This window comes from Candoia aspera, chromosome 10 (assembly GCF_035149785.1).
Source record: "Candoia aspera isolate rCanAsp1 chromosome 10, rCanAsp1.hap2, whole genome shotgun sequence".
Taxonomy (NCBI): domain Eukaryota; kingdom Metazoa; phylum Chordata; class Lepidosauria; order Squamata; family Boidae; genus Candoia; species Candoia aspera.
Genome location: NC_086162.1, coordinates 20427416 through 20651096, shown reverse-complemented (window position 1 = coordinate 20651096; position 223681 = coordinate 20427416). Strand labels below are relative to the sequence as shown.

The 223681-nt window shown below is 43.0% G+C and overlaps 11 protein-coding genes and 1 pseudogene across 15 annotated transcripts; 9 read left to right on the top strand and 3 right to left on the bottom strand.

The window, feature by feature from the left end:
* The first annotated feature begins 8553 nt into the window (after positions 1–8553).
* On the top strand, positions 8554–15622 carry LOC134503257 (interferon-inducible GTPase 5-like). Its single transcript, XM_063312008.1, has 2 exons — positions 8554–8783; positions 14084–15622. Exon 2 carries the CDS (start codon positions 14097–14099, stop codon positions 15315–15317), a length of 1221 nt encoding a protein of 406 aa, XP_063168078.1. The 5' UTR covers positions 8554–8783; positions 14084–14096; the 3' UTR covers positions 15318–15622.
* Positions 15623–25526: 9904 nt separating this feature from the next.
* Positions 25527–29520, top strand: LOC134503066 (phospholipase A2 inhibitor and Ly6/PLAUR domain-containing protein-like; the record flags this gene model as incomplete). The annotated part of the gene is made up of 4 exons (XM_063311686.1): positions 25527–25560; positions 25690–25848; positions 28037–28177; positions 29216–29520. Coding segments are annotated over 4 exons (546 nt in total), but the record flags the coding sequence as incomplete, so codon positions are not given.
* Positions 29521–35206: 5686 nt separating this feature from the next.
* LOC134503303 (phospholipase A2 inhibitor and Ly6/PLAUR domain-containing protein-like) lies at positions 35207–43700 on the top strand. The gene is made up of 6 exons (XM_063312070.1): positions 35207–35595; positions 37207–37340; positions 38322–38438; positions 39487–39636; positions 41073–41213; positions 43297–43700. Exons 2-6 carry the CDS (start codon positions 37292–37294, stop codon positions 43431–43433), a joined length of 594 nt encoding a protein of 197 aa, XP_063168140.1. The 5' UTR covers positions 35207–35595; positions 37207–37291; the 3' UTR covers positions 43434–43700.
* Positions 43701–43866: 166 nt separating this feature from the next.
* On the top strand, positions 43867–50468 carry LOC134503311 (phospholipase A2 inhibitor and Ly6/PLAUR domain-containing protein-like). Its single transcript, XM_063312079.1, has 5 exons — positions 43867–44383; positions 45841–45957; positions 47163–47312; positions 48760–48900; positions 50173–50468. Exons 1-5 carry the CDS (start codon positions 44332–44334, stop codon positions 50319–50321), a joined length of 609 nt encoding a protein of 202 aa, XP_063168149.1. The 5' UTR covers positions 43867–44331; the 3' UTR covers positions 50322–50468.
* Positions 50469–74103: 23635 nt separating this feature from the next.
* LOC134503757 (U6 spliceosomal RNA) lies at positions 74104–74160 on the top strand (annotated as a pseudogene).
* A 16764-nt stretch (positions 74161–90924) lies between these two features.
* LOC134503182 (phospholipase A2 inhibitor and Ly6/PLAUR domain-containing protein-like) lies at positions 90925–95048 on the top strand. The gene is made up of 3 exons (XM_063311853.1): positions 90925–91066; positions 91941–92093; positions 93949–95048. The coding sequence occupies exons 1-3, from the start codon at positions 90940–90942 to the stop codon at positions 94155–94157; spliced, it is 489 nt and encodes a 162-aa protein (XP_063167923.1). The 5' UTR covers positions 90925–90939; the 3' UTR covers positions 94158–95048.
* A 14423-nt stretch (positions 95049–109471) lies between these two features.
* Positions 109472–131566, top strand: LOC134503523 (uncharacterized). Its single transcript, XM_063312325.1, has 10 exons — positions 109472–109577; positions 110862–110975; positions 111442–111585; positions 113020–113157; positions 113956–114233; positions 121425–121497; positions 122822–122938; positions 125842–125991; positions 127671–127811; positions 128672–131566. Exons 1-10 carry the CDS (start codon positions 109529–109531, stop codon positions 128920–128922), a joined length of 1455 nt encoding a protein of 484 aa, XP_063168395.1. The 5' UTR covers positions 109472–109528; the 3' UTR covers positions 128923–131566.
* A 5658-nt stretch (positions 131567–137224) lies between these two features.
* Positions 137225–144433, top strand: LOC134503321 (phospholipase A2 inhibitor LNF2-like). 3 transcript variants are annotated; one of them, XM_063312091.1, is made up of 6 exons: positions 137225–137307; positions 137416–137553; positions 138554–138670; positions 140368–140538; positions 142401–142541; positions 144134–144433. In XM_063312091.1, the coding sequence occupies exons 2-6, from the start codon at positions 137505–137507 to the stop codon at positions 144274–144276; spliced, it is 621 nt and encodes a 206-aa protein (XP_063168161.1). In that variant the 5' UTR covers positions 137225–137307; positions 137416–137504; the 3' UTR covers positions 144277–144433. The 3 variants fall into 3 exon arrangements, with proteins under 3 accessions (XP_063168161.1, XP_063168162.1, XP_063168159.1); XM_063312092.1 differs by having other exon boundaries at positions 137269–137287; XM_063312089.1 differs by having other exon boundaries at positions 137269–137553.
* Positions 144434–146866: 2433 nt separating this feature from the next.
* Positions 146867–154579, bottom strand: LOC134503522 (phospholipase A2 inhibitor NAI-like). Its single transcript, XM_063312324.1, has 5 exons — positions 154434–154579; positions 152645–152761; positions 151328–151474; positions 148342–148512; positions 146867–147290 (listed from the first exon to the last, which is right to left on the bottom strand). The coding sequence occupies exons 1-5, from the start codon at positions 154492–154494 to the stop codon at positions 147076–147078; spliced, it is 711 nt and encodes a 236-aa protein (XP_063168394.1). The 5' UTR covers positions 154495–154579; the 3' UTR covers positions 146867–147075.
* A 44827-nt stretch (positions 154580–199406) lies between these two features.
* Positions 199407–201105, bottom strand: LOC134503193 (interferon-inducible GTPase 5-like). Its single transcript, XM_063311868.1, has one exon. It carries the CDS (start codon positions 201016–201018, stop codon positions 199852–199854), a length of 1167 nt encoding a protein of 388 aa, XP_063167938.1. The 5' UTR covers positions 201019–201105; the 3' UTR covers positions 199407–199851.
* Positions 201106–206785: 5680 nt separating this feature from the next.
* On the bottom strand, positions 206786–211638 carry LOC134503192 (interferon-inducible GTPase 5-like). Of its 2 annotated transcripts, none has more exons than XM_063311867.1 (2): positions 211570–211638; positions 206786–208323 (listed from the first exon to the last, which is right to left on the bottom strand). In XM_063311867.1, the coding sequence occupies exon 2, from the start codon at positions 208294–208296 to the stop codon at positions 207109–207111; it is 1188 nt and encodes a 395-aa protein (XP_063167937.1). In that variant the 5' UTR covers positions 208297–208323; positions 211570–211638; the 3' UTR covers positions 206786–207108. The 2 variants fall into 2 exon arrangements, with proteins under 2 accessions (XP_063167937.1, XP_063167936.1); XM_063311866.1 differs by lacking the exon at positions 211570–211638 and adding an exon at positions 209798–209920.
* A 1741-nt stretch (positions 211639–213379) lies between these two features.
* On the top strand, positions 213380–222104 carry LOC134503347 (phospholipase A2 inhibitor and Ly6/PLAUR domain-containing protein-like). 2 transcript variants are annotated; one of them, XM_063312125.1, is made up of 7 exons: positions 213380–213592; positions 215067–215188; positions 216813–216941; positions 218418–218534; positions 219283–219435; positions 220340–220477; positions 221592–222104. In XM_063312125.1, exons 2-7 carry the CDS (start codon positions 215140–215142, stop codon positions 221783–221785), a joined length of 780 nt encoding a protein of 259 aa, XP_063168195.1. In that variant the 5' UTR covers positions 213380–213592; positions 215067–215139; the 3' UTR covers positions 221786–222104. The 2 variants fall into 2 exon arrangements, with proteins under 2 accessions (XP_063168195.1, XP_063168196.1); XM_063312126.1 differs by lacking the exon at positions 216813–216941.
* Positions 222105–223681: the final 1577 nt, after the last annotated feature.

Below are 223681 nucleotides of genomic sequence, written 5' to 3'. Positions count from 1 at the left end.
TGCACCAAGTTGGGCTGAGAGAAAGTGACTGGCCCAAGGTCACCCAGCTGGCTTTCATGCCCAAGGCGGGACTACAACTCACAGACTCCTGGTTTCTAGCCCGGAACCCTAGCCACTAGACCAAATTGGCTCGGTGGATGGGTTGAACCCAGAACATCAGTGAATGCAGTAATCCAAGCACCTGGCTGATGTGGGTTCAGGCTTAGTGTTTTTCTGCTGGGGGTGGAGCAGCAGTTGTACCCCCCTGGATTAGGGAATGCTGGCCTAGATCAGTGTTTCTCAAACTTGGCAACTTTTAAGACTGTGGACTTCAGCTCCCAGAATTCCCCAGCCAGCCAATTCTGGGAGTTGAAGTCCAGAGGTCTTTAAAGCTGCCAAGTTTGAGAAACACTGTGTTAGATGATGGGGCCACCGAGGTAGGATTCTGGGGCCAGATGAGAGGAGGGGGCATGCTTGGCTCTTGCACATTACAAAATGCAGTAGACGCGGAGCATTATTGGTAACTGGTTGTCAGATGTGCAGAGCAGTGTCCCCAGGCTGGTATTTAGGCAGGTAAATATTGGCAGAGTTGGCACAACCTGTAAAATAAGGCTAAAGGAGGCCCAGTCGGTCTGTGGTTTGGTGTAGGACCCCAGCCATTGGCTTAGGGCGTTGTGCAAATTAAGCTACCACCTTCAGCTATCACCTGGTTTATTTGCTCATGGTTCAGGGTGGCCTATCAGACCAGTTACTAAGAATTTTTTCCCCTTGTGCTGCTACTAACGAGCAAATGAGTTTATTATTTATTTATTATTATGTATTTATGAGCAAGATTTATAAGGACACCCAATTCAAACAGTGTGACTCTGGGTGGTGCACAGCATAAAAAACCCCACATAACATCAAACATATGCAATATATAAATATCAAATGGCAACTAAGCAACAAAACAGAACAACCAACTAGCCCCCAGTGCTTTGGGGAAATGCAATTAAATAATGTGCGGACAAGATTTCCCATAATATGGATCTATAGATAACCATGCCTTTGTTATTAGCATTTTTTTTATTCGTTCAGTCACTTCCGACTCGTGACCTCATGGACCAGCCCACGCCAGAGCTTCCTGTCGGTCGTCAACACCCCCAGCTCCCCCAGGGACGAGTCCGTCACCTCTAGAATATCATCCATCCACCTTGCCCTTGGTTGGCCCCTCTTCCTTTTGCCCTCCACTCTCCCTAGCATCAGCATCTTCTCCAGGGTGTCCTGCCTTCTCATTAGGTGGCTAAAGTATTTCAGTTTTGCCTTTAATATCATTCCCTCAAGTGAGCAGTCTGGCTTTATTTCCTGGAGGATGGACTGGTTGGATCTTCTTGCAGTCCAAGGCACTCTCAGAATTTTCCTCCAACACCACAGTTCAAAAGCATCGATATTCCTTCTCTCAGCCTTCCTTATGGTCCAGCTCTCGCAGCCATATGTTACTACGGGGAACACCATTGCTTTAACTATGTGGACCTTTGTTGCCAGCGTGATGTCTCTGCTCTTAACTATTTTATCGAGATTTGTCATTGCTCTTCTCCCAAGGATTAAGCGTCTTCTGATTTCCTGACTGCAGTCAGCATCTGCAGTAATCTTCGCACCTAGAAATACAAAGTCTGTCACTGCTTCTACATTTTCTCCCTCTATTTGCCAGTTATCAATCAAGCTGGTTGCCACAATCTTGGTTTTTTTGAGGTTTAGCTACAAGCCAGCTTTTGCACTTTCTTCTTTCACCTTCATCATAGGCTCCTCAGTTCCTCTTCGCTTTCAGCCATCAAAGTGGTATCATCTGCATATCTGAGATTGTTAATGTTTCTTCCAGCGATTTTAACTCCAGCCTTGGATTCCTCAAGCCCAGCACGTTGCATGATGTGTTCTGTGTACAAGTTGAATAGGTAGGGTGGGAGTATACAGCCCTGCCGTACTCCTTTCCCAATCTTAAACCAGTCCGTTGTTCCGTGGTCTGTTCTTACTGTTGCTACTTGGTCGTTATAGAGATTCTTCAGGAGGCAGACAAGATGACTTGGTATCCCCATACCACTAAGAACTTGCCACAATTTGTTATGGTCCACACAAAGGCTTTAGAGTAGTCAATAAAACAGAAATAGATGTTTTTCTGAAACTCCCTGGCTTTTTCCATTATCCATATGTATTTTTTTCCTTTTCTTCTTTGAATCAGCTGATGTTTGGGGGCAAATCTAAAACTTTACTGGGAATTGAATCCAGCCAGGAATCTAGCCAGCCCCCAATGTGTTTTTTCCTTTTTCAGGAGATTCCACTATCTGAGTTTTCCAGACATTCCCCATGCCATGGCTACCAAGCTCAGTGATACTCCATTTTTAGACCTTTTTTTTTTCTTGTCCCCAGGTCCCTATTATTATAATTCCCCTCCAAAGATTTTTACATCTGGGCATTTCCTGAAGACTTTTGTTATGGATGTTGCTGTAAAGTCACATCAGAGTTGGTATCTGGAAAATAGATTTAGTATTCAGATGTCGGATATTATGTCGGATGCAGCTAAAATGATGAGGAACAGCGCACGGAAAATAGAACAATTTCTGCCTTAAGATTTATAAGAAGTCAAGTGGATGCCAGCTGAAAAATCAAACTGTCATAACTATGTATTGTTGGCACTTCAAAGCCCTTATATAAGATTGAACCTGCGTTTGCATGACACACTCATGGTGAATTGAACCAATTTGCTCAGTTAATTTTTCTGTTTTGCATTTGCATGGCATGTTCAGCTCACATGGGCTGGTTTCACACAACACACTATGCTAAACTGTGCTTCCTTAGTTCATACTTCACTGTGCCATGCAAACAGCCTGAGGCTGATTAAGAAAACAGATACATAGAGGCAGCCAAGGGGAGGCTTGAGAAGCAAACCTAGGATTGATTGATTGATTGATTTGGTAAATTTATAAAGCCACCCACCTCACATATGTGACTCTGAGTAGTGTACAAAGTTAAAAACACAAAACAGTACAACAAAGTAACCAAAAAAAAATAACCACAAGAGTCATTAAAAAATTTAAAACAATAAAAAACTATTAAAAACATAAAAAATTAAATACAGTAAAACAGTGTTTCTCAACCTTGGCAACTTGAAGATGTGTGGACTGTAACTCCCAGAATTCCCCAGCCAGCCATGCATACATCTTTAAGTTGCCACGGTTGAGAAACACCGCAGTAAAGGATAAAGCTTAACCTTTACATCTGTAAAAACGCAGATCACTCCCCAAATAATAATAATGGATTAAGCCCCACTGAGCCCCTCAAAGCATCAGTCATGCTTTATTTTTCCTCCACTGAAATTAGTAAGATTTAAAGGCATGTACTGTTGGCAGTTCGAAAACATGCAAATGTGAGTAGATCAATAGGTACCGCTTCGGCGGGAAGGTAACGGCGTTCCGAGTCGTCATGCTGGCCACATGACCCGGAAGTGTCTATGACAACGCCGGCTCCATGGCTTAGAAACGGAGATGAGCACCGCCCCCTAGAGTCGGACACGACTGGACTTTACGTCAAGGGAAACCTTTACCTTTACCTACTGTTGGCTGAAATGTAATTAATGTCTCTAGTCCTCTTTTTTCTTTTTTATAAGAATTTTATTAGATTTAAAGCAAATTGCTGTATATTCTTGCTGTTGAAAGTTGGAAGTCATTTCTTTATGTAACCTTCAAAATCCTTTTGTGTTTCACACTTCTTTAGTTTTTCTTTGTTTTTCTTTGTGCAGTTTTTTGCTTTTTTGTAGTTTTTATCTTTGTTTTAAACTTAATAAAGTTCTTAAAAAAAAAGAAGAAAATATCCGAAAGATGTTGATACAAGTGAAAGTATGCTAACAGGCAGCTCCCAGGGAAAGTGGCAACAGAAAGCTGAAGATTCAAAACAGCAGATTCAACGTGTAGGAAAATACTAAATTCTTCAAAATCAGTACAGAAATAATAGCAGGGAGGCAATTATTTATTCTCAATCCTCCTTAGTATTTGGATGGGAAACAAGCCAAAACTTAGAAAGATTTTTAAAAAATTAATCCCAAAAATAACGATAAGCATCAAGAGAGAGCGCTTCTCCTTGCTGTAAGAAGCCTCTCTTAGGGTACATAAACTGAAAAAAATATATAAATCAAGTGATTTAGAAGTGGGGTGGCCAATCTTAGTGTCCCTTTAAGTCTACAGGGAGGCTTGGAAATGGTGACATCCCAGCCTCCCGGCGTCTCTTACCAGATTAGCGCGAACGCTGTTTGCGATTCTCTGGCTGCGAGGCGCCATTCTGGAGGACAGATGGGGTGATTCCGAGTGATTTTTATCCATGAAAACGCTCCAGGGCTTCAGGAAAAACCTGCCTGAGCCCACAAAAAACTGCCACGTTGTCAGTTCTGCCCGTGGAGCCCACGAGCACAGCTGTTCAGATTGCCATATTCCCACCGGAAGTTGTTTCTAGTCCTCTTTGAGGGAAAGAGAAGATTGGAAACTCTGGTGGCTGTAACTTGAAATTCACCTGTAATTTCAGCACTTTTCCATCTTTGGTCAAAAATGTAACATTTCATTTGGTGTCCTAGGACTGGCCATATTATGAAGCAACTGCTTGTGACTGTACAAACCATTTTTTTAAAAAAACCTCTGATCTCTATTTGATTTTTTTAAGGGAAAAAAGGACACACACACACCCCAAACCTATTTTTCTACAGTACTGACTTTTATTTCAAGAATGGAAATATCTAAGGGCCAGACTGCATCTGGTAGTATTAACATGGCTAAAAAAAAAAATCATCTTGTCTCCCAAGGTGATTCCCACGTACCATTACAGCTGACCAGAGTTTGGCTTTAAGATGGGCAGCAATACAAATGTTTTAAATGCACTCAACCCCCTACAACCCAACCAACAGAAGGAATCAACAGAAAGGATAACTCTGCCATACATCAGAAACATCTCGGAAACTACCCACAGACTGTTACAACCACACGGCGTCACTGCAGCACACAAACCAACTAAAACTCTGCAAAACATCCTAAGTAACCCAAAAGACCCAATAGCCCAAGTAGAAAAAACAGGAGTTATCTACAACACACAATGTAAGGGCTGTAGCAGCCACTAGGTAGGACAGACAGGCAGAAGCCTAGCAGAGGACATCCACTAACACCAACTAGCAGTCAGAAGACACGATGGAAACTCCTTAACCTCACGGGACAAGGCCAAATCCAAAAACACTAGGGAGTTCCTAATGCTAGAGCTGGAGCCAGAGCCAGAACTAGAACCAGAGCTAGAACCGGAACCGGAACTAGAACCAGACCTAGAACCGGAACCCGGACCGGGACCGGAGCTGGAGCCAGAGCCAGAACCAAAATCAGAGTCAAAGCCAGAGCAAGAGCCAGAACTAGGACCAGAACAAGGGCTGGAGCCAGAACTTTTTTTAACATGGCTAAAAAAGGGAGCTGTGGAGCTTGACAGCTGTTCTTTTGAAAAGCCAGCCGTCTGAGGCCCCGATTTGGCACGAGGCCCTCTTCTGCAAAAGGCTCCAAACCAGCTTCCTGCAAGCAACATTTTGGAGGCAAATCCGCAGCCTGCTGGACGTGATTTTACAGATTTTGCTCCTGGGTAAAGATCTAAAGCCTGCATTATGCAGAGCATCCCAAAGATTGGAAGATGCCCAGTGAAGACCAGTGTCCTCAGTTAACCTCTCTTGACCTTTTCAGCTGCTGCAAGCTGATACCCATTGGAAGCCAAAAGGCTCTGGCTTTCCGGCTGGGGAAAACTTCAGAAAAGACCTCTGTAGAGAGATTTCCTCTCTTGCTCTTTCAAGGGTGGCAAAAAGCTCTTTTTGAGAGAGCTGCCACCACTGGATTCAGAGGGTGGAGGGAAAGATGGAGTAAATAAGCAGGTAGTTCTCGCGTAATGACTACAATCGCGTCCAATGACACGGTTTATTTATTAACGACATGGACACTAAGTGAGACATCACATGACTACAACTTGTGATTTTATGGCTGGCTTCTCTATTGACTCTCAGAAGCCAGCTACAAAGAGCCCAAATTTCGATCACGTGACTGCAGGGACGCTGGGATGGTTGTTAAGTGTGACGAATGGTCGTAAACTTACTTTTTCAGCACTGTCATAACTTTGAACAGTCGCTAAACAGGGCAGTTGTTAAGCAAGGACTACCTGTACCCACTTCTTAAAATTGACCTTGCCTTCTTGCTCTGCCTTTAAACAGTAGCCTGAAAGTGGCAAAGGGAAGATGTACATAATTTCCCCCCTTGATGCACTTCTACCTGCATTTGTGGTTGTGCCAGGCTGTAGTTCAGATCCTAGGAAGCATTTTTTACTATCAAAAGTAAACAGTTTGCTTCTGTTGATATTGAGATGTGTAATACGTATAGGACTAGTAACCACATATTCATATAAGTTCTATTCTGTTTTCTGGATTTTAGTCAATGACCTAGTCCAATATTGTACCAAGCCATGATTTAACCAAGACTTGTTTGTATAAGCCAGAGTTGGTTCAGAGAAACCAGACTTAGTTGGTTTGTAAATATTAAGCCATAAACTATGGCTTATGATCCACAGTAACTTGGTTTGCACATGCTAAGCCAAAAACAAAGGATTGTTTAATGCATGGTATGAACTAGCTAATTGTGGTTATTCCACAAGCCATGGTTAAATAAACCATAGGTTCATATGTGTGAACACTTAGTGTCTTACCTCTGAGTCAATGTATATTGACTCAAAGTAATTTCCATGCTGTTGAAAATCATTTTATTCCATTTCTGGTTACAATGCTGCAAATGATAGTTTTATTGTATGAAATATTTTGGTTCTGTTATTATATAGTATTTTAGTATATAGCAAACGCTGTACAGTAAACATTTAGAATGCAAATTTTTAAAATGCACTAAAAACACGATGCAGTCTTCTGCATGGATACTTCCAAATAGTCCCCACTGCGTTTAGGAAGGTTTACTCCAGAGGAAGTGAGGTTGTGACTGCATTTGTTTTCCTGGTTTATTTTAAAGGTGTGTTCCATTTTATTCAGTAGGGCTTACATGCATCAATTTCTGAAGCTTAATATGCCACCACCATCCCTGAAATCGCTGTTTGATTGTAATAGGGATTTTGCAATTCTTTAGCTTGGGAAGGGTTTTTTTTAATGATAAAATCAATAAAACCTATTAAAATATTTGCTCACCATTGCAGCCTAGGGTAGTGCTTTGCGAGTCAGTGTTTGTGGTTTGTAACGGTCTTTCCAGTCAATTTTGATCCCGGTGACTATATAGACCTGGGTTTCTCAACCAGGGTTCTGAGGCGCCGCGAGCGGCATTTTTATCTGTCGCTCCCCGTGGACCAGCCAATAGGAGCGCGAGAACGTACTCCGCCGCCCAGGCAGTTTCCTTTGTAGACTCCGCCCATGCAATGTTACGAGAGGCTGCTCGCCCCTCCTTTTTTGCAGGAGCTGCGGTGGCATAAGCCTGGTAACTATAGAGACAGCAGGGCTAGAAGGGGGCGGGCTCTTTGGGCTGGGCCAACCTTCTTCAAGCTGGCGCCCTCCAAGTACGTTGGGCTATAACAGCTACAAGGTGGGCTTGTTCAGAAGCAGATTGTGCCCTCGTCCTCGCAGCCTCCCGTCCCGAGGCCAGCCAAGTTGCGGGGGAGGAAGGAGCAGGGGTGGGGTCCAACGGCACCTTCCACGTGCAAACTTAACAGCTGCATTCCCACGAGCTGAAGTCGGTTCGCTGATTTCTGGCTCGGCGTGTGGCGCTCACCCTGACGACTTGGCTAGTTTATGGTTCCAGAGATGGCGCAAATCCCGAGTATGGGTGAATGCAATAGTCGGGTTCAGCATCACGTGTGCACGCAGCCAAAAATCCGCCCCGGTGTCTGAAGGTGCAGCGGGAACGCTGGTGTATCATGCAGTGAAGGAGAAAAAGGAGGCTTCAAAATCTTTGCCCGAGACTTCCCGGAATCGCAAAAATGAGTTTCAAGAGGGGCCGCTTCTCCTTCTCCATTTAAGCTACTTCTGCTCCTGGGAGGCATCAGATCCACCGGGGTTCAGGCCGTCTGCGGGGGTTGGGGGGCTAACACTAGGGAAACCCACATTTTCAAGGAAACCTCAATCTTAGACGTTCCCCGGGTGACGGGGGCCTTCCCCGCTTCTCAGCCCAGCCTGCCCCGTAAGGTGCTTGTAGGGGAAAAAGTTGGAGGGCGGCCTGCTGCCTTTTAGCCCAGGAAGAGGGGGGGCTCTTATAAATGCGTGCGTAACAGGCTGGGGGGATGACGCAGATACTTTGCAATATTCTTCTCTCACTGGATCCTTTGGGGCGCACCGCCTTTGCAAAGGGAAAATCGACCTACATCGCTGCATAAGCTTCTGTTTCGCGGTGGGATTCGGACTGGCCCGCGGACCGCCAGGGATGAAGAAACGGAGCCACTCCGGGATTTACCCCAACCGGAGGGTTCCGTCCAACGCGGCTCTTTCGGCTGCAGGGGCTCCCCCTTTCCGGTTTGGCAGCTCCGCCTTCTTGCAAGCTCTGGTTTCTCTTTCACTTCCTCCTCCAACCGAGGAGAGGGTCGCCCCTCTGCAGCTTCTTTCCGCGAGGAAATCCTGAAGGGACCGCCACCCAGGCCAGGTTGGGGGGCATTCGTTGGGCGGCGGGGGGTCCTGCCGGATCCAGAAGGAAAAGCGCGGCGCTTTCGGATTCCTGGGACCAAGCCGCCAAGGATCGCACGCATCTCCTGAATTCACGACTCCCGCCAGACGAGCTGGTTGCAGGGTTTGTTTTTGCCCTTCAGTCGTATCCGATCCTTGGTGACTGGCTGGACTGGTCCCTGCAGTTTTCTTGGCAAGATTTCAGAAGTGGTTTGCCATTGCCTTCTTCCTAGGGCTGAGAGAGAGGGACTGATGGGCTTCCTTCTGCTCTGCTTCTACGTGGGTCGGGTGTTCTTTGAGTGAAAAGAAAAATAGCGGGACCACTTCCTGCTCTTGCTTCTTTTTGGGGTCCATGGGTGGGCTCCGGGAAATGGGCTGTGGAGACTAAACACTCAGAATAGCTGGAAGGAAGTAGGAGGAAAATGTCTGCCCGTTTAAGAGCTGGTTGAAATAGAACAAGAGAAACAGCGGCGGGGGAAAGGTGGGGAGAAAATTGCAGGCACGGAGGGAAAAATAAAGTTTATTTGATTAAAACAAGTGTATTTTGAAACAAGTTGCTGTAGTTATGCGGAGATTAGGTTGAAGGGTGGGATTGCATTTATGAATAGATTTTTGTCCTTTTTGGACGTTTCAAGGGTACCCCTGTGCACCTTCAATTATGTCCATGTGGTGATGGCTCAATAGAAACCCTAAACCAGATGTTATGTTATTATGCTGTTCCATATATAAGGACTCTAGACAGACCCTTATATATCCGATTTTGAAGAAATTTCCATGTGGGCAGTGTGATTTCTGTTGAATGCTACTTCTTTCGGACAAGGACTCGAAAATTAGATCATTTACCATCTGGATTTTATTTTTACCTATATTTGTTGTTTATTTATATACTGTATTTTATCTATTGTAGTTATATTGTATGTTTAGCATTTTATTGATTATTTTATTGTAAACTGCCCAGAGTCCCTTTGGTGGGAGGAGATTAAAATAAAATAAAAATAAAATAAATAATTATCCTCCCAAGTGGCCCAGTTTTTGGGCTACCATCTGCACGATATGCCAGACCATTTGTTATGTTGGAAGGAAATCTTACTAGGGTCCGTTCTGAGCTGGGACTGAAGATACACAGGAAGTTGCTTGAATGGAGGCGATTTTATTTCCGAAGAGCACGTATAGAGTCTGCTGGTTGGAGGTGGCCACACCTGTATTTCCCCCTCAAGCCCTTTATATAGGACAGCTCAGCTGTTGTTATGTGAACGTCTTCATGCCCTCTAGGAACTACTGAGAAAAGTGCCGTTTACCGGAGTTCAGACTGTGGTCAGGCCCCCTGCTGTTTGTTTCCTGTTCTGACAGTCCAGGTTCCCTGCAAGGCTGTGGCTTTGTCTACTAGCCTGGACTGTCCACCTTGGAAGGGGTCTTTTGTGATTGGATTATGGAGATCTGGTTGGCTGTTCGCCTGAAGGGGCTCTGCTAAATTCTGTGAAGGAGTGACCTTTTTTCCAAGGTTTCTGATCAAACTAGAAGGGAATCCTTTGTCTAAACAGCTGGGCTTCCTTATACATTTTGATCTCTGGCGTCGCCTTTTGCATTGGGCCCATTCTATTTTGTAACTTTTAACCTTTTGCCTTGCTCAAGGGGAAGGCAATATTGGGGGAAGTGTTTTTGGTGGGAACAGTCGAGTGGGAAAAGACGCGTTTCAAAATAGTGGCCTGAGAGAGAAGGGGGGGGGGGGGAGGTTGCCTCAAACCCTTCCAACGCTTAGATTTAGAATTTCTTAAAATAGTATTTTATTTTGATTTATTTTAGTATTTTTATTCTTAATAAATTTTAGATCCTATCATACTTACTGTTTTTCTGTTATATATATATATATATGACATATATATGTATGTATGTTATTACTAGATATTTTGATTGTATCTGGCCTTAGGGCTGTAATAAACTTGATTTGAAGAGGATATTTTTTTAAAAGTGCAACTCTGCCTGTCCAAGACCCTGACTGTAGTTCTCTTGTGTGCAAAACTGCTTAAATGTTTGGGTGGGCCCCCCACTTCCTATTCTGCCTCTCTCTCCTCACATGGAAGAGGAAAAAAAAATCTTAATTTCTCTTTAATTTAGAAAGGAATGGAAGCGTAGTGATTTTGCCCTTGGCATGGGGGAGGAGATTAGATTGTTTATTGATTAGCCAACCATAGCAAAGCATCAGCATGGTAGATACGACAAACTGCGATTTACAAAAAGAAGATGAGATTGAGATGGGATCATCACTGTGGCAGTTGACCCCAGTCTGATCTAGGCAGGAGGTTCTCTCCTGAATGGCTTTAGCTGACTGCTCATTTATTTGTATCTTGAAGGAAGTAAGACAGCCTACTGATGGCGTCCCAGTGGGCTATCCTGTTGCTTAGCGGTTCTAAATGCTTTGTCCAGGCTGAGGCATACAGGTGGCAGTCAAACAGAAGAGTGTCATGACCTCGTTGCAAGGCACAAAGAGCCTCACAACGTAGATCATGATCATTAGGAAATAGAGGAAGGAGATAATTAAACCAGGGATTAACACAAGCACCCGAAAGCACCCACGCCCACAGACCCATAGACCGCTGAAAAGGAGGACGTCGGAAGAACGGAGATAAGCCGCACCTGGTGCCCTGGAGGACACAACCAAATCCGGGGGACAAAGGGAGACACCGGGAAAACGCCCAGGCAGCCATCAAGGGTCCCATCGAGAAGGATCGGGACAATGCAGGGTGGAGGAGCCCGGGACACTACAAGAGGGTATAAAAGGGGCACCTCCACACCACCACCCCCGTTCCCGTTTTTCATTCTGTCAGCCATCATTCCAATAAACCAGAAATCCTTAATACCCATTGAGTCTGTGTCTTATTGCGAAGCGAGACTGACCCTGACAAAGAGGCACAAGGCTTTTTATGTGTGTGATGGAATGTGAGGGCGACCTTGGAGAACAGAGGGGGGAGATGCTGCCTGGGGAACAGTCAGATAAAAGGAAAGGGAGTGGGTCTAAAGAAGAAACTTAGGGAAGACCAGCCCTGAACACTCAAGCGATAAAGGGGAAGGGGGAGATTTGTACTTTCAGACTTGCAAGATTCTGTTAGTGGACTCTTAGAGTAAAGTAGAATTGGTTCATCTAGTCTTGTTTTTTGTCTGGATCACCTGGAAGGGCTGACAATACGTGAGGCCCATACACATTTCCTCTCTGAATACAATATTTGGTGGAATGCCTCATGTTCTACCAAAGAATCCAGGAGCTCAAATCTTGCGCTGGCTAAGGCATGTGTCAGGCCCACTGTTAGATATTTTTCCATTATTTTTCCATTATTATTATTATTTATATTTGTTATGGCCACCCACTCCAAAGACTCTGGGTGGCTTGCAATATCCAAATATACCATTAACGGATCAGCCAGTTTCTTCCATAGAATATGACTGGCGTTGCTTATATGAGAGAGCAGGCTCGTCAATAATGGAGCCCACCAGTTTCAGCTAGCAGAAAGTCCGCACCAGATATCTTGTTAGATTTTAGGGAATGTATAATTCTCTCCTTCCCTTTCTAGAGTTAGGCTTGAACATTGACCTGTCTTCCCTGCATGGTGATTGTAGCATATAGGTAGTCCTTGATTTGCAACTGCCTGATATAGCAACCGTTTGCAGTTACGACGGTGATGAAAAAGTAACTTTTTGAAGATTTTTTAAAATCCTGCCTTTATTATTTTTATAAATAACTCAAGGTGGGGAACATACCTAATACTCCTTCCTCCTCCTATTTTCCCCACAACAACAACCCTGTGAGGTGAGTTGGCCTGAGAGAGAGTGACTGGCCCAAAGTCACTCAGCAGGCTTCCATGCCTAAAGCGGGACTAGAACTCACAGTCTCCCGGTTTCTAGCCTGATTGTGACCAATCCTCACATTTATGACCTTCGCAGATCTGTATAAAAGAAAGTTGAAGTAAGATCTTAAGCAGAGTCACGGTTTCACTTAGCAACCACCTCGCTTAACAACTGAGTTGCTGGTCCCAATTGTGGTCACGAAACAAGGACTACCTATACTATTAAAGAAGGGAGCTTGGGCTCTGAAATTTTCTCCAAGGTCTTAGTTGGTAAATTCTCAGTAAACTTGGCAAAAGACTCTCTTAAAGAGTCTAGTTTGTTTTTAACTGTGGTCAGTGGGTTGAAAATTGAGAGGACTGTTTGAGCATTCAGCAGACTACGTCTGGCCATGAAGTCAGCTACATTGCCTGCTTCCCTCCCTCCCTCTCTCTTTCTTCCTTTCTTATCTATTTATCTGTTTATCTGTATCTATTTATCTATTTAAATGTATTAGCTGCCCAACTCCAGTGGGCCTTAAGCATTTAAGATCTGGATTCTCGGGGTCACTGGAGATCATCCGCACTGCTGCTGAGCAAACGTCGGCAGCCTGAGAGGAAGGGATAGCCTCTTGTAGACTTAGGACAGATGTGTAAGTTGTTGGCTTTCAATCTCTTCCTGGAGATCCCATTCTAAAGTGAGGAGAGGGGTTGTATTACTTACAGAGTGAACCGGCTTGGTTGGAATGTACCTGTCAACTTTCAGCTGTTTCAAGGGTTTGCATGTGGACGGCATGGAGATGTTTAAACAGACTGCGCACTGGTTTGGCCAGAACTAAAGGCTGTATGGGAAAAGGGGGGGTTTTCCCTGAGGGCAAGGATATTTGCTGCGAATGCAGCAATATTCAAACAACTACCTATCTTTTACAGTGCCCTTTGGGACCGACACGCACACAGAGTGACTTACTGGTTGGAAACACCTTTGCCATCGATGTGGCCCGGTATTGGGCTAGAGCTATACAGATTTTATATTTTTATTAAATGTTTTTAACTTTTTAACTTTTAACTAATACCTTCCCCCTTTCTATTCCCTGCATTTCTGACATGAAACAAGACGAGAGGGCTTGGATCAGCGTTCCTCAACCTTGGCAACTTGAAGATGCGTAGACTTCAATTCCCAGAACTGGCTGGGGAATTTTGGGAGTTGAAGTCCACACATCTTCAAGTTGCCAAGGTTGAGGAACGCTGGCTTGGATGAAATCTGTTTTGCAGAATGTGAGCGTTGCCTTTTCTTCCTCCTCCCCATGTTGATGGTGCTCCTCTTCTCCGATCTTATTACTCTGTGCATCAGAAGGTTCCCAGGCAAGTAGGGGCAGGTTTTAAGAATTAAGATGAACAAGAACAATATAGGGCTCAAGAAAAAGCAATCAGGTCAAATAAAATAAAAGAAAGTGAGGTGCAGGGGGGTAAAGGTCAACAGGAACAGCCTCTCTGAGAATGCGTATTACAGGAGGTGTTTCATCACTGCCATCTTTCCTCCCTCTCTAGGAGAAAAGTTAGGCACATATAGAAAGAAACTTGATTTCCCTGTTTTCTTTTATTCTTTCAGCTGAACTTCCACCATGGACATCCAGGAGGCCGACCTCAGGGAGATGGCTTCCGTTATCCAGTCGCAAGTAGTTCTGGAGGTGTCTTCTCGAGTCCAGTCGCTCTTGGCTTCTCTAGAAACCACCACACTAGACATCGCAGTGACAGGGGAAGCTGGGGCTGGCAAGTCCACCTTCATCAATGCCATGTTGGGAATTAGTGATGAGGACTTCCGGGCAGCCCAAACTGGTGTGGTTGAGACCACCACTTTACCCACCTCCTATCATCACCCTCATCTGCCAAATGTTCGGCTTTGGGACTTGCCAGGCATTGGTACCTCATACTTCCAAGGCAAGAAATATCTGCAGCTGGTGGGATTTGAAAAATACGATTTCTTCATCATTGTGGCATCTGAGCGTTTCCGAGAGAATCATGCTGAGCTAGCCCGGGCTGTGGGTGCCATGGGCAAGCACTTCTACTTTGTCCGTTCCAAGATAGACCAGGACCTGCAGGCTTCACAACAACGAAGACCAAAGTTTTTCCAGGAAGTTCATGTGCTGCAGGAAATAGAGATGGACTGTATCCGCCAGCTAAAGAATGAAGGCCTGGAGAATCCCAAGGTCTTCCTGATCTCCAGCTTCGAATTGCATAGATTTGATTTCTACCACTTGCAGGACACTTTGGTTGAAGAGCTGGAGGGCCACAAAAAGCACACACTGCTACTTTCATTTCCATCTGTCACTGCTGCAGCTGTGCAGAAGAAGAAGAGTTCACTGCACCAGCACATCTGGAAGAAGGCTCTGCTGGCCTGTATTGCTCCAGCCTTGCCTGGCCAGCCTTTCCACCTCAATATCCCCATGCTCATGAACACTCTCAAGGAATACCACCAGCATTTTGGCTTGGATGCTACTTCTTTGGAGACCTTGGCCATCAAGGTCTCAAAGCCCTGTTATGAACTGAAAAATCAAGTGTGTTCAACATTAGGGAGATACCTTTCAGAGAATGCTGTCTGGGAAGTTTTGAACCAAGCTGCAGTCCCTGGGCAGGTGGTTGCCAAAGTGGTGAAGAACAAAGTGCCTTTTTTGAACAACTTGGTAGCAGGGGGCATCTCATTTGTGGTTGTCTATTTCTTGTTGCACACTGCTCTGGATAGCTTTGCACAAGATGCACAGAGGGTCTTAGAAAAGGCATATGGCTTGGAGGAAAAGGTCCAGGGCTCCTTTTGCTATCCTTCACCTGGCTTCATCTGTGATTGAAGATGGACCAAGAACACCACCGAAGATTGCTTGGAGATGGACAAGTGTGTGCCTTCTCTCTTTTCTGCATAAGTGTTACTTCTTCTTTTCCCCATTTGGTCAAACTGGCCAGGAGAACACAGTAAAGGTTGCTGTCTGCCTATCATATGAAGAGATCCCACAAAGGTTACTGAGATAGGTCTTCAAAGGATGGCACTCCATAAATTGGAAAGATTCTCTGTATTTCTATTAGATGTAGCTGATTTGGGTATTGGGAGAAGTTTACTTCACTGTTTTTGATCTAATAAGTTGGTTCTTAGAATCTTTTGTACAATGGCCCTTATGAACTTATAAATGCTCTGGAATTCCTTGATGTCTCAATGGATCATTTATTTATTTTAGACATACATGTATAGACCATTCATTTCACAAGAACTCGAGGCAGTTTACAGTTATAACAATAATCTATAAAAATATCCCCAACCAACCATCTTGCAATCATCCTGCTTAGTCACTAGCTAAGCAGCCAAAATACCATCAGTGACCAAATGCTGAATGGATAAAAGAAACATTTTCAGGGCCTTCTGAATGCCAAGAAGCGGAGGGTATGCCTTATCTCATGGGGGAAAGTGTTCCCAAGGGGCATCAGGCCTCTGCTTCCCTCACCTCTTCATTTCTCCTGTTAAAGATCACATGGGATGGACCAAGTCTGAACAGGAGAGAGAGTAGGTATCAAGTTGCCTAACCATACAGGGCTGTAAATGTAACACCCACTCCTGCAAATTGGACTTAGTAACTAGTGCAGTGTCTGCAGCATAGATGTAAACACTGCTAAATCTGTTACCCCCAGTTAGCAGATGAGCCACTGTATTTGGGGCCTGTTGAAGTTTCCAGGTCATCTTCAAAGGCAGACTCAGATAAAGCACATACACAAAGTGACTAGAATGTGAATCGCTATTGCAAAGCTGGCCAAAGGGCTCTCTGGCCACCGCTTCCACCTGCTGCTCTAGTAGGGGCCAGAAGGCTAGGAGACACCCTAGATCATGGACCAAGTTCTCTTGGGGGGTGTGCAAGTCTTTCGAGAGTTAAGATTGGAACTGGGATATAGTTAGATCTATCACCAACCAACAATAACTCTTATCTTGCTGGGGTTTAATCTGAGCTTGATTTGACCTCTTCAGATCTTTGCAGCCTCTAGGCATCAGGTCAGGATTTGGATGGCATCCTTGGCCTGGTCTGGGGTGGTGGTAGCCCTTCGAGGTAAGCCAGATCTGAAAACATGCCAAAAGGACTACAGGGACTCTCTTGTAGGGTATAAGGCATACTCCTCCCCCCCCAGATACTGACAGAGTTAGTCTACCAGGACAACCAGTGCCATGTCTTGTCTTCTATCCAGGTGTGAAACCAGGATGCAAGGGGTCCAATATAGAATTAAGTGCTGTTCTGAGTTCTAATGAAATGACTAGAAGCCAAATTAGATCATGGTGCATAAAGCCAAATTACGTGATCCACTTACTTTGGCCCTAATTGTTAAAAAGGATATAAAATGGCCATAGGTCCCTCTGTTCATTGGTCACTACAAGATGGAGGATCACCATCTGGATCTCTCTCAGGATACTTTCCTAACAAGTTTGTTTTTGGGGGGGGGGGTTTGAGGGAGAAAGGTGGTAACAGATCAACGTACCCCAACCTGCTGCAACTCCATTGTATTGGATTAAAAGTTCCAGTTGATTGTTGATGCTGGCTAGGGACGATCACAACTGAAGCCTGATTCAAGTTGGGGGAAAGTGTGTGTTTGTTTGTTTAATGGCCTTCCTTTAATTTAACACAAACAGGAAAAAAAGAGAAAAGGAATAACAAAACAACCATAAATTATGTCTGGATGATTACAATGAAAAGCAGCCATAGTTTATTGAAAGTGTCGTGTAGACTGTACATTTTGTGGAGCAGAGAAAGAGAGGTTGGAGGAAAGCTGATCTGTAGAGATCCGGCTCGCTTTGGAGATGCTTTTAAATTGGAATGAACGGAAAAGGAGATTTCTGGGAGTGAGGCCACGCATAGGACTGGAGGCAGGAATTTGGAGGTGGTGCTGTGTTGGCATTTCTGTGTTGCTTCCATAGACTGAAAATGGAGGAGTTGGCTTCTGATTTGGAATGCCAGTGGGCTTCCGTCAACAAAGCCTGATGAATTGGTAGGAGAGGGCGGTCTCCAAATCCATCTTCTAAAGCCCATAAATTCTCAGAACATTAACTGAGACCGATTTGGAGTTTCAAAAGCTGAAGCTGCATCCTCAGTGAAACAACTTACATATTACTAGTTCTGGCTTGTTTTCCTTTTTTTGGTGTGTGTGTGTGTGTGTGTGTGTATTACTTTCAGTAATTAATATATATATATATATATATATATATATATATATATATATATATATATATATATAATTTTTATCAAAAGTTTTAACAACAATAGTAAGAACTAATACAAACTAAAGTAGAATGAAAAATAAGAGGAAGGGAGAAATCAAAAGCTAAAAGTGCAAAAAAAAAGTGGAAGAAAAGTAGAGAAGAAAAAGATATAAAGAAAGATATAAAGAAGTGGCTTCCGATCTTCACAGCAGTTATAGGTACAATTATATTTTAAGCTCTCTCCCTAAAGTTACATCGTGACTCTCTTCTTTCTATAATCTATCCTGTCTAATCATCAAAACCATAAATGGCAAGTTCATGTTTTTCATTTCTGCACAGAAATCCATAAGAATTTTCCAGTCACCAATAAATATAGATAATTGTCTTCTCTCTAATCAAGTCAATTTAGCCATTTCAGCAAGTTCTGTCATCTTTACCAACCATTCCTCCATTGTAGGTATTGCCAAATCTTTCCATCTTCGATCTGGCTTATTTTCCGAAACTTGGGTAATTGGAAAATATTATTAAACATACTGCTTATGGAAGGTTCAAAGGCTATTTAATGGAAATAAAGATTCCTAGTATCTTGATCCTAAACATAGGAGCAGACAACATATGCACTGGTTTTTTTTAAAAAAAGAATTTGATCAACTTGTGTTTAAATGCAGATTTTCTAATTTACAGGATCAAGACCCTCTCTTCTAATGTGGATTGGTGAGGTGGGAATGCTAACCAAGATTTCTCAGTGAGGGCTGCATGTACCTAAAAGACCTGAAATGTCGCAATGATCAGATGGAAAAATGTTTGCAATCTCGAACACGATGCGGTACCTTGTTTTTAATGCAGCTTTATTATTTTGGTAACAAAAATATTAGTCACCTCTGGAAATAAAAATGAATATTCCAAATCAGCTTCTGGGGGGGAAAAAAAAAGTATTTTTGTCAGGCTTCTAGGAATCACTAGGTGGCACACTATCTTTGCTATTTGTTCCCCAGTGCAAAACATCTAATTATCCCAAGGAGAGGTGGTGGCAGGCTTGGGTCAGCTGAATCTAACAAACATTAAAATTGGATCTTCAAAGCGGTTTAGGATTTTTATTTCTAACAAGAAGGAAGTTATTAATTCAGGAGGTGCATTAAACATACTTAAATGCTGCCAATCATCGTACTTGGAGGAACTGCACTGGAAAACATTCTGGAATAAGGATTTGAAGTGGACGAATAAAATGCTGGAGCCTCATATTGGCAAGGTTCCTTCCTAAGCTTCCACGTTTATATGAAGTCCAGTAGAGTATCAGCATGCCGCATGGACCCAGCAGAAGGCCATCTTAAAGAGAACTTGCTCCTTTCAGAGTTACAAAAAGAAAACACAACGTTTTAAAAGTGTCTAAATGTGCAAAGTCACCGTTCTCAAAGTCTTAACATTTATCTTTTGAAAGTCTTTGCTGTTATCTATCCTAGACTGCAGCAAATATCCGTGAAGCTAGCTTGTTGGAAACAAAACTCTGAAATAGATTTGAAGCTTCTGAAATTTACAATGAATGTTTTTTGTTTCAGGAGGAGGAAATGACTGAGAAGCTGTCAAACAGTCTATTGTTAGACTTAACCTTCAGGAGGAGGAAATTACTGAATATTGTCTTCTGAACAGAGTCTATTGTTAACCAGTACATATGGTTATTCTTTCTGTAACTATGAAGACCTGTACTTGTTTCCCTGATAATCTTTCGTTCTGATGGAACATTCTTATTTAGGTTGCATTTAAATTGTTATAAATCATTCCAGGTATTCATTTGTTTTGTCACATTATCCTAAGTCCAGGTGGGCAACCTGTGGCCCAGGAGCTGTATTTCCCCCATGATTTGATTTAATTTTACACAACCCTTAGCCTAAGTCCCCTGAAAGAGATCACTGGAAACCATTGGCAATAGCTATACATAGTACCTGATGCTTGGGAGATAGAGAGGGAATAATGCATCAGGGAATGAGTGTCCCCAATTTTTGTTACTGCTTCCATCCACTCCTTGTTTCAACCCTGCCTGTCAGGAACCCTGAAGGAACTTGGTCCTGGATAAGGAAAAAGTTTGCTCACTCTTGCTGTATAGTCAGAAAAAGTTTAGAATTGGTTGCTTTCTGAAGATACTTATATTTACTTATTTATCGATAGACCACCCATTTCCCAAAGGTCTCAGACTGAGGCCTTTTTAAAAAAAAATAAAGGCGGGATAGAAAATAAAATAAATAAAATAAAACAAATAAACAAACAGAATAAATGTTGCATTCATCCAGTGGTTTGACAAACATTGTTTCTAAGACGTAATTTTTTAAAAAAATATTTAAGATACAATTTTAAAGATGTAAAATGTAAGAACAACATTTCCTTTACAAGCAGCAGGAAGCAAAAGTTGGAGTTAAGGCCTGGAAATGGAGCGGAAAAATCCATATCTGCATGCAGAGATGCACATGAAGGGCTTCTGAGTGTGACCCTCAAAGATCTCAAAAAATTGTTACCGAACTGTAAGTTTCATTAAGACAGAAGAGGGGAATCATCAAATGCATGGCTGGAGGGTCATACCATTAAGATTTAATTCAAATAATTTGGAAATGAAATCAAATACAGTTTTGGCTCTGCCTTCCTAATAATTTCTGGAGTAGGGTGCAGGGGGCTCTGCAGGTGAAGGCAAAAAAAAAAAAAAGAATCAAGATGTTAACTGCAACTGTGCAATCAAAGCCCCATTCCTTTTTTATGCATTGCAGCTCCCATCTTGACTTCCTTGACACCCCACCACCCCATCCCCAGACAATCCTGGATCCAGTCATGCTTGCTGCTGAAAATGTTTCTATCCCACTGCTGAAATTCCCTTGTGAGAAAATTCCATTGTCTGATTTTTGGAACAAGTCAACCTATTTAGCAAGTTCAACAGTTGAACAATGTCCCTATCTGTGAAAAGAAGAAGTTGGTTTAATAATTAGCTAACGCTGGGGTGGGGCAGAAATGAATGGCCCTATGGAGGTGAAACATTAACAATCTCAGATATGCAGATGATACCACTTTGATGGCTGAAAGTGAAGAGGAACTGAGGAGCCTTATGATGAAGGTGAAAGAGGAAAGTGCAAAGGCTGGCTTGCAGCTAAACCTCAAAAAAAACCAAGATTTTGGTAACCAGCTTGCTTGATAACTGGCAAATAGAGAGAGAAAACATAGAGGCAGTGAAAGACTTTGTAATCCTAGGTGCGAAGATTACTGCAGATGCTGACTGCAGTCAGGAAATCAGAAGACGCTTAATCCTTGGGAGAAGAGCAATGACAAATCTCGATCAAATAGTTAAGAGCAGAGACATCACACTGACAACAAAGGTCTGCATAGTTAAAGCAATGGTGTTCCCCGTAGTAACATATGGCTGCGAGAGCTGGACCATAAGGAAGGCTGAGAGAAGGAAGATCAATGCTTTTGAACTGTGGTGTTGGAGGAAAATTCTGAGAGTGCCTTGGACTGCAAGAAGATCCAACCAGTCCATCCTCCAGGAAATGAAGCCAGACTGCTCGCTTGAGGGAACGATATTAAAGGCAAAACTGAAATACTTTGGCCACCTAATGAGAAGACAGGACACCCTGGAGAAGGTGCTGATGCTAGGGGGAGTGGAAGGCAAAAGGAAGAGGGGCTGACCAAGGGCAAGGTGGATGGATGATATTCTAGAGGTGATGGACTCGTCCCTGGGGGAGCTGGGGGTGTTGACGACTGACAGGAAGCTCTGGTGTGGGCTGGTCCATGAAGTCACGAAGAGTCGGAAGCGCCTAAACGAATAAACAACAACATGCAGGTGAAAGAGCAGCGAGGATTCCCAGACACAAGGGACTGGCTTACTCCATTTGGAAGAAGTAAAGTTGGATAAATTGCCATCAAAATGGCCCTCCCCCATAAGACCATTAACTTAAAAGACTCAATTTACTTAGCTTAGGGCCATTTGTGGGTGGTAAATGTGGTACAATGAATAGCTCCTTTAATACTCCAACCTGTAAAAGGTAAAGATGGGCCCAGAGTCAAGCGTGACTCCAACGTCATCCATGGAGAAGGAGTCATGGGTGAAGGCCCAAATCTTCTCTTTCTAGGAAGGAGTAATGTATTCATTTGTTTATTTATTTATACGTACAGATGTCCATCCATCCAATTTAGAGGCTGCCTGACTCCTGATGATTCTGGGTGGCTTCCAATTAAAGTAAGAACAATATAAAAACAGAAATCATGAGTGGCCTGAAGACAAGCATAGAAACAAAACCCCCACCATCCTGCCCCAATAGCTTCCTGAAGATCATCAGGGTGGGGAGCCATCCGGACCTCTGAGGGGATATTATTTTGGAGGGTGGGCACCACAACAAAGAAGGTGCACAGAGGCGTTTTGACTGAAGCAAGGAAGGAGGTGGTGACCAAGGATCCCGCTCTGATTTGGGAAAAATCAGTCTAGCAAGGGATACTAAGTTTCTCTAGATAGTTTTCAAATAACCAGATTTCTCCTTTCTAACATGTTCCTTTGGATGAAGAGAGAACTTACTCCCTGCATGTGTCCAGAGAATAAAACACAAGGCACATCTGACTTTTAGATAGATACGGTCAACCTCCAATTTAATCCAAGACTTGCTTTTCAATGATAGCTACCCAGATTCCCCTGGGAACTCACAGAGGGATGCGGATAGGCACAAAGAAAATAGCATTTTCCCAGTAACCTGTCCCCATATTCTGAATAGTTTAGGAGGTGATTGCATGGGTTGGGGAAAAAATCCCAGGTTATTCAGAGGTAATAATACAAATACTGTAAATAATTCAATAGAGGTAATTTATTGCTTCCAGGGTTCTGCCGTTGATGGAGTTTAGCTGATTTATAATTGCCTTTTATCTCACCCTCATCAGAGCAAAGAATACTTCCCATTTACTGCATAGGACTTCACAATCTTTTGGGGCAAAGGATCACTATTATCTACATTCCAATGGAGGAAATATCTTAAACGTTGGACTGTACATGCAGTACAAATGAGAGATGTCTCTAGTTATATTGCAGGATTTTAAATACGTCAGTATGGAAGCAAAACGTTAGAAAAGCAGTGTAGGAACCTAAACAAGCAGGGACATCGAGAAATCTACATGTCCATGTGTTCTCTTAACCCATTGTTTAAGTTGATGTCATTTCCAGCTTGAAGTTGGAAAGAGGAAGTGGGGCATTGATGTCCTTCCTGATGGACAGAACTTTCCACCATTCAGAGATTCACCAGGTTAAACTGGAACCTGAATTACCAATATCAAATTGCTGTGTTCACATGACATGCAGCACTCAAAGAAATAATATTCTGCTTATACAATGACCTGGTTTATGCTGGGAAGGCTAGGAGACCTCAAGGTCCAATACAGAACTTGAGACCAGAAAGATCCATTACAATAACAGTGCAGCAATAGATGTGACCCTCTCTTTCCATGAAGAAATTGCCTGCTCTCAGTCCTTTAGCATGTTCAGATGTAAGATTGGAACTTAGACTTTTATATTTATAGCTTGAGGCTTAGGGTTGGCTGCAATTGTTGGTGTTCTGCTGGAATCATGGTGTTTCTGTTGTCTATAATAAAACTAGCTTATGAAGAACTGTGTCCTGTTATTTTAGTGATGGTCTTGGTGAATCTTGGCACATGCTAAGATGATCACTGGGTTTATATGAGGTTGGATCACAACCCAATTTCAGCCTTGTCTCAAAGGTTGTGTGAACCTAGCCCCGGTGCTGGGCATGCAACAATGGATGTTTTGAGCAAGTCAGGTTTACTGTCTGTGCTCAGCTGGGCCAAGCAAACTTCATGATGGCTTAACGTAGGGTACGAACTGTGGGAGAATGATCTGGATGCAGGGATGCTTCCCCCAACCATCATAACTCATAAGTTCTACATCACAGCCCCAGGATACTTCTACAAAGCAGCAGCTATTGTTTTATTTGGAAGTAATATTCTAACAGTCAGAGGTGGCAAGATCTAACAAACCACATTCATAGGCTTTCAGGAACTAATCTGTCATGTTATAAGTACATAATTTTCCTAAGCAAATCCATCGTAAGCACTATAAAAAGGGAAGAGAGAGGGCCTCGAATGGATCGTGTCTGCCAGATCTCAGCCTCATAGGTAAGTTGTGATGAATTTCTCCTTTCTAAGCAATAGGCAGTAGACATATTTATTTCTTTTCTCCACTTGTTTTCTAGTTTCCACACCCAGATTTGTGTTATTTCAGAAGCTGCCAAATTGTTTTGTTGGTGGATTTGTGAATTGCCAGAGATAGATTTCTAAGTTTACTTATGGGATTTCAGACCTGAACAGGTCAATGGCTAAATCAATGAGGGAAGACAGTATAAAATGTACTAAACTGATTTGAATGCTTCTAGCCTAACAGTAGAAAATATTTTTTTTAAGATTCTGAGGGCTGAAGAGCAGAGATCTGCCACATATTTGCACATCAGTTCTGAGAATATTTGCCATACAAATTGGCAGAGAAAGACTTGGAGAAAGAATGGCCAGAGAAATTACTTAAATGATTCAGATATGTGGAAATTCCCTACCCTTCTTTATTGAAACTTCTTGGGCTTCAGCTATCCACCACTTGGATATTACTCTTAAACTCAGAAATTCACTTTGACATTTTACACTAACCAGAAATGAAATAATAGCAGATCTATTCTTCTGCCCCTTTCCAATCATTCCTTATTCTCCCAGTCTCAGCCGTTGTGAAACGATGTGGCACATTTTAGAGGCCAGATTTAGTTCAAGGATTACTAGCTGTCATCCCTCTTGCACATCTTCCTTTTAAAACCAAACCAAAGCAAAAGTGTTTAGCTTTGTAAGATGAATGCCTGATCTGAATCAAATAAATGAAATGTCGCTTCACAGAACGGGAAGTATCACCACTGGAGCTGCTGGTGTGTTCAGCTGTATCATTTCTTTCCCCAAGGAACCATGAAGAGAGATTTGCTCCTCTGCCTTATTTCTGTTGTCCTTCCTTGTGTCTATGGTGAGTCCTTTTAACCTTTAGTTTTGGGGCTTGTTCTAGGTTTGTGTGAGGTTCCTGGGCAGATGACTATAAATGGATTGTAGTTATTGTAGCCACCAAGTACTGCTCCTTCATTCCTTGCTGTAGAACCAGCACCTCATAGGTAGCGAACCACCAGGAGGAGATGGGGAGAGGAAAGATTAGTGTGGAAGTTATCCACTTTCCAAGCTGTCCTCTAAGTGGATACAGGTAGTCCTCGCTTAATGATCACAATTGAGACTGGAATCTCAGTTGTTAAACAAAGTGGTCATTAAGCAAATTTGACCTGATTTTACAATGTTTTTGGGGGTGGTTGTTAAGTGAATCACTGTGGGCATTAAGCGAACTATGTAGTTGCTAAGCGAATCATGCAGTTCTCCATTGATTCTGCTTGCCAGAAGTCAGCCGCGAAGGTAAAAAATAGTGATCATGGGACCACGGGATGCTGCAACATCGAACCGGTTGCCAAGTGCCCAAATCATGATCACGTGACTGCGAGAATGCTGCAACGGTTGTAAGTGTAAGAACTGGGTGTAAGTCAGTTTTTTCAGCACTGTTGTAAGTCTGAAGCATCACTAAACGAATGGTTGTTAAATGAGGACTGCCTGTACTTTCAATTTTGGTGGGCCAAAGATCAAGGCCTGATTGGGCCTGTAGCAGAGTCATGTCCTCCTTTCTCCTCCCGTAACTCACATTTTCTCTCTCTCCCTAGGAATGGTAAACGTAACCTGTCTTTCATGTCCCCTTGGAAGCACTGCATGCACAGCTACTTGCACAGGGGGGGGATGTGCTGCCTTAGCAGAAGTCAATACACTGGGTAAGAGTGGTGGGTCTCATAGGATGGCATCCTCAGTGGAATCCTGAGGCCAAGGAGGGTGAGGCTACTCTTCTGCCAGAGCCAATGAAATGGCCCTGCTCTTCTCTATTTGCTTTTCATTCTCCCCAGGCGGAAGTGTCAGTCCCAATGGGTCGTACCGAGGATGCATTGATCAACAGCAGTGCAGACCTCTTGCCTTCACCTTGACCACAGCTCCTGGACGCCACATCCAAAGCAATATGGCATGTTGCTCAACAGATATGTGCAATGAACGGTTGGAACTAAGCAGTGGGTATTTTTTTAAAAAGGAACTCGATTGACTTTCAAAGTGTAGCTAAAATACAAAACGTAGAGTAGAGACGAGAGAGAGGGCAGAACTAAAGAAAAAAAGAAAAAAAAAGTGCAGAACTAGACAGAAGACAGAAAAAGAAAGTGACTTCTGACCTTCTTCAGCAGAGATATGGGTACATTTATAAATACAATCTCTTACCATTAGTTAAACCTCAGGCACGTTATTCCTATAGAATCAAACCATTTAATCATCAAAACCCAAAATCAAAGCTTCCTTTTTTTCAGACACAAGCAAATAGTCTAAAAGTGATTGCCAAGTAGAAACAAATCCAGACGCAGTATTTTCTAATTATCAACGCTGTTAGCTTAGCAATTTGGGCCAGTTCCATTAATTCAATCATCCATTCCCCCACTGCAGGAATTTGTGAGTCTTTCCATCTTTGTGCACATAAAATTCTTGCTGCTGTAATCATGTATAAAAGCCAAGTCCCATGTTGTTTCTTGAGCTGTTTCTCCATCAATCCCAAGAGAAACAGTTCTGGTTTCTTTTGTAAGTCCACTTCAAGAATCTTTTGAATATTAACACATATTTGATCCCAGAATTGCTCAGCCTTCTTACAAGTCCACCCAAGAATCTAAGTGGTGGGTACTGACTGGGCTTGGAAACTGTTCCTTTTAAAATTTTTTAATAGAATTACTTTATTTAAAAAGGGAAACAATAATGTAATTTTTGGGGGGTTGGTTTAAGTCGTCATATTTACAATATACAGTGGCAAGGAGGGAAAAATATAGAGCTTCTCAAGATACAGAAAGCAATTTTTAAAAGCATTTAAATAGAAAATCATACAAATTAAAAATTAATGCTCTGAACAGACTGAAAAATATAACTGGTCTATTACTGAAGTTACACAATCACTGAGTTTGCATAAGAAAAAAAAATCTCAGAAACAATAAAGATTTCAAAATCACATACATCAAAGTAAATCAAAAGTCTAATTGCTCATTCCTGGCTAAATATTTACTTTTATCTTAGGGCCAATGGATTGTTCCAGAAAGTGATTATAGCATGTTCCATCCTGGATTTTTTTTTCAGATTCTTTATAGCCTTAAATCAGAGATGTAGGAACTGTTCCTATGAGCAGAGGAGCCTTAGGTTGGGTTTCCTCCTAAGAATAATGAGGAATAGAGGGGCTATTATCTTTATTACTATTCTGTGCCCAGGTCCTAAGGAGGACGACTCTATAATGGGTCTTGACCCAATGGAATGGTATGTGGGAAAGACCTTGGGAGACGGGCGAAGAGATGCTGCCTAGGGAACAGTCAGATAAGAGAGGGCATAGCCCGCAGCAGGAATGTAGGTGGAGCAAGAGGCTCAGAAGGGACCCTTCCTAACTTTGAGACTGTAAAGGAGATGGCGGGAGGTTTGTACTTTTAGACTTGCAAGAGTGATGTCAGCCTTCCCAGATAGACCAGACAGGAAACATGACTGGATGAATGAATTCTACTTCATTGTAAGACTACATTAACAGAATCTTGCAAGTCTGAAAGTACACATTTCCTGCCAATTCCTTTATAATCCGAGAAACTAGGGAGGGTCCCTTCTGAGCCTCTTGGTCCACCTATATTCCTGCTGTGGGCTATGCCCTCTCTTATCTGACCGTTCTCTAGGCAGCATCTCTTCACCCGTCTCCCAAAGTCTTTCCCGCTTACCATTACACCCAGAGACCTAATGCATATCTGTTAGAAATTCTGCTGATGTACCAATGTCTAAACTGGGAGAAAAAAATGGGAGAAATTTAGAATGGGACTAGCCAACCATCACTCAAAGGCAGCCTATTAAGAGTTGGATGGATCGTTATAAAAACTTCCAGGTCAATGGAAAACTGGTTAAAATACAATATGTGTAAAGGGAAAAAAAATATTTTTGCAGCCAGTACTTCACTTAATGGTATCCATCAGGGTGTCTAGAGGTAGTAATGGTGGTGTGTGTCAAAAAATTCAAGATGGTACCATGACTGCACCATCAAAACCTTCCCTTTTTACATGTGCTGCAGATGCGACACAGACGAAAAGGTGTTGCGTGATCATCGCAGCTGTCCTGACTTTTTGACCCTGCCCCCCCGTGTAGATCCCCTGATATCCATTCTCACATGGATGCTTATATGAAATCTATCTTGTTTTACAGTTCCCACATTTGGAACTTTGGAAAATGGGGTGTCTTGCCCTGCCTGTGAAACCGACAACCAGAAAATGTGTGAAATCAAAAGTCACATTGCCTGCACTGGAACTGAGGAGAAATGCATTACTCTTACAGGAGAATCTACTGGTATTTCTTCAACTATTTCCCACCCATCCACCCCCAATACACTGCTAGAGTCACACCATGATCCTTAAAGAGTTGGAATGCAAGACAGAGGCAATTTATACTTGCTCTTCCTTAGCTCATCAATGTGAAAGAATGTAGACCCACCCTTTTGGGAGGTGAAAGGTGAAAGGACCCTTTTCAAGCACCAAGTCATGTCTGACCCTTTGGGGGGATGCCGCTTTCACGACATTTTCTTGGCAGACTATAGAGCAGGGTGGTTTGCCATTGCCTTCCCCAGTCATCACCTTCCCCAGCAAGCAAGCCGGCTCCTCATTTTACCAACCTTGGTAAGATGGAAGGCTGAGTCAACCTGAGCCGGCTACCCGAGAATCCGGCTTCTGCTGGGATTGAACTTGGGTCCTGGGGAGAGTTTCAGTTGCAATACTGCTGCCTACCGCTCTGCGCCACAAGATTACTCCATCCTGAGAAAGCATGAAAAAGAAACTGCCCAGAGTCCCTCCTTGTGGGGGGAGATGGGCGGTGATAAAAATTTGATAGATAAATTAAATAAATAAACTAAAAATAACTCTGCCTTGATCTTGTTTGGTATAAGATGGGGTAAACTCTTATGGGCTTTCAGAATTAGCCTTTGAGGCAGACAAAGTCAAGAAACAGGCTCAGCAGGAATTCTAGGAATGCTATTGATTGTTGTAGGGTGAAATAATGGAATCTACTTAGGAAGGTCAGTGTTCCAATAGAAGAGAATATTGGTAGTTCAGGGTTGAACTGTGGAGTCCTTGGTGCTCTCTGAGCTTGGTTGTTGGCTTGCAGACACTTCATAATCTGACTAGGTAACGTCATCAGTGCTCATGGTGCAAACAACCAAGCTCAGAGAGCACCAAGGACTCCACAGTTCAGTGTTGCTTGATTCACATATGCAAGTCAACACTCAAGAGTTAAACTTGCATGTGTGAACCAGCCCCCCTGATCCCACAGTTCCCATGGAAGGTGGTTCCCATGTTTGCACAAATGTAGCTCTGCTTATTTCTCTCTCTGCAGGTTCTACAAATCAATCATTCTCCATCAAAGGCTGTGCGACTAAGAATGCTTGCAGCTTGCTACAGAATGAGCTGGTGCCATTTGGAGGGAAGATGTATAAGCTGACCATGAAAGCAGCTTGCACTGACAGGGGAGTGTTGGGTGTGATTTCCTCCTCAGGCATCATTTTTTCTTCCCTTGCTGGAGTCCTCTTAGTCCAGAACCTCTCCTGAAGACATCTGGTTCCTCCTCTGTGCTTGATAAAAAGGCCACCATCTGGGTGGTCTCCAAAATTGCAAATAAAAATTTCAAGTTCTTTTCCATCATGAAGACTAGTAATTTTTCAAACAAAGTGGGATAAGGAATGAGGCACTAATTTACAGTAGTACTTTCTGGTCTCTGTAATTCCCCAGCCTCTCTCTCACCACTTCTCTTTCATTCTCTCTCTCTCTCTCTCTCTCTCTCTCTCTCTCTCTCTCTCTCTCGCACGCACGCACGCACAGACATTTTCTAATTCTCCCCATCCTTTGTTGGTTTAAAAGAGTGTCATCTTGACTTTTGGAATTTTCTATATTCTACACAACTTCGGGAAAAATACACAGGATTTCAGGCATGGCTCTCAAATCATTCTAATATGATTATTCTCCAGTCATGTAGTTAATCGTTTTCTCTTTCTGTCCCATTAAAATTCATAATTTGGTAAAAACTTCTGGAGATCTTTGAGAGACTATCCTTGGTTTCCAGGGGCCTAGCATCCTCTTGCTTCAGCAAAGGATCATTACCTTGTTGTGGTGCTGGAGCTTGAGCACCTCAATGATGCCATGAACTAAACCGTGAAGGGCCACCCAAGATGGGAAAGTCATGACAGAGAGGTCAGACTAAATGCGATCCCTGGGGAAGGTAATGGCAACCCACACCAGGATTCTTGCCATGAAAACTCAATGGATCAGTACAACCAGAGATATGTCGGTATACCATCGGAAGATGAGACCCCCAGGTCGGAAGGTGGTCAAAATGCTACTGGGGAGGAACAGAGGATGAGTTCAACTAGCCCCAGATGTGATGACGCAGCTAGCTCAAAGCCGAAAGGACGGCTAGCGGCCGACGGTGCTGGTGGTGAACGGCGAATCCGATGTTCTAAGGATCAACACACCATTGGAACCTGGAATGTAAGATCTATGAGCCAGGGCAAATTGGATGTGGTTATTGGTGAGATGTCAAGATTAAAGATAGACATTCTGGGCGTCAGTGAACTGAAATGGACTGAAATAGGCCACTTCACATCAAATGACCACCAGATCTACTACTGTGGACAAGAGGACCACCGAAGAAATGGAGTAGCCTTCATAATTAATAGTAAAGTGGCTAAAGCAGTGCTTGGATACAATCCCCAAAACAATAGAATGATCTCAATTCGAATTCAGGGCAAGCCATCTAACATCACAGTGATCCAAATATACGCCCCAACCACAGATGCTGAAGAAGCTGAAGTAGAGCAGTTCTATGAGGATCTGCAGCACCTGCTGGACAACACGCCTAAAAGAAATGTTATTTTCATCACGGGAGACTGGAATGCTAAGGCGGGCAGTCAAATGACACCTGGAATTACAGGTAAGCTTGGCCTGGGAGAACAAAACGAAGCAGGACATAGGCTGATAGAATTTTGCCAAGACAACTCACTCTGCATAACAAACACTCTCTTCCAACAACCTAAGAGACGGCTTTATACATGGACTTCCCCAGATGGACAACACCGAAATCAGATTGACTACATCCTTTGCAGCCAAAGGTGGCGGACATCTATATAGTCGGTAAAAACAAGACCTGGAGCTGACTGTAGTTCCAATCACGAACTTCTTCTTGCACAATTTAGGATCAGACTAAAGTGATTAGGGAAGACCCACAGATCAGCTAGATATGAACTCACTAATATTCCTAAGGAATATGCAGTGGAGGTAAAGAATAGATTTAAGGGATTGGACTTAGTAGATAGGGTCCCGGAAGAACTCTGGACAGAAGTCCGCAACATTGTTCAGGAGGCTGCAAAAAAATACATCCCAAAGAAAGAGAAAACCAAGAAGGCAAAATGGCTGTCTGCTGAGACACTAGAAGTAGCCCAAGAAAGAAGGAAAGCAAAAGGCAACAGTGATAGGGGGAGATATGCCCAATTAAATGCAAAATTCCAGAGGTTAGCCAGAAGAGATAAGGAATTATTTTTAAACAAGCAATGCGCGGAAGTGGAAGAAGACAATAGAATAGGAAGGACAAGAGACCTCTTCCAGAAAATTAGAAACATTGGAGGTAAATTCCAGGCAAAAATGGGTATGATCAAAAACAAAGATGGCAAGGACCTAACAGAAGAAGAAGAGATCAAGAAAAGGTGGCAAGAATATACAGAAGACTTGTATAGGAAGGATAACAATATCGGGGATAGCTTTGACGGTGTGGTCAGTGAGCTAGAGCCAGACATCCTGAAGAGTGAGGTTGAATGGGCCTTAAGAAGCATTGCTAATAACAAGGCAGCAGGAGACGACGGCATCCCAGCTGAACTGTTCAAAATCTTGCAAGATGATGCTGTCAAGGTAATGCATGCTATATGCCAGCAAATTTGGAAAACACAAGAATGGCCATCAGACTGGAAAAAATCAACTTATATCCCCATACCAAAAAAAGGGAAACACTAAAGAATGTTCAAACTATCGAACAGTGGCACTCATTTCACATGCCAGTAAGGTAATGCTCAAGATCCTGCAAGGTAGACTTCAGCAATTCATGGAGCGAGAATTGCCAGATGTACAAGCTGGGTTTAGAAAAGGCAGAGGAACTAGGGACCAAATTGCCAATATCCGCTGGATAATGGAAAAAGCCAGGGAGTTTCAGAAAAACGTCTATTTCTGTTTTATTGACTATTCTAAAGCCTTTGACTGTGTGGACCATAACAAATTGTGGCAAGCTCTTAGTGGTATGGGGATACCAAGTCATCTTGTCTGCCTCCTGAAGAATCTGTATAACGACCAAGTAGCAACAGTAAGAACAGACCACGGAACAACGGACTGGTTTAAGATTGGGAAAGGAATATGGCAGGGCTGTATACTCTCACCCTACCTATTCAACTTGTACGCAGAACACATCATGTGACATGCTGGGCTTGAGGAATCCAAGGCTGGAGTTAAAATCGCTGGAAGAAACATTAACAATCTCAGATATGCAGATGATACCACTTTGATGGCTGAAAGCGAAGAGGAACTGAGGAGCCTTATGATGAAGGTGAAAGAGGAAAGTGCAAAAGCTGGCTTGCAGCTAAACCTGAAAAAAACCAAGATTATGGCAACCAGCTTGATTGATAACTGGCAAATAGAGGGAGAAAATGTAGAAGCAGTGAAAGACTTTGTATTTCTAGGTGCGAAGATTACTGCAGATGCTGACTGCAGTCAGGAAATCAGAAGACGCTTAATTCTTGGGAGAAGAGCAATGACCAATCTCGATCAAATAGTTAAGAGCAGAGACATCACACTGACAACAAAGGTCCACATAGTTAAAGCAATGGTGTTCCCCATAGTAACATATGGCTGCGAGAGCTGGACCATAAGGAAGGCTGAGAGAAGGAAGATAGATGCTTTTGAACTGTGGTGTTGGAGGAAAATTCTGAGAGTGCCTTGGACTGCCAGAAGATCAAACCAGTCCATCCTCCAGGAAATAAAGCCAGACTGCTTACTTGAGGGAATGATATTAAAGGCAAAACTGAAATACTTTGGCCACATAATGAGAAGACAGGACACCCTGGAGAAGATGCTGATGCTAGGGAGAGTGGAGGGCAAAAGGAAGAGGGGCCGACCAAGGGCAAGGTGGATGGATGATATTCTAGAGGTGACGGACTCGTCCCTGGGGGAGCTGGGGGTGTTGACAACTGACAGGAAGCTCTGGCGTGGGCTGGTCCATGAAGTCACGAAGAGTCGGAAGCGACTAAACGAATAAACAACAAGCATCCTCTTGAGCTTCAGTAGAATCATAGGATGATTAAATTGGGAGGGCCCAGAAGGATCATCTACTCCAATCCTATGGAGAATATTCAAACCAAATTCTACAAAGTACCCTTTTTTCTAAAGGGAAGGGAAAGAAAAATCTGAGGAAAATGTCATCTGAGACAGCTTTAATCTCACATTTTTGAGAAAGCTTTGCCCCATACCATCTGGTACCAAAAGTCAAAACATTGTTTCCCAGTAACGCTTACTTGCTCCTTATGTTTCAGAGGGGAACAAAGTACAAATTTGTCTTCGCAAATGTTCAACTGTGCATAAGGAAATAATGCTGAATGTTTGGCGGTGTTTTGTTTCTGATTTGGATTGCCCTAGTGGAGAACTGTGAAATGGTTGTTTTAAGTCATGTCCTGACAACATTAGCGTTATTTAATTATCTTGAAAAATGTATACTCAGTTTGCTTTATGCCACACAGCCCAATCACCTGATTTCTAGACCCAAGTTCATATGCAAATTAATAATTGGCCATTCCAAGGAAGAACAACCAGGACAAAGGAAAAGTTAACAGTACCGTTAGTCAGGCAACAGGTGGCAGTTGCTGAGGATGTAGAAGAAAAAGCTTTGTCTGCCACTGAGCAGATGCTGTCCTCTTGCTAGGGCCAATGTGTGACCCAACTTTTGTACATGGAAATAGGCTCAGGATGGGTATCCTCCAGCCTTTTGCTGGGGTATAAGCCTCTGCTGGCACCTATTGTTAGTTCTCAAGTCAACTCTGTAGTTGCTATGGTCCTCCTAGGATCTGCCAGGTAGCCCTGGGATAGTTTATTTGTCAGTTTGATCTCCAGGCAATATTTCAAATTGTTCCCTGCTTTATCTTCAGCTGCAAGTTGAAGGTTCCTGTGCAAACCAGCTGCCTTTATGAGCTGAACAGAAACAGTGAGAGCTCGTCCTTCAAAGCTGGGATTTGCAACAGATCTTTAGTCGGGTCATATGTGGCTTGGGAAATAAATAAATTTGCATTCCCATTAGCCCAGGAAGACTCCTCCAAGGCACCTTCTGTGTCAGCCTAGAGCAGAGTTCAAGACTTGCCTACAGTAGAACCCCAATCTCAATCTCAAGTTACAAGTACAAATGTTTTCTTTAGAAAAGATCTTGATCAACCTTCAGACACAATTTCTGCCATCATCTGCATGCCCTGCACATCATCATCATCATCATCATCATCATCATCATCATCATCATCATCATCATCCCTTTAATAATATTAAACATTTCTAATGGAATTAACAAGATGTTATCTCATACCCTTGTTGTTGTTTATTCATTTAGTCACTTCTGACTCTTCATGACTTCATGGACCAGCCCACGCCAGAGCTTCCTGTCGGTTGTCAACACCCCCAGGTCCCCCAGGGACGAGTCCGTCACCTCTAGAATATCATCCATCCACCTTGCCCTTGGTTGGCCCCTCTTCCTTTTGTCCTCCACTCTTCCTAGCATCAGCATCTTCTCCAGGGTGTCCTGTCTTCTCATTGTGTGGCCAAAGTATTTCAGTTTTGCCTTGAATATCATTCCCTCAAGTGAGCAGTCTGGCTTTATTTCCTGGAGGATGGACTGGTTTGATCTTCTGGCAGTCCAAGGCACTCTCAGAATTTTCCTCCAACACCACAGTTCAAAAGCATCTATCTTCCTTCTCTCAGCCTTCCTTATGGTCCAGCTCTCGCAGCCATATGCTACTAATCTCATACCCTAACTCCTCCCAAATGACAGCTTACTGACACAAATTGCACAATTAGTTCCATATTGGCATAGATGCATCAGAGTCAAGTTGGCTATGGCACAAGGTGGGATGGCTGTTTCTGGTGGCATTGAGGAACCAGAAATCTAACTCTCTGGAACCAATCAACTGCCCCTACGTTCAAGGTATCTCAGGTTAAACTCTGAGAAGCAGGAGTCAAGGAACAAGGATGAATGACACAGAAATCCCAGATTGGAGTCAAATGGGTACAACGTGATTCTGGAACTTGCTTTATGACCAGAGAAGTAACCGTCAACAAAGAGTGGGCACAGAACTCTCATGTACGCTGATAGGCTGCGGTTGGTGAAACAGGCCACTGATGTCACAATTGTGTCAGCCAATAATGTCTTTTGCTTCTCTAACAGAGTGTGTTATTTACATTAGCATAAGAAAGACAGTGATATGAGAATTAGGAGAAATACCTTTCAGCACACAAATGTAAACTAGCTCCTAAGGAACATTTAATAGATGGCATGCAACGGGTATATAGCTTTGAATCAGTTATGGCTTGTATGATTCCATGTCTGATGCCCAAACTAGTGAAAGAGGCCTGTGTAACTGACAACCCCGACCTGACTGTGTTGGCTTAGAAGTAAGTCCCACAGAATTCAATTGGTCTTACTTTCAGGTAAGCAGGCTTAATCTTAAACACCATGAATAGTAGTTGTGTCACACTAAACCCAGGAAGATTTCCTTCTGATTCAACCATTTGGGTTTCTCTGGTCAAAAACCTCATGATTTATTTTTGCGGGGGCGGGAGAACTGTCCAGCTCAGAGTTCTTGATTTGAATTCCCAAAACAGCCACACCTAAAAGGCAGCTGAAGCAAATATGATCAGCTAAGCTGTATTACTTTGGGGGGCGGGGGCGGAGGGAGAAGCTTTTGGATATGCTTCCAGGAGCATTACTGAGAATGGACTACCAGATAGAGATATTGGGCTCTGCAAACTAGAGACTTCCAAATTACTTATCTCTTCTTTTCTTTAAATATAAAATGTACTGTAAGAGAATATGGGCATGGAGCAGAACTAAGCTCTGGCTGGTGGCCCAGCATGGAGCATTTCTGAGAGGGCATCTTGCTGTCCATAGTCCTAACCCTATACTGTATGGAGACAGTGAATCACTGGATCAACTGTCCTTTGACCCCTTTGACTCAAGCAAGCTTACAAGAAAATAAATAAAACCATGCCAGTATCAACAGATCAGAATCAAGAGTCACAAATAAAACATGATCCCAATAAACAAATTCATAAATTGACAAATAATGTCTGATTTGAGGTGGAACTCGATTGAATCCTGAAGGCCCTCTAGAAGAATATGGTCTTCACAGTCTTCTGAAGGCTTTCACTAAGGAACCCAGCCTGGCTGTTGGAGGGAGGCTGTTCTACCGTACGGGAGCCATGATGGAAAAACAATGTTTTCTGGCTCCTACCCCCTCCTCTCATTTAGCACCAGAGGACTGCAGAAGTGTCCTTATTAATTCATTTATTGGTTTTATCTGCTGCCTTAATTCTAGTGAACTTTAGATGGTGTGCAGATATTAAATTATAAAAAGTTTACATAGTAATAAAAGAAAATCAACATCATTCCACAAGCTTAAATTTAAGATTAGTTCTATAACCCTAAAGACCTTGCTAAAGGTCTTTCAGAACTGCTGAGTTTCTACCAGCTTCTAGAAGGTCATGAGAATGGGAGCCATCCTCTCTTTGGGGAGGAAGCTGTTCCATAGAAGGGGAGCCCCCAGGGAGAGTGCCTGTTGCCGTGCCATTCATGTCCCCCCTCCTAATAATAGGAGACATTCAGCATGGATTCCCTGATTGCTATGATTGTGCAACGGAATCTGTATGGTAAGACAAGTCTACATGTGCAGGCCCTGAGTCATAGAGGGCTTTATGGTAGCAACCAGAACCTGGCGCTGAACTTGAAACAAGATCGCAATCAACACAGCTCCCCCAGCAGCTGTGTGGCATAGCAGCATCATGACTGCCCACAAGCATATGGGTGACTGCATTTTGTACCAGCTGAAGTTTCCAGATGATCTTCAAGCACTGTCCCACACAAAGCATATTATAGTAGTCCATGCAAGAGATGACAAGTGCATGAGTGACCTTCTTCAGCATATCCTTCAGTATGATAATGGTCAGCAAGTTCAGGTTTAGTTTTAGCAAGTGATGGATTTTGCAAGTGGGACTTGGAATCTGCCTTTTCCCTGGCCTACCCTTGTATGCTTTCCAACCCAGGAAGCTCCCTCTGCTAGAAGAATCCAGATGCTGATGCAGTTGCCGCCTCAATTCCAACCTTCCTTTCTCTGTGGTTCTGAAGAGCATGGATATATTGCTGATCTACTACCTCTTTGATTTTCTGTTTGCTATTGGTAAGTTACTAGGGACTAATTTAGGAATAGGGGGTACTTAAAGCTGGTTGGGTTATTAAGCCACCCAATTCAATTTTGTCTCTTCAATAGTCCTTAGCTTCTCAAGTTCTTACCTGGAGTTTTCTCTGTATCTTCTCTTTTATCTCTTCTCAGAGATCCTAAAGGGGAGATGTTGGGACACAGACATTCACCTGGGACTTCAGATATTTCTTAGTGATATGATTTCATTGGCATAGGTTTAATATTCTAGTACCATAGTTTAGTGTAATTAGCCTGGTTGGTTGATTGACCAGCTACTCTATTGATCATACACATCATAGTACAGCCCAAACACTGGAGCAATAAGTCCTTCTCTTAAGCTATATGTTATGAAGACGTACTTGTAGGCACCACAAGATGGAAAGACTGTACTGTAAAGGTACTGGAAGGCACTTTTAAACATTGTTTAGGGACATTATGCACTTACTTTACATTGCTCTATACTGTTTTGCCATCTATTTCATCAGTGTCTATTTTGACGATCTGTTGTTTTCAAATATCTTCAGCATTCTCCCTCACCTGCCACTTTAGGTTCTTATAATTGGAGATATTGAGGACCATCTGTACACAAATTATAATCTTTACCACTGACCCTATAGATTCTGTCTTATAAAAACCTATCACCAGAAGGCACTCGAAGTTACAAAACAGGGTATTTCTTCTCCTTCTTCTCCAACAAATTTCTGGATCAATTATTTTAGGCAGAGGTGGGGTATTCTTTTTCAGGAATACTGTTTCCAATCCTTTACCATGCAAGGAGGAGAGGGATCAAGTTTTCTCCTTCCTTTTTGCTCTTGACAAACATGCACACTTCACTGTTGTTTCATGTGAAGAGCGATCTATGATAAAGAAGCAGTTAGGTAACCCTTGTGGTATCAAGTGAGAACAGAGAAAACAGGATGGGCTGAGGTTTCACGTTGCTTTGCTGTTCTTCTCTTCTAGGGCTTGGCTTGCAGTGTGAACGATGCAGCAGCAAAACCAGTTCCTGCACTGGGGCCCCATATCATTGTCCAGAATCTGAAAAGGCCTGCCTGATTCTTACCACAGAGAGTGTTGTTGGTGGGTGTCTTCCCATCCAGGATTACGGTTGCTTGGTCATTAAGATATTATGGTGGGGAAGAGGGCCATATATATATTTTTCCAAGCCTGTGTCCTCCAAATCTGTTGGATTACAAGATCCTTAATCTCTAGCCAACATGCCCAGACACATCTGGAAGCAGTGGCATGCAACTGAACATATGCAAACCAGTAACAGCCTGTTTGAATTCAATGCCTCCTGTCTTGCATGGGGGTTCCACTGCAACCCAAATATGAAAAATAAGTTGATAACTTATAGTTGCTCATATTGAACAGCAGAGTTGGTGGACAGCTGTGGGTCTTCAATAAACCTTAACTGTTCCTCCCATCATCCTAGATCCCAGGACAGTCTCCAATCCCTCTGAAAGTCCCTTTAACCTTGTGTAGAGAGTAAGGAAGATGACCTTGGGAATCGAGTTTGCATGTCTCTGTCATGGTCATCTTCCTTTACTCTCTACACCTTGATTGTTCCCTGTGAGTTGGGTCTCTTGGACTTTTTAGAATACTTGTAATATCAAGAGACCATGACACTTTAGGAATCAAGCTTCTTCCCAACTGATACAAGAAGTAGGAGTATCGCAGGTAGCAATTCAAGCACATAGCTGTAGACAAGCTAGGTTTACCGCAGGGTTATTAAAAAAACATTAATAAAGAAATCCAGCTCTCAGATTCTTATAATTGGATATATTGAGGACCATAGGTATACAAATCATGATCTTTACCACTGACCTATAGATTTAGATAAGTTTCTATATCACTAGAATGCAATCGGTGTTACAAAACAAGGTAAGATGTGAATCGTATACCTAGCCACAGGCATCTGCAGGGGGGATCAGAAAATGTCTAGATGATGGCTGCGACCATGTGATGGAAGCCCCATTCCTTTTTTACATGCATTGCCATCCAGGCTTTTTTGACCGCTCCCCTCCCTTGTGGATGCCCCAGGGGGCTGATCTCAGACCCTCTCCTTCTGATATTGCCTTATCTAGCTCTCACACTTGTTCTGTTGTTTTCCTCTGTGCAACCCCAGAGAATGACCACTGGTTCTCCACATACAAAGGCTGCACACAAACCAAGAACTGTCCTTCTCTTTCCATGAGCTTCACGTTTCCTTCTCAACATAAGCGAAGGTCAGCCAAGTGTTGCCACCATGATTTCTGCAATAAGGGAGGTGTGAAATGTAAGCAAGTATCTTTTTTCAAAACTTCCCCTCTGAATTCTTCTTATTGATGAATGCTATTCATTTCTAATAAGATTTAGACGATCTGAAGAGAAACCAGAGTAACCACGCATAGGATAAAATAGATACCTATGTGGAAGAGCTAATGGTTGCATTCCCTGTGGTGTATTTAATATTGGCTGGTGATTTCAATGCAAGAATTGGAGCAAATGACACATAACTTTTTGCCAGATTTCATTGTCACCTCTACCCTCTGTAATAACATCCCCTATTCTATGCCACTAATCTAAGGATGTATACAGTGATTAAAGAGGGCTCTGCCTTGTTTGAACTTTCACAAAATTGAATTTGGCAATTTTAAATGGGTCTACTAGTGATGATTGCCCAGCTGAATATATCCACTGGGCTGGCACCAAGCCTTCCCTGCTAGACTATGCTGGGATCTCTCAGAGTTTAATCCCCTATCTATGTAGGTTTTACTCATTTCTAATAAACACTGCAATAAAAAAAAATCACAAGTGAGTCCTGCTCGTGTTGGACCAAGAAATTCTTTAGGACTTTTCCCCACTACTGACTCTCATACTCTCAAAGCAGAAGAAGATTTCAGGGAAATTCTCACATGTTCTTGAATGTTTAATTGTGAAGTATCCAAGGGTGTGTATGAACGTCTATTCCCTAGCAAGTTGCAGCTTCTCAGGCCCCCCACTCTTTAAATGATTTGCAAGGGGAAACATCTAAAGGCGACTTCCCACCGGATTCTTTCCAGCTGGGGAATATAAACAGACATGGAGGTTTTCAAGTGATGGAAAGATGTAGGTGTGTCTAAATATCCTACCGTTCATTATACAACCATCTCCAAAAGTTTGCAGCCTCCCTGGCTTTCTATTTCTTGTTAGATCAAGACCAAACCTTGTGAGATCTCAGCCTTTCAAAAGATCTACTAAAAGCTTGTGAGATAGCATGTGAGAATGTCAAACTTCTGATGAAATTTCAGTATCCCAATGTGAGATCTTGTGCAATGAGACCCACAAAACCTTGCAAGATCTCTTGATTACATGAGATTTCAGGTGATTTAACTTTTTTTTTTTAAACAGAAGTGGAAACCTGGGACATGTTGTAGGATTGTGCAATGGTAGCTGAAGATGTTTCGGACTCCTGGCATTGAGTTGATTCATTTATTGTTTATAGGGGTGATCAAGAACCAAGATGCAACTGGATCTTTAGTTGCACATAGCCATTATATAATTGCATGTATCTGATTGTGGGTCTGAATATGGTGGGTGGTGCAGATCAGTGGAAGTCTGGTTTAATTCAGTGCTGTGTGGAACAGCCTATTCACATCAAATAATCTTATAACCCTCACCTCCCTGAAGTTGCTGACATAACCATCCAACAGTTAAGCTGTTCTTATCAACCCATGTGATTGCTTCCCCCAGTGGAAAAAGTAAAGAAAAAACGAAATGGACTGAAATGCCCAGGATGCTTTTCAATGGCTCTGGAATGCCAACCCACACAGATGGTGGACTGCCAAGGCCAGGAGCGCAAATGTGTCTACATGGGTGTGACTGTGGAACATGGTAAGTCCTTCAGATGGGAAGAAAGGAGAAACAGAGCCATTTGGTTTCCACTCTCTTCATGTCTTCCATGAGGACAAATGTTGTGGGAATAGGTCAAGATGTAATAGTATGTGGGAATGACTTTGGGAGACGGGATGAAGAGATGTTGCCAAGGGAACAGTCAGATAAAAGGGAGCATAGCCCACAGCTGGATAGTGGGTGGGGTAAAAGGCTCAGGAGGGACCCTCCCTAAGTTATCAGGCTGTAAAGGAGACAGGGAGACAATTGTACTTTCAGACTTGCAAGATTCTGTTAATGTAGCTTTACAATAAAGTAGAATTAGCTTATCTGGCCGTGTTTCCTGCCTGTTCTACCTGGTTAAGGCTGGCAATAGAAGATCCTCTTTGCAGAGTGGCAGAGCCAGATTAAGGCCAACTGATGCCTTAAGCCCAGGCCAACAGTGGTGCCCCTCAACGGAAGTAAAACTCTCACGCCATGAGACAGAAACAAATGTGATATCTGAGGACATCTTCAAACCAAACTTTTAAACTTTAGTCACTCACCATGCCAAAGAAAACATTTTTTAACAATGCAGATTGAAGTTGAACACAGCAGATAAGGACAATGACAAAACATTCAATTAAAGTTGACTATGGCATTGAAAGAGGTAAGGGCATGATAGCTAGGGGGAAAACTCTGGTGCCCCCCTTCCCTCGGTGTCCTAAGCACATCCTCATTTAATCCATGGCTGTTTAATGAACCTCTCAAACACAGGATGGATCAATGGTCACCGTTTTGGACAGCCTGAAAAAGTGGTTAGAAAAATGAATGGAGAACAAAGTCTCTAGGGCTAGTTCTCAGATGGAATGTATGTCTGAATACTAATTGCTGGAGTTGGAGATGACTCATATCCTGCTTCATGAGCTTAAGAGACATTCATTGATCACAATAGGGACAGAATGACAAGTTCACCCAGAGTTGTTCTTTGAGTGAGATGGGCGGTGACTAAAGTTGAAGAATGAATGAATGAATAAATAAATAAATAAATAAATAAATAAATAAAGTTAGGCCTTTCACCCAGGACACAAGAAATGTTGCCTATGTTATTGCAGGGTTATACAAATCTACCTTGATTTCATTCAACTGGTTAGTTGAGTTCAAGGAACTCCATCTGAATTTGCAGTTCAGTTTATGGGATCTATTTGATTGTATTGGATGATTTTATTAGGTTCAATAAACTTATGTCTGGAGTTGCAAAATTCTACCAAATCTAAGGTGGGATAGAAATTCAGTGAACCAGCAAATAAAAAGAGCAAACAAACAAGGCATTATAAATCTGAACCAAAGAGCTGACTCTGAAATTCTGAATTTGAAAATCACTGACATTTTGATCTCAGTATTTTGAGGTTTAATGAAAAAGAAATTCTGAACCTTGTGTCACTGATAATTGTTTTAATGCTAGCATGTGTAGTAGAAGTTGGGATAAAGTGCTTGATCATACAGTATCTGCATAATATCATGAAAGCAGATACTATATCTAATATCTTAGTAATAATATACATAATATTTTGTATTGATAGAGAGAAGAGAGAAACATTCAGTAATGGGTCATCTCTTCTTTGCCGACCTTTGTAACATTTTTGTACCTTGAAAGGAAAGCTATCAATACATTTTTACTACTCTGTTTAGAAATTTGATTTTGGAAGCACACTCAAGAGAATTAAAATACTTTTTGTTGTTTTCTGATTCTTAAGAAGAGAGTTTTACTTCTGTTGTCTTTTCCAACTGGTTTTCCTAGCTAGTGTGATATATCCCTAAATGAGAAGATGTATGCCCCTTATTTCAAATAGAGACCAAGAAACTTGATGTGCTGAAATGTGGAAAAGCAAGTGCCCCGCATGGTTGTGACAAATTACCAAGACAGGCCGCTAGGAAACATTTTCACGCACTTGGAGCTGGGTCCAGTAACTACAAGGTGTAGAAAAAAGGACTCGTAGTGACTCTATCGGGAATTGCCCACAGATATTCAAGGCACAGGCCTGCTACCTTGACTGTATGGAGTCCAGAGTCTGCAGAGGTGACATTACCCCCTTAATTCCTGCAGATGATGAGATCTACGTGTATGCTAAACGTGGCTGTGGAACCAAGAATTCCTGCATGAATAAAGAACGCACGTTTGGCATTCCTGGGCTGTATGCAGAAATTTGGAAGAATATTACATGTTCTCAAGCTGCCAAGTGATTGATTTAATGAGCAAGGGGCTAGTCCCTTACATCCTCAGAACCCTGGCAAATAGAGCTAAATTCTACAGAGTTCTAATTAGCTAGAAAAATGTGCTCATTTTTTCTTGATGGCTGAATAAAATCTTGTTGTGCTTCTTTACGACAATGTTGCTGCGTTACTGAATGCTTCCTTGGAATGGTTAATATGCTGCCTTTCGGGACTCACCTACAGTTACTTTTTGCAATCTGGAAAAGTCCAACATTTTTATGCCGAAGTGCTCTACATTCCTGCAGGTTTAATGCCATTCTTTCCCATTTTCCAGAATTTACCCTTGCTTACATAAAAATTAAGCTCCTGCCTTTCAAATGAGTCTAACAAACATGATGCAGAAGGAAAAAGAGACGGGGCAGATAATGACACTGAGATGGGGCAAATAATGACACTTAGCAGCTGGACTTAATGTTCTATCTTCTTATATTGGGCAGTAATGACAGCTTAGATGATACCCCCAAAGCTGATGGTCCTCTTATTGTTCCTCCCAGAGCAGTGAGTCATATCAGGCTCTAGGAGAAGGGAGAAGACCTTTGCTCAGACCATGAATGGAGAAAGCCTTGTTTAAGTCCTTTGCTGTTTTTCTTCTGCCCATTGATCTGAGAAGTTGCAGTCTTAATCCTCTGCATGTCGTTCTGGTCACTAAGCTCAGAACAAGAGTCAGTTTCACTCAGTGATTGATCCTTTCTGCAGCCTGGGAGACCAGGAACTGTGCTGGTCTCCCATCCTCATTGTCTCCTTGTCCCTCCTACCCTCTCCTGCCAAGAAGCTGTAAGTCCTCATCAGCTAACAAAACCGAGTCACCCCTTATCCAGGAGCCAGCTCAGCCCTGGGCTTTTCTCATGATCTTCTATGTTCAAAGACCATGCAGATGTCCTTGATCATCTCCTTCTTCTTCTCCATCCTGATCTCCTCAGGTAAGTCCTTTGGATTTAATTAAGAACATCACCCAATGGGAACCCAAGTTTTCAAAGCAGGGCATTTAATACTAAAAACGTGCCTGATTCAGACTGTAGCTCTGATTTCAAAACCATGGAGTCTAGTATAGGTGTAGGACTTGTACATCCTCTGGACACCTGATTGAAGGATTGAAAAATATGTAGCAGCAAACACACTATAAAAGTGTCTTAGGTGGTGGAGAGGCACCTGACCATTTCGCTTAGCTATTGTGTTTTAGCATAGTGTATTTTGGGCCAGAATATCCACCAATATTTATCCATCTACTCGACCATTTCATTTTTTTATTTTGCTTCCTTGTTTCCTTTTCTTAAACTTCTTGCAAGTCCCACAGTCAAGGAGAGTGTAATTTTATTCCTTTCCTATTTACAGTGTGTGTGTGTGTGCATGAATGTGTATGGACAAGTGTGTGCAAATGCCAGAGTTGGGCAACTTTTTTGTTCTTGAGGGCCAGATATGGTGTGACATTGTAGGTTGGGGACTACAGGGATGCCCAATCAGAAGAAGACACAGTCCTGGTTTTAGTGCATGATGTGCTGTTTTGAATTCTTCAAAATCAACAGATCACACACATACACACACAGCCAGCCTTGTAATTTGCATGCCTGCTTATTCCATGTTAAAAGAAAGGGGGACTGCCTAGAACTACCTTTGCAAGGAAAACACACACACACACACACACACACAGTAAGAGAGGTTATATTTAAAATAACCAATTTTCCTGCTTCGTCCACTTGGAAGAAAGTAGTCTCTTGCAATTCACTGTAATTCTGATCTATGTCCTCACTAAACATTATTCCTGGACAACTGCACGCATAGAAAAAGTTGTAAGGGAAGAGAAGACGGAATTGATTCACAGTCAAGAGAGCTTGGATCAATCCTAGATGCACTTTATATTGGAAATACAAGGAAAAAGAGACGGGAAGGCTGACACCTGGAAGTGCCTGGTGATGCAGGCACACACATAGAGATGAAGGCTTGTTTGCTCAAGCAGATGGGGGCAACCTCTTGGAATCCTGCAAGACAGAAAGGAACAGTGCAGGCCTTTGAATGATGGGATTGTACTGACTTTTGCAGCCTGGCTGTCAAACTCTCTCCCTGCTGGGGTAGAAAGGGGGTTTTGTTTTTGCTTTTTAATGCTATGCAGAGTTTGTGCAGTTTTGAGAGAGTGGAGTGCAATGGATGAAGTTATGGGATCAGTGACATGGGATGCTTTACTAATTCCCTAGAGTTTCGACCATGATCACTAGCTCCCCCACCAGCTTAGGCTTGTCCCTAGAAAAACCACTGTCCATAAAATAATGGGCTGCCATCTTGACTTTTTTGACCATACGCTGGGGTCATTCCTGACTCCAATGATGGATCAACTCTGAATTGGCTGCAATTTCTGATATTTACTGTGGTTCCTCCCTTTCAGGGGTTTGTTTGAAGTGTGAATACTGCAGCAGCAGCAGCGGTTTCTGCACTGGTGCACCGCATGTCTGCCGACCATTCGAAAACACCTGCCTCACTCTCACCACGGAGACAACCATTGGTGAATGATCTTCCTGGCTTGCTCCAGAGATGGCCAGTTATCTACCCAGGATTGGAAACTTGGAGGGAGGGCTTGCTTTAATGTGCAGGAGTGGTAGCTGAACAGAGTTCATTTTGTTACCCCTTGAAATGATGAACATACCAGTTAGGATGGTGTAAGTTTAGAAAAACAAGCCGAAATTGAATTTAGCTATATGTATTTTCTGGCACAATGTGGCTGTAAGTATGTATATACAAACACATGCACCCAGCTATTGTAAGGAATCATCATCTGGCACTGGAATGATTATTTATTTATTTATTTATTGTCATATTTCTAACAAATTTACTCTGAGATGAGATGAATTTGAGGAAGTAAATTCAGTGGCCATTTAGGAATAACCACTTTTTGGAGCCAGTGGGTGCATTTGGAGCTTTGAGAATATATTATGGGCATTATTATTATTATTATTATTATTATTATTATTATTATTATTATGCCTTCGAGTCCGTGTTGACTCCTGCCTAGACAAGCCCCTGCAGTTTTCTTGGCAGGGTTTTTCAGAAGTGGTTTGCCATTGCTTCCTTCCTAGGACTGAGAGAGAAGGACTGGCCCAAGGTCACCCAGCTGGCTGTGTGCCCAAGAGAGGACTAGAACTCACAGTCTCCCAGTTTCTAGCCTGATGCCTTTAACCACTATACCAAACTGGCTCTCTATTATGGGAATATACAGTATATCACAAAATAGCGGCCATTGTGAGTATGGCCTATTATGAAACATCAATTTAATTGAGGCCACCCCACTTGATTGATCCCCTTCATGATGTTCTCTACCACTGGAGCTAACTCTGGTTTTTTTCCCCTGTAGGGGACAGACTTCCAAATGAAGCCCCTTTCAGTTTCTGAGTGGGTTTTCCTTCTGGTTTTCTTGTAATTTTGCATGACTTAACACCTATCTTGACTGTAGAGCCAGTTTGGTGTAGTGGTTAAGGCACCAGGCTAGAAACCGGGAGACTGTGAGTTCTAGTCCCGCCTTAGGCACGAAGCCAGCTGGGTGACCGTGGGCCAGTCATTCTTTCAGCCTTAAGAAGAACAAGCAGGCACTGGCAAACCACTTTCGAAATCTTGCCAAGAAAACTGCAGGGACTTGTCCAGGCAGTCTCTGAGAATCGGACACAATTGAACAGATTAAAAAAAAAATTGACTGCAACCCTTTCCATTGCACAGGAAATGAAGTGTGGCTGGCCACTTACAAAGGCTGCAGCAAGATCAAGTATTGTGCCCCATCACCAATGAGTTTCACTCTCCCCTCCAGACGCAAACGGAGCGCAGCAAAGTGTTGTCGCAAGGATCTGTGCAACAGCGGAACAGTGACATGTAAGCACTATCCCCCTTTGCTATCGCCCTTCCTCTCTTGGGCAATCATCAAACTTCCCCTGCTCTTTTCCCAGTAAAAAGAGAAAGCATTAAAAAACCCCACACAAACAACAATGTAAAATGTGTCAAGATGATGAAGTCTAGAAAAGAAGGGAAGCCACAAGGTAAAACTAATATGAGCTGAAATTGTAATGGTGTGTGGAAATGACCTTGGGAGACAGGAGGAAGAGACACAGCCTGGAGAACTGTCATGCAAAAGATATCTCAGCCCACAGGAGGAAGAAGGATGTGGGAAGCATTTCAGAAGGGACCCTCCCTAGTTTTCTGGGTAGTAAAAGGAAAGGAGGGGAGGAATACTTTCAGACCTGCAAGATTCTGTTAATGTAACCTTACAATAAAGATAGAGCTAGGATTCATTGCTGGGCTTTTTGTCTGGACTACCTCGAAGGGCTAACAGAAGTATATTGAAGACTGAAAAATCTGGGGGTCAGGAAAAAATCAGGACATCACACTATGAAGAAGCTAGTGGGGGGAGTGGGCTTCTCTGGGGAAAGCATATATTGGAAAGGCTTCCCAGTTTAATAGCCTTGGAGAAAAGAAGAACTTCAAGAGGTGTCAGCCCTTCGAGATCATCCAGACCAGGAAACCAAAACCAAGAATACTAATGCTACCTTTATTGTAAGGTTACAGTAACAGAATCTTGCAAGTCTGAAAGCACTTCCCCCCTCCCCTGCCTTTACTTTCCAGAGATCTAGGGAGGGTCCCTTCTGAGATGCTTTCTCCACCCCCATTCCTGCTTTGGACTCAGATTTCTCTTATCAGACTGTTGTCTAGGCTGCAGCTCTTCCTCCTGTCTTTCAAGGTTATCCACGCAGCTCATTACAAGTAGTCCTTGCTTAACAGCTGCCCTGTTTAGTGACCGTTTGAAGTTACAATTGCACTGAAAATGTAACATTATTACTGGTCCTCACACTTATGACCGTCACAGCATCCCCGCGGTCATGTGATCAAGATTCAGGCATTTTGCAACCAGTGGGCATTTACAACAAGCAGAATCAATGGAGAAGCTAGCAGTAAAGCAGGTCACATCATGTGATGTCTCACGTAACAACTGCAGGTGATTCGCTTAACAACTGTGGGGGAAGTGAGGTTGTAAGTCCGTTGTGGTCATGTGATGTCTCGCTTAATGACCGCGTTGTTTAGTGATGGAGTTGCTGGTCCCAGTTGGCATCGTTAAATAAGGACTACCTGTTACAAGAGGTGACCCCTGGAAAGCATGAGACAAACTCTAGTAAATCCCCCCGAGATATAATTGGATAGCTGATAATCAATTTGCATTTGGAATTCCAAGAAGCGATAGCAAGGAGCAAGGCTGGGGAAGTTCCTAAGGACTGAGGGGATGGAATTGCAGTGTTATAAGTTCTGCTTGTTTTCCCAATTTCCCAAGTGCCCCGACTCGGGATCCGACCAAATGGACTGAAATGTCCAGGATGCATCTCCCAGGACCTAACCTGCAAACCCACTGAGCTGATCCATTGCAACGGCTGGGAAGAGTATTGTGTGTATTATGATGTGACAGTGGAGCAAGGTAAGACCAAAGGAACAGTATTGTCATCAGCAGTAGTGGTGAGTGTGATGATGCCACATACTTCCATCATCTGATGACAAAACGGGGGTGAGCGGTTTGAGGTCCCAGGGCCCCTCGCCTCTTTGGTCTAGCCCTCCTCCTGTGGCCCCTGAGCTGCGTCTGATCACAGCGGCAACAGCAGGATTTCCTGCTACTCCGACACATGAGATGCCCAAAGACTAAAGTCCATTGCAAAAAACAGCCCCACAGTTCTTGCCATTTTGCCCTGGGAAGTGCACAAGCTGTACAAGTAAGCCTAAAAACAGGCTTAAAATGGAATGAATGAAGTTTTATTATGGCCTTTTGGCCAATCAACCAATATAGTAAAGCCCACAACCTGAGTATTGTTTGTAAAATAAAATTAGCTTCACACGGTCAGCGCAGCCATGCTGGCAATGACTGGGCTCTAGTCTTAGTAGCAATATATTTAAAAAATCTTGCTGTCATTTTAAGTATATCTAGGCTCATCTCTGCAGAGCAGTAGGTTACAGGTAGTCCTTGCTTAACAACCATTCGTTTAGTGATAGTTCAGACTTACAATGGTGCTGAAAAAAATGACTTACAACTGGTCCTCACACTTATGACCGTTGCAGCATCCCTGTGGTCATGTGATCACGGTTTGGGCACTTGGCAACCAGTGCACATTTATGACTGTCACAGTGTCCCATGGTCACGTGATTGCCATTTTCAACCTTCCCAACTGGCTTCTGGCAAGCAAAATCAATGGGGAATTGTGTGATTCGCTTAACGACCATGTGGTTCGCTTAACGCCTGCAGTGATTTGCTTAACAACTGCTGCAAAAAGGTCATGAAATCAGGTCTGATTCACTTAATGACCGCTTTGCTTAGCAACTGAAATTCCAGTCCCAATTGTGGTCGTTAAGTGAGGACTACCTGTACATAATTTTCCCTCCCTTCCAAGTGGCTGCCCATCTCACAGCAGTGACTATAAATCAGTTCTTCTTGTGAATGTCAAAAGTAGTGAGTGTGTAAATTCTTTCCTTACACCCTAATAGAGGATAAAGTATGGAAGAGCAAGTTACAGTTTCCACAGCACACTTAACGTTCTTTTAAAAGACAGAAGCACCCCCCACCCCAATCCTCCTAAACTCTAAGGAAGTAACAGTCAACCCTGCTTGAAATACCTGCCCACCCCTCCAATTCCACAGCATCCCTCGCTTTGTATGCAACCTCAGGAATGGACTTTGTTGTCCTACTTCTCGATTCCAGCAGATGGAAGATTCTACACTCATGCAGAACGAGGCTGTGGAACCAAAAACGCTTGTCTGAATGAGCCACGTGTTTTCGGGGTGCCTGGACTATACAAGGAGATTATAAAGAAACCTGAGTGCGTACCTGCTCCCAAAATTATTGGCAAGTAGCCTTGACTTCCAGAAAACACAGAGTAAGGTGGACGATCTGCTAAAGCATCTTCCTTCTTAGTAGGCGGGTTTTCCTGATATATAAAAGAGGATAAAATCCTTCTATTAAACAAAGAAAATCACATTTAATAAAATGAGTAAAAAAATGTAAAAGTCTTGTTTGCTGCATGCTGCTAAATCTTGAGATGCCCCCTTTTCTCTGCTAATAATCGATTGGTATTTACCAGGATTCTCTGTGAAATATATTTTCTGGCAAGGAAGGAAAAGCTCTCGTTTTTATATTTCAATAATGTCTCACACTTGCATGCCTTCATCTTCTTGGTATTTGAAACTGGACATATACTTCGAGGCTACATTCACACAACACCTGGAACCCTATTTCTGAATTGACCCTTTTCTGGGGTTCCACAAGTCAATGAATACTACACTTACTTAGCGACCAATGTTTACACATCTTAAGTCATTAAAAAAAAAAAGGCTGAGCTGAACACTCCTAGTGCAAATGCAGCCATTGGGATTTATAACCAACAACCACAACATGTCCAGTTAAAGCAGACATGCTTATACCAGCCAGCAACAAATATCTGGTAGATAAATTCCAGTATTGGCATAGTGAAAGATAAACATGAATTGGTGCTTACAAAGTACATTTAGAAAATTTTGCTATATTTATTAATATATACATACAGAGGAGATTTATTTAGGCACAGTGAAATTCAATGCAAGGGGGGGGGGAAATGAAATAAAAAATAATTTCTTAAATATGTTGAAGTCATTTTTGCTGATGACCACCATGCAGTGGGGTGGGGTAATTCTACTAACAATATTTAAAGTGCTCCAGTGATGGAGCGCTCCAACTTTGACCTCTGTTGGACTCCTTTTCACAAGGGCTCCAGTTTCTATTCGTCAGTTTTACTGATTCTTTTCCTCCATGGATTTCCTTCCCTTGGCACCTTCCCAAACTTAAGTGGCTGAAGCCTCATTTGAAGTTTGCTTTAGCCTCAGCAAAGAATTAAAGGAAATGTTGCTTCCTTGAAACACTTAACATTTGAAGCTAAGGGATAACAAACATGTTGCTTTGAACAGTGAGCTGATTAAAACCCACAACTTCATCCCACCCTTTCCCCATAGAGAGATGGCTGGTTGTTTAGGCTATCAAAAGATATGAGCAAACACGCATGAAGCAGAAGTATCAGAAGCTGGAGAAATACCAGGGCCTGAAGGAAGAACTAGAGAGGATGTGAAAAGTGAAGGCCAAAGTGGTCCCAGTGGTGGCAGGAGCACTCGGGGCTGTGACCCCCAAGCTGGGAGAGTGGCTCCAACAGATCCCAGGAGCAACATCGGAGCTCTCTGTCCAGAAGAGTGCAGTGCTAGGAACAGCTAAGATCCTGCTTAGAACCCTCAAACTCCCAGACCTCTGGCAAAGGACCCGAGGTTGAGGGAGACACAGACCACCCATAGGGGTGAGAAGGGATTTTTTTTTTAATTGCAATTTTTGATAGAACTCTAGTTCAATCCCAGCTTTGATATAACCAGACTGATATCACCAATTTTATTGGCAAACCTCTTGATACCACATTTCTTGAATTCAAGGACATGCTAAGCAAAACCTTAACACTTGCGGTTCATTAACTTCCAGAAGAACTAACAGCCTTTTAAAAGAAGTAGCATTTATTTTCCCTTATTCCAAATTCCAAATTCTTAGTGGCAATTTAATATTCTAGATCAACTTGAACCCTGCTTTGGAGTTGTTTCGAATGATGAAAACAAGGGAATCATGAAAAACAGAGTAGCCATTGGTCTGTACAGGTTCCAAGGAACTGAATTTGGAGGTGATGAAGACGTATCCTCCTTAGCTCCTTGTAAGGAACATAATTAAAAATGTTAAAATATTTATTTTAACTTTATTTTATGATTTTTATAATCCACCCAACTCCATAGTGTCTGGGTAGGCTACAGGGACTTACAGTTATAAACATGACAATAAAAGAAATCATTTATAAAAATAGCAGTTGCAAGAAATCAGTACAACAGCTTTCCCTGTTCCTCTGCCAGTAAGAGTTATCTGGGAGTGAAAGTCTGTTGAAATAAAACTGCCTTCTAAAAACCCTGAGGGAGGGAACTTAAGAAGGTTTCAATCCTAAGCTATATTTTGTTCCTTAAATACAGAAGTGCTCTCTCTTCTTCTTTAAAAAAAACAAAACTTTTTTTTCGATTATTCATCTAAGGATCCTGGAGGCGAAGCTTGATTAAACAGATAATAAGTTCAATTAAATACCCTTGCACGCCCTGACAATCCAATAGCCCAGGACCCAGAATAAGAAGCCAAGGATGTTAAACAAATACAGCCACATAGAGAGGAGATCTGATTGTTGAACAGTCTGAGCAGAAACATAATTCCTAACAAGAGACTCAGGAACATCACTGGGTGGCATGAGACAATATGGCTCCAGTGCAGAATTTCTCCAGTTAGGATTCCAGACTTCCTATTCCACGCAATTCTATTTCCCAGCTCCTGGTTTTCCACTCCCCCTTCCAATAATCATTTAGCATTCTGCAGTTCCATTGCTGGTCCCACTCAGTCTACTGAGGTTGAGCTTTCTATTTCTATTACAATAACAGAGTTAATTTATGACATCACGTTTATTTGTAGAGTAACAGCAGTGGACACATTTTTCCAGAAAGCATCACACATCCAAGACCAGTTTGATAGATCATCTTACATGCCAAATACTTCCTTTTGTCCTTTAGGGAGATTTTTTTTTCAAACGGAAACTTCAAAGGATGCCTTCAACTTTTTTTTTTGGAAAAAGATATGGGACATGGTTGGTTTTTTCTCTGGATAGTGGCAAACAGATTTGCCACAGCAAAGGCAATGGGAGATTTTTTAGACTGCTTACACAATCTCAGCCATCCTTTCTGGGCTGGTAATTGGATCACAGATCCAGAATCTTTATGCATGCTCAGATTATAATACAACTGTAAATAAATGGAATTGTCGTGAGTACTGATGGTGAGCAGGAGGGGGCCTCTATCCAGGGGGGAAAACGCACACGTAGCTTAGAGGCTTTGAACTGTCATTCAAAGAGACACAGAACAGACCCACCTTGAATTTTGGGGTTTATCTGACTGGGCTTTTCCCACACTTCTTCAGTTTGTTAGGATTCTGTTTTATGTAGCAGTAATAAACACTAGAGACCTACTCCTCGTCTCAGCATGATTTCTGACTGTTAGGACAGGAATTGGCTTCTCCATGAAATATGAAATTATATAAAATTTTCTAAAACAGCTAAAAAGCTATTTCTACCTGAGAACCAGGCTGAGTAAAAATAGCATGAATGTATATGCATATGTATATGCATATATGTGCATGTGTGCGTGTGTGTTTGAAACAACTCATTTATTTGTTTTAGTGCAGTTAAATGGAAGATGTTGCTCATTAATTTTATGGTTTCTTTCCCAACCAAAATTAACAAGCAGCATTTTCTGGTAACTGCACTAAAACAAATAAATGAGTGTTTCAAATAAAGAAAAGTATAAACATTATTCAAATACATACTGTGAGAGGTAAAGATTTTAATGTGTCAATAAGTTCAAGCTAGTGAGCAAAAGCAACGCCATGTTAAATACTTAAACCAACACGAAGTCAGGAGGAGATAGTGGGGAAAACTCATCCAATGATAAGGGCTAAACTCATCACTTATCATGGCAATGGCTAAACTCATCATCTGGTAATGGCTAAACTCATCAGGGCAACGGCTAAACACATCACCTAATATGATAATGGTTTAAAACAAAGGCGGCCGGAAGATTGTAAGTCTGAGAGTACCCAGCCAATGGGGAAACGGATAAAGAGGAGCGACGGGACAGGAAAATGTATAAAAATAAACTTGAAATATTGTATGGTGTGGCTTTTCTTTTGGACTCGTTGCATCATGCTCCTGGAAAGTCCAGCACGCTTTGCAAACCGTAGAAGCTCAGAGAGAGAGCGAAATAAAGTCTTTTTCGACTTCTAAACTCAGAGACTGTTGGAGTCTAATTTGTTTCGAGTTTTGTCGCTAACAATACGAACAATATAAAAACAATTCAAACAATATAAAAATATGCTGTATAACCAACACCTTCCTTAACCTAAGGTTCAAACCTCCTTTAAGTATTAAAACACAGCCTAAAGTTAAGAATGGACACGGTGGCGCTGCGGGTTAAACCGCTGAGCTGCTGAGCTTGCTGATCGAAAGGTTGGCGGTTCAAATCCGTGTGGCGGGGTGAGCTCCCGTTGCTAGTCCCAGCTCCTGCACACCAAGCAGTTCGAAAACATGCCAATGTGAGTAGATTAATTGGTACCGCTTTGGCGGGAAGGTAACGCCGTTCCGTGCAGTCATGCCGGCCACATGACCACGGACGGGTCCTTACGGACAACGCCGGCTCCAAGGCTTAGAAACGGAGATGAGCACCGCCCCCTAGAGTCAGACTCGACTGGACTTAACGTCAAGGGAAACCTTTACCTTTACCTTTAAAGTTAAGAATAGACCTCAACCATAACTTCATCCTCCCACCAATATTGATGTTCACTCTTCACCAGCGCATGCTCCAAACACAGATTAAACCTAGAAGAGCTGCCAGTCATGAACAAATCTGTCATGAGTGCCGTTGAGCTGAAGACATCAGCGCAATGGCACACATGACAATAACGGGGAAGCAGGGGAAGGGGCTCAAGATAAGCAGCCATCAACTCACAAAGAAGAAAGAAGAAGATACAAAGGCTAAGCGGATCGCGAGGCACACCCAAGCTGTTAACGCTAGCGCAACGGAGATCGCCCAGCTGACAGCAATCACCGGATGAATAAGGAAACCGATGATGGGCGATCCCGGAGCGCCAGCGGGGCCTCGCAACCCCTCACCTACCGGCAAGACAGCATGTTGGACAAAGGGGGGATGACGTAACCCTGAGTGAGGGGGCGCTGACCGGCGCGGGGTATTTAAACCCCGCACCGGCGCACTCCTGTCACTCTCAGCTTTTTTCTACGACTAGCACTACGCTATGAATACACCAGAGCCTGTTTCAACTGAACCAGTGTCTGCGCATTACTCGGCGGTAGGCAGTGCATGACATAAAGCTGAGAGTCACAAACTCAGCCTCGCCGAGCCCCACCGGACGACAACGAGCCGCGGGAGGAGTAGACGGCGAGAAGACCAGGAACGATGAGGCCGGCGCGACGCGGACAAGGGGGGCGAGCCGCACGGCAAGAAGCAGAGGAGGACCGATCGAGGCCAGAGGCACCGCGGACTCCCGGAGCCATGGACACCCACCCGGCCCAACCCGAGCCTCAGCTCCAACCCCAGGGGGAGATGGCGATGGAGGCAACCCGGCCACGGGAGGGAGCAACATACCTCCCGAGACCAGCGGAGAACCCCGCGCCCCACATCGCACCCCAGCCACGGGCGTGGAGTGGCAGCCCAACGGCGGTAAGCATGGGGGAGGACGAAGAAGCAACCCAGCCGATGGCGGAGGAAGCGGGCCAACGGATGGGAGTGCCTGAACCCCACCGGCGACCCACCCCCGCCGACACACCAATGGAACCGGCCCCAGCGGCGGCGCGGATCGCGGACGGGGACGCACAAGCTAGACTCGCGGCCATGGAGACCCAACTGAAGGAACTCCGGACCATGCTTCAATCGTTGATGTCCCCTGCGCCGCCCAACTACGTCCCCGCACAGGTCCACACCCCGAGCGAGGCGCCGCACTCCCACGGGCCAGATGATGGTCAACAAACAGCCCAAGCGGACGACGCCACAGGCCGGGAAGTGAGAGGAGGGGGCTCACAAAACGCCCGGGCCCCAAAGGACTTCCCCATCTTCTTTGATGGGAACCCCGCGAAACTGTCGTTCTTCATTACGAATGCCAGGGAGTTCATGGGGAGGCACGGACACTCCTATGACTCCGAAGCGGACAAGATCGCAGCTGTGGCGATCAAACTACAAGACCGGGTGGCGGACTGGTACGTCCAACTGTACGAGTCCAGTTCCCCCGCCCTCGCCAACTTCCACGCCTTCATCACCGAGATGAAGAGCTACTTTGAGGACCCACTAGCCAAAGTGAGGGCGAAAAGCGCACTCCAAAGACTCAAACAGGGCACACGCACTGTCCCGGACTACGCCCTCGAGTTCAAAGCCCTCGCAGGGAAGATCAACGACTGGTCCGAGACCACCCTGCTGGAAATGTTCAAAAGGGGGCTCAACCGCGACGTACTCCAATGGGCCCTCTACCGGGACTACCCGGAGACTCTACACGGTTGGATCCACCTCGCGGGGAAAGCAGAACACGCGCACCGCACCTTCCTCATGGCAACGACGGAAGACACGACCAACACCTGCCCAAAGGTACCCACGCCACACGTGGGGACGGCCGGTCCCACATACCCAAGGAAGAAATTTAATCGCGGGCCCTGCGGGAGGTGTGGAAAACTGGGGCACAAGACGGCAGATTGCTTCGCCAACAGACCGCCGGCTAGTGTGCCCAAACCCGCCCCGAAAACTAGCCTCAAACCACCTAACCCGCCGCCGTCCCTGCACCGCCGAATGACCGGAGCCACAGCAACACCAGACGAAGGCTGGGACGCCTACTGGGGGGGAGAGGACGCCGTAGACCCAGGCCAGCTGGCGGGAAATGCTCCCCGCCTGCCCTGAAACGCGTTGCGAGGCAGGCGGTGGGACAGCAGCGCGGACCACCTCGACCGAACGGCGAAAGCTCCGTTATAATGGCGGCAATCAAACTCTCTGCCGGCAACGGAGTCACCACGGCCGCGGCACTAGTGGACTCGGGGTGCTCGAAAAACCTGATCCACCCCGACTTAGTCGCCAAACTCGACCTCCGCTGCTCCCCCCTCCCCACGCCGCTGGCATTCCACCAGCTGGACGGCTCAACAGCGGGAGGGAAACCAGCCACGATGCAGACCGAGCCGGTCACCCTGCAAATGGGCACCCACACCGAACGCACATCGTTCGTAGTCACCCACATCGGACGACCCATTGCAGTCTTGGGAATGCCATGGCTCGCGACAAACAACCCGCGCATCGACTGGGAGACCCGCACCTTCCTATTCGGCGACGGTGAGTACCGGGCGCCAGTTCCGGTGGGCAGAACCAACCCCACTGTGGGACGAGCAGAGGCGGCTACACAGGACAACACAGCTACCACAGCAGACCTACCGGAACAATACGCCGACTTCTCCGAGGTCTTCGGAGAAGCAGAAGCTGATCAACTACCCCCCCACCGCAAGACGGACTGTCGGATTGACCTGCTGCCTGATGTCCCCTTACCTAGACCGAAGATCTACTCGATGACCCCGAAGGAGATGGCGACCCTCCGGGAGTTCATCGATAAAAACCTAGAGAGGGGATTCATAGAGCCAGCATGCTCACCGGTCGGAGCCCCCGTCTTATTCCGGGAGAAGAAAGACGGCACCCTACGGCTTTGCACCGACTACCGGGGCCTAAACGCGGCTTCCCTGTCCAATAAATACCCCTTACCCCTGGTAAAAGATATGCTCGCCCACCTGTCCACGGGCAAGGTCTTCTCCAAGCTGGACCTTCGCGAGGCGTACTACCGCATCCGAATCAGGGAGGGGGACGAATGGAAAACTGCGTTCAACTGCCCCCTAGGCGCCTTCCAGTACAAAGTGCTGCCGTTCGGACTCGCGGGGGCCCCGGGGGTATTTATGCAGCTCATCAATGAGGTCCTGCATGAACACCTGTTCAAAGGGGTCCTCGTCTACATAGACGACGTCCTTATCTACACCAAAACGCACGAGGAACATGTGACCCTAGTCAGACAAGTCCTCGATAAGCTAAGAAGGGCGCAGCTCTATGCCAAACCCGCAAAGTGCGAATTCCATAAAGCGCGCCTAGACTACCTGGGGTACCGAATCTCCAGAGACGGCATAGAAATGGACCCCGCAAAAGTCAAGGCGGTGGTGAACTGGGAACGCCCCCGCAACAGACGCCAACTCCAGAGCTTCCTCGGCTTCGCGAATTTTTACAGGTCATTCGCCCGGGGGTTCGCGGAGATAGCCCTCCCCCTAATGGACCTCCTCAAAACCAAAGGGGTGGGGGACACCCGACGCGCCAAGAACCCGGGCACAGTATTGAATTGGACTCCCGCGTGCCAGACCGCATTCAATAAGTTGAAAGCGCTGTTCACCACAGAGCCAATCCTCGCGCACCCAGACCCAGAACGGCCGTTCGTGGTCCAAGCCGACGCCTCAGACTTCTCCCTGGGGGCCATCCTACTCCAAAAGGACCCCACAGGAGTCCTGAAACCATGCGCCTACCTGTCGAGGAAATTCTCCGAGACAGAAAGGCGATGGCACGTCTGGGAGAAGGAAGCCTTCGCGGTAAAATCGGCGCTGGAAACATGGAGACACCTACTCGAAGGAGCCGCCCAACCATTCGAGGTCTGGACCGACCACCGGAACCTCGAGGCCCTCCGAACGCCCAGACGCCTCAGCCCAAAACAGGTCCGATGGGCCCAATTCTTCAGCCGCTTCAACTTTCAGCTGAAGTTCATGCCGGGTAAAAAGAACTTCCTGGCTGACGCCCTTTCCCGACTGCCCCAAGACGAAGAGCCCGCCCCAGACACGATTGGGATGGTCCTATCCGCTTCCCAACTGGGGATGGCTGTGACCACCCGGAGCGGCGCTCGGAGGCAGCACGACTCTACGGCGCAACCGACGGCGGGGCAACCAGTGACCAGACGACGCCAACCGCAACTACCAGGGGGGATACACACGGACCTCACCGCCGCCCTCAAAACCGACCCCTGGTTCCTGGCAAACCCCGACAAGGTAACGATGGCACAGGACCTGGCATGGGGGGAAGGCAGAATCTATGTCCCGGACTCGCAACGCCAAGCGATCTTGCATAGATCCCACGACACCAAGCAAGCGGGACACTTTGGGTTCCTTAAGACCCTGCACCTAACAAGGCGTCAATTCTGGTGGCCCGCGCTAAGACGGGACGTGAAAGCCTACGTAGCGTCCTGCCCAACGTGCGCCAGAGCCAAACGGGCACCAGGTAAGCCCTCGGGACTTTTACAACAGGTGGCGGAACCCTCCCACCCATGGGAGGAAATCTCTATGGATTTTATAGTAGACCTCCCACCCAGCCAGAAGAAAACGGCAATTTGGGTGGTGAAAGACTACTTTTCGAAACAGGCCCACTTCATCCCCTGCACATCGGTCCCGTCCGCACAACAACTAGCCAAACTCTTCCTCATCCACGTGTACAGGTTACACGGATGTCCCGCACGTGTCGTGACCGACAGGGGCACACAATTCACTTCTAAATTCTGGCGGGCCTTCCTAAAGCTGACGGGGACCCAACAGGCCCTATCCACTGCCTGGCACCCCCAGACGGACGGAGCCACAGAGGTCCTCAATGCCACCCTAGAACAATTCATACGCTCATACACCAACTACCATCAAGACGACTGGGCCGAACTGCTCCCGTTCGCCGAAGTCGCATACAACAACGCCGTCCACACGAGCACGGGGAAAACTCCGTTCGAGGTAGTCTCGGGGCGCAACTTTGTCCCCATACCGGAGCTACCACAACCCCCGGGACCCCAGGTGGACGCTTGTGACTGGGGACGGAAGATTGCGGAATCGTGGCCGATAATCACGGCAGCGCTGAAGGAAGCACAGGCGGCCTACAAAGAGCAGGCCGACAAGCACCGGCGCCAACAACCGACGTTCCAGGCTGGGGATATGGTCTACCTATCCACCAAATTCCTAAAGTCGCCCCAACCCTCGAAAAAATTGGGGCCTAAGTACATCGGGCCGTTCCGAGTCACACAGATAGTGAACCCGGTGGCAATACGCTTGGACCTGCCACACAACCTACGGAGACTCCACCCGGTATTCCACACCAGCCTCCTGAAACCTGCAACTACCTCTCGATGGCACCCAAGCACGCCACCGCCCTCACCGGTGATGATCGACAGCCAACATCACTTCGAAGTAAGGGACATACTCGACTCCCGCAGGAAACGGGGAACTTTACACTATTTGGTCAGGTGGAAACACTTCCCCCACCCAGAATGGGTGGCGGCGCACAACGTTAACGCGCCTGACCTGACCCGGGCTTTTCACCGGGCGTACCCTGACAAGCCTACGGCGAGACAAGTAAACCGGCACCTGCATACCCCCTCCCCCGCGGGCCCCCCCGCCTACCGTGCCCCAAGGGAAAGGGCCCCCCCAAGCCCGCGACTTGGGTGGACCTCCCCCCCCCGGGACTCACCCCCCCCCCGCCCCGGGCCCACGAGGGAGTGACAAGCGGTCGCCAGCACCCTCCCCCCGCCCCGGGCCCACGGGGGAGTGGCAATCAAGTCAACAGTGCATACCTGGGGGCAACGCCCAGGAGCACACATAACAAAGGCGACGCACTTAGAATAAAAATAAGGGCCCTACCTGGAGCTGATAAGCACCCGACCAGCCACGCCTCTCTCCTCGCCGAACTGAGCCAAACAAGCAGGGTGTGGCCGGAACATGCGCACGCCCAGGGTGTGATGGGCATGCGCACTGGAAACACACCCTAGATGGACACGTGGTAGAGGGCGGAACAAAGGGAGGGGCGAAAACACTCCGGCGGGAAATTCCAAAAAAAAAAAAAAAAACCATTTTGACAGCTCTCCTGGTAAAAAAACCAGAAAGCCGGGGGGGGGGCACTATTCGGACAGGGGGCAGTATGTCATGAGTGCCGTTGAGCTGAAGACATCAGCGCAATGGCACACATGACAATAACGGGGAAGCAGGGGAAGGGGCTCAAGATAAGCAGCCATCAACTCACAAAGAAGAAAGAAGAAGATACAAAGGCTAAGCGGATCGCGAGGCACACCCAAGCTGTTAACGCTAGCGCAACGGAGATCGCCCAGCTGACAGCAATCACCGGATGAATAAGGAAACCGATGATGGGCGATCCCGGAGCGCCAGCGGGGCCTCGCAACCCCTCACCTACCGGCAAGACAACATGTTGGACAAAGGGGGGATGACGTAACCCTGAGTGAGGGGGCGCTGACCAGCGCGGGGTATTTAAACCCCGCACCGGCGCACTCCTGTCACTCTCAGCTTTTTTCTACGACTAGCACTACGCTATGAATAAACCAGAGCCTGTTTCAACTGAACCAGTGTCTGCGCATTACTCGGCGGTAGGCAGTGCATGACAAAATCACCCTAAATCTAATCCTGACATTAAATTTAATCATAGGGTTCAAGGAAATCTGTGTAATGGTTTCTGGCTCAAAACAAATGTTTTTTTGGTTTCTCTTCAATGTAGATGGTATGTTATGTCTGCTTGAAGGATGGCATAATATTGCAGGTATAGAAAACAGGGCTGGACCATATGAGAGTTAGATTATATTCATTCATTCATTCATTCATTCATTCATTTTTCCAATTTATATAGCTGTTGTCCTAGGACACATGCTTCCAAGTTTCACTTAAAGGCTGTGATATAAAGGAGAGGCCTCTGAAAAATCATTGGGATGGGAAAGGGCTCTTATCAGGAATTGTGGTTATATCAAGAATGGGGGTAGGGGGGTGGGGGTAGACAAAAACAATTATATTTATTAAGAAATTGGAAAAGTGATATTATTCCAGAGATCAAGGAATGGTTGTCAGAAAAGAGTGATCTATCTGTTTCGGAAATATATTTATCAATATATTTTCTACGAATCAGAGGATGCAGCAATATGTGTTTATTATGGCAGAGATTTTGTGATATATTATAATAATATCTTACATTGCTTACATTATAGTACTGAATTCATTGGTAAACCAGTGGCTATTGATAAGTATAAAATACCAGAGAATTTTTTTCTTTCTTAGTTTGTATTTTTAGTTTGCATTTTTAATTTATTTTTCAGTTTCATTTTTTTGTAAGGTCAAAGATTGCTTTGTTACAAAGCATAAAGATAATAAATAATTTTTTTATAAAATATGAAAACTAAAAAAAGGGAAAGGAAAGGGCTCTGTTCTCCATGGGCTTGGTAGTCCAAAGGGCGCAAAAATCCTGAGGCTCCTTTATCCAAAGGTCACTTGAGTCTCCTTGGTGAACGGCTGTTCCTGACAGTCATGACAACCTGCACACAGCAGGTGTTCCTGGAAGCCCATCCCTCTGGACGTTCTTCCTGGTTTATAATTAGAAATTATAGCTTGCAATGACAGTGGGGAATTCGTGCTCTGGACTTCGGCCATTCCCTCCCTATTCTGTTCCACACCTTGAAATTAATGGCACTGATAAGTAAACTTTTGTCCTACGGTTGGGCTAAATGCCCCATGTTTCCAACCTGCTTAATTCCTGGCAACTTGTGAATTTATCTCCTCTGTCCTCTCTCTTACATTCTCTGTTCAAAAACAAAAATAAAACCCTATCTAAAATCTAAAAAGTCTTGCAATTTGTCCATTTGGGTGGCCTACGTACCCTAAAACTTGCTGCTCCAGATGGATAAATCTGGTTTCTGGTATCCTAGAAAGTCCACTAAGTGGACTTTGAAGTTGTTCTATCTAGATAAACAAGTTGTCCATAACTGAGGTCATTTCAAGGTGGGTTGCGCTATTAAAGCAAATTAAAAACCATCACACATAAAATTGTTGCCAAACGAACTTTGTGGATGTGTCCATCAGTTCATTTGGCAACAATTTTATGTGTGATGGTTTTTAGGAGTACCCTATCCTCCTTATTAGGGGACACGGTGGCGCTGCGGGTTAAACCGCTGCGCTGCTGAGCTCGCCAATCGAAAGGTCAGCGGTTCGAATCCACGCAACGGGGTGAGCTCCCGTTGCTAGTCCCAGCTCCTGCTCACCTAGCAGTTTGAAAACATGCAAATGTGAGTAGATCAATAGGTACCGCTTCGGCGGGAAGGTAACGGCGTTCCGTGTCGTCATGCCGGCCACATGACCACGGAGGAAATGTCTACGGACAAACGCCGGCTCTTCGGCTTAGAAACGGAGATGAGCACCGCCCCCTAGAGTCAGACACAACTGGACTTTATGTCAAGGGAAACCTTTACCTTTACCTATCCTCCTTATTGTGTTATCTGTCCATTGGTGGTTGGATGACTGGAAGATAGGACCTTCTCCACTTGCAAGGACAAATAAATCCGCAAAGTCTCCTCTTTTTTTCTCCTGTTGCCCGCTACCCACCCCCTGGCCATGAGTGAAAAAGGCTTAAGTCATCCTTAGCTATACCACAATTAAAATAGTCTTTAATCCTTATTCCAACACCATCCATGAGCTCAAGGCAGGCAGAGTTGGTTTCGCTCTACCTTGGAGGGGAGTCAAGGGACTGATAATAGATGGGAACTGAAGAAATCAGAGGCAGGATAAAGACTGGCAACAGGACAGCACATTTCATTCTGGGATGCTTTTCTGATGACTCAAGGATGGGTGGAAGCACTATGCCTCAGTTTGTGAGAAATGCCCTTTGTGATTAATGGGCAAATGGACTGAAATAGTCTAAAGGCTGGGATGATCAGGAAGTAGATAATTTATTCAGTTCCGTCTCTCCTGGGCTTACAACAAGGGAAAATGGATCCAGAAATCATGAACTCAAGAGCCAAGTCCTATTGACACCCTCATTGTTTCTTGAGATATGCCCCACAACCAACTTTCACTGGATCTATTCATGCAGTTTATTGCAACTAAGAGCAGTCAACTGATAGATTCACTGGCAAGAAGCAATCCGAAAATTTACAGGGGAGAGCCATTTTGGCAGATTGCTAGGAAAGCCTTTGGCCCAGGAGAGATCAGAAAAGTCACACACCAGGCATTTCTATAAAAATAATTTTACTTACAGAAAGCAAACATATTTACAGGCTCTCAGTGAGAGCTGCTTAACTCTCTACATGCCTACATAGAAGGGAAACGGAAACAAAAACAAGTCCAGGCAAGTTCTTCCCCCCAGGTGCAAAAATTAACAATTGAAAAGGGGACAATTAAATTCAACCTCTTCACCCTGCCAAAATGATTAGTTACCATAGTAACCTTAATCTGTAGTAGAAAACATATTAACAAGCCATCCAAAATCTAGGGCAATATTTCTCAACCTTGGCAACTTTAAGTTGTGTGGACATCAACTCCCAGAATTCCCCAGCTAGCATGGGAGTTGAAGTCCAAACATCTTAAAGTTGCTGAGAAACACTGGTCTAGAGAAACAGGGTTTCCAACTGACAGCAGCAAACAAAACGAATCTCCTTTTCCCTTCCTAGATAGACCAGAAGATCTTTTGGGTCAGGCCATACTTACGAAATTCCAAGAGAATGCAATGGATATTCTTACAAAATGGCTATCGTGTGCAAGTTCACTCATTAAAATGGCTGTCACAATGGGAGTGGTCACTCAGAAATCCCTAAAAACGATTTATGGGTGTTTGTAAGCCCCTTGGAAGCACTTTTTCCCAACTGATGGAGTTTTGAAAAAGAGTCTCATTCATCTATAAATACCATTCTTTTTGTCTCTAAGCAAGAACTCTGAATAAACTAGTCCTAATACAGAAGGCTAGATACCACATGACACATGAAAATGCTTCTTTCTATTCCATTTTTAAAAATGTGTTAGTCTATTGTCCCAAGAGCAGGAAAAAGGCAATATTCCCAGATACTTTGGGGTCATGAATGTTTTAATTCTGTCTGAAAACTCCCTTAGTTGCAGTAGATGTTAGTTTTTTGCATATTATTACGGCATTGATTTTTTATTGTGTTGGCCACCCAGAGTTACTTTATGTGAGATGGGCAGCCATATAAATCATAAATACATGAGCAACCCAAACTTCATGGGTGTTTATCCTCAAGCTGACCCCAAATCATTTTTGCCACACACATTCTGGAAAAGAATTTTGATAATCCGGGATTAGGGCTTAGCAAATTGTGTGAATCCATCCATTCTGCCCTGACGTTTCAACACAGGGGTTCATGCACATACATAATGAGGTCACTTAAACTAGTGGTTGAATTTACATAGCATATTCAACTGCTTAATTTGAACCTTGCTTAGGGATTTTTCTGGGGTGGGTGGGTTAATACAACAACAAAGTGATTGTGTGTTGTGTGAATCCAACCATTGTGTATAGAGGTCTGTGTGTACGTACAGCTTGGAGCAGATTTCAAGCTCATGCCAGCCCAAACTGAAAACAGCATTTGTATTTCACGCAGCTCCTGGAGTTTCAACAATGTCTGCATTACCCTTTTTATATTTCTTTCTCTAAGCAATTCTGGGCTGGAAGATCTAGGACTTGAACAAATTTTATACAATTCACCTACTGTAGCATTGGGGAATATTAAAATGGTGGCCAGGTGTAGCTATCCGGAGTTGCTGGAAAAAAATTATCCTTCACAGATGTGTCTCCCATGGCCCACCATCCTAGGAAGGGACACCACCCCCACCCCATACCACCCCCACCCTCCAGCTCCCTGGGAATTTTCTACCCCTCCCTTGACAGGGAAATCTTGTAATGGGTCTGTCCTTGTAACACTTCACGGTTGCACAAAATTGCGTCAAGGATGTAAGCTGACTTCACCCATTATGACGTCCTTGGATGGTATAAATGCCATTAAGAGGAAAAATATATTCTGCACCTTACCATCCTTTATTGGCAAGAGGCATAGGGTGATAAGCCACTCCCTGTTTATAAATACCTCACCCAGATAATATATCCATCTCAGAGAACTCAGGCTGACCTGAACGGCATCTCGATGGCTCCCTTTGTGCTCGTCATCTTCACCATCATCCTTCTTTCTGTGGAAAGGTCTTCAGGACAAATAAGTATGTGGGGTTCTTTGGATGAATTTTCACTTCTTCTGATGCAGTTGTAGCTGTTTTCTACCAGAGATCCTAAGTTTTGAATTAGGAAGTTCTTTATCCCTCTTTGGAACTATCTCAGGTTGCACCAACCAAATACGCTCTGCAAGGCAGCAGACTAAGGTGACCAGCTTCAGGTGGCCTTATGGAAGGATGGGGAAGAAAGGAAGGTAGAATTGGATACCCTGATCCATCAGCATTAGGTGGTAGTTCAGGCAGCAGAGTATCTGGGATCAAAACTGCTACGTGTGGAAATGTGGATTGAGTTAGACCTCTGAACTGTACAGAGTACAGCATTGGCAGCCAGAGCATTTCATAATATCAGTCATCCTCACTGGGTTAGGCAGAAACTTTTCCTATGGAGAAAAATGCAAATCAATGGAATTCAAATTAAATGTTGAACCCAGTCAGAATCCAGGCAGATGGTTATGATCCTTTCTTATGTTATTGCTACTTAGGGGTTAGTATATGGTTTGACTTGGCTTGTTTTAAAGAAAGCTATATGCATATATAATTCAATCAGGTGTGTTCATCTGTGCATATGTTTCTGCTCCCCACCCCCAGGATAATGTCTGTATGTGTTTGTGGGTATGTGTACACTAAAAAGCACAAGTGCCTGTGTAGGTGCCCAATTGTCTCTCCCATTGGATATACAGAGGGAATTTTATTTATTTATTTAGGGGTTTGTTTGTTTTTTTGCTCTGCAGCCTTTCACCTGATGTGGTCCAGCTTTGGACTTGAATTTCCTTTTGATGGCTTCTCACTCCACACCAAACATGGTTATCTTCCTCTCTGTGTTCAGGGGTTTATCATGAGCCATTTACAAAATTTCTTTCCAACATTCTGCTGGGTTGGGAAGAATAAAAATGGAAGAGGACTAGAAAAAGCTTCCCTAGATCCAAGGTTGCCTTAAACTCCCTTGTTTTCTGCTCGTCTGGCTTTGCTCAGGGCGTTTGGAAGGAACCTCCTTAATGCTACCCATCCCACTGCTTCCAGAGTGCCACCACTCCCTGGGAGGGGCTTGTCTGAGACGTTTTTCAAATTACTTTCGTGGCCTGGGCTCAGAGGCCTCTTATCTGACCACTCTCTTGGTAGTGGCTTTGCCTCCTGTCCTTCAAGGCCATTCCCTCGGCCCTCTCCAGTTTCTTCTTTCACCAAATAGATCCTTTCCTTTAGCCTCCTTACAAATTTAGCTGTCAGTTTCCCAGACTGATCCACTGTGACCTCTGTCAGCTTTAGAACCCTCTGGTAAGAACTGTCTCTAAAGCAATATAACCTAACAGCTGAACAGAAGGTAATCGTTTTACAACAGTGGAAAACACAAAATGGCCAGGACTTTTCACATCTTCATGTGCATGTGTTTTTCTGAAATGTAGAAGTTTGCATTGATGTACAGGGATCCAAATTTTGTGTGTGTGTGTGTGTGTGTGAGAGAGAGAGAGAGAAAGAGAGAGAGAGAGAGGTCATTTGATCTAAAAATCAAGCTTTCTTGGGTGTGAACGTGCAAAGTAGATCCAGGCCATTTTAATCTGGAGGAAAGTATCTACTGGCTGTTGGAGGCCTTGGAAAACTTAATTGAAGCATATTTATGGGTCCAAGAGTCCTCTTCAGTATTAAGCTGTATTTATAGCATAATAACACAATTGAAATCTGAAGGAATCTCAAATTTGGTTACTTTTTAAAAAAATCCTTATTCCTCTCTCTAGAATGCTGTGAAACAGAAAATTTCAGTTCTTGTACGGAAATCACCTGTAAGACAAATCAGTCAGTGTGCTTAAGTGTTTCATCTTTCACCAATTTGTCAACAGGTAAGTGGTTTGATTTTCATGTTCACCTTTTCTATGATGTTGTACTTGGGTGAAGATATGGACAAATCTTTGGGCCATTTTGGTTTCAAATAAAGCAGTGTTTCTCAAACTTGGCAGCTTTAAAACACGTGGATTTCAACTCTCAGAATTCCGTCCAGAGGTCTTAAAGTTGCCAAATTTGAGAAACACTGATATACAGTGTGTCTTCGCTTTTCACCATAATCTGTTCTGATATATACTGTGTGTGTGTGTGTGTAAGTGTAAGTGTATGTGTGTATATATATATATATATGTATGTATGTATGTATGTGTGTATATATATATATATATATATATATATATATATATAAATATAAATAAATCTTTGTCTCTTATTCTGTGTGTGTATGTAATTTTTATTGAAAAAGAATTTTGTGCAAGATTAAAAAAACTACACAAAAATGAAGAAAAAAGTAGAAGAATAACATGTGAAAAGATAAAAGAAAGAGTGAGAAACATTAAAAGACTAAGGGGGAAAAAAAGAAAGATATCTAAAGAAGCAACTTCTGGTCTTCTTTGCAGCAGCTACAAACATGATTATTACCATTTCCACCCCTCCAAATTACATACCATGGTTCCCTTCTTCTCATAAACAACCCTTTTTAATCAGTAAATCCTGAGATCACCAATTCATTTTTGTCCATTGTCAGCAAAAAGCCCACAAAGTGTTCCAGTCTTTTATAAAAGTAGTAGTTGTTCTTTCCCTAATCAGACAAGTCAATTTAGCCATTTCAGCAAGTTCTACCATCTTCACAGTTCATTCCTCCATTGTGGGTATTTCTGTATTTTTCCATCTTTGTGCATATAGTAGCCTCACTGCAGCCACCATATATAAAACTAATCATCCATGGGTCTTTTCTAGTTGGCTATCCATAAGGTAAAGGTAAAGGTTTCCCGTGACATTAAGTCCAGTCGTGTCCGACTCTAGGGGGCGGTGCTCATCTCCGTTTCAAAGCTGAAGAGCCGGCGTTTGTCCGTAGACACTTCCGTGGTCATGTGGCCGGCATGACTACACGGAACGCCGTTACCTGCCCGCCAAAGCGGTACCTATTAATCTACTCACATTGGCGTGTTTTCGAACTGCTAGGTTGGCAGGAGCTGGGACTAGCAACGGGAGCTCGCCCCGTCACGCGGATTCGAACCACCGACCTTCCGATCAGCAAGCTCAGCAGCTCAGCGGTTTAACCCGCAGCGCCACCGCATCCCTTTAGGGTTAGGGTTAGGGTTAGGCTATCCATAAGTCATAGTAAAAAAAAAAAGCTCTGGTTTCAACTGAATATAAAATTTTAAAATTCTCTGCATCATCGTATATATCTGTATCCAGTATTTTTTCACTTTTTTGCAAGTCCACCATGCGTAGTAAAACATCCCTTTGTGCTTTTCACATTTCCAACAGTAATTTGAAGTACCTTTATACATCTTAGACAATTTCTCTGGTGACATCAGTACATCATTTTATTAAAAACCTCTTTTAAGTTATAAGACAATGTGTAATTCAAACCTTTTATATATATATAAAGAACTTCACTGAGTTTCAAAGTACAGTTAAAATACAAAATATAGAATACAGATAAGATAGAATACAGAACTAAAGAAAAAAGAAAAATTATAAGAGTGCAAAATTAGACAGAAAACAGAAAAAAAGAGTGACTTCCGACTTTCTCAAATACAGGTATAAATGCATATGATACAGATATAATATCATTAATTAAACCATAATAACATTATTTCTATAAAATCTAACCAGTTAATCATCAAAACCCAAAATCAACACTTTTCTTCAGACACAAGCAAATAATCCAAAAGTGGTTGGAAAATAGAAACAAATCCAGACACAGTATTTTCTCTTATCAATGCTGTTAACCGCCATTGGAGCCAATTCCATTAATTTAACTATCCATTTTTCCACTGTGGGGAAATTCAGACCTTTTAACCACATTTTCTCCCATTGATCCATTTGAATGTTATAACCAAAGCTCTTAGCCCATTTTATCATACATTCATTGACTTGTTCTTCTTCCATTTCAAATCTCAGCAGAAGTTTATACATTTTGGCAATCACATGTTCATCATTTGTGCATATATTTGTACATACATTTCAAATTTCATTTTATAATGTTCTATTCCTGGTGTTTTTATCTGTATTAAATCTTTCTCTTAATTGTACATATGAGAACCATTGAAAACTAAATCCCTCTGCAGTCAATTGTTCTCTCGATTTCATCTTAAGCTCTCCATTTTCCTGTACTAGCAAATCTTGATATGTTAACCATTTTATTTTGCCCGCTGTTTCTTTTCTATAAAACACTTCTTGAGCCAAGGCCAAGAAAAGTATTTTGGAGCATAGCCTGGGTTTGTATCTATTCCATATTCATAATATGGCATTCCTAATATAATGATTTTTAAAGTCTACATTAACTTTAATTTCATCATACCATAAAAAGCCATGCCACCCAAACCTTAGGTTGTGTTCTTCTAATTCTAACATCCTTTTACTTCTCAAAAGCAGCCACTCTTTCATCCAAACTAAACAGCAGGCTGCAAAATACAATTTAAAATCAGGTATTCCCAATCCTAATTCCCTTCATTTTTCCTAGCTGTAAAGGACTGCAAAGACCGCTGTACTGGTGGTCTTTGCCTGTCTGGATTCACACATAGCATAAAGGTAGAATTTGTTTAAATATGGTTTCCTGAATCATCTACAGTTGGCTTTCTTCATGTTGGGCTAAGATATAAACCATGGATTTCCAATGGCAATGGCAATATGCTCAAGCTATGTTATGACTTAGTGTATTGAGTGAATGCAAGCTAGGCATAGTGTATATTTAGACTACTGTATGCAGAGTAGGAGTGCTTTGCTTCACAGCAACTTCATGAGGCCTGTCCTTCATGATCCCTGTTCCTAAATAGCAAAGCTTTTTCACTCTGCATCACTCCTTAAGTATCATCCAACACTTCTAATAACAGCCAAAGACTACTCATATGTGGTTCTGGATCTTTCAGTCATTGCAACTGCCAGACAAGGCTGTTGGAGCAACGCTAAATAACATGATAAAGCAAATTGCATTGCTGCTGCACCTTGATGAGGCTAATAGCCTTAACTCACTGTAGAAAAACAGTTTATTAAAGGGAATCATAGTTTCCTTTGCAGCTCTTACCTTGTAGGCTACCTCTAGGTTCTTCAATATATATATTTAAATTTCTTTTTTTAATATACATTGAAATTTAAGTGTACAATCACTCCTAAGTTACAAATTGAGATCCATATTTTGATACATTTCACTGGGCATGATTTGCATTTTAACATTCAAAGACGTGTAAAATCTGGTGGATAATCCAAGTTCCAACGTTCAGATTTCATACAGGTGTTCACAATCTCTTTAAACATTCCATGGTATCACCAACTGTTCTCTTAGTCATCATTCCAAGCCTATGTTCACAGGGAGATACCAGCACATGCCATTTGACAGGGATAGGCATCCTTTTTACCGTCAAGGTCCATTTCATTCCTTTGTATTTAAGATTGGTCCAATCACATGTAGAGTATTGTGTCCAATTCTGGGTACCACATTTTAGGAAGAACATTGACAAGCTGGAGGACAGAGGACAGCAAAGGGGCTGGAAGGAAAAATTTATGAGGAATAGTTGGAGGAGATGGGTGTGATTAGGCCTGGAGAAGAGAAGGTTGGGGAGACATGATAACTGTTTTCAGGTATCTGAAGAGCGGTCTTGTAGAAGACAAGGCAGAAATTTTAGAGTTGTTCCAAAAAACAGGACAAGAAATAATGGATTTGAATTAGGAAGTAGAGTTTTGGTGGATGTCAGGAAACATTTCCTAAAGGTAGGAACTATTCACCAATTCAAAAACTGTTTCAGTAGGTGGTGGGCTCTCCTTTGATAGACATCTTTCAGTAGAGATTGGATGGCCATCTGTCAGGGATCCTGTAGTAGTGGTTTTAATCATTTCATCTCTCTCCAACTTCAGAATAGTCAGAATTTGGGCCATCAGTTTTCAGGGGTCAGGGTCAGCTGGGAGAGCGGGGGGTGGGTGGGTCTAAGGGTCACAAGGCCACAAACAAGGGATCTAAAAGCTACCTGGAGCTTTGGAGCTGCAGATGATTACATCTGGCTGATTCCATTGATAGAATTGGTTGTAAGACAGAGCCATGTGATGCTCAATTGATTATATTTCCTAATCATTATATTTTCCCAACTAGAACAACCAAGTAGAGGAAACTCCAGAAAGTGTGCAGAACCTAAAAATAATTTGACTGGCTCCTTCTATTTTGATTTTGGAAACGAACGATTTTTGGGCTTTAGTTCTGAAGTTTGCAAAACATCAGCATGCACAGCTCAGTATGAAGGTATGTAAACAACTTTTGAGTCTGATTTTGGTTCTGGTACTTTTCCTTTTGGAATGGTTGAAAAAAGAAATCTATGTATGGGAAAATTCCGATGGAAAGAAGTGACATCTTTTTAGTCTTTGAAGCTTACATCTAGAACATCTCAAAATGCATGGGCAAATCTATTCCTTTCCTAATTTGCAAAAGGAGAGGTAATGGGATGGTCTTAGATACATTGGGAAGAGAAGATCTAGATCCCTTGTATGGTTGTCAAAAGACCAGAAGTAAAAGGCCTGGCCACCTCTAACTGAAATCTCATCTACAAAATCAGCAGGTAAAATAAACAGGTAAAATCTTGGCTGAAGGAGTAACCTAGAGTGCCCAGGCCAACACTGGTCTCCAAAAGTTTTCTCTTCTAAACTAGGCAGAGTGGTGACTTCCAGATGTTTCAACATTAATCCCAGCTGGCACGGCCCAGTTTCAGTCTGCCTTCACTAAACATACCAACCAAAAAACTTATGTCACATAAATATGGCAAGCAAAATACCCTAAATACCCTTTAGAATGAGTTTTTTTTTTAATGTGAAATTTCTCATTTGACAATTTTTAAAAAGTCTTTTGAGATCTAGAAATGGTGATTATGCATTATAGGAATATATTTTCTTATTTTTGAGGCAGAATCAAAGATTTTCCCTTTGGGTCAGGGAACTTCCTGGAATTCCTTCTGGAACTGAAAGGGAGCAGAACCCAAGGGATATCCAAATATCAGAAAGACAAAATGGTTGGAAATCCAATGATTCTATGGTTTAGCAGATTCCCCAGGAGTGAAAAGTCTGGGAAAGGCAAAATAAACTGTTTGTCTTGACAGTCACTTTATGTTGATTATTTTGCTACATGAACTTGTTCTGTGACTTCCAGACCCTCCCATTCGAAGTTTTGAAAATGGGAAGTATTGCCCGAAATGTTACAGACCTGGATATAATAACTGCGAGGAGGATGGAACTGTGCTTTGCCTGGGTGATTTACAGAACTGCACTGAAGTTAATGGAGTAATCTCTGGTAAGCTTGCTTTATCATTCCTCTTTTAAACCTCCTTTGCTTTTAGCTATACTAAGCCAACCTCTGTCAGAGGCTTCATTTGTGAAAAGGCTGCTCAGCTCAGTGGTGGAGGTACTTAGGGAATGCGCCACAGGCATGGAGGCATGTGCCTACCAGTGAGATATGTACTTTATTGTTTTAGTCTTTTGACCATATCAAGTATGAAATAAAATAAAATAAAAAGCCATTATAAACATACATGTAAAAACAAGTAGATACAAGTATTCATTTATTTACTTAATTTTATATCCCACCTTTATTATTTTTATAAACAACTCAAAACTCAGTTATTTTATAAATAACTCAAGGCGGGGAATATACCTAATCCTCTTTCCTCCTCCTATTTCCACCACAACAACAACCCTGTGAGGTGCATTGGGCTGAGAGAGAGGGACTGGCCCAAGGTCACCCAGCCAGCTTTCAAGCCTAAGGCAGGACTAGAACTCTCATCCACGCCTGATTGGCTCTTGGGCTGAGAGAGAGGGACTGGCCCAAGGTCACCCAGCCCAGATACAAGTAAAACTGTAATACAGATTCGTATCAAACCATCACCCCTACAGTCAACTGTATATGTTATATTTAGTATATTATATAAATATATAAATATATAATATAAATACATAAATGCATATATTTAGCATATGTGCTTCGGCAGCACATATACTAAAATTGGAACGATACAGAGAAGATTAGCATGGCCTACCAGTGGGGAAACGGCCAATCTCCAAACAGCTAGCACCAGGTCAAAACCATTCCCAAAACTTCAGTTTATTAGAATCTCCTCTGCCTTTCCTTCCATCCAAACCTGCACAGTATTCCCTTCCACCATAGCTTATCTTTGCCTTTTTTTCTGAGCAGGCTTGCACATTTCCAGACAAAGATGCTCACATCCCACATTTTTATTTTTTAAAACAGCACAAATCCCATTTGCAGCCATTTTTTTGGATGGGGGGAATCAGGCTGGCAGCTGGCACTTTATTTTGCAACATGCCATTTTAAAATATTTTTTAAAATATTAAGATTAATATTGAATAATGTTCAATAATAATGAAATACTAAGAAAAATCAGGCCACTTCAGGGACAGCTAGGTGACCTGGCCTGAAAGTTAAGCATCCTCAGTCTTGGTTAATACTTGGAAGGGGAATCATTTGGAATCATCAATTCAAGTCATTAACCAAAGACTAGGGATAGTAAATACTGTATTGCATTAAATTAATAAAGTAAAATAAATTTTATATCAAGTTAAGATATGAATTCTAAAACCTCAGTTTTGGATGTGGCACAATTCCATGTATAAAATTGTAGTTGAACAATGGTTTCCAATTAAAATTAAATTCCATGTTCGATTTAATTTTTAAATACAAAGTTATTCTAGACAGCATATAGTTTTTAATGACTGTTGCTGCCATACTTTTCATGTACTGCTGTTATTGGGAAGAAAGAAGAAAATGTTCAAGACAGCCTTATCTTCTAATAATAAATGATGACTTCTGTTTTGTTAATCCACAGCTGTATTATTTAATTATTTAATTATTTAATTTTTATCCCACCTTTATTATTTTTACAAATAACTAAAGGTGGGGAACATACCTAATACTCCTTCCTCCTCCTATTTTCCCCACAACCACAACCCTGTGAGGTGGGCTCGGCTGAGAGAAGGGACTGGCCCAAGGTCACCCAGCCGGCTTTCATGCCTAAGGCGGGACTAGAACTCTCATACCACGCCTGATTGGCTCTTGGGCTGAGAGAGAGTGACTGGCCCAAGGCCACCCAGCCGGCTTTCAGGCCTAAGGCGGGACTAGAACTCTCATACCACGCTTGATTGGCTCTTGGGCTGAGAGAGAGGGACTGGCCCAAGGTCACCCAGCCGGCTTTCATGCCTAAGGCGGGACTAGAACTCTCATACCACGCTTGATTGGCTCTTGGGCTGAGAGAGAGGGACTGGCCCAAGGTCACCCAGCCGGCTTTCATGCCCAAGGCAGGCCTGGAACTCTCAGTCTCCTGGTTTCTAGCCCAGCACCTTAACCACTACCTTTTTTTCTTATTCTTTTATTCTTATTCTTATTCTACCTTTGGTATTTCAAGAAGGGTGTTTGTACTCATAAATCACTAGGAACATTTTGGGTGAGATTGATAGACTATTTATACCACATTGGTTTCAGTGTTTCAGATGTCTGGACTGTGAAAGAAAAAAAAATATGAATCAATTTGACATTATGCAATAGACTATAGACTTGTACTTCAAATCTGAGTAGAAGATATTGTAGATAGTCAGGGAATCAGACAACCACTTCATTATAGACCTTTAAAAAAAGGTGAAGAATGTACCTGCTGAAGAATGTACCTGCTTTGTGGGTGGGTGGAGGGTCCAAAAAAGACAAGCCAAATCAAAACTTTATAACGATCATTGACCAGAAATGTGAAAAAGGTGTGATGGGCAGCTGTGACCACCTGATCAAAGCTCTGTCCTTTATTTCCGCATGTGGTTGTGGCCACCAGCTTGATTTCTCTACTCCACCCCCGTTGATGCCTCTGCCCTTAGTTTAAAAACCTCTCATTCATTGGGTGAAAAAACAAAGTAGAAATACTTTTAACAAGCCCACAAAATAATTCCTTGTTTCCTTCTGCCTTAGGCCACACCACACAAATCCCGTTTGCTGCAAAAGGTTGTGCCTCTGCATCGGTCTGCAAGATTAAACCAGATCAGTCCTTCTTCTTCGGGGCTTTAACATACTCATTTAAAAGTATTAAGTGTTCTGAAGCCAATAGTGCTCTTGCATCGTTGCGACGCCTGGCTTTTAGTCTGGATAGGAAGGACCTCGGCCCGCAAATGACTTTCTTCTTTCCATGTATCCTTGGCATCTTTGCTGTGAAAATTCTCTCCTAGTTAAGTCAAAGGTAGCTGGCAAATGCTTTAAGGAGGGTTGGGTTGGGGTCATTTCACACTCATTTCAAGAAACCATTATTAAAAAGCAAGCATTCTTCAAACGAATAAACGAACTGTAGTTATCTCGATTGTGAGGTTGTGATGCATACGTTTGGGTGGATCGGTTGATCTTCTGATTGTCTCAATTTTGTACATGTTCAGTAATAACCACTCTATTTAATTTCCACATCATTTTTTTAAAAATCCTCCCCCAACCAAAATCACCATGTATTTGCATACACAGCTGCACAAAAGTTGCATATTTTGTATTCAGTGTTCTGTAGCATGCATATTTTTTTCTAAGATGCATATGTATTGAGCTGAGAACTATATTACAAAATTCAGAAGAGGGCATGCTTAACTGTGTTCCAGTCAGCATTTTAGTCAAGGAAGTGCCAATTCAGTTGGTTTGCTTAAGAATCAGACCAGACCAAACTCTTCCCCCACCACTCTCCTTCATCCTTTGCAACTAGAGAGCAAGGAGAAAATGACTTACTCTGACCCCATTTTTGAACTGTGAAGGCAGAGAAATAGGATTATGGTTGCAAATAAAGAAATGTACGCCGCAAAATCTCATATATCTCTGTTGCAGCTCTTAACTCTTCCCAAAGTTTCCATGCACTGGTAATTTTTTTAATGCTCTTCAAGGATAAAAAGGAAAAATTATTAGCTAAATGGGAAGTGTTAATTGCATTTAATGTAAGTAAGTTTTCATTCCATTAATGTGGAATTAAAGGGAATGTTGTTTATGTCCTGCCCCTGTTCATTTCTTTGCCCCATTTCCTCTCTCTCCCCGAGGCTGAATGCAACTTTGCTTAACTCCAGTGTATTTCCCTTGAAGTCAAGGAGATTTAGGTGGGTAGTGATGAATATATTCCATTGACCGTGGTGGCACTAAACCAATGATTTTGCTTAAAGCAGAACAATAAAGTTGGTTAATAGAGTAACGTTATCTAGGTTTTCACAGCCGTCATTTCACATTCCAAAACAATTGATCCATCCAAAAATAATTTATCTCAAAATAGAGCCTTCTCACACTTGAGTTCCAATCAATCTATATTTATGTACATGCACATCCTATCAGAGTTTGGCTAGTATATTTATATAACGTGTTGCTTTAATTATTGTTGTCAAAACTTGTCATTCAAATGTCGCAATCACCGTTGAACTAGACCAACATATTTTGGTCTGTATGAGACCACTGTTTGCAGACATTTGCTTCTCTGGAAAGACAACCTCAATTCCTGTTGCATTTTTCCATGTTTCACAAATTGCATCTCTCAGTGGAATTGTCAGGATGTTAAAATAAAAGTAATCAGAGATTAACCCTCCAGCCTTGGTGGTGTTTTTTATTCATAAAACTTCCAATTCATCTTTTTTACTTTCTTCCTTATCCTTGTCCTTTGGGAGAGTCTGGAGAGTTCACACGTTGCACCAAGCCAAAGCCATGGTTTGTTTTAATGCTGGTTTGTTGATTCACACATTACATTAAGCCATCAATCCTAATGAATAAACTCCAACAGCAGGATTCACACATAGCGCTGAACAATTATGCCTTTTGACTGGCTTGGGTTTAGAGTATTGTGTGAAAGTAGTCAGTATGGTAATTCATTTTATCAAAAATAAATAAAGGATTCTGATTTTTGTGTCTACGTCTGATCTAGGAATATCATGCAGGATTGTTTTGACATTCAATTGGGAACTACTTCTAAGTTGATATATAGATAATTACATTGATATTATTGACTAGGTTCTCATATCAAATTAAGCCACAGCTTGCTTAATCATGGTTTGCTGAATAAAACATAATTGGCTGCGTTGATGAGTTATTTATTTATTTATTTATTTGATCAAATTTGTAACTGCCCATCTCCTCCCGCCAGAGGGACTCTGGGCAGTTTACAACAAAATAATAAAAAAAACAATAAATATATAATAAAATAAAATATAATAAAATTCCAGTATAAAAGTGCACTATAAAACAATTACACATAGCTACTAAGTATAAATAAAGGCCAGATGGCTGTGATCTCATTCAGTCCTTGCATAGGAGGGGCACTTCAAGGCACTAGCCAACCCCACATATGACTATTCTCCTTCCTGCCCCAAGCCCAGTGGCAGAGCCAGGTCTTCAAATTCCTCCAGAAGGCTAGGAGCAATGGGGCTAACCTCACTTCCGGGGGCAAGATGTTCCAGAGGGTGTTAAGCTCACCCACCCCAAAAAACATTTTGATCGCCATGAAATAAGAATCCAACCACAATGGAGCTGATCTTCAGAAGAAGCTTCAGCTATTTCCCACCCAAAGTACTAATATTTATTTACTTATTTATTTATCTGATTTCTATAGCCACCCATCTCAGCGAGTGACTCTGAGCGGCTTACAACAATAAAACTATAAAACAATTAAAACAGTTACAATTAAAACAGTTAAAATATAAAATAAATACAAAATAAATATACATGGCTGCCAAGTGAGCAATGCATGGATGTTAATACAGCCAAGAGACGGGACCATCCACACGCTCAAGGCCCCAGGCCCAGGCACAAAGCCAGGTCTTCACGGCCTTACGAAAGGCCAGCAGGGTCGGGGACATCCTAATTTCTGGAGGGAGATGTTCCAGAGGGCAGGCGCTATGGAGGAGAAGGCCCGCCTTCTAGTTCCCACCAGCCAACACTCCCTGGCTGATGGGACCCGCAGCATACCCAACCTACTAGATCAAATTGGACGGGCAGAAACAACTGGGAGTGTCCTAACAGTGAGACACACACTGAGATGAGGAGTAGTTCTCTAGTGTTTATTACTGCTACATAAACAGAATCCTAACAAACTGAAGAAGCGTGGGAAAAACCCAGACATATAAACCCCAAAAGCTAAGGCAGGTCTGATCTGTGTCTCTTTGAATAGCTGCTTAATTCCTCAGTACTACGCATGTGTTTTCCACCCTGGATGGGGGCCTCCTCCTGCTTGCCATGAGTACTCATGACAGGGAGAAGGCGGTCCCTTAGGTAACCTGGCCCCAAGCCATGAAGGGCTTTAAAGGTGACAACCAGCACTGTCATGAGTAGTGATGGCGAGCTAGAAGGGGCCTCTATCCAGGGGGAAAAACGCATGCGTAGTACTGAGGAATTAAGCAGTCATTCAAAGAGACACAGATCAGACCCACCTTAACTTTTGGGGTTTATCTGACTGGGCTTTTCCCACGCTTCTTCAGTTATTCTGTTTTATGTAGCAGTAATAAACACTAGAGACCTACTCCTTGTCTCAGCATGAATTCTGACTGTTAGGACATCAATCCTAACAAACTCTTACTCCCATTGAAAGAGGGAGGAACAAAGAAAAATAAAGGAGAGACATTTGGAAAATGTCTTCGGAAAACCAGGAAATTCAGCAAGCCATCCAACAATTGGCAGCAGCCTTTCCTGTGAAAGTTTGCACCGATCACAAGAATTTACAGCTTCTACAAAACACCAGATCTCTCACCCCACGCCAAATCAGATGGAGCCAGTTTTTCTCCCATTTCAATTTTGTTATTTCTTATGTTCCCGGGGCGCAAAACTGTTTGGCAGATGCCCTGTCTCGATCCATTCAGACAACCCCCGCCACTCACCAGGAGGTACAGGCTACTATATTACAACCTCACAACTTTGATCAGTCTATGAGGGGGAACCAAACAGAGATTTAGCAGCAGGCAGACAAGCAGAGGACCTATTTACAAGAGTCAGAGCTCAGCAGCAACAAGACCCGTATGCCAGGGCCAGGATGGATGACCTCCAGAGGGACCCACAAGACACTGCCTCACCATTCAATGTGGAGGCAGGAATCCTCTGGCATAGCGGGCGATTATACATTTCCCCCTCATAGAGGGAAGAGGTACCAAGACTTTGTCATGACCATCAAACAGCAGGCCACAGAGGTGTTTTCAAAACTCTCCATAGAGCTCTGAGAGACTACTGGTGGCCTAAGATGACTGCAGACATAAAGGGCTACGTGGCTTCCTGTCATACCTGTAGACGAGCCAAGCCTCTCTCAGGGAAGCCCACAGGACTCTTGCAACCCCTACCCATCCCCAGTCAGCCTTGGGATACCATCTCCATGGATTTCATCACTGATTTACCCCCGGTCCAGGGGCTGACTTCCATACTAGTGGTGGTGGACCTTTTCACAAAAATGGCTCATTTTATTCCATGCAAGGGCCTCCCATCTGCACAAGCCATAGCGCAGTTGTTCATGGACCATGTTTTTAGGTATAGAGGCATGGTAAATCACTTGGTGAGTGACAGAGGCCCTCAGTTCACTTCCAGGTTCTGGAGGGCGCTTTTCCAGTCATTAGGGGTCCAGATCCACCTATCATCGTCTCATCATCCGGCTAGTAACGGGAAAGCTGAGAAAATTAACCAATGGTTACAGCAGTATCTCAGGTGTTACACCACTTATCAGCAAGACAATTGGCCAGCCCTACTCCCCATGGCAGAATTTACATATAATAATTCTGTACAGTCCTCTACCAAGATGTCTCCTTTCCAAGCACTCTACGGGGTTAACCCTTGGGTGTTGCCCACCTCTTCCCAGCAGGGAGCTATTCCAGCTGCGGCTGATTTTCTTAAAGAGCAACAAGCCACACAGGAGTTGTTAAAGGAGCAGCTGAACAGGGCAAAGACTGCTTACAAGAGGGCTGCAGATGCTCACAGACAGGAAGGGCCAGCGATTGCGGTAGGAGACAAAGTGTGGCTCTCTACCAAGTTTTTGACCTCTACCAGACCCTCCAAGAAGTTGGACTCTAAGTTTGTGGGCCCCTTCACTGTGGTACAGCAGATAAATCCAGTATCTTATCACTTAAAGCTGCCAGCATCCATGAAAATCCATCCAGACTTTCACAGAGACTTGCTAGCCAAGGACCCTCCCCCAAGTGCCTTACAATTGCAACTGCCCCCCCACCTCCAGTAATTGTGGAGGGGGAGGAGGAATATGAAGTTGAGGAAATTTTGGACTCTAGGAGGAGGGGAAGGGGCATCCAATATTTCATACACTGGAAAGGGTACCCTGAGGAAGAGCGCACGTGGGTGAATGCCAGAGATGTACATGCTCCAGCACTGGTTCATTGATTCCATCAGCTTTTTCATCACAAACCGAAGCCTCACACTCTACCAGAGATTTCTCACTTGGCTGAGCAAGCAGAGGAATCCCAAGCAGAGGAGTTCGTAAGTTTGCAGTTTCCACCCCTGCCTGAAGCCTTGACACCAGTAACCCGAGGTGGAGGGGGGGGGGAACCGCAGCCCTCCACCTCGGGTTTGCATTTCCCAGGGGGGAGGGGGGACGACTCTTCTAATTATCTAGCTATTTTCCAGCAGCAGCCACCTGGGCCAGAAGAGTTATCAGACCTGGAGAGCAGCACTGATTTGTCCTTGGAGGAGTTTTCCTTTGAAGACTTTCCATCATTGCCCAGTTCCCATGGGAGCTTAGAAGGAGACATAGACTCTTATCAAACCTCTGGAAGGGAGGGGGCTGAAATGGAATGTGAATCTGGAGGGGAGGGTGATGTCATGAGTACTGATGGCGAGCTGGAAGGGGCCTCTATCCAGGGGGGAAAACGCATGCGTAGTATTGAGGAATTAAGCAGCCATTCAAAGAGACACAGATCAGACCCGCCTTAACTTTTGGGGTTTATCTGTCTGGGTTTTTCCCACGCTTCTTCAGTTTGTTAGGATTCTGTTTTATGTAGCAGTAATAAACACTAGAGACCTACTCCTCGTCTCAGCGTGATTTCTGACTGTTAGGACAAGCACCTTGAATTGCACCCGGAAGCACACCGGCAACCAATGCAGCTCATGTAGCAGTGGTGTTACATGTGTCGAGTACCCGACACCATTTACTATCCGTGCAGCTACATTCTGCACCAGTTGAAGCTTCCGAATGCTCTTCAAGGGCAGCCCCATGTAGAGCGCATTACAGTAGTCCAGACTGGAGGTCACAAGGTCATGAGTGACTGTGAGCAAAGCCTCTCGGTCTAGGAATGGGCGCAGCTGGCGCACAACCCAAAGGTGTGCAAAGGCCCTCCTAGCCACGGCTGCCACCTGCTCTTCGAGCAGGAGCCGTGTGTCTACGAGGACCCCCAGATTGTGCACCAGGTCTGTCTGGGGCAGACAACATAGTAGAAGGCCCTACCTCCTGTGATTCTCCAGAGTCTTCCTCAGCATCTTTTTACTTGAAGAGCTATGGATTGATCTAAACTTGGGAAAATCTTTACTTTATTGGCACAACATGTTTATGCAGGCCACTTAAAGTCCTAGCAGCTATATTTGCAGGGCCTGACAAGGGGTAGTGCATTTTTTGGTGTTCCTTTTCCTTTTTGTGGTTGGGGGCCCTACCAGAGGACCATGCTAATGTGCATCTCTTCAGCTAGCAAAAAAGTATGCTGGTATAAATTGCATTGCTCTGACAGCCAAGCTGTAATTTATCTCAGGAACAAAGTTGGTGAGCAGTGCTGACCTGACAGATTTTATGCCCGTTCATTTAAAAGCAGCAATTGGTAGATTCCCCTGGTTTTGTTTCCCCATACTGGCTGGGGAATTCTGGGAGTTGGTCCACGTGCCTTACAGGTGCCACATTTGAGAGACACTGCTGTACACGTTTTTGGCCATTTTCCAGTGGTGAATGCAGGAGGCCATTTAGAACCTGGGCATCTCACAAGCCTGGAAAACGTCTTCTGTTTCAGTTAACTTTCTGGAACTTGATTCTCCAGATGTTTGTTCTCCATATGATGAGTACAACTTCTAGGATTCCACCTGAGAGGGCAGGCCAACTGGGGTTGCTGGCAATTGCCGCTCAGCATCTGGAGAGCTAAAACTTATCATTTACTCTGTGCAGAGAGGGCAGGGTGATAAACACAAGGTTTCTTTTTCCAAAGAACCATCATATCTCTCACATCCCAGAGATATATCTAGAAGCATAGATAGAAGAAACATCCTTGGCATTGTTCAGTTTTCTGTTGCTCCTGCCATGACTGTTTTCTGTTGCATTAATTTATAATTACATGGCTATCCCATCCTTCTTCTGGGCCCCTGAGAATTTACACCATTTAGGTGAATTCAAATGGTGAGCAAACTCTTTTTGGACCATGGTGTGCATATCAGACCTGAACTCATAAAAAAATTGATTTGAATCATATTTTCTAAAATACATATTCTGATCCATTTGATAATGATATTGTTTGCTTCAGAAGAAATCCCCTTCTTCCAGTTACACTGATCACTATGAAAGTACAAGTCATCTAGATAACGTGATAGGAGAATATGGTATAAAATGAAACCCTACAATATCGTTCCATTATTACTCATTACCCTTCCATTAAGATATAAGTTCTTAATGGACACGGATTGTATTGTGCATTCTGTCTCATCTCATATTTTATTAAAAGTGTTGTGCTGTGTGCATAATATATAAATGTGGGATGTACCATTACAGCGAGAAGGTTCTTCTGAGGGACTTGGCATTAGGCAGAGAATAAAATGTTTGCACTGAGCACTCAAGTCTTTTTCAGATAAAGTACATGATATAAAGTTGGTCCTTGCTGCAGAAAAGGCCTAATACTATTGGCAGCATTTAAAGAGAAAGAGATAGTCAAGGCATCAGGTAAATCTTCAGCTCTAGAACATCATCCTCTATCCCAGGGCTTCTCGACCAGGGTTCCATGGCATCCTAGGGATCCACGAGAGGTCACTAGGGGTTCCCTGGGAGACCACAATTTATTTAAAAAATTATTTCAGACTTGGGCAACTTCACATTAAAGAGATACATTCCATTCTTTATTTTTAATTTAAGAACATGAATGTTCTTAATTAGTGTGTATATACAGGCCTACCCATGAAACGAATATAATAATTTTGTAACTTCTGGCCTCTCTTTGAGCCTGAATGTGCAGGGGTTCCCCGAGGCCTGAGAAATATTTCAAGGGTTCCTCCAGGGTGAAAAGGTTGACAAAGGCTGCTCTATCTTTTTGATGGTCATGAGTGCTGATACTTGTTTAGCTTAACAATAGATATACAAAAAGAGAGTATCGCTGCTTCCTTCCTCACCTCCCACAGAAACGATCTTATCCAGGTGTGGAAGATAAAGCAGAAGTGGTGATGGCAAAGGGGTTTCCCCCCCAAAAAAGTAAAGATGGTGGCCATATCCATGCAATTCAAACACTGGTCCTTTCACATAGGTCATAAAAAGAAAACTCCCCTAGCAAATTTTCCCCATACAGAATTCTCCTGTTAACCCTTTGGTCTTGTCCAAGAAAGCACAGGCCTACCTACAAAGTAGTCTTGGGTGAGTTACTTGCCCAGGTCTTGGACAAGTTGCCATTCAAGTGCTTTTTTAAGGTAGCAGAAAATGGTAATTATTATATATATGGGGAGCAAGCATATCCCCTGTGCTTCATCATCAAAGAACATCACATAAGCTGTGCCCCGCTGGACTGGCTCATCTGGTGCACCACTAATCTCCCAGTCGCCTCAAGGCTCAGAACCATGGATCACCAGGACTTCCATGAATTGTTCCAACCCGTTTTTTGAAGCCAGTCAAGCTGGTAGTCAGCCCCATATTTCATGGTAAATGAAGCCCATTCTAATGTTTATCCTCACCTCATCCATTGCATCATCTTGATCCCATAGGAGGGGTTGATAAAATCTATATGGTAGCTATGACCATGCAATCAAAGCTCTGTCCTTTTTACATGCAACATCACACCATACACATAACAAAGAAGTGGACCGATCACACAATTGTGGCCACCCTCTTGACTTTTTTGACACCCCTCCCCTGAATGGCCCTAGGGAGATGTCAGGCCCAGCCCAAGAACTTCAGAGAATCAGTCCAGCCAAACTTCAGTTCTTTATTTGCTCACACCGTACAGACAGAATCTTGCCAGACGAAAGCAACTCTACCTAACCTCAGGGGAAATAACCTGGAAAGGCTCTAGGGCGGGACTATCATGAACCTCTTAGTCTTCCCACATTCCAATCCTAGACTGTGTCTCCTTTTCTCTTGCCTTCCTCCTTGAAATGTGCTCCATGCTCCCTGAGAACCAGCAGCATTACAGAAACCCACCACAGGGAAGGGAAGCGGTGTAATCTGACCTACTCAAGACAGAACCATCAGATCAAGGAAGTCCAGCAACTCCTGCCTTGTTAATTTCATGCCAATAGCTTGTGGATGTTTGTTATATTGTCTTCCAGAGGCATTCTTGGAAAATGAAGATGGCTTCCCTTCTAGTTATTTCCCTTCAAGCAAAGGGTTCTGAAAATGAAAATGAAAAGGGGAACTGGGATCAGGTATAATACTTCCCATTGGGGCCTCCAGGCCCAGAGAGCCACTGTGGTGCCATGGACTGGGGAGACCCAGATTCTGGTCTCCCTGCTGCTACTAGATGACTTTCAACCCATCATTTTCAACCCACCCTACCTCACAGGGTTGTTGCTGTGGGCAAAAATGGGAGTTGAATGGGCACTGTATGCTTCCTTGAATTTCCGAATGAAAAGCAGGACAGAAACCTAACAAGCAAATAAATTTGCCCCACCATGCCAGATACTAACTCTGTCTTTATTATTTAATTAAATATTACGAGAGAGATTTGGCTAGCATGAGATTTTTTCCATACTTCAATAACATAAAACGTAAAGTTTCAAAACATTTAAGTACTGCAGAGCTCTTAACGGTCAGACTTTATTTTTTAATCCACTTTCTCACTGCAATGCACTTAGCCATTGGATTGGAGCCAGACTGTGCGTAGCATGTAATGTTTTTCCCAACTCCAGTTCTGCAGAAGTACGTAAGGGTACGCTGGATCAATATCCCAACACTCTTGACTTGTATTTCCTAAAAATGTAGAAGAAGGAGGAGGGGCGGGGGTGGGGTAGGAGAGAGAAAAGCATTGAAGATTTAACCCCCAGAATTTGGAGGAATTTCATACAGTATGAATACAGTATTCATTTTAATAAATAATATTTTAAAAGGTTGGAAATGATCAAATACGTGAGCACAAATCATTATTTGCCAGGAAAAGCCAGCAGGTCTATTTGTCTTGGGAACGATTCTGGGTGATTTGAGCAAAGACATTTAGAAGACGTCATTCAGCTCTGCCACGGGAAAACTCTTTTGAAACTGGCATCAGAATTCTGTCAAATGACAAAGGCCCAACCATCATCAGGGACAAAACCCTCCCAAACTCTCTCCTGAATTTCAGAGCAAAGAAAAAGCAGCATCTGGACTGACAGAGAGTTAAAAGAATCCCAAGCTGGGTTTGACTCAATTGTCAGTTTGGATTTGGGATCCCTCCCTTGAAAGGTTTGATACCTGGCAACTCTGACGGTACTTCTCACCTTGTCAAGATTGGGCAACCAACTTAAATGGACAGCTGCAGGGTGTCTGCACCAAGCAATAAGCCTTATGCAGCTGGCGAAGTGGAATATGGTCTGCCAAAGTTGATGTGGGTTAATAAATGTAATTGTTTTTAAGATGACACAAGACTCTTGGCTGGCTTTGATGCAAAAGGCATGGCTGCCCCTATGGAAAGTTGCTATGTCACCCCTGTAACTTGGCCACAGTCCTTTGAAGGTGGAGGGAGGGAGAGGCAGAGGGTGGAGAGATGATTTGATACCTCCTCCCTCTTTCTGAGAAACATTTGGCTGCCTTCTCTGTAAAGGCAGACCAGCTATATCAGATGCAGAGCCTTTGATGCATTCAACAAGCTTCCCAAACCAGCTCTGATTTCAGCCCCCAACAAACATCTGGCAACATGGAGGCGTCTTTTGTCATCTGCCTTCTCGCAGCATCCATTACTTTGGGTGAGTATCTTTGTTTGGGATGATTTATGATTGAAGGGTTCTTCTTCTGGCCGATGAGTTCCAACCCTTCCATGGTCCTGGGGAAAGAAGAAATGGCTAGTGTTCATTAACTTGCTTTGAAGGATTTTTCCCCCCTTTCATCTCATCATCTCATCCACTGCAGAGGGAAATAGGTGGTGACCTTTGATCATAACATGTTGACACAGGACTAGCTCTGCCATTAAGAAGGGTGGAAGGATTTGCTTCAGTCGATGCCATGGGTATGTTTCGATGTGTGTATGTGTGAGTGTGTGTGTGCATGGAATAGAGGCAAAATGTGCTGCCCAAGTGGCACCACAAGACTTCATAGTATGTGTGGACCGGTCAGACTGTTGATGCTGGATCACATGCATTCACAACTATCTCTGGAGACTTTGAGGGCTGAGGACTATGTGCTGCTGGATACTTGCCAAGTGTCCAGGCAGAAACACCCCAACTTGAGAGGCAAACTTGTGGCAATGCTCGTTTTAATCTTTCCTTTTTATTTTCATGTTTTATTGATTTTATTGTAATTTCTTTGTTTGATTGTTGAGAGCCGCCCAGAGTTGTTGAGAATTGAGCAGCATACAAGTTAAATAAATAATAATAATATTGCTGGATCACATGCACGTTTAGACTGGATTTGGCATTTTTATCTACCTAACGAGTCCTTCCCAGGGACACGGGATATTACCATCATCATCATCATCATCATCATCATCATCATCTAACTTTGGCAAAGAAAGGAAAAGAGAGGAAAGGACGAAGGAGAAAAGGGAAAGAAAAGGAAAATGATTCATTCTTTTACTCTTGTTTTCTCCACCTTTAGGGATGTCTCGGGAATGTATGATTTGTCAATCAAGTGGAAGGAACTGCCAAGGGAGTAAACAACTCTGCCCTACTGCTGAAGACAAATGTGGAATAGTTCTGCTGGAGCGGCCTTTTGGTAGGTGCAAACCTCTCAAGCCAGCAGCAGGATTCAGCGTGCAGCAAATCAGCATTGTTCTGAATGGTCTCTGCTACGGGCCGGGTCGCTTTTATCCTGCAGGCTAAGAAATGTACTGAATCAGCGCCTGTGGTTTCATTACCTGGGCTTCCCAGTTTTGAGGAAAGGGATATATTTTTTTGGGTGCCTGTCAATTAGTACCCTAAACAGATTTTTGCTGGGATGGCTAGAAACAGTAAAGACCCTTCAAAAGTACTTCAAACACTTATAGTACATGCTTTTCTAGATTCATGCTATTCTTTTGCCAGGGAGGGAGAGAGGGGTGTGTGTGTGTGAAGCACAGCTGAGACACCCCTGTCTCTCACTGGTCATCACAGAGCATCGTGGTGATAGCTGCCTCCATCAACTGCCAGCTTGGCTAATCACAGCTGGAGAGCAGGGAAGGAAATCAGAGAGAGACGGCCTCCAGTTTTATTGCAATGTCAATGCCAGGCTGTGAGTCACAGCAGTGGGCAAATATGCAGGGGAAATGATGGAAGAAAAGTGGGACAGATTGGCCCTGCAGGAACATAGGCCGAAGCTCTCTCCCATTCAGGGTAGGCTGAATTCACCCAGTGCCTGGGTTAATGGAACAACAGTTGCATTCATGTTGTATGTCATACACAAGGAATGATATTACGGCTTCATCTGGTAGCCTGGGGCAGACCACAGGCTCAGGCAATGACAGGGATCCCACACAGAGCTGAACCATGAACAACCCAACCACTGTGACCTTGTCTAATATGCTGTGCAAACCCAATCAAGAGTTTGTAAAACCAGCACTCCAGCTCTGAAGGATTGCTGAGCATCAAGAATGTTGAAAGTCTCTATCCAATTTCTAGACCAGGGTTTCTCCACCAGGATTCCACGGCACCCTCGGGTTCCGCGAGAGGTCCCTAGGGGTTCTCTGGGAGATCACGATTTATTTAAAAAAATATTTCAAACTTGGGCAACTTCACATGAAAGAGGAAAGTTTCATTCTTTATTCTTAGTTTAAGAACTCTGTGAATGCGTATAGACAGGCCTACCCATGAAACAAATATAATAATTTTGCAACTTCTGGCCTCTCTTTGAGCCTGCATGTGCAGGGGTTCCTCGAGGCCTGAAAAATATTTCAAGGGTCCCTCCAGGCTCAAAAGGTTGAGAAAGGCTGTTCTAGACAGACAAACTGGGTAGTAGCTTTCTCTAAATTGTTCCAGAGGAAGGGGAAATTGTTTAGAAGTTGGAGACCACTGGAGGAGGGGACAATTTGGTGAAAAACAGCATGTTCACATGCACTTCTATTGTCCGGTTGTGGCTGCAATCTTGACTCCCACCCCCACCCCATGCCTTTGGCTCAAGACAATGCAGTGGGTGTGGTCAGGGTAAAAGTTAGAAAGGGTTTTGTTGAAATGTAATGCCTTTAACGAAACACAATCAATATGCTTTCTCCCCATGTAGTTCATAATTCTCTCATTTTTTAGTTTTCCTTTTTTTAAAGGAGGTTTTATTTTATTGCTTTATTTCATTTTGCTTGAGCTTTTGACAATTTTTTAAAAAGGAAGTTGCACAAGAAAAAAATACAAAAAGCCAAGTAAGGAAGAAACAACTATATAAGAAGCAGGAGTAAAAACCTTTTACGTTAAAAAGGAAAAACTTTTAGTGATGAATTCTCCCCTTCCCTTCCATTTGTTTCCCCACCACAAACCACAACCTAAATATTGGTACTTTACATTGAATGTTGAAGAATAAAGGTTATTGCTAGTATCTCTTTAAGTTATTTCATCTATTTTTAATGTGTCTCGTAAATTTGCCTTGTTGTGTGATATGTGGTATATATGGGAAACATTCCTACTTAAATTTGGCTAGCCTTCTATTATCAATTTACAGATGGTCCTCACTTAACAACCACAATTGGGACTGGAATTTTGGTTGTTAAGTGAAGCAGTCATTAAGCAAATCCAACCCAATTATATGAGCTTTTTTGTGGTGGTCATTAAGCAAATCACCATGGGCATTAAGTGAACCACATGGTTGTTAAGCCAATCACGCAGTTCCCCCATTGATATAGCTTGCCAGAAGCTGGCTGGGAAGGTAGAAAATGACAATCACATGACCATGGGACACTGCAACAGTCATAAATGTGAACTGCTTGCCAAGCACCCAAATCCTGATCACAGGACCAAGGGGATGCTGTGGCAGTCATAAGTGCGAGGACTGGTTATAAGTTGGTTTTTCCAGCACCGTCGTAAGTCCGAACTGTCACTAAACAAATGGTTGTTAAGTGAGGACTACCTGTATACTCTTACCTGCTACCTTAAAATATACCGTTTGGTGGCAACTTTTGCATGACCCGGGCAAGTGACAACCCAAGACTTTGGCGGTGGGCATGTGCTCCATTGGACAAGACTGACGGGTTAACTGGGGAATTTTGTAGATAGGAAAAGGTGCTGGTGGAGTGGGAGAGCAAACGTTTAACCTGAAGCTTATTTGGTTTCTAGAACGCGAATAAAAGAACTCATGTTCCAACTTATCTGGAGGGCAGCAGATTGGGGAATGCTAGAGTAGAAACCTTGGGAACCTGGAGAGGGACCAGGGGAAGCTGGCAGTGCACTCTCTGACTTAACTCAAGCAGTTTTACCTGCCACCCACACAGATGCTGAGCAATAGGGTCAACAGCGTCACCGTTTCAGACACTGTCTCTTCTTTTGGATCCCCACAGGACCAACCAAACAGGCGACCATGAAGAGCTGCATCCATTCAAAGGAGTGTAACAAAAGCCTGGCTGTCCTAGATATGGGCAAGAATCAGACCATCCTGGGCCAAGTTTCCTGCTGCGAGGGCGATCAATGCACCAATCCTTCTAGCTGTACACTTTTGGGCTCTCTCTTCCTTTCTGTCTCTCTGACTCTTTCCTCTCATTTCCCTCTCCCATTCTCTCCATCTGAAGATAAATCTCCTGCAGGGGATCACACCTTGTTGGGGGGATACATGTCGGTGGGATGTAGTGTAGCATGATGTTCTCATGCAGGCACACCAGCAGGGATAGGGGCATTAGGAATCCTTCAGAGTCCCAGGCCGAGGATCCTCCTGCATTTTCATGTCACTTCTCATTCCGTTCAATGAAGGAGAACTGGCTCTATTCAGGGAGAATTTTGAAAGCCCTGGGTAAGCATGGGGTTACTTTAACCCAAGGCACACCACCTAAGGCACCAGGGTCAGTACAGTTCCTGAAAAGCAAGGAAAAAACCTCCTGCGCCACAAATGTCTGCTAAATTGTAATCTTTTAAAGTATCACCAGAGAAATAAATTAAACAGGTGGGGAGCCATCAGAGTAACCATATTTAATGAAGTCCCTTTTAATGACAATCCGTGTCATGACATTAAATCCTCTCACTGTTTTTCCTAATCTGCATGTCTGCACCCTTTTTTGCCTTTCCGTGGTACGGAGAGTGGTTCCCATCCACCATTCAAAGGCCACACAACCCCAGTTTTGCATTCGTGCTCTAATCTCACTATTCCTTCTTTTCGAATCCTATGGATCCCCCAGAGAATGGGGCAAAGAAATCAGGCTCTGTACCAGTGAGCAGGCCAACTGATCAGCTGCCCAAAAGTGTTGGCAGGAACTGAGAAAGTGGCTGAGGAAAGAAGCTATTGCTTTCTGAGTTTCTCACCCTTACCCTGTGGTCATCCCAACCACTTTAATACGCTTTTGTCTCAAACCTACCTCTTCTTTCCTGCAGTGCCCCCCAGAAAAACTGTGACCACCAACAGGAAAAGATGCCCAGCTTGCTATACTGAGCCGAATGAACAGAGTGGATGCAAGGAAACGATGATTGACTGTACTGGAGAGGATGAGATGTATTGTGCAGAGCTGTTTCTTCAGAAGAAAGAAGGTAAAGCATACAGATTCATGCCCACTGTTCAGTATTTTATGCTGCCAATTAGGAAATACAGTTTCTGAATGGAAATCGCCATGATCTGGAAGGCCAGATTTTGAAGGGCCACCATGATCTGAAAGGCTCAGTTTGGTGGTGGAGATGGGGGTCTACCCATGATTCCTCTGAAATGCCCCCCCCCACACACACACACATACACAGATATTTCCAAATTATGCAGGAGTTTTGTTTCTATGGATGGAACTTCTTTTTTCTATTGTTTTGAATTGTTTAGTAGTGGCCAGTCCCGTGTGACCAAAAGACATAAAAACAACATAAAAAGCATATTTGCTCTTTTTTTATTATTCAAGCCCCTCTTATCTGACCACAGTCTTATGTATTTTCTTTACAGAACTTATATGGCCACCTATCTCATGTAATGATCCTAGATCTAATGATCCCACAGCAATCAATAATCATTGTTGTTGTTTATTCGTTTAGTCGCTTCCGACTCTTCGTGACTTCATGGACCAGCCCACGCCAGAGCTTCCTGTCGGTCGTCAACACCCCCAGCTCCCCCAGGGATGAGTCCGTCACCTCTAGAATATATCAATAATCATAGAAAGTGATAAAAAGAAAACTGCCCTTCCATCAGATGACAGACCAAACAGCCTCCTAGCTCAACCCCTGTCCTAGCCCAACTCTTTGGGGAAAAGCCAGGTCTTACACCTCCTGTTCTTCAAGGCCATTCCCTCGGCCTTCTATATCAGGGGAGAGAGGTCAGAATCTGAAAGGTGGCAGGTGTGGCGTGGCATTGCAATAGAAGCCACACCCTTTTTTATATGTGTATAAAAGAGGCAGGGATTCAATTGGCAGGTTGTGCTTGCCATCTTGCAGATTTTTGCTCCTCCCCTCAGATGCCTCTGCTCTGTATCATCCAGTTAAATGAGAGCCGGTAAGGAAAAAAATGTAGCATTTCTCTGTCCAATAATAGTAGGGGGATGGTGATGTAGAGGATAAGTTTTGACCCTCAACTTTAGAGGCTGTTTAAATTTTCAGTGGCTGCTTCCACTTTCAATCACAGGACCACTGTCCATGGTACAGAACCCAAACCACTGGAGCACAGTACAGTATCAGCATCTCTGTCCGAGGCTGGGATGGCCCCTTTGCATTGGCTGTGCTCACTCAACATGCTTTATTTTATTTTATTTTTATTTATTTATTTTCAACCCCACCTTTATTACTTTTATAAATAACTCAAGGCGGGGAACATACCTAATACTCCTTCCTCCTCCTATTTTCCCCACAACCACAACCCTGTGAGGTGGGTTGGGCTGAGAGGGAGGGATTGGCTCAAGGTCACCCAGCCGGCTTTCATGCCCAAGGCGGGACTAGAACTCTCCGTCTCCGGGTTTCTAGCCCGTTGCCTTAACCACTACACCAAACTGGCTCTCTTAGGTTAGCTAACTCTCTTAGGTTAAATGTGCTTAACCTAATTATCAAATTAATCCCTTTTCTGGGTTTGCACAACACGTTCAGCCATAAGATAGCCAAACAGTTTGGGTCCATGAAATATGCCAAGTCACCAAAACTGCAACCCATCCCTCCAAAAATTTCCTAAGCAATTCAGCCATAACCAAGCTTGGTCTGTAATGTGACTATACCTGCTAAATCTTCACCTGATGAAGTCTGTTGTGTGAATACTGACCTTTTTGTGTGAATACAGCTCCGTGCCCTCTTTCCATGAACCTGTATGAAGAAAGCAGAAGGAAATTTCCTCTGGGCCCTAGCTTCTCTCTTTCTCTTCCCCACATTGCTCCAAGTCAGCTGGGTCCCAGGTGCTGACAGCTGTCTCCTCCCATTCTCTTTGCAGAAGGAAAAAATGTGACCATCACCATGAAGGGATGTGCCAATGAGGCTTTCTGTGAGAAGAAGGAGATTTCAGCCATTGATAGCACATTTATTTTACTCCCCAATAGCACTTGTAGGAATGCCACTGGGGCAGTTGACACCATGGCTGGATCATTTGGACTCTTCCTCTCAGCCCAAGCTGGGCTCTTGTTGGTGACCATCTTTTCTTGATAATGTCTCCTGCATTAAAACTCAGATCTTGCTTGTGAATTCTCCCCCTTTCCATTGCTTATGCCTCTTTGGCTTCATGCAGACCATCAGCTTTTTGGAAAATGCAGAGCTTTCCTTGTCTGTGCTTCAAGGATTGATTCTCTTTTTTGTGTCTCACCATACGCTCTGCTGGTATGCAGAAAATATAGGGCCAACATCAGCCCGTTTTTTTTTTCAAGAGGGTTGATTGCCAGCTGCTCAAGCTCTTCCCAGCACTGCTCCTCCTCATCTTAGCTCTGTTACCAGTTGACCTGACCACCCTGAACACGTGAGCTGTGAAAGTTGCACAGAAAAGCAGTGGGACCTGTTTGCTTTGCCCTCCCACCCAGCAGAGATGAAAACGGGCACCAAGAAAGTCAAGGAAATGGGAAGAAGCAAGAAGAATGAAAAAAGAGGCGGACTATTCAGAAGATGGGCCCTCTGAGGGCCTATTGCCAAAGGTTGCCCCTGATCCCCAAACCAGCACTGATGGAGGTTCTCATGGTTGAGAACAGAGCGGAGGGGTGCTGCTAGTTACTTGACACTGAAGAGAGTTTGCTGTGACAGCATTGCCACATTTCATGGAAAGCATTGTATGTCCTTCACCGGCATCCATGGTGGGAGGTAAATAAAAGTCAAGATGTGGTTATGGTAAAGTGATCATGCATTTACAAAGGACCAGGGCTTTGATCATGCCTCTCCAGTCTTCTCCCTGTGGACCCTGGTGTTGTGCTCATGGTGTTGGCTGAGTTAGACCAGAGCAGGCAACCTGTGGGCTAAGGTCTACATGTGACTCGACCCCCATATGTTTCTTTATCTCCTCTCATTTATAAACCAACCTGATCTGACCATCTCTAGACAGTGTGCGAGAACAAACCCCTAAAACGGAATATCTGTATCAATTAAAATAATATAATAATCAAGCTAAACACACCAGAGACATGGATGCCCCCCCAAGCCCCTAGTCTCTGTAGGCCTAATGAAAGGGTGGTTTTAAGGGCCTTCCTGAATGAGAGGAGAGTAGGGCTGATCACATGTCTGGGGATATGTTCCATGTGGGGGTTACTAATCAGAAGAACTGGTCCTTAAATTTTTGAGCAAGATCTTTGCCTCCTCTGATATTTTCAGAGATGGAACTCAAAGATACTTCAGATATGGAACCTGAGACTACTTGCATGCAATATGCTGGGCCACCAAGCTATAGGCTACTGAGGTATGTCTGCTTCCTGCCTCCCATCAGCACTGTTCCCTCATGCTGTGCCTCCACGCAGCAGTTGCCAAATCATTCTCCTCCTCCACTGCAGGTCTGTTCAAATCAGTTCCTGCAAAAGGTGGAGCATACCTGGGGGAAAGTCTGACCTAATGCCACAGCAGTGCAATCCTCATCATTTCTTCTCGTTGTATAGCCCATGAAATGCATGAATCCATTTTTTTCTACTTGGTACCTTCTTGGCTGGAGGCAATGGGAATTATGATGTGGAGGGACCAGATTCAGAAGGATTAACATAGACAGTTTTATATAACCTTTGAGGGCTGAACATTATAAACAAATAAACAAACATTATAAACTAACACTTGGTTATATTCACTCCTGAGTTTTATCCCATGGTGGTGTGTCACACCTGTGGTTCTCCAGGGGTTCCAGAACTTCCAGCATCCTTTATTACTGGCTATGATGCTTATGGGTTCTGGAAATTGAAGTGCAGCACCATCTAGAATATCATAAGGTATCCTCTCTTTCCATACTAGGAAGGATATTCTTTCATACAAGCCAACATACCTATTATTTGAGGATCTCTCCCTTACCTACCTCAACCCTACACCCTATATTCTGTATTTTTATGGAAGTTCTTCCAAGTTCTTTCTGAGCTCATGTCATGGATTGCAATGTCCTCAAGAGTTTGATTAGGAAAAAAAGTGACAACTTTGCATAAGCTAGAGCACTTACTACTTCAATCCTCCCTTGCCTATATACTCTTCAGATGTACTGGGGTTTCAAAATACAGAGTTCCTTGAGCTTTTCCTGGAACCACCTGATTGGAAGAATCAGGGTATCATGTTTCCCTTACAGTACAGGAGGGAGGAAATTGGGAGATGGAAGATACAACAAGGAGTTAAATAGCAGCCACATCGAGCTTGGAGTGCTTCACCCACCAAATGCAAGCCTCCATTTCAATTCCCCCAATTAAAATAGTTTTATTCTACCAAAATTTATCTCTTCTGTGTTATGACTCATTCACACTGAGGTCTATTTTCAGCATAACCCTAGAATTTTAAATTTTAAATGTTAGGTATTATTTGCAGGATTCCTGATGGCAACATCTCATGATGGTACTGGCCACAGGAAATCAGGATGATGAAATCCTGGTTCACTTAATATTTGAGGCAGACTCAGGCCTGGGATTGCTGGGTATGAAAAATGGAATGCCAAAATGTTGCGAAGGTATAACAGTAGCAGAACATAATGTTTTTTTTTATGCCCTTTGGCTTTTCTGTAGGAATTTCTGTACAAGGTGATTTACTAGTTCATGGACCAACATCATGTAACCAATAATAAGTAACATTTCACAGTATAAAGACATATTTAAAAGTGCTGAGTTTAAGTGTTCTTTAAAGTCATGCCAGTGAAAAATAATAAAGAGTCTCTACTAAATAAAAGTGTTTCCAAATCAGGCTTCAATGTGTAAAGGCAAAGGACCTTGCTCGTTTTCTTCCAGAGAAATGATCCAGTACTGGGATCCTGGGGCAGAAGAGGTTCAGGTTTTGGAATTTTGCAGGCTGGTTGGATTTGATAGGAGGCCAAAGGAAAAAGACTGAGACTGTAACTTCTGTACAATGGATTTGTATAGAATCTGTATCTGTATTTAGGTGGAAGCTAACTGGGTCCCCCAAATGTAGGGCTTAAAAGGTCAAAACCAGCATTTTAAACTGAACCTGGAAACAAATAGGAAACTCTGTGTAACTGCTTGAGGGTAATTTTTGATAATGCCAATGCTGTGTTCCCTCTACCAATATTTCTCAGGTGCACTTTAGGCCAACTGAAGTTTAGAAATACTGTCTAATTTATGTATGTATTAATTTATTAAATTTAAAGGTAATCTTATGCGGTGATAGTTCAGTAATTCACTTTGGATAACATCAGTTCATGGCTGACTAAATCATCAGTCACGCAGAATGAAAAGAGAGATTTGCAAGGAAAGTTTTAAGAAACAGTGTTAAACTTTTGGCAGAACCGTCAATGCACACATTCATACATGCTTGTTTTACTGATGCTAAAACTGATGTTGAATGGGGGATAATAAGTGGGGGATAATAAGTATTTGTTTCCCTTACAAGCACTTCCTCCCTTTTCTCTGTTAATGTTTTCCATAAAACTGTTCTTTTTAAAAGCCATCTTCTTAAGAACATGTCATGAGATCCTGATGGGATGTGCAAAATTCTCTGTGATTTTTCTGTGCTGTAATCCTGACTGAAAGGGTACACTGGAAAGACAAATTGCTTCGGCACAATAAATGTTCTTGAGGCTACTGTAAATTGTTGTGGTGGTTGCTCTTTTTTGCATCAGATGGATGTATGCATAAACAGAGAGAGCATCCAACTCCTGCTTCCATCACCTAATAAATAAATATAGCATTAGTAAAGAAGCACATTAAAACGTATGTCCTGCAGGTTTGGGTCATGTATTTTGAGCTGGTCAGAGCTTTCAATAGTTACCCAGATCATGGTTAAGGCTAGGGTACTGCAATGCTCTGTATGTGGGGCCACCCTTGAAGAATGGCCACTGTAAAATGCAGCAGTTCATGAGGCTGGAATCTTATTATCTCCACACTAAACGTTCTTCACTGGTTTCCAGTTGTTTTCCAAGCCCGGGTATTATTTTTAAAAACAATGATTTAGGGACTGACTATTTGTTGTTTATTGTTGTTTATTCGTTCAGTCGCTTCCGACTCTTCATGACTTCATGGACCAGCCCACGCCAGAGCTTCCTGTCGGTCGTCAACACCCCCAGCAACCCCAAGGATGAGTCCGTCACCTCTAGAATATCATCCATCCATCTTGCCCTCCACTCTCCCTAGCATCAGCATCTTCTCCAGGGTGTCCTGTCTTCTCATTAGGTGGCCAAAGTATTTCAGTTTGGCCTTTAATATCATTCCCTCAAGTGAGCAGTCTGGCTTTATTTCCTGGAGGATGGACTGGTTTGATCTCCTTGCAGTCCAAGGCACTCTCAGAATTTTCCTCCAACACCACAGTTCCAAAGCATCTATCTTCCTTCGCTCAGCCTTCCTTATGGTCCAGCTCTCACAGCCATATGTTGACTATTTGAGCAATTGCCTATTATGAAATTAATCCACATCTGAAAAGGCCCAGACTCATCATGAAGACCTCCTTTGCCAATTTTACTGCCTAGATAGATTGACTATTAGAGCAATTGCCTATTATGAAATTAATCTATCTAGGCAGTAAAATTGGCAAAGGAGGCCTTCATAATGAGTCTGGGCCTTTCGGACGTGGACTTCTCTGTTAGACAGGCAGAAGGGACCCTTCTCAAGCAGTGTTCTCAAACCACTCTAATGGAGTTCTTAATGAGTCACATCTATTTTTCCCTTTTCAGACAAGCAATTAAGAGTTTTCTCCATAGCCAGGTCTTCTGAATGATAGTCATGTTCTTTGCTAGGTTTTTTTTTAATTTACATTTTATTTTAGACTCTTGGTTACCCTGAGTTCTCCACAGCAAGGGTGGTCTACCTTGGCAGTACCATGCCTCCTTAAGATGAAAATTTGTAGCTTATATTAATTACAGGTAGCCCTCAACCTACGACCATTCATTTAATGACCATTTGAAGTTACGATGGTACTGAAAAAAGTGACTTATGACCGGTCCTTGCACTTACAACTGTTGCAGCATCCCTGCAGCCACATGATCAAAATTTGGGAACTTGGCAACTGACATGTATTTACAACAGTTGCAGCATCCCAGGGTCACATGATCACCATTTGCTACCTTCCCAGGAGGCTTCCAACAAGCAAAGTCACTGGGGGAAGCCAGATTCACTTAACGACCATGTGATTTGCATAATGACTATGGTGATTCACTTAAGACTGTGGCAAAAAAGGTCATAAAATCAGGCATGACTCACTTAACAACCACATTGCTTAGTGATGGAAGTTCCAGTCCCAATTTTGGTCGTAAGTCAAGGACTACCTGTATACAAACAACTTTAAGCTACTTTTAAATAATCCTTACCTTTAAACTGTTTAAAGAGTATCCCATTGGTCTCATTCATCCTTAGAACAAATTTAAAACTATGCTATGATGATTATTAATTCCATTTTACAGATGACAGAGGGAAGGGCAGGGAGAACACTTTTCTTTTTTCTAAAAGGACAGTTTTATGTGTGATTATTTAGAAGTAAACTCAGTAAGTTCCTCTCAGCTTATGAAAGTCCTTCAGCCAATCTCTAGAATGTCAAGAATGTTATTGTTACCTTGACAACCCTTGGGTCCAGAACCTTGTATCTGTGTTTTCCTGATGAAAGTTTCAGAATGTTCCACCAATCCATTTTTCTGTTCTTCTGCTGTCCAGTGGATACCATTGTCTTGGCTACTATCCAGGGCTTAAAAGCCATAAGATGAGAGCTTATAAGGAGATGGGAAAAAATTATTAAGTCCTCAGCAGCACTTAAAACATTAAAAAGATAAGAATAAAAAGAAAAATATGAGTAGCATTAGTCAGTGGAAGAGGGAGGGAGAGAAAAAAGTCCCCGGGACCCTCCTACTGAAGGATTTGGAAACAGGCATCTGATCAGCTTCCTACAGCCTCAGCCCTAGGAAGCACAGAATAAAAATATACAACCAACAGTTCTTTATGAAATCTGCAAAGCATGGGTGAGTGAATGCAGTGGAAAAAGAGGAGGCGCCTGGGAAAGGGGTCATAATACTCACAGGGCTCATGACAAACTCAAGCGCTGCAGATTTAGAGCCAGCTTGAGATCAACAGGAAAGAGAAAACTAAAACAGGCACTTTCAACAAGCCTGAAAATGGGAAACCAATTCAAGGAGCTACCAAAACTTGAAAAGACGTTGAAGGATCCAGTTCCCAAACCTAGAAGTATGAAGACCATTGGGAAAAATGGGAGGCATCTTTTCCAACTTGGAAAAAAAAATGAATGGGTTGAAGATACCATTCCTGTTTCCAAGGCTGGATGCATTTCCATCACTATTTGGGTCATTTTTCACAAGGAAGCACAATCCCCACAAGTGTTCTGAAGGGAATTTCCAATTGTGCATGAAGTAGAGTCCATTTCATGTTTCATATAACTTTGAAGCATGAGTTATGTAGTTCTGAGGAAGATCTTATTGCTGCTGGGCAAAGGATGAAATATTCCATATTTCTATATATTCTGCATTTTGAGAAGATGGGCAAACAAATTTCATTTGCAAGTGAGCAATTGCTTTTAGATGATTTGATTTATAGATGTGTTAAGCAGTAGCATTCCCCAATGGGTAGACATTTGTTAGTCAATGAAACAAACAAAAATCTGTTGGAAGTCATCAGTAGCAATAAAAGGAAACAAAAAAAGTACCATTGTCTTCCTCATTTTATAGTTCTTTTTAACTAAAATTGAGAGACTGTTTCTTTTTTTGAGCGGGTAGTATTCCCCCACCCCCAATCCAATATATGAGTTGGAAATTCTGCAGGATTGGCAGAGGGTTGTTTTGGCTGCTATCGGGTGAATTAAAGAAATGCTCTGAAGTACTCAGAGTATCCTGCAGCACTTAAAAAGATTAGGAACAATATGTGTGGCATAATGTTTCCTGTCCCTGCCTGGACCCATTACATAATTCTCATTAGTGCCATGCAGAAAAATGATCCTGCATATTTGCCTACCAGTTCAGATTCTGTATGATGAAAGATAATGTACTTCCTTCTTCCAGAGGAGAGGAGAAATGGTATGAAATTCTCCTGGGTGGTGTTCTTGATCCACTATATGGTAGTTATCCTGTCTTTCCAGCAAAACAATATTTGAAAGAAACTCTCAGTGGAGAGAATTTTTCTGCCTATCACTACTGATCATGCACACAATTAAAAGGGCAGGGCTTGGTTGTGGCTGCCATCTTGACGTTTTTGACCCCCTCCCTGTAGACACTCCTATTTGCAAGGCTGGGTAGCCTCTGGATAGCTCAGAGGTCCTTATATGTAGCAGAAGCCCTGTCTCAGACACACTTATTTTCCAGCCATGTCTGCAGTGAAGCTTAGAGGGAAATACAGCCAAATTTCCTGAATACTCATCCGGATGTTTGGCTCTGCTCCTTCCGGTGTTCCTGGGGGAATCTTTCCCATTTTTCTAAGCACCTTCCAGCAACCTGAGGCAGCCTTGTGTTTTCACAGCTGCATTTGCTTTCTTGTGTCCGAAGAGGGAGGGGTGTGATTAACTGCTAAGGGAAAGGTGGGACTTGGTCTAAATTCAACTGGCCAGAGAAGGCAGCAATTTTGAGAGGCCTCCTCTCCTCTTCTGGCAATTCCATGCATTCCAGAGCTGCAAATATTTAGCCTGTTGGATTTTTCCCTCTCAGATGCAATCCAGACATTCTGTTTATTCTTTTATTTATTTATATTTCCAATTTCTATCACCGCCCATCTCCCCCCAAAAGGGGACTCTGGGCGGTTTACAATAAAATAAACAATTAAAAACGTAAAACATAAATTACAATACAAACCATCATTATAAATAGATAAATATAAAATCCATGCGACGATAATCTCTCATTCGATAGGGAGGGCGCTACGGCGCCACCCACCCCCAGAAAGCAATATTGCCCTTCCCATCCCAGGCGAGGTGGCAGAGCCAGATCTTCAAACCCTTCTGGAAGGCCGGGAGCGAAGGGGCCGGCCTCACCTCCGGGAGCAGAATGTTCCAAAGGGAGGGTGCCACTGCAGAGAAGGCCTGCCTCCTGGACCCTGCCAGGTGGAATCCCCTTGCCAACGGGGTCCGTAGCATGCCCTCCCTCCATGACTGGGTGGGACGGGACAATGTGATGGGGATGACACGGTCCCTCAGGTCCCTTTTTCCTGCCTCCTCGTTTCCCTCATAAATATGAGTCAGTCTTTTGACCCACATTAGGTTTCAGTGCAGGCAAATTAAGTGCATAGTAAATTATGGGTGAATTCATCAATTCCTAACTGCTCCCTCACTAATCAATACCCCTCTGGAAAATATACAGTATATTTCCTCTCTGGGAAATATATACACAGAGAGAGCTGCAAACACTGGTACTCACCTGAATGTATTTTTTTTCCCAGTGGTCTTATATAACCTAGCCAGCAGAAATGTGTTGTTTTACTACAGGTCGTCCTCATTTAGCAGCTCAGACAGATGACCATCCAGCCTCTGACTGAAGGCCTCATCAATTCATATGGCAGCCTGTTCCCCCGGCTGACAGTACAGTCAGAAAGCTCTGACGTCTAGCCAAAATCTGTTTTCTTGTGATCCACTGGTTCTAGTTCTGCTCTTTGGGGTAACAAATTTCTCGCTCTAGATCTGGTGGGCATAGTTCTCTCTCCTCTCCAGCTACCAAATACCTTTGCTATGGATCACCCAGGGTGCTAAATCAAGCCATGGTTTACTTGGCTTGTGCTTAACCTGGCAGGTGAACCTAGCTCTTAAGTTTTGTAAACCCTAATTGATGGCTCAGTACACCCAGTCATAGCTTCATTTAGCCCATTGTTTCTGTGGGTCTGGCCCTGCTAGGGTTGGCTATCAGCAAAAGGGTTTCTGAAGGAAAAAAGCAGATGAAGGGATTTGCTCACTGAAGACTAGTCACTTGGAGCCAGGATTTGCTTGAATGTGCCTCCTCGAGGCAGCCAGTCTTTTTTAGCAGCAGCCTTTCAACTCATTGCTATTTCTTTTTGAAAAGATATTTTAAGAAAAGCGTTAAACCAGGGAAACGGAAATTTTAAGGGAAATTTTAAGAGAAGTTCTAAATGGGGATAGCAGAACTTACACAGGAAGGAATCATCTTCCTTTCAAACTGAAAAAGCTGACAAGGGCTAACGTCATTTTCCATTGCAGTTCCAAAAAAAATCTAGTGTCATACTCTCTTTTTAAAGACATACTGTAGTAGAATTTTACAATACAATAACAATATAAAAAATGAAAAGAAAAAAGAAGAAAGAAGAAAAAGAAGAGATAAAGAAGAAGAAAACTCTTCTGTCCTCTCCTGTCTTCTCCTCTCCTCCTTTCTTGCATCAAGAACATTTTCTTTCAAAATAGTTGTAAACAATTACACAACCTTCAGAATAATGGAAAACAGATATGGAGCCCCTGTACTGGGAGAAACACTTTGGCACATACCCTTTTCAGGGTCTTGGCAACAGACGCCCTCCCTTGTCCACCCCACCTAGTGCAGACTTTGGATGGTTTGTGTGTCTGTCTGTGTATGTGTGTGTGTGTGTGTGTTTGTGTGGCTTAGTGCGTTGAATAAACCTAGCTGTGTAGGGGGAAAATGGGGTATGTGTGCCAGTTATGTCGCCTTTCCTTTGGGAAGAAAGGCATCATCATCATCATCATCATCATCTGTGGCCAAAGGCCATGAACAAAAAAGCAGGATGGTTATCTAACACATTAGAAAACATCTAGACTTTTATGACCCCGTTGTCTCCCCCTGTGAGCCACATAGACCCTCTTTCCTCACTTTCTGGAGAATGGAAGGGTTAAAATATAGCACTTCAAAAAAACGAGAAGAAGAATTTGTTTTGTTTTATTCCCAGTTCTGCTCAGTCTTCTGCTAATCTTTTGGTGTTCCTTCCTGAGAAGGTGCATGCAGTAGTTGCTATTTCCTTTAACCCTGCCGGAATCCAGTTTCAAGTTAGGTTTGTGCAACCGGTGAATCAGGCAAGGCTCTATAAACACGGGGATCCATCTCAGCAGTGGGACGAAGTCTGTGCAGCTCTGAACATGTAACGGTCACAAGAAGAAAAGATTCCTGAGTTCAGGTCGCCACTGCTAAGGGTGAATGGCTGACCTGAGTTATTGTGACATGTCTGGATGCATTTTACCTGATTGCAATGCTAGCTTTGGGGTTCACTCAGCTGATAAATCAATTTTTGGCTTTCCCTGAGATTTGGCTGTTTCCTTCTTCTCTCTAAATGGACTTGCTTTGGCTACCAAAGAGACTGACTCTGGGAAAATCCCTTTGTGATATATTATTATTATTATTATTATTATTATTATTATTATTATTATTATTATTCTCTACGTTTTGGGAATAAAAAGGACAGGTGTTCAGGTGTTCCTCACGGGTGCTGAATCATCAGCCAAGGAACAGGTTGAGGCAAGACAGGATCAGAATAAACTGAATTTCTGAATTAGTGACTTACAAGGCAGATCAAACAATATTGCTATGGGGACCTCCAACCATGATGCATGCTGGCTGAGGCAATTCTGGGAGTTGAAGTCCACACATCTTAAAGTTGCTGAAGTTGAGAAACACTGCACTAATCTATATGACTGCAGTTTGGAAACACTTGGCATCATTTAAATAGAATATAGGACATCTCACAAGAATGCTGGCTAGTTGTTAATTCTTAATGGACTGTTTCTAGCTCATTTTTTCCTTCTTGGGTGTGTGCTGTAAACTTGAGTTGGAGGTGGCTTGGACAGCCCTTGAAAGACCAGATAACTTAAATTGAAGGACTGGCCTATATAAAGTAGGAAGCATGGCCATCTTAGAGACACTGAGGGCCTGGCCTATTGGCCTATTAGTCTATCAACAAACTGTTAGGGCTTTTGTAAGCTGTGAATTAGCTTCAGCCAGAGATATTCCATTTTAATCACTCCTAAGCTTTTGCTTGTCAAACTACCTGCTTTAACATCTGCTAGTAGAAGCTAAAGAGGCTACCACAAGTGCCTCAAGCGCAACTCTAGCTGGCAGGATGTGGCCTTGTAACCCCGCTAAGGAATTTTGCAAGTAGGCGCAACGTTTATCGTTAACATGCTAGAAAACAAGCCCAGAGGCAGAGAGCTTAGCTAATTAAGTGCTTATTATGGGATATTAGCCTAAATGTTTATTAGCCCTGTGCTTATTACAGGATATTAGCCTAAACTGTACATGTCTTCAGTAAATCAGGAACAAGTGATGTAAAATCAGGAACTTATTGCATGTATGTTTGGTTTTATGGTATAAAAGAGCGTGCTGAATTTCAGCAGGTGCGCTCAGTTTGGACTTCACTCCCAAGCATACCTCCTTGCTTCTGCGCAGAAACAAAATGTTGTTATCCACTTTCCTCAAGTCTGCGTGAATCATTGGCTCATCGCGCCGGGTGAATAAACCCAGTGTTGGGCTGGGCCAACGCTTGCTTCTCAATTCTTAGAAGCTGCAAGTCCTCAGCATTTAGGGAAAGCCATCTGCATAGCCTCAGAGGCATTCTTTGTTGGCTGGGTTGATATAGCATGCTAAACCATATACAGACCCAGTTATTGTGCTGTTGTAAACCATGGTTTGTGCACATTCATCATGCCAACCTACAATGGCATTTTCCACAAACCATGGTTAAAACAAACAACGGTTTAGTGTTACATATGAAACCAGCCACAGTATCCTGATTCATCTATCATTCAGACTTAAACTGTGGTTTACAAACCACCATGGCTGGCTGGCCGCCTACTTGGAGCTCAAGCCAAACCAAATGACCTATGGTTTGTGATGTATGATCCATATTGTTACCAAAGTGTAGGATCCTATGTCCCCTGAAACTTTGCCATAGCCCTTTTGAGCCCATCTACATGACAAATAACATAAGCTCTAGCTGACAGCACTGTGTTTAGAATCTCCTTTTATTCTTAATGAATATCTTGGAAAGAGTGGAACTGAGTTGTGAGTTGTCCACAGAAAGAATGCTTAGGTATGATCCCAAGTCCTTTTGGGAAATTGAATTTTTCACTTAGAATCATCATTTCTCATTGCGGTGGAGAAAACCCTTGTTACAATCTGTTTCACTTCCTCGTATACTCCAGTGAGCCTGTCAAATTCAATTTTTCCATCAGTCTGCAGCTTTGTTTTTTTTTAATTTACAGAAGTTTACATTCATTACAAAACACAATTATCTTCCTGCCCGTCCCTCCCTCCCTCCCATTTAATTTCTCTGGGGCGCTCCATTATTACAGGCAATTTCCTACTAATTATGAAAATATAAGACATTTACTTTTTTTTTTAATGGCTAGAAATGGATTGCAAAATGCGAAGATCAGCAATATTAGAAAGTATTAGAAAGTACCAAAATAAATTTCCCACTTTTTCCATCTGGGCCTGTGAAAGTAGGTGATCCTTTGGTGGGAAAAAAACTCCAGTGAGCAGACCAGGGATGATGCCACACCGTGAAAATTCTTTACCATGAACCTAAAGATGCTTTTTTAATACATCCATAAAAAACAGTGATTCTCTCACTGAAACTGGGGATAAAAGGTGAAGGCTAGAAATGCCCTGCTGCCATTCCCTTAATGCCGAATTGCCCTGTTTAACTTGCTAGTACCTTCCACCCATGCCTTCTACCTTTCACATGGAGTTCTTGCACCACAACCCCCAAATCCTCATGGTCCCCAGAGTGCCTGGGTTGGGTTTACAAGATCGAGCTTCTGGGTTCATATAACATGCTGTCCCCATACCAATATGTGCGGCATGCTGAACCACACATTTCCCTAGCCCATTTTAGCTTAGCTTGCATGAAGTATGAATTAGACTTTCCAGAGTTGACCAACCCACAGCCCAAAGGGCAGGTCTAGTCTTTGAGGCTACTCATCACATCTCTGACCCTCAGAGTGTGGTTTTAAGTCCATTTTAAGACCAGGAATACTATCTTTTGAAAACAGGGGTGATCTCTAGGGTGAGGCTTTCTCTTCTTTCTGCTAATTTTTTGCCCCTATCCCTGCCCACTTTTTTGGCTCTCCTGCTGAAAAACTTACGATTCCCTCCTTTAGGGCCAGTCTTGCAAGCCAGGTCATAGTAGATCAGTGTTTCTCAACCTTGGCCATTTGAAGATGAGTGGACTTCAACTCCCAGAATTCCCCAGCCAGAAGAAAGTAACCCTAAGTGACCTTTGTACTATTGCTAAGAGGAGCTGAAGGCACTTTTAGCTGTATTTTGTAAGCCAGTGATTTGCCCTTTCCAAACATCCTTTCCCCCCAGCAAAATCCTTCTGAGCTGCATGCCTCATAACAGATTTAAAATAAACTTACTTCGTCTGATTTCCTATTTCTGCCTCTGCAGTTTTGGCTGAGATGCTTGTGGGAGCCAGTTGTGATAAATCTGGAAATGAGCAAACAAGGCTGGTAGAGCAGCCTGTGAGCTTGCCTGCTTCCCAAAGAAATGTAAATAAAACCAATACAAAGATGCATTCATTGGGATAACAGATTTAGAAATATGGATGTGTATACAATGGGGTAGTTTTCTCCATGACTGAACAAAAACAAGGCTTCGCAGATTTATTAAGGAACAGCACAGAAGGTTGGACCCACATGGGAAACAGCAGGGGTCAAAAATCATCCATTGCCCCTACCTCTAGCTTAATCTGCAGCCTATGAATGTCAAGAAAACCCAGTTATTTATTGTTAATATTTATTTTTGCTGTACACATGCATCTGATAAAGGGAAGGGCAGGGTCTGCTTAATGCAAGGGAAGTTTCTATGTAGGGTACACATCATTGGTTAACAGGCTGAAACAAGGAAGGAAACACATTCCCTAGGAAGGAAATTCTTTAGGTTGTTTACTGTGCAGACATTTTTAAAACTCCCAGAAACCATATTCTCCAAGAAAAAAAATCTCCCAATTCTTCTCCTTTGGAAGAAATTCCTCAAACAAATTATCTCTCATCATATATTGAAAAGGAATCACTGGGTGGAGGAGAGAAGGGACATCAGGATAATTTTTCTGCCCTGACCTGCAGCAAAGTGAGGATCCATAGTGGTGGTCAAGGGTGTACCAACCACAGTTTCTTGGCTGTTTTGAGAACTAGCCTCTGGCTCAGTGCTGGGTTCACACAATCCTCTTAACAAAATCAGTTAAAGAAAGACTTGCTGGCTGCATCTGCACAAGATGCTAAGTTTGTTTTGTTTTTAATCTTGGTGAGTTTTTTTTTAATCTTTCCAGTGCAACAGAATGTTGGGAAAACTTGGTCTATTTGTCTCTCTAAATATAGAACAAAAGGGGATCAAGTTTCCCTTTTCCTTTTCCTGGCCAAAGAAAGGTCCCATCTGAAAATGATCCAGATCAAGGGGGGGGGGGCATAGCAATCAAGCAAGCAATCAATCAATCATCCAGGAAAAAAATCCCCCAGTGCATCTCTATGGGAAAGGCCATTGGACAGCAGCTTGGAATGCTGCCAACTGCTCCATTCTAAGCCCTTCCTTCTCCCTTGGTCACATGACCCAGAGCAATCTGAATTTCAATAGTCGTTGCAAAAGGCAAGTTATGCATGCTTTCCCTACCTTACTTGGGATTAGCATGTTGTGTGAACCCAGATCATTTGGTTGGTGTATGGTTCAGTGCATTGGGCGAACCAGGAAAATGGGTTAGCTCAGTAACCTGGTTAAAGCATGTTTGCTAATCACAGCCAATATTTTGCAGCAATGCACTTTATTTTTCCACTGGTTTCTAGTCCTCCCTCCCTCTAGTAGTAGGTGAAATTTCTCTCCTTCCATCTTTTAGGATCAGAAGGAGCAAAGCTCAAGAATGCTTCTGACTTTTTAAGTAAAATTTGCCAGTCTGAAAAGCTGCTGCCAGACCCTTCCTGATTTCTGGATACCACAGACAATCACGGCTCCCCTTTTGGCAAGGTATTTTCTGATGGGAGCTGTGATCCATGAAAGCTTCTGATAAAAGGACTTCATTAGTGTTTAAGGAACTGCAAAGCCCTTGCTTTGATTTTACTGCAAGGGAATGAATGCTGCCATGCAGACTTTGCTCTGAAAAATGGGAGGATCGGTATTCCAGCTGCGTAGCCAGAAGGGAAGAATTTGAAACTTTTAATGAATACGGAGCAAAATATGTATAAGTGTCTTTGATTGGATCGTAAGTGTTTGATATTTTATTTGGCTTCCTCCAAAAGTGACGATTCTTTTCAAATAACCTAACATTTGGAAGACTAAACAGGAAAAAAATAGAGGATTCCTGCTGTTCTTTCCTTTTTCTTTCCTTCCAGAAAACCACTTTCATTTTTTAATTCCCCCTCCTTTTCAGGAAGTTGTGTTTTTTTTTGCTGTTCAAAATGCTTCTTCAGCTTCAGGCAAAGTCAGAGAGTTTCCTGCGTTCAGTTTTCCAGGTCCACTTTGAACAAAGTACCAGTCAACATCTACAGTCATGGAGACTTCACTTACCATCTTCCTTCTTACCATCTTTATTGTCAAAGGTAAGTAGGTAAGAGTGACAAATACTTCAAGTGAATGGCTTCCATACCTTTTATTGTCTCTGAAAATTCACAGCATGTTTTTCCGAGAACTTGTGACACCCACAGGATCAGATTGTAGACTTTGGAATAGACAAATGGAGAAATAACTCCATTTGGCATACTGAAAGGGAACTCTTTTTGGGAGCTGATTAAATCTCTAGGCCAATGTTTTTAAACTTGGCGACTTTAAGTTGTGTGGACTTCAACTCCCAGAATTCCCAACCAGCCCCATTTGAGATTCTGTACAGGATCAGTAGATAGTAGTACAATCTCTACAAAGACTAATACAGGATCAGAATATTGCTGCAAAATACTTTTAAAAAAAATGGACTGATACAATTTTGCTTTTATGATCCCATGTTGGTAAATTGGTTGCAATCTCTGGATGCAAAGAAATTAATCTCTTTTTAAAATTAGCCCCTCTGAATTTTTGGAATGTGAAAATTGAACAAGTATGAAAATGTGACTGTGATCAATATCTAGCAGAAATGCTTGGCTGACTGGGAGGGAGTTAAAAGAAACCAAGCCAGCTACCAGACAGGCTGGCAAGATACATGCATACATACATACAGAGGGAGGGAGGGAGGGAGGGACTTTAGAGCTAGCTAAAAAGTATGAGAAGAGAAGTTTTCCCTTCTTCTCTCTATTCCAATGTTCTTACGCACCTATTCAGTGAACCACCTGTAAGAGTTCAATTTCACAAATGTTTTTATTTGCATCCTTATGTACCTCTCCTGAAAATGTTTGGAAGTCTAGGCAATGCTGTACCTTCTGGATATTTTAGGGTAGATCTTACATAAAGAGTCCCTTTTGGGAGATGGGCGGTGATAAATTTGATTAATAAATAAAACAAATAAACAAACTCCATAGAGCTAGCCTATAGTCAAGGAATGTGGAAGCTGTCATTCAAAACATCTGGAGGTGCCATAGTTGAAAAGAAGCTTCTAATCCAATGTTTCTCAACCTTGGCAACTTTCAGATGTGTGGACTTCAACTCCCAGAATTCCTCAGCCAGCCATGTTGGCTGGGGAATTCTGGGAGTTGAAGTCCATACATCTGAAAGTTGCCGAGGTTGAAAAACACTGTTCTAATCCCTTCCGCATGGTCTGTCAAGTGGTACCTTTTCCTCCTGACCATCTCAGTTGATACTAGTGAAATCTTGCTGTGACTTTGGTCTTACACTAGGCAGAGGAAAAAGAAAGGACCCAGATGGAAATTGGCTGTCCCTTCTTTTTGTTGTGGTAGGATTATCTCTGGAATGTGAAGAATGCACTGGAATAGGTGATTGCTCTGGGAACATGCGTGCATGTGCTCTTGGGAAAGACAGATGCAGCATTACTTATTTGCACATCCCATTAGGTAAGTACAAGAAACTACATCTCCTACAGGCCCCATGGAGGTATGGGAAACCACCCATTGGATATATTAGGAACTAGGTGCCCAAGAAATAGGCAAGGCTAGAACCCAAATTTTCCTTTATCTTGACTATAACTAACATTAACCTATTTAAATATAGTTAATATTTGTTATGGGCAGAGAGGTGTGGTAAATTAAGACTTCAGTGGCACATCCCTGCTTCCAAGACCTCTTTCCACTCAATCTCCTTGGATTGAATTCTGAAGGGAGAAATCTGTGGTGGAACTAAGAACTCCCCAACTAGAAGACCACACTAGATTCACCCAACAGATTGGTTGGCTTTTGAGAATGGGAAAAAGCACCAACATGTTCCTTGCCTCTGAATGCAAAATGCCTCCCACTAACACTGCAATGCCTACCGCTGCCTGTTCAGTTGGTAACATATTTTCTCTCTCTTCATCTCCCACAGGAGTATCACAGATTATAAAGACTTGTGTCCCATCCATTGTCTGTGACAAAGGCATTCAAGTAATTAATCTGGGCCAGACAGGAACAGTGGTTGCCCAGCTGACATGCTGTGAAGGAGATGAATGTAGAAAGATTGTTCCTCCAGGTATGTCAATGCTCAGCTTTCCCAACCTTGCTCTCCACTTCAGATGTGTTGGGACTGCAACACACATCATGATTGGATGGAAAGGTTGATGCAGTTCTCCTAAGTGAGGGGCAAACACCTTGCATTCCATTAGTTAACAGATGTTGGAGAGGTGGCTGTGAGGTTCAACGCATAATCATCTCTCCAACTGGGAATTCTGGAGAGATACAGTATAGTCCCAATATATTCGGAAGCTGCAGTTTAGGAAATTATATCCTTTCCTTATTCTTGGGACTCAGACATAGGTATCTTCCCAAGGAAAGAGGCTGTAAGGGCACATTCCCCCATGGAGCTTTTTCAAAACAAGAAATGGGATCAGGCAGTGACACTACAAAGTAATGGAGAAAAGAGTAAGTAGACGACTGAAAGCAACAAAGAACATCAGCACCTACTGCACTTTGCAAGGATAAATTAAGCTCAAAACTTCACCTAAAGCAAAAAAATAAGTTTTCCAAAGCCTATTTGGTACATGCTGGGGAATTAGAATGTGTATGCATTTGTTCAAAACAAGCCCTGGTCACTCCAGGTTTCACATTACCTGCCAGAGCGGGGATGTGGCTGCATAGTATATCCTGCTCATAAGAACACTAAGCAAGCAAGATCACTCTGCTAAGCCCCAGACTCAGAAACGATGATTCTTCACTGGGATCATAGAGACCCTGAAATACATTATCGTGAATGTTCTTAATAATTCATTAAAAATAAAATTAAGTGCTATTTCACACACAGGGAAAGCAGACAGACCATTTGCTGGCATCCCCTCCTTTCTACGCACTAGTGAATTCCCTCTGATCGTTGTGCCCCAAGGTCACATATCTAAGGAAGCGTGCCTGTTAGAGTAAGACATGTCCTGTAAGTACAATAAGACAGTAAGTAGGTCTTATTGAAAGTGTGGCATAAACTTCCAACTGGTGGTTGCTCAGCCATATAAAGGTGCAGAATGTAAAAAAAAAAAAAAGGTCCTGGTGAAGACAGTTTCTCTGATTATTCCCCCTAAAGCCCTTCTCATTGGGGATGCATTTGTTTCTCATCTCATCAGTCCTCAATCAATCATCAGCTCTGCGCATCCAATCCGGTCCAGCAGGATGGGCATGCTCCAGGTCCCGTCAGCCAAGGAATGTCGGCTGGCAGGGACCAGGAAGCGTGCCTTTCCTGCCGTGGCGCCTGCCCTCTGAGTGTGGGAAGGGCCCCGTCTCATGGTTATGTTAACACCATGGCTTTTAAGATCGCTCGGCTATATTTATATTTAATTTTTGTTATTGTTTTTATTGTTTTATATTATGACTGTTTTTATTGTTGTTAGCCACCCAGAGTCACTGGTTGAGATGGATGGCAATATAAATTGAATAAATAAATAAAAAAATCTCAAATCTCACTGTTCCATCTTTTCTATAGCATTGCCTGAAAAGACTGCACCAAATGGGAAGCAGTGCCCAGCATGCTTTTCACTGCAAAAAGGATGCTATGAAGAAGTTGCTTATTGCAATGGAGATGAGCTGTATTGTGCTGAAGGATTTCTGGAGTCAAGAATTGGTAATTAGCTATTTCAGCAACCTTCCTCAATTACATTTGCCTGATTTTGGTGACAGCTTCCATCAATCAAAAGGGATAGAGCTGTACCTCAAGATTTCCAAGGAAGTGAGGAAGTCTATCTTAGATGCCTACAGGTTGAGTTCATCCATTGTGCAAAACCATGGTTGGTTGGTTGGTTGGTTGGTTGGTTGGTTGGTTGGTTGGTTGGTTGGTTTTTGGTCCCTTCAAGTCCATTTTGACTCCTGGTGACTAGTCCCTGCAGTTTTCTTGGCAAGGTTTTTCATATAATTTTTATTGAAAGTTTTAAGGACAATAATAAGAACTAATACAAACTAAAATGAAATGAAAAAGAAGAAAGAGAAAGGGAGAGAAAAAAAGAAAAAGCTAAAAGTGCAGAAAGAAAAAAAGTAGGAGAAAAATAGAAAAAAGGGGAAAAAAGGTAGAAAGATAGAAAGAAGTGGCTTCCAATCTTCTTCACAGCCTTCTTAAGAAAATCCAGCATAATTTCTTCCAGGTTCTATCTTACCCTCTCCCGTTAGATGAATCTAATTTCTTCATTGTCTCTGTTCCACTGAGATAATTGCATACAAAAATACCCTCCTGGTATTTTACATTATAATAGCCATACTCCTCCAATCTGAAAGGCTCAATGTTGGGGATTATGGGCATTGCAGTCCAACATACCAGGAGTGTCTCAGGTTGGCTAGCTCTGCCATGAAAACTATTCAGAGAGGGAAAAGAGGAATGGGCTTCAGTTCATCCAATCTTGGCACTCACTCCCTTTCCTTTTTTCCACAGAGAGATTTCCTTTGGAGTTCAGCCTGAAGGGATGTGCAAATAAAGCCGTCTGTGATTATTTGTTTGGATACGAAACCATGATTACGGAGGACAGTACAAATCACTCTATCCAATGCACACCAGCCTCTTCAGAAATTTACCAACAGGAATCCTCAACTGTCAGCCAATGGGATTCCTTGACTCTAATTCAAATTACCTCTAGGGCAGTTAGTATCATCCCCAGATGGCTTGGACTCTTCATCCCAACTCTTTCTGGCATCCTTCTTGGGAAACTCCTTGCCTGATTTTTATGCAGTGTAAAGAATCATTGTAAGAGAAAAACCATGTTAGTCCATGGTAATCAAGAATCAGGAGTCTGGTAGCACCTTTTCAGGCTAAGAAAGTTTGTTAAAAGCAATACGTTTTTGTGAGCTGCAGCTCTCCTTATCAGATGTATGCTTCATCAGATCCTTTAGATCATCAGATGACCTAAAGATTCAGTGATCCAGCTTGTTTCGAGCTTCTGGACCTTCTACCAATCGTATGTATTTCAAAAGAAGATCAGGAAAAGTTCATTATCCAGGTGCTCACAGCACTTGAGTTAATTTTTTTGATGTCCAGCAGTGTCCTCCAACAAGAGATGGACAGGCCGTGGGGTAGTCTGTGCCTTAATGTTGTCACTAAGTGGTTATGGTGAGAATTAGTGTTCAGTTGTGGTTTTCAGGAGATTCACTATTGGATGGGTGTATACAAGTAGTCCGCGTTTAACAAGCACAGTTGGGACCGGAATTTTGGTTGCTAAGCAAAGCGGTAATTAAGCAAATCTGATCCAATTTTACAACCATTTTTGTGGGGGTCATTAAGCGAATCCCTGTGGATGTTAAGCGAACCATGTGGTTGTTAAGCGAATCACACAGTTCCCCATTGATTTTGCTTGCCAGAAGCTGGTTGGGAAGGTTGAAAATGGTGAACATGTGACCATGGGATGCTGCAACAGTCATAAATGAGAACTGTTGCTAAGCGCCCAAATCGTGATCACATGGCTGCAGGGATGCTGTGATGGTCATAAGTGTGAGGACCGGTCATAAGTCGTTTTTTTCAGCACTGTTGTAAGTTCAAACTGTCACTAAATGAATGGTTGTTAAGCAAGGACTACATATAATGCATAGTCTTCAGTTCCTTCAGCACTAGCCAAAACAATGTCAGCCTTCCTTCTTCACAGCTCTAGAAACCAACCCTTAATCCTGAGAACAAACCTCAAGGGTTGTGATTAGTAGTATTTATTAGAAAGAAAGTTTATAGTTACCACACAAGAATTCCAGCAAGTTTTGACTTGCACATCAGTCCTCTTTATGGAGTCTATTCCATTGCCAAAATCTTTCCCCACTTTTTAGGGCTCTTCCAATGGAAAGGAAGAGAAATGGGTGAAAGCTTCGTCTTTCTGGAAAACTGAATCTGCTCATAGTTTTGAAAACCATCAGTCCCCTTATCAGTCTGTCTGAGAAGTAATTCCCATGCCTGGCAGATGTGGAGAAAGGATGAGAATTGCAGTTTAGCAATTCCTGGAGGGCACATTCAAGGCCTCTTCCTGCAGCCCTGGATAAAAGCTAAGTGTTGGGTGGAGTTCGTAGAATCAGGATGAACAGATTGATCCATTTCAGCTGTACGGCTGATTCCAATTTGCACTTGTTCTGTCATGTTCCTGTCTGTCTGCTTGTAATTTAAAAAACCCTAACACAAAAATTGTTTGCATTTTCACAAATGTTTTCTCAGCAGTCATTTTCATACGGTCAGTTCCTGAAAAGATAAGCCTGGTTAATCAAACAAACAAATTACAGACACCAGATAGATTATTGTAGAGAATAAGGAAGATGACGTTGATAGACATAGGCCAGATCCATTACCAAAGTGACAAAGGGGAAAACATGGCTTAAGTCCAAAACAAGCAGAAAGTGTAAGCCACTCAGACAGGCACCTCCCTAATTTACATGGGTATAAAAAGGGGAAGAGGCACAGCACAATCAGACTTGTAAAATCCTGATACTGTAGCCACTCTTAATAAAAGTAGTCCTTGCCTTCCTGTGGAGTTGATTCTTTGTCTGGTCTGTCTGGTGGGGCTGACAATTATTTTCATTTGTCTTATATATTACTTTCAGACGGATGAGCGCTTAGCTTCAAATGCACCACAGCGATTTAAATATACATATACAAACCTGTATCTCAGATTGGGAACTGGAATTAGATTTATTTGGGACCCAAATTTGAAGAATCTGTAGTTTTCTGGCATACAATTGTTTAAATTCCAACTGCTGTTTGACTGGGGAATCTTCTACCTTTATCTTATGTTTCTTTTTAATGATCCAAATGAAAACCTCACTAAACCTTTCTTTATTTTTATTTTATTTTTTTTCCCCAGAGGGCAATCTCTGGCACCATATAAATATATAATAATCAAGAATACAATATTTGGTGGTGTGTTTTAATCACAGCAACACAATACTTAGCATAATACTGGTAGGGTCAGAAACGAGCAGCTTTATATAAGACAGTCTGCTCATTCTGGATATTCTCACATAAGAGGAAAAGTGAGAGAAATCCACATGTTCCTATAGAAATTGCCTCTGTCAGAAAGATCTGGCTATGTGCATCTGATGAGTCCCAATTAGGATGAAAGCAGTCATGTACTGCTTTCTGGTGGTCAATGTAGGTTTAGAAATTGCAGTATGTGGGCAAGTGTTTTGATCTCTCCCAAACCAAATGAGTCAACCCAATGAGACAGAAGGCCTGGCAGGAGCACTAATGATAATACATTATGCCAATGTTTCTCAATGTTTCTCAGCCTTGGCAATTTTAAGATACGTGGACTTCAGCTCCCATGCTGGCTGGGGAATTCTGGGAGTTGAAGTCCACATGTCTTCAAGGTGTCATGGTTGAGAAACACTGCATTATGCTGTGCCCCAAAGAAGTCTTCCCTAAGCTAGGAACAAATTGAGAGATGTTAAACACTGGGCCAGCACCCATGGCAGAGCTGTGCAATGGTTATGTTGACTTCTTGTTGGTGGGTTTGTCTTTTTACCTCAGCTGCAGATTAAATGTGTGGTGGTTTTTGTTTTTGTTTTAACAGTTATATGTTTTGCTATGGTGTTTTTAACTGTTGTGAACCACCCAGAGTCATGAATCTGAGATGGGTGGCCATATAAAAGGAATAAATAAATAAATGGAATCAAAGGCAAATTTGAAATCCAGAAAAGCTATGGACAAGGGAGGTTTCTATTTCTGGACATTCTCCTGGATAAGATAATGGAGAACATAAACATGATCAAGAGTTGACCAGCCCTCCCTAAAGCTAACTTGCTCATCTCCAATAATTTTCTCAGCATCAATCCAATCTCTTAAAGGTTAGTGTTTACGTCCTTAGTATATTCTTTACTGATCAAACTCAGTAGACTAATTGTTCTGCAGTTAGCCAGATTTTATCCATCCTCATCCATTGTTAGGAGGGCAGTTTGGTTGATAGATACAAAACTAGAAACTAGTATTGATGCCCAACAATTAGGATTCACTTCTGGTAGGACTTGGTTACTGCCTAGAGCAGTGTTTCTCAAACTTGGCAACTTTAAGAGGTGTGGACTTCAACTCCCAGAATTCCTCAGCCAGCAAAGTTGGCTGGGGAATTCTGGGAGTTGAAGTCCACACCTCTGAAAGTTGCCAAGGTTGAAAAACACTGGCCCAGAGCCTTGCTCATCTTCAGAGGTCTTACTAGTCCATTATTTCTGGTACTGAGTCTGTGGGTGACGCTTCAAGTTCCATTAGCCTGCAGTATTTCAGAGCCGTGTAGTGCATACTCTGTATCTGCATACGTGGCCTTATAGTATTCCTTCCAGGCAAATACTGGTACTTGGTTAACGTTTTGAAGGCCCCAAACTTTAAGTGCCAGCAGAGTAAAGTTTGATGATCTCTGATGTATAGAATCAACATCTGTCAAGTTTTCATGGGGGTTTTGGCCTTTTGTGTTGTTCCTTTTACAACTGATAAGTCAGCAATTTAGCTGACTCGTTGTCTTTGTTTTCTAGCTGTCATTTACTTCCAATAAATCTATTTGATTGCAAATTGCTTTTATTGTTTGTCCTAATTCCAACACTGGGTTATACTTGTGCCTTAATTTTAATTACTTCACTTGTTTTAACCAATGTATTCTTCTGTTTTTGGATAGTTTTCTATTTGATGCCAGAGAGATAAAAACATCCTCATAAATGAGGAAATAGAACTTCTGCATGGTCTGCCCAAACATCTTTGGACTGATACAAATGGAAATAAACAGCTCATAAAAGATTATACAATATAAGCAGTGTATTAAAAGTCCGAGACAAATACAGGAAAAGAATAAATCCAGATCTATCTCATCTCATGACTAAATATTTATTTTCATGAGTAGAAAAACAAGGATTTTCATGAGTAGGAAAGCACCAAGAATCTCACTGGGGAGATAACAAAACTTATAGACTGCAAGATTCGATTATTAATTAGACAACCATAAAGCCTGTTGAGACCTTTTCTTTGGAACGGGCAGAAATACCAGACTGGTTTCAGTATCGTCAACATCAATATCTATAAGCTCTAGTGGAGCAAGCAGAGATCATTGGAGACAGGTGGTCCTGCATACAACCTGACCAAAATTAGACAAACATTTGAAATGCCAATGATGTTTCAAATAGGAAAAACCATCCTGCTATATTCCATAAAAGAGACACCACTTTGCCTGGTTTATCTGGGAGTCAGTTAACAGTTTCTGCAAGAGGGTTTGGTGATTCCTTTGAAGTTGGAAATGCACCTTTGGTGAAAAGTGAGTTAATTCCTTGTTCCTTCTGGCCCTTGGCTATGCTCATACCTGTAGGCACTTGAGGGAGTTTGCACTTGCAGCTGCAGGGAGAGGGTGCAGTGTTTGTAACTGAATGATCCCCACTTGTGGACCATCATCCTTCCTCTTGAAAGACATCTGGAGTTTGTGTTGTCAGGAATGACACTGTCCTATTAACCAAGCTACCATCTGTGTCTGCTGGTGATAGCTCTGTTCATGGGGCAGGACTGATAGCTCTTGATCCTTACGTTCCTCTTTGATATTTGAGATACCCAGCATTTTTAAAGGTTCTGCCACCTTCCATAGGTCCTCCATAGTCTTTGATGGGCAGCAGCATCTGCTGCATGCAGCCCCTCCCTGTATCTCATCTAGAATATGGGAGAGTTGCTGGAATGGTTGAGGCACTGATATTGAGGGAGGCTCAGCTACCAAGCCAGACCCTCTCCGATAGGGGGAGATGTGCTTCTACTTATCTGCGCTGTCTTGAATGAGCAACTATCAGAGTTGATATTTCAAAATTGTTATGGGAATAAAACAGAAGGTAGCCAAAAAAACTTTCATTTGTAACAACCCTACTGGAATAGGCTGTGGACCCAAGGTAAGATGGGTGGGGATGGGGATGCCAGGCTATTGTTCTCAGATCAATTGCCTGCTGATTATATCTTAACAGGCTACTCAGGGACTTAATTCTTCTTCTGTCCAGCCAGCAGCCTTTACTGATGGAGTTTAACTCCATCTGCAAACAGAAGTTATGGGGGGGGGGTGTCCATTCTCCGGCAGCCGTATTTGTTCTTATAAAGGAGAAGTGGCCTTCTTCTAGCATCTCTCCATCTGATTTCTTTTCTCCCCTTGGTTAGGGGTGTCCCTTGTGTAGTGGTTGTTAATGTTTTCTACTACAGATTAAGGTTACTATGGTAACTAATCATTTTGGCCGGGTGAAGAGGTTGAATTTAATTGTCCCCTTTTTGGATGTTAATTTTTGCACCTGGGGGGAAGAACTTGCCTGGACTTGCTTTTAGTTTCAGTTTCCTTTCTGTATAGGCATGTAGAGAGTTAAGCAGCTCTCACTGAGAGCCTGTAAGAATGCAGAAGCTTTTAAATATGTTTTGCTTTCTGTAAATAAAATTATTTTTATAGAAATGCCTGGTGTGTGACTTTTCTGATCTCTCCTGGGCCAAAAGCTTTCCTAGCAATCTGCCAACAGTGGTTGCTAATGCTGTTATACACCCAAGCAGTGAGTTTGACCAACCTCAGGAACAAGCTGGAAGGAGCCGTTTCCCTGCGAACGTTCCCAGCAACTCTGCCAGTGTGCCCCAAAGCCTTCCAGATGCCAGATAATTTCTGAACAGCAGAATGATTTTCGTAAAAAGGAAGAAAGAAAAAAACAGAGCCCCAAATTCATTTTCACAACAGAATGTCTTCAGATGCTCTGCAGCAGCACTGGAAAGCCACAAGGACATTAATTCTTCTGGGAATCTTTCCAAGAAGAACAAATAGTGCTTTTTGGATGTGATCGGTGTTTACTAAGTAAGGCCCTTCTACAATTTCTGATGATCTGCAAAGCAAAACAAGCATATCAAAGTCTTCTGGACAGGCTGCATGGTGCTACAATAGATGCATCCAGTGGAATATGGTTGGAATAATCTGAATTGTTTTTTTTTCTTCATGATTAATTTTTTTTCTGTACTAAAAGAGAGAGAGAGGGAGAGAGGGACTGAAAGAAGGAAGCAAGGAAGGGTATTGTGATTTTCTTTTTTTCCCATTATTTGTATTTCACAATTTCAGGAAGTGTTTGTTCAGTTTTGTAAAATATTTGATCAGTCCCAAGGACTTGACCAGATTCAAAGTTTCCAAACCAGCTCTGATCCCAGCTCCAGGCACTGTTTTGAATCATGAAAATCCTACTCAACATCTGCCTCTTTGCCTGTCTTGTAATGACTGGTAAGTAGACCAACCCAAGAGATTTCTTGAAGCAAATGCGGTTGGAGGCTCTCTTCTTTGCCTCAGGAAGATCATTCTGTGTTTCTCAGAAGTCTCCTTGCCAAGCTCAGCTTGAGGATAAGTTAGGTATTTGCTCTGAAGGAGAAGTGAGTAACTGCATAGGTTTGGCAGTAGACTCAAAGGAGAATAGCAATTAAGTTTTAGGGCCAGCTTGAGCAGCTGCTGTGTATTGTGATAGGGGAAGCATGAACAGATTTGGAAGGAGATGTTAGTGAATCAGAAACAAATAATCTCCACAGAAGCAGCATTTGGTCCTACAGGCCAAATGAAATGCAGAAAAGTTCTGGCAAGAAAGTTGTTGCGTAGAGTATTGTTAGGGAGAAGTTAAGGCACAGTTTTGTTTGTTTAAACTGACTTTACTCCCCTATGGCCACTACAATGCCCTGTGGAATATTGGACAATCCCAGGCATGTGATCTAACTTGAGTTTATTTTACTCATTTATATTAAAGAGATTATTATTTATTAGTAATAAGCCCTCCAACAAGAAATTCTTCTTTCAGAGCAAGATGGATTTCTCTGGAGATTTGAGCTTTGGTGCTGTGTTCACAATCTCAAAAGTCTTTCCTTGTGGTTAGTGGTCAGTTTCACGCTTCCTTGAGATTCAGGGCACTGCTGAGTTTTTCTTGTAGTGGATTATTTGGTTTATAGACAAGAAGCCCCTCTGGCTTTGCTATGTTGATGGAACATCCCCATCTCATGCAGGTATTTGGGGCAGCATTGTTAGAGTCCAGGAACTGGGGAAGTCTGGTTTATTATTATGTATTAATCAATAAATAAATAACTGGGGAAGTCTGGTTTATTATTATGTATTAATCAATAAATAAATAACTGGGGAAGTCTGGTTTATTATTATTTATTAATCAATAAATAAATAACTGGGGAAGTCTGGTTTATTATTATTTATTAATAAATAAATAAATAACTGGGGAAGTCTGGTTTATTATTATTTATTAATAAATAAATAAATAACTGGGGAAGTCTGGTTTATTATTATTTATTAATAAATAAATAACTGGGGAAGTCTGGTTTATTATTATTTATTAATCAATAAATAAATAACTGGGGAAGTCTGGTTTAGAAACAGGACACCAAGTTGCTGCTCGTAGTTCTCTGCAAATCCATTCTGGTTTCCAAATTGATTTGAAAAATGGATGCAGTTTATTTTGGATATTCAGATTTATTTGGACTGAATCTCTGAATCAGGTGTGATTCCACCTGGACTGCATGTTTTTCACGATCCACATTGGTTTGAATGATTTTAAAGCACTGGAACTTGGTGCTGCCCTTTTCGGAAAAGAGTTCCAGAGCACTGAACTGGTTGTAGTTCAGCTCCTGGCTTAGGTGTTTCCCTTTCACCTTTCCCAGTGAAATGCTAAATATGTCCCCATCTTGTCCCTATTGTGCTAGCATCCTTGAGAAGTCTATTTACTGAGAAGTGACAGGGGAAGAAACAAGCAAGAACAGTGAAAAGTTAGGGGGGAAAAAAGAGTGAAAAGAAAAATTATTTCCTCTTATAGCATCTAGGACCTCCTAGAGATGAAAGCAACTCAGCCAACACTGAGCCCATTTCTACCTCTCTGAGAAAGTTCTGCCTTGCAAGGCACTTGAACAACCTGGCAGAGCTTTGAGTGTACTGTTGTGGCTGTATTGACCATACCCCACTTCCCTTGCAGGAAGCATACATACAAAGGAAGTGAGGGCTTGAATGTCCAGCTGGCCCTGCATTTGGACACTGATCTCTCAAACCAGAAGCTCAGAGAAATGGATGGGGACAATTTAGAGCTTTGCAGGAAAAGCAGGGTGCCTTCAGCGGACACCCTGTGTACAGCACCAGTGTGAAAAAACAGCAAATAAGGAAGGATCGAAGGCTGAGCTTTCCAAATTAATACTGCATGGACATCCCGCTCTAACTCTTCCCATTTCCACTGCTGGTTGCTGGGTCTTGATAAAGTAATGGGAGATACAGAAGAAGGATCTTTCAAGGGAAAGGAAACAGAATGCATCTTGTCCTTTTTCTGCTTTACAGGAAATTCTTTGCAGTGTGAGACATGTGAAGGCTGGGGGAACAGTTGCAATGGAACTCTGCAGACTTGCCCAGCTAATATGAATAAATGTGGCATTTTTCTGCTGAAGAATACAATAGGTGAGTACCCAACACCACTTGCCACCAACAAGTTCTAATGAGCACAGGGTGGCATTTAGACTCCTAACTAGCTTATTCTTTGGCCAGGGCTATGCAGGAAGTGTCTTCCAATTTTTTCTTTTTTATGGTTCTCTTTCAGTCTTATCATTTGCTTGTTTATTTGTTTGTAAATCAGAAGAAAAAAAACTAGTCAGATTCTCCTGCCTGTGGCCTGCCTGTGAGTGTCTTACTGTATTACGGATTCCCTGATTTTCTATACTTCTGTGAAATTCCAGGAAGATATGAAAGAACTCTTTCAGTGCATCTTGCAAAAGAAATGAAACTAAAAAAAAAAAATCTACCGTAGTCTCATGGGCACATTGGAGCAATAAAGAAAGCAAAAGAATAGTTCTTCAAAAGACATTTTCAATATATTTTAAAATTTTCCAAAAAGAAGGTAGAAAAAACAGAACTCTATTTTGCAGAGGAAGAAAACTTCAGAGAAACCAGAGTACAGATTTGAATTCAGGGTTTGCTTCATAACTGTTAACCCAGCTTTATAGCATTGTCAGTCAAGATTTTAAAAAAACTATTAGTCATGTAATACCACATCTTCTTATAAGGCCTTGTTTGGGAGAAAGGAGCCTTCCAGTAAATTGGTGTTAAGTTTCCAACTTAAATTTGAGTTAAATAAGAGTTCAGAGGAAATCCTCTCCAGTTTGAGTTTAAGTTCAGTTAAATTAGATTGCAGTGAATAGTAATGTGATCAAAGGGCAGGAAAATACCCATAAACACATTATCTCGAAATCAGTATTTAAACTTAAGAGATGTCCATGAAATAGTACATTTCAAAGCAACTTGCTCTGAATGTACACGATCTATTTTTCTCAGAGGTGCAGATAAATTGCGGCTTAGTTTTCACAATTTGGGTGGGAGAAATACTGTAGAGATTGGTTGTTGCAAACTGGAGGGAAATTCATAGACACAATTATTCTTTGAGTGCTTCTACTCAGATTGACCTAATAAGCAAACTGATGTTGTTTTGTTGTTGTTACTTATTAAATTTATATGCCGCCTGACTCCCAGCAACTCTTAGTATTATTATTACGCCCTGCCCCTTTTGAATGTCTGTATGATGTCAACATATGCACAAGGGCAATGGAGCTCACATCATGACGTTCTACCTACCATCTTGCTGATTTTTAACTCACCCCACCCCTGCAGGTGCCCCTGGAACTGCAAGGCATCTTTTTCACATCATCCCTATGTCAACATTCTGATTTTCATGGAAAGGTCATCTGAGAGAGGTTGGCAACCTGCAGGACCACCCCTTCTCATCCAGCCATGGCACCGGCCATTTCTGCTTTGGCTCCTGGAGAATACAGAGCCATCTTCATCAGTCATTATTTTTGTTGTTGTTGTTCAGCAGCGGGAATATCCACTTTGGGAAAGACCTCCCACAAGGTTCATATTCCCATTGGCTCACAGAAAGAGAGCATGCAAGCAAAGATAAAATAGAAGGGGAGTGAGAAAACCAAATGAGGAATAGGCATTCACGGTCCTCCACCTTCAGGCATGGAGGTCTTTTGGGAAGAATTACTCATGCCCTTATGATTTGGTGGTTTGCTGTATGTAGGGTTATCCCTGAAGATGATTGGAAAGCTACAGCTAACACCAAATGTGAAGCCAATTTAGTAGCCTGCTAGAACCAACTGAAATGGAGCAGAGCTTAACACAGCTGAGAAGCTGGCACAGAAAAAGAAAATTATCTTAGATAGCTTCAGTGAGCACATCAGAGAAACACAGGTTATTGCTCTTACACATTCAGCCCTCCCAAGCATAAAGAATCACACGCTTAGACATATTAGGTTAAGGAGTAAAAGAATTTCTTCCTGACTTTAATGTTGCTTCTGCTACATCCATCTTGGTGGAAAAGATGAGGTTCCTTTGTTCTTCTTTCCTTTCTAAATACTTAGTTTTGCCCTAACCTCTCAGCCCGACAGCTGCCAAGGGCTGCATGGAAAAAAGGGGAATTCCAGGCCCCCCACATGGTGCCCAGAATGGAGGAGAGCAGCACACATCCTGTGCTTTCTTCTGGTGGAGAAGAAGGAAGAGAGGGAAAGGAAGTGGGAGTGGCAACAAACAGCTTCCTCAGAGTTGCATTGTGGGACAACTCAATTTGCATGTTAATGAGGCATGCTGGATTTGCCAGGACTTCCAACAAAATGCAGGTGCTAGTTTTCTGATTGGTAGCAGACTAACACCAATATTGTAGGAGCTGAAATGGCTGTCCTTTGACTTCCAGGCCCAATTCGAGATGGCGGTGATCATCTGTAAAGCCCTTTGTGGCTTGCATCCTCATTAATGGACCATCTGATCCAGGTCGAATCTAGCTACCTGCTTTGTTCTGGGCAAAAGGGTAAGCTGGAATTTCCAGCTTCAAGATATTGAGGGGAGAGTGGTTAGAAACAAGCCTTCCCGGTAGCACCCTCTTCCCCTTGGAATTGTCTGCTCTCCCCCAAGGTCAGAGATGTCCCTGCTAACATTTTGGGGAGTAGTGAAAACTCTTTTCTTCCAGCAAGACTTTGGGGTGGAAGAGTCACTTCATCAGTAGCAACTGCTCAGGAAGGGGTAAGGCTTAGCTGATAGCATGATGGAGGGCATCTTTTGTGCTTTGATATGTTTTTAGGATTTTGTCATTTGAGATGTAAGCCACTGAGAATCTGTGGAGTAGGTAGAATGCAAAGAATGGTAGAAATAAAACACACACATCTCGTTCAATCATAGTCATGCCAGCAGGTGGTGTAGAGAAGACCATCTTGACGTCTCCGTGATTTCTCTCTCCATAAAGAGGTATGTTCTCTTAAGAAATTGAGAAATATGATAATCTCACATTTCTTCTTTCCTCTTTAATTCCAATATAGGAATTAAGATCATGGCCATTAAGAAGACTTGTGTTCCATCTGATCCCTGCAGTGAAGATACTGGTGTTATTAATATGGGCAAAGTAGGAATGATTGTCAGCCATCTTTTTTGCTGTCTGGGAAATGAATGCAAGAAGATCAATCCCATTCGTATGTGACTTCTGTGCCTTTCTTTCCTTTCTCTGTAGCTTCCATTTTTGTCAAACAAAAGCCTGTTTTATGTAGGGATGGGTGGATCTGTTTTGACTGCCCATGTTAGAGAGATGGCTTCTGCTCTAGCAGTCCTATTGCTGGATTTTAAAACTAAAATTTGGATTGCGATACCATGGTCCATGTGGAGGGGAAGGGAGGAAGGTAATACGGGTTTTGAAAATCTGCAAAGTAGCCTGAGCTCTTGGCTTTATCTTTGATCTTCATAGTGAAAATGCTCCCTTGCATTGAGAATAGATGGCTACTCCTTTGCAGCACTTCCCGGAATGACCGTGTGACCACACTAGGTCACCTGGTCATTCAAGAACTGCAAAGGCAAAGTCGTGAGCATGTGGGGCATTTTTTTCAGTGAAAAAAGGAACATGGAAAAAGCCTGACCACTCCATTCATTTCAGAAGGTAGAAGGGGATGTCTTTGAAGGAAATAAAAACACTGTAGATTGCTTTTGTTGCAGCCACTGTTCATCCCACCATAGATAATGGCAGGATTGAGACTCCAAATTCACACCCAGCAGAATCCAAACTGAAATCCATATGTTCCTAATTTTATGACCACTTCTTGCAAACCACCCCAATATACATGAGTTGGTTTACCCATTGACCAAATGAGTAAATAAGTAACATTAAATTCCCCTAATTCTATAAGATGGTTCTTTGGTTCCCTATAGCTTGCTGGGAAGAACGATGTCCTCTCAACTCTCTTGCAATGAGGGTTGTACTAAAAGTTCTTTTCTCATTTCTTAATCATTCTTCTTAAATCTGATGGAAAAGAAATAGCTGTTGATTCTCCCCCCGCCACCCCCAAAGGAATGAAACATTTAGTGCAATTTTCATGAGGAGATCTGAGGGTCTAGCGTTTTTCTTAATTATGAGCCAGTCAAGAGGTCCATATGATTGGTTTGCCTGAGTGTACAAAAATATCTCCAGCTGCCAGCAATCTCCCTGGCTTCCCACATTTCCATTTAATCCTAAGGAAAGACTCTAGGACAATAACCCTTCCATTAATTATTTAGGTGGCTTTGAAGAAAGCTGGGGTAAAATTGAGAAATATGTAATGGGGGAGGAACCTAGCAACATCAATATCTTCCGGTAGCGCCTTTAAACAATGAAGTTAACTAACCCCACCCTCCCACCAAGTAAATCATAATGCACCTGAAAATGAGGAAGAAAAACAGAAGCTTCTTTTACAAAAAACAAAAACAAAAACCTTTCAGGAAACTGGAAAATAGGTTTTGGTGTAACACATGGAACTTGGTTATTGAACTGATCCATTTTCCAATCTGGTACAATACACTGAACCAGAAACTAAAAGATCAGGTTTGTTCAAGGCATTCAGCCACCCAAACAAAACCAAATTGTGAAACTTAGCATATTGTGCAAATGCAGCCAGTAGGTTTCATAACGGACTTGGTTAAATTATACCACTTAATTTGTGTCAACAATTCTGGCTGATGTGAAGAAGGCATGGGGAAAATCGCCTTCCACTTCCAGTTTTTTGAATTTGTTCACCCTTTCCTGTTCTCAAAAGATGATGTAGAAAATCAGGCAATGGATGTGTGTGTCCTTTTTCCTTCTAACCCATTTTGAGAGCTCTCTTCTTTTTCCATCCCAAACATTCAGTCCCATCCATAGATATGAAGCCTAATGGGAATACCTGCCCAGGTTGTTATACTCTGCAAGGGAATGACTGTGGGAATGAAATAGTCCAATGTACAGGAAAACAGGATCATTGTTTTGCTATCACTGGGAAGACAAACTTAGGTAATGAAATTCTTTTGGGCATCTATCGAAGCAAATGTATATTTACCTCTATAATGAATATCACTTTACAGATCATCGTAGGTGGATTTTGAAAGGGATGCTGCAAAGGAAGGTAATCCTTGGTCTTCTGAACATTAGTTACAAGAAGCTCAAGGGGGTTGCAGTTCAGCAACATCTAGATCAGTGTTTTTCAACCTTGGCCTGGCTGGCTGGGGAATTCTGGGAGTTGAAACCCATACATCTTAAAGTTGCCAAGGTCGAAAAACACTGATCTACAGTGCCACTGGTATAATACCTCTGGGTCTGAAAACACCCTTGAAAGTTTGAAACCTATTGGGCTTGTTTTTTTCCACCTTTAAGTATCATCTTCCACCAAAGGACTTCCTTGCCTTGACCATGATCTGCAAATTGTCCAAAAGTCACCCACAGCCTTTCAGGAACTGCCTCAACTCCATCCTTTATTCTTCCATACTTCCCCAAAGATCCAGCAATTGTACTTGACATCAAAATTGGACAGTTCCAATCCTCTATGGGAGAGCCAGGCTGGGGTAGTGGTTAAGGCATCAGGCTAGAAACCAGGAGACTGTGCGTTCTAGTCCCGCCTTGGGCATAAAACCAGCTGGGTGACCTTGAGCCAGTCGCTCTCTCTCAGCCCTAGGAAGGAGGCAATGGCAAACCACTTCCGAAAATCTTGCCAAGGAAACTGCAGGGACTCGTCTAGGCAGTCTCCGAGAATCAGGCACAACTGAACAGATTAAAATAAAATAAAATAAAATAATCTACTATGACAATGGATGTAGAAAACACATGTTTGTGAAGGGCTGTGAAAATGACAGGATCTCCTCTCTTTCTCTCTGCAGGAGAAACCATTTTGACAATAACCTTGAAGGGCTGTGCCAACAAGCACTTGTGTGCTGAATTGCGGGATCACTCAGCTGGTTTTGGTGGGATGAACATTGTAACGTCTTCCACCTGCCAACCAGCAAAAAGCAAACTAGCTAAAAGCAAAGCCATGATGCACATCTCCTGGATAGCAAGGATCATTTCAGGGCAGTGTGGCCGCCTCTTCCAAGCCCTCACTGTGTGGCTGCTGATGTTTCTGTTTCTGTGATCTCACCCACCCAAGAAGTATACATATATCATCAAGATTCCAGATTCCACAGTTTAGCCAAGCCTGGCTTGCTTGCTGGCGGTCTCCTGATCATACACAGCAGGGATACAAACCTTTTCCAGAAAAAGAGCCACCTTTGGATTTTGAGTGGCATGCTTGAGCCCATTTCCAAAAAAAGAAGAAGAGGGGGGGCATGATAGAACTAAATTTGTTTCAATGGTATTCACTGAATTAAAATGAAATATGGTGGAGCTGGGCCTTTCTTTCCATTTGATTCTGAAAACAACACTTTAGAGCACATGAGTTGGTGGACACAGCACCTCTCTGCAGCTCTGCAACAAGGCGTATCTTGTCTCAGAGTCCCCTGGCTTTTCGTCTTCCTTTTAGCAATGTGTGCACACATGGAGTGTGTGTGTTGCCTTGCAGTTAATCTTCATCAAAGCAAACCACTCCTTTGAAGCTTTTGTGAGGACCAAAGTAGTAAGACTCGAAACTCTCATTCTCAGCTCTCGAACCAAAAATACTGCTACCAAAACATAGCATATAAAATAAAAATAAGTAACATTTTTTGAATCATTATTGGGACACAGGAAGAATCTGAGTCACTCTCAGATTGCTGTGGAAAAGGACAGACTTTAAGCCACTAGAGATTTTTCTGATAGAGGCTACATGGCAGCAGACTTCTTCCAATGTCAGGGATGGCCTCTGAGATCCCGCCCAAATTTCTGATTTCCTGAGCAAGTAAAATAAACATATAATCAAGATGAAAAAGAAGCATTCAGTACATTTTCTCAGCAATGTAACAAGATTTGCTGAACATCTGAACATATTTAGTTCCAAGGCTTATCAGATAAAATGAGGTAGACCACTCAGCCATTGAAGAGGTGGGACAATAAAGGATTGTAAGATATAAAGAATAAGCATGTGCACTGTTACTTGATTTTCCTTTGATGAAACCTTCAAAGTTCTCCCCTTGAGGCATTCCTTTCAACCAGGTGCTTTACCTGGTCAAACAAGGACTCCGCACATGGGTTCTGCATCCTCAGAAACCACACCAGGTCCAGTAGTGAAGAAAGAAATGTCAAAAGAGACTTTCTTGAAGCACTGTTATAACTGGAACAGGCCAAGTGAAGCAAGGGGTTGCTTCCTTTGTTCCTTTGTCACAGCAAAGCACCACCTTGAGAGTTTCTTCAGGAAGAAGACAAGATTCCAAAAATCTTGCCAAGAAAACTACAGGGACTTGTCCAAGCAATCACCAAGAGTCAGGACTGACCTGAAGGCACCAAAACCAACCAACCAACCACACTAATATATTTTAATCCATTAGTTTTCCTGCCATGGATGAAAAGGATTGATTCACCTTATCAATTCAAATACTGTGGAACATGTTGGATGGTTCCCACTTATGGGCAGACTGGCACCCCCAAAGGCTCTACTTAAGGAGGAAGGCAAGATGGCATCTCTTGCCATTCATGGTCTAGGAGATGACCCAACTGGCAAATGACCCATGCATCAGCAGAAAGTAGGATGCTTTCAGTAAAGTCCTTGAGGGATGCAGAGCAGTTGAAGGTTATCTGGCACACACAACTGTTCTGCAATGTGTTGTTTCTTATTGTGAGGCCAGCCAGTTTTTACAGAGAATACACATTCCTTCTTCTCAAGCAGAATTAACTTTGGGAGGGACAGTGTCATGGAAATGTTTTTTTGTTTTGTTTTTTAATTAGAGGCAGAACTCTGAAGAAGTGAAGAAAGAATGTTTGATGTGCCTGAGCTGGGCTTATATCCCCTAAACCTCTGACAAATGGCCAGAGGTCAGGGGAGATCTAAATAAAAGAAGCTAGGTATTTTGTTTTGAGATTCAGGTTATCTTTATAAAAGTGGTAAATGTTTAGGCAGATTGATTGATTATGTGCCATCAGGTCATTTTTAAATCCTAGCGACCACATCTATCTCATCCTCCATGATGCTCTGTCCCCATCCTGGTCTTTCAGGTCTTCCAACGGGACACTCATTGCTCCTGCAAATGTATCTGTCCACCTTGCTGCTGGTCATCCCCTTCTTCTCTAGCCTTCCACCTTTCCCAGCATTAGAGCCTTTGCCAGAGAGCTGGGTCTGCTCATAATGTGTCTGAAGTAGGATAATTTGAGCCTGGTCATTTCTGCCTCAAGTGAGAACTCTGGGTTGATTTGTTCAATGATCTTTTTGTTTGTTTTCTTGACTGTCCATGGTATTCTCAGGAATCGTCTCCAACTCCAAATTTCAAAGGTCTCAATACTCTTCCTAACTTGCTTCTTGCTATCTTGTTTCGGCAGAAGCTGCATTACATTTTGATTTCTTTTGATTGGGTGCTTCAGTCCAATATTCTTTATATTTCTTTACAAGCTCAGTGACTGTATACACTTTAGTCTGTTACGCTTACAACAGGTTGTGTGAATTTTTCTGCAAGGAATTATTTGGTTTTGTAATACTGGGAGCCTGGAGGAATTGTAACAGATCAGTAGCTGTTGTGTATTGTCAGTCGGACAGCTCTGTATTCTAGATTCTCTAACACTGCATGTTTACAATTTTAAGACTTTTAAAAATGCAAAGAGAGAGAGAGAGAGACTCTTTTGTTAAAAAAAAAATAAAGCTTGCTTTTCCTTTTTCTGTTGGGAGATTGGTTAATATCTTTAGTCACACACTCTAGTGGTATGTGGGAATGACCTTGGGAGACAGGAGGAAGAGCAGCAGCCTAGACAACAGTCTGAAAAATGAAATCTGAGTCCAAAGGAGGGGTGGGGGTGGAGAAAGCTCCTCAGAAGGGACCCTCCCTAGTTTTCAGGAGAGTAAAAGGGAGGGGAGAGGTACTTTCAGACTTGCAAGATTCTGTTACTGTAACCTTACAGTAAAGGTAGTGTTGATGCTTCTTGTCTGGACTACCTTGAAGGGCTGACACACACCTTGATATCATATGGCCAGGAAGGGGCGCTATAGCAACAATTTCATGATTTCATTTTTGCCTTTTTATTCATCAGAAAGGCATCAAGACATTACTATTTCTCAAGTGCACTACAGGTTCAGGATGGAAGGATGCTGGGATGCATGCCTCTTTGGAAGACAACAGTGGCCCCAGGAACTCCCCAATCACTACTCCAAGTCAAGAGGTGGGGCTGGAATGGGAAGACCCAGGGGCAGGGCAGTCTTGTGAACCCTAGTCCACCACCCCATGTATTCAGCCCTTCTCCCTACACTGCCATTCCCTGCTTCTGCTCCACCATCCAGGGCCCAGGGTGACCAACTCAAGGCACAATAACAGGCTGGCCATACTGCTCACCTGTCCTCTGAAAGCGGGAAGGTCCAGCAAGCTGAGTCCCCAAAGGCCTTAAAAATTGGGCAGGAATAAATACAAAATCACCTCAGTGCACGATGCCATCCACCTCTCCTAAAAGGTCTAAAAATATTTGCACTGGTATTACAGAATAGCCTCTAGGCTAGGCAAAAAGAGAAGAGTACATTCAGTAACATCAATGTTGCCTAATATATATTTGTATAAGAGAAAAAGAAACAACAGTGAATGCACCTGCAATTATACTGCTGTTCCACACTACATAAAGCTGTGTTGGAATGGAATGGCATAGAAATACAATTTATTCATTCATTCATTCATTCATTCATTCATTCAGGTGACCATTTCTCTGGGTAAGAAAAGGAAAAGTTGGGGTTTTTTTGTAGACTTGGGCAAAGCAGGTGGGATCTCCTTCTTCGCTCTCAACATAGAACTCAAGGCAATCCAGCTCAGTGTAAGATGTTTCAGAGACAGAAGGCTTCACCCCTCCAAGCATCAAGCTAGCCCTAGTCCACCTCAACTGGCTTCTGTGCTTTCAGACAGAGGGCTTCTGCGTACGCTCTGCACTTGCACAGAAGTCCACTGAGGAGCCAAAGAAGCCATGCGAGCAAAGGGAAACCGCTGGTGTGATCCAGTAAGAAAAATACCGTTTTGCTTTGCATTCTGCTTCAGTAGCATGGGCTGATCAAATCTAGTCCAGGTAGTCCTTGTTTAGTGACCACAATTGGGACCAGCAAATTGTCATTAAGCAAAGTGGTCACTAAGTGAAACTGCAATGGTGCTAACGATCTTACTTTGCTTTCCTTTGCTTCACAGACCCGCAAAGGTCATAAATGAGAGGATTGGTCACATAGTTACTTTTTCATCACTGTCATCACTGCAAACAGTCACTAAACGAGGACTCCCTGTAGTAGAACAAGCCAAGAATCTCTTTCAGAATCATAGCATTCAATGGGACAAACTTGTCTGTTGAAGAGGATGTGCCCCAAATGACTCTCTCACTCTCTGCTGTGAGCTTAACCAAGAGGAAAAGGAAGGAGTTTGGAAGGCACTGCGCTACAAAAGAGAATTCCATCTAATTTGGTACATTTCAAGATTATAGATCCAGTTAAGAAAAAAGTAGACAATCCTCTCTCTTCAATTTGCAAGGGGAGGCTCAGGTTACCTTGTGAGGAGGCCTGTGTTGGGCCTGGCATTCAGTGGCATCCATGAGTGAGTCTCAGTGCCCCACACATTAGATTAAGATTTTACAGGTTGTGCGTATCGAGACTAGGAGACCCAACTCCCTGCTGCTCGTTTACGGCCATTATTTACAAGACTTGATCTCCTAACTTTCACAGGGAGATTCTGCTGTCCCCATTTGTGGTTCATGGGGACAACCGGTGAGTAGCCACTTCCGATCACTCCAGAAGGTAGGAGCCATGTCTCCGTCCCAGGGGGAGAATTGACGTTGACTGCCAGGTGAACTTTTAATCCGAAATGGTACCACCCTAATCACAAGCTGATCCAGCAGGCTACAAATAGTTGGCTCCAAAAGCAGAACAGGTCAAGCCCTTCTGGGCCGTTGCCTCAAATGATCCTTTAAAAGGACAATGTCCCTTTCATTTTTTCAGCAGTAGGCAAATATGGATCCAGCAGGCAAGTGCCTTTGCTAGCACTCTTGATGTGCTAATGTTAGCTTTGGAAGACGGGGACAGGGATGCCAGGCCAAGGGATCACACCACACTTCCCCAAAACAAGTGAGACACTCATAATAGAACGCCATGATTCTGGGAAGTCTGACACCACGTGGATAACTGACCGTGAATATAGAGGCACCGTGTACATTACTGGTGAAGCCTGATAGTGGACTCAGGGACCATGTTGCAGTGGAGGCTGTGGGGAATAGTGTGCAGAGGCCGGGCTCAATCACATGCGCAGATGAACAAAGAGGGAGGTACAGGTACATTATGGTATCATCACACAAATAACACCAGGAAGTGGATGATGTCATCACGGCGTGTAAGGATGCCTCGGGTCCTGTTTACCAAACTCACCCATTTTCTGACTTTGGCCGCTACAAGGAAGCATTAATTAACCAAATGGTTTTCACCAAATTGCTAATCAACTTTGAAACCAGCTAAGCATACCATGATGTGCAAATAGGTTTTCCACCCTATTTCAGTATATTCCCTCAAGAGGGCCAAGGAGTTGCCACGGGATTCATAGGAATCCAGTAAAAGGCAGGGTGAAGTCATGCCTGTCATGACATCACTGAACAAACAAGAATTGTGTCACTTGTCTCTTTTGCACGATGACATCCTGATGCATGTAGTGTCACTTACCCCACCACAGACACAAATGATGAACCAGCTGTATTTCTCTGCATTCTGTGGGGGATGCTCCTGGTATAATTTTATTTCAGTATTTAATTTATTTTTATTATTTAATTTAATTTATTAATGATCTGTTTTATTTAATGTAATGTTTCCCTAGTTTGGAACATGCACAGTAGCTGCACTGAGCCCCATTAGGTGCAGCCGGAAGCAATAAAAAACGATAAAGGATTAATAAATTGAAGAGGGGAAAACCCCCCAAAGCACTGAAGGAAAAACGGTGGCTACATCAGCAAATGGTTCTCCAAGACTGCTAAATTGCTCTCTGGTTGATGTGAAAGATTCTGGGATAGGAGGAAGAAGGTTGGAGTCCTTGGTGCTCTCTGAGCTGGGTCATTGGCTTGAAGACGCTTCATTACCCAACTAGGTTACATCATCAGTGGGAGTGAGTGTGAGGTTTGCTCCCTGTTTATATACAGTAGCTTGTCCTGCCAGGGATGTGCGGTGTGTGGTTTTCTCCTTGGTAGTGCCTTGATTAGGGCATTGTTTTCTGCTTGATTTTTTTGTCTTCCTAGCATTTATCCCGCAGGTGCAGGATTGGCTTGTTTTGGATTGACCAAACGTTGACCTGTTGGTTGTGACAGGAATTATCCGACCAGCTTCTCACCTGAGCCTGATGTGGTTCCTGCTTGATTGTTTGTCTGGCGTCAATCCCTGCTTATCTGGGTGTTGGTTGCTGGAGACGATGCGTTGTGGCCTTTTTGTTTCCTTCTTAGCTTTTTCATTGTCTCTTTTGAATGGTGTGTAAATGTGGCTTATCTCTATGTGTCTCTTGATGGCTGATTTGTCTGAATGCCAGGCTTCCAGGAATTCTCTAGCATTTTCGGATTTAGCTTGCTCTAGGACGTTCAGTTTGCCAGTTGAAACTATGGTTGAGTCTGTCCATGGGCTGGAACCTCTGCAAGCCAGCAACAAAGCTCAGAGAGCACCAAGGACTCCACAGTTCAACCCCGGGCTACAGATATATATTCACTTCTATTGAAATTGTTTTAATGTCTACAAGAGAATACAGAAATATCAATAGAAGAGAATGCCAACACTGGCGGGGTGTCAGGCTCTGCCTGCTACTGAATAAGACACAGACGCTAATTTAAAGAAATCAGGTTCTGAGTTTATTATTAGTATAGTGTATGCCTAGTTAAAGCTGAGAGTGGAGGGAGCGCGCCGGTGCGGGGTTTAAATAGCTCGCGCCGGTCAGCGCCCCTTCCTCATTGGTTAGGCAATCCCCGAACCCCGGATGTCTCGTTCGCTGGTGGGTGAGGGGTCGCGAGGCTTCTGCCGGTGCTCCGGGCGTCTGCGTAATCTTTCTCCTCCGGCCGGAGATGGCTTATCGCTGGGTGATAATCTTCGGCGATTCTTTGGAGAGTCCCGTGTGCGCTTTGGATCGGGCGTTGCCGGTGTCAGCCTTTGTTACCAGGTATCGTTTGATGGGATTTTTACTTAAAGTCGTTATGTCGTTGCCGGAGTTTTTATGCTTTTCTTTTGTTAGTCATTTACGTGTCCTTTGCCCCATTTCCCTGCATTGTTGTGAGTGTCGTTGTGCTGACGCAATCAGTACAACGGTGCTCATGACACGGGGCAAGCTACTGTATATAAACAGGGAGCAAACCCCACACTCACTCGCACTGATGATGTTACTTAGTAAGGTAATGAAACATCTATGAACAAACAACCCAGCTCAGAGAACACCAAGAACTTCACAGTTCAACCCTGAGCTACAGACATTCTCTTCTAGAAAAAGGTTAATATGACTAGAATGATTGTTGTCCAAGGATGAGTATCACTCTCTGGCTTGGCTTGCAATGACTAGAGGAAGTTCTTCAAATCCTTTGGAACTATCTGGGGCTATGGAAAGAGACAAATGGCATCTCGCCTCTGTCCTAAGGTTAAGCGTGATAATAAACTGGCAATCTGCGTATGCCTGGGGGAGCAAGGGAAGAGATTTACGAATACCAAGACAAGAGTACTTCACTCTACTTTGAAGTGAGATCTGCAACACAATGTGGTCCTTGCCAGATGATTCCTGGATGAGCAGCCTCTGTGATAGATGAAGCACCTGAGAACAAACCAAGAAAAATCTTAGGTAGGGACAGGGAGTTGCTGAAATAATATTGACAACTATTGTGATGTAGTGGGCAAGAAGGTGATCTAAAAGCCAGGAGTCCCAGGTTCTAGCTGACCCTCAGCTGCAGAAGCTCCCTGGGGGACCTTCGGCCCGTCCCTCTTTTTCAGCCTCACCAATCTTACAGGATTGTTGTTGTGGAGGGAAAAACAGGAGGAGGGGGCACTGTGTATGCCTCCTTAAGCTCCTGGATGAAAGGTGGGATCTGTCCAGATGGATGGATGGATGAATCAGCCATGTTGTCCTTGTCCGGTCCTGACCTTTGGGCCGTTCATCCCCCCGAGTCCTCGCTTATGTTCCTTTGAGCCTGGAACTGTTTGACTAATCATCGTGCCTCTCTGGTTACTGACCTCCAGCCTGTTGTTTCTTTCATTTGTCCCAGGACTGAACTGAACTGCTACTTGGCAGGTTGACTTGGTGGCTGTTATTGGACTTTGCTTCTAGTGGAGGTAAACAGGTAAGATCCAATGTGGCGTGCCAACGACGGTAAAGAATAAAAGTGTTCACAAGGCTAGGTCCTCAGCACTGCAGATTTTCCAGATGGTCAGCTAAGTTGAAACGATGTTGGTCAAGTCAACTTTGTGTTTGCCTTTGGATTTGTAGGCTAGACACAAACTACGGGGAGGGGTTTCCCAGTTTTAAACTCCTTGTGTTTTTTCCATATTCTGTAGTTTCTCTGGTGACAGCAGAATCCAGGACTTGGCTGAATTCTACATATCCAATCCAGCTCTGATCCTTACCAGAGAAGGCAACTTGAGCCATGAAATCCCTACAGACCATCTGTCTTCTTTTCATTTTTATAGCTGGAGGTAAGGAGCTGGTACTGCAGAATGTCCTGAGGCAAACAGGTTCCAAGTCTTCTATTGCCCTTGCTTTTACCCTTGGGTCAGCCTTGCTTTCAATCTTCTCAACTTATCCATGCTCAACAGTAGACATCAAGACATTTGCTTGGATGTGAGCAGAAATTTATGTAATCATCTGGAAGCAGGGATGCAGATGGTGTGCAGGCTTCTACCCGAACTCAGGCAAACCTCAATTCTCTATAGCTCCTGCCACTCAGTGTTGAAAAGTTGGAAACCTTGAGGAGCAGGAATTTTGTGTAAGGACCCATCCTTCCTGCTCATGTTATCACATCCAGTTCAGGCTTAATACCCAAGTAAGTTTTACCTTTCAAGACTCTGCTGCAGCATGATGACTGATAACTATCGCCTAATATTTCCCATTTATTTGAATTGTACTGGACACAATTAGCTGGGAGGTTAGATGTACGATTTTGCTACAAGTGAGTTGGTTCGAAAAGGATTAAGGTAGAAGAACATTGCCTGGGGCTGTGACCAGATCCTCTGGGTAAGTTTACTCTAGTTAGCTGTTTCCACTGGTTTCTCTTCCACTTCTGAGCCCAATGTAATTGTTACCATTGTCTTGTAAACCCCTAGAAAGAGATGAAGAACATTACAGCCTATTTGATGCCACTGCTTCATTTGTCTTATTCCTGTACACCTGAATGGGGGCAAGTGATGCCATGTCCATTGTGTCATTGTGCTAATGATGCAAATTATGCACTCGAATTCTTAACTCGACATGACTTCATGATTGGACTGCTGCAGTGAAGTCATGATGTGAGTGGTGTCATCATGGCTTCTACCAGACCTAAACTCTCTTTTGTCCTCTCTGGGTTGCCACCATTCTATGTGGCTCTTCAGTAATTTGATTCAGCACAAACTGATGAGCCTTGACATTTCAAAGTAATGGGGAAGAATCAGAGAACATATATAATTAGGCACGTTCTTTATTTTTTCTGCTTTTTAGGAAACTCTCTCAGCTGTGAAACTTGTTTGCACTATGGCAAGAAGTGTAACGGTTATCCGACAGAATGCGTATCTCCAGAAGAGCAGTGTGGCAAGATCCTGCTAGAAATCTCAGAAGGTAAAAGCACAGGCATCACTCCACTCATTTCCTTCCAATAAACACAAATCTTTTCTAGGTTCCCATTTTTTGGCTAAATAACTTTCTCAAGCTTAGTTTGACCTGGTCACCACCTGTACTTGTTCATAGAATTTTCTCGGCTACAGCACAGAAGAGTTTGCTCTGGCTTCCTTTGTGGATGTTTCTCTTTTCTTTTCCATTCTAACCTAGAACCCAGGGGTTTCCTGGTGGCTGTTGTCCCCCATATTAGCCAGGCCACGTGGCCAAGGTTGATTGAGTGCTGCTCCCTGCTGGTGGCTCTCCCGGCTCATTCTGGCTTAAACTAATCTGCCAGGAGCATCTTCTGTCCTCTGAAAACCATTCCCCACCATTTGGTGAAAAAGAGATTCTTTTGGAATTTGCAAAGAAGATACCGAAGAAATCCTCATGGGTAGTATGCTGGTTTCTCGTTCTGACCTTGGGAACAAGGTGACTGAGATACGAACGAGGGTCATGTCCTTCATTGTACAATCCTCTTTCCGATAGCCTGCAGCTTCCCTGACATCCCCTAAATTTATGTAGCTTTAGCATAAAGAAGGCATTGGGGGCTCCCCTACCGAGTTTTACAGATTGGGGTGTGAATTAAATGAATTCTAATGTACTTAGGGGGCAAGGAAGAGGAACAATAATGCCTCAGAAATGAAACCTTCTTTGCACCTGCCAGATCTGAACCAAAATAATGGGGGGGGGGGGAGTACAATAAAATAGTACAGCAGTACAAATTCTCTTCTGTGGTACGATAACCTGGGCAGAGAAGCAATTACTTCCCCAAATCTGTGTAACAGAGGAAGGACACTGAGTCTGACCCTCTTGGTCTGGGAAACTGATTTACTAATTATAGCTTGAGTGCACACAATGAAGTAATCTAAATTGGCCACGGGCTTGTAGTTGTATTTGTTCACATGCTCGGTGGGAGTTTGCTTTCTCGTGGCTTAACGTCTTGGCAGACTCAAGCCATTTACCGGCACAATTCAATAAAGCGATTAATGGTGTTGTGTGAATATAATCTGTGCAGTGACTGGGCTGAGCACGAATGCCTTCATTACCGATTCATAACTTCTTAATAAGAAGAAAATAGGCCTTGTCTGCTACATGATGAGAGGTGTCTGCTGAAGAATGGCAGGGGGAGACGAGTAACATCACATGCATGAGGACATCCCTTGCATTCCTGGGATGTTTTGAAATGCTCCTTCCTAGGGCTTTTATCTGTTATAGGTAAAGGTAAAGGTTTCCCGTGACATTAAGTCCAGTCGTGTCCGACTCTAGGGGGCGGTGCTCATCTCCATTTCAAAGCCGAAGAGCCGGCGTTTGTCCGTAGACACTTCCGTGGTCATGTGGCCGGCATGACTACACGGAACGCCGTTACCTGCCCGCCAAAGCGGTACCTATTGATCTACTCACATTTGCATGTTTTCAAACTGCTAGGTTGGCAGGAGCTGGGACTAGCAACAGGAGCTCACCCCGTCACGCGGATTCGAACCGCTGACCTTCCGATCAGCAAGTTCAGAAGCTCAGCGGTTTAACCCGCAGCACCACCGCGTCCCATTTATCTGTTATACTCCTTGCTAAATCTGATAACAGCCTTACGGAGGGGCATTTTCAAAATTCCACAAGTCCTCCAAATTAACATCCTCTTCCTTTTTTTCTCGTCCTCACAGCACCAATTTCACTGACTTTCGTGAGTAAGAACTGTTTCTCACCCAGCATCTGTGAACTTGGCCAGATTGACATAAATGTTGGGAATACATGGTATATCAGAGCACGAATAAATTGCTGTGAAAAAGATCAGTGTGAAGAAAACAGAATTCCTGAAAAACACACACTCTCTGGTATGTTTTGTTCAGGAGGTCAAGAAACTTGATCTCCCAACCCCCTCCCTATTTCAGAGGGTCTCGTCTTGTCTCATCTCATTTCGTGTCAGAAGTCCAGGAAATAGAAAGGGGGAAAGTATTAATTAAAAGTTAAAAAGTTAAAAACATTTAACAAAAATATAAAATTTATATAACTCTAGCCCAAATTTCCGAGGGTAATATTGGTGGGCAACCTGACATGATTCCTGACTTTCTCCCTGCCCTGTCAGTATCCTCCCATCACTGTCTAACAATATACGCTGATCTTGTCCTGTCAACGTCCTTGAGGACAATCTTTTATGGATTTCTTTTAAAAATATCCAATTTGTCAATGTTGTGCAAACAAACCTAATGTTGGTATCAGTTTAATGAGTTCAGCTTCTCACGTTGGTCTTAAACGTAAGATTTACTATTGCAAAAGAACACCAGCCCAAGGAAATAACTGATTTTGCAAATTAACTGAACCTGCAGAGATGGTGAAGCAGACCACTTTGGTCAGAGAAAAAATGATAAAGCCTTTTGTAAAAGACTGAAACCTTATATGGACTTTTGCTGAAAGGAGAGAAAAGCAAATTGATGATGTGGGAATTAAAAGTGAGACAAAGAGGTTGGAAAAACGTTAAAGATGACAATTACTCAATAGAAGGAAGGGCAACCTTCCTTCGATTGTATGTTTTTTTCCCCATCCTTTCCTTCTTCAATTTCTTTCATGTATCTCTATTTCTTATTTTCTATCTTTGTTCTTGTTTGTTTTGTACATTTTACGACAGTACATTGAAAAATCATTTTATGTATGTATGTATCAAAGAACAGCAGGCCATGGTAAGCCTCAATTTGCAAACCTAAGGATGAAACAGAAAAGAAGCAGAAGGTTGTCCTGGAGGATATGTTTTCAATGAGGAGGGTTTATAGCTCAGCCATGCTTTCTGGTTGGGGGTGTTTTGACTCTTGACATATGCAAATTTTCTGTAACTTTTTAGAAGCTTTGGAAGTGTCATCTTTTCTTACTTGTAATGCAGCATTTCTTACGTTTCTCCTTAGCCTACCCTCCTTCCAAAAATCCTTTACGCTTTGCTCAGGTTTTGCTCCAGGGTTGAGGCCTGGCATTCATCAGTTGACCAGACTCGCCACTGCTGCAACTTGCCAACTCTGAAACTGATAAGGAGGGGAGAGGCTTTAATTTCATTAAAGACCTTCTGGACCTTCTGCAAGAACTAAAAGTGCTCAAGCAGAGTTGGAGCAGCACAAAGGACTTCACTGAGTTTCATAATGAGCTTCATAATGGCCTTTCCAGTTCATTTCAGGGCCAACTGCTACACAGGCCTACTCCTTACACCCATTTGTATGCAAATCCTGGGAGGTTCCACTGATGTTCTCCATGATGATCTGTCCCTAACTGGTCCTTCAGCTCTTCCAACAGTGCCCCCACCGCCACTGTAACTAAGTCCATCCCCCTTGCTGCTGTTCATCCTCTTCTTCTCGTTCCTTCCACCTTTCCCAGCATTACAGCCTTCTCCAGAGAGGTGGGTCCTCACATCATATGTCCAAAGTGGGATAATTTGAGCCTGGTCATTTGTGCCTCGATGGCGCTCAGTTAGGAGATCCGGCTCTTCCCACTCCCCACCTCCAACCATTCCTGCCATGAGCAGGAATGTCAGAGGAGAGAAATTGTATTTGGTTAATGTTTTGGTAAGGGTATTTCAAAGTTTACAAAGCACAGTAAATGCATGCCATTTTGAAAAAAGGAGCAGGAGAGTCCACCAAACTCACAGATCCTTGGCATGGATGCAGGGATGAATTTTCTGCTGATCTTTCACTCCCTCCCTCTTTTTTTTTTTTAGGATCAACCCTCCTCCCCCCAAATGGGTTCCGTTGTTCTGGAGGTTTTGGTCTTTTTACTGATAATGGCATTAAACATGAAGTTGACTGCAGAGGACCTGAAGATAAGTGCCTTAATCTCGTGGGACAACGAGACAGTCATTGTAAGTTTTTAAATTTAAATTTATTGTGGGTGGCAGCAATCATGCAAGGCAGGATGCCATCAGTGGAAGATTTACAGGCAAATACTCAGAGCCCTCCAAAGCAGAATAGAAATGGACCCCAAGAAGGGCCCAGCTCATTTGCAATATTTGGTAGCAGGAGAAATAATAAAGATGCTTTTCTAAGGTGCAAAGGCAACAGCCACTAAGTCCAAAGTCTACAGTTCCACCACTATGTGTGGCATTCATTTGTGTAATGATGACATCTCTTGACAAGGTGGCTATAAAGAGTATGAAGCCAGGGTGGGAGAGTGTGTTCACCCAACGTGTTTAATGTGGCAACTGGGCACGGGGGTGTTGCGTAATACCTTGAACCAAGGGACCGATGCTGACATGAGCCCCTCAGCCAATAAGAGAGCTGATCCCGTTTTAACCTGATCAGGCTTAGCAGAACTAGTGGATGTGGCTGCTGGGATCCCACTGGCCTGTTCAGAATATCGTGTGAGTGTAGGCTTCATCCGATGATCAGTGCTTCACACCAGTTTCAATCCAGCCAGATGTGCTGCAGGATCAAAGATTCCCCTGGGTCAAGAGGGTGGTCACGGAGGTGCGGTTGAAGCTCTACCTGGTTTTCTTCTCTTTTTGCGACACACATAAAAAAGAGGCGGAGCTTTGATCTCACTATTGTGGCCAGCATCTCAAATTTTTCAGTCATGGTGTCATTTCCTGAATCCAGCCTTTGGGAACCAGAGCAAACCTCAAAGTCTGACAAAAGAGATTGATGCCATGGCAGAGATCAATTGGAAACCAAAGACTGTCAAGATTTTGGTTCTGACCATCCACCAAGATTTTTATGTAGATGTTTCATTCAAAATCTGCTTATTAAGTTGGGCGCAAGCCAACAATAGAATACTGAATTCTGGCAGAGCAAGACTGATCTGAGTTACTTTGATCAGTATTAGCCAGTTCAATTTTCCCTAATCTCCAAACCAAACACTGGTTTGAATGCTTGTGTAGAGTGCACATAAAAAGGGATGGGGTTCCGTTGCATGATCACGCATGCCATCTTGATTTTTTTGACCATGCTTTTGAATGCTTCTGAGCTCGTTAATGAATTAACCCATTTCTCTGGGGCTGTGCATACCTTGAGCAGTAAAGGGAGTGCATGGTCTTAGTTCACTAAGAAGTAAGAATAATGAACTGAGCTTAAAACTATCCCAGTTTAGTATGCAATGGAAGTGCAGTTGCAAGGCTGGCAGCTGAACTTGGAAAGGACGTGGTGAGAACACAGCCAGTCAGTACACAGTACACAGCAAAAGATGACACTCAAAGTATCACTGGCAAACATGATCCGTCTCTGGTACACGGCCATCCCAATTCCCATCCGTTTGGGAAAGGGAGAACCTCCCAAGGAATCTTGGATGGGCGATCATCTTCAATTGGCTTCCGTAAAAAGACCTTGGGGTCTTGGAATCTTAGAATCTGCAAACATCCCCAGAAGCTAACTTGTGGGGAACTTGATTAGTGACTTTACTAGAGTAAGAGAAGAACTCCTACAGGTTTGCCTGACACATATCTTGCTGTTTTTTCTACAGATGAAAACATCATTTATAATATCGGAGGCTGTGTTTCTTCCTGTCCCTTGGTGACTTTGAATGATACAGCCCATAAAGGACATACAAATTATCTGATGAAGCTTGAATGTAGGGATGCAACCAAACTGGAATCCCCTAATTAATACTGTAATCGTTTTGGAACCTGAATGCCAGCAATTCCATGAGATAGAGCCTGCCTCATCGAAACGACTCTGAATGGAAACTTACATTTTTAAGTTGTGATGCTTCCTGCTGATTAAGTCCTAAAAATAAATAAATAAATGAGCAAGTCAAAGTGTAGGATTGGGTTGTTTGTTTTTTGTCTTTGTTTTTTGCTTTATTTTAGCTATGGCTTCCTTCCCAAAGAAAGTTTTGGGATTGGAATGGTTATATGAAAGCTAGTCTTGGATGAAGACATTAATTTCATTTCTTTTATTCATTTGGTAGATTTCTATCATGCTTTCCTGTGGAACAGTGTTTCTCAGCCTTAGCGACTGTCAGATGTGTGGGCTTCAACTCCCAGTTGGCTGGCTGTAATGAATGCCTATGCTAAAACACCATCAGACTCATGAGCAGATTCACAAAGATATCTGATTTATTAAAGAATAGTATGCAGGATCACAGAGAAAGCTGAGAATGGAAAAAGCACGCCAAAAGCAAACTAAAAACCCCTCCGGTGCAAAGGAGATCCCTCCCCCCGTAGAATCTTCCCAAGTTCACAATCCCTGGTGCTCCCAACGGCTTCTGCTGGTCTGCGGGAAAAGTCCTTGAACACAGAACTTAACCCAAACACATTCCATTGAAACGAACCTAGACACAGAGCTTGGCACAAGGTTTCACAGCAGCTCCCTCCCAACAGAAACACGCGTCAGCACCATGGCATGTGAAACGTTACGATGTACAATGCACATTGAAACAGTGAACACGACACTGGCTGGGGAATTCTGGGAGCTGTAGTCCACACATCTGAAAGTTGCCAAGGCTGACAAACACTGCTCTGCTGTATCTAACATGAGGTCAGACTGGGAGGGGAGGAGAAAATACAAGATAAAGGATGTCAGGGCTCTCCATATCACACCAGTCAGTGAAGAACTTGGTTAGCAACGCCTGGAGGAAACACAATCTTTATACAATAAGTGACATTCATCAACATGCATCACCCAAGCACTCACGCACAGACAACCTATTTCCAGCAGTGATGAAACAGGTTTTACTGGCTCCCAGTTACCCATAAAAGATTTGATTTTTTAAATTTATTTATTCAATCAATTTATATGGCTGCCCATCACAAAGACATACTCTGGGTAGCTCACAACATTAAAATAAGTAACATATATATATAAAGATACAAAAATAAAACAAAGAATAAAACACACAGCAGCCAGAAAATCATAAAAACATCCCTCAATGTAACCAGAAATGGGCTCCATCACACACCTGGAGCCCCAGGTTCTGGCATAGAACTATGTTCAAGTCCCTGACCGTCTTTGCAACCACCATTTTCTGAGAACAGTCCAACACAGTATCTACCTAACCTCTGAGCAAGTTAGAGGCCTCTACAGAGTCCTTCTGGGAGAAAATCGTGGATACAAGATCGACTTAGGGAGGACAAGGATCCTTTCCTAAGGAACTTGGGGAACGAATCAGGAAATATGAGGTAGTACACACTCCATTTCTTTTTATATCATCAGCTTCTAGAGCTCACTCCATCGGCATGGGTGTCCAGGGAAGGGGGTCAAATGATGATGCCAGCATGACGACATAGGAATGCCACAACTCATATACTTGCACTGGAAATCAAGACACAAGTATATAATGGTAGCATTTGCATGATGACATCGTCACCCACGTTGTCATTTTGACACCATTGGGGTTTGCTGCAGATGCAACCATAGGCTATCCAGCTGGAGAAATGCTCTCCTGTCATTGCTGCTTCTCCTTCCCCTTGATGTCTCTACTTGGCACCATTGCCAATTTGTGTCTGACTTTTGTCATGCCATGCCATGTGCTAAATATAGGCCTACATAGTTGGAGCCACCATCAGCCCAGGGCAACTGCTGATCTTTCTTGCAAATAGCTCAGCCTTCCTTGAGGTTTTAGTAAAAGAGAACTGGCTTATCTCAACTGCCCACCTTATTGTAATCTAGTTATTTGTATGTCCAGAAACAATAACACTAAGTTCATGGGCATGGAAAAAGTAATCAATATTCTCCTACCAGATATGGTGATGCTTCAGGTTCTTGTGTAAAGCTGGCTAGAATGTGGATGCAGAGATGATAGAGAGAGAGAGAGAGAGAGAGAGAGAGATCACACCGTTCTATATCCATATGGGATTGGTTAACTGTTTTTCTTGTCTAACAGATGATCTCTTGAATATGCACAGAGAACATGGGTAAGCTTCAGATCACCTGCTTATTGAGTTAACTCATATTTTGCATTTGTTCAGAACATGGAAGCTTAAATTAACCACACTGGCTGAGCTTTCACAACCCACTGAGATACATCAAAACTAGCCAAGATTAGCCATGAACATGTTACACAAACGCCATTGCTAAGTCTTTTCTGACCTGGTTAAGTACAGTATCTGCTCCAAACACAGCCAAATTGTATGAGCTGCTGTCCACCAGAATCGCCTCACCAGAAAAAGAGGTTTCGGTGACTGATCACCTTCTAAACCATGCAGCCTGCAATGCTTCCTTTATCCACCATGGGTCAATATTTGTTTCCCTTAATCACTGTTTTATAATAGCAACTGAGTCCCACCTTGTTTTGATCCTTCTGGAGGGCCACAAGGGCGCAAAAGAAATGACCATTTATATATTTTTATATCATCTGAATTCTTCATATTCTATAAAAACTACAATCTGCATAAGGCTTAAGGGCCAAAGAAATTGACAAGGAGAAAGTGTCTCAAGCAGGATTCAGGTGCTGGAGGGAAATCATCAAGCGAGGATCTCAACAAATAAGAATCCAGCAAACACCAGTAGGAAGGATCCATGTGATTGCACAGCTGTTGCGTTCTCAGGGGCTGGCTTGCAGCTTCCTGCACCCATTAGAAACAGCGTGCCGAAGTAGACAGATCCCTCATGAAATGCCTCACAGAACGCTTGGTTGACGCAGCCCTTGAAGGCAAACTCTCTCGTGGAGATTGGCTCATCTGTGGAGACAATTACAAAAGGCAGCCTTCAGATTTTTTCCCCCCAGACTAGCCAACCATCCTGGAATTCCCAGCCGTTCCACATCCTGCCTGCTGTGACATTATTATTGAAATTAATTTATAGAGCTGGCAGGATGACTCCCCATGTCTTTGATAGCCTGCCCCTTTCAGCATGTGCAGGTAAGCTTTGGAGAAGCTTCTGGGGGCTCCATGCCTGGCTTAGGGTGCACATACCCTTTTTCATGCCACAGGGGTTTCAGGTAGTGCTCGCTTAACGAACACAATTGGGCCTGGAATTTTGATTGCTAAGCAAAGCGGTCACTAAGTGAATCTGACCCAATTTTATGACCTTATTTACGGTGGCCATTAATCAAATCACTGTGGGCATTAAGCAAACCATATGGCTCTTAAATGAAGCATGCAGTTTCCCATTGATTTTGCTTGCCAGAAGCTGGCCAGGAAGGTCAAAAATGGTGATCATGTGACCACGGGATGCCGCAACAGTCATAAATGTGAACCTGTTGCCAAATGCCCAAATTGTGATCACATGACTGCGGGGACGCTGTGACAGTCGTAAATGGGGGGACTGGGCATAAGTTGTTTTTTCAGCACCGTCATAAGTCCGAACCATCACTAAACAAATGATTGTTAAGTGAGGACTGCCTGTATACACCTCTGGTGAAGGGATGCCTTTAGCTGACTTGGCCCAGAGCCACAGACAGCTTTGCGAGTGAAAGCCAGCACTATAAAGTGAGATTCACACTGAGTAATCACCCCAAATAATTAACCTTGTTTGACTCAAAGACCTGGGAATGCTGTGGCTGCATTCAGCAGCACAAAGTATACTTTGAGCAGTAGAGGAGCATGCCCAGAGCACCTGTTGGCAACTCCTTCACGCAGCCACATCTTCCTCTGGGATCGCACAGGCGTCCCCTGCAGCTGCAGCATGATCCTGGGGAAAACGGATTGTGGCATTGGCTAGGTCTGTGGGAGAGAGAGAAAAAGAAAGTAAGTGTGAAAAAGAAAGAAAAGGAGGAGAGAGATTAGTTACCTTTCGTTTCCAGGGTGCCAAATCCGCCCCAGTCGGCAAGTCCAGCTATCTCAAGGCAGTACGTCTGTTCTCCTCTGCAGTTAATGAACTCTTCCCAAAAGCAAAAAGTACTTCCTGTAGAAGAACAGCTTTTGCATTTCTTCCCATTCAGTGTTGTGTTGAGAGGTGGAACTGCATAAAATAAATGACACCATCATGCCCGAGTTGGAACAATACGGGGAAAATCATTTAGGTCTCTTGATCCCAACCTTGGCTTTGGTGAAGATACCTTTGCATAGCAAACTCTTGGCTGGCTCAACAGTGGTTTGGTGATTGAACTAGGAACCAGGAGACCATGATTTCCATTCCTGCTTCAGAGACAGAAGCTGAATTGGTGACCTTGGGGCAGTCCCTCTTTCTCAGCCCAACCCACCTCACAGGGCTGTTATTGTGGGAAAGATAGGAAGAGGGAACATGATGTACACTGCCATTATATACAAAATAAAGGTGGGATATAAATCAAATAAATAATAATCCCATGCATTTTAGTAGTCGTAGTTATTTTGCAGCCCTTGCTTAATGGTCTGGAGCTTTGCAAATTATTCTGTTTCTTTTATTTTGCTGGGCTTGTAAACTGCTCCAATTAAAGCCAACGCTGAGTGGCATACATCTAGGGTTACCAGATATCCAAAAAGGAGGACACAGACATTTGGGAAGGAGGACAAATGAGAGGAAAAGGAGGACACACTGTTTCACTGTCTTGGCATCTGCGACAAAAATTGCAGCAAAAACTGCAAAAAAAAACAACTTAGGCCTACACGTATATGAAATTACAGCATCAGAAAGACTGGTTTTTCGATCGCAATATTTTTCCAACAAGTCTTTGTTTTCAAGAACATATGTTAGCAATAACAGAGAATTGATGATGACACGCTCTTCAAACTTCACCATAGAAATGTATGATCAGTTATGTGATCTACAAACTGCAGGGTTCATAGGTTTGAAGGGCTGGATTGAAGCCGATTGCTAGAATCAGGAAATAAATTAAACAAAGTCAATCTAGGCTGTCAAGTCTGCCCACCAACAACCAGGGAAAGAAAGAAGCAGACAATTTACAAGGTCACAATACAGGAAAGTTTGAATGACTACTGTTGTGAAAACAGTCGGGGGGGGGGGGCTAAAAAAAAACACTCAAAAAGCCAGGCAATGTTTTAGTTTTAGGCTATGCCGGACGGATAGAGAACATGAAAACAAAAAGGAGGGCAGTCCTCCTTTTGTCGGACATCTGGTAACCCTACATACGTTCCAATCTTTATCAGATTGGTTAAAGCATACAATAAAATCACAGAGCCACAATTCCTAAATGCAGTAATAGATAGAAATAGAAGGCAACACATACACTTGGAATCTAGTCCATTCCACAACCACCAAACAAAAGAACTTGTACTGCTAGAGGGAGCAGATTTCACCGTTCCATCTCCCAAGGCCTGATGAAATAGCCATGTTTTAACGATCCTCCTAAAAACTAGGAGGGATGGGGCCATTTGAGTATTTGTGGAAGTGCTGTTCCATAGAATAGGGACAATAGTTGGAAAGATTTGCTTCCGTGATCCTGAAAACGGTAGTCCCATTCAGATGTTTACATTCTATCTCTATCGCATGGGAGTTGACTTCTGGACAAAGAAAATAGACTTCCAAACAAAGGACTTAATGGTCAACATTGGGAACACCAGTACTATATATGGCTCCAACTCTTCAATGGCTTGCAGAATTGTTGATGAATATAGATCCAGCATGGATGATTGTAGTGAATTGTGGCTTCACCTTATTGATGTACGTATGTCTGTAAATATAAGTCTTGCATGTTGTGGTTGTTTTTTTAAAGAAAATGGCAGCCCCTGAGTATGAGATACAGAATGAGCCCACCCTATTAGATCTTACTGGATGGGTAAATACTACTGGGAAAAGTCAGTCCTGCAAATATCCAGATCCTGAACCATGCAAGGCTTTAATGGTGACAATCAGCATTGTTTAGACCAGTATTTCCCAACCTTGCTCACAGTCACCCATGCCTTAGTCACCTCCCATTTGGATTACTGCAATGTGCTCTACATGGGGCTGCCCTTGAAGACCATCTGGAAGCTGCAACTGCTCCAGAATGCAGGGACATGCATAGTTTTGGGTGTCTCGCAGTTCACCTGAGTAACACCTCTGCTGGGTGAACTGCACTGGCTTCCATTTGCTTTCTGGGTGCAATTCAAGGTGCTGGTTATCACCTTTAAACCCCCAAATAGCACAGGACCAGGTTACTTGTCAGACTGCCTCTTCCTGAGGGTATCTGCCCATCCTACTAGGTTAGATAGGGTGAGGGCGCTCCAGGTCCCTTCCCTTATATGTTGCTGTCTGATGGAACCTCAAAAGTGTGCCTTCTCAGGGGCTGCCCCAGCCCCTTGGAACAGCCTCCCACTGAAGATCAGAGGGATCCCTACCCTTTTAGCCTTCCGGAGGGCTGCAAGGACATGGCTCTTCCCTCGAGCATTGGACTAGGATGCGGGGAGGGGGGGGGGCAGAGTTGTAAGGATGTTTGGTTTGGTGCCTGGGAGGAAGGGTATGTTTTTAACTATGTTTTCTGGATTGTTGTGAGCCACCTAGAGTCACTGTAAGAGCTAGGCGGCCATATAAGTCCTATAAACAAACAAACAAAGCTGGGCAACCTAGAGATGTGTGGATTTCAACTCTAGGAATTCTTAGCAATGGCCATACTGGCTGGGGAATTCTGAGCAGTGAAGTCCACGCATCTTAAAGTTACCCCGGTTGGGAAACACTGTGTAATACTTTTCCTAATAGTTTATATCTTACTTTTGCATAAAGTATTTTAGTGTATTTGTTGCCCTTATTCTTTGGAATGGCACATGGTTCTGGCCACAGACTGCAATGGAGATTTTCAAACGTTAATAATGCAGTGATAATCAGGAAGAAAGATGGAATTAGAGAATGGCATACATACAGGGGGGCAAACTCCTCAGGCAACTAAGACCATGGCAACAGGTCAGCCTGGATGAGACGGTTCCTACTGCACCAAGGTTAAGAATGGTGACGTTTGTATTGCAGCTACTAGATTGGACACAGGCTTTTCTTGTCAGAAATTTTCCTCCTGTGATTATCAAGGACAGAGAAATGTTTCAATTCTATAGGGTAGCCATGAGGCTGACCAGCTGTAGCTAGAGACACCTTCCACCCTATCCAAAAGACACAACAGCAAAATAAAACACCAGATCAGAAAGCTTGGTGTCAATGGAACATAGTGCCAATGTAGGAGTGGGGCTGAGTTAGCCTAGGCCAGTGTTTCTCAACCTTAGCAACTTTAAGAAGTGTGGACTTCAATTCCCAGAATTCCCCAGCTGGCATGCTGGCTGGGGAATTCTGGGAGTTGAAGTCTACACTTCTTTAAAGTTGCCAAGGTTGAGAAACACTGGCCTAGGGTGGCAAAAAAAACAGGAGTTTGGTAGATGGTTAAGGCATTTTTTGGAGAGAGTATAGCTACAGTGACCATATTTCTTGGAAAAAAATAAAGGATAAACCTGTAAAAAGGGCAAATCTGAAAGAGGCTCACAAGGATAATAATAATAATAATAATAATAATAATAATAATAATAATAATAATAATAATAGCAGCTTATGTTTATAATTTTGCTTTACAAAAGAAAATTCAACAGCAAAACCAAGAAATGGTCTTTTAATATAAATTTACACATACTGTTGGATTTTTAGATATTTCCTTTACCAAAAAAAGCACATTCTAATAGAAATATCTAAAAATCCAACAGTATGTGTAAATTTATATTAAAAGACCATTTGATTTCCATATTTTCACACAGATGTGAAAAACTGTGCATTAAGCAGTACCATTTGTAGGCTAAAAATTAAAAGTTTGGCTTAAAACATTGGAAGGTCCCAGAAGAAAACTTGGACATTTTAAGGCGGGATGAAGAAAAGATGGAGGTGCAAATGGGGAAAGCTCTCTGTGTAATGTTAAGATATGTACATACGTGAAATCTTAAGGTAAGATGGCTGCAGTCTCAAAAGGTTACCAACCTGGTGAGATTTGAAGTCATTTTTTGCTAAAGGGTGAGGTGGGGGTAGAAAACTTGGGAGATTGCAGGATGGCCCCTAATGCCATAGGCTGCTCATGCCACCTCCAGATACATTCATGAAAATCTGGCTGAGGTTCCAGTTGAACAATGTTCTGCAGAGGTGTTGGTAGGAGAGACTAATGTAGCCATGCTGCAGGGGGGAGACATCTATAGTGGTCTTGAGTGCTTACCTCTGCTGTTTGATGATTGGAAAGTCCCACACCGGTCTAAGAAAGCATAACAAGTTTGTATCGGCCCAGAACAATCAGGCTCAGAAAGTTTACAAACCTCACACCTCAGTGACATACCTAAAGGCAAAAGATGGGGCAGAGGTTGAGTGATTCATCCATCAGATTTTTTTCTTTTTGTGTTTCTTGGCCCGTGTTAAAATTAGGGTTGCTGCAATTTTTCATCTCAAAAACCCAGGAATGCAACCTACGGAATGTGATGACCCTTGGCTGTTTCCCAAGGAAGCACATCTGCAATGGGAGAGTTTGGGGCTAGATTCCCACAACAAGCTTATCTTGATTACAGGGTTCACAAACTCCACTGAGCAATACAGGCTGTACACCATGCAAAGCCATGCCCACACATCTACACCAATCACCCCTAGCCAACTCCAGCGGCTTCGGAACGGCAGGCGAAAGTTTTACTTTTATCTTTATTATTTTCACCTTTGCCACAGCAAGAAAACAGCCGAGAAGCCAGGAGGTGAAATCGGTAGAGACCGCGTGTGTAGCCTAGTGCTCTAGGCACTTCTGCTGCCCGCTTCATTTCTATTAACCTAACTTAGCATGCTGTGCAAATGCATCTCTTAGGTCTTTATGAGAGCTGGTTAAGCATCTTGCAGAAATGGAGCTGGGCTCTGTTACTGAACTAACTCATGTCCTGGTTTCACGTACTCGGTTGAAAAATATGCTAATCAAGCAGGCTTCATTTGCATAGCACACCAAGCAACACACACACACATGCACTAACCAAGGCTAAAACTAATTGGCCCCTTGTGCAAATATAGCCACACTGCCTTTGACAGACCTAACTGAGCATTGTGAATTCAGCTATTAAGTGCCAAAGGTTATTCAGCAAAAAAAAAAAAAAAAAAGCTAGGGTTGTGAGCTGTGAATAATTTGACCTCAAAGCTTAAAGCAGGAATGGAGGCCAGATCTGTGTTTCTGCCCATCCTTGAAGATCAGAGACGGTTTGCTCTGGGTCCCATCCATTACACAATGTCATCTGATGATATCCAGGAAGCGTGGCTTCCTTGTCCTAGCACCTGCCCTCTGGAACACCTTCCCACCCTTAGATTCAAATAGAGCCAGCCTTGTTCTCCTTTAAACAAGATCTGGCTCTTTCTCCAAGCCTTGGGCTAGGGGAGATGCACCTAGGAAGCCCACACATAGGAGACAAATGTCTCCTCTCATTGTTGCTCCCGTACGTGCAGCATGTAGAGATGGACTATCCCTATGCCCAGAGGCAGCACCTAGACCTCAAGATCTGAAGGCACTGCTAGACTTGTCCTACAGGAACTGGCCGATGCCTCTTCACCCCTTCCCTTTGCAAACTTTGGGACAACCTGCAACTTGCTGTGAAAGCAGAACAAATGTCACCCTTTGGGGCAGAGAAACAAATGGTTGCCCCAAATAGCAGGGCATTCAGCAAGTTTGATAGCATAGCAGGCATAGAAAGAGATGGTTCTTCAGAAGGAAGAGGAGACACTCATAGCTTGGGATGTTTCTCCTTTTTTGGATTAATTCATCCTCCTTTTAAAAAGATGTGTCAAAGTGGTCCTCAGATGGGAGGGCTCAGAACAGTGTTTCTCAACCTTAGCAACTTTAAGATGTGTGGACTTCAACTCCCAGCATTCCCCAGCCAGCATGGCTGGCTGGGGAATGCTGGGAGTTGAAGTCCACACATCTTAAAGTTGCTAAGGTTGAGAAACATTGGCTTAGAAGGATGCTTCAGTGCAGGACTTTTCCTTACTTTCATATACCAGGTATAGCAATGTTCCAATAATGCAGCAGCACAAGGTAAGAGAAGGCATTGGAGATGGGTGATTCCAGTGGCTTTGGTGTTTGCTCAGGGAAGGTTACTTGACGGTCAATCACTAGGCTGCCAGACAGGGTAAATTTGGCTTTTTCTCCTCCTCAAAAGAAAGGAAAGATAATGTAAATGAGACAGCCCTTGGACTTAATGTCTACTTGGAATCCAGTAAGAAACACCAGACTAGAGAATGCAGCTACACCTGACAAGGTTGAGGAAAGTAGGGGAAGGGGAAGACAGGTGGATGGACTGGTTGAAAAAAACAATCAAGACTGCCCTTGGAAGAACTACAATATTGGTCATCACAGGAGAGAGGTGGAACTGGCGAGGGTTTGTCCATGCAGCTACCAGCAGTTAATTAGTTAATTAGGTGGCCCCATGCCACCTAACCAAGGACAGTGTCTTGACATAGAGTTCCGGTGAAGGGAAATGGTGGCAGGTCGGCCATTGTAGGAGCTCGAGAGATTTAATAACTACAACGCGGAGCGACTGGTGGTCCTGCGGAGTTGGAGCGACAGGCAGACCACGGAGGCGACGCTGAGAAAGAGCGCTGCCAGCGAAGAACTCCAGCGGCTTCGGAACGGCAGGCGAAAGTTCTACTTTTATCTTAATTGTTTTCACTTTTGCCACAGCAAGAAAACAGCCGAGAAGCCAGGAGGCGAAATCGGTAGAGACCGCGTGTGTAGCCTAGTGCTCTAGGCACTTCTGCTGCCCGCTTCATTTCCATTAAAAGAAATATTAACTTCCAATTACAGAAAAGAAAAAAGAAACTTTCTGAACGGAGGGGGGGAAAAAATTCTGTACTTCTGGAGAGAAAATTTCTATTGTAAGTCTTCACCGAAAAAGGAACTTATTTAATTATTTTCTATCGCCATATTGTATTGCACTGTACCGAAGTTATATATAAGATTATTCTGAATTGTATACTTTGATATATATACTATATATTGTTTTATACATATATATTGTACTGGGGGCAGTTTTGGGGCCAATCGGATAAGGAACTATATAGTATTAAAAATGAGTACAAGGAGACAGAATCGGAGAGGGTCAGAGGCTGGGGAGGGAGAATGGCTGAGAGCCATGTCTGAGGATTTTACAAAAAAAAAATTCAAAATATTACCCAAAACCTAACACAATTATTGGAGGAGAAAACAGATGGATTTGAAAAAAGATTAGATCAAAAGCTAGAGAGGATGGATAAAAGAATGAAAGCAGAAATTCAAGATGTAAGAGAAAGAGTTGAGAAATTAGAAACAGAGAACGATAATGAATTAGACCGGTTAACTGTGTTAGAGTTAAAAGAAAAAGAATATTGTGTCAGACTCAGAGGAGTAACTGAAAAGAAAGAGGTAGAAATTCGAGAAACAGTAGTACAAATGCTTGCAAACTTAACTGAATGGGAGGAGGAGAGGCCGGATGAAGATATAGACAAAATGTTTAGAGTCAATTCGAAATATGCTGAAACCCACCAGAAACCAAGAGATACGATAATTGAAGTTTCTAGAAAAAAGACAAAAGAATTGATAATACAGGCTTCCTACGGAAAAAAAAATGAATATTGAACGGGAAGATATTATGATACTGAAGGAAATACCATTGAGAATTCTGAAAAAAAGAAAAGAATATTCCTTTCTTACAGAGGTTTTAAAAAGAAATAAAATTCCCTTCAGATGGGAAACACCAGAGGGAGTTAGTGTTACATTTCAGCAACATAGACATAAACTTACTACTATCCTTAAAGCTCAAGAATTTCTTTAAAAATATAAGAAAGATTTAGAACAAGATAAAGTTAGAAGAGATAGGTCGGAAAGTAAAGAAAGTAAAGGGAAATCTTTAAATACAGACGAACGGAGTATAGAGGAAATAGCCTTAAGTTCCAAAGAATTTGTAGCACTTCTTTCTAATGAATGAATTAAAATGTTTATCTTGGAATATAAATGGAGCTAACACTCCAGCCAAAAGGAAATTTTTTTTCATTATTTATATAAATTAAAACAAGATATTATATGTATTCAAGAAATTCCTAATAGGAAAAAGGATATTAAATACCTGAAAAATAAAAAATTAGGAAATGAATATATAGCCGCAAATGAAAATAAAATAAAATAAATGGAATCGTAATATATGTGAAGCCCTATCTAAATCCTAAATTAATAACTGCCGATAAGAATGGGAGATATATAATAATAGAAATAGAATTACAAAATTCTAAAGTAATATTCAGCAAAGTATCGTTACCTTGTCGTGGTGCTGGAGCTTGAGCACCTCAATGATGCCATGAGCTAAACCGTGAAGGGCCACCCAAGACGGGAAGGTCATGACAGAGAGGTCAGACTAAATGCGATCCCTGGGGAAGGTAATGGCAACCCACCCCAGTATTCTTGCCGTGAAAACTAAATGGATCAGTACAACCAGAGATATGTCGGTATACCATCGGAAGATGAGACCCCCAGGTCGGAAGATGGTCAAAATGCTACTGGGGAGGAACAGAGGATGAGCTCAACTAGCCCCAGTCGTGATGACGCAGCTAGCTCAAAGCCGAAAGGACGGCTAGCGGCCGACGGTGCTGGTGGTGAACGGCGAATCCGATGTTCTAAGGATCAACACACCATTGGAACCTGGAATGTAAGATCTATGAGCCAGGGCAAATTGGATGTGGTTATTGGTGAGATGTCAAGATTAAAGATAGACATCCTGGGTGTCAGTGAACTGAAATGGACTGGAATGGGCCACTTCACATCAAATGACCACCAGATCTACTACTGTGGACAAGAGGACCACAGAAGAAATGGAGTAGCCTTCATAATTAATAGTAAAGTGGCTAAAGCAGTGCTTGGATACAACCCAAAAAACGACAGAATGATCTCAATTCGAATTCAGGGCAAGCCATCTAACATCACAGTGATCCAAATATACGCCCCAACCACAAATGCTGAAGAGGCTGAAGTAGAGCAGTTCTATGAGGATCTGCAGCACCTACTGGACAACACGCCTAAAAGAGATGTTATTTTCATCACAGGAGACTGGAATGCTAAGGTGGGCAGTCAAATGACACCTCGAATTACAGGTAAGTATGGCCTGGGAGAACAAAACGAAGCAGGACACAGGCTGATAGAATTTTGCCAAGACAACTCACTCTGCATAACAAACACTCTCTTCCAACAACCTAAGAGACGGCTTTATACATGGACTTCACCAGATGGACAACACCGAAATCAGATTGATTACATCCTTTGCAGCCAAAGGTGGCAGACATCTGTACAGTCGGTAAAAACAAGGCCTGGAGCTGACTGTAGTTCAGATCACGAACTTCTTCTTGCACAATTTAGGATCAGACTAAAGAGATTAGGGAAGACCCACAGATCAGCTAGATATGAGCTCACTAAGATTCCTAAGGAATATGCAGTGGAGGTGAAGAATCGCTTTAAGGGACTGGACTTAGTAGATAGGGTCCCGGAAGAACTCTGGACAGAAGTTGGCAGCATTGTTCAGGAGGCGGCAACAAAATACATCCCAAAGAAAGAGAAAACCAAGAAGGCAAAATGGCTGTCTGCTGAGACACTAGAAGTAGCCCAAGAAAGAAGGAAAGCAAAAGGCAACAGTGATAGGGGGAGATATGCCCAATTAAATGCAAAATTCCAGAGGTTAGCCAGAAGAGATAAGTAATTATTTTTAAACAAGCAATGCATGGAAGTGGAAGAAGACAATAGAATAGGAAGGACAAGAGACCTCTTCCAGAAAATTAGAAACATTGGAGGTAAATTCCAGGCAAAAATGGGTATGATCAAAAACAAAGATGGCAAGGACCTAACAGAAGAAGAAGAGATCAAGAAAAGGTGGCAAGAATATACAGAAGACTTGTATAGGAAGGATAACAATATCGGGGATAGCTTTGACAGTGTGGTCGGTGAGCTAGAGCCAGACATCCTGAAGAGTGAGGTTGAGTGGGCCTTAAGAAGCATTGCTAATAACAAGGCAACAGGAGACGACAGCATCCCAGCTGAACTGTTCAAAATCTTGCAAGATGATGCTGTCAAGGTAATGCATGCTATATGCCAGCAAATTTGGAAAACACAAGAATGGCCATCAGACTGGAAAAAATCAACTTATATCCCCATACCAAAAAAGGGAAACACTAAAGAATGTTCAAACTATCGAACAGTGGCACTCATTTCACATGCCAGTAAGGTAATGCTCAAGATCCTGCAAGGTAGACTTCAGCAGTTCATGGAGCGAGAATTGCCAGATGTACAAGCTGGGTTTAGAAAAGGCAGAGGAACTAGAGACCAAATTGCCAATATCCGCTGGATAATGGAAAAAGCCAGGGAGTTTCAGAAAAACATCTATTTCTGTTTTATTGACTATTCTAAAGCCTTTGACTGTGTGGACCATAACAAATTGTGGCAAGTCCTTAGTGGTATGGGGATACCAAGTCATCTTGTCTGCCTCCTGAAGAATCTGTATAACGACCAAGTAGCAACAGTAAGAACAGACCACGGAACAACAGACTGGTTTAAGATTGGGAAAGGAGTACGGCAGGGCTGTATACTCTCACCCTACCTATTCAACTTGTATGCAGAACACATCATGTGACAAGCTGGCCTTGAGGAATCCAAGGCTGGAGTTAAAATCTCTGGAAGAAACATTAACAATCTCAGATATGCAGATGATACCACTTTGATGGCTGAAAGCGAAGAGGAACTGAGGAGCCTTATGATGAAGGTGAAAGAAGAAAGTGCAAAAGCTGGTTTGCAGCTAAACCTCAAAAAAACCAAGATTATGGCAACCAGCTTGATTGATAACTGGCAAATAGAGGGAGAAAATGTAGAAGCAGTGAAAGACTTTGTATTTCTAGGTGCGAAGATTACTGCAGATGCTGACTGCAGTCAGGAAATCAGAAGACGCTTAATCCTTGGGAGAAGAGCAATGACAAATCTCGATAAAATAGTTAAGAGCAGAGACATCACACTGACAACAAAGGCCCACATAGTTAAAGCAATGGTGTTCCCTGTAGTAACATATGGCTGCGAGAGCTGGACCATAAGGAAGGCTGAGCGAAGGAAGATCGATGCTTTTGAACTGTGGTGTTGGAGGAAAATTCTGAGAGTGCCTTGGACTGCAAGAAGATCCAACCAGTCCATCCTCCAGGAAATAAAGCCAGACTGCTCACTTGAGGGAATGATATTAAAGGCAAAACTGAAATACTTTGGCCACACAATGAGAAGACAGGACACCCTGGAGAAGATGCTGATGCTAGGGAGAGTGGAGGGCAAAAGGAAGAGGGGCCGACCAAGGGCAAGATGGATGGATGATATTCTAGAGGTGACGGACTCGTCCCTGGGGGAGCTGGGGGTGTTGACGACCGACAGGAAGCTCTGGCGTGGGCTGGTCCATGAAGTCACGAAGAGTCGGAAGCGACTAAACGAATAAACAACAAATGGCCTGGGAGAACAAAATGAAGCAGGACACAGGCTGATAGAATTTTGCCAAGACAACTCACTCTGCATAACAAACACCCTCTTCCAGCAACCTAAGAGACAGCTTTATACATGGACTTCCCCAGATGGACAACACCGAAATCAGATTGACTACATCCTTTGCAGCCAAAGGTGGCGGACATCTATACAGTCGGTAAAAACAAGACCTGGAGCTGACTGTAGTTCCAATCACGAACTTCTTCTTGCACAATTTAGGATCAGACTAAAGAGATTAGGGAAGACCCACAGATCAGCTAGATATGAACTCACTAATATTCCTAAGGAATACGCAGTGGAGGTAAAGAATAGATTTAAGGGATTGGACTTAGTAGATAGGGTCCCGGAAGAACTCTGGACAGAAGTCCGCAACATTGTTCAGGAGGCGGCAACAAAATACATCCCAAAGAAAGAGAAAACCAAGAAGGCAAAATGGCTGTCTGCTGAGACACTAGAAGTAGCCCAAGAAAGAAGGAAAGCAAAAGGCAACAGTGAAAGGGGGAGATATGCCCAATTAAATGCAAAATTCCAGAGGTTAGCCAGAAGAGATAAGGAATTATTTTTAAACAAGCAATGCATGGAAGTGGAAGAAGACAATAGAATAGGAAGGACAAGAGACCTCTTCCAGAAAATTAGAAACATCGGGGGTAAATTCCAGGCAAAAATGGGTATGATCAAAAACAAAGATGGCAAGGACCTAACAGAAGAAGAAGAGATCAAGAAAAGGTGGCAAGTATATACAGAAGACCTGTATAGGAAGGATAACAATATCGGGGATAGCTTTGATGGTGTGGTCAGTGAGCTAGAGCCAGACATCCTGAAGAGTGAGGTTGAGTGGGCCTTAAGAAGCATTGCTAATAACAAGGCAACAGGAGACGACGGCATCCCAGCTGAACTGTTCAAAATCTTGCAAGATGATGCGGTCGAGGTAATGGATGCTATACGCCAGCAAATTTGGAAAACACAAGAATGGCCATCAGATTGGAAAAAATCAACTTATATCCCCATACCAAAAAAGGGGAACACTAAAGAATGTTCAAACTATCAAACAGTGGCACTCATTTCACATGCCAGTAAGGTAATGCTCAAGATCCTGCAAGGTAGACTTCAGCAATTCATGGAGCGAGAATTGCCAGATGTACAAGCTGGGTTTAGAAAAGGCAGAGGAACTAGGGACCAAATTGCCAATATCTGATGGATAATGGAAAAGGCCAGGGAGTTTCAGAAAAACATCTATTTCTGTTTTATTGACTATTCTAAAGCCTTTGACTGTGTGGTGTGGTGGTCTCTCATGAAGGATACAGAGGCTGCAAGTTTTCTCAGGATGAGAGCTTGTGGTCTCTCATGAAGAATGTAGGAAGAATGCACAGACACAACTTCCTCGGGATGAGAGCCCTGATTCAAGCCGTAAGCTCTCTTTTATTTTCCCCCAGCTAAGCAAGTACACTAAAACAGTAATTCACATAGCAGAAGGCTGATTGGTCTAAATAGCAATGCATACCTCATGTAACCCCCGATAGCCTCCTGGCACAGCTCAGGTTACAGCTCGTGTTGCCTTGTGAGGAAAGTTTTTGCTACAACCTTATCCACTATGGAAGTTCAAGGAAGGTTCAATGTAAATAAGCATCTTGCACAGCTGTTGTGGTTTGCCAGCCAACAGCATAGCATACAATGCTCTCTACAGTGTGGACCATAACAAATTGTGGCAAGTCCTTAGTGGTATGGGGATACCAAGTCATCTTGTCTGCCTCCTGAAGAACCTGTATAACAACCAAGTAGCAACAGTAAGAACAGACCACAGAACAACGGACTGGTTTAAGATTGGGAAAGGAGTACGGCAGGGCTGTATACTCTCACCCTACCTATTCAACTTGTATGCAGAACACATCATGCGACATGCTGGGCTTGAGGAATCCAAGGCTGGAGTGAAAATCGCTGGAAGAAACATTAACAATCTCAGATATGCAGATGATACCACTTTGATGGCTGAAAGTGAAGAGGAACTGAGGAGCCTTATGATGAAGATGAAAGAGGAAAGTGCAAAAGCTGGCTTGCAGCTAAACCTCAAAAAAACCAAGATTATGGCAACCAGCTTGATTGATAACTTGCAAATAGAGGGAGAAAATGTAGAAGCAGTGAAAGACTTTGTATTTCTAGGTGCGAAGATTACTGCAGATGCTGACTGCAGTCAGGAAATCAGAAGACGCTTAATCCTTAGGAGAAGAGCAATGACCAATCTCGATAAAATAGTTAAGAGCAGAGACATCACACTGACAACAAAGGTCCACATAGTTAAAGCAATGGTGTTCCCCGTAGTAACATGTGGCTGTGAGAGCTGGACCATAAGGAAGGCTGAGAGAAGGAAGATCGATGCTTTTGAACTGTGGTGTTGGAGGAAAATTCTGAGAGTGCCTTGGACTGCAATAAGATCAAACCAGTCCATACTCCAGGAAATAAAGCCAGACTGCTCACTTGAGGGAATGATATTAAAGGCAAAACTGAAATACTTTGGCCACATAATGAGAAGACAGGACACCCTAGAGAAGATGCTGATGCTAGGGAGAGTGGAGGGCAAAAGGAAGAGGGGCCGACCAAGGGCAAGGTGGATAGATGATATTCTAGAGGTGATGGATCCGTCCCTGGGGGAGCTGGGGGTGTTGACGACTGACAGGAAGCTCTGGTGTGGGCTGGTCCATGAAGTCACGAAGAGTCGGAAGCGACTGAACGAATAAACAACAACAAAGTAATATTGGTCAGAGTATATGCCCCCAATGATAATCAGAAATTTTTTTATAAAAATTTGTTAAATGAACTTTCTGAATTGCCATACAATAACTGGATTATGATGGGTGACTGGAATGGGGTCAGTTTACCCACTATTGATAGGTAATCAGAACAACAAATCAAAAATAACCAGGGAAAATTACCCCAATAATTTTTTGATATTACAGAAAATTTGGCCATCGTAGATGCCTGGAGACATAAAAATGGCACTGCAAAAGATTATACATTCTATTCAGATATATTTAAATCTTTCTCCAGGATCGACATGATATGGCTATCAATAAACTTGGCAAACAAAATCCTAGATGTAACAATTCTCCCAAAAACCTTTTCTGACCATAATCCAGTTCAATTAGCTATAAAACTTCATCCAAAAAACTATAGATGGAGACTAAATGAAACTTTGCTGAGAAATAAAGAATTTTTGGAGGACTGCAAAAAGAAACTAAATGAATTTTTTGAATAGAACTTAAATAATGAAGTAAATATTGGAACAGTATGGGATACCAGCAAGGCCTATATGTGAGGTTATCTTATGTATTTAAACAGACACTTAAAAAGAATATCACAACAAAAACTCCAAACAGTTCTAGATCAAATTAAGATAAAAGAAAAAGATCTTCAAGCAAAACCATCAGATGAGGGTATAAACCATCAAATAAAAATTTTACAACAAGTAAAAACACTCACAACAAATGAAATTGAAAGGAACTTGAGATATATGAAACAAAGAAATTTTGAATATGCCAATAAAGGTGGTAAATGGCTAGCATATAAACTAAGAAAAGATAGAGGGAAAAAAATCATTACCAAAATTTGAGAAAATGGGATAGATCTAGTTAATAACAAAAAAATTAAAAAGGCGTTTCATAATTTCTTTACAAAATTTATATAAGAAACAAGAAGTTCCAATTGATAAAATTGAAAACTATCTATTAAAACATAATTTAAAGAAATTATCCAAAGATCAAAAAGCAATAGTCAACAACCCTATTACAACTCAAGAAATTATAGACGCGATTAAAAAATTGAAAACAGGTAAAGTACCAGGACCAGATGGATTTTCAGCAGGCTATTAGAAATGCTTTCAAGACCAAATTCTACTCAAAGACCTATTAAACTCGATTCTGACAGGATGCCTAAGTCCTGGACTGAGGCAAATATTATACAAATTCCAAAAGAAAAACAAGATCCGACATTATGTAAAAACTATAGACCTATTTCTCTATTAAATAATGATTATAAATATTTACTTCAATTCTGAGAGATTAAAAATTATACTTCAAGAAATAATTAATCATGATCAAAATGGCTTTTTACCTCAAAGATATATAAAAGATAATATAAGAACTGTTCTGAATATAATAGAGTATGCTCAAATTCATAATGAAAAACAGATTATGTTGTTATTCCTGGACGCGGAAAAAGCTTTTGACAACTTAAATTGGAACTTTATGTTCAAGACCTTAGAAATTATGGATTTTGGTGATATATTTATAAATGCAGCAAAATCAATTTATACATTCCAAAAAGCTAGAATCGTAGTAAATGAAGATACAACACAAAAATGCTTAATAGAAAAAGGAACGAGACAAGGCTGTCCGTTATCCCCCCTATTATTCATATTAGTACTTGAAGTATTAACAGAAGATATTAGAAAAGACCATCAAATAGAAGGAATAAAGTTAAAACAAGAAACATACAAACTAAGAGCCTTTGCAGATGACTTAGTTATTATTCTGCAAAATCCGCAAACATCAATTGATTATTTATTAAAGAAACTACAAGAATATGGAGAATTAGCCGGTTTTAAAATAAACAGAAAACAAAAATGATAAATTTAAACATGTCACAAAACGATCAGATTATGTTAGAAAATAAATCAGGATTTAATATTGTTAAAAAAGTTAGATACTTAGGGATAGAAATTACAGCAAAGACTAGTGACTTATTTCAAAACAACTGTGTGAAAATATGGAAGAAAATTAAACAAGATCTATCGAGATGGGAAAATTTAAGTTTATCACTTATGGGATGAATTTCCACAGTCAAAATGAATATTTTGCCTAGGATGCTATTTTCATTTCAAACCATTCCAATATAACTAACAGATAAAACCTTCAAAATATGGCAAAAAGATCTTTCAAAGTTTATCTAGCAAGGAAGAAAACCAAGAATAAAACTTGGTTTTACTACAAGATGCCAAAGAAAGAGGACATTTGGACCTACCTGATCTTAGGTTACATTACTAGGCATGTGGTTTATTATGGCTAAAGGAATGGATTACTTAAAAAAAATTATAAGCTGTTAAACTTAGAAGGACATGATTTAAAATTCGGATGGCATGGGTTTTTAGGGTATAATAAACTTAAAGCAAATAAAGCGTTTAACAACCATTGCATCAGATGGTCTATTTTTAGAATCTGGGAAAAATACAAGCCCATATTAACATCGAGTCTACCACGATGGATTTTCCCCCCAAGAAGCCTTTGCAAGGCGAGAAAAGATAGAAAATCATAAATGGTTAAAATATTCAGACTTATTAAAGTTTGAGGGGACTAAGTATATAAGAAAACTAGAGAAGAATTGGAAAAAGATGGACATCTGTGTCACTGGTTTATGTATATTCAATTAAAAGAACAATTTAAATTAGATATGAAGAATTATAAATTTACAAAAGAACCATCTTGGTGGGATAATCAAGTTTATGCCAATAATGACCATATGATCTCTAAAACCTATAAAATATTATTACAAATAAGAATGACAAATATACAAATTAAGGATTGTATGACTAAATGGGAGAAAAATTTTGGATATGATATTGAATATGATTATTGGGAAAAGATGTGGATTAAGGGGTTAAAATTTACACTTAATTATAATTTGAAAGAAATTTTTTATAAAATGATGTTTAGGTGGTATATAACCCCAGATAAATTATCCAAAATGTTCAAAAATGTATCAAATATTTGCTGGAAATGCAAAAAGGAAATAGGAACTTTATATCACATGTGGTAGACTTGTGTAAAAGCCAAGAAATTCTGGATATCTATACATAATATTATTTGCAAAATGTTGGCAGTAGATATTGTCAAAACGCCGGAGTTATATTTATTGGCCTTTATGGACAAAGAATTAGAAAAAAAAACATGGAAAACTCTTATTATATTTGATCACTGCGGCCCGAATCATCTATGCTTCAAAATGAAAAGAAGAATATGTTCCATCAGTCGAAGAATGGACAATCAAATCTTTGGACTTAGCACAGAGGGCAAGACTTACCGATCAACTAAACGACAAAAACATAGACGATTTTAAAAATGACTGGAAACCCTTTTTCAAATATATCAAATTGATGCAAAAGGTATTAATGGATATATAAAATGTAAATATTAATTATATTAATTATATAATTTAAATAGAACCAGAGACCTTATATTATGGGATTAAGAAAAGAAGACAACGTGTTAAATGATCCACCGTTTAGCTAGTTGGAAATCCTGTGGGTTTTTTTGTTTTTTCCTCTTTTCCCTTTCCTTTCTTTTCTCTATAAGTATTAGTAGTGTAATGTGGAATTGTGTTTATATGTAAGTTTATGTTTAAATTCTTTATCTAATAAAATTAATTGAAAAAATTGGAAAAAAAAGGACAGTGTCTTCAACTTGCACTACAGTGCAGACTTGGTGCCTTTTCGCTGTGAAGGGACACTGAGCACAGCCCTAATAAATCATGTTCTTCTAGGCAAGGCTGAGAAGCAACATAGATGGGCCCCACCTGAAGGTTTTGCACAAGGCAAAGCATTGCTTTAGTTGTGCACAGCAAATCCTCAGGGCAGAGTACAACTGCTTTATATATTTCTAATAAGCACAAGGCTAAGGTTCTGTTTTGTAACCTCAAATGAACTGGGTGATTTTAAAACATGCTAGAAGGGTATTAACCTTCTTGTCTATGATGTCAACATTGGTCAAGGGCCAAACTATTTCTTTTCCTTCCATAATCAGATCTTTCCCAACCATTACCTTCCCTTGCCAATGCTCTTCTGCCTGGAGAATGTGAAGGAACTGGAGCAGCTTCTTCCTCCTGGGATCTCAGAAGGCATGCAAAGTTCTTTCTCCCACTTTGTTTCCTTGGAATCTTGAGAGGTAGGTCAGGATGAAGTTAGTAACTGTGCAAAAGTCCCCCAAGAAGCCTTACAGTTGAGAGGGAACAAAACCAGGTTCCCCTCATCTATCTTAACTCCTTTAGCCTCAAAGGGACAGGAGATAATTCCCCATCAGGAGTTGGTTGGTGTTTTTTTATCAGCCTTGAGTTCTCTTAATTTCTCACTTCTCCTTTTCCCCAGTTTAGAGATGAAGAATCTCAGTACTACTTAAGGGAGCAGCATTTAGGTAGCCACCAAGGTAGACGTTACATATCAGCCTTACCAGGTAGACCAGACAGGAAGCAAAGCCTGATAAACTAATTCTATTTCATTGTACAGCTACATTAACAGAATCTTGCAAGTCTGAAAGTACAATTCTCCCACCATCACTTTTACAGCCTGAGAACTTAGGGAGGGTCCCTTCTGAGCCTCTTGCTCCGCCCACTACTTAGCTGTGAGCTCAGCTGTCTCTTATCTGACTGTTCCCTAGGCAGCATCTCTTTGCCCTGTCTCTCAAGGTCATTCCTGGATATCATTACATAACAAGGCATCCCAAACAATGAACCCACCCCCTCCCTCCATTCTAAAATGAGACAATCGCAGAACATGAGGAGAGGAAGTAATGGGATGAAGAACTTGAGGAAGCCCTCTGAAAGGTGGGTATCAGCCTCCACTTCCTAATAGTAGATGTGCCTCCTCTAAGCCTCAGATGGAAATGTACCACTTATTCAGCATAAGCTCCTGCTTTGATGCAATCCCCATGTAGCCCTTCATATTCTGATGCTCTCTTTGAAGGAGACCATCCACATATCTGCTTCCATAAGTTAGCAGCAGCAGTCCCAGTTGGGTTGCTATGACAAAGTATAAGATATAGTGAAACTCAGGCCCAATCCCAGCACACAGTGTAGGGGTATGCCTGCAGGACCTGGTGAATCATAAACGAACCAGTCACATTTTAATCTGGTAGGCTGTGTGGAGCCATCGCTTGTGGTTGGTTGATGGTTCCATGAGTCATGTGAACCCAGCAAGTTGGGTTCATTGATTAAACTATGGCTAAATTAATTTTGGGTAAGCATATTGTTCCATAAAGGCCTCACAAGGAAAAGGGAAGAGCCCATTTTGATGTTTCTGTAGGGACTAAGGGAGAATAAGAGTAAAAATCGTAGGGGTAGAGGGGACCTCTTGAGGCATTATTAGTTGTCTACCCATATCTCTTTCCTACTCCTCCTCTAAAAGTAGCAGTGTTATGACAACAAGAGATTAACACTACTACTGTATTCATATAACACCCTGTTACCTGGAATTTTAGCCTTCCTTATTAGCTTTTAAATAAAGGTGATATTAGCATTTTAGCATGGGCATCCATGCCTTCTTTTGAAGTTCAAGAAACCACATTTTTCTTTTACCCCAAACCATGTCTTTCTTTTATGGGCAAAAACTAGCCTTTTCAGCAGCTAAACAATAGAGAGCATATTCTGAAAGTCCTTGACTACACTTGCATATTTTAAGATGGGTACAGTACTGAATTATCGCATTCAAACTGCATAGCGAATTGAACCAGAAACTAGCCAAATGATTTGGCTTCACATCACATGCTAAGTCAATATCAAGTTAGGCGGATTCAAACTGTTACCTAGAGTTCTGAAGGCAGCAAAACCAACAGAGCTTAGTATATTGTGCCAATGCAGCCACCAGGTTTCTAACTGCCCTAGTTAAGAGGCAGTTTAGAATAGAACAGAATGGGATAGAGCCTGTTGTATAAAGACAGTTATTATACAAACACCCCTCTCCCCTAATCTCATAAGAATGACAGGGTGCATAGCTCAATTTAGTGTTTTCTTACTACTTTGGGGTTGGAATCCATTCCTAAAGTGTAAGTAAAAGTTAAACCATAAATAAATAAAGATTTAAATGAGTATGTTACCTGGAATTTTAGGCTTTGTTGCTAGCTTTTTAATAAAGGTGATATTAATATTTAAGCATGACATCCATGCCTTCTTTTGACGTTCAGGAAACCACGTTTCCCTTTCACCCCAAAGCATTTCGTTTACCTGCAAAAACTAGCCTGTTCAGCAACTGAACAATAGGGAGCGTATTCTGAAAGTCCTTGAATGCAGTTGCAGGTTTTAAGAAAAATACAAATCCGGCTGGGAAAGGGAGTGACGTAGCCCATAAATTTGCCACTTGTGGCGTGTTATCTAGAATCAATGTTTTCTATTGTTTAATCCTCACATGTAATCAATGTATTTTATTGTTTGATTAGTTGCTTTCTGACGTATCACACATACCAAATGTGTGTATCATTTGTTTCTATACCCTATAAAAAGATTTGAGCCCTTTAATAAATGCTTTTCACTTTACCCGAAGGACTCGTGATTTGTGCTGTTGGGAGGAGTGAAAAAAGCCACTTCGGAAAGTTAGTTTCTCTCCCAAATTCAGGGACCAAGTTCTTATCAGCTTCATGCAAAACTCGGGGTGCCTGAGTTTTTAGGCAACAAGTAGAGCCTATATATATAAAGGAGATAATGTAACAAGGAAGGAAAGAAAAGGGAGGTAAATAAAGAGAGTTTTCTTTATTTTGATTTATTTTTAACGTTGAGATGTCCCCTTTCCAATTCACCACCAAAAAGGCTGAGCACATCTAACTCCGAGTCATGGGCTACAGCTAATCCAGCCTGTTATATCTGCACGCTCTAAGAGAAAAATCACTGGCTGAGTCTACAGATTATGCCAAACTGTATTATGGTTGCTTGGTTTAACCTGTTGCATAGTGGTTTGGGTTACAAACAATAGCAGGCAATTCACAACTTTGCACAAAGCCAGGTGATGGTTTCTTCTGCAGCGTGCAATATAATGCTTAGTTTTGTTTTTTCTTAAACACAGAAAGCAGGCTGGCTATCACAGACAGAAGTTATGCTTGTGACACAAGCAAACATATGACACGCCAAGAGTGATGATTTTACAAGGGAAGCCCAACAAAGTTGTTAAGAACTTCCTTTTCCAATACTTACTCTTTTGCAATTAAAACTTCCTTAAAGGGCAGCTGGGAAACACAGTAACAACCAGATCAGAGGTAAAGAAAGGGTGGGTCTGGTAGAAAAGAACAAATAGAACAGAATAAGCTCCATATTTAATTGAGGTGAAGGACATTTGTAAAAAAGCCCAATACTGTAGTTGTTTTTAGTCTACAGCGTGGACTGCCAGAAGAACCAGTCAATCAATCCTGGACAAAATAAAGGATTATCACTCTCATAAACTGTAGACCAACAAACAGAAACTCACATATTTTAGTCTTGGGACACAAGTGGAGAATGAACTAGAAAAAAGCAAAGGTTGAGAGAACAGAAAAAGGGGAGGTCCATAAATAAGGTTGATGAATGCGATCAAAGAGATCATCAATATCTAAGAGCTAAGAATTCTTTATCAGAGACAGATTAAGGTAGTAAATATTTGTCCAGACACTACCTATATGCTGTACACCAGATCTGAAGCACTTATGACCCTCTATTTATTACTGGACTTCCATTCTCATCAGCCACACCCAAAATTGCCACTGGTAAGATGACACTGTGGGAACAGGAAGACCATACATTTCTTATCCCTGCTTAAAGGACATTTATTTTTCCATTGGATGGGCTTTTAATCATGCAGGAAAAAATACTGCTCAGGCATACATTCTTGGAATTACACTTCAGTCACCTTAATCATCCCTCTGTCTGGTTACTGTTCAACACCGTACTTTGCAATACATAGTTTACTCAAGCTCAGTCTAGAAAGGGTGGCAGAGAACCCTGCTGAGATACCCCGCCTGTTGTAAAAATTGTGCCCTGCTGGAAATTTGCTTCTGGAGTTGTTGTGGTTTTTTCCCCCAAAGGTGAAGAGGATGTCCGAGAAATTCTCATGGATGGAAGGAGGTATTCAAGCATTGATTAAGTGACAAGGTGTTCAAGGGGTATGTGCATATGAATAGAATCCATTGTACAACTGTTTCACCAATAATTGGCAGGTTCCCTCATTTTCCTTTCATCCCAGGAGAAGACGGCATAAAGCACTGAGCTTTCTTCAGATTGGAAAGTGAAGGTGGCTTGGGAGGCTTCAGAGGGAGAGGATGTGTAACAGAAAAGCATAGTCCTAGCAGGACCTGGTACAAGAAAGAGGAAATACATTCTAAACAACCTACAAGGGTTGTGGTAGGAGTTTAACATTATGGAATTCCCTGAGATAAAGTAGGTTGCCCAGGTCACCTTAAGCGCTTTGCCCTGGTGGTTGTTTTCTCATGGGCCATGCAGAGAAAGAGAGACTTCTGCCTTCATCACAGTCACTATTAAAGTGGCAAGGAGTTTTTCTCCTGAATTCAAAAATAATTTGGGGCCAAGATACTTATTCTTGCACTGCAAAGAATGTTGCAGAATACATGAGCCTGAAAAGGATCAAGAAAAACTATCTTGCCTTCTCACATGTTCCCTCCTGTTGTTCACCATCCCCTTCCCTTCTTCCTAGTGTGAGAATCCCACAGGTCTACTTTCATGGGTGTCATCCTTTCTTCTCAAACTACTTCAAATCAAATTAAGTTTTATTTTAGCCATTAACCAGCACACCATCTATGAATTTCAGCAAGCTTTCTCTGCTTCCCTGCTAATCCAAGTGTTAGAAGAATAGAAGGTAGAGGACCCAAGATAGCTTTGGAAGATTACCAGTTTGGTTCAGATTGGAGCTGAGAGCTTTTATGGTAGAAAGCAACAAACTGCCTATAAAGTGGATTTATAGCTGGGAGACAGTTTACAGATTAAACAGGAAAGCCAAGTATATTGTGTTCCTGGCATTGACCAAAGAGGAGTCAAGTAAGCTATAAACATTGTGCAATTAAAGGGACATGTGATTTTTGGTACATCAGGGTGGGGTTCTATGAACAATAAAGGTGATAAAACAGCTAAAAATATTGCCTTCTGCCGACAGAGGAAATAGGATTTTGAAAGTCAAAGTAGTTTTCTAAATTTGTTATTTCTTGGAATTTTAAACTATGATTTATCATTATTTATTATTTATCACATTTTTATTACTGCTCATCTCCCCCACTTGGGGGACCCTGGGCGGTTCACAATAAAACAGTATAAAATACAATAAAATCAGAATAATATCAATAAATATACATATAAAATATAATAAAATCCAAGTGATGGCAGATCTAATTCCACCCAAAGGGGACTGAAACCGGTCCTGGCAGGACTAGGGAACCAACCAGCCCCAAGAGTGGCTCTTCCTCTCCCCACTCCAGGCATGGTGACAAAACCAGGTCTTCAGCCATTTCCTGAAGTCCAGAAGCGAGGAGGCCAACCTCACTTCCAGGGGAAGGATGTTCCAAAGGGCGGGAGCTGCTGCAGAGAAGGCCCGCCTCCTTGACCCCGCCAGATGGAATTCTCTTGCAGACGGGGTCCATAGCATGCCTTCTCTGCATGACCAGGGGGGATGGGTTGATGTAACGGGGGTGAGACAGTCCCTCAGGTAACCTGGTCACATGCCATGTAGGGCTTTAAAGGTGATAACCAACACCTTGAATTGGACCCGGAAGCAAACTGGCACCCAGTGCAGCTTGCGGAACAAGGGAGTAATGTATGCTGATCTTGAGGCACCAAAAACTCTCCGCACGGCTGCATTTTGGACCAGCTGTTTCCAAATGCTTCCGGATACTCTTCAAGGGTATCCCCATGTACAGCGCATTACAGTAGTCTATATGGGAGATGACCAGGGCGTGAGTGACCATTCAAAGGGCCTCTCGCTCCAGGAAGGGGCGTAACTGGCTCACAACACAAAGTTGCGCAAAAGCCCTCCTGGCCACGGCTGCCACCTGCTCTTTGAGCAGGAGTCATGAGTCCAAGAGGCCCCCCAAGTTACGCACCGGGTCTGTATGGAGCAGTGCAACCCCATCCAGAGCCAAAGAGGGCAAATTCCTAGGAGCCAAGGGGCTGTTAACCCACAGCCACTCCGTCTTACCAGGGTTCAGCTGAAGCCTGTTGTTCCCCATCCAGACCCCAACAGCCTCCAGGCACCTGGAAAGGGCAGTCACAGCATCACTTACTTCCCCCAGGATGGAAATGTATAGCTGAGTATCATCAGCATACTGATGATACCTCATCCCGTGGAGATGGATGGTCTCACCCAGCGGTTTCATGTAGATATTAAAAAGGAGAGGGGAGAGTCCCGATCCCTGTGGCACCCCACAAAGGCGGGGCCATGGGGCCAATTAAGTTAGTTATTTTTTATTTTATTTTATTATTTTATTATATTATTATTAATTTCTAAACTGGAATGATTCAGTATGGGCTGTTAAAACAAGTAAGTGCCTAAGCAAAAATGACTCAGATCAGTTTAGATGTGTTTTGTTCATTGTAGGAAATCGGTGTGATGCTTCAGTTCTTCCAAACAGCTCAGTGATGCCACATTCACAGAGCCCTATTCTCCATGTTCAGAATACGCTGCATTCCGCTAAGAGACCAGAGATAATCTTTTGGCCCTGAACACTTTTCTTTTAATTTTCTGAAGGAAACAAGTCACCATCAACATGAAGGGCAGTGCTACCACCTCACTGTGTACTCTTGTACAAAGGTTAGACCTGCTTCTGTTATAAAAAGTGAATGTCTAGCAGTCTTCCTTCCAATTCTCTCTGGGGTTCTGCTTCTCAAGAGTCTCCTATTGGGAAGCAACCTCACCTTGAAAGCATCACTTGTTTCATTTGCAATGTTCCCTCTCACATCCAGACAGGTTTTCCCCCTCTTACATATAAATTAAATGAAAAAGATAAAAAAGAACATAGATGTGGCCTTTGTGTGATTTTGTTGCTTTTGAAGGTCTCAGGTTGAACCATAATGATAAAAAGAAGCAAAGCCTCACTATACTGAATAGGAGATTAATAATTCCGGCACAGAGAGCCAGTCTTAATCACCATAGTTTAAAATTGGGTGGTGGAAGTAGCAGGTATGTGGCTATCTCTTAATTTTTTTTATGGACAGAAGAGGCTCCACGTCCATATCAAGCAGAAATGGGCAACCTGAAGCCATAGCATTGTAGCCAGCCTTATCTTTGACATTCATGGCCTTTGAGTGCCTTCTGGTAGAAAATCAACTTGCAATATCCCTCAGCTATGAAATTTTGGTGAGGCAACTGCTGAAAATTGCTAAAGAGGTATCCTAGCATTCTGAAGTAGGAAAGAGATGGAAAGTATACTTTGAGGAAGAAGTAGGCAATCTACGTGCTGTGTGAAATCCTCTCCTTCCCCACACATATTCACTCCAGAGTGCACAGCTCTTACATTTCTGGACCTTTGGGAGGTATGAAAGGTGCCTGTCATGAGTGAGGATGGCGAGCAGGGGGCTCCCATCCAGGCTGTAAAGCGCATGCGTAGCACTGAGGAATTAGGTGGCCATTCCAAGAGACACAGATCAGGCCCGCCTTAGCCTTTGGGGTTTATATGTCTGAGTTTTCCCACACTTCTTCAGTTTGTTAGGATTCTCTGTTATGTAGCAGTAATAAAACACTAGAGACCTGTTCCTTGTCTCAGCATTGTTCCTGGCTGTTAGGACAGTGCCTTAAGCCAGTGACTTACAGCATCTCTTTTGCTCCTCGAAGCTCTTTCTCCCAAAACCAGGGTAATTTTTCCAGGGTTTAGGGAGACAGCAAAAAGCAAAAGCAGAAAATATAAAATGGCCAGCCCGTTTCATGGACATCACAACATTAGCAGCTATGCTGCTTGAGGTCCTCAAGTAGGGCAGGACGTAGGGTGGACTGCAGGTCAAAATCATTTGTCAAATTCTGATATAAAACTTCTGGAGTAGAAAGCCAGTGTGGTGGTGTGGCCATGGTAGTGGACTATGGGCAGAGAGAGCCAGATTCTAATGACCTTGGACCAGTCATTCTCTCTCAGCCCAGCCTACCTCACAGGAGAAACATTGTGGAATAAGTGATATAGTATATTTCTATATAAATATGATAGAGAGGAAGTCTAATTACCTTGGAAAGACAATGTGGTTTAGTGGTTAAGATGTTGGATCAGCATAGGCCACTTTCTAGTCCCTCCCTCTCAGCCCAAGAACCAGGTTGGTTTTGTGGGGAAGATGCTGGTTCTGGCCTCCACACAGCCCCAGAAGATCTCTAGAGGACTTTGGGCCAGTCATTCCCTCAGCCCAATCTACTTTACTGGGTTGCTGTGAGTTAAAATCGGAGGAGGGTGTCCTGATTACCAGGAAACACCCTGAGACAATGACTTGGTCTCTAATATTTATTAGTAGTACTTAACAAGAATCCTAACAAACTGAGGAAGCGTGGGAAAACCCAGCCATATAAACCCCAAAGGTTAAGGCGGTCCCGATCTGTGTCTCTTTGAATGGCTGAACAGTTCCTCAGTGCTACGCATGCGCTTGACAGTCTGGGTGGGAGCCCCCTGCTCGCCATCCTTACTCATGACATCGGGAGTGGTGTTCACCCTGAATTCCCCTACAAAAAGGAGAATATAAATCTGATAACTAAATAAAATAGCCTGCACCATTTGCATCTTCCATATTCTTCTCAAGTCACATCGCTTTTTCTTCATCTTTCCTTTCCCTCTTGGTGGGCCTCACCAATATTCCATGGAATATTCAAGGTGGTGTACAATTTGGGAGTTCACCCTGAAAAGCGGGGCAAAATATTTCTGGCTGAGTTGGAAGACATTCTACAGCTATATGTACAGAATTACTGTGTTCTATTTGCTATTCCATGTTACGCTGTGCAGATGTCATGCCTTATGAAATCTGAGTCCAAGAGTTTCCTAGTCTTTGCTGCTCAAGGATACACCAAAGTCATAATTCCAAGTATGGCATAGGTGAGCAGGGGAAAAACAAAAGTGTATTTCCTGTTAAGATAGAGGTTTTTCTCAGGTTTATAAGGCTGAGTGAGGAAGATCAATTCTCCAGTAACTGAAATGAAATACAGAAGGACAATTTGCTCTTACTGAATCAGAAACACCTAGAGGATATCTTGGAAAACTCAAAGTAAGTGGTCCCATTGCGTTCAGGAAACATAAATCTTCTCTTTCTCATCCAGATCATGCTTGCAGAGTTTGTATTAGTAGTTCTATAGCATCCTTTTCTTTTCTGCTTGAACATTTGTACAACTACACCTTTAAGATTAAGGTGCATTTTGAGAGGACTGGATTTTGAGAGGACTGGATGGCATGCTCCAGTTCTGGCCTCCCTTTTCTTCACTAATCTGTCCTCTTTTGTTTTTAAATTAATCTGTATTTAGTTATAACAAATATGTATTTGATACGCATTATACGATATACAATTCTGGACATTTTGGCACAAAATATTCACATTTGCATGTTTAAATATAAAAAGCAGAACTGTCAATGGAGTTTCGCATTCTGGCTTTTAGTGCAGATTGACTCACAAGGACGGTTCACTTAAAATTGGAACATACATAGAAGGCCGGTTTCCAGCCATAGTTGCAAATGTTGATTTCTGATCAGGCTGCTAGCTGTTTTTAATTTGTAGAGGTAAGAGGTTGGGTTGGTTTCTATTTTAATCTGAAGGTAGCTAATTTGGGATCCCCTGCATATATCAAAATGGCATTCTTTGAAATCTGCCCTTTTCCAAATATTGGAATCTATAATTTTGCAGCTAAAAATGTACAATGTATTTCTTGATTTGTCCATTAGATTTATATCATACCTTTCTTTCAAGAGTGCAAGATGGTGTACTTTCCTCATTTTTGTCCATGCAAACACCTGTGGGAGATATATTAGCTTAGGAGACTGACCAGCTCAAAGTCACCCAATGATCTTTTATGGATAAGAGTGGACATAAACCAGATCTCTCTAGTCCATCACCTTAATTGTTGCACCATTCTGGCTCAAAATTGTTCATATTAGGAAAAAAAATCTGAGTGCGTTATAATTTATTTCAGTAATTAGTATACCCCCCTGAAAAACCCTAGCTTTATCCACCCAGAGTCCCTCTTTTGAGGGAGATGGGCGGTGATGAAATTTGAAATATAAATAAATAAAATATAATAAACATACAATCTTTAGAGCATTTTCAATAATTTGTGATGTAGCAAGATGGCAACAGGAAAAGAACCATGCAACCTTCCTTGTCCCTCAAGAGCACTGGACCAAAAGCAGAAGTGGTGATTAATGCTCCTTGGGTTTAGCTGAGCATCTGTTAGCAGAGGGATGATAAGAGCTATGTGAAAACAGAATGGGACAGCAGAACAATACATGATCACTGAGTCAATCTCTCCAATTCTGCGAGGACAGCTCCATTTGGGTTAAGAAAAGTGACCGTTCTCCTCCTCCAAAAGATCTGGAGGAAGATATTGAATCAAGCTGAGTAGAAAACTTTTTCAGCTAGCTGTGAAGTAAGATCCCAAAGATACCTTAAAGGAAGGAAGAACTTTTCATTTTCCTCACCTATAGAAACTTGGAGCTTTTCCCAGTAGTTTTGAGTGTCTATATCAAGAGCTCACTACTTAATTTCTGGGTTTGCCCTATCAAATCCTAGGGCCACCAAAATCTGCCTTGAAAAACCACGTTGTTGAAGTGAGGTGCTAAATCTACATATCTGAGCTCATACTTCTACAAAGATGGAGAATTATCTTTGAGATGATTCTACAGACCTGGAGTCTGGTTCTCAAAAACCTGAGTTAAACAGCTTCCACTGAAGAGACTTTTTTTACATATACATAAATATGGGAGCCATGCAGCATCTGCCTGTCTTTGCTTTAAAATCCTAAGGGCAGGAGAAGGAAAAAAAAACTAGCATTTTTTTGTGCCTTAACTTTTGCAGGTGCAATTTGTTGCTTCCAAAATCGGCAAGAGTGAAAGATAACTCCAGGATATTTGAAGGACTTAACTTGCTGTATGCTAAGGATTTTCAAACATTCTCAGACCGTGGAACCTGTTAATTAAAAATATACTGCATATATATTCCCAGAATCCCTGATCTGCAAAATGACAGCCGTCATGTTTTTGACAAAACAAGTCTCGCTCTTTTTGGCACACTTTAAAAAATTGCTATGGATACCGTGGCTGCATTTGAGTGAAATTTCTTTTTCCCCAATTCTTTCATGGAATGCCATTAAGTTCTTATGGAATGCCATGGAAAATGGCTTTAAAAAAACCTGCTCTAAGCTATTTTCATTTGTGCGCAAGGGTTATGACACACTGGCATTCTGGAGAAGAGAAACATATAACAAATGTTCTTAGTTTTAAAATAATTTATATTTATATTTAAAAAGTGTGTACCAAACATATGGATGAGAATATGGACAAAACACATGCAGGGGGGACACATAGGGTCCCATCCCTGTAAGAAGTCAAGAGGACAAGGTCACAAAATGACCTCCATGCTACAGAGCACTTCCATGCTATGGAAAACCTCCTTTGTTTGTTTGTTTGTTTGTTTATTTGATTTCTATAGCCGCCCATCTCAACAAGTGACTCTGGGCGGCTATAGAAATCAAATAAATAAATGATGTGGAATATGTGATGATACAGCTGGCATCTCCCTTACTGGTCATCTGTAAGACCCTTAAGACAGTAATTTACAAATAGGACGCTGGATGCCGGATCTTGTGAGATGTTTCGATGAGTGGGCTACCATATTTATCATTTCTATCTTTTTCTCTCTTTTTTTCAAATAATTTTATTAAGAATTATAAATGAGAAGAATAAAAGTCAATACAAACTGCAAAAAATACAAACAAAAAAGGGGGGAGGGAATATAGAAAAGAGAAAAAAAAAGAGAAAGAAAAAGAGAAAGAAAAGAAAGAGCAACTTCCCCCTTCATCCCAGCAGGTAAAAACAATTTTAATATTAATTAATAATTATTATAATTTAATTTTAAAATTATAATAAATTAATTTTTAATTTATTGTAAACTGCTCAGAGTCCCTCTGTGGGGGGAGAGGGTGGTAGTATAAATCTGAGAAATAAATAAATAAAATAAAAAATAATAACTTATCACCATCTCTAAATAAAACATAATCTCTCTTCTCCCCATAACTGATCTCTTAGATTAAAAAACAAAATCCAAACACTTTGTCAATCATTCTTTTTCAGCAAAAGTCCAGTAAGGGCAACCAGCAATGACTATTTTCTTCTTTTAGCCCTGGTCAAACAAGCCAACCTTATAAATCTTCCCTGAATTTTTAAAATTATTCTTTAACCCCTTCAAGAAAAGTCCCAGAGGTACTTTGCTGATCATCTGGATATCCAAGCAAAAATCCTGCAGAACTTTAACACGTTTCTTTTTACGTCCATGAGGTAAAGTTTACCCTTTTGTTTGTCGCTTCTAAAAAAGCCTTTCCAAACTTTAGCAGAGCTATTTTGTATATCCAGAAGAAAAAAAGTTATCCAGATCAGTTTCCTGGTTTGGTTTGGTTCACTATTTCTTTTTCCGGTTAGTTTCTGATTATCTTTCTATTTTACCATTTTATTTTCCATCTTTCTATCTTTATTTCATAACTTTATTATCTATTTTCTTTCTCCTTTATTCATCTGACTCGGGCAGTATAAAAAAACCTGTAATAAATAAGTAAACAAATAAACAGCTTGGCCTTTCAGTTCAGGGGTGCCTAATTCCTGGCCCCCTGGGCCACAAAAGGGCTGAAATTCTTCTCTCTCTTTTTGTCCTTTATTCTCCTCCAAGATGGTGTGCTCAGCTGCACAATCTGGAGGCTGGATGGAATCGGAGGCATGATTTTTGACCATTGTTTCCTCCAACGTTAGAAAATAGAGGTGCCAAATCTTCAACTTTACTCATTAAACAGCCCCCTAAATCTCCCCGAATGTGTCAACCTTTCAAGGTAGGCCAGGTCAGGAAACAGACACCCCACCCCCCGAGAAATACTGGAATTCTGTTGTTGTCGACTGTATTAACCAAATTTTGAAAGGCTGAGTTAGGGCGGAACCAGTCGGAGTTTCTTTCTAATGTTCTCTTCTTTCCCCAGGTTGAAATTGTGTTTTGCTAACTGCCGAATTCGTTCTCCAAAGGTTCTCTCTGTGGTTCTCTACAAAATAGTGGGAATGGCAAGACCAATCTAGCCCTTGTTCCTTTCAGAAGACCCTACAGCACCTCCCGCCTCCCATTATTAAAAAATGCAGTCATGAAAAAGCCACCTGCCCCATATTTGTTTAGCAGTGATTTTATTTGTATTTTTCTTTGCAGAAGTTTCTGCTAGAGCGTTCATCTTTGCATCAATCTTGAGACTAGGTGATCCCATCGGCATGCAGGCCCTCGTGGGACTCTTCTGTTTCTCGCTGCTTCTTGCTACAGGTAAGAATAGATGCGCATAGATGCACATGTAGAAAGGGTGGTTCCATCGAAATCAATGGGATGAAACCAAATTTTAACGGCCAACCTTTTGCTGGGGAAACAATAAACCTGGATCAAGGTGAAATCAGCAAGGTGGACACAGAAAGAAAGCTAGAACTAGAAGGGATCGAAGGCTGGCCGTTTATCAATGAAATAACAGGGCTATTCTGCCTACCCTCCATTAACATCAGGCTTCCATAGATGGCTCCCCCTGAGCCAAAAATTGCATTAAGGGCTGGGTGGTACCATCCAAGCCATTCAGATGGGATTTTATTTATTTATTTATTTATTTCCTTGAGAAATGTATAAGGCCGCCCAACTCCATAAGGATTCTGGGTAGCATACACTAAAAACAATAATATAGTATCATTTCAAAAACATACCCACATGCCAGAAGAAAACAACCATTGAAATACAATCAAACATGCAGGACCCACCACCCACCCTGGGGAAAGAGCCAGCTTTTTAGAGCTACTTGAACGTTGCCATCATCGTCATTGTCATCGTTGCTGCTGTGGCCATTATTATTATTATTATTTGTATATATCAGGAGGAGGGGGTGTTCCAGAGAGCAGGGTCTGCAACAGAGAATATCCTAAGTGCTTCCTAGGTCCCATCAAGTAACACTGCTTAAAGGATGGGACCTGGAGCATGCCAATTCTGCCTGATCATACAGGACAGATTTAATCCTTCTGCTAAGCCTTCTCACTTGGAAAACCCCTTCAGAAAGCTCTAAAGTTCTAGGTGGTCAAACAGTAAGTTGCTTCCTGAAACCCAGAAGTGAGAGGAGGCTCCAACTCCCTCTGGAGAGACATTCTTGCCTTCATCTCTTCAAGATGCAAAAGGCTTCTTAGTTAATATTGAGCCACTAGCAAATACTAAAGAATGTTCAAACTATCAAACAGTAGCACTCATTTCACATGCCAGTAAGGTAATGCTCAAGATCCTGCAAGGTAGACTTCAGCAATTCATGGAGCAAGAATTGCCAGATGTACAAGCTGGGTTTAGAAAAGGCAGAGGAACTAGGGACCAAATTGCCAATATCCGCTGGATAATGGAAAAGGCCAGGGAGTTTCAGAAAAACATCTATTTCTGTTTTATTGACTATTCTAAAGCCTTTGACTGTGTGGACCATAACAAATTGTGGCAAGTTCTTAGTGGTATGGGGATACCAAGTCATCTTGTCTGCCTCCTGCAGAATCTGTATAACGACCAAGTAGCAACAGTAAGAACAGACCACAACGGACTGTGGTTTAAGATTGGGAAAGGAGTACGGCAGGGCTGTATACTCTCACCCTACCTATTCAACTTGTACGCAGAACACATCATGCGACATGCTGGGCTTGAGGAATCCAAGGCTGGAGTGAAAATCTCTGGAAGAAACATTAACAATCTCAGATATGCAGATGATACCACTTTGATGGCTGAAAGCGAAGAGGAACTGAGGAACCTTATGATGAAGGTGAAAGACGAAAGTGCAAAAGCTGGCTTGCAGCTAAACCTCAAAAAAACCAAGATTATGGCAACCAGCTTGATTGATAACTGGCAAATAGAGGGAGAAAATGTAGAAGCAGTGACAGACTTTGTATTTCTAGGTGCGAAGATTACTGCAGATGCTGACTGCAGTCAGGAAATCAGAAGACGCTTAATCCTTGGGAGAAGAGCAATGACAAATCTCGATAAAATAGTTAAGAGCAGAGACATCACACTGACAACAAAGGTCCACATAGTTAAAGCAATGGTGTTCCCCGTAGTAACATGTGGCTGCGAGAGCTGGACCATAAGGAAGGCTGAGAGAAGGAAGATGGATGCTTTGGAACTGTGGTGTTGGAGGAAAATTCTGAGGGTGCCTTGGACTACAAGAAGATCCAACCAGTCCATCCTCCAGGAAATCAAGCCAGACTGCTCACTTGAGGGAACGATATTAAAGGCAAAACTGAAATACTTTGGCCACATAATGAGAAGACAGGACAGCCTGGAGAAGATGCTGATGCTAGGGAGAGTGGAGGGCAAAAGGAAGAGGGGCCGACCAAGGCCAAGATGGACAGATGACATTCTAGAGGTGACGGACTCGTCCCTGGGGGAGCTGGGGATGTTGACGACCGACAGGAAGCTCTGGCATGGGCTGGTCCATGAAGTCACAAATAGTCGGAAGTGACTGAACAAATAAACAACAACAAGCAAACCCTACCCAGGATTTTTATTCCTTAGATTTATATCCTGCTTTGTTGTACAACTCAAGGTGGTATACAATCACTCATGCCCTGGTCACCTCCCAGTTGGACTACTGCAATGCACTTTACATGGGGCTGCCCTTGAAGTGTATCCGTAAACATCAGCTGGTGCTAAATGCTGTCGCGTGAGCAGTTATGTGTGTTTTTTGTACAGCACATGTTATACCCCTGCTCTGCAAGCTGCATTGGTTGCCAGATTGTTTCCAGGTCCAATTCAAGGTGCTGGTGTTGACCTTTAAAGCCCAGCATGGCATGGGGCTGGGTTATTTGGGGGGCCACCTCTCCCTGATTTCACCTGCCCATCCCACCAGATCCAGCAGAGAGGGCATGTTATGGGTTCCATCGTCTTGGGAGCTACGTTTAGGTGGCCCTAGGTGGCGGGCCTTTTCTATGGTGGTGCCTATGTTGTAGAATCTTCTCCTCCCTGAGATGAGGTTGGCCTCATCACTTCTAAGCTTCTGAAGGTCCCTCAAGACTTGGTTGTGTCGGCAGGCCTGGGGACCCCAGGGGATGGGTGAGCTAGTGAGGTGGTTTCACTATTATTAACATTTCTTCGTCTACTTCTTGTTTTAGTTTGGTTTTTTATAGTCTTTGATGTTTTTAATTGTTAATAATCATAGTGATTTTTAGGCATTTATTACTGTTTTAACTTTGTTGTAAGCCAGAGTTGCTTGTAAAAGTGAGATGGGCGGCCATATAAATTGGATAAATAAAATAAAATAAAATATTTATTTATTTATTTCAATTTATGTGGCTGCCCATCTCAGATTCATAATTTTAACTGTTTTATATTTGTAAAGAAAAAACATAATCACCCACAACAGATCATCAACACAACCATTGCATGGGCTCAGCCATACATCTGGATCCCCAAGCTCAGTGACACAACCATGCCTTTAAGGCCTTATGGAAGGCCAGCAGGATCAGACCAATCTAATTTCTGGGGGGATGATGTTTCAAAGGGTGGAATAGGCACTTTTCAATCTCTCTAATGACCTATAGCTGAGGTAGGGCTCCAGCAAAGACTGGATTTTTAGTCTTTAAAGTCTAACCTTCCAAGTTTTTGTTTGATAGATATTACTGGTTTATTGGGCCTTGGTTAGCTGCATTTTTGCTTAATCAGCTGCTAGGTTAAGCATAAGTGACCCCTGGAATTGACCTGACTTTTGTTTCCTGATGTCTAGGTAGCAATTTATCTGAAACAGGAAAACTGTTTTCCTGAGGAATGGTGTAAATTTGTACACTCACTGTAAGGATTGGTTTGTTTTGGGCATGCTTTGATATTTTCAAAAATACTTGCTATGGATACTGATTTTGACTGAAACAGAGGATATCAGATTGACACGGGATCCAATATGATGAAATACTCACCTCCTCGCTTTAACTTGCATAGAAAAAGCCCGGGGCTGACTTGTCTGTCTAGAGAGAAATGCTAGACAGTTCTGAAGAGTGACAAATATCCAATTTCAGACAAAGAGATTGGACAGTTGGGAATTCTAATAGACAAATTTCAGAGAGGTAGGGTAGCGTTTTCTGGGCAAAGTGCATTGTTCCAATAGAAGAGACTCTCTGTGCTCAGGGTTGGACTATGGAGTCCTTGGCGCTCTCTGAGCTTGGTTGTTTGCTTGCAGACATTTTATAACCTGACTAGGTAATGGCATCAGTGCTGGTGAGTGTGGGGTTTTGCTTCCTGTTTATATACAGTAGCTTGCTGTGATGGTTTTCAGCCATCAACAGACACATAGAGATAAACCACATTTACACACCATTCAAAAGAGACAATAAAAAAGCTAAGAAGGAAACAAAAAGATCAGAACACATCCCCGCCAGCAGCTAACACCCAGATAAGCAGGGGTTAACACCAGACAAACAATCACACAGAAAACAATACCCCAATCAAGGAACTACAAGTAGAAAGCCACACACACACACCCTCCAACACTGGCACTGATGTTGGGCATGGTCTGCTACACTGCAAATGTTATAGGGCTCAGGGCCACCAATTTATTATGCCCTTTTAAGAAAACCCTCTGGGCCAGCAAGATGAATCCCTTCTGGCCCATTGAGCTGCAGGCTGGCAACTGCTACTATCTCAAATATGGCAAAATCTGGGTGCACAGCAAGTGTAGCAACTGATAAAGAGGGGATGCCAGCTAATCTGCAAAACCAGCTCTTTCTCAGTTATAGTATATACTCTCTAATTGCTTTTATGATATTGTTGTTCTATTATCTATTATATTACTGCTTGTAGGCTTCAGGATGTTGCTGGCCATTTTTCTGGCCTTGGGGCATAATAAGCCACTGATTCATTCATTTTTAGTTCATCTGTAGTTTCTTTGGAAAGAGAGCCAGTTCTGGGTAGTGGTAAAGGTACCAGGCTAGAAGCCCATAGGCCGTGAGTTCTAGTCCTGCCTTGGGCATGAAGCCAGCTCGGTGACCTTGGGCCAGTCACTCTTTCCCAGCCCTAGGAAGGTGGCAATGGCAACCCACTTCTGAAAAGCCTTGCCAAGAAAACTGCAGGGACTAGTACAGGCAGTTGCCAGGAGTCAAAAACTGGCTCGAAAGCATTCCTCCCCCCGCCCCCCAAAAAAGTTTCTTTGGAAGTTTCAGAAGGCCCACAGATTTGGCCCATACCACACGTTTAGCCCTGGATTTGGTCTAATCTATTGAATATCCCTAATACATTATGAACCTTTTTTTCCCCCATTTCTCCTCTAGGAACCTGTCTAATGTGTGAAAGTTGCAATGGGTTTAACAAAAACTGTACTGGCAAATTAGAGCTGTGCAGAGAAGACAAAGATACCTGTGCCACCATAGTAACTGAAACCATAATAGGTGAGTTATTGGCCAGCCAGGACCCTCCCTCCCCTTTTATCCAAAGCTCAGGAATCTGCTTTACTCAATAAACAAATTTTCCCCACTCCAGCTTGCAAAAGACTTTCCCCAGGTAAAGCACCTGCTTTCTTCTTGAGTTTTTATGAACCTTCCGTGATAAAGGATGGGTGAATTTAATTAGGTGAATCCTTCCTTGGCATCTATGGCTGATAACAGCAATAGTCCAAACTCTTAAATCATTTGGAGGGGTATAGGTTGGGGAAAGGGGGGTAGCAGCTAATCACAGTCACCATTTCCATGACTACTTCTCTTGAATATTCCTATCCAGGGAAAAAGACCAGCTTTAGCATTGTAAAGTCCTGCTATCAGACATCCAAGTGTCTTGGGAGCAGAAGAGAATACTCTTTTGTAAAAGCCAATGTAAAAATTGAATGTAGTTCTTTACAAGTTGGAAAGATGGAAACTGAAGGAGGTGAAACACTGGCCAATAGGAAAATATCAAGGTCTGAAATCCAATCCCAAGTTAAAAGATCCAACCCCCCCACATCTACAGTTGAAGATACCACGCCTACGCTCAAAGCCACCACGCCTACGCTCAAAGCCACCACGCCTACGCTCAAAGCCACCACGCCTACGCTCAAAGCCACCACGCCTACGCTCAAAGCCACCACGCCTACGCTCAAAGACACCACGCCTACGCTCAAAGCCACCACGCCTACGCTCAAAGTCACCACGCCTACGCTCAAAGCCACCACGCCTACGCTCAAAGCCACCACGCCTACGGTCGAAGGCTCCAAGCCTACCATTGAAAGCCTCAAGACTACCCAGTTGATTGAAACAACTACATCTGACAATCCCCAGCAAACAGTTGCATCCTTTCTCCTTGCTCTCTCTTCATTCCTGTTCATGAAGCTCTTCCTATAATGAAGTAATCACTAGCACTGTCTCTGTACTGGTGAAAACAACCTTCTCATTTCAGCATAAGCTTCTGTAGCAAGGATCATTACCCTGAAGACTTTGGTTCCCTTTGATTTCTAGTTGTAACCAATGGAAAGAAAGTAATAATAAAACTTTACATTTTGAGGGTGAGGGGAAACAGGGAACAATTTCCAACAATGTGTTTAGCTAGAGATTAGAATCAAAATAAAAGCCCAAACCTAAATTTGCATCATCTTTATGGAAAATTAGGAGAGAACAGGAAACGTAAATGGCGGTTATGGCTAAGAGGCCTTCACCCAGCTTCATCAGGTCCATCAGTTACAACCCCTCTTGGAACAGGAGGCTTCACTCATAGTCCCGTGTAGCTTTGTTACCTCTCTATTCAATCATTGCAATGTACCTTACACGGGACTGCCCTTGAAGAGCATTCAGAAGCCATGGCTGGTCCAGACTTCAGTGGCACTCCCCACTGACCCCCTGTGGAGCTACACTGGTTACCACTTGGCCTTGGGGAGTAATTCAGGGTGCCAATATTATGCTAATAGAGTTGTTGCATACGAGATGGGCAGTAAAGAAATACGATTGATAAATAAATAAATTAAGTATTCACATTTGAAGCCCTCCATGGCTGATGACCTGAATTCTGCAGAACCTTCTCCCAGTAAGATCTTTCTGTCAAACAGGATCAAGTACATCCCCTGGTTCAGAAAATGCCTTGTCTGTCATAGCCCTCCTCCTGTAGAACAGCATTCCTCGAGACATTTCCTTTTGTCGTTTAGACTGGGCTACTTAAACCGGGCATGTGATCTGAATGATTGTGTTTGTCCCCTGAGCACCTGAAAGTCATTGTTCTGCTTTGTCGCCTGGGTTTCATTCCTATATATAGGTAATTTTATTTATTTATTTACTGATTTTTCAAATTTCTATCACCACCCATCTCCCCCAATTTTATATAGGTATAGGTAATTTTACTGACTATGATACATGGCTATATATTGTCTTTTGCTTTTATCCTGACTTATGGAGGGGGGCTGTACACTGCTCCAAGTTGGTTCTGATTGCCATGGCCTATACATGCTTAGCATTTGATAATAGTTTACAGTCAGCTGGATAAGGACAGTCTAAAGCAGGGTTCCTCAACCTTGGCAACTCTAAGCTGTGCGGACTTCAACTCCAAGAATTCTCAGATAAGATAGAAACTCTTATTCATCCTTCATTCTGATTGATCATTATATTGGCTATGTTAATTACGCAATATTGATTTGACTTCAGTAACAGTTTGGAAGTGCTATAGAGGTAGATTATCTTTATAGACAGCACCAGTCTAAAATTACTTCAAACATTCTTATTTTACACAACAGGGTTACACCTCTTTTCTATTTCCTTCTCACTCTTTTTTTTTATTTTATTCTTTTTCTGTTCTTTTTTGTTCTAGTTGTACTTTAAAATAAAAGGGAACAAAAGGGATAGGAAGTCAAAAGGTTACTGAGAACAACCCTGAAGTATGTCCCTGCATTTTCACACCCAATGAAAAGTCAGGCAATCATGTGTTTTTCAGCCCTGAAGGTGACCCAAGATTATTCTATGTACTAAAGCAGACAAACCTAGCTATCTCTCTGCTGTTGAAAAAAAAACCTTTCTCCAAAACCAATTTTCTTTCCAGAACAAGATGAAGAATGTTTTTTCCCTTAGGATACATTTGAACCAGAGGTCAGGACACAATCACCTTGAAGTATAAATTGATTCATTGATAGAAACGGTACCGGAGACCAATGAGCTAAAAATCTCAGGGAGGGAATGGAGTACAAGCCCCCTTTATAGAATTTTCAAATCATCACTTCCATTTCACTGGTTACGTTATCATTACACTCTATTAACAACCTATTATAATCTTTTGTCTACGTTGGGTGTTCTAAAATGTACGTTGATGAGTGTGACAGAGTTCATATTTGGACTGGAGGGGTATTACGAAGAAAGGTGGCAATAGATACAGAAACACATGACAGTGGAGGCTTTTTAAAATGTTTTTATACTATATAAAGATGGTATATACAGAAAGTATTTACAGCAGGGTGGATAACACAGCGCTGGTGTTGGGTTACTTCCCACAGTCTTTCTGCCAGCAACTTTTCCCTTCTACTTCTCCTGCTCCCTCCCTTTTTTCTCTCTGTAGCCCTCCTCCCTTTTTAGGCTTGACGAGAAGGAGAGGAGAGGAGAGAGGCAAATGTAGGTAATATCACATTAAAGAGGCATTATTCTTTATTTTTAGTTTAAGAACACAGTTAATGCGTATATCCAGGCCTACCCATGAAACGAATATAATAATTTTGTCACTTCTGGCCTCTATTTGAGCCTGAATGGCCAGGGGTTCCCCGAGGCCTGAAAAATATTTCAAGGGTTCCTCCAGGGTCAAAAGGTTGAGAAAGCTGGTGTAGACTGAGAAGGTGAGCAGACATATAAGAAGACGGCAGTTGTAAACTGCTCCTGTTTTTCTGGCTAAGGAAACTGCACTGACATGTTCATATAATTACCAGGAGAGACCTTTATTTTTTATATTGTATTTCTGTTTGTAGGGCTACAAAACATTTTTCAGTGACTTGCACAGAGCTGTATTTTTCTCCTTAGCAAGCCAGCTAATTCAAGATTAACTAGTAAGCCTAGAACAAGTTACGCGATATAAGTAGGGGTTTTGTTGAAGTTTTAATCTGTAATGAATACATACATGGCAGAATCAAATCTTTGGGTTAGTGCAAAACCTGACTATTTTAAAAGCCAAATGTTAAACTGCCCATGATTCTAAGTCTATATAGACTTAGATTCATCCCACAGAATGAGATGCGTGCATTTTAAATTGCATGCGCCATTTTATCTTCTTTTCAATGCTTTTCACAACTGGTAAGAACGCCCATGACCATTTTGATTAATGTATTTCTGGACAAACAATGGGAAAAGCTGTCTATCTAATATATTTTGTAAAACCTTTTTCCCTGTTTGTCCTCTAGGAACGTCTTTGGAATGTGATGTTTGCCAGTCCAAGCATGTAGACTGTTTCAGCGAGAAAGAGTGGGGCTGATGTCAGGAATTAGTGGATGAGAAAAAGCAGATACTGGAGTGGCTGTTGAAGCTGGCAAGACAGACATCACATTGGGATTTCAAAACTTACTTTATTCTGGAGAAAGCATATAGCTTTGTCCACGGGACAGTTTAATTTCTCTTCTTAATCCAGCTTCACTTTCCCTTCTTTGTTGGAAGGATGATGGAAAGTGGTATGCTCTCCCCAAGACGGAAAGATCCACTGAATGGGACTGGACCCCTAGAGAAATCTAAATCTGCTTCAACCTAGACAAATGTTTTTCCTCCACTGGTTATTCTATGAGGATATTTCTTCATTCTTTTATTGCCCTGATTTTACAGTCCTTCCAGTAACACATTAACTAATATTATACTAATGTATCTATCTTTGTGGATGATCTAGCTACTGGCCACAATAATATGATGCAACTTTTTTTCTCCTACCAATCTTTCCTTCACTATTCACTGGGCAAAATTATGGAAAATGCAGTGACCTTCTATCAGGATGAGTAGAAAGTCTGGAGCTTCTGAAAGCACCACTTCTTCCTAGCTAATCCTGGGAGAGAATCTTTCAGGAATTGGAGGTGAACTGCTGGTATTAGTTTTATGAGTGGGGACAGTGTGGATGGGGGGAAAATGAAGAACAGGCAATATTGAAAGCAATTTCTGGCCCAGGAGGGTTCTTTCGATTGATCCTTCATACTGTTCCTATAGATTGGAATTAAAGTGGCTGATACTCATGGTCTTTAGGATATTTAGCACAGGAAGTTGCTCTATGGCTTTAGGTGACATGGATTTTGATGATGAAGCAAGGTCAATCTGTGGCCAAGCATGGAACTGAGACTACTTTCAACCAGGATAGAATTGCCTGTGACAGATTGAATTCAAAGTTCTTTCTTACAAGGAAAAAAGAAATTAGATGTATAGAGTTTAAGGTATGCTGAAGTCTGTGGATTATCCTCCTGTCTCCCAAGGTCATTCCCACATACCATTAGACAGTGTTTCTCTCTGCCCCATCTTATACCAACAAAACAGTTATTTTGAGTTTCTTTCTCACACTTCTCTCTTCCTCAGGACTGTGTCTGAAGGCCCCTTCAGTGGTTCACTCATTTCCTCCCATCTCCAAGGCCAGGTCTACATTTCTTCATAGTTACGCAGCAGGACGTTTATACGCGCAACAGTGGAAAGATTTGATATTACCCATAATGGAAGAGTGGATGGTGAAGATGATGGAACTTGCTGAGATGGCTAAACTGACAGCCTTGATCAGAGAAAAGACACTAATTAAGTTTAATGCCAATTGGAAACCTCTTTGGGACTTTTTGCGTGAAACAGAAAAAAAATGAAATCATAATATATGGTTTTGATGCTAAAAAAAACAGTAGCTGATAGAAAAAAAATGAAAGTTATGTTTTAACTGTAGAGTAAGAGTTTAATTTAAATTTATACCTATTACTGTAAAAGAAAATTGGAAGTCATTTCTTTATATTTTTTTTCCCCTTTTTTTCCCTGCATTTTGGCTTTCCTTTCCTTTCCTTTCCTTTCCTTTCCTTTCCATCTTCAATGGTAGTTTCTGGCAGTTTTTATCTTTCTTGTTTAAAATTCTAATAAAGTTATTTAATACAGTTACAACTTTTAGATCATTCTTTATTGATCAGAAGTTGCTGAAGACAACATGGATTTCTTAAACCTTGAATTTCAGCCTTGAACTTCAATACCTTTTGCAAATAAAATAGGACAAATAAAGATTGCATGCAACGGAACTTCCCATCAGTGATAAAGAGGCAGAAGAAATTAACTTGAGGTGCTGAGTGCTAATACTGCAGAAGCACCTTAGGTATTAAGGAGTTTTGTTGGATTGTAGGTTGTTGTGAGGTGGTGGGTGCAGGCCTGGGCATGGAATTTGATAGACAGGGGAGGGGGAAGGGTTCTGAAGGGATGAGGGCAGGCTATAGTATCCCAGGAGTGACGGGTAGAGGGAGAAATGGCGGGAGACGGGCAAGATTTGTATGTGGAAGGGGTCACAGGTATATTGTTCCTGTGGCACATTCCAGCCCCTTGAACTCACTCCTGGGTCCTGGTTGGCAGACTTTCAAGGCCCTGGGCTGTCGGATGCTGCTACTGAATGCCAGGTCAGTTTGTAATAAGGCCACCCTCATCCATGATTTGATCGTGGATGAGAAAGCTGACCTGGCTTGTATTACAGAAACCTGGCTGGGAGAGGAAGGGGGAGTTCCCCTTTCTGAAATGTGCCCAGCTGGTTACCAGGTGTGGCACCAACTGAGACTCCAGGGTAGGGGCGGTGGGGTGGCGGTGGTCATCCGAGACACTTGGGAGGCATCCAGGGGTGCTGCTCCTCAGATTGCCGGGTGCGAGATCCTGTTTGTTAAGTTGGGCTCTAGGGATCAGCTGGGACTGTTGCTATTGTACCAGCCTCCCTGCTGCGTAGCAACTTCCCTGCCTGAGCTCCTTGACTCCGTAGCCGGGTTGGCAGTGAAGTTCCCCAGGCTTATGGTCTGGGGGGATTTCAACCTGCCTTCCTTGGGGGTGGGGTTGGAGGTAGCTCAGGAGCTCATGGTTACCATGACAGCCATGGCCTGTCCCAAGTAATCCAGGGCCTGATGCATAATGGTGGTCATTCACCTGACCTGGTTTTTCTGTCGGAGCAGCGGCAGAGTGCTCTGAAATTGGGGGAGATCTCAGTTTCTCCCCTATCATGGTCAGATCACTGCCTGGTGAGCCTCCAGTTCTCTGGCACCACCACCCTCCACAGGGAGGCTGGGCCTATTAGATCGGCCCGCCCCAGGCGACTGATGGACCCAGTTGGGTTTCAGAGGGAGCTTGGGGTTGTTCTGGGAAGTCTGCTGCATGGTCCGACTGAGGCCTTGGTGGCCGCGTGGAATGAGGGAGCGGCCGGGGCCTTGGATCGGATCGCGCCTGAGTGGCCTCTCCATGCCCATGGCTCCCACAGCTCCCAGCGGTTCACAGAGGAGCTGAGGAGGCTTAGGAGGGCTAAGAGACACCTGGAGTGCCGCTGGTGGAAGACGGGGAACGAAGATGACCGAACACGAGCTAGAGCCACTATTAGAGCCTACCTCGTGGCGGTAAGGGCAGCGAAACGTGGTTATTTCTCCGCCCTTATTGCATCTGCAGATAGCCATCTGGCGGCCCTATTTTGGGTGACTCAGTCCCTCCTCAGAGGGAGTAATACCAAGCTCCACCTGCAGGGTTGCCGTGAGGAATATGCTGGGCATCTGGCAGATAAAGTTGCCAGATACCATCAATATGCTGATGATACTCGGCTTTATATCTCTACCCTAGACTGCCTGAGTGATGCCGTGGATGTCCTGACCCAGTGCCTGGAGGCTGTGAGGGCCTGGATGGGGTACAATGGGCTTCGACTCAACCCAAGCAAGACTGAGTGGCTTTGGGTTTGTGGGCCTCCCGATGCTAAGGTTTTTCCACTTCTGGTCTTGGATGGGGTTGCACTGCCCCAGATTATCCCAGTGCACAATCTGGGGGTCCTCATAGACTCACGGCTCCTGCTCGAAGAGCAGGTGGCAGCCGTGGCTAGGAGGGCCTTTGCACACCTTCAGGTTGTGCGCCAGCTGCGCCCATTCCTAGACCAAGAGGCTTTGCTCACAGTCACTCATGCCCTTGTGACCTCCCGTCTGGACTACCGTAATGCGCTCTACATGGGGCTGCCCTTGAAGAGCATTCAGAAGCTTCAGCTGGTGCAGAATGCAGCTGCACAGATAGTAAATGGTGTCGGGCACTCGACACATGTAACACCACTGCTACGGGAGCTGCATTGGTTGTGGGTGTGCTTCTGGGTGCAATTCAAGGTGCTGGTTGTCACCTTTAAAGCCCTTCATGGCTTGGGACCGGGTTAACTAAGGGACCGCCTTCTCCGTTGTTTCTGCCTGTCCAATTCGATCTAGTAGGTTGGGTATGCTGCGGGTCCTGTCAGCCAGGGAGTGTCGGTTGGCGGGAACTAGAAGGCGGGCCTTCTCTTCCGTAGCGCCTGCCCTCTGGAACATCCTCCCTCCAGAAATTAGGATGTCCCCGACCCTGCTGGCCTTTCGTAAGGCCGTGAAGACCTGGCTTTGTGCCCGGGCCTGGGGCCTCGAGCGTGTGGATGGTCCCGTCTCTTGGCTGTATTAACATCCGTGCACTGCTCACTTGGCAGCCATGTATACTTATTTTGTATTTATTTTATATTTTAACTGTTTTAATTGTGATTCTTTTAATTGTTTTATGGTTTTATTGTTGTAAGCCGCCCAGACTCACTCGCTGAGATGGGCGGCTATAGAAATCAGATAAATAAATAATCAAATAATCAAATAAATAAAAAGATTGCTGCATAGCTGAATAGTTAAAGAATACAGTCCATCTGCATCATAAGGAGCAATATATTCTTTCCAATTGTGGTAAGTCCATTTATTTCACTTGGCACATGGGATTTCATTTGGGATTTGGGATATCTTTCTTGCCTGCATCACTTTTGAATAACTTTATGATATTTATATTTATATTTATTAATCCATTTATGATACCTGGCTTTGCATTAATATATTAACTGGTTTCTATGCTTTTAATCCAAACATTCAGGACACTGTTTTTAAATCACACAGCTTTCCTTTGTCTTCCTTTGTACATTAGTTGTGCAATTTAAAACTCCAATGCTCGCATACTCATGTTGAACTATTTAAGATACAGCTCTTTGATGCATTGTTTCTTGAAACCTATATATACTTAACGCTTTCCACAATTTTGTGAACTATGGCGCTGTGTATGAAGAAGTCTAAAATCTGAACAATGATATGCAGAAATCTCCCTGGAATCCTCATCATTGCATAAGGCTAAGTGAGGCAATCATCAAAAGATGCCCTTTTTTCACAACTTTCCCTTTTTGCCAGAGTTAAAACTAACCCAACTCAGCTAGCTGTGCAAACGAAGATGCCAAGTTTCTAACCAATCTAGTTACACCTGCTGAAATATAGCCATTTAGAATTTCCCTGCTACTTGACTTTATTAAGAGTTCTTTCTAAAGGACTTGCCATGGATCTGCCCCTTGGGCTGTATCTGCAGCCTGTCATGCAGGAAAGCAACAGATGAAACTTTACTAGCTCTGATAAAAGTCATATGAAAAAAAAAAAACCCTTCAGCTGCTGCCAAGGGTTTCAGCTGCTCTTAAAGGCACAAGGAAAGGAAAAGCAAAAGAGACACTGGGGTGGAAACACGGTCTGAGTTAAGCAAAGCTGATAGGCAGAGAGAAAGGAGACATTGGCTATGTATCTGAAGGCTGGGAAAGGGCAGGAAGCTGGAGTGAGAGTTGATTGGGCTATTTTTTCCCTCCAGATCCATCTGTGATATTAATAGAACTAAATAGCATGGCTTTGCCAGTTATGGGATCCTCATAAGTTTCCGGGTTCATCAACCTTCCCTTGAGCAATTGGAATCAGCTCCTGCAGCTGATGTGGTTGGCTTTCAGCTCCGCAGCAAAGAAGTATTTTGTCTTGGGGAAGTTCACTGCTCCCCCAGAACAGGCTGATCTGGGGGTATGTGATGCATTTCTGGAGCCAGAAGCAGTTTGTTGGGTTTTGGGTGTCGTCGAGCTTCGGATCACCGTGAACCACTTCCTGAAGTGGCAGAATCTTTTCTACAGATGAGCCACCTGCCCCTGGGGCTCTCAGCTGGCCTAGTTGCAGGGAAACAGAATTTTCAGCTCTGTAGCAAAGCAAAGGGACGCGGTGGCGCTGCGGGTTAAACCGCTGAGCTGCTGATCGGAAGGTCGGCGGTTTGAAACCACGCGGCGGGGTGAGCTCCCGTTGCTAGTCCCAGCTCCTGCTCACCTAGCAGTTCGAAAACATGCAAATGTGAGTAGATCAATAGGTACCGCTTCGGCGGGAAGGTAACGGCGTTCCGTGTCGTCATGCTGGCCACATGACCTGGAAAATGTCTACAGACAACGCCGGCTCTAAGGCTTAGAAACGGAGATGAGCACCGCCCCCTAGAGTCGGACATGACTGGACTTTACGTCAAGGGAAACCTTTACCTTTACTAGCAAAGAAGTATTTTGTCTTGGGGGAGTTGTAATGTATTGTAATACTTTATTACGGTCTTTGACCAGCCTTTACAATAAAAAGAAAAAGAAAATTGGTTTAATTCACCATTTCATTGTCATAAACATAGAAAACAATAAAATAGTAAAACAATATATCTAGTTAAAAATTTTGCGTAACTGTATAGCTTGATAAAAATATTTGGCCACCAGGAGTGAGAATGAAGAATCAGCACCCCTTTAAAAGAATGTAAAATCTATCCGTGTGACCCACACATTTAGAAATAATTGGGGAGATCAGAGTACTTCTTGGGGCATCATAAAAAGGACACCATAGGAGGACATGGGCAAGAGTTTCTACCTCCCTGGATCCACAAGGGCAAACTCTCTGTGAGAAAGGAGTCCCATGAAACCTTCCCACCAGCAGGGCATCAAGGCGGGCTCTGGAAAAGGCCCATCTATATTTACTTAGAGAGATTGCATGCAGTAGGTACCCTGCAGTGGAGGGTTTATGGCTATCTCGAATTTGGCGATAGAATTCGGGAGCATTAGAAATATCTTGGGGAAGTTCTCTGCTCCCCCAGAACAGGCTGATCCAGGGGTATGTGATGCAGTTGCCAAACTGCATTAAAGGAATCTTGGCAGAAAGTAATCCAATCAGTTAGGATGAAAGATACATCCCTTTTTTGGCATATCACTAGAGGTTTGGGAATATCGCTCCCACCCCCACCTAATCAAGTACCATCACATGCATGGGAGGAATTTTTTAGAGGGTTGTATATGGACCCTCTTCAGCAAAGGATCGTTACCTTGTCGTGGTGCTGGAGCTTGAGCACCTCAATGACGCCATGAGCTGAACTGTGAAGGGCCACCCAAGACGGGAAGGTCATGACAGAGAGGTCAGACTAAATGCGATCCCTGGGGAAGGTAATGGCAACTCACCCCAGTATTCTTGCCGAGAAAACTAAATAGATCAGTACAACCAGAGATATGTCGGTATACCATCGGAAGATGAGACCCCCAGGTCGGAAGATGGTCAAAATGCTACTGGGGAGGAACAGAGGATGAGTTCAACTAGCCCCAGACGTGATGACGCAGCTAGCTCAAAGCCAAAAGGACGGCTAGCGGCCGACGGTGCTGGTGGTGAATGGCGAATCCGATGTTCTAAGGATCAACACACCATTGGAACCTGGAATGTAAGGTCTATGAGCAAAGGCAAATTGGATGTGCTTATTGGTGAGATGTCAAGATTAAAGATAGACATTTTGGGCGTCAGTGAACTGAAATGGACTGGAATGGGCCACTTCACATCAAATGACCACCAGGTCTACTACTGTGGACAAGAGGACCACAGAAGAAATGGAGTAGCCTTCATAATTAATAGTAAAGTGGCTAAAGCAGTGCTTGGATACAATCCAAAAAATGACAGAATGATCTCAATTCGAATTCAGGGCAAGCCATCTAACGTCACAGTGATCCAAATATACGCCCCAACCACAGATGCTGAAGAAGCTGAAGTAGAGCAGTTCTATGAGGATCTGCAGCACCTACTGGACAACACGCCTAAAAGAGATGTTATTTTCATCACGGGAGACTGGAATGCTAAGGTGGGCAGTCAAATGACACCTGGAATTACAGGTAAGCATGGCCTGGGAGAACAAACCCAAGCAGGACATAGGCTGATAGAATTTTGCCAAGACAACTCAATGTGCATAACAAACTCTCTCTTCCAACAAACTAAGAGACGGCTTTATACATGGACTTCACCAGATGGACAACACCGAAATCAGATTGACTACATCCTTTGCAGCCAAAGGTGGCAGACATCTATACAATCGGTAAAAACAAGACCTGGAGCTGACTGTAGTTCCGATCACGAACTTCTTGCACAATTTAGGATCAGACTAAAGAGATTAGGGGAGACCCACAGATCAGCTAGGTATGAGCTCACTAATATTCCTAAGGCATATGCAGTGGAGGTGAAGAATCGATTTAAGGGACTGGACTTACTAGATAGGCTCCCAGAAGAACTATGAACAGAAGTTCGCAACATTGTTCAGGAGGCGGCAACAAAATACATCCCAAAGAAAGAGAAAACCAAGAAGGCAAAATGGCTGTCTGCTGAGACACTATAAGTAGCCCAAGAAAGACGGAAAGCAAAAGGCAACAGTGATAGGGGGAGATATGCCCAATTAAATGCAAAATTCCAGAGGTTAGCCAGAAGAGATAAGGAATTATTTTTAAACAAGCAATGCACGGAAGTGGAAGAACACAATAGAATAGGAAGGACAAGAGACCTCTTCCAGAAAATTAGAAACATTGGAGGTAAATTCCAGGCAAAAATGGGTATAATCAAAAACAAAGATGGCAAGGACCTAACAGAAGAAGAAGAGATCAAGAAAAGGTGGCAAGAATATACAGAAGACCTGTATAGGAAGGATAACAATATCGGGGATAGCTTTGATGGTGTGGTCAGTGAGCTAGAGCCAGACATCCTGAAGAGTGAGGTTGAATGGGCCTTAAGAAGCATTGCTAATAACAAGGCAACAGGAGACAACGGCATCCCAGCTGAACTGTTCAAAATCTTGCAAGATGATGCTGTCAAGGTAATGCATGCTATATGCCAGCAAATTTGGAAAACACAAGAATGGCCATCAGACTGGAAAAAATCAACTTATATCCCCATACCAAAAAAGGGAAACACTAAAGAATGTTCAAACTATCGAACAGTGGCACTCATTTCACATGCCAGTAAGGTAATGCTCAAGATCCTGCAAGGTAGACTTCAGCAATTCATGGAGCGAGAATTGCCAGATGTACAAGCTGGGTTTAGAAAAGGCAGAGGAACTAGGGACCAAATTGCCAATATCTGCTGGATAATGGAAAAAGCCAGGGAGTTTCAGAAAAACATCTATTTCTGTTTTATTGACTATTCTAAAGACTTTGACTGTGTGGACCATAACAAATTGTGGCAAGTTCTTAGTGGTATGGGGATACCAAGTCATCTTGTCTGCCTCCTGAAGAATCTGTATAATGACCAAGTAGCCACAGTAAGAACAGACCACGGAACAACGGACTGGTTTAAGATTGGGAAAGGAGTATGGCAGGGCTGTATACTCTCACCCTACCTATTCAACTTGTACGCAGAACATATCATGCGACATGCTGGGCTTGAGGAATGCAAGACTGGAGTGAAAATCGCTGGAAGAAACATTAACAATCTCAGATATGCAGATGATACCACTTTGATGGCTGAAAGCGAAGAGGAACTGAGGAACCTTATGATGAAGGTGAAAGAAGAAAGTGCAAAAGCTGGCTTGCAGCTAAACCTCAAAAAAAACAAGATTATGGCAACCAGCTTGATTGATAACTGGCAAATAGAGGGAGAAAACATAGAGGCAGTGAAAGACTTTGTAATCCTAGGTGCGAAGATTACTGCAGATGCTGACTGCAGTCAGGAAATCAGAAGACGCTTAATCCTTGGGAGAAGAGCAATGGCAAATCTCGATAAATAGTTAAGAGCAGAGACATCACACTGACAACAAAGGTCCACATAGTTAAAGCAATGGTGTTCCCCGTAGTAACATATGGCTGCGAGAGCTGGAACATAAGGAAGGCTGAGAGAAGGAAGATAGATGCTTTTGAACTGTCGTGTTGGAGGAAAATTCTGAGAGTGCCTTGGACTGCCAGAAGATCCAACCAGTCCATCCTCCAGGAAATCAAGCCAGACTGCTCACTTGAGGGAATGATATTAAAGGCAAAACTGAAGTACTTTGGCCACATAATGAGAAGACAGGACAGCCTGGAGAAGATGCTGATGCTAGGGAGAGTGGAGGGCAAAAGGAAGAGGGGCCGACCAAGGGCAAGGTGGATGGATGATATTCTAGAGGTGACGGACCCGTCCCTGGGGGAGCTGGGGGTGTTGACGACCGACAGGAAGCTCTGGCGTGGGCTGGTCCATGAAGTCACGAAGAGTCGGAAGCGACTAAATGAATAAACAACAACATCAATAGATGGACAGATAATTACTGAAGTTATACAAATAATGCTCAGTATAACATTAGTAACACATAACAAGCAGAGTACATTGAGTTTTTTAAATTATACCTAAAAAAAGAAACATGTATTTTTGAGCTTAATAGCAAAAACACCACTACTTTATTATTTATAATTCTTACAAATAAAAAAGCGAAAAGCATCCCTCAAAATAAAATAGATAAAGATTTAATTTCTGACTTCCCATGGAAACATCTGCAAGCAGAGATACATATTTGCCCTTTTGATGATCAAGCAGATTCTTCGATCGGAGAATTATTAAGAGAAGAAAGAAAACAGCTACTTGGAGCAAGGAATTCTAATAAGGCATTGAAAGATATTATTCTTCCCCACCCCCTGCTCTGATCTGGATGAAATGCTTGGCTGTTGATAGGTTGTGCCTTCAATCTTCGCTGGGGCTCTGATCACTTAAGAAGCTTTGCTGGAACATTTCGGGCATCTTCCACAGATTTCTCAAGAAAGTTGTTCAGAAAATAATACGTGGTAGCAAATGAACTCGCTCCGCCAAAGAGAGTCCCCAGAATTTTCACAGACGACACCATTACCCAAAGGCCAGACTTCGTCAGGAGAGAAAGTACCAAACGTGCATTGATTGTATCGGCTAATCGGGTTTTCTGGATAGCTGACCTCAGCTCTGTAAAATCTTTTCCTGTCTGAAGTGACAGAAAACAGAGGGACCTCTCGTCTAAGCCGAATACCTTGCGGAAACATTTCCGGGCACTCAGCAAGATGGCAACATCACAAGCAATAGAGAGACCTGGAACAGGCAGTGCTCCACAAGCACAAGATACCCATGCCAACTTCCTTATATATGATCTCATTTGAGCTTTTTTCACCATCAAATTCTCTTCTGAGAAAATCTGCACAGCCAGTGTTAAAATATGCTTCTTGTGGTCAGGAAGTTCAGCGGCCATTGTCTCTTGCAGGAGAGGGAAATCATACATGTGTATCTGCCGGTTGGATATCAGAAATACTCTGGCAGAAAGCTTGCCTTCCGCTTTCAAATTATCTTCACAATATTTCCTCATGGTCTCCAGGGTTTCCTCCATATTGAAATTCCTTCTCCTCCTTTCAGCTTCGATGCTGACATCTACTTTGGTACGCACGTAGTAAAACTTCTTTCTCATTCTTCGTATTTCCTTTGCCAGCAAAGCATCGTTTTCAGTGAAGCGGTCAGCGGTGACAATGATAAAGACATCATATCTTTCAAACTGGACCTTCTCCAGATATTCCGCTGCCTCAGAATTACACGTTCCGATCCCTGGTAGGTCCCATATTTTTATATTCGGAAAAGAGGGGTGAGGATATGCCGTTGGCTTTGTCATTTCTTCTGCTAGCCCGACCTCGGCTGCCTCCTCCTCGTTATCATTTATACCCCGGAAGGCGTTGACAAAGGATGATTTACCAGCACCTGCCTTTCCAGTAACTGCAATATGAAGTGGCAGATTTTGCATTTTACTTAAATGTTCTTGATATTCAGCCGCCACTTTGGGGATACTGCCTTCATTCAAATCTCTCTTTGAGTCTTCAAATTCTGTCTGTACATAATCCTTTGGAGCTATATTGCCCATAGTCGCTCTTTGTTCTGCGCAGGTTATCTGGAAAGGAAAAGAGACATTGGGATGTTTCTGAGTTGTGTCTGGCAGTATAACTGGGAAGGAGGGGGCAATGTGGCTTTTAAAAGAAAATGGAAGGGAAGAATGCCATTCTCTGTTCCTCCCCCATGCCTACCAAATCAGCGATGGTCCCCAGTAAGGTCTCCTCACCTTCTGAAGCCATTCTGGTTCTTAGGCAATTAAGGTAAACCAAAATGCATTCTGTTAATGTAACTTTACAAAAAGTAGAGTTAGCTCATCTCTTCGTGTTTCCTGCCTGGACTACCTTGTAAGGCTGACATTAACCATGCATGTCTGAAAGTACTTCACTGCCCTCGTCCCCTTTCTACTCAAAAACTAGGGAGGGTCCCTTCTCAGCCTCTTGCCCAGCCCACATTCCTGCTGAGGGCTAAGCTGCCTTTGATCTTCACTGTTCCCCTCGTTGTATCTCATTGCCCTGTCTCCCAAGGCCATTCCCACATATCATTACAAGTGGTGCCTGTAATCATTGCATCACCAATATGACTGGACCAATGTCCAAACATATGGGGGGGGGATGAAAAGCCAATGGGGAGAGGGAGAAGCTTTCCAGATGTTCTCCTCCCCAGCCAGACACAGCCAACACCTCTTCTTGACACCGCTCCAAATCCCTGGGCCCTTCTTCTTTCCTTTGCTATGTATTCTATTGTCGTCCTTCCTTCCTTATCCATAAAATTACTGTCTGGCACAAACGTGACCCCATCCGGTTATTAACTACACCAAAGTCCAGCCAAAGATCCAGTGTAAACCTGAGGAAGGCATCATGAAAAGCAGGGAGGAAAACTTTGCTGCTTCTCTGGCTGATTTCCCAGAGCCACCCACCATATCTTTGCTTCCATAAAAGAGGGTGAAGGGCGTGTGCATTTCTTTATCCTGGAAGAGTTTTCAGCAATTCACAGATTCCTGGGCCCAATGCACTTCCTCTTCAGTGCAAAAGCAAATGGCATTGAAGGCTACTTTATAGAACAATCAACAGAAATGGGAAAGTGACAGAATATAAAAGCAAGGAATGCAAAAGCTGCGTGTGCAGCACTTCTTGGATAGTAATGAAACGTTCCTCCCATTGCCAGCCCCAGGCAGTCCTGCCTATCAGTCTCTCACAAAGGAACTCATTCCCACAATCTAGAGCAGTGCTGGCGAACCTGTGACACACATGTGTAAGGTGACACGCCACGACGTTTTGGGTGGCAGCCAGCCTTCACCGACACCCGACAACAACTGCCACGCCTCGGGAAGCCGCAGCCACCCCGGCCCAGTCCCGGCCGCAGCCGCCCTCGCCACCCCCGAGTCCCCCGCCGCCTGCCCTCCGCCGCCCCGGTTCACCCGGCCGTCGCCTGGCTCCCTCTTCCGCGAAGCCGGTTCCTGCGGAAGCCCCGGCCATTCGTGCGAACGGGCTGCTTCGGCTGGCTTCGCCCCTTCGCACAAAGCCGGTTCCTGCCGGGCAGGATTAGTTCGTCCAGCCGCGTTTCCTGCCTGGGGTACCTGGAAGGGCTGATGGCATTCTCGCAGGTCGGACAGCGCGCCTCTCCCGCCCGCCCGCTCCATCCCTTGCGTGGGCAGGGAGGGTCTTTCCTCGGTTTCTTTCCTAGACGGCTCGGACTCCCCTTCCTTTTCACTGGTCGTTCCCCGGGCAGCATCTCTTCCCTCCGTGGCCCCAGGTCGCCCTCACATTCCGACACAGTAGCCCGTTCTTAAGCGGGGCGGGGGACGGAGGGTCAAGGCTGAGCTCAAGGTATGGGGGGACCTGGAAGCCCGCTCTGCTCCGGGCTGTCCCGGGTGAAACGCCCCAGCCACCCGCCCAGGCCTTCCTGGCACAAGAGGCCGCTGGCAGAGCTCCCACAGACAAGGGGCTCCAGCCCTCCCCCACCCCCGCTTAGGGCTGCCCACGTCCCCTCAAAATACTCCCTCTTAAAGAAACTATGGGGCGCAAGAGGCCCACGGGGCTCACGTTTAATCCAACAGGAAGTCCTGGCATTCAGCCCTTGACAGATCAGGAAGTACCAGAGCAAAAGAGAACCACCCAAGGAGAGGGAAAACAACAGCGTGGTTTCCTACAGATGCCAGCGGTGAAAAGGGCTGATTTACAAGAAAAAGAAAGTAGCTTTGGACTGCCTTAGGTTTCGGTTTCTTAGAAATAGCAGACACTGTGGGACAGTGTTTCTCAAACTTGGCAACTTGAAAATGTGTGGACTTCAACTCCCGGAATTCCCCAGCCAGCATGCATGGATTTCAACCCCCAGCATGCTGGCTGGGGAATTCTGGGAGTTGAAGTCCACAGATCTTCAAGTTGCCATCGTTGAAAAACACTGGATAGAGGGTTTGTTCCACCCATTCCCGTCCAAGGCTCTGATTGGCTGCACTGCCTGGCATGTGCCCCCTCCCAGTGGCTGGTCACTGCCCTGGGCAGCCATTTCATCCTAGGCTGCTGGGCTGCTCCATTCTCTCTTGATCAGCATTTGCTGGGTTTTATATCTTTGGACTGATCCATCAACAGTGGCCTGTTTCGTCCACGGACCACCCTCAGCCCTAGGAGCTCACGCTGCATTCAGCCTCACATCTCCCAGGGGTACCAGTCCGTTTCTGCCCAGGCTGAGTGAAGCATGTCCCCCCCTCACTTACCCACAGTGCAGCAAGCCCTCCCCTCCCTGTATTATTTTTTAAGCTGCAACATAGGAATGTTGCCCCTTGCTTTCTGTGCAGCTGGACTATCGGTTCTTCCTTGCCAAAAAGCTGCCATGGACCTACAAGGGAACGTAGGAACGAGAGAACCGCCTGCTCTCCGTTGCTCTGATTCTTGTAGCATTGCAGCTACACAGGTCCATGAGGGGGAAGAAACAAAATAGGGAGGTCTGTGCTAGTGTCGGAGGAGATGAGGTGGGAAGCGGCCTGCGTGTGAAAGCATCTACCACATATACTTGTGGATAAGCCCATCCACGGATAAGAAGACCCTTGGATTTTTAACCCAAATATCAGGAAAAGTCTGCCCATAGATAAGCCGACCCACATTTTTCATGGTATATTTATTACAAATTTGAGGGACTGCTTATTCACGGATGGGGAATCCTCCTCCTCCTCCTCCTCCTCCTCCTCCTAGCGTTTTTCCCACAGGTGCATATATACACAAGTATATATGGGATATACAGGTACTTAAAAAAATATTACCATATATCTTTGTAGATAAGCCCATCCATGGACAAACTCAACCCAATTTTTTGGTGTATTTTGGCACCTAAACTTCTTGGATTATCCACAAATATACACAGCATGCGTGCAAACATCTGGGAAAACACAGGAAGGCCATGGGGACTAGGGGGAGGGCAGAGTCCCTTCCAGGCACCGGTAGACAGGTCCATCCAGGTGTTGGAAGTCCTGGCAAATCCAGCATGCCTCATTAACATGCAAATTGAGTTGTCCCACAATGCAACTCTGAGGAAGCTGTTTGTTGCCACTCCCACTTCCTTTCCCTCTCTTCCTTCTTCTCCACCAGAAGAAAGCACAGGATGTGTGCTGCTCTCCTCCATTCTGGGCACCATGTGGGGGGCCTGGAATTGCCCTTTTTTCCATGCAGCTCTTGGCAGCTGTCGGGCTGAGAGGTTAGGGCAAAACTAAGTATGTAGAAAGGAAAGAAGAACACAGGAACCTCATCTTTTCCACCAAGATGGATGCAGCAGAAGCAACATTAAAGTCAGGAAGAAATTCCTTTTACTTATCTCAACCTAATGTGTCTAAGCGTGTGATTCTTTATGCTCGGGAAGGCTGAATGTGTAAGAGCAATAACCTGTGTTTCTCTGGCTTGCTCATTGAAGCTATTTTAAGGTAACTCCTTTTCTGTGCCAGCTTCTCAGCTGTGTTAAGCTCTGCTCCATTTCAGTGGTTCTAGCAGGCGACTAAATTGGCTTCACCAGGAGCCCGCCAGTGACAAGGGAGGCAAGAAGCCTGGGAACAGCCAATCTGGGCTGCAGTCTTCCTGGTACACCCTGAGCACCAGCCTGACCCCCTTGCCAACCCGCTGCAATCCAGCCTGAACGTCTGGAAGCTGGCTTGAGAAACAGCCGGGAGCCAGATGGGAGAGGGACGGCTGAGGCTGCAGGGTGGAATTGAAGAGGAACAGAAAAGGTGTTTCCAAGCCAAAGGAGCTAACCACCCTCGCTCAGCAGCCTGGCCCACCACTGGCCTCTGCCTCCCCCAAGGCCCTGCAAGACATAGAAGGGATCATGAAATAGGCCTGCTCAGCCATCCTGCCAGGGCTGATGCCATGGCCTGCTCTGGGTACCATCCTCTGGAAAAGGAGCTCTGCCCTCTGGCAGAGCTTTGCAAAAGCCTAGGAATTGGAGGCCATTTCAGTAGCAGGTGGGCAAATCTCTCCTGCGTTGATAATTTTTCTTGCTCCTGCATCAATAATTTTTACCTCTCCTGCCCTGCCCAACCTGAGGCTCACATTACAGCATCCCTGAAAAATGGCTGTCTGGTCGCCCCCCTTCAGAAGAACCTGAAGACTTGCCAGACATTGAGACGATAGAGAGTTTGTCTCCCTCAAAAAAGTGGTCAAGGGGCCAACGGGCTGAAAGAAAGGACAGAATTGACTCTTTCCCAGAGGAATACATCTAGCGAAGGATCAAATAAAGGGAGCTCAGGAATGGACATTGGCTTTTGAAAATGCAACTTTTCATGCCTAGATCCTGAATTTCCCTCAGGGAAGCTGAAACTTGGGGAGGCTAGGCCAGGCCCCTGTTACCTGCCCCTGAACATCTGCAGAACATCAGATGAATATCGGACTCTTTTGAAGACAGGAAAGGGAAGCCGGAGAAATTGGGTGACGGGGGGACCAAACAGTTGAAGATGGCCGTAATTACAACTCTCCCATCAAGCAACTCAACAAATTGGCTATAGGAAAAGGATAGCAATTTGTATATGTTGGGAATGGAGAACTTCTGTGTGGCTGCCAGCAATCCACAATACATTAAGGGAAGGGAGAGCCACAACTATCAGAAGAGACAGGTCCAAATATTTCTGCTTTTTTGAAAGGAGGGGGCATGTTTTAAAAAAGATAGGTGTGCCGTACAAAATTGATGTCTTCAAAAATAGGAATAATTGGTTCACTGAGAATCAGTGATCTCTGGCCAGATTTTACTACCACAGATGGGGGGAGGGCCTGTCCGTAGAACAGTCTTATTCCCCCTGCCTTGAGAGAGCCCTTGCATCTCCTGTGGTCAGCCAAGGGACACCCAGACGTCGTTCTTCACAACCCCACCAACCCTGCCTTCCTACTTCGTAAATGAGTTGACAAATGTTACAGTGGATAAATTCCAGTAGCTTTTGAAAGCTGTAGCTGTAGTTGTTCCCCCTTCAGTTGCCTTAGCTGAGTCCTGCTTTGGAAGCTTTCTTCAAAATTCTTTTTATTTAAACAAGAGATATATTTCCAAAAAATATATAGTATCAATAGATGGACAGATAATTACTGAAGTTATACAATTAATGCTCAATATAACATTACTAAGAGACACCCAGTAGAGTACATTGCGTTGTTTTCAATATATGTTTTCCTATTAAGCTCAAATATGTATGTATGTATGTAAGTTTGTATGTGTGTCTTTATGTGTCTGTGTGTTGTTATTTACAATTGTAAAAATAGAAAAGAAAAAAGAGAGTGGGAAAAAAAGAAAAAAGCACCCCTAAAAGCAATGTAGATCAATATTTAATTTCTGATTTCCGCACTGGAAGTATGGCCTCCAAACAGCTCAGATTCTGCTTATTATTTGCAGCATTTAACAAGATGAAGCACGTTGAATCAGCCCTCATGGAAACATCTGCAGACAGAGATACTTATTTGCCCTTAGGGTGATCAAGCACATTCTTCAATCGGAGAATTATTAAAAGAAGAAAGAAAATAGCTAATTGGAGCAAGGAATTCTAATAAGGCATTGAAAGATATTATTCTTCCCGACCTCCTGCTCTCATTTGGATGAAATGCTTGGCTGCCTCCTTCAAGGGATGGGGTGTGCCTTGGATCTTTCGCTGGGGCTCTGATCACTTAAGAAACATTTTGTGAACTCTTCGGGCATCTTCCACAGCTTTCTCAAGATAGTCGTTCAGAAAATAATACGTGGTAGCAAATGAACTCGCTCCCCCAAACAGACTCCCCAGAAGAGGTATAGAATAAAGCAGCAGTTCCACACCCGCCACCGATACATAAACAGCAGACCTCAGCAAGAGAGAAGTTACAAAATCTATACTGATTGTATCGGCTAATGGGCTTTCCTGGATAGCTGACCTCAGCTCTGTAAAACCTTTTCCTGTCTGAAGGGCCAGAAAATGGAGGGACCTCTCGTCTAAGCCGAATACCTTGCGGAAACATTTCAGGGCATCCAGCAGAATGGCAACATCACAAGCTATAGAGCTACCTGGAACAGGCAGTGCTCCACAAGCACAAGATACCCATGCTACCTTCTTTATATAAGATTTCATTTCAGCTTTTTTCATCATCAAATTCTCTTCTGAGAAAATCTGCACAGCCAGTGTTAAAATATGCTTCTTGTGGTCAGGAAGTTCAGCGGCCATTCTCTCTTGCAGGAGAGGGAAATCATACATGTGTACCTGCCACTTGGATATCAGAAATACTCTTGCAGGAAGCTCACCTACCCGTCTCCAACTTCCTTCACAATATTTCCTCATGGTCCCCAGGGTTTCCTCCAAATTGAAATTCCTTCTCCTCCTTTCACCGTCGATACTGACATCTACTTTGGTACGCACGTAGTAAAACTTCTTTCTCATTCTTTGTATTTCCTTTGCCAGCAAAGCATCGTTTTCAGTGAAGCGGTCAGCGGTGACAACGATAAAGACATCATATCTTTCAAACTGGACCTTCTTCAGATATTCTGCTGCTTTAAAACCACATGTTCCGATCCCCGGCAGGTCCCATATTTTTATATTAGGAAAAGAGGGGTGAGGGTATGCCATTGGCATGTTCGTTCCTTCTCCTACTGCGACCTTGGCTGCCTCTTCATCATCATCACTTACACCACGGAAGGCGTTGACAAAGGATGATTTACCGGCACCTGCCTGTCCGGTAACTGCAATATGAAGTGGCAGATTTTGCATTTGATTTAAACATTCTTGATAATCAGCTGCCACTTTGGGGATACTGCCTTCATTCAAATCTCTCCTTAAGTCTTCAAATTCTGTCTGTACATAATCCTTTAGAGCTATATTGCCCATAGTTGCTCTTTGTTCTGCGCAGGTTATCTGGAAAGGAAAAGAGAGACTGGGAAGTTTCTCAACTATGTCTGGCACTTTGAATTTTGGGGTTGGAGAAGACACCTGAGAATACCGTGGACAGCCAAGAAAACAAACCAAAGGATCATCAAACAAGTCAACCCAGAGTTCTCACTCAAGGCACAAATGACCAGGCTCAGACTGTCCTACTTCGGACACATGATGTGAAGACCCAGCTCTCTGGAGAAGGCTCTGATGCGGGGAAAGGTGGAAGGAAAGAGGAGGACCAGCAGCAAGGTAGACAGACTCGGTTACGGTGGGGAAGAGAGTACCATTGGGAGACTTGAAAGAACAGGTTAGGGATAGATTGTCATGGAGAAAATCTATCTATGTGTTCACTAGGATGGCAAAAATTCCTTGATGGCACATAATCAATTATAAACAAATAAAAAACAAACAAACAATACCAAGAGGGCAGGGGAGGGAGGGTGCCTTTTGAAAGGAAACAAAAGTGGAGAATTCCATGTCTTTCTGCTAATCTTTCATGCCTATAAAGCTCTAGTAACTGAATCATGGAAGCCTGATGGTGTTTTCCCTCCCTCCCTCCCTCCCTCCCTCTTGTACCCAAGGCAGTTAAGGGGGAATCACTTGAAGCTTCTTTCTAATGTTCTCTCCCTCTCCTGGGCTTAGATCGTGTTTTGCTGACTGCTGTAGCATAATTTTCCCAGGTCATCTCTGCGGTTCTCTACAGGACTCTGGGCCAGTTCTCCCCAGCCAGATCAAGCACTACCCAGCTTAGGGGACCCCTTGTTCATGGGAAGAGCCTTAGGCCTGGCGGTGTCTCTCATGCCACAAGGCCCAGTCTGGAGCAAGCCGGCTTCAGATTCCCTGCCACCCATGCTGGGGCTATCCTACCTGAGAGACCCTTTGGCCGCTGTTGCAGAAAGAGGCTCCTCTCAGCCTTCTCCCACAGGACTCAGGAACCTCCTCTCAGCCTTTGCATTTGCTGCCAGGACCCTCAGGCCCCGAGAACAGCTGCTCCTGGCACTTCTGCTGCACTGCAGAAATAGCAGCCTTATTCATTGGTTCTTTCCTTTGCTACATATTCTATTGTCTTCCTTTCTTATCCATAAAATCACTGTCCGGCACAAACATAACCCCATCCAGTTATTAACTACAGTACACCAAAGTCCAGCCAGAGGTCCAGTGTAAACCTGAGGAAGGCATCATTAAATGCTGGGGAAAAAAGTTTGCTGCTTCTCCGGCTGATTCATGTTTGCTTCCAGAAAAGAGGGTGCATTTCCTTATCCCTGAGAAGTTTTCAGCAGTTCAGAGATTCCTGGGCCCAATGCACTTACTCTTCAGTGCAAAGGAAAATGGCATTGAAGGCTACTTTATAGAACGATCAACAGAAATGGAAAAGTGATCAGAATTTAAAAGCAAGGAATGCAAAAGCTACAGTAGCTAAACCCAGAGAGGGGAAGGGGTGCACACAAATGCATACTTGCTTTTCTAGCAGGAGTAATTCACAAAGACATCAGCCCACACTGGGATTGATCTCTGCCCAAGGTATCCAGAGTCCTCAGGACAGAAGGACTGAATCTCACTTACATACCCTTAAGGGCCGTGTGCAAATAAAACATTTCCTATCCAGTCTCAGTTTCCTAGGGATGCCAGTGGTGAAAACAAGTGCTTTACAAGAAAAAGAAAGTAGCTTTGGACTGCCTTCAGTTTTGGTTTTTTTGCAAATGGCAGACACTGTAGGACAGGATTTCTCAAACTTGGCAACTTTAAGACCTGTGGACTTCAACTCCTGGAATTCCCCAGCCAAGCAGAATGGTGTACATCAAGATATGCTTGCTTTCCTAAAAGGAGCAGTTCTCAAGGATATCAACGCACACTGGGATTGATCTCTGCCCAAAGTACCCAGAGTCTGGGAGAAAGAGTTGCAAGTTGCTGTCCTTTTTCTGGGAGGAAGAGAGGATTTTTCACACACACACACACACACACCAAAAAAGCTTTAAAAATGTTTTCTGCAAAATGTTGGTTTCTTCAGGAGAATAAATGCCTATTTTTCCTGGGAATGTTTACATTTTTGGACACAGAAGTCGCCCAATGCAGAAACAGTTGCTGTGAGCCATTGCATTCTTCGTCTTCAAAGGTCATCATCATGGATGCTCTTCTGACATGGTTTTCTGTTTCTCTTCTTCTTACAACTGGTAAGCAACATCTGATAATTCCCCAAGCCTAGGAATTGGAGGCCATTTCAGTAGTAGGGGGGCAAATCTCTCCTGCATCCATAATTTTGCCCTGCCCTGCCCTGCCCTGCCCAACCTGAGGCTCACATTACGGCATCCCTGAGAAATGGCTGTCTGGCCACCCCCTTGAGAAGAAGAAGGGGGGCAGGGGAGGGAGGGTGCCTTTTGAAAGGAAACAAAAGTGGAGAATTCCATGTCTTTCTGCTAAGCCCTCATACCTACAAAGCTCTGGTAACTGGATCTTGGAAGCCTGATGGCGTTTTCCCTCCCTCCCTCCCTCTTGTACCCAAGACAGTTAAGGGAGAATCACTTTAAGCTTCTTTCTAATTTTCTCTCCCTCTCCTGGGCTTAAATCATGTTTTGCTAACTGCCCTTGCATAGTTTCCCCAAGGTCATCTCTAAGGTATGTGGGAATGACCTTGGGAGACAGGGCAACGAGGCACAACCAAGGGAACCATCAGATAAAAGGCTGACATCAATGTTGCAAGTCTGAAAGTACTTTACTCCCCCATCCCCTTTTTGCCCCAAAACTAGGGAGGGTCTCTTCTGAGCTCCTTGTCCCATGCACATTCCTATTGAGGGCTAAGCTGCCTTTTCTCTGACGGTTCCCCTCGTTGTGTCTCATAGCCCTGTCTCCCAAGGTCATTCCCACATATCTTTACAACTGGTGCCTTTAATCATTGGATCACCAATATGACTGGACCAATGTACAAAAAAAGGGGCAGGGATGAAAAGCCAGTAGGGAGAGGGAGAAGCTCTCCAGATGTTCTCCTCCCCAGCCAGACACAGCCAACAACTCCTCTAGACACCGCTCCAAATCCCTGGGCCAGAGTTTTCAGCAATTCACAGAATCCTGAGCCCAATGCACTTACTCTTCAGTGCAAAGGAAAATGGAACTGAAGGCTACTTTATAGAATGATCAACAGAAATGGAAAAGTGATCAGAATTTAAAAGCGAGGAATAGAAAAGTTACAGTAGCTAAACCCAGAGAGGGGAAGGGGTGCACACAAATGCATACTTGCTTTTCTAGAAGGAGTAATTCACAAAGACATCAGCCCACACTGGGATTGATCTCCGCCCAAGGTATCCAAAGTCCTCAGGACAGAAGGACTGAATCTCACTTACATACCCTTCAGGGCCGTGTGCAAATAATAAAAAGTTCCTCCCATTTCCTATCAAATGCAGTCCTTCCTGTCAGTCTCTCATACAGAAACTAATTTCCATAATCTAGAGCTCTTCCAGAAAGGGGGGAACAGGGTGTTAGATTAAGTTTCTTTCTTTCTTCCATTTATGGTTCAAATTTCTATCACCACCCATCTCCCCCAAAAGGGGGGACTCTGGGCAGTTCTTTACTGTAGTGCATCAATTATTGGCAGAAGAATTTCATCCAACAAGCTCTTAGAAAGTATTTTGACATTTTCTGCAGATGATTAACCTCATACCTACATGCAGATCACACTATTTCCTATCAGAGTAATTATATTTATGCAAAATGCAGAAAAAGTGTCATTAATTATGCTTTAGAGCATTGCTTCTCAACCTCAACAACTTTAAGATGTGTGGACTTCAACACCCAGAACTCCCCAGCCAGCATGGGGAATTCTGGGAGTTGAAGTCCACATATCTTAAAGTTGTTGAGGTTGAGAAGCACTGCTTCAGAGAAAGATTTTTTTTTCCACTTTGGGAAACACAATCAGTTATTTGGAATCCCCATAGGAACCTGGGGCATCTGTGGGACCCCTCCCCTGCTCCATTCATGATTCATTGTGTTCCTCAGCTCCAGAAAATGTGGTTGAATAAATAATGGATAAGTTAATCATGATAAGTGGACTGCATGCAAGTGGAGTGCTATGCTCCTGTGCAATGCCATTTTGACCAATGCACATTCATTGCAATGTATAACTGGGTTTAAGCAACACAGTTAAATCAGTGTCCTGTTGGCGCAGCTGGAGAATAAGCTGTAGGAAGCTTCCTTACCAAAAGCATACTCTTTGGCCCACAGCTGGGCCTTGTTCTTTGCTGCCATTGTGCAAGACTGCCCAAAGGGGAGTTGCAAAGAAGTGGTCAGAGATCCGTTTTGGATATATAAAGGAGAGCCCTTCCTCACTCAGAGGCCTCTTGAAGTGGAGTGGTTCTGCACAGCCAGCTAGCAGGCCAGTGTCTCCTGCCCTTACAGAACCTGTTGGCCCTTCGAGATAGTCCAGACAAGAAGCACCAACCATGAGTGCTAACGCTCCCTATATTGTAAGGTTAAGTAACAAAATCTTGCAGGTTCTGAAAGCCCTTACCCCCTCCCCTCCTTCACTTTTAGATCCAGAAAACTAGGGAGGGTCCCTTCTGAGACGCTTCCCACACCCCCTTTCCTTCTGTGGGTTGAGATATCTCTTCTCAGACCATTGTCTAGGCTGCGGCCCTTCCTCCTGTCTCCCAAGGTCATTCCCACATGCTAAACAGGACTCCAGAAGTTTTTCTGGATTTCCACAGTGCCTTGAACCGTAGCCTAATTGATTACTCTGAGTTATGCAACAAACCAAATTGCCCCTGGCACAAAAACAAACCGGAGTTAAAACTAACCCAATTTGCTTCGATTGGTAACCCAACTCAGCTAGCTGTGCAAACAAAGATGCCAAGTTTCTAAACAATCTGGTTACGCCTGCCGAAACACAGCCCTTTGGAATTTCCCTGCTACCTCACTTTATTAAGAGTTATTTCTAAAGAACTCGCTATAGATCTGCCCCTTTGGCTTTATCTGCAGCCTGTCATGCAGGAAAGCAACAGATGAAACTACTAGCTCTGATAAAAGTCATGTGAGAAAAAAAAAGAAAAAAAAAACACCCTTCAGCCGCTGCCAAGACTTTCAGCTGCTCTTAAAGGCACAAGGAAAGGAAAAGCGAAAGAGACACTGGGGTGGAAATGCTCTGAGCTCAGCTCAGAGCAGTTTGTGAAATTCTGTGGTTTTCAGGGATTTTCTTGTTTTCTGCCTTTGCTGGTAAAATGGGCTGTTGGGGTAGGTTGATCAGCAGAGAGAAAGGAGACCTTGGGTATGTATTTGAAGGCTGGGAATGGGCAGGAAGCTGGAGTGAGAACTGATTGGGCTATGGTGTTATCCCCCCCCCCCCGATCCATCTGTGATATTAATAGAACTAAATAGCATGGCTTTGCCAGTTATGGGATCCTTATAAGCTTCCGGGTTCATCAACCTTCCCTCGAACAACTGGGATCAGCTCCTGCAGCTGATGTGGTTGGCTTTCAGCTCCGTATCAAAGAAGTATTTTGTCTTGGGGAAGTTCACTGCTCCCCCAGAACAGGCTGATCTGGGGGTACGTGATGCATTTCTGGAGCCAGAAGCGGTTTGTTGGGTTTTGGGTGTCGTCAAGCCTCGGATCACCGTGAACCACATCCTGAAGTGGCAGAATCTTTTCTACAGATGAGCCACCTGCCCCTGGGGCTCTCAGCTGGCCTAGTTGCAGGGGAACAGAATTTTCCGCTGTTGTTTTTTTTTAATTAGCAGCATATATACATTCAAACCCTAGCTGTTGTCAAAATCTGTCTTGTGATTTCTCATTTTCTTCCCTTTTTGGAGTACCTTATTCTTATAGGGCGTGAGCATGTCTTGCAGATGGTGATCAGTGGTGGGGTTTTTTCAGCTGAGATCATTCTTGGAGGTGTTGGGGGGGTGCAGCTCTTCCTCTTGTTGGTTCTTCTTATATTTCTACCCTTTCTGCAAGCTTCTTTGCTGCCCACCCTTTCTGATCTCAGGAACAAAATAATTATAATTATAATTATAATAATAATAATATAATCAAGGAAGCTTTGCAAACTGCTTTCTCCCAGTACCTGCCCTTGACAGGAGGCTGACGTCCACCAGAATGGCCTATAACGAGAGGACATCCACACACACGGCACACGCACAGTCCCTCAGGGCAGCCTTGAAACGAAAGAAGTGCCAGAATGACCCACAGAAACTCTCTTCTCTGCAGGATTAAGTGTGTCATTCACAAAAATACTGCAGTTTGTGGGGCATGGACAAATCTGAGGACACAAAGACACACACCCCATCTCCAGCACAATGCTAGGGCTGGCGTGTGTAAACGTAGTGACCCCGGTACCGGTGCATTTCCTTTGGCCCCTAACCGTGGCAGCTTCAGAGAAACACTAAAATTGCAACGGGGGCAACCTTCATTACTGACGATGACCCCCCAAGATACCTGAAAAATCTCTTTTTCTCCCAGCCCTAGGAAAACTGGGTGTCGTCATGAATCTCTTTCTGGCCCACAAAATAGGTGGGGGTAGGTATAATCCTGGCGCTTTCTGAAAAGGTGTGGTAGTTGACACAGAACAAGCAGCAAAGAAGACTGGGAGAAAGAGTTGCAAGGTGCTGTCCTTTTTCCGAGGAAGAGAGGATTTTTTTAAAACCCCCCCTAAAAAAAAAGCTTAGAAAAAATGTTTTCTGCAAAACCTTGGTTACTTAAGAAGAATAAATGCCTATTTTTCCTGGGAATGTTTACATTTTAGGACATAGAAGTTGCCCCACTGCAGGAGCCGTTGCAGTGAGCCTTTGCATTCTTCATCTTCCAAGGTCATCATCATGGATGCTCTTCTGACATTGTTTTCCATTTCTCTACTTCTTACGACAGGTAAGAAACATCTGGTAATTCCCCAACAGCTGGGCAAACCTCTGTTATATTATTAAGTCTTAAGGCAGGCATATGCAGATCCAATGTTCGTATCATTAAAGCCCTTCCCAATGTACGCCTACTCTAACTTGGCACCTTCCAGAGTTGCCCATCCAGTGTAGCTCATGCTGGGTGGGGAACTCTGGATGTTGCAATCCCCGCATGTTGTAGGGAACCACGGAGATAACCTTGAAGAAGTCATCCAGAAGCTGTTAGGACAACAGCAGGCAGAAAAAGCATGTGTTAAGCCCAGGGGGATGGGAAAGTATCAGGAAAAGACTCAGACTGGCTCACCCCACAACTCCCTGGGAGGTAAGAGGGAGGGAATGCAAAGTCCAGGCAGGCTTGCAAGATTCTGTCACTAGAGCCTATCTCAACCAGGTATAGTTCTAGTCTTTCTGTGAAGGTAGTTTCCCGATCTGGTCTACCATGTTAAGGCTGGCGGATACCAAGTTGAAGAAGACTGAGCTTTGGGGAGATTGAGATAGCACACCCTTTTTTCTCTAGTATTTCTGAAAATGTGGAGGGATCCCACTCGAAGTAGAGCGGGAGACACGAAGACCATGCAGATTATGGAAGAGAAGATAGATGCTGAGTGACATCCATCTGTTGTCTCTTGTCACCATGTGAAGGTGACATTGAAATCTTTAGACCTTTTCCATGATTCCATTATGTTCAGCTGAAGCAATTGTGGCTCTTTGCAGAATGGGGTAGTTCTTAGGGTAATTGGATTGGGTCAGTTTTGGATGAATTGATTCAACTCCTGAATCACTGAATCAGGCCAATCCAATTCAATAAACTGATTCAATTCAGGAAAAAAAGAGTGTTTGGATGCATACATGAATAGTCAAGGTGGGTCTGAGGCACAATTCAGTTCAAGTTGATGGTCCAATTTAGAAAGTAGGGTTGATTTGGAGTTTTCAGTGGAATTGGTTTTGAATTGAAACATCAGATTAAATCTTTGCACTGACTTAGTGGACATCGTACAACATCCTCACACATATAGAAGTGGGACAGCTCTATGGACTGTACAATCCTGGGCACAGATTATTTCCATGTGGCTTCTTGCAGTGTATTAGCCGGTTTCTTTCTCAGACCAAGAGAACATTGGAATTGAGCAGGGCCATGCAAGTTCTACTATGAACTCAGTGGCAACACTGTAAAGACTTTTCTTGGTTGGCCTGGCCCAATTATTTCATCTGCAGCCACAGATTGGTAGTAGTGGCTGTGGTGACTATTGGACTTAACAAAAGAGACTTTGGGAAAGGGAAGGTGGGATTGTTTCCATAACTGGAGCAAACCCTGAGGATCATACACATCTGGCAGACTGTAGAGAGACCTCCACAGTCTTACTCAAGGCAGTATCCCACCTGAGAAGGGAGCAGGTAGCAAATGAAAGAGGAGAGCCAAACCATCCCCAATCCCAGCACAATGCACATCTCCAATTCCATCTTTCTTTTTGGATGTAAAGGAAGGCCAGACTAGATGCCCCAGCAATGCCCAGAACTTGGTTAATTGTCCATGCTTGCAATCCACCAAGGAGGTCAGATGGTTGAAGATGTGACTAAAGCCAATCCTATATTAGTTTGTTTAGAGACACAAAAAAATACAAGGAACGAGAAGTTTCCTGACACATCAACTCCAGTTGAAGTGATGCTGAAACCTCAGAGCCAAGAATCCAAGGATGCAGAAACAACAATACTTCCATCTGTTGGTGAGTATTGACTCCCTATTTACTGGAGGGCCAGGTATAACAAGACTTCTGCAGGAATGATTTGTCCTAATCTGTTGCTTTGCTCCTCACCACCTCTGCATTTCAGTCAGGCATGATGGGATTCCATACAAATTTTTAAATAATCTTTTCAAAAGCATTTCAATAATGAAAAGTCACCTCCAAGTCAAGCTTGACTCTTGATGACTACTTGAATATATTGAGCCCTTAATCCTGGGATTTTCTGGTAGTTCCCTTTCCAAGATCCGGCTCTACTTAGCTTCCAAGCACAGACAAAGCTGGCTGTTGTCCCACTTCAGAGATTTTGCAATATAACCTGAGAATGGAATGAAAATATTTGGAAGGTGCAGAATCTGCCCAGGACCATTTTTTGGGAAGGGGTGCACAGTCATCCCAACCATGTTTTAGTAGCTGAAATAATCAGATGGAGATTTTTAATGTAATTCAAGCTTGCAAATTTAATCAGTTAAAATCTAAATAACTGGCATTGTTTCTGTACTTTGGGTTCCTCTACAGTCTCCCATTTAGTGGGATGTTGATTCCATGGAAAATATAACAGACAGAAGATTACACAGATACAAGCTGCAATGAGATGCTGGGATGGGGAGGCTTAAATGATAGTTCTGTGCTGGAACCTATCAGAATATTAAAAAGGCTTGAAGCTACTGGTTGATAAATTTGTTCCAATCTTCATGCTGCCCTGGGAGGTGAAAACCAAGTCCAAGAAAAATTCAGATTTCTTAAGATCAAGCTGGTTGTCTTACCTGGTTAATGAATTAACCCATTTTTTGAATTTGCACTATCCATCTAACCATAAATTAACCTAGCAGTCTGGGTTCATACAACATGCTAAGCCAGACACACATATAAACACCCCACCCCACCAAACCACAAGATAAGCATGTTGTATGAATGCAGCCACAAGGCCTTTAAGGGACCTAGTTGATACATAGGTGAAGTGTGGAGTCCTTGGTGCTCTCCGAGCCTTGTGGTTTTCTTGCAGACGTTTCATTGCCAGGCTAGGCAACATCATCAGTGTGAACAGGGAGTGGGCCTTGCTCTCTGTTTATATACTGTCCAGCTTGTGTTGGTGAAGTTGCTCTCTCCTTGGAAGTTCCTTGATTGGCCTGTCATGCACAATATGCCCTAATCAAGGAACTATTAACTCAGTCAGTCAACCCAGCAGCAAACAACAGCCCAATCAAGGAACTCCCGAGGAGAGAGCAACGCCTCCACCAACACAAGCTGGACAGTATATAAACAGAGAGCAAGGCCCCCTCCCTCTTCGCACTGAAGATGTTGCCTAGCCTGGCAATGAAACGTCTGCAAGAAGACAACAAGGCCCAGAGAGCACCAAGCACTCCACAGTTCAACCCTGAGCTACAGATATTCGCTTCAATTGGAAACACAGGTGAAGTATCTGCCCTGCAAGGTTGATGGGCCATTTTGCTTTTTCAGGTGCCTCCTTGGCATGTGAAACATGTTTTGCCAATAGGAATAGTTGCCTGAGTGGAAAAGAGGTGTGTGAATCTGGTGAGGACATCTGTGCCATCGGATTGACTGAAACCTCCAAAGGTGAGCTAAAGGTTCAGCAGTAGGCAGACAGACCTATTCACCCACTTTTACTCTCTACAATCTTTTATTTTTCCCCTTGAAAGTACGCCCCATGCCAGTTGGTGGGTGGGATTAGGTTAAGGGGTTGAACTGAGACTAGCGGGACCAGGTTCTGGTCCCTGCCTGACCGTGGCGTTCACTGGCTGGTTTTCGGCCAGTCCTTCTTTCAGTCCAACCTCCCATGCATGACTACTGTGGATTAAGGTCACACCTCCTTCAGTTCTCAGAGCAAAAGTGGAATATCAGTGCAAGGAGTACCATAAATGCATATATTGAAACTCTTTTTCTGGCACCCTCCTTTTTCTCTGCTTTGAGATAGCTACATCTTTTCTATAGTACATTTTATTTATTTGAGCATTGCCAACAGAACTGTGGCTACTGGGGGATTTAGACATACAAATATTAACAGTTATTTAAGCCTGTTACCTAATAGACCATGATCCAAGCGCAGAAAGTTGCCTTCAACTTGAGTTCCTTTGCTGGTCCACTTAGAGATAACTCTCCAAGGTTGCAGACTTGAAACCTTTCCAACTGTACCTGGAGATGCCCATAACTGACCTGGGAGCCTTCTTGAAGCCAAGCAAGTGTCCTACTGCTGAGCATTGAGGTCCTGGGCTACAAGGGGAGTTCCACAAAAGCTCTTTTTGTGCACTGCTAGGCTAGGTGAAGACCCAAACATCACAGAATATGAAATCTTCTCTCTTGGCAGGAGGGAAAACCATGTCAACTATAGAAAAAGGCTGCTATTTCTCTGAAAACTGCACCTCTGCATCTGTTTTGGTGACCTTTGGCCATGGAGAGTTCCTCAGGAAAAAGATCCTATGTTGCATAGGAGAAGATTGCAAAGAAGATTCTCCTCCATGTAGGTCTCTTCTTCTTTTTTTCCTTTTTCCCTGCCAACGATGTCCATCCAATAGAGTAAGAAATTATTTGCACTCCAAACTTTCATGGATGAAGCAGCAGTGTTTATCAACTCAAAGGGAAGGGAAGTTGCCATGGCCCTCCAAGAACTTCAACCACCAGAATTCTCCACTATGGCCCATGTTGGCTGGGGCTGCTGGGTACTGTAATTCAGAATGATCTGGAGGGCTACAAGTTTCCTATCTTGGATACAATCCTTGAATCACAAATTAGATTTTAATGTTTTTGCCCTTTCCAAGAGGGGTAAGCAACTTTTTCTGGGTGGTTATAGGACCCTTTGAAAGTTGCATCAATAGCGTTGGGAAAGTTGGCAATGGAGGGCCAGAACTGTAACCATTTTGATGAATGCCTAGAAACATAAATATGCACGTAAGCAACTATACATTTTCTCTCTCATCTTCATCAATTTCTGGGGCCAGAGGAAGAAGCTTTAGCCTATCCTGCCCTGTATTATTAATATTTGCTCCACAGACCTGAATCTGTTCCCTTCTATAATCAATAGAGAAGTCGTTTTTAGCTGATGGCGTCATTGAGGCCGGTGAGATCATTATTTTTTTTCCCCCCTCTGATCTTGAGATCACCCTTGTGTAGGGAAGCAATGAATCCCAACCTAGTGAATGTGGGTCTTGCTACTCATTAGCTCTGTCCCTTGGTAATGTTCAACACTGGAGCAGCAAGTAGGTGTGTAACGCTGCTATAAAAATGCAGGAGGCACTATTATTGCAACCGTTGATGAGAGATGCATAAAGCTGCCTGGAAAACTAACGAAATTAATGGTCACAAGAGTTGTTGGTCACTGAGCTCAAACGCTTTGACTTAATTAATTGGATTCATTTTCTTTTCAGGGCCACCAATAAACATGACAGCCAATGGAAAATACTGCCCAGCCTGCTATTCCGAGTCTGCGCCATGCTCTGTGAAGATAGCCCAGTGCACTGGATCTGAAAATCACTGCCTGGATTTGACAGAGCATAAATATCCTGGTAATTCTGATGTTATATTATGAATAGGTTCACGCATCACCCTAAAACGTATTGACTGTGTTCATACAACACACTTAACCCAGTTACAGATTTGTTAACCTGGATTCATTTAACCTCGGTTATGTTTCTCTGTGGGTATATGTGGCTTAGGGTGTTTTGTGAGCCTCACCTGTATGGTTGTTTTACAGCTCTGTGTGTTGTGCAAACTCAGGGAACAGATTAATTCAATAACTAGAGCAAATATATAAGCCTAGTAAAATCAGTCAACGTGATGTATGAACGTAAGCATTGTGGGTTGTTAGGTTTTGGTTTAGCCATTTTGGTAATTTTTAAAATCATTTTTAAAATAATTTTAACCCATGATGCTTTATGCAGATGATGCCATTATCCTCTCAACAAATCCAAACACTGTAAACCCTAGCTTGTTGTATGGCCCAGACTATTAAAGTTTATTCAATAAACCATCATTAGTGATTCAGCATGAGCAAACCTAGTCTGTTGGTTCACACATCACCTAAATTAGGGACTGGCAACATTTTAAGTGAGTGGAAGGACTTTTTAAAACATTGTTTTTGACCCTCCAAGGGGTTCAAAGGCAGCATTTTAGGTTCTATTGCTTTGTACAGCTTTAGGGTAAAGTAAATAATGATTACTTACCATTATTAAAGTAGAATAAATATTGGTTGGGCTCTCACAACACACAACTCTAGGCCAAAATAGAGCTGGCTAGTTTGTGGCTCAGAGGGTATGGGGACCTAACCATTGTTTGATCCTGTTATCTGTACCAGGCTATCATGTTAGACTATGATAGGGTTTATTGGTTTGGGTATAGCATGTTCTGTGAATATAGCAATGGCATTTTGCTAGCCAGGTTGAAAGATTAGGGCAGTGTTTCGCAACTTTAAGAAGTGTGGACTTCAACTCCCAGAATTCCCCAGCCAGGCATGCTGCCTGGGGAATTCTGGGAGTTGAAGTCCAGACTTTTTAAAGTTGCCAAGGTTGAGAAGCACTGGATTAGGGTGTTGTGTTAACCAGCCATTAAGGGGATGAATGGACTTCTTAGGCCATAATCACCAGGCTCTGTGTGACTTTCCTTCATGCTTTTCATATCTAGAAAAGAGCATTACCCTGCAGGGCTGCACAACTGAGCCTATCTGCAATGCTTTATGTTCTGGGAAATTGGACTTCTTTGGTATGGATAATGCCAACACCTCTGTTAACTGCCGGCCAGCCAGCCAGGTGTCCCAGCCTACAGGATGTCTCCTCCTCTCTCTCTCTGGGCTCCTGCTGATGAAGGTCCTCTTGTGATGCACCTTTTGGGAGAAGCAGCCATTGAAGGTTCTTCGTTTTGCCTTCTCAGAAAGAAGAGTGATTGCTTTTCAGGCCAATAGAAAATAAAACTGGTCTTTCATCAAGTCAAATGTTTGATTCCACTAGCTGTTTTCTCTATACTGACCAGCAAAACACCTCCAGAGGAGATGCTGGGACTTGAATTAGGACCTTCTTCTTACCAATGAGGAACAGTTTGCTAATTCATGAATACACAGAAGCAAAAGTTCAGCTGTATTTAATAGGGGTGTGCAAGGCACAGTATCATCCAAGGTGATAAAACATTCCTTCTTCTGAAGTGTTGAGGCTAAAGTTATCTTCCTTGACTCAGGGTCTTGCCTGGGAGGATGTGACTTCTGCAGATATGCCACCCATGTGCAGAAGCTGCTTTTCATAAATAATGTCTATCCATACCACTCTGGTGCTAAGAAGTTGGAGAGATGTGTGTGGCTGTTCTCTTCTGCAAAGCAAAGCAATCTTCTGAAGATTTGCACAACCTAATGCTTAAAACCTGGGATCTGCTACCAGGTTGGCGTATATAGTAATGGCTGTGTTCAAATGACTAATCTAATCAGGTCAGCTGAAAATATGTTAAGCTTGGTTTGTTTTATCTCTAGTTTCTGGGTGCATGTAGAGCTTGGTGTGATGTGTGAAGCCAAGCTGGTTTCATTAGCAAATATTGCTATATTATCATGCAATAATGCTATTGCACATATTCTGCAAATCCAGAATGTGGGTTAACTTAGTAATCATGTTTGCATGTTCTGTTTAACACAGCCACTGAGCTAGTGGTGTTAAACATCTGGTTCAAATGGACCAAATGCCTGACTTGGTTTAAGGTGACATCTTGCATTTTCCTCCTTTCATGCTGGACATTTTTGAGGAATGATAGGATAATAGCATTTCCTTTGCGGATACCTTGCGCAGGGCTAGGTTGGGATGTAACATCTGCCATACTATTCAGAGGCCTATCTGGAAATATTATTGGTCCACAGGTTTTTCCACCTCTGGTCTTGGATGGGGTTGCACTGCCCCAGATGGACCCAGTGCGCAGTCTGGGGGTCCTCGTAGACTCACGGCTCCTGCTCGGAGAGCAGGTGGCAGCCGTGGCTAGGAGGGCCTTTGCACACCTTCAGGTTGTGCGCCAGCTGCGCCCATTCCTAGACCGAGAGGCTTTGCTCACAGTCACTCATGCCCTCGTGACCTCCCGTCTGGACTACTGTAATGCGCTCTACATGGGGCTGCCCTTGAAGAGCATTCAGAAGCTTCAACTGGTGCAGAATGCAGCTGCACAGATAGTAAATGGTGTCGGGCACTCGACACATGTAACACCACTGCTACGGGAGCTGCATTGGTTGTGGGTGTGCTTCTGGGTGCAATTCAAGGTGCTGGTTGTCACCTTTAAAGCCCTTCATGGCTTGGGACCGGGTTAACTAAGGGACCGCCTTCTCCCAGTTGTTTCTGCCCGTCCAATTTGATCTAGTAGGTTGGGTATGCTGCGGGTCCCGTCAGCCAGGGAGTGTCTGTTGGCGGGAACTAGAAGGCGGGCCTTCTCCTCCGTAGCGCCTGCCCTCTGGAACATCCTCCCTCCAGAAATTAGGATGTCCCGACCCTGCTGGCCTTTTGTAAGGCCATGAAGACCTGGCTTTGTGCCCGGGCCTGGGGCCTCGAGCGTGTGGATGGTCCCGTCTCTTGGCTGTATTAACATCCATGCGCTGCTCACTTGGCAGCCATGTATACTTATTTTGTATTTATTTTATATTGTAACTGTTTTAATTGTAATTGTTTTATAGTTTTATTGTTGTAAGCCACCCAGAGTCACTTGCTGAGATGGGCAGCTATAGAAATCAAATAAATAAATACATACAGGCAGGC

Coding starts and splice junctions, on each gene's coding strand:
- LOC134503303 (XM_063312070.1), top strand. CDS start 37,292: ATGGATATATTGCTGATCTACTACCTCTTTGATTTTCTGTTTGCTATT. Junction 39,637..41,072: donor CAATAAGGGAGGTGTGAAAT/GTAAGCAAGTAT, acceptor TGCTTCCCCCAG/TGGAAAAAGTAAAGAAAAAA. Junction 41,214..43,296: donor GGGTGTGACTGTGGAACATG/GTAAGTCCTTCA, acceptor TAATTCCTGCAG/ATGATGAGATCTACGTGTAT.
- LOC134503523 (XM_063312325.1), top strand. CDS start 109,529: ATGGAGACTTCACTTACCATCTTCCTTCTTACCATCTTTATTGTCAAA. Junction 110,976..111,441: donor TTATTTGCACATCCCATTAG/GTAAGTACAAGA, acceptor CATCTCCCACAG/GAGTATCACAGATTATAAAG. Junction 114,234..121,424: donor TCCTTCTTGGGAAACTCCTT/GCCTGATTTTTA, acceptor TTTTTCTTGTAG/TGGATTATTTGGTTTATAGA.
- LOC134503257 (XM_063312008.1), top strand. CDS start 14,097: ATGGACATCCAGGAGGCCGACCTCAGGGAGATGGCTTCCGTTATCCAG.
- LOC134503192 (XM_063311867.1), bottom strand. CDS start 208,296: ATGGGCAATATAGCTCTAAAGGATTATGTACAGACAGAATTTGAAGAC.
- LOC134503522 (XM_063312324.1), bottom strand. CDS start 154,494: ATGCCTTCTCTTACCTTGTGCTGCTGCATTATTGGAACATTGCTATAC. Junction 152,762..154,433: donor GCTATACCTGGTATATGAAA/GTAAGGAAAAGT, acceptor TTTTGCCTTTAG/GTATGTCACTGAGGTGTGAG. Junction 151,475..152,644: donor CCAATCATCAAACAGCAGAG/GTAAGCACTCAA, acceptor TGATAATCACAG/GAGGAAAATTTCTGACAAGA.
- LOC134503347 (XM_063312125.1), top strand. CDS start 215,140: ATGGATGCTCTTCTGACATTGTTTTCCATTTCTCTACTTCTTACGACA. Junction 215,189..216,812: donor TTCTCTACTTCTTACGACAG/GTAAGAAACATC, acceptor ATCCTATATTAG/TTTGTTTAGAGACACAAAAA. Junction 219,436..220,339: donor CAAAGAAGATTCTCCTCCAT/GTAGGTCTCTTC, acceptor TTTTCTTTTCAG/GGCCACCAATAAACATGACA.
- LOC134503321 (XM_063312091.1), top strand. CDS start 137,505: ATGAAATCCCTACAGACCATCTGTCTTCTTTTCATTTTTATAGCTGGA. Junction 137,554..138,553: donor TTTCATTTTTATAGCTGGAG/GTAAGGAGCTGG, acceptor TCTGCTTTTTAG/GAAACTCTCTCAGCTGTGAA. Junction 138,671..140,367: donor CCTGCTAGAAATCTCAGAAG/GTAAAAGCACAG, acceptor TCGTCCTCACAG/CACCAATTTCACTGACTTTC.
- LOC134503182 (XM_063311853.1), top strand. CDS start 90,940: ATGAAGAGCTGCATCCATTCAAAGGAGTGTAACAAAAGCCTGGCTGTC. Junction 91,067..91,940: donor ATGCACCAATCCTTCTAGCT/GTACACTTTTGG, acceptor TCTTTCCTGCAG/TGCCCCCCAGAAAAACTGTG. Junction 92,094..93,948: donor GTTTCTTCAGAAGAAAGAAG/GTAAAGCATACA, acceptor TTCTCTTTGCAG/AAGGAAAAAATGTGACCATC.
- LOC134503193 (XM_063311868.1), bottom strand. CDS start 201,018: ATGGGCAATATAGCTCCAAAGGATTATGTACAGACAGAATTTGAAGAC.
- LOC134503311 (XM_063312079.1), top strand. CDS start 44,332: ATGCAGATGTCCTTGATCATCTCCTTCTTCTTCTCCATCCTGATCTCC. Junction 45,958..47,162: donor CACCACGGAGACAACCATTG/GTGAATGATCTT, acceptor TCCATTGCACAG/GAAATGAAGTGTGGCTGGCC. Junction 47,313..48,759: donor CAACAGCGGAACAGTGACAT/GTAAGCACTATC, acceptor CAATTTCCCAAG/TGCCCCGACTCGGGATCCGA.